This window comes from Phacochoerus africanus, chromosome 12 (assembly GCF_016906955.1).
Source record: "Phacochoerus africanus isolate WHEZ1 chromosome 12, ROS_Pafr_v1, whole genome shotgun sequence".
NCBI classification, from domain to species: Eukaryota; Metazoa; Chordata; class Mammalia; order Artiodactyla; family Suidae; genus Phacochoerus; species Phacochoerus africanus.
The window spans coordinates 51,443,899-51,732,256 of NC_062555.1; the positions used below are offsets into that span (position 1 = coordinate 51,443,899).

The 288,358-nt window shown below is 41.9% G+C and overlaps 1 protein-coding gene across 1 annotated transcript; it reads left to right on the top strand.

Moving 5' to 3' along the window:
• Positions 1-29,639: 29,639 nt before the first annotated feature.
• ITGA8 (integrin subunit alpha 8) lies at positions 29,640-199,177 on the top strand. Its single transcript, XM_047754600.1, has 30 exons — positions 29,640-29,996; positions 30,676-30,809; positions 54,467-54,567; positions 57,534-57,657; positions 64,043-64,104; positions 65,464-65,509; positions 70,860-70,985; positions 71,917-71,961; positions 74,692-74,735; positions 77,285-77,341; positions 79,768-79,820; positions 89,937-90,142; positions 93,022-93,213; positions 120,246-120,291; positions 123,198-123,305; positions 130,721-130,776; positions 131,265-131,419; positions 132,878-133,015; positions 133,521-133,588; positions 135,661-135,808; positions 141,611-141,703; positions 146,449-146,528; positions 151,867-151,947; positions 162,400-162,505; positions 165,309-165,467; positions 177,884-178,012; positions 180,879-180,992; positions 185,569-185,670; positions 194,334-194,456; positions 196,148-199,177. Exons 1-30 carry the CDS (start codon positions 29,791-29,793, stop codon positions 196,232-196,234), a joined length of 3,189 nt encoding a protein of 1,062 aa, XP_047610556.1. The 5' UTR covers positions 29,640-29,790; the 3' UTR covers positions 196,235-199,177.
• The last annotated feature ends 89,181 nt before the right edge of the window (positions 199,178-288,358 follow it).

A 288,358-nucleotide genomic window follows, 5' to 3' on the forward strand; every position in this document is an offset into this window, starting at 1 on the left:
TATTCAAGATCACAGAAATCCCTCTGAGCCTATCTCATTTATTTCCATCTCTGTGCATAAAGTTACGTACATCTGCATATTTCTTAGTGTTTAAATATATTGATGTAATTCAGCCCCATATTCCAAGTAAAAGACTTGACCAGCTGTTATGGGTAACAAAGTGTATACCACACATTATGCTTGCTCCAATGTTAAAATCTAGGAAGAGGAAAGAAACAAAGACAAGAAGTCAAGAGTTAAAATAATGACAAAGTAATTAAGAAATAGCTCAGTCCTGGTGGTCTCTGCCATGGGAGTCAAAGGAAGAAACCCCACTGGGACCAGATGTTCTTCTGTTGTTTCTCCCTACATGCAGAAAGTGGATTTAATGTTTCTTACTGAGTCGAGCTGGATGTTTCGGATGTCACCCCTTCCCCTATTCAAAAAATGGGAATTTGGGTGCTGGGCTCAAGTTGTGATGTCTCGTCCCCCAAACCTGGGAAGAGTGTTGAGGAAAAAGTCATTTGACCGCTAGAGATCCAAGGATCAACATCTTTGAGAGGAATGAGAATCAGAACCTTGGAGAATGTCCAATCAAATTCCATCCCAAGAGGCTAGAACGGGAGAAAGAGAACAAAGAGATGAAGAGAAAATATAGGTATGAGGGTGACCACTGGCTAGAAGCCAAGGTAAATGAAAAGATCTGAGCCAGGGACGGGCACAGAGTCTGGGACCATTTCTGCAGTAGCTTTTACTAAAAGGACCCGTACCCATAGGTCTTAGTGGATGACTTATCAAAGGACACCACCTCCCACAAGCTCCAGCTCTTTCCCATCAGGAAGGGAAGGACAAAGCTCCCCTACAAGTGTTTACCTGCGGCAGACGCTAATGTTCTCTAGAATGTTTCTGAGATGAAAGAAGCATTCCCTTGCCTACCTCTCTGACCCAGTCACTTCTGAGGGTCTGATTTTAATGCCATTGGAAGCCCAGCCCCTCTCCCAGAACACACTGAGGATCTGAGGTGGAGGAGGGAGTCTTGGGTCCTGTGGCTCTAGATGAGCTTTAATAGAATGCACGGGAGTGTGAAGGCCTTGAAGATAGCATCTCTTGTTACCTTGGAGACCCAGCCGTTGTGGTCTTCCAGCAGCTGGCTTCAGTAGAACGTATATTGTGTCTGGAGGCCAGCCCAGACTCACAAATCTCTCCCACTCCTTCCCTCCCCCTGATCCCCCAGGGCCTAGCACTAGTTATAAAAGTCCTTATATGTATATGGTGACAGCTTCCTTAATACTGACCAGCTGTGAGGGTAACAGTGGTGCTGGGGATGGCAGGGAACCAGCGGGCGGGGAACAATGACTGATACAAAAGGGAGGGTTCTGGCCAGGGAGCTAAGATGAGTCATCATCACTGAATTCTGTTGTGAGTACAAAGAGCATGTATCTTTTTCAGGAAGAGGTACTGCCCTGGAGCTCCCATTTGAGTATGCTTTGATCCAATCCATATGGCTGGCTGACTGTGTCCAGGGGGCACATGGAGCCATACTTGGAAGGTCTAGAACAGTCAGCTGTTTGGTCTGACAAGAGCATCACCTGTGACACATGAAGACTACAGATCACTGGGCCTCATCCCTGATCGACTGAATCAGAATATTCAGAGGTAGAAACGTGGCACACATCCATTTTTCAAAAATTCTTATTATAGCTGATTTACACTGTTCTGTCAATATCTGCTGTACAGCAATGTGACCCCGTCATACATATATACATTCTTTTTCTCATGTTATCTTCTCTTATGCTCTATCACAGGTGATTGGATATAGTTCCCTGTGCTGTACATTAGGACCTCGCTGCTTATCTATTCTACATGCTATTTTTAATTTAATTTTTTGGCCACATCCACAGCATGTACAAGCTCCCGGGGAAGGGACTGAACTCCCACCAGAGAGCAGTAACCAGCCACAGCAATGACAACACCAGATCCTTAACCCACTCCATCACCAGGGAACTCCACACATCCACTTTTTATATGCATGTTTTTTAGCTTTATTGAATTATAACTGAAAAAGAAAATTGTAAAGATAAATGCATACATTTTGTAAAACTCCACAAGTGATTGAGGCATAGCCAGAGTTGACCACTGCTCCACAAAACTGGGGTACAACATGAGAACTGAATTCTGATATTATGTGGTCAGCTCAGCTGTGGTGAACTATGGGGCCAGGTAAACCGTGGAGCTATTCTATGCTAAGGTAATCTGTGCAAGCAGAAGGCCTTCTTGACGAACAGGGTGGCAGCGGTTGATTTAGTGATGAGTGGAAGATAAAGGTATCTTCAGTATGGGGGCTACTAGGCAATTACTTAAAGTTCTGTTAGAGATTATTTCACTTTCAGTGGTACGACAGAAAAGAAAAAAGTTTCAGTCTGTGCTCAAGCCTTTCTCAAAGATTATTTTGATTACCTTTCTTAGAAGAGAAGTGAATGTTATAGTGGACATGTTTAAAGCTAGATATTGATAATGTTTTAAAATATATAATCAAGAGTTCCCTGGTGGCCTAGTGGTTAAGGACCTGGTATTGTCACTGCTGTGGAGTGGATTCTATCCCCAGCCTGGGAACTTCCATATGCCATGAATGCATAAAATAAAATAAAATATGCAATCAATCTGTGATAATCTTATGGTCAGCCTGACCTGGCCAGGTACCTGACTCCTAGGCAGGTATTTAATACATTAAGTTAATAAAGTACCCCCACAGGATTTGAATCACCACTCTTCTGATCAGACCTGATGGACTATATAGGTCAAGGGCTTATACACACTTGTTATCAGAATGAGAACACCAGTGGAGACAAAGCCCAACTCTGATAACAGAGGGAGGGGAGGCAAAGGAAGGGGAGTGGCAGATGTTGTAAGAAAGCAGAGCTCTTTTGGACGACTGCAGGATACATGTCAATTAAGAGGCAACTTCTTTTGGAGGATATTTCCCCCCAGAGGGAAAGCCAGGAAAAGGTGTAATCCCAGCACAAGTCCAGCCCTGGCTGGACTTTATTATTATAAACCTTTCTGGCCAGATTATTAACCTTTCTGGCCACATACATCTCCGCCCATGAAAATATCGTCCTTGTGAGCTTAGGCAGAACTTGTAGAGAATTTACTGTTGCCACCATGTCATTCTTGGTAAGTAGGTCACATTTCTTTCTTTTTCTTCCCCTGCTTTTTAGGGCTGCACCTGTGGCATATGGACGTTCCTAGGCTAGGGGTTGAATCAGAGCTACAGCTGCCAGCCTACACCACAACTCATGGCAACGCTGGATCCTTAACCCACTGAGTGAGGCCAGGGATCAAACTGCTCCTCATGGACACCAGTCAGGTTTGTAACCCGGTGAGCCACAATAGGAACTCGAGTCACATTTCATTTTAAAGTTCCTAGCATGGAAGTTGCCACTGTGGCTCAGTGCTAACGAACCTGACTAGCATCCATGAGGACATGGGTTTGACCCCTGGCCTTGCTCAGTGGGTTAAGGATCCTGCGTTGTGGTGAGCTGTGGTGTAAGTTGCAGATGTGGTTCAGACCCTGCGTTATTGTGGCTGCTACAGCTCCAATTTGACCCCTACCCTGGTAATTTCCATATGCCGCAGGTGCAGTCCTAAATAAATAAATAAATAAAGTTCCTAGCATGGAATGCTCAGTTTGATCAAGGTGAGAATGGCTTCCAATGGTCCAAACACTTAAATCAGTCAAGCAATCCACAGATATGTCCACTAGTTGGCAGCATAATGTAATGTCATGGCAGATATAAGGACACTCAATGGTTTTGTTGGGTCGCATTTCATGTTTTGAACGGGCCAGTAGTCAGCTGGGGCATTGCCATGGTACAGGCAGAGTACATGGGCTCAACGTCCCTTGGTTGCTATGTACAGCCATCTGGCTTCTATGTTCTCTCTTTGGCACCCTCCAGCTTTCGTGACTGCCTCTTCATTGCAGGGGGGACCATTGTACATCAGCCATCACTCTGCTAGAGCTACATACAGCATCGTAAAGTTTGCGGACCTGAGGATTCCCTGTGAGGACACTTGGAAGCCCAGAGAGCTGTTCAGTAAGTATATTAAAGTTCTCCAGAGAACAGAACAATTAGCATGTGTGTGTGTATAGATATGTAGTGTGTGTGAGAGAGAGAGAGGGAAAAAGAATGAAAGAAGGGGGAAAACAAATGAGTTGAGAAAGGGAGGGGAGAGGGAGAGAGATGGGGGGAGAGAGAGGGCAGAGAGAGAAAGAAGGAAAAACGGGTTGAGAGGCAGGGGAGAGAGAGGTAAAGAGAGAGGGGTTGAGGGGGGAGAGAGGGAGGGGGAGAGGGAAGGGGAGAAGGAAAGAGAGAGGGGTTGAAAGTGGAGAGAGAGAAAGGGGGGAAGAAAGAGAAGAAGAGATGGAAGGGGATGGGGGGGGAGGAGAGGGAGAGAGAGGCACATTATGGAGGGTAATCTGCTTTACTCCAAGTCTACTCATTTAAATGTTAATATCTTCCAAATACACCCTCAATACACCCAGAATAATGTTTGACCAAATATCTGGGCACTACCAAATTGACACATGAAATTCACCATCACAGTGCCACGTGGGCACCCTCATTGGCCTAGAAGCCCATTGCTCCTCAAGCAGCAGGGAGTATCAGGTATGGAAAATTCAGGCACAGGGGTCTCTCCCCTCTCCCCAGGTGGTAGAGGGGTGGCTCAAAGAACTAGATCAGGATAGACCCCAGATCCATCCGAACACGTTCTGGCCAAGACAGTATTCATTCCCTCTGAAAACCACAGTGTTAAGAGTGAGAGAGACTCAGAACATCACTTCAAGCAAGTCCCTGTTCCCAGCATACCTTCGCATAGGGTCTGAATGAAGATGGAAAGACGTGTCATGTTCTCAGTGCACAGGAGCAAAGTGTTGGCTGTATGAGGGTGAGGACACGAGTGGACTTTCACGTGGTTCCGACCTCACTTTGCTGTAATATTTGTTTTGAAGGCTGGATCCCAGGCTTTTGTTTATCATTTGTTTTCCCAGGAATCAAATTAAAATCTCTCTGGAAAAACTCTTAAGTCTCATTGTGGATCACGTCCACCTTGATGAGTTCCACAGGAGTACACATGCACGGGAGACAGACCATCTTGTAGAAGAATTTGGCAAACACAGACTCTTGTGACTCAGTTCAGGGCGGTGAACATTACCACTGTCTCTCTATTGAAAAGTGATCCCCACAAAGCCAGTGACACCAGCAGTAGAGCAAAGAAGCCATCGTTACTGCTGCAGAGTGAGTCACTGTAAAGGGTCTTACAACACCCTGCAGACTTTCAAATTTGAGTTCCAAGTTTGGTGCCATTGAGTGAACGAAACCCACTGTCTACAGAACTTATGTGACATGAAGGACATCAGTCTAAGCCTACGAGAAATGAGCTAAGTGACGATGTAACAGAGCCCCCATCTCCTCCCTCCCAGGTGGGTTGCAAACTCCTGAGAGCAGGGGCTTGGTCTTGTTCTCTGGCATGTCTCCAGCACCTGGCACATAACCTCTACTCAGCAAACTTTCGTGCACTGATTGATGGCTGATCAAATGAATTCCAAAGCAATCTTCCTCCAAATAGTGAGATGTCATTACTGTGGTGAAAAGGGAATGGGACTTCTTGGTAGGACAACTGGAATGTTCTCAGAGTGATTAATTTTTTTAATTAATTTATTTACCCAGCGCCCACTATCTCTGCAGTTCTGCTTGGCGATCAGCAAATTGACACTGGGGAATAACATATTTATTCAGCACCCATACAACACCCCATGACACATTAGAGAGGTAAATATGGCAGTTTGGGTGGTACCCAAACTCTGCATTCTCAGCAGCACTTTCCATTCCTAGTGGAGAGACAGAAGGTCCTGCAAGATGGTACCAGGCTGCTTCATCTGCCTGGATTTTAACTTCTTGAGGGTAGAGACTGTGTTTCTTATCCCGGAATCTACCATATCACCCGACAGCCACAGTGTGTGCTCAAGTGATGGTTATCAAATGCTTATGTTCTCAATCTTTTCTTGCTCAGCAAGGGGAATGCAGTATGGGAGAATTTCAGGAAGCCTGTGATAGCAGAAAGTGGGTCAAGTGAGCCAAGATGATGATAATGAAAGATCAGAAAGAATGAAGAGAATTAGCAGAGGCTATCGACAAGGAGAGCAACACCTGAAGAGAATGACAAATGTTGTGTAGGGAGAGGTAGTAAGAAAACATGAGAAAGATAACCAGACCTTGTGTGAGCACTTGTATTGCCGGGATGTGGAAAAGATTATGACAGATGTTAAAAAATGGAAAGCAAGATATTGGGTCATAGGGAGATTCAAACAATGTGAAAGGTGGAGCTCCCAATCTTTTTTTTTAATTTATTTTTTTATTGGAGCTCTGGTCGTGGCTCAGTGGAAACAAATTTGACTAGTATCCATGAGGATGCAGGTTCGATCCCCGGCCTCACTCAGTGGGTTAAGGATCCGGTGTTGCCGTGAGCTGTGGTGTAGATCACAAACGTGGCTTGGATCCTGCATTGCTGTGGCTGTGGTGCAGGTGGCAGCTGCAGCTCTGATTTGACCTCTAGCCTGAGAACCTGATATGCCGCAGGTGTGGCTCTAAAAATAAAAAAATAAAAACAAAAATAAGTCAAAAATTTATTTTTTAAAAGTATAGTTGATTTATAGTGTTGTATCAATTCCTGCTGTGCAGCAAAGTGACCCAGTCATACATATATATGCTTTATTTTTCTCATATAGCTTGCATCATGGTCTAGACCAAGAGAATGGATATAGCTCCCTTTGCTATACAGTAGGACCTCATTGTTTATCCATTCTAAATGTAATAGTGAGCATCTACTAACCCCAAACTCCCAGTCCCTCTCTCCTACCCCTTGACAACCACAACCCTGTTCTCGGTATCTGTGAGAATGTTGCTATTTTTTAGATAAACTTAGGCATACCATATCTTAGATTCTACATATAAGCGATATAAAGTATATGTCTTTCTCTTTCTGACTTACTTCATTTAGTATGAGAATCTCTAGTTCTATCCATGTGTTGCTGCAAATGGCATTATTTCATTCTTTTTTGTGGCTGAGTGGTAATTCATTTTATATATGTACCACATCTTTTTTATCAATTCATCTGTTAATGAAAATTTAGGTTGTTTCCATGTCCTGGCTATTGCAAATAGTGCTGCTTATAAACATAAGGGTTCATGTTATCTTTTTGAATTATAGTTTTGTTTGGATATTTGCTCAGAGGTGAGATTACTGGATCATTATGGCAGTTCTATATTTGGTTTTCTAAGGAAGCTCCACACTGTTTTCCACAGTGGTTGTACCAATTTACATCCCCACCAACAGTGAAGGAGGGTTCCCTTTTCTCCACACCCTCTCAAGCAAATGTGATTTGTACACTTAAAAATGATGGCCATTCTGACGTGGCACCTCACCGTAGACTTGATTTGAATTGATATTGCAACCAACAAGGGCTTACTCTCCAAAATGTACCAGCAACTCATGCAACTCAACAAAAACACACAAGCAAGCAAACAACCCAGCTAAAAAATGGGCAGAAGACCTAAATAGACGTTTCTCCAAAGAAGATAACAGAGATGGCCAGTAGGTGCATGAAAAGATGTTCAACATCGCTAATTACTAGAGAAATCCAAATTAAAACTTTTAGTCTCCAATCTTAAAGAGCTTACACATTATACTTTCTTTCTTTCTTTTTTGGCCCATTGAGGCATTTTATCTGCACATATGTATTACATCCCTAGAAAAAGAATCCCAGGATTTTTCCTCCTATGTGTTTTCATCTTGCTTCACAGCCCATATTGCCAGCTAAGGTCATCAACACAATGAAACAAAAACCGACAGGACAAGAGCAGGTCATTCTGCCATTTTTCTAGATCTTTGAGCTGCACATCAAATCTGGGGCTGTCACTCCACACTTACCCTGCCTATGAGTTCACAACAATTTTCCAGCTCTGTGATTATCAATGACTTCAAACTCACCCATACAACCATGCCTCATCATCACAGTTAGAAATCAGACAATGACTTTGAAACACCGCCTACTAAGAGCCTGGTGTTTGCTTCTCTTCATAGCATTTTTGATGCTCTTGAGAGCATCGGCAAGGACCTTCATGGGCACCACTACATCAGCACGGAAAGACAGCAGAAAGCTGTACTTTTTCATTAATGATAACCTGGACCAAATATCATAGCAAGAAAGAGTAATTATCAGGAATTGTTACCAGCTTGGGTAAACCTATGTATCTTTAACTTGAAATAATACCTATATATGAATGTTGTGATGTTATATACAAATACTATATGTTTTATATATATATATGTTAAATATTATTTCAACTATATATCTCTTTTATAAACTAAGTCATAGATTAAAATTCCTTAAGTAAACAACAAGGTCCTACTGTACAGCACAAGGAATATATTCAATATCCTGTGATAAAACATAATGGAAAATATGAAAAAGAATATTTAAATTGAACTACCATTTTGCTCTATAGCAGAAATTAACACAATATTATAAATATTATATTTTATAAATTTATATTATAAATCAGTAAGTTTTTTAAAAATAAAAAAAATCAAAACTTAAAAAAACCCACAAGTACATTTAAATTTTGCATTTGTCATCTCAAAACAGGAATTGAGTGTTTAGTACTTTCAAATGAATAAGGCCTAAAGTTACCAGTTTCAATGCTGTTGAAAAATATCCAGCTCTTTGCAAAAACCACCAACACATTATAACTATGAAGTGGACCCATAATTCATGCCTGTACTTTCATTCTTATAGGACAATGGATCTTGACCACTGAGAGGACCATGAATGCTTGGAGGAGTTGATGAAAGGTATGGATCTTTCTCCCAAGAAAAGTTTCTATATTTTGTTTCATTGTAGATGCTTTTTGTTTACCTATACCAACTATTTTAAAATACGTGTTTTTATGCAAAAATCAGCGTGTACTTCCTGAAATAAAATTGAAATTAAATTTGTAAATAAAGAAAAATAAAATTGTAACTCTGTTCACATTTCACTGAGAAGTCAAATTTTGTTTTGCCTTAAAAAAGAACGTGAAATTATAATGAGGCTTTTGTTATAGGGACATTCATGTTGGGTTAGCATTTGATATCTATTCAACCTTGGCTTTTCTTTCTGCTGGCCCTAACTGCTGAAAATTCGAATACACCCAACTCTGATAGGGTGTTCATTAAAGTCAGAGTTCTATAGCTCACGGTGTCAGAAGAGCCCAGGCTTACGTCAAGATTCCCTGGAAATCCCAACTCTTGGAATTGAATTAATGCCCCATCATTTACTTGGTCGATGAGGTGACCTTAGGCAAAATTCACATCCTCGAAAATGCTGAGAATTTTTTTTTTTTTAAAACAAAGGAGACAAGTCATAAGCACTGACCCTAGGGCTTATGCTGTTAAGAGCCTGTGACTTTCTCTTCCCCTGACTCTCGAACTGCACCCCCCCTTCTTCCCTCTCCCAATCACAGCCTCTCAAGTCTATTCTCTCCCATACTTCAGTCCTATTCCCACTCATCAACAACCTTCTCCACACAATTTTACATCCCTGTGGAACAGCCAATGAGGACCGCAATCTCACTGCAGCCAGAGAAGGAGAGCAACCCCAGTGTGGTCTGAATCGTTCCCTGCACCACCCCCCACCCTCCAGCAGCACTATTAACACCGAGGTTGAGTTTTGTCGTAAACCACTCAGTCATGAGGCCATTATGAGCAAACCAGGTGGGCTGGCCTTGTTACAATCCCATTTGTTTCTATCAAAAAATCTGTTCCAACTTCCATACACCCCATAAAAACCGGCTTTGGTGGCACCATGTGTTCAGAGCCCAGCCACTGCTCATAGAGGATGTTAACTTTGCACTAGACCCGAGTTTCACCCTCGTTAGTTTTAATAGAACAGGGCAGACACCCAGGTGTCTTTTATTCCTCTAGGAAAACCTATGTGAGGGCTGCCTACCCATGGCCCAACTGTAAGATACAGACATTAGCAAGAAAAGAAATCAAAATGAAAGGGAAAAGCTTCTAACCATCTGTTTTGACCACTGTCAGCCAGAGCTCTATCTCCTTAACATTTTGTTCTAAGAGCAGAGGGGAGAGCTGCCATATTCACAATGTTTTTCTACAGAACCATCCTGGGCAACAAAGCTAATAGAGAAGCTGAAAACAGAATGGGTCGTCTCAGGTTAGAGAGCTAATTTCTCTCCAGACTGCCATCTTCCCAATTTGGTAAAAGCTGAGCCTTACTGTGCTACAGCTCAACTGATTCCTGATTAGCTTGGACCTTGTGTCCTCAGAGGCTGATTTCCATGGAACATGGCAAACATGTCCTTGGAAATGTACACACTCAGAGAGAACGCCGCTTCCCCTACATTTTCAGGTCCCTAACTGCATCGCTAGCATCTCCCCTCAGCTGCTAGGTAATGAGAAGGAAGCTGTTCTTTTAAATCTGCTGGACAACTGTGATTAATTGAAAACACGCAGGCTGATGTCTTGCCTCTGATATAATGATAATCTAGCAGCGTCTCATGGTCCCACCAAAAGCACAAATCTTCATCACAGCAAGCTCTCCGTATTTGTGGTGGCAAACCTCCAGAACAGTGTTGTTTGGCAAAAACAGGAGTGTTTTTAGCAACAAAATCCAACACAATTGTATGCTACAATCTGAACCCAGCAGATCGTGGGCCAATTAACTGAGCATCTGTTGCATCTGGCCCTAAACTATTAACCGCAGTCTCGATTATCTTCATGTGTAAAACAGAGGAATCTCAGGGCAAGGTGTATTTTATTTTACTTTAGTTTTTTGTGTAAGTCAGAGATCCAAATTTGATTGTAAATGTTCTATGGACATTTGAAGCCTCTAGATAATTTAGTGGGTTGATTTGAGTTGTTTATTTTCTTTTTGTTTTAGTTTTGCTTTTTTGTTTTTTATCCACCTAAATATTTAGGGTTCATATGCCTAATATACAAAATTATTTGTATCAGATGGTATGATTTTGAATGAAACTAAAAGAAACTCCAAGTCAAAGCGACAAACAATAAAGAATGCTGACAACTTACATCATTGAAAAGTCCAAGGAGTGTGGTGTATGTCAGGCACATGCAGTCAGAACTCTAGCTTTCAGTTCCTTCTCCAGGATGACTGCCAACAGCAGCTGGGGTTACATACGTCCTCTTTTCTAACTGGAAGAATGGGTCCTCTCGCCGCTCATCTCTGGGTCTTGTAAACTGGAACCCAACATGGTTGCTCTTAGAAGGCCAGACACTGATTGGTTTATTCCCCGGGCACCAACTTCATCCCCACCAATCAGAGGCCAGAGAGATGGCACAGGTTCTTTGGCTTATGCCTATCAGAGTCTAGCATAGAGTTGGTGCTGGGTTAATTTCACCTGAGGTACCTAGATACTCTGCAATTGGCCAGGGGCGGGGGCAGGAAGGGAGGTGGGTTTGGGAGGGGAGGGGACAGGGTGAGTGGGTGGGGAGGGGAGGGAAGTTCACCATAGAAATGGGTGAGGTGGAGTTCCCGTCGTGGCGCAGTGGTTAGCGAATCCGACTAGGAACGATGAGGTTGAGGCTCAGTGGGTTAACAATCCGGCGTTGCGGTGAGCTGTGGTGCAGCTTGCAGACGCAGCTCGGATCCTGCGTTGCTGTGGCTCTGGCTTAGGCCGGTGGCTACAGCTCCGATTTGACCCCTAGCCTGGGAACCTCCATATGCTGCAGGAGCGGCCCAAAGAAATAGCAAGAAAAGAAATGGGTGAGGTGATGGATACTGCAAAACTATTGAATGCCACCTGTGTCATTTTCTTTAAAAGATCTGCTTTTCCTTTTTAGAACTATTAGGAGACATTATAGATATTCTTTAGAACTGCAAAAAGGAGACATTACAGAATTTTTTTTTTTTTTAGAGTAGAAAGAGAAAGAAATAGGACAGTATTTTTTTTTTCAAAAGAACAATTTTATCAATACTATAATGGTTAGAAATTCAAGTGTTTGGGAACCTGAGTCCTTGGATTGAAATTGTATCTTCATCGCTTACTAGCTGTGTGGCATTTGGCAAGTCAATGGCATCTGCGTCTCAGTAAATGAGGATAACAGTAGCACCTACATCATCAGGACTAAATGAAGGCACACGTGCCAGTAAAGCTTGTAGCAATAATAAGGGTGCCACACTGTTACCCATCCTTTAGAATGTGGCTTCTAGGGACAGGGAGCTCACCTGCCTTATTCACTGCTGCAACCTCAGTGGCTGGCATATAGAAGGTGTCCGATAAACAAGCGTGGAAAGAATGAATGAATCTCCTTATCTCCGCCTCTCTCAACTCCAGAGGGAAGAAGAGGAAAGAGTTAAGGAAATTAGAGGCCAGTACAGCTGGAGCCAGTTCTTGGTCAAAGGCCAGCACTAAAATCCAGGAGGAACGGGGTTTGGAGTGCTAGATCCATTCCGAGTGTGGTTGGAACAGTGCAGCTGACAGAGTCTGGAAGAGAAGAAGGAGAAGTGTTTGTTAAATTCCATAGTGTGGGCATTTTCTTTCCTTTTCTTTTTGAGCCTGAGAAGCAAAGGATGAAACTGGATCATCTGGTTCAGTAACAATCTTAAAATAAAGTGAAAAATCTGGGAGTTTCTCTGTGGGAAAAGAGAGAACAAGAGGATTCTAAGAAAAAAGACAATAGAGAATTGAATACAAAGACATCTAAAAGTAAATATTGTTTTCAGGGATTTTCAGAGATTCTCTACAGAAAAAGAAAGAAATTGAAAGAGAGCAGAGGAATAAAACTGAAGATGTTTTAAACACAGGGACTGCATGCATCTTTTTTTTTGCTCTTTAGGGCCATACATGTGGCATATGGAGTTTCCCAGGCTAGGGGTAAAATTGGAGCTGCAGATGCCAACTTACACCACAGCCACAGCAACACCAGATCCAAGTCGTGTCTTCAACCTACACTACAGCTCACAGCAATGCTGGAGCCTTAACTCACTGAACAGGGCCAGGGATGGAACTCTCGTCCTCATGGATACTAATCAGGTTCATTACCACTGAGCCACAGTGAGAACTCCTCTTTTTTTTTTTTTTTTTTTTTTAATGACCATGCCCACAGCATATGGAGTTCCCAGGCCAGAGACTAAATCTGAGCTATAGCTGTGACTGACACTATAGCTGTGGCAATGCTAGATTCTATAACCCTCTGCACTAGGCTGAGGATTGAACCCCCACCTCTGCAACAACTTGAGCACCACAGCAGGAATTCTGCATCTTTAAATTATACCTACAGGAATTCCTTATTCAAACAAATAAGCATGCTCAATTTCCCTCTGGTTCTCCCCCACCTTAAGTCTTTGTCTGCTGGGCTTCTGCCAAGATGTGGCAGAATATTGACTGCAAAAAATGGGTCCTGCTCAATGAGAAGAAAAAACCTAAGCTAAACTCTGCTCCCAAGATAAAGTAAGTGAATATTCACTTTGGTATATTCAGAGAAACAATATAAAACAGAAGTCCTGTGGAAGACATAACAAATGTACCAGTTTTCATTTTTAAGTAGACTTACAGAAAACTTAGCAAAAAAAAAAAAAAAAAGTACAGGTAGTTTCTGTAAATACCCTCTTCTCAGCAGCCCGTGTTAAGATCTAACGTTAGGGAGTTCCCATCGTGGCCCAACAGAAACAAATCTGACTAGCATACATGAGGATGCAGGTTTGATCCCTGACCTCGCTCAGTGAGTTAAGGATCTGGCATTGCCGTGAGCTGTGGTGTAGGTTGCAGACATGGCTTGGATCCCACGTTGCAGTGGCTGTGGTGTAGGCCAGCTGCAACAGCTCCAATTCGACCACTAGCCTGGGACTCTCCATATGCCACAGGTACAGCCCTAGAAAGACAACAACAACGACAAAATGTTAACATTAGTATGACGCATTTGTCACAACTAATGGAATATTGATACATTGTTATTAATGACAGCTCATACCTTTTTCAGATGTCTTCAGTTTTTCCTAGTCATTTATCGGCTCCAGAATTCCATCCAGGATACCACATCACAGTCAGTCATCATGTTTCCTTAGGATCCAAATTTTTTTATTTTAATTTTTTTCCACCACCCCCACAGCAAGTTCCTGGGCCAGGGATCAAATCTGAGCTGCAGCTGCAACCTACACCACAGCTGCTGCCATGTCAGATCCTTAAACCACTGTGCTACAGTGGGAACTTCTATTATTTTTTTTTTTAATAAATTTAATTGGAGTATAGTTGACTTACAATATTGTATTAGTTTCAGGTGTACAGCAAAGTGAATCATACCCATTCTTTTTTCCCCATATAGGTTATTACAGAATATTGAATAGATTTCCCTGTGTTCGGCAGTAGATCCCTTTTGGTTATCTATTTTATACAGTGTGTGTGAGTTAATCCCATCCTCCTAATTTATCCCTTCCTCCCCATATTTTCCCCTTTGGTAACCATACATTTGATTTCAAAATCTGTGGGTTTGTTTCTGTTTTATAAATAAGTTCTTCTGTATAATTTTATTAGATTCCACATATATGTGATATCATATATTTGACTTCACTAGAATGATAATCTCTAGACCCATCCATGTTGCTGTGAATGGTATTATCTCATTCTTTTATATGACTAATATTCCAATATATTATATTAATATATATATTATTTATATATATATAGCTTCTTAATAAATTCATCTGTCGGACATTTAGTTTGTTCCCATATCCTGGCTATTGCAAATACTGTTGCTGTTAACATTGGGGTACATGTTTTGTTTTGAATTATGGTTTTCTCTGGATATGAAACTGATAGCACTAATGGCCTGAACCTAGCCAGAACGTGAACTGGGACTTGAACCCATGTGCCAGGACTCGAACCCAGCCTAAACCCAGATTGGGACTTGAACCCACAGTTTTAAATTAGAATCACTCACACAGTGACTGCACTCACTGAAGTTCAGGTTCTTCATGCCTCTGAGCAGAAGGAATTCAGTGAGACAAAGTGATAGGCAGGAAATAGGTTTATTAAGATAGGATGCTTGTGAGAAATGCAAGCAGGCAGGCATGGAAGCTCTGCCCCAAGGATCCAGTGGGCTACAGTTTTATCATCCAAGGTGAGTGGGGGTCGGAAAAGAACACCTCTTCCTTTGTGGAAATAGTAGCTCCTCCTTGGTATTCGGGAAGGTGTGTATTCAAATCAGCATAAGGGCAGTCCTCGAACTCCTGCCCTTGGTCTGAATCTGAATGCAGGTCTCATCCCACCCACCCCCATCCAAGGATCTGAGGCAATTGGAGTACTTCCACTGGTCAAGCAAGCCTGCCTTGTTCAGATGGCTTTTTTGAGCAATTATTAACTTACAACGATCTCCCAAAGTCCCCTAGATTTCCCTCTCTCTGATTTTTTATTGGGACTTCTACAACCACCTGTGCCTACTCCATCCCTATCAGATATATCCAGGAGTGGGATTGCTGGATGATACAGTAATTCGATATTTAGTTTTTTAAGGAACCTCCATACTGTTCCTTAATAGTGGTGGTTATACCAATTTACATTCCCACCAACAGTGTAGGAGGGTTCCCTTTTCTCCACACTCCAGCATTTATTGTTTGTAGACTTTTTAATGATGGTCCTTCTGACTGGTACAAGTTGGTACCTCATTGTAGTTTTGATTTTCATTTCTCTAATAATTAGTGATACAGAGCATCTTTTTATGCACTTCATGGTCGACTACAACAGGTTTTTAGACTTTGCTCTCTTGTGGCAACCTTGACACTTTGGATCCATACTAATCAGATATTTTGGAAAGTGTCCTTCAACTTGGGTTTGCCTGATGTTTTTCTCTTGATTCAACTGGGATTTTAGTTTTGGGGAGGAAGACCACAGAGGTAAAATCCACGTCATATCAGGAGTACTTTATTGACATGAATTACCTCTGATGAGGTCAATATTCTGTTCTTTCACCCCCTTTCTATACTCTATATTTGGAAGAAACTCATTGAACGCAGTGTAGGACATTGCTCTCCATATCCTTAAGGGGGTACTGTCCACATAAACCTTTCTAAAAATTCTAGTGTATCAGAATTTGTCTCTTCTCCCCATGTATTTCTTTGGTCAATCATTTATATGGTTATGGACTCACATTAGTCTAGTAGTGTTGCCATAACAAAATCGCACAGACTGGATGACTTCAACAACAAAAACTTATTTTCTCGTCATTCTGACCGTGGAATGACATAATGTCCAAGATCAGGGTAACAGTAGGGTTGGTTTCTGATGAGACCTCTCTCCTCATTTTGCAGAGTGTCACCTTCTCACCTGTCCTTACTTTGCACAAGATCTCTGGTGTCTCTTCCTCTTAAAAGGACACTAGTCCTACGGGATCAGGGCCCCACCCTTAGGACCTCATTTAGCCTTATTTACTTCCTTAAAACCCCTATTTCCAAATATAGGATCATTGGGGTTTAGGGTTTGGGCAAAAAAAATTTTTGAGGGGGGACATGATTCAGGCCATTCACAGGGCTCATAATTCTTTATTTTAGACTTTGGGTTATAATCCAATACTATGCTAATTGTTTTGTTGTTCAAGTAGCCTTTGGGAGCTCTTTCAGTTGACTCTTGTGTTCCCTTGACATTCCCCATTGGTTTGGGGAACTTCCTTATTTTCTCCACTGAAAGATATCCAGGTTAATCTGGTATATTACCTGCTCCAGCCCTAGAATCAACTGGCTCTCCAAGGGACCTGGGTTCTTCTATTGGAGAATGCTGTAGAAGCCCAGATCTGGTTCCTGGGTTTGCTTGTTGCTACTGCGTGCAGTTGCCTCCAGGCCTCCTCAGCAATAGCATGTCTTTTAATGCTCCTTATTTTGACTTTTCACACAAATTTGATGATAGTCTTGTCCCAAACCTAGAAAAGAGAAATGGAGTAATAGAAAAAGTTAGTTATTTGGAATCAGATAGACATTCTATAATTTATTCTCAGGTTTCCTCACTTACCAGACATGTAACCTCCTGCAAGTTACTTAAACCCATAAAGTTTAGGTTTCCTCGTTCAAAAAATGGAACATTTAAAAATATGTGAAAAGAGGAGTTCCTGTTGCGGTGCAGCAGAAGCGAATCTGACTAGGAATGACAAGGTTGAGGGTTTGATCTGTGGCCTTGCTCAGTGAGTTAAGGATCCAGCATTGTCATGAGCTGTGGTGTAGGTCGCGGACGCGACTCGGATCTGGCATTGCTGTGGCTCTGGCGCAGGCTGGTAGCAACAACTTTGATTAGACCCCTAGCCTGGGAACCTCCATATGCTGTGGCTGTGGCACTAAAAAGACAAAAAAAAAGTTAAAAGAGATTATGTACATAAAGGGCAAAGCAAAGCATTAGTTCATGACCAGTAAGTATTAGTCACCCCTTAGCATAAACGGGCCACCTATTATGTCTGCAATTGGGTCCTTTTGAGCAAGAGATAATTGCTTTGCTAAATATTTTTCTCTACATGCAAAATCCAATGCAAGGATTAAGATTCCTATTTATGCAGATTCTGTTCTGTATTTCAGACTAACTATTGGACAACTCTAAATTGGGTTAATTACTTCAAATTAGAAATATCTGAAACTAAATTACTTTCCCTAAACCAAGCCCCACATTAGATTTTTACATTTCTAAAAGGAGTACCATAATTTACCCCAATTATCCAGATTTAAACTCTGATAATCCCAGACTAGATTCTTCAGACTAATCCTCCCGCTTAGTGTACTTTTAAAATATTGACAAAGTACTTTTTTTCAGTAGTCTTAAAGATGTTGGAGCATTTATAAGTCACTAAGGAATTTTCAAGCCAATGTCCAAGAGAAGAAGGAAATTCAGAGCTGGTAGCAAATATCTGGAGCCATTTTTCTCTAGAAGAATTTTCTATGCTTCCAATGAAATGGAATATTGAGAGGTTAGGATTCCCTTGGGGCTAAGGGAATGAACATTATAACCCATGGTCTTGCAAGGAGGTTGTTCGATGGCAAATACTCCATATTTAACATTGAGTCTCTAAAAGTCTATACTCCAAGACTGAGGATGGATTGGAAATAGACTGTCCTTCCAGAGACCGAAGCCCAGCTTTAGGTCTTCTCAATTCCCTGGAAATTGATTAAAATGAATGAGTAGTAGTATTGCTCATAGAAGCCTGCCAGAAATAAGTGTTAAATTCTATCTAAGTGAAGATAGCATCATTACAGGCCTCAAATTACTTACCAGTTTTTCATATATAATATCTGGCATTTAATTCTTCAAAAATATTCTTATGTGAGGGGCACCCAAGGAAACAAGGTAATGTAGCTGAAACACAAGAGAAACAACAGATCACATTAAGAAAACTCTCCCCCATAATTCACATAATAGATTTAATAGACACAAGCTCTAAAATAACTCTGAAAAGGAGTTCCATCATGGCTCAGTGGTTAATGAACCCAACTAGGACCCATGAAGACTCGGGTTCCATCCCTGCCCTCATTCAATGGGTTAAGGATCCGGCGTTGCTGGTGTATGTCACAGATGTGGCTTGGATCCCGAGTTGCTGTGACTCTAGCATAGGCCAGCAGCTGTAGCTCCAATCTGACCCCTAGCCTGGGAAACTCCATAAGCTGTGGGAGCAGCCCTAAAAAAAAAAAAAAAAAAAAGTGTATGAAGTTGCTTAATGCAATTGCTTATACAATGAATTTGTTAAAAAAGAAAACGCTGAACGTAGTCTATAAAAATAAAATATGGCAATTCTATAACTTAAGGATATGCTAACCAAAATTTAGAATTTGATGGACAAATTTGGAAGCAGATTAGTCACAATTATGGAGATAATCAGTTAATTAGAAGACAAATCAGAAGAAAAATATTAAGATAAAACATGTACAACTAAACAGATGGAAAATATAAAAATAAAATAATAGAGGCTATACTGTGAGAAGGTCAAATATAGACTAATTGGAGTCTCAAAAGAAGATGAGAGAGACAGCAGGAAAAAAATATTTGAAGAGATAATAACTGAGATTTTTTTTTTTAAAGATGAAATATATTAACCCACAGATTTAAGAAGTTGTATACCTCAAGAAGTAGAAAAGAGGAGTTCCCGTCGTGGCACAGTGGTTAATGAATCCGACTAGGAACCATGAGGTTGCGGGTTCGGTCCCTGGCCTTGCTCAGTGGGTTAAGGATCCGGCGTTGCTGTGAGCTGTGGTGTAGGTTGCAGACGCGGCTCGGATCCCGCGTTGCTGTGGCTCTGGTGTGGGCTGGCAGCTACAGCTCCGATTTGACCCCTAGCCTGGGAACCTCCATATGCCGCGGGAGCGGCCCAAAGAAATAGCAAAAAGACAAAAAAAAAAAAAAGAAGTAGAAATAAAAAGAAAATCACAACTACTAGACACATCATTTTTTTTGTTTTGTTTTGTTTGTATTTTTAGAACCACACCTTTGGCATATAAAAGTTCCCAGGCTAGGGGTTGAATCAGAGCTGTAGCCTCTGGCCTACACCACCCCCACAGAGACACAGGGTCCAAGCTGTGTCTGAGACCCACACCACAGCTCACGGCAACACCGGATCCTTAACCCACTGAACAAGGCCAGGGATTGAACCTGAATCCTCATGGATACTTGTCAGATTCATTTCCACTGAGCCATGACAGGAACTCCAAAACCCAAACTTTTAACTACCCATAACCACTCCATTGTACCATCCTAATTCTGACCATTATTTTTTTCACAAGTAGACTGATAAAATTTTGCATCTATTTTCATTTCTCCCTCATTTACATAACTGTCAAATTAATATTCCCCAAACAGCATTTGCTATCCAAAAAATACTCAGAATTTTTTGGTAACTCTCTGTAATCTGCTATTGCCCAAAGGAGTATTAATTGAGAAGGCTCATTACTAAGACAGTGGGACACAGTGGGTACCCAAGGTCCCCGCTGAAGTGCAGGCACGTGGGGATGGTTGAAAGGACAGATAACCCCATTAGTAATCTATTACCAATTAGAAGTTATAAGTAATAGTAGTGACTAACACACCTACACTGCTTTTCATACAGCTTGTGATATAAGTTTATGTATTTTAACTCACTTAGTCCTCATGGATGCATATGATATACTGTTAGCATCTGCATTTTACCATGAGGGAAACTGAGGCACAGAGATGGTACATGTCTTGCCCACAGTCATAGAGGTAAGTGGCAAACCTGAGGTATGGACCCAGATATCTGGCTCCAGCACTCATATTCCTTTTTTCTTTCTTTGTTTTTAGGGCTGCACGTGTGGCACGTGGAAGTTCCCAGGCTAGGTGTTGAAATGGAGATGCAGCTGCCAACCTATGCCACAGCAATGCCAGATCCGAGCTGCCTCTGAGACAAACACATTAACCCACAGAGCGAGGCCAGGGATCAACCCAGATCCTCATGGATACTAGTTGGGTTCTTAATCTACTCTCCCAGAACTCATATTCTTAACATCTACATTATACTGCCTCTACACATGTGAGTAACACTGGTTCCTAAACAGAATCCTAATAGGACTGAGCTGAAAACAAGGATTTAGAGCTCAAGAGGGAAATGTGAACTGTGTTTAGGGCTAATCTCTCACCTCCCAAGAGTGAGATAGATGCAAGGGACTGCGATCACTCTGAGACGAAGTGCTAGACAGCAATCGTAAAATTACTATAAAAAGAATTACATTTTAGAGCCCTTCTCTCCCTAGGGTTATCATTATTTCCATGATTTGGTGTGATAATAACTACTGGCACAAGTTTTTCAGGGATTTCATAGGAAGTTACTCTAATATCTTTTTTAAACAAGTACCCCCTTGCAAATCAGTTGAAAAACAGCTAAGCTTAATCCATTTGGTTTAGTTTTCCCCTTCCAGTAATGCTACTTGGCATCTTTCTTTTTTTCTTTATGAGAATATTTTAACTTTCATCTGCTGGTTTTAATTTAACTTGTCATATTTCTATTTTTTTACGCATGTGCCCAGAGGCCTTTGGGAAAAGGACACATTTTTTAATAAGTTGAAACAATAGAAGCCAGAAAGGTCAACTTAAGCCAATTAGTCACGTTTTAGGCAATCTAAGCAGACGACAAGAAATTCACTTCCAACCTTCCAATTGTTCTCTTGAAGACTGCTAACCCTGGGAACAGACTAGGGCATTCCTTCACAGAAAGAATTAAAGTGATCAAGGCCATGGGCACATATAACTTACTGTCACGGTAATTAGAAGGCCTTTTTATCTAAGTTATACAGATGACAAAATGCATGGATGCCATAGGAGACATATGGCATTTTATAGAGGCACTAAATGTTTTAACTTGATACCATGTCTTGGCATAGATGAATTTTTCTAGGTCAGTGGCCCCAGACCAAGCCCTCGTTTTCCAGATCTGGATGAGCAGAGTAATAACCACATCTTTCTTTAAAAGTTGCATCACTGGAGTTTCCACTATGGCACAGTGGGTTAAGAATCCCCCTGCAATCGCTTGCCTCCCTGCAGAGGTACAGATTCAATGCCCAGCTGGGTGCAGTGGGTTGAAAGGATCTGGTGTTGCCACAGCTGCAGTGTAAGTTAGAGGGGCAGTGTAGGTTGCAGCTGCAACTTGGATTCTATCCCTGGCCTGGAAACTTCCATATGCCACAAGTGCCGCCATAAGAAAAAAAGTTGTGTCATTTACTAATTCATTTTATTTTTTGGTTTGTCATGTGGCTATGTTCTTATTTGAAGGAAATTGTTCTCCTAAAACTTTCCACACCCATTCTTCTCTAAGGACACTCTGTTGGTTTTGCTCCTGGCATTTATCCATTTAATTATATTCTTATTTGGCTGTTCTCTCCTCACTAGATCATAAGCTCCTTGAGAGAAGACCTTAAATTCCCAATTGTATCTCAGGGCTAACACAGTACCTAAGACATAGTTGGTGCTTACATCAGTTAATGGGATAAAAAGGATGAATAAACACATAAAAAGTTAGGGAGGCCAATGAGATTGAGTAGAACACAGTCCTTGCATGAATGACATGGAGATGGGATTTGCATTGTGCAGGCATCTGGGAAAATAGGCAATACTGTTTTTATGGGCAACTTCCTTCCTTCCCTTCCTCCTGTCTCTCCACCCTCTCTGTCTCTCTTCTTCTTTTTTCTTTTTTCACCTGACTTCCAAAGCTATAACAAGAAAATAAAGATGGTGGTAAAGGTGGGAGAAACCAACTCAAATTTGGGAACTTCTACATGAAAAGGTCATCTAAATCATGGTGAGACGAAATCATTCTTTTTTTTTTTTTTTTTGTCTTTTTGCTATTTCTTGGGCCGCTCCCTCGGCACATGGAGGTTCCCAGGCTAGGGGTCAAATCAGAGCTGGAGCCACAGCAACGCGGGATCTGAGTCGCGTCTGCAAACTACACCACAGCTCCCGGCAACGCTGGATCGTTAACCCACTGAGCAAGGGCAGGGACCGAACCCGAAACCTCATGGTTCCTAGTCGGATTCGTTAACCACTGCGCCACGACAGGAACTCTTTTTTTTTTTTTTTTTGAAATCATTTTTTCACAAGAAATCCCCCCGTATTGTGAGAGGATCACAGACACTAGAGGGCAGTTCTAGATACCTTCATGGTAACTTCCAACCACAGAATAAGCACAGCAACCTCATCTGGGGTTTAAAACACACTCGGATCACCAATCAGATGCTCCAGCCTTCACTTTCCCCATGATGGGACCACTTCTCCATGACTTCCCCACCTGTTTGTAGGAGACCTTTGGTATCTCACCTGAGTCCTTCAGCCTCTCCCAAGAGCTGAATGAAGAAGTGTCAAGATGCTGCAGAAGGCCATCGCTGCTGTCTCCCCCTGGAACCCACAGCTCTGGCTGCTGCCCTTGTCCTGGGTCCGCAGAGGTCTCTGCAGCATGGTGTTCACAGAAAACTCTGCTTTTAAGTCCTAGTGCAGTGGGCTGAATGTTTGTGTTCAGCAGCACCCCCCCCCCCCCCCGACTCCTTGTCTCCAAATTTGTATGTTGAAATCCCAACCCCTAATGTGATGATACTAGAAGGGGGGATCTTTGAGAGGACGTGAGGGTAGAGCTCCATGATGGAATTAGCGCCTTGTAATAGGAACGCAGGGAGTTCCCGCTGTGGCACAAGGGGATCAGCAGCATGTCTACAGTGCCAGGACAAAGGTTCAATCCCCAGCCTGGCACAGTGGTTAAAGGATCCAGTGTTACTGCAAATGCAGCGTAGGTTGGGATCTGATTCCTGGCATGGAAACCCCATATGGCTCAAGGCAGCCAAAATAGAAAATGATTTTTAAAAATTTAAAAATAAAAAGTAGGAGACCCCGTCGTGGCTCAGAAGTAACAAACCCGACTAGTATCCATGAGGACACAGTTCAATCCCTGGCCCTACTCAGTGGGTTAAGGATCTGGCGTTGCCATGAATTGTGGTGTAGGTGGCAGACATGGCTCAGATCCTGCATTACTGTGGCTGTGGCTCCAATGTGACCCCTAGCGTGGGAACTGCCACACGTCCCAGGTACAGCTCTAAAAAAGACAAAAAAGAAAAAAAAAAGTAAAAAATTAAAGGTGCTCTAGAGGACTTTTCACCCCCTTTCTGCCACATGAGAATACAATAACTTGGCAGTCTGCAAACTGGAGAGGACTCTCATGCGAATTCAACCACAGTGGCATCTTGATTTTGGATCCCAGCCTTCAGAATTGTGAGAAATAGATTTCTGTTTTCGTTTGTTTATTTGTTTTAGCTGCACCTACAGCATGCAAAAGTACCTTAAGCAGGAGTTCCTGTTGTGGTGCAGCAGAAATGAATCTGACTAGTATCCATGAGGACACGGGTTCGATCCCTGGCCTGGCTCATTGGGTTAGGGATCCGGTGTTGCCATGAGCTGTGGTAGGTCGCAGACATGGCTGTGTGTGTAGGTCAGCAGCTACAGCTCTGATTCAGCCACTAGCCTGGGAACTTTTATATGCCAAAGGTGTGGCCCTAAAAAAAAAAAAAAAAGAAAAAGAAAAGAAAAGAAAGAAAGAAAGAAAGAAAAAAAAGAAAAAAATAAAAAGAGACTGAGTCAGAGTCTGGTTTTGACTAGTGGGAATTTTCCTTCAGCTGAACCAACTGTTGACTGTGCTTTAACATCTGCCAACTGCGGTGGACCACTGCGGTGACCCTTTTGACATAAAAGTGGCTAATAAAATCGTGAAGGGAAATCATAAAAGAGAATTACAAACAAAATTATCAAAAAGAAAAAAAGAAGATTTTACTACAATGGTATTCACCCTCCGGGGACCAGAATAGAAAATGTGTAGACATAGGCTTATGCTAGCAGAGACTCTTGACAGACTGAAAAGGGTTTTTCTGCCCAAAGTATTTTGACCAGGTTTTACTGGTCAGTGGCTTCTAATATCATAGAACACTGAGTCCAGTTGGGCAAAAAACAAAGACAAAAAACAAACACACAAAAATCCCCTGAGATCACCTCAAATACCCAAAACACCAGAAGAGACTGAAAAACTTCTTTCCATTTTTGGTGCATTCATGTTTAAAGTGGATGGACTCTTTGAGAACATTTTGTTTTTACATTGGCTTATTTTGTAGGGGGTTTAATGAACATATTGAAAATGTGGTTGTAGTCAGGATATAATCAGGTGGGGGCTTTCCCACCCCTTGATTTGAAGGCAGGATCACTTTTTATCATATAAAGAGATAGCTTTAAACATAGTGGGAAATGGTAATTGGTTATTAGGTTACAAATGTATTTGGTCTTCTGTTAAAAGTTAGGCACTAATGGTTAAATGTTACAACATCTCTATTTTTAAGTACTTTGTACATGGCTACAAGCCAGAGAGCATTTTTTCCCCCCCTGTGGTACTCGTTACTTATTTATTTTTGGAAAATTTGGGCCAAATCTATTCCATCTTTGACCTCTGGGTTCTTTTCTTTTTAGGGAAACAGCTAAGAATACCTTTCTCAGTATCAAATATACAGACACACTCACATGCATGATAAACAATTTCCAGACTTGCTTTTCTGACAAATAAATCAGTGCTAGTAGATCTTTAAAATGTCAAACTTCTCATTCAGCACAAGACCTGTCACTGTCCATGTGCTTCTCTGGTGATACCCCAGATCTTACTGACTGGCATGGTTCCCATGTGTCAGAATAGTGAAATGTACAAGACACCTATTCAGACCTATTCTGTCCCTGTAATTATGGCAGATGGAATTTTTTTTCGGGGGGGGGGGCTGGCTTCTTGGGAGATGGACTAGTCTCCCAGGCTTTATGTCTCCCCAGTAGGTCAAAGAGCTGCAAGTTAGTTTGCTTTCGTCTACTCTTTGACTACCTAGTTGCCAGCAAACCTTTTTCCAGGACCTCGTAGAAAAGTATACAGCTATGTTAAGCCACTTTTCAGTCACTACTCATGGTAGCGGCATAACGCAGCTGTGTACTTTCCTAAGTACAATTTTTCCAGTCACTACTCAAAGGGCCAGCACAGAAGAGCTTATTGCTTTAGAAAGGTGCCTTCTCATTATTGCTGTAACTTACAAAAATAGACTTAGAGACTGTATAGCATGAGGAACTGGTGGTGGCACCTGTCCTGGGTTCAGATCATAGCACTTCCTTGCTCTGTAAATCTGTATATGCTTGTACCCCTCTAAATCTTACTGCCCTCACTTGTAAAGTGGAAAGTAACACTACTAAGAATACAGACTCATGACATACATCAAGAACAAGGGTGTTATTTAGGAATATGAAGTAAAATACTGGGTCACACAACAACAAAATATATAAGCCCTGGACAAGCTGCAGCATCAAAACCACCTGGGAACTATTTAGAAATTCTCATTCTTGGGCCTCACTCCAGATTTACTAATAATAAGTTCTACGGATAAGGACTAACAATCTATGTTTCAATAAGCTCTCCAGATGATTCTGCCACAGTGTGATGTTTCAAAGTCATCCTCTAGAAAAACACTCATTGGGGTTCCTGCTGTGGCTCCGTGAGTTAAGGACCCAACCTTGTCTCTGTGAGGATGTGGGTTTAATCCCTGGCCTCGCTCAGTGGTTTAAGGATCTAGTGTTGCCACAAGCTGTGGGACTGGTCACAGATGCAGCTCAGATTCAGTGTTGCCTTGGCTGTGGCAGAGGTTGCAGCTGTAGTTCTAATCCAACCCTGGCCAAGAACTTGTATATGCTGTGGGTGCATCTGTAAAAAGGAGAAAAGAAAAGAAAAGAAAAGAAAAGAAAAGAAAAGAAAACTCATCCCCATTGTGAACTGAAGTGAATATCTGACTCTTTCCCTCAGTTTATTTCTCCCCCTATCCTCCGCCTCTTGTTCCTCCACCCACTTCATCAGCCAAAAAAGTTTTTATTAAGCACTGATTAGCTCCCACGTTGTGGCAAATGCAGAGGATGAAATAAAGAAGGCATTGCTGTATTCCTTCAGAATTATTTCATACCTTCAATTAGAAATAGAAGAACAAAATTACGTACTTTGAAAAAAAAATAAGTGTGGTCTTAGAAGAAATAATATGTCTCCAATTATGTGGCAACAAGCAGAATTTTCTTTTCCACCTACCACCTGCCCCATCTTGAATTAATAGATTAGGAACATGCTGGAAATATCACAAGGCAAGAGAGTAACAAAAAGGGGGTACCCTGGTGATATGCTGCTTTACACAAGCCAAACATTTTATAATATCACACTACTTCTGCCCAGTAAATCAGGCCAAGGGCACATCTAGAATAATGCTATTACTTTGCACCTATTTAAGTGCTCCATTCTAACCTAAGACTTGCCTGCAATAGGATGAATTTCCAAATTTCAGTTTGCCAGTGTCAGCAAATGATGGAGTTGAGGTTATCTCTCAGCCTCACCAGTCTTCCACAGCACTGCATATTCCCATGCGTATGTTGCACATCAATTACTCATTGAAATTTCTCTAGGGAGAACATCATTTTTATTAACAATAGTAACCTGATTCGGAGCAGCAGACTTCAATATCCAACACAAGTGGGCTCTTGGACTGAGAAAAAAGTTTTCTACCCTCTCCTTTTAAATCCTTGTCTGGGAAAGAACTATCCAGTTAGGAAATGATCCAGATGTGATGATTTTCTAGGTAATCTTCTGATAGCTTATGTGGTTTTAGCCTTTTTATAGGGATGAGATGCGCAAAGATTAAAACGTCCAATGTAAATCAGTCTCCCAAGTGGGTTCTGGTGTAAGAGAGAGATGAGGAAGTTGAGCTTTCCAGTGGGAGCAGAGGATTTTCTGGGGAGGAACTCCCCCATCTGCATAGAACCTTGCTCTGAATCACAGTTATGCTTCCAGCTTCTCGGGGGATCCCACGCCTGTAACAGACTGAATAGGTCCAGCATCTAGCTCACCATCTACCTCCCATCCTGCTCTCCTTACCCCATGACTACCTTTGTGATTCTCCTTCCTAATTCCATACCTGCAGACTCACCTTGGGCTCACCGTCACTCTCATTCTGCCATCCATCTTCTGGTCCTTCCTACTGGTCAACATTGTAGCACCCCCCCCCCCCCCGCCGGCTTCCCTTCCTTCTGTTAATCATGCTGAGGTCCCCATCACCCAGCGCCTTTGGGCAATAGCTACATTGCTTACTCTCTCTTCTAATGACTGACTGCCTCTCCCCAACACACACACACACACACACACACACACACACACACACACACACACACATACACCCTCCACTGAACACTTAGAATCCCAGTGGGTAGTCATGCCTTTGCTGTAGAATCAGCTCCCTTTGACTCAATAAATGTTCCTGTTGGCGAAGCAGGTTAAGGAGCTGGCGTCGTCACTGCTGTGGTTTGGTTTACTGCTGTGGCTTGAGTTGAATCCCTAGCCTGGAACTTCCACATGCCGGCCTGGCCAAAAAAGAAAAAGGAAGGAAAAAAAAAAGTTCTTAGGGATTTCCTGTCATGGAACGGTGGAAATGAATTGGACTAGGAGACATGAGGTTGCGGGTTTGATCCCTGGCCTCACTCAGTGGGTTAATGATCTGGCATTGCTGTGGCTGTGGCATAGGTTGGCGGCAACAGCCCTGATTGAACCCCTAGCCTGGGAACCTCCATATGCCGTGGGTGTGACCCTAAAAAGACAAAAAAAAAAAAGTTTTTGAAATTCCATTGTGGATCAGTGGAAATGAATCCGACTGGTCTCCATGAGGATGCAGTTGGTTCAATCCCTGGCCTCGCTTAGGGGGTTAAGGATCCCATGCTGCCCTGAACTGTGATGTAGGTCACCGACACAGCTTGGATCTGGGGTGGCTGTGGCTGTGGCATTCTGAATCAACCCCTAGCCTGGGAACTTCTCTATGCCATGGGTGCAGCCCTAAAAAGAAAAAGAAAAAGAAAAAAAAGGGTCTTATCATGAAGATCTTCTTTCTCAAGAGGTCCACCCCTAATTCTCACTGCTTCCTAACCCACAATTTTATTCTAATCTCTTGCACCAGCATTTCATCCCAGCCTTCCTGTCTTTAATACTTTCCCTCAATTACCCCACCCACAATGTCTGAAGCCAAGCCTCCTATTCAAATTTCTACTTAAATCTATCAACAGATCTCCTTAAAATACTTTGGAACCTATTCACCTCTCCTGTCTCTGCGCTTCGTTTCTATTTAACCCCAGCACTACCCGGGTTAACACTTAATTTCTCCCTATCCCCATCGGTCCTGTTTTCTTGGAAGATCACCTGTCAAAGGGCTTTTTCACCAGGTTTCTCTTCTGTCTTCTCCTCCCACTGATCCTTTGCTCCCTCCCCCAAGCACAAGACACAGAAAGAGACCAGGAACCCCCCATGGATTGGAACTGGTTTGAACTCCTCCAGAATCCAACCCACACTTCCACCCCTGCTGATGGTAAACTGGAAATTCCAACCTTCTCAACTCTGCCAGTCTTCATCACAATGATACAGGGTCACCGGATTTAGAACTAAGTCATTTAAGAAGACCCACCTGCCTTTGAGAAAGCCCTAAATAAAATCTCCAGGATGGCTTTGTTTATTAGTTACCTCTGCTAAGAGGTAGGCAGAGGTGAGAAAGCATTGTTGGATTTAAACTTTAATTCTCAGTCACACACGCAAAAGATGCCTTCAGGTTGGCAGAAGTGATGTAAAACCGTGGGTTTTTTGTTTTTTGTTTTTTGTTTTTTTGCCTCTCTCGTGGCGAGGTATGCTTTCACATTCTAACTTTTGGGAGACACTGGAGCATACCCTCACCCAGTGCGTTGGGTTGGAGGGCGGGTGGGACCTTGCTTCCCAAAGCAGTGGCTTGAGTTGTCCTGTGTGAGGCTCAGATCGTTCTTCAGATCGACTGCAGTAGAAAGATTGGTGGCTGGACTCTGGCGCCTGGGGCCGGCCACCAGCGGGGGCGAGGGCGACCCTGAGTCCCCTACTCCGGCTCGTAGTGTTCAGAGCTGCCGCTAGGAGGCGCCGCGAGCGCGCTGGGCCCTCGCCCGCTGCCAAAGGAGGGATTGGATCCTCTCGGCCAGTCCCCGAGCCAAGGGATCAGGCGGCAAGCAGACGGCTGGGGACGCGCGGCGCAGCGCCCAGGGCTGTCACCGCGGACACGCTGCGCGCACCGACCCGGGACGCGGGCGTCTGGGCCGGCCAGCCGCCGCGCCTGCAATTTCTCGTCCGGTATCCTCGACTCCCGCTGCCCATTAAGCACCGCCCGGGTGGAGGGCGATGTCTGCCCGGGCCCGCCGCAGTCTCCGGGATAGCCGGGCGCCGCTGCTCGCGCCCCTCTGCTGCTTCTCTGCCGCGCTGGGGATGCTGTGGTCCCCGGTCTCGCAGGCGTTCAACTTGGACGTGGACAAGCTCACCGTGTACAGCGGCCCCGAGGGCAGCTACTTCGGCTACGCGGTGGACTTTCACATACCTGCGGCTCGCACGTAAGTCCCCCAGGGCGTGCGTGGATGATCCTCACCCCAGGCTGGGTGTCTGACCCTCTGCCGGGGGATCCGCGCCTGTCCCCGCAGCCCAGTGAAGGCGATTTCCGAGAGGCCATCCCACTGCCCACTTGGGGTCCCTTCTGACTCCCGCCACCAGCATCTTCTCTCCCTGCTAGATGTGCCTTGTGAACTATGAACTGGAGACACTTGCCTAGAATGCGAATGGCCCCGGGGAGTTCCTGGGACAAAGACTCAAGCATCATGCAAAGGGGAAAACGGGACCTTACAGACTCAAGCCAGTTAAAACAGCGACCACAACACGGTCTGTTTATACATAGCCTGTAACAATTAAGTGTCTGGGCGCAAGTGCTGTCTGCTGCAAGCAGCTGGGCTCTGTCCTTTGCTTCCCACCCCCCACCCCCCACCTCTTAACTCACTGTATACAGAGCTCCACCTAGAGAAGAATTAGGACCCTTTGCACCCGATTCCAAACTAGGCTTCAGCAGCCCGTAGGTTTCCAAGAGGAAATCAAGTTTGGCAGTCGGTCCCCGTCATAAATACGTTTCTGCCCCGACCCACGACCCACGTCTCGGTGGGCTGGCAGGCAGCTCCAGACACTGCATCGCCTGGGCTCAAGTTGGTGATTCTCAAGGAGTGCTTTCCTCTAACCCTTTCGCAGGGCGAGCGTCTTGGTGGGGGCGCCCAAAGCCAACACCAGCCAGCCTGACATCGTGGAAGGGGGAGCTGTCTACTACTGCCCCTGGCCAGCGGAGGGTTCTGCCCAGTGCAGGCAGATACCCTTTGACAACACCAGTAAGTGATTATTTGTCATTCTCAACTGTGGGTCTTGGTTTCAAAGAGCCAGGAACGTGCGGGAGTCCACTCGCCCACTTTCTTTGTATTCTTTTGGCTTGTCTGACGGATCTGTGTTGTGGGCAGTGAGAAATCAGAGACATTTCTGATTTCTAGAGAAATCAGCTTTTTAAAGCCTGAGTGGAGGAGAGGAAAATGTTGAGTGAACACCAGAGAGGGCGTTTTGACCTTGGGTATGTGAACGCATCCTAGTGCCTTCTGTTTCCTTGTGATCCTGAGATAAGCATTTTCACCAGGAGTGGATGCTTTGGAGAAAAGACAAATGTTACGCCCTAACCTTGATACTGGAGACAGTTTAGTTGCTTCCACAGCACAAATCTGCGGAAGCAACCAAACTTGGCATTTCCAGTGCCCCAACTCCAGAGACAAGAGTCAGCTGCTACCAACGTAGCCATCAGTCCATGTTGCTCTTTAATTCTTTACAGAAAGAAAGAATTTTCTTTCAAAATATTGGAGTATGGGATGCAAACTAGTCCTGGCAGAGTGTGGATGGATTACATTCATTTCCAAAATCCCTAGACAGATGTTTCTTATTTAATTAAAGGGAAAATACATTTTAAACAATTCAGGCTGGTTATGTTTCCTCTGGTGTTTTCTCCTTGGGTCTTGAGAAAATAATTTAAACTTAATGCTTTCAAAAACATTAACACTGAATGTTTTAATTTGTACCTCCAAAACTTTGTGAATTCAAAAGGTATACATTATCAGAAAGCCAATACCTCTTTTCAGAAAAATGTGAATATGTCAACTTGAATCATGTTCTTTGATGAACAATCAGTTCAAATACCTTTTGTACCACACAATTATTTTATGACATCATTCTTCATACTTGTTACATTAGTATGCGCTAATTTGGAATTTATGTAGAATATCCATTTTCACAGAATTTTGATGAAGTCAGGTGGGTGATATTTATCTGTGACTTTGACTAATTTGCATTTTTTATTTTAAAGGAGGAAATATTTTCAATTTTATGAATATGGAAATCATCAAAGAAAAAAAAATCCTGTGTAACCATTACCTTGAATTATGACCAAATTAGGAAATATTTTATAAAAGCATTTTAAAATTGTTTTTCTTATGTGTCTATATATGGTCATAATAGCCCACTTACCATTTTATTAAATAATTTGGTTATTTCATACCAGTTTTTGTAAGCTTTTACTTTAAACTATTGGTAACTGGGAAAATGAAACCACTTGATGTAAATTTGTGAAAGAAATATTTCAAGTAGTTCTTTAATCAGGACTTTAGATGCTACTAATTACTGACTTTTAGCTTGATAATCAGTTTCCTAAATCAGAAAATTAAGGGTACGATGAATGGCATTTTACTAATTTGTGTTAAAATCATTTGTATTTTAAAAAGAATTTTAAATGTAAGCCTGATAAATAAAAACATGTATAACTGACGTTATTTGAAGTTAAGAGAAGTTAGCATTTACATTCTGAGACATGTCTGATGTATTTTTACCAAGACTCAATCTATAGTTATGGGTATGAATTTAGTAACCTTCTAGACTATTCCCATAACATAGCAACATATCAAATCAGGATCGAGTTAGTATATTTTCCCTTTGATAAAGGAAGAATCAGTGTCTGTACAGATAAGTCACACCTGAATACCTTTTTAAGAACTAATCCCAGTAGGTGTCACAGTGTAATGAATGAAAACCAGAGAATACAGACATCCATTTGAATTTTTATAAAGTGACCACTCCCAACCAAAATTTCCAGTGTTAAATTACAGTAGGTAACATTTTCCAAAAGTTCATTCTTAAAGCAACTGTTTGGAGCTTTGAATTCAGTTTCCCATAGAGAACTAATGCTGAAAGATTGTGCTTTGGTTTCCAGAATAACCCACAGGAATTCACTTAACCCTTGCTGTGGCTGAACAAATATATTGCAGTGAAACAGTAGGGGACAACTAGTACCATTTTAGCAGTTAAATAAAATAGGAAAATACTAAGTGTTGAGAAAAAATCAGTGCTCTTCGCAGAAAGAGCAGAGGCTACATGGCATCTCCTGTGCAGTTTCTTGGGAAGACATCTGAATATCTCAAAGGGCTTTAGAGATTAATACTGCTGGTCCTACCCCATGTCTTATTTTACTTCTCAATAGGTGGGTTTCTTTCTTGAGAGTGGCACTCATCCAACTATTTTATATTTGCAGCCATAATCATAATTCTAGGATTCATTAACAGAACAGAGTAAGAGAAAGAAACAGGGAGATAAATGTTTTTGAAATCATTGAGCAAGAAATGAAAAAAAAAAAAAAAAAAGGCTAGGCAGAGGAGGCCACACCATGTTTGTAAGAAATGAATGGTCTGTGATGGAATGAACAGAGCAGTGACCTGTAAAGGCCTGGGGGAGTTTCAGAGAATGATTGAGAAAAGGAAGTTCCCCATGTTAGCCATCAGGGGGTACTGTGGGCCCAGGAACTTTGGCTACTACTGGGCATGGCCTGAGTTTGGGTGGGTGAAGAGGAGTCAGAGGATCCTAGCTCAGGTGTTTACTATTGAGCGGGGGGGGCCGTACACGCCACATCATTTCTACAAATGCCTTTTCCTCCTGCACCCCAAGGCGATGGAACTGCCAGTCAGTACCATTTGCTGCAAAGCTGTGAAAGGGAGGGATGGGCAGCAGGACACTGTATAGCTATTTCCAATCTGAGCGTGGACAGAGTGTGATCTTGGAACCAAGGCCAAAAGGCAGAAACAGAGGCATTCTGATGCTGGCTGTTGCAGTCAATATTAGCAGATGCGCTGCATTCGTTCATTGCCTACTATGTGCCAATCATGTATGCACATTCTAATCCATAAAACAAAACAACCACGTAAAACTTGTTTGATGAATAAGGAAATGGACCTCAAAGTTGTTTGTTTGTTTGTTTTTTAAGATACCACACAGTGGCAAACAGTAGATGCAAGGCTGGTCCCAAGAGACTGCAAATCAAGGTCCGCGCCTCTAAGCGGAGGCACTGCTCACCTTCCCTCCCCCTCTTCCAGGCCCTCGCTTCAATGTTACCTTCATAACATCCAGTGAAAATGACCCTCCAGAGATGATCTGAAAGGGGAAAGGAGTTTGGGTAGAGGGTTCTGGAAACCAGAGGTTGTAGATGTAGCCTGTGTCTCGGTGGGAGTGATGGGTTGCATATACCCCTGATGTGTCACACCTCCCCACAGGCACCCTCTCGGTGTCCCCATCAGCTCCCTCCTGCCTTATTTTCAGCCCTGGGGCAGCAACATAGGTTTCCCGCAAAGAGGAAGGAAATTTCTCTGCTTGACAAAGTAGTGGCTCTGAGGGCTAGACACCCACAAACTGAGATGCACTTAATAGAGTGTGATGTGTCAGCCACAAATATCTATCACATGGCAAATATTCCTTTGTACAGAGCATCCTGACTGTCCTTGTCTCCCACTCTGTCTGCTTTTACTATTATGTCTGAATTCAAGGCATTTGAAGTCCATTTGACCTTTTAGTGATGTTATTTCAACTTGTTTGGGCCCCTGGGGTGTCTACAAATTAATGTTCCCTGTGGTAACCTACTACACTCTCTCAGCCTAGACATTGGAGGAGACTGGCCTATAATTTAGTCCCTGAATCTGGTTGTGATCTTGAACCTTAGTTCATGTAAGGTCAACTGCCTTAAAAAAACAAACGAACGAACAAACAAACAAACAAAAAAAACTGCTTTTGAGTGTGAAATTTTTTTCATTAAGTAGTCATTTATTTTTTACCTTATCATCTAACCTGGATTTTTAGAAATTACTTCTCATCATAAATGCAAAAAGAGAGGAAGCTGGGAATCGCCTAGCACTTCAGATGCATGCATACTATTAAAATCTGTCGTCCTTTCAAGTATGGAAAAAGGAAACTTTCGGGAAGCATATGGTGGCAGGGGGGAGGTGCAGAGTGCAAATAGTAGACAATTTTCCTGCTCTGGGCAAAATCAAGTGGTTCCAAAAATGTCCTTTTCTCATCTCCCTTTCCCCCCACCCCTTCCTTCACAAGAACAAAATTCCCCCACCACCAAATTGATTTCTTTCACTTTGCCTCGAAACTGTGCCCGGTGCCTTGAACATAAATCATCGCATCTGCCAAATTTATGCCTCTCCGTTCTAAATCTACTTCAAAGTTCATTTTTTCTTTTCCCTACATTTTCCAAACTCATGTGTGGATTACATAAAAACTCCTAGATTACAGCTCCCAGGCTAGAGGGAGAATGAATGAAACAGAATGAAACAGACATTCCATCTTTGGAATGAGAAGGCAAATTGCAGCAAGAGTAACAAAAGCAGAGTACACCAATATTTGATTGTTTTGAAGGCTCAAATTAAAGATTTTGAGAGGATAATGATATGTGTTAATTACTGATGATAATCATCACAGCATTAGTAATAGTGGGGAGACAATACAGCTGCGAACCCTCCCAGTTAGGGACCCATTTAAAGAGGGAGAGGTGGGGAGTTCCCATCGTGGCTCAGTGGTTAACGAATCTGACTAGGAACCATGAGGTTGTGGGTTCGATCCCTGGCCTTGCTCAGTGGGTTAAGGATCCGGCGTTGCCATGAGCTGTGGTGTAGGTTGCAGACTCGGCTCAGATCCCGTGTTGCTGTGGCTCTGGCGCAGGCCGGTGGCCACAGCTCCAATTTGACCCCTAGCTTGGGAACCGCCATATGCCAAGGGATCGGCCCAAGAAATGGCAAAAAAAAAAAAAAAAAAAGAGGGAGAGGGGAGAGGTACCAGCGAGAGATTTGGAAGTCATTTGAGAAAGACTACCAGAATTTGCCTGGCCTTAATTTAGCATCTTTGTGTTTCAAAAACAAACCAAACAAAACCCTTAAAATGGAAGACAGTTTAGTTAGGATATTTCAAAGCTCTAGAATGGTCAGACTTTTGTCAGAATTGCGTTTTAGCTTGGAGACCAGAAGCCTTTGCTGCGGGGGGTTGGGGCTGGGGAGGCAGTGGAGGAGAGCCTGTTTCATCTTGTGTCGAGTGAGCCCAGAATAAGAAGCAGCTTAAAGCATCTGGTGCTCTGACTGGTACAGGGTTGTTTTTTGATGATACTGCGTGTGCCCCTTTCCCCATGTGAGTGTTGGGAGACCTACTGATCACAGAAGTCTCACTTTTCTGACTTCCTCAGAAAGAAATCAGTTTCTGCTCAGAAACAAAGCAACAACAAATGTAGTCACCACTACCCCGGTCAATGACAGACGAAATAACACGAATGGGATGGAACTCAGGGACAGCAAAAATCTGGGCTCTGATAAGTTCAATTGGGAGTGAAAAACCTGACCCGAAGCTAATACAACTTTGTAAATCAACTATACCCCCAATAAAATTTAAAAAAATATATAAAAACCAAAAAACAAAATAAAACTATATTGATGATAACCAGGGAGGATAAGGAAGCCATAAAACAGATAGGATCTTACATTGCTGGTGTGAATATAAACTGTTACTGCCTTTTGGAAGGTTATTAAATTATAAGTGTACTTATCAAAATAAAAATATTAACCCCCCCCCCAAAAAAAAGTGAAAAAAAAAAGGCAAAGGCAGCCCAAAGACAAACTACTTTTTTTTTTTTTTTTGGCTGTCCTGAGGCATATGGAGTTCCTGGGCCAGGGATCAGATCTGCGCTGAAGTTGTGACCCTCATAGCTGTGGTCGGATCCCTAACCCACTGTGCCGGGTCAGGGTTCAAACCTGCATCCCAGTGCTCCAGAGATGCCACCAATCCTGTTGTGCCACAGCAAGAACGCCGTATTTTAAGGATTAATAATGCCAGAGTTACAGTAAGTTTTGCTATTCACATACTATATACATATATATGTGTGTGTATGTACATGTGTGTCTGTATATATGTATATACACACATATGTATATACCCATGTATATACATGTATTTTGTGTGTATTCGTGTATATATTTTACACGCATGTGCACACACACATGCACACACTTATCGTTTAGGGCAGAAAGCTTCGCTCAGTACTGATCTCACTGAGTCCTCAGGGGTGATTAGGCTGGAAGGCTTACTTAATCTAGAAGCAATGGCTCCATGACTGATACACTGGCCTGACAGATACAGCCAACATTCCTCAGCTTCTCCCAATCAGCTCAGACTTTCATGTGACAAAAGGCAGTCGCCACAGAATCCTGATATGAGAAAAGAGGAGGCAGGGTCCTTCCAAGCACACAGCAACCAAGGAAGCAATTAGAAAAAGGAAGTCCTTGAAACTCCACCTAGAAATGGGAAACAGATCTGCTCTACGGCTAGTTGAGTTGGATGAGCATTAGGCGCCTGTGGCTTAATCTGCAAAATTCTTTCAAGAAGCTGGGTGTGTGTGTTTGATGGAACAGGCTTCCTGACTCTTGGTAGGAAGAGTCCGTGCCGCAGCTGCAGCATTCTGGGAAAAATGTAGGAAACTGTCCTGAAATTGTTCTGAAAGCAAGGAAAATGCACTGGGACATTTGAACAGGCCAGATGAGATGTTCGCTTTCAAACTCGACCTGTTGTATACAGAGTCCTGTATCTGTGAGTTGTGTTGATGAAGAGAGCTGACAATATTTCTAAGAAGCTCAGCTCAGCTATGCCCTGTTGGACTGCAGGCAGATCCACAAAGATGGATTTTTTTTTATTTAAATGATTTTTAATTTTTCCATTATAGTTGATTTATAGTATTTGTCAAATTCTACCGTACAGCAAAGTGACCCAGTCACACACATATATATACATTCTTTTCCTCACATTATCTTCCATCATGTTCCATCACAAGTGACTAGATATAGTTCCCTGTGCTATACAGCAGGATCTCATTGCTTATCCATTCCAAATGCTATAGTTTGCATCTGTTAACCCTAGACTCCCAGTCCATCCCACTCCCTCTCCCTTGGCAACTACAAGTCTGTTCCCCAAGTCCATGAGTTTATTTTCTGTGGAAAGGTTCAATTGTGCCATATGTTAGATTCTAGATATAAGTGATATCATGTGGTATTTGTCTTTCTTTTTCTGACTTACTTCACTTAGTATGAGAGTCTCTGGTTCCATCCATGTTGCTGCAAATGGCATTATTTCATTCTTTTTGTGACTGAGTAATATCCCATTGTATATATGTACCATACCTTCTTTATCCATTCCTCTGTGGATGGATGGACATTTAGGTTGCTTCCATGTCTTGGCTATTGTGAATAGTTCTGCAACAAACATACAGGTGCATGTATCTTTTTCAAGGAAAGTTTTATCCGGATGTACGTCCGAGAATGGGATTGCTGGGTCGTGTGGTAGTTCTAGATTTAGTTTTCTGTGGTACCGCCATACTGTTCTCCATAGTGGTTGTGCCTATTTAGATTCCCACCAAAAGTGCAGGAGGGTTTCCTTTTCTCCAAACCCTCTCCAGCATTTGTTATTTGTAGACTTATTAATGATGGACATTCTGACTGGTGTGAGGTGGTACCTCATAGTAGGTTTTTGGTTTTTTGGTTTTTTTGGTTTTGTTTTTTTCTTTTGTCTTTTTGCCTTTTCTAGGGCTGCTCCCATGGCATATGGAGGTTCCCAGGCTAGGAGTCTAATCGGAGCTATAGCTGCTGGTCTACACCAGCAACACGGGATCTGAGCCACGTCTGCGACCTATACCACAACTCACAGCAACACCAGATCTTTAACCCCCTGAACAAGGCCAGGGATCGAACCCATAACCTCATGGTTCCTAGTCGGATTCGTTAACCACTGCGCCACGACTGTATTTCTCTAATAATCAGTGGTGAGGAGCATTTTTTCATGTGCTTATTGACCATTTGTATATCTTCTTTGGAGAAATGTCTATTCAGCTTTTTTGCCCATTTTTCAATTGGGTCATTGGGTTTTTTGCTGTTGAGTTGTATAAGTTGTTTGTATATTTTAGAGATTAAGCCCTTGTCAGTCACATTGTTTCAAAGTATTTTCTCCCATTCTGCAGGTGGCTTTTTTTTTTTTTATGGTTTCCTTTGCTGTGCAAAAGCTTGTCAGTTTGATTACAAAGATGGATTTTTAATGAAGAAAAGACTAATTATTGATCTTATTCAAAGCTCTCACTTAAAATATTTAATTTTCAAAATCAGTTGAAACCTATCTTCACAGAACATATTAGCACATTAAGCAAGATAATACCTGTATATGAAAATTGATTAAAATCAGTTGTAATTCTGGGTTGTATTATATGGAGACTTCAGGGAGATAAACAAATTGTAATTTACAAATAAGCAATCTATACCTAACACATTCTACCCGATACAGTGGTCTCGTTCTGTTCTGGACCTCAGCCAGTTGGGAAGAACTGCGGCTTGACCTCAGCCAGTTGGGAAGAAATGGGGTTCAACCCCAGCCCTGCAGAAGGCGAGCTCCTGGATCCCTGATATTTAGTGTGTCACCCCAAAGCTCTGCAAGTTGAGAACTTCTTCCAGATTCACAAACAGTGGTGAAAATGATCATTTTCCCTTTCAGTAAAGTAAAGCATAGATTCCTAAAATAAGTCTTTATGGAAAGGGTTGCCAGGTATTAGGCATTTGGAGTAGTCAAAAGGGATTGTCTCCAAAAGGGAAGGCCAAAGCAATCTGGGGAAATGATGGCACTTTCTGCATCCTGACTGTGATGGTGGAGCCATGACTAAATTTATCAAAATTCATTGAACTGCACGATTCACAAGAATGAATTTTACTGCACATAATAAATAAAACCAAAAAAGAGAGAGAAAACCATTATGGAGTATGCTAGAGAGTTATATATTTGATATGAAGATTAAAGCTGGTTGTGTGACCATTGCTATGAGCATGTGGGCTTAAACTCTTTTTTAAAAAATTCTATTATACCATTATATTTGTTTGCTTTTTTTTTCTTTTTTCATTTTTTCAAAGTTTATTGAAGTATAGTTGATTAGCAATGTTGTGATAATTTCTGCTGTGCAACAAAGTGATTCAGTTGTACATGTATACACATCCATTCTTTTTCAGATTCTTTTCCCATATAGATTATCACAATATTGGCTAGAGTTCCCTGTGCTATAGAACAGGTCCCTGTTGGTCAGTCATTCCATTTACCACAGTGTGCATTTGCCAATCCCAAACCCCCAGTCCATCCTCCCCACCCCCACCACCTGCCCCCTTTGGTAACCATAAGTTTGTTTTCAAAGTCTGTGAGTCTGTTTCTGTTCTGAAAATAAGTTCATTTGTACCCTTTTTTTTTATATTTCACATATAAGTGTTATCATGTGATGTTTGTCTTTCACTGTAGACTAACTTCATTTAGTATGTTAATCTTTAGGTCCATCCTTGTTGCTGCAAATGGCATTATTTCATTCTTTTTATGGCTAAGTGATCTTCCATTGTATATGTTAATTTTAGGTCCATCCATATTGCTGCAAATGGCATTATTTCATTATTTTTATGGCTGAGTGATCTTCCATTGTATATATGTACCTCACCTTCTTTATCCATTCCTCTGTGGAAGACTGGACATTTTGCTTCCATGTCTTGGCTACTGTGAATAGCGCTACAATGAACATTGGGGTACATGCATCTTTCTGAATTATAGGTTGCTCTGAAGTATGGTTTGCTCCAGATAGATGCTGGATCATACAGTAGTTCTATATTTATTTTTTAAAGGAACTTCCATACTATTTTCCATAGTTGTTGTATCAATTTACATTCCCACCAACAGAGTAAGAGCACTCCCTTTTCTCTGCACCTGCTCTAGCATTTATTATTGCTGGATTTTTTGATGATGGCCATTCAGCTTAAACTCTTAGATGACAGGCAGGTCTGACATAATGATAGTTGGAGTATAAGGACACATGTTGTCCCTGAAAGGCTAAGTAAGTTACCTTACTGCCCTTAAATAGGGTCAAACCATATATCAGCTCATCATTTAGGGTCTTCTGTATCATTCTTTAAATAAAAGATACTGTGTTCAGAATGTGTTTGGCAAGAAAACTGTGAATGGGAACATGTTGAATCAGAATGAATCTTGGCAATGAAGTTTCCCACTTGGGTAATTCTCATATCCTTGCCAAAATTCAGGTATGGGACTGCTCATGGATGGTCATTAAGTGAAGAAGCTCTCGCGTCAAACGCATTATTGTAGGGACCAGTTTTAGTATAACTGCCCTGCAGGGCATTAACTTAATAACATTAGGTCAGTTTTATTCTGAAGCTCTGATAATTGACATATGGACACAGATTTGTTTATGTGACTGTCTGTATCGGTCCACTGTGATTTCCCGCACATGCAGAGATGAGAGAGAAGGGCACACACCATTGCTACAGGAAGAGGATTATGCAAGGACCCTACATGGCCCATATTACACATTGCATCTCACCCCAGGTATGGTGGGTCAAAGCCAGCTCCCCCTGCCCACCAGATTATGGCTCTATTTCAGATTTGTCTGTTGTCATTACCCATGATTTGCCCACGTGCCTCTGGTGTCAACTACCCTCACCTCTTGCCACATCACTTCCACAACTCATCTCCTTTGCACAATACGTCATGGCAAGTGTGCACTACACACTCCTATGTCCCCACTCCACCCTGAGCCCCTGTCCTAGGGCCTCTCTCTTAACCACCCAGAACATTTTATCATCCCATAATGGCTTTCTGGTACTTTTCTGTCTTCTCTCTTCCTACAATTCCCACTGGAAAACATGTATCCGAAATTAAATTGCAGTTGCTGCAAATCCTTTTTTTTTTTTTTAGAAGAAAAGGGGTATAAGACTCAAATAGAACATTTTTAAACATCCTAAATATGGATAGTCACATAAATTATAATATAAATCACACAATGGGATATTATATCACCATAAAAAAGGAAGCCTCTTAAGAATCAGAATTAAAATGGGGAAATGCTTTTGTTTCAATGTTAAGTGAAAAATATAAAACTTAAAATGTGTCTGCCACCTGTACAAGAGTTCAAGAGGGGATTTTCAGTGAGAGGCTGTCTTTGGGAAATGTAATTAAAAGTGTTTTTTTCCTTCTTTCTCTATTGCATTTTTTAAAACCATGAAGAGGTATTTATTTGTGACCAGGAAAAATAATAAAAAATGAAACATGCAGAAATTTCTAAATGAAATTGTTGAGTTCACTGAAGTTTTATGAAGATTAACAATGGAAAACCACTTGGCATATGCACACTGAATGATTGACCAAAGGGGACCTGCTGCAAAGCACAGAGAAATCTACCCAATATTTTGTGATAATCTATGTGAGAAAAGAATCTGAAAGAGAATGGATTTGTGTCCATGTATAATTGAATCACTTTGTTGTACTGCAGAATTTATTACAACTTTGTCAATCAACGAAACTTTAGCAAAGCTTGAAAAAATGAAAAAAAAAAAAAAAGGAATACCACAATTAAAGTTCTGTATTTGCTGAGGGCAACCCTAGTTGCTTCCTCTTTTGTCCTAGGTATAGACGGTAAAGTAGTTTAGAGATGTACTCATTCATGTGTAGGTGCTTATATTTCCAAATACTGATGACCAAGGATATTTGCAATGATAATTATTTGTAAAAATAAGATACAGTGTATTACTGTTTTCATTCTAGATTGTTCCTATAGCAATAGAAGCATAGCCTTGGTGGTCTGACATGACAGTTTCTAGAGCTTTTTGGTATGAGAGCTACGGGGGGTGGGCAACTGCCTTACTGAGTCCACCACTTGAAAGACTAATTTCATTCCAGAAGCACCCTCATAGACTCATCCACATAGAAATAATGTTTGGTCAAATACCTGGGCATCTCATGACCAGTCAAGTGGACACATAAAATTAACATCACATCTTCTAGGAGACTCACAGTATGTATTCTCCTAGAAAAGACACTGAAAATTCATGAACTACAGAAACCCACTGGGTTCATAGGATGGAATATTATTGACAGTCTCCTCACATTTTTCAAGCCAAAGAATATCCAGGGATTACCAGGGTATCAAAAAACCCCCAAATCTCAGGCTTAACCCAGCCAAGGTTTATTGCTTGTTTGCACTATCTGGTTAATATGAGCTGGTAGGGAGACTGCTTATTCAAGTGACCCAGAGACTCAGGCTGATGGAGATTCCTTATCGACACGTGCTTTCAAGATCACTCTAACTGGGAAGGCATGTGGCAAAGTGCACAACGTCTATTTAAACTTCCACCTGGAATTAACATTTACTACATCTCCTCAGGTTTAGTGGGCCAAAGCCTGCCTAGGAGGCTGGCCATGCCAATGCATTTGAGTACTTAACACCTGATGTTACATTGGTGTATTTACCCACACATATCAAAATTGTATGCACAATCTCTAAAAAAAAAATTCTAGAAGGGAAGTGCTGTAGAAGAAGTTGTCTTTGCAAATGAGAAAAAAATAGGTTTTTCTTTTCTTTCTAATTAAGACATATTTTGCAGAACATTTTTGCGGCGGGGTGGGGGGCAAAATAGGAAACTTCTTTGGGGCTACAGTCCCAATCTCCCCATTTATGGTAAGGAGACACATGCAAGGAAACAAAGGTTTTTTTTCTTTCTTTCTTTTTAGGACCACACCTACAGCATATGGAAGTTCCCAGGGGAGGGACTTGCATTGGAGTTGCAGCTTCAGTTGTAGTCATTGCAACGCAAGATACAAGCTGCATCTGCTACCTACACCACAGCACACGGCAATGCCAGATCCTTAACCCACGGAGCAGGGCCAGAGATTGAACCCACATCCTCATGAATACTAGTCGGGTTCATTACCACTAGTAATAGGAACTCCTGGCCCTACATTTTAAAGCAGACTGAAGGAAGTGACTTAGCTTGGTTGGCAAATGAGGAGTGGAATTTTGCAGGCGAAGCTTCGTGTACGAAGTCTGCCAGTGAAGTCAATAGGGGAAAAGAGGGGGGTTGTCTGAATGGGAGGAAATGCCATATCTGGTGCAGGGTCTATGACCCACGTAGTGTGTTGGGGGGCATTTAGATCTGATTTACCAGGTAAAGGCAGGAAAACTGTGTGTGTGTGTGTGTGTGTGTGTGTACATACCACATGAGTACATGCATGCATTTGTATATAGTATACATATATAAGTAATAAATCTCAGTTATAGAGAATGATTATTTAATTAGAATAACATATTTCTGTCCACAATGGATGAATGGATAAAGAAGATATATAGATGTGTGTGTGTGTGTGTGTGTATACCCACACACACATATACACACAAATAGAATATTACTTAGCCATTAAAAAGAAGGAATTCTTACAAACACTTTGGAAAAACAGTACGGAAGCTCCTCAGAAATCTAAATATAGAACTACCATATGATCAAGCAAGCCCACTCCTGGGCATATAGCAAGACAAAACTATAATTCAAACAGATACACATACCCCTATTATCATAGCGGCACTGTTCAAAATAGCCAAGACATGGAAACAACCTAATGTCTATCAACAGACGAATGGGGAGTTCAAGTCGTGGTGCAGTGGAAATGAATCCAACTAGGAACCATGAGGTTGTGGGTTCGATCCCTGGCCTCACTCAGTGGGTTAAGGATCTGGTGTAGGTCACAGATGCAGCACGGATCTGGCATTGCTGTGGCTGTGGCATAGGCCAGCAGCCATAGCTCAGATTAGATCCCTAACCTGGGAACCTCCATATGCCATGGGTGTGGCCCTAAAAAAAAAAAAAGAAATGAATGGATTAAGAACATGTGATACATATACACAGTGGAATACTACTCAGCCACAAAAACAGTGAAATAATGCCATTTGCAGCAATATGGATGCAACTATAGATAATCATACTAAGTGAAAAATCAGAAAGACAAATACCATATGATATCACAAATGTGGAATCTAAAATATGGCACAAATGAACCTATTCACAGAACAAAAACAGACTCACAGACATAGAGAACAGACTTGTGGTTGTCAAGGAGGAGGGGGAGGGGTGGGGTGGACAGCAAGTTAGGGGTTAGTAGATGCAAACTATTACATTTAGAATGGATGGGCAGTGGGGTCCTGCTGTATAGCACAGGGAACTATATCCAATCTCCTGGGATCGAACATGACGGAAAAGAATATTTAAAAATGAATATCTATCTATACATCTATAGATAGATATATCTATAGATAGAGAGATAGATACATAGATAGATAGATAGACGTATGACTGAGTCACTGTACTGTACAGCAGATATTGGTGCAAGCTTGCAAATCAACTATACTTAAAAAAAAAAAAAAGAGGAACCCTTGCCATTTGCCTAAACATGGGTGGACCCTGAGGGTATTATGCAAAATGAAATAAGTCAGACAGAGAAAGATAAATACTGTATGATCTCCCTTCAAGGTGGCGTCTTAAAACTCATAGAAAAAAATACAGACATGTGGCTACCAGAGATGGCATTGTTGCAGGGGTGGGGAGAGGAGAGAAGGGGGTCAGAAGATACAAACTTCCAGCTATAAGGTAAATAAGCACGAGGCATGTGATGTGCAGGATCGCAATAGTTAACACTGCTGTGTGGTGTATAAGAAAGTTAAGAGAGTTGATCTTAAGAGTTCTCATCATCAGGAAAGAACCTTTTCCTTTCCGTCTTTTTTTTTTTTTTTTTTTTTGCGTCTATGTGAGATGATGGATATTTACTAAACCTATTGTGGTGACTATTTCATGATATCTGTAAGTCACATCATTACGCCGTATACCTTAAACTTACTCAGGGCTGTATGTCAATCACATCCTAAGCAAACTGGGAAAAAGAGGATAACACATTTTTAACAATACATAGAAAATGAGTTAGTATGATATTTCCTTAAATATTTGAAAGTTCTCAATAAGATGATCAAGATTATGAAGGCTATAGAGGTATCCTTTCATAGCTTTTAATTATGCTTTTGGGATATTTGGAGGCATAACATTTGGAAGTTTAATTTTCTATGTCATAAAAACTGACTCAGATTCTTTTCTTGGATTTGTTTCTTTTAGACAAGGAGCTCTCTGGCTACCAGTATTTTATTTTGAATTTTACCTAGGAGTATCCCCTGTTCTCACATACATAATTTTAATTTCTTTCTTTCTTTCCCTCTCTCCTTTCTTCCTTCCTATGGCCATACCTGAGGCATATGGAAATTCCTGGGTTAGGTATTGCATTGGAGTTGAAGCTGTGGCCCATACCACAGCCATGGCAACACCAGCTTTGAGCCACATGTACGACCTGCGCCTCAGCTTGTAGCAACACCAGATTCTTAGCCCACAGAGCGAGGCCAGGGATCAAACCCGTATCCTCACAGAGACAATGTCAGGCCCTTAACTCACTGAGCCACCACAGGAACTCCCCATGGTTTCAATTTAAAAGAAACTTTTACAGCAGTAAAAGTTTGACGGTGGGAAAAACAATAAGGGTTTAAAGATTTCCTTTCTCCCTTTCCTGATTAAAAAAATGTCTGGACAGCTCCTGTGACAGCTGTAAGAAAATCCCTAGGACAAGGCACTTGAAGTGATGACTGAAGGCTACAGGGAAACTTAGTGTTTTCCAGGACAAGGCTGAGGATTTTTAAAATAGTTTCCCAAAATCACCCACCTGCCAAAGTGTTTGGTTGCCCTTGTGTCAATTTCAGCTCTTCTCTCTCTCCCCTGGTGATCTATTCTCACTTCGTGTAATTCCTCCCATTCTACTAAAAGAAAAGATTAGAAAAATCTGCCAATAGCCCATGTGTGCACCACATTCTGCATTCCCTCACTCCTGCTCAGAAAGGAATATTCCCTTGGAAAAGGGGCCAAAAATTAGTAGGTTTGCCACCCACTGGGACTTCCCGTGTGGAATTCATATGCTGATTGCCCAGAGACCAAATTCATGCCAATTTAAGAGAGGTGGCTTTAGAGCCTAGAAATGTAGGACAGGCCAGATCAATATTATTGCTACTACCCATCTACATTTCTCAGATTGGCTCTTAAATCTTCTTGATTTTTTTCTTTAGGATTTCTTTTTTTGGATCATAGACGTAATAATGCTCACTGCAAAAACTCAACGATATAGGAATATATACAACTGACATAAAAAGCCACTGAAACGCATACATTCCCAAGAGAACCATCACAAACAGTTCAGAGTCTATACACAGACACACCTACACACAGAATATTTGATTTTGATTTTTCATTTTTTCTTTCTTTTTTTTTTTTTTTTGTCTTTTTAGGACCACATCCATGGCATATGGAAATTCCCAGGCTAGGGGTTGAATCAGAGCTGCAGCTGCCAGACTACACCTCAGCTCACGGAAATGCCAGATCCTTAACTCACTGAGCAAGGCAAGGGATCGAACCTGAGTTCTCATGGATCCTTGTCGGATTCGTTACCACTGAGCCACGATGGGAATTCCAGAACATTTGATTTTTAAAGGAAGGTGGGATCGTACTGAACAATATCCCAGACGAATTCATGAATGAATAGATGGGAGTTTGGTCATTCATTCAACAAACACTATGTGTCAGGTATTGCTCTAGAAGTGGGAAACACAGAGGTGAAGCAGAGAACACCTCTGTTCTTGGGACCTATGCCTATTTGGAAGGGAATGGATAGTCAATAAGTAGGCAAACTGACGCATAAGATCATCTCACACAATGGTAAGCACTATGAAGAAAAAGTCTGAAGGAAAGTGACTTGGGGTAAAGTGAGCTAGCTGCGCAGGGAAGAGGTCTTAGAGGAAGTGGCATTTGAGCTCAAACCTGAGTAACAAGGAGGAGGCAGCCAAGCGGAAAACTGTGGGAAGAAAAGAAATCAAGGGAAATTCCCATCGTGGTGTAGCAGAAACAAATCCGACTAGGGGTTGTAGGTTCGATCCCTGGTCCCCCTCCATGGGTTAAGGATCTGACATTGCCATGAGCTGTGGTGTAGGTCACAGGGTGAGGCTGGGATCCTGAGTTGCTGTTGCTGTGGTGTAGGCTGGCAGCTGTAGTTCCTATTTAATCCCTAGCCTGGGAACCTCCATGTGCCGCGGGTGCTGACCCTAGAAAGCAAAAATAAATAAATAAAATAAAATAAAATAAAGAAAACTGTGGGAAGAGTTGGTACAATGAGGAGACAGAAATGCCTGGGCGCATTCAGGAAAAGTGTGTCTGAATCTTAATGAGCTGGGAAAGTGGGAGGAGATGAGGTTGGAGAAGCAGACGGGTGGGGTGTGGGGGGGGTCCTCCAGCTGGGTCAGAGTTAGCACTGCAGAGGTGGAATGACGACTGTCCAAGGGAAAAAAGAAAAAAAAAGATGGATTGTTCAATTAGTGGTGTTGAGACAATTGGCCTTTCATATCAAAAATAAATAAAATATCTTTGCCACACCCAAACAAACAAACAAAAAAGCCAGGTGGACAACAATCCTCACAAAATTAAAAGACTAGAAAACATTGGAAGAAGATATTTGCAACATTTATGGGGCAAAAAGAATCAATACTCAGAATAAATGTCGAATTCTTCTAATCAGTGACTAATCACCAAACAAGAAAACGGACAAAGGATATGAACCAGTAATTTATAGAAGAAAGAAAAAGTGTATGGTCCATAAGCATAAAAAGATGATCAACTCTGCTAATAATCATGGAAATGCAAATGAAAACAGAACCAAATGAAGTGTCATTTCATGGTCCTCCAGATTAGCGGAGACTTAAAAGTCCTACGGAGCTGATGGTCCCTCTTATGTGCTCTAGCTTGTGTGCATGGAAATTATGGCCACTTTGGGTATCCAGTTGGCATAGCTAATAAAACAGATATGGTCCCAGAGAGAAATTCTTCTCCATAGGCAGATTAAGATGGTATAAGGATGTGCAGGGCACGTGTTTGCTGTAGCAAAAAAAACCCGAAAAAACCTAAATGGTCATATGTAAATGGAATGGATAAATAAAATGCAGATAGCTATTCAGTGAGATACAATACTATGCAAGAGTTAAAAGGGATGAGTTTGGATGTATTTATTTATCTATCTATCTACCTACCTGTCTAATCTATCATCTATTTGTCTAGTTAATCTAATCTATTTAATCTATTACCTGTATGTCAGTTTAATCTCATCTATCATCTATTTAATCTCTCATCTCTATATATGTCTGTTTAACCTATCATCTATCTTCTATCTAATCACTGAAACATGGATTATCTCCCAAAAACATGAAATCAAATATTAAACACAACTACACACTTTTCTATACAGAGAGTATAATACCACTTTTTTTCAGTTAAAAAAATACAAGAAAGAATCCTCAATAGTAAACTGTTGGCCAACGACAATGAAATCCGACCCGCCACCTGTTTTTGTGTGCCTATCAGCTAAGAGTATTTTTTACATTTTGTAAAGATTGGGCATATTTTTAAATAAAATAATATTCAATGACACATGAAAATTAAATGAAATTCCAATTTCCATGTCCATAAGTAAAGTTTTATTGGAACACATCCAAGCCCATTTTTTTTCTTTTCATTTCTGTTAAATTTTATTCTTTTTTTATTAATTTTTTTTTCCCACTGTACAGCAAGGGGATCAAGTTATCCTTACATGCATACATTTTTCCTCCACCCTTTGTTCTGTTGCAATATGAGTATCTAAACATAGTTCTCAAGCCCATTTTTAAAAGCATCATCTATGGCTGCTTCTGCTGCAAGGGCAGAGGTGACTAGTATTGACAGGCCATAGAGAGAGCAAAGCCTAAAATATTATCAGTCCTTTGCAGAAAACATTTGCAGACCTCTTTCTATATTCATGGACATTATTTTGTAAATTGCCAGGAGTATACGCCTTGAATTCATGATAGTGGCCACCTCTGGAAGAGGAGGAGAGAGAGGTGTCAAGGAGGTGGTAATGTCTGTAAATGTGAAAAAACTTGACATGTGTCACTCCTGCCTGGTGGGAATACAAGTATTTGTTATATGATATATGAATCCCCTATACCTTTCTGTACTTTTTAAAAAAGACTCTGAAAAGCTAAAAAAGGAAAATAAATTTGTAGACACTATTTTATATCAATGCATCTAAGTCTGTCATACATGGTTTGTTTTTTTTTCTTTTTAGGGCCACACTTGCAACATATGGAAGGTCCTGGGCCAGGGGTCGAATCAGAGCTGCAGCTGCGACCTATGCCATAGCAACACCAGATCCTTAACCCCCTGAGCAAGGCCAGGGATTGAACCCACATACTCACAGAGAAAATGTCAGGCCCTTAGCCCACTGAGCCACAACAGGAACTCCTGTCATATATATTTAATAGTTAAGTAGTAGTCTATTTTATAGAGAACAGAAATTTCTTCTTAAATGCCTTATTTATGAACATTTCAGTTTTGTTATCACAACCAGAATAGCAAATATCCTCATATTGCATCTTTTTTTTTTTTTTTGTCTTTTTAGAGCCATACCTACGGCATATGGAGGTGTCGAATTGGAGCTGTAGTTGCAGGCCTACGCCACAGCCATAACAATGTGGAATCTGAGCTGCATCTGTGACCTACGCCACAGCTCATGGCAACACCGGATCCTTAATATGCTGAGCAAGGCCAAGGATCAAACTTGCATCCTCATGGATGCTAGTCAGATTCGTTTCCGCTGAACCACAATGGGAACTCCCATGTTGCATCTTAAAGCATTTGTGTAATGATTTCCATTGAAGAAAATCCTAGAAATTGAATTCCTTGGTCAAAAAATTGTACATGTAAGGGTTCCTCTTGTGACTCAGTGGTAACAAACCCGGCTAATATCCGTGAGGACACAGGTTTGATACCTGGCCTTGCTCAGTGGATTAATAATCCAGCATTGCCCTGAGCTGTAGACTGCAGACATGGCTCGAATCTCTCATTGCTGTGGCTGTGGTGTAGGCCAACAGCTGCAGCTCCAGTTCAACCCCTAGCCTGGGGACGTCCATATTCTGCAGGTGTGGCCCAAACAAACAAAAAAGTACATGTAAAATTTTCATATATTTTGCCAAATCACCTTCCCCAAATGCTGCATTGAGTTATTATCTTGAGAACAGGGATTGTTGATATTTTTGGCCAAATGGCTAGGTGACAAATATTAAGTCATTAGGGTTTTAATTTGAGGCTCAGAGACTTTTCATGAATTTACAAGTTACTGGATTTATTCTCTCTGCAGTGCCTGTTTAGGTCCTTAGAACTTTTTTCTATTGAATTTTATTCTTTTTATTTTATTGATTTGAGAGTTCATATACATATTAAATATGTCGATTCTTCCCTTGAAAAAAATTCCCTGGATTTTCACTTATTAGCTTTGCAAATAGTCTTCTGGCACTTAGGAAACTTTAAATCACATGCAGTCACTCTAAGACTTGTTCCTAGATGTTGGCTTTGTCTTCTCCATAGTCTGGGATACACCAAGGAGAGAATTGCTTTGATAACTAATGGTCTCCACTGTCTCCCAGAACCACTGGCCCTTCCAAATGTTCTCTGGGATTGACAATGCACTTGGGGTAACCAGTGCCTTCCTTCTGCTCCAGAAGTATGTGGAGTCCTATTCTAAATTCATTGCCCCATGTCATGAAGGGCTGGTCAGGAAAAGGAACCCACTTTGAATATGACAACGAGGACTGGTAGGTTTCCATGACCCTTGAAAAGACTAGGGCTGTGAAAGTCGGGAAGGTCACTGTCTGTAGATCAAGAACTCTGGAAATTCAGGACTTGATCTTAGCAGCCTGAAACGCCAGAAAGCTGTGACTGTCAAGGGACACTTGAGAACTTCAGAAGGACAACACATTGGTCATGGCTTGATGTCCCCGTGTGTGCCTAGAGTTGTCACCAGAATAGAATGACATCTCCATATTCTGTTTCCAAATCTCTCATTCAACCGCTTCTACTTGTCAGAGGGTCTGGAAAATATATATTCTAGACTCAGCCCTTTGTCATACCAAGAAGAGCTTAGAAGGGAAGAAATTGTGCCAAATATTTACGGATCGTATTACCTACAGGTTGTTTTCAGGAAAGGTCAGATCAAATTGAATCAACAACATTCCCCATGCATCAAAGGTTCACTGGGCACCAGTGTGTAAGAGCTAGTATGAAGCCCAGGGCTGGGGTGTGTGTCTTGAAAGAATCTTTTTCAGAAAAGGAAGGTGAGAAATTCTGGAAAGGTCACTTTTGCCATCAACCCCAATATATTTTCCTCACTTGAGATTTTATGAGATTATGACATTAACTTTAGAGTGAATTTATAAAAATAATGAAACAGAATTTTTTTAAAGGTGACTTATCCACCCCAAAAGTTAAGACAGGGAGGATACACCTAGATCAAAATTCATGTCAGTAAAGAGAGACCTAGGACAGTAGAATCCTCTGTTGCAACCCTGGGATCAGGGATGGGATTAGTGAAATCCATGTATCTGTTGTTGTTTTTTCATTTTTTAAGATTTATTGAAGTATAGTTGATTTACAATGTTGGGATCATTTCTGCTGTACAACAAAGTGATCCAGTTATACATGCACACACATCCATTCTTTTTCAGATTCTTTCCATATAGATTATCTCTGAATACTGGGTAGAGTTCTCTATGCAGGTCCCTATTGGCCAGTTATTCCATATACCTCAGTGAGCAGATACCAATCCCAAACCCCCCATCCATTCATTTGTATTCTTGGTTTCAAAGAAATGTGTTGCTGGAAAATAACCCACAGTTTACAGGTTTAGTCACCTTATAAGAACATAAAAGATGCCTTAAGAGTCACAAAGGCAGAGTCACATGATTTTCTCTGGCAAAATAAGGCCAGTTTGGAACAGCAAGTTGTTTTCTATGTGGTTCTTTTCAATTCTTGTACTTAGGTTGAATTTTCAGGTTTCTAATTAAAATATTTTTTAGAATTTTTTTTTGGCTGCACCTGCAGCATGTAGAAGTTCTCAGGCCAGGGTTCGAACCCTAGCCACACCAGTGACAACGCTGGGTCCTTAGCCCCCTGCACCACCAGGGAACTCCAAGAGATATTTTTAAAGGGTTGCATTGCTGCAAGATTTCTATAGTATATTCTCAGCTTACAAAGCGATGCTATGTTCATTTATCTCATGTGATCTTTATGACTCTGTTCACTGGTGAAAAAGAAAGAGGAGAGGTATTCACAGCCTCATTTTAGAAAAGAAATTAAAACTCCAAAAGATTCAATGACTTCCCCAAGTTCACCCAGTTAATGGTGACAAGATCCTTTGTCTCTGAGTCTTACAATCTCCTTGCGTAGACTCCAATAGAATGTTTATATTTTCAGTTTTATGCTCTCATCTTTCAGTTGTTCCAGTTCTTTGCCAGGTGTGTGCATTTTGGGGTGAGGATTTCCAGAACATGCTTTTTTTTTTCTTTTTTAAAAGCCCAGAAACATCGAAAGCAAGAGATTTTAAAGAAGGAAATTCATAATTTTCTACTAACCTATCAAAGTGTAAATTTTAGGTTAAGACAGTATATATAATTTACTCCTTCATGAAAGGTCTGTCATCTTATGTAAACTCAGCTGAATGTTAATTACATGTATATTTTGGCCTCACTTAATAGAAGTTAAAAGTTCATTTGCAATGCATTTATTACAGAGTCGAGGAGGAAAAATAAAACACACACCAAAGAGAACACATACAAATAAGATGCCCCAGTACAAATGTCTTTTGAAATTCATTAGCTGTTACTGATGAAGTTCAGTAAGAACCATGCAGTTAGAACCACGTGGGAAATACACTGACTGGGAATCAGGGGTGAAAGAAAAGATATCTGCTTTTTATTAAGACCTGAAGTGTGTCGTAATTGGGTTGAATTTCTACCCAGATGGCTCCTCTCATGCTGACATCTGCAAAGTATGTTTAAAACTGTGTTGAAGGGTTATTTTCAGTGGCTGTATGGACACGTGTTACTCAGTTAAAACCCAGGAACTTCGAGTTCTTCAAGCAGATTCCTGCTAACCCACGCCAAGAAAGCTATGCTTCTGGGACCACAGAGATTCCCAAAGGCTTCACTATCAGAAAAGATTGGGAATTCTTTAGAGTAGTTATAACGATTTGGTCTTCCATATGATACAAATCAATGGCAAAAGTGGATTTAAGGCTGTCAGAGTCTACGTCAAGTTTACGGTCCAGTTATCCCTGAAAATACAGGTCGTTAAAAAAATGCTTCAAGTTGTAAAATGTCATGTTCAAAGATGTGTTTTCATTTGATGGGTATTGTTCTCAATGAAAAGTCTCGTTTAGACTTAATCAAAGGGAAACACTATGAAAATTGTTTTTCAAATATTTTAATGGGCAAATTCATTATCACCTAACTATATTTAATACATAAAAATATATGTTTATATTTATAATTGGCTGCCCTGTTTTGCAAATTATTATTATTTTTTTGTTTTTACAGCCACACCTGTGGGCTATGGAAGTTCCTGGGCTAGGGTTTGAAGCAGAGCTGCAGGCCTACGCCACAGCCACAGCACCACCAGATCCAAGCCACATCATTGACCTATCCTGTAGCTTGCAGCAACTCTGGATCCTTAACCCGCTGAGCAAGGCCAGGGATTGAACCTACATCCTCAAGGAGGCTACATTGGGTTCTTAACCCCCTGAGCCACAATGGGAACTCCTCACTTTACAAATTATTAACAGTCCATGTCCTTCTTGCCAGACAACAGAAAGATCAGAGTAAATGGAACCAAGGAACCTATAGAGTTTAAATCGAATCAATGGTTTGGAGCAACAGTGAGAGCTCACAAAGGAAAAGTGGTGGTGAGTATTAACTGTGTGTTGGCAGGGCTGCTTTGGAATAATGTGCACTCTGAGATATTTTCAAATTCCTTACCTTCCTTAAATCCGTTCACGTAAGAACACATCAGATTTCCAAAGATAAGTGTTATCAGCATGCCAAAAAAAAAAATTAGTGCTTAAAATAAAAGATTCTGTATTAACCTTTAAAGCTACAGGATAGAAAACTGGCTTTCCAGAAAATTGGTTAGATCTTTTCAAATATTTCAAAGACAAGTAAGTAAGACAGAAAAATAAAAGCTAAGTCCAAACAAAGATATTTTATTGCTGAAGATGGATTTAAAGTGTTGATTAAAATTTGATCTGAGAAATAGGACTACTACTGCTGGGATATTTTAAAAGTTAATCTACTGTGATGACATTGAGCCTCTTTAGAACTATGGGGAAATTTTCTTCAAGAATATCATCTCCAATAATGTGCTTCTCTGAGTACACTGATACTTTTAAAAGTAAACATTTCTCACTTTCAAATAGAGATCTTTCTGTTTTAAAACTCAGACTTTATGATTCCCTCCATAGTTCTGAGCAATAACACGTCTCATTTCTTGAGAAATAAATGACTGGGGTAAGCTGATTTGGAAATTTTCTTGTATTTGTTGGGGGATTTTCAAAATAAAGCAGTAACTTTGGCTTTTAGGATTTGTTTAAAGCTGCTTGAATTATGATTTAATAAGAATAGTATCTAAAGGAAATGCCTTGCTTGATTTGGCCTGCGGTTAACCCCCCTAAAGAAATTGTGACATGAAACAGGTGATGTGTAAAATATAGATAGTCTTCTTCGCTTACAAATCCAGAATGTACAGTAGGCTCTCTGTAGAACTGGATTTGCATGAATATGCTTTTCACATTCCAAAACTGGTAAAAATGTTTTTATCCTTTAGTGATTTATGATGTATATGAATCACTAAGGAAAGGCTAATTCCATCTAATAACTATTTGGAGTTAAAAAATCTCTTGGTACTGTACTGATATTTTTTTAAGTCTTGAAAATTTATCTATAACATTATTGTGCATTTATTCAATATTTACAGAAGGCTTCAGAATCATTGAAAAGAAAATAGCACATCCTGTACATAATAAAAATAATAATAAATTTGAGGGTATGTGTGCATTTTCAAAATTAGGTGATAGGAAACAGGATAATAGAAAGTATATATCAAGTTAATTTTTTTTTCCCTTGAACATTGAAACTTAGCAGAATAAAGTATTAAATTCTGGGTGACCATTATTAAAACTGCAAAATGCTGCAAACAGAAGTTTGTTGTTTTTTTTTTTAATATTCAGATATCATGCATGTACCTGTTAAGTTTGGGCCAAAACCTGAATATTATCATATCATGGTGTTTTCACATCAGTGTGAAACTGAGCAGGTATTAAAAATATAACTTTTTCGGGCTGACGGCAGGCAAGCCCTGGAAAGAATTGTCTCAGCATTGAAATGTTCTATGGTGATACAGAAAGTGAGGCAAATGGCTTATACTGAGCCACCCGGGTTATGCTTTCCTCTTCCAAACTCCTCTTTTTCACCATTCTACCTTATGTTAAATATCTTAACCACCCAACTTGTCAGTTCACGAATACGGCCCTGAGTTAAAGGAACTTAGATGAGTTAGAAAGTTTTTCCGTATTGGCCAAGACCTTACAATATAAGGAGAGACAAAACCCCAGAAAACTGAAGTTATAGAAGCAGAAAACTGAAGTTACGGAAGTAACTTTACTTGAAAATGTAAGTTATTTTTGTTTAAAGTCATTACACATTGGGCTGATTACCAAGGACGTGTGGAATCATGCAAGGACTTTAAAAATTGGGATCTGCCTTCCCTTTCTTGGCATTGAGTGTGAAGCCATCAAGGTGGGAGAGAGGCTAGTGGTTCTGTATTCTAGAAATCTGTAATTCTGCATCCTTAGAAAGGAGCGCTTGAATAACCTGGTGAAACACATTTTGGGAGACTTCGAGCTAGAAAAACAGAAGTCAAAAAGGTGCCTATGTTTTCTCTGGTTATTTTTATTGCCTCTCTCTTTCCTAGCACAATTAATGTTCTTTAATTTACTTGAAGAAAGCGTCATGTATTATCTTTTATATTTGATAACCCTTCCAAATATCATGCTCTTGTTTGAATCCAAGCTTCTGAAGAAGCAACCAGAGGGTTTCACACAAGAATTGTGTTTTTCATACCTTCATTTACGTTAATCTTCAGTTTGTCAGGAAACTGAAACATAAACATTCAATGAAACATAAACCCACTATGGCACAGAAGGTTAAGGATCCAGCATTGGATCCCTGGCCTGGGAACTTCCATATGCCATGGGTACGGCAAAAACAAACAAGCAAACAATCAACAACAACAACAAAACTGTGATAAGGGGGTAGCATGTCCAAATGTTAAGTCATTGTTTCAAATATCATGAGATAACTCCATTGGTGAAAAACCAGGGGAATCCACCCACAGAAGTTTACAAACTTGTCCACGTCTTTTGACTTGAAAGTAGTTTTTCTTTAAGCACAATTAGACCAAGAAAGAAACTAGTTCTCATTTTAAGACATCACACTGATTCATTCGCTGTTTAAATGTTCATTTGCTTTTATGCGGGTCCAGTTTAAAAAAAAAGAAACTATGAGTTCTTGGCTTTTAGTAAACATTACTTTTGCCAGGTTACTTTTATTTGATTTAAAATCCTGTGGGGGAAGATCTCATTCCTTGGTGTATGTTTAATTTACTCCACTTCTATGGAGCATTAATGGAGAAAACTTGGCTTTGGCAGTTTAATGAACTCTTGACTCCTCAAGTACTCTTTAGCATACTCGAGGCCAATTAATTCACCTAATAATTTAGCATTGCTTGTTATAAATTTAGGTCTATTAATCAAGTCAAAGAGCAATATGAAGAATCTACATCAAAAATTTTTTTATCATCTTTGATGTTTCCCAGGCCTGTGCTCCATTATATCACTGGAGAACTCTTAAACCAACACCGGAAAAGGATCCAGTTGGTACTTGCTATGTAGCAATTCAGAATTTCAGTGCATATGCTGAGTACTCTCCTTGTCGGAACGGTAAGTTATTTATTTATTTGTTTTTGTCTTTTTGTCCTTTTAGGGCCGTACTTGCGGCATATGGGGGTTCCCAGGCTAGGGGTCGAATCGGAGCTGTAGCCACCGGCCTACGCCAGAGCCACAGCAACGCGGGATCCGAGCCACGTCTGCAACCTACACCACAGCTCACGGCAACGCCGGATCGTCAACCCACTGAGCAAGGCCAGGGATCAAACCTGCAACCTCATGGTTCCTAGTCGGATTTGTTTCCCCTGTGCCATGACAGGAACTCCAACAGTAAGTTATTTTTATTCTTGAAATGTAGCTCAAGAGCTTTCCCGTTGTAGACAATGCAGGTAATCGCAAAACTCCACTGATAAGGAAAAAGCTATGGGGGTAAAGTTTATTAATGGGCTGACAGGAGGCCTTGCTGTGAAAAGGAGACCAAGACAGAATTCTGCTGATCCTCTTCCATGTTTTAGATATTTTCCATTTTTTTCATTATTCTGCCATCAAATTCATTGGTTCCTTATTTTAGGTCTTCAACTCCATCTCCATTCAAAAAAATTTTTTTTTTCTTTTGATGGCTGCACCTGTGGAATATGGAAGTTCCTGGGCTAGGGGTTGAATAGGAGCTGCAGCTGTGACCTACACTACAGCTGCAGCAACGCCAGATCAGTCGCATCGGAGACCTATGCCACAGCTTGTGGCAATGGCAGATCCTTAACCCACTGAGCAAGGCCAGGGATTGGACCTGAATCCTCATGGAGACTATATCAGGTCCTTAACCTGCAGAGCCACAGCAGGAACTCCTAGAGTGTTGATTTTTTAAAAACCCAACCCAAATTAGACTCTCCAAACTATAGGTAAACTTTTCCCATTTCATGTGAATATTTTTAAATTTCAAGATTAATTTAGGCCAGACAATGATCAAGTATCTGAAATCAAACAAAGAAGATAAAGAATGTGTCAGTGATATTAGTGGGTTCCTAAGAGGCCTCTGAGATTTAACGATCCAAAGGGCTGGGAGAGAAACTGTTACCTCTGATAGTTCAGAGTGATGATTTTGTCAAGGAGAAGATTGTGACTTTGTGCTTTAAAATAGTGAAATAAAAAGCCACTTCCTCACATCTTGATAAATGTCAGCTGAATGAATAGTCTGTCAATTCAGATTTTTTTTTTTTTCTTTTTAGGGAAATGGAAGTCCCCAGGCTAGGAGTCAAATCAGAGCTACAGCTGCTGGCCTACGCCACAGCCTCAGCAATGCAGGATCCCAGTCGAGTCTGTGACCTACACCACAGCTCATGGCAACGCCAGATCCCTGACCCACTAAATGAGGCCAGGGATCGAACCCGAATCCTTATGGATACTAGTCAGATTTGTATCCACTGTGCCACAATGGGAACCCCTCAATTCAGAATTTTAAATGGCTTTAAAACAGGTATTCCTTGTAGATAGTAAGACCCAATTATGTATTCATTCAACATGTGTTTACTGAACACACCAAGCACTAATTATTCTATGTCTAGGGAATAAACCACAGAACAAGAGAAAACAAACCTCTGTCTTCAAAAAACACTTACACTTGAGTGTAGGACAGAGACAGCATGCATGTCGGTGAATAATTTCAGATCCAGCAATTCCACTTCTGGGTTTTTATCCAAAGGAATTGAAATCATTATCTTGAAAAGATATCTGCACCCCTATGTTAATTGCAGCATTCTTTACAACAGCCAAGACATAGAAACAACCAAAGCACATATCAATGGATGGGTGGATAAAGGAAATGTGGTATAAAAACATATACACAATGGACTATTATTTGGTCCTAAGAAAGGATGAACTCTTGCCATTCATAGCAACAAGGGTGGATCTTGAGGGCATTATGCTAAGTGAAATAGGTCAGACAGAGAAAGAAAAACAGTCTGTATGATCTCACTTACATGCAGAATCTTAAAAAAACCCCAGTAACATAGGAAAAAAAAAAAGAGTGCAGGTTCCTGGATGCCAATTTCGGGGCTTGTGGCTGGAGGCTAAGTGGGTAAAGGTGGGCAAAACATACAGACCTCCGCTTATAAGATAAATCCTGTGGAGGCAACATACAGCATGGCGACCAGAGTTAATAATACGATATTGTATGTTTGAAAATTGCTGAGAGAGTAGATCTTCAGAGCTTTTAAAAAAATTGTAACCGGCATTCCTGCTGTGGCTTAGTGGGTTAAGAATCCAATTTCAGCAGCTTGGGTCGCTGCAGAGGCATGGGTTCAATCCCTGACCCAGTGCAGTGGATTAAGGACCCCACATTGCTGCAGCTGTGATGTAGGTCAAACAGTGGCTTGGATTCAATCCCTGGCCCGGAAACTTCTATATGCCACAGGTACGGCCATAAAAAAAAATAATGTAACATGGGTGATAGATGTTAACTACACTTAATGTAGTTATCGTTTCAAAGTATATACATGCAATGAATGGTTATATGGTACACCTTGGACATGTAAGGTTATATGTCAATTATATCTCAACGAAAGAATTTTTTTTCCCTTTTAGGGCTGCACCCATGGCCTTTGGAAATTCCCAGGCTAGGGGTTGAATTGGAGCTATAGCTACTAGCCTACACCACAGCCACAACAACACGGGATCTAAGCATCATCTGCAACCTACACCACAGCTCAAGGCAACACCGGATCCCTGACCCACTGAGCGAGGCCAGGGATCGTACCTGCATCCTCATGGATACTAGTCAGATTTGTTGAGGGAACTCCCTCAACAAAAGAAATTTCATTTTGGCCACACCTGTAGCATGTGGAAGTTCTTGGGCTAGGGATTGAACCCACGCCACATAAGCAACCCACGCTGCTTCAGTGACAACACTGGGTCTTTCCCCACTGAGCCACCAGGGAACTCCTTGTTCTGCCTTTTTATCTGACACCCCCGTGATGGGAAAGCTCGGATTAAAATACAGCACAAGGCATCTAGATCTGTAGGATAAGGACTGCAGTGTGGGTTTGAACCACTACCTGAAAATATAAATTATATTTCATTCATATTTTGAGTTACATGGGTACCTTAAGTTGGCAATTTATTGTTTGGTTTCCTAAAGAAAAAAAGAGTGGAGAAGTTCCCTCCATGGTGCAGTGGGTTAAGAATCCTACTGAGGTGGCTCAGTGTTGCTGCAGAGATGCGGGTTCAGTCTCTGACCTGAGAACTTGCATATGCCCTGGGTACAGCCATTTACAAAAAAAAAGAGTGGAGTTTGTGTTGAGTTGCAGAATAGCTAAATGAATGGCCGAGAATTCTTTCCACCCTGGTACACAGCTCCAGCGTTCACATCCTCATGGTCCCTCTCATACTGGGAGTACTTCCTCCTCAGACGCACCCAAGGAGCAGACTTCCTGTGTTCCCGAAGGAGTTCACCTTCATTAACACAGAGCCAGCTTGTTCATGAGCATGTGGTCAGTATCACAGAACAGGAATATCATTTTCAAGAGAGACGTCTGAGAAGCCTCTCCTGTTCATTTCACACCACGAAGCTCCAACTGACTTTGAGCAATTTGGGTGGTCAGCTGCTCATTCATATTAATGACATGCCTGTAGCTCTTACAATCATTCATAATTCAGGCAGGGATGGTGTACGCACACCCTTCCATTCTCCTTGGGAAGCCAACATGTGATAATATGTTTCTCTGGATTCCTGAATTTACTCTGGGACGTAATTGTAAAGTTGATAGATGCTCTGAAGTTCCAGGAAGGAAAATTCCTCCCACTGTCGTAACTACAGATCCTAGGAGAAAAATTTCCTTTGCAAAGTAAGCTCACGGTTCTATTGTAGTTACCACTTAAACATTTGAATTTGGTATTTTCTCAATGAATTTTATGAAAAACTACTTCATTTTTTTTCAGTTTCAAAGCAAAATGACTTCAAAGAAGGGTCCTGTTTCTTCCTTTCTGAGGAATTTACAATATTAAAAATAAAACAGTTGATGTATTTTAAAAAGGATTTATAAAAAGGTTTATGCATTAAAAATGTTTCTTAAATATAGTCCAGATTATACATATATGTTCATCTAACCATATGTCATATATTCATACATATTTCCGGATACATACAAATAGTTACACACACATGAACTTCTAGAAAAATGGTACCTGGACATGCGAGGTGATACAGATGAGACTTTAAGGAACTTGATAGCACTCATAATTACAAACCACAAAATATAGTTATAAAATAAAATACGGCGTAAGGTACTATGCTCCTGTATTTTTGGTAAGAAGGTAGATCTCATGTTAAGCATTTTCATCAAAATAAAACAAAGCAATAGTTGGTTGGGGAGGAGGGGGACAAAAGGAATCTTTTGGAGGTGACGGATATGTTTATTCTCTTGATGGTAGTGGTAGCATCATGGGTTTATGTATATGTCGAAGCTCATCAAAATGTGCAGTTTTTTAAATATATTAAGTATACTTTCATAAAGCTGAAAAAAAGACCGGAGCTTAAAAAATAAATAAATAAAAGACACACACAAAGCATACGTTGACATTTGAATTAAAAACAGATCATCCAAAAAATACAGTATATGAGGTAAAATAGTATTTTAGAATATAAAGGGAGCATCTGGAAAGAATGGCTGATGACAGATCTAAAATTAGCTAAGGAACAACCAAAGAAAAGAGAAAACAGAAGACATCCTAGGAAAAGCTGCGAAGGGCAGATCCATTTCAAAAAGCTTCTAGAACAGGCACATGCCCAACCTATATATTCTCTTTTTTCCTGTGTTGATGAGCATTTCCTTTCCTGCCCTCCTATTTTTCGTTTACCTTTGGGACTATCTTTGATAAGAACAGAATAATTATTTGCATGTTTGGATCTAGCTAGGTAGTGATGGAGCGTCCTTCTTCAGAATTACATTTTAGTTTTAATTTAAGCGCTTGAGAATTGTAGACACTCTTTTAAAGGGACAAGCAATACATTCCTCTTCCTAAGGGCCTGGGACCCTAATATCCTGGAATCCACATGTTGCCCTGCCTGTGGTTTAAAAATCTGTATAAGTCCTATTGGCCAGTCAGTGAATAAATTACATTGCAGGGAATATAAAATAAGCCATGGCTAGAGAGTTTTCTCTTTCGTGAATATTAGTGTCCCTGTGAGATTCACCATGACCAGAAATGCAATGTCCATAGTTACCTAATGATAATAGAACAATTAACAGTTAATGTCCTATGATGGATTATGAAAATCGAGGCTCTTAGCAGAAAGTATCCATCTTGGTGAGCAAGTGGAGCCCTCCCTTTCTCAAGGCAATGCTTCACTGAGAACTCACAGGTGCCTCAGAAACATATTACTGCCACTTGGGGAACTAGGAGGTTTTATTTCTTGAAACAAACATGAGTTGTAAAACCCAGTCAGATAAGTCCAAGAACATGTGTCCTATTCATCTTTTGCTGTTGTTTTCTTTTTCTATGGCTGCACCCATGGCATGTGGAAGTTCCCAGGCCAGGGAATGAATCCGAGCTGCAGCTGCGACCTGCACCACAGCTGCAGCAACATCGGATCCTTTAACCCACTGCACCGGGCTGGGATGGAACCCACAGCTATCCCAGCCGTTGCAGTCAGATTCTTAACCCACCCCGCCACAGTGGGAATTCCCTCTATTGATCTTACTACAGAACAATAGTGCCATTTGGGACAAGAAAACAGGCTGAAATCTGTTTCAGATTTTACTTGGAATAAATTTTTTTTTTTTGTCTTTTTGCTATTTCTTGGGCCGCTCCCGCAGCATATGGAGGTTCCCAGGCTAGGGGTCTAATCGGAGCTGTAGCCACCGGCCTACGCCAGAGCCACAGCAACACGGGATCCGAGCCGCGTCTGCAACCTACACCACAGCTCATGGCAACGCCGCATCGTCAACCCACTGAGCAAAGGCAGGGATCGAACCCGCAACCTCATGGTTCCTAGTCGGATTCGTTAACCGCTGCACCACGAGGGGAACTCCTACTCGGAATAAATTTTAAAAATAAACGTAAAACACTTATCAATCATTTCAAATTTAGAAGTCTATAGAGAAAACAGCAGAGTATCCTGAACTGATTAGGAAAATATATCTTGGGAGACTTCCCATCGTGGCTCAGCCGTAGCAAACTTGAGTAGTATCCATGAGGTTATGCGTTTGATTCCTGGCCTCATTCAGTGGATTAAGGATCCACTGTTGCCGTGAGCTGTGGTTGCAAACACAGCTTGGATCCCCTATTGCTGTGGCTGTGGCGTAGGTCGGCAGCTTCAGATCCAATTCAACCCCAAGCCTGGGAACCTCCATATGCCACAGGAAGATGTATACCAACAATAATAATAAATAAAATGTCTTGGGAAGGATGACGTTATAACATTTATATCTTTTGATCATTCCAGGTAATGCTGATCCTGAAGGCCAGGGTTACTGCCAAGCAGGATTTAGTTTGGATTTTTATAAGGTGAATGTTTTGGGTCTTTAACTTCTAATATTTATTTTATCTGCTTGATTTTTTTTTTCTTACCTTCTGCCTCTGCCTCCCACCCCCCAACCCCCACTAACCACCACCAACCAAAGAGTCTTTAGGCATATCCTATTTTGGCAACTTCTTGAAATTTTTCTCTTTGCTTTTTTATTGGGGAGGTGCGGGGGGGGGGGGGTCCCACATCCATGTTATGCACAAGTTCCTGGGCGAAGGATTGAACCCAAGCCTCAGGAGTGATGATGCCAGATCCTTAACTGCTGGGCCACTAGGGAACTCCTCTTTGCTCTCTATTTTTTTAAATCACTCAATGAATTTTATTACATTTATAGCTGTACAAGGATCATCACAACCCAGTTTTATAGCATTTCCATCCTGAACCCCCAGCACATCCCCCCCCAACCTGTCTCATTTGGAAACCATATGTTTTTCAAAGTCTGTGAGTCTGTATCTGTTCTGTTTGCTCTGTATTTTTAATAAAGTAATCTATGTACATGACATCTATTAAATAGTAAAGAAATATATAGGTTGAAAAGCAACAGTCTCACTTCATTTTTAAGTGAAAAAATCTCAAAAACTCACTTAAGGAATATGCTGCTAAAAAGATCACAAGAATCTATACATTTTTATCTCTTAGCTGTAACTGATGGATTAGGTTTCACTTTCGTGTTAAAATTCACATATCTTTTCACAAAATTAAAAACAGAGATGTCTAGTAAGAATATAGGAGGCAAAGAGTCCATGGTTTTGAAAAAAAATCACCTAAATTTCATCGACATCTGAAATTTTATTTTCTTTCTTTTTTCTACCCCCCCCCCGAAAGTTAAGGATGCAGGATATGTGAGGTGAGGTTGTAAGTAAACAAGAAAACGTATTATTTTCTAGTCTGGAGTTCTCGCTCTCTCTCCTGGGAAGGGGTGGGTTTGCAGATGTATGGAAAAAAATAGGCATTACCGTGGCCTTGAGATAAATAGAAACTGAATTTTGTTTTTATTGCCAAGGCTCAAAGGACCATGTCTGCTAAATTGTGCAGCAGGAAACATGCAGATATTTGCTTACTTGAGGCAGGGCCAAAAAACTGCATTTATATATTCTCAGGGGAGAGAATTTTACTTACCTAATTGAGTCAAATTAAAATTAGTTAATATAACACTAAATAATTGGAAGCAATAAAAGGAAAGAAAATGACCTGCATGACTCAGATATAAGGGCCTCTTAATAATCACTTTTTAGTGTATAACAAATTGTTACTGCAGTGCTGTTAATGATGATTTACCACCCTTTAAAAAAAAAATCTGTTTTTCTTTTCCAATTGTTGTTGCTCTTTCTGTTTTATAGAACGGAGACCTCATAGTTGGAGGCCCTGGGAGCTTTTATTGGCAAGGTATGTCCTGTTTGCAGAGAAGAAATGCCCACTGGTTGTTTGGAACAAGGAGATGAAACAGAAGTAACATCAAGGGTTGACTTTTTATTATGTTAAATTTATATCCATATTTATAGTTTCTCCAATGAAGGAAGTATCATGTCAGTTTGTACTTTATTAGAGCAGTGATATTTTAAAACACTGTTGCGACTTTTCCTTTTTTTAATTATTTTTTTAATTTAATTTTTATTTTATATCGGAGTATGGTTGATTTACAATGTTGTATTAGTTTCAGGCATACGGCAAAGTGATTCAGTTATACATATGCATATATCCACTCTTTTCCAGGTTCTTTGCCTGCATAGGTTATTACAGAAATTTTAGGCCACACCCACAGCATGCAGAAGTTCCTGGGCCAGGGATCCAACCTGCACCCACACCAGTGACCCAAGTCACAGCAATGACAGTGTTGGATCGTTAATTGCTAGGCCGCCAACTGTAGAATACTGAGTAGATTTCCCTGTGCATACAGCTGGTCCTTGTTGGTTATCTATTTTATATTTAGTAGTGTGTATAGGGTTACCAAAGGGGAAAGGCGGAATGGGGAGAAGATAAATTCGGAGTTTGGGATTAACATGTACTGTTCCAACTTAATTCCTTTATTCATCAAACACTTATGGAGGCCAAGCCAGGCTTGGCGCAAGATGCTGAGGATACAGTAATGCGTAACCTGCAAAGGTTACCATCTGGGAAAGATACAGGAATTAATCAAATATTCGCACAAGTATTTGAGAAATTCCAGGCGTGATACCCACTAGAAAGGAAACAGATAGCAAGAAGGGGCCATGGGAGCATAGGAGGCTTCTCCAGGGTGGCCTCATGCAGATGTGTTTTGTCCCCTGAATGCTGGCTGACAGGGAGATGAAGTACAGTCTGTGCTGCATTTAGGGAGCCCAGGGGGAAGAGTGGGGTGGGGGGGAGGAGGTGGGGGGGGAGGTTGGGAGGAACTTTCTCTTATTCTTAAAAAGGTGTTACATATGTCAGCAGCAACCTTCATGTCAGCTAATCTGGAAGCGAGCAACCCTGAATTGAGATTCAAACCTTGAATAGGAAGTAATGAGGCAAAGAGAGGAGGGGCTGTGTGAAAATGTTCTAGGGCAAAAAGGAGGGATGTCAAAAGACTAGAGTTAAGAGATACTGAGTGGGATAGAGCAGCCCCACTCACCATGCAGGGCTTGCAGCCCAGGGTGAGCCGTCTTGTCTTTATCCTAAAAACAATGAGCAATCCTTGGTAGATGGCCGCAGTTTCAGTGGATTGCCTTAGGTGGAGTAAGAACGTATTGTTTGTTCTGAGAATAATGGGAAACCACTGGAGAATTTTAAGCCTGGGATGCTATGATCAGATGGGTGTTCTGCAACCATCACTCTGGCTGCGATATGCAAATGGGAGTTTAGGGTTAGTAGATGCAAAACGATAGCATTTGGAGTGGATAAGCAATGAGGTCCTGCTGTACAGCACAGGGAATCGCTTGTGATGGAACATGACAGAATATATTATTAGAAAAAGAATGTATGTGTGTGTGTGTGTGTGTGTATAACTGAGTCACTTTGCTGTACAGCAGAAATTGACCCAACATTGTAAATCAACTATAATTAAAAAAAAAAAAAGAAAGTAGATTGCAAGTTGGCCAAAGTGCAGTATCAACAAACTAGGTATAAGGTCAGGAGCTAGTTATAAGTTTATAAGGTAAACTAGCTCTAAGGTTCAGATGAGATATTTGAGTCTTGGAGCAGTGATGGTACAGACTGAGAAAGGGGAGGAATTACTTTGGAGGCAAAATAAACAGCCTAGCTGATCAACCGGATGTCTGTGGGGGATGGGAGGGCAGATGGCAAGGATGTACTGCTGACTTTGGGAACTGAATGGCTGTAGATGGGTCTCAGTCCTTGCGATGGAGAACGCTGGAAGAGAGCAAGTTTGGAGTGGGCTGGGGAAGAATGAAGGGTTTGCTTTTGGTGCTGTCGAGTATGAATTTTTTTCCATTTTTTACAATTTTATTGAAGTATAGTTGATTGACAATGTCGTGATCATTTCTGCTGTATGGCAAAGTGATTCAGTTACCCATGTACACACATCCAGGATTTTTCACATCAGCATTTAGAGGTATGGGCTTAAACTCAGATGATGATGTCTGGGCTAAAATAAAAATTTGCATAATGGTGATAAATGAAGCTATGGAGATGGATGGGTTGCCTAAAGAGAGATTACAGAGAACACAGACTTAATTTTGGCTGTAAAGTTTAGAATAAAGATAGAGCAGAATATGAGAGAGATGAATAGTTGAATGATGACTTTTATTCCTTAAATGGAAGAGACCCTGTAATGTTTACAAAGCCAATGGGAAAGATACAGGAGAGTGGATTTATGATAACGTTTTACATGAAGTTACTGTTAGGCTTAATTCATCCTAGTTCATATTCAACTAGGAACATCAAATAATTATCATTTCAGTCTTTAAACATTCTGCAAACTGGAAAACAATATATTTTATGCATCGGATGGGTCTAAAATAAAAATCGTGTGTGTTTAAAGATTCTGTTCTAATTCACTTGATTAATTTTACATAATTCTTTCCTTAAGTTGCAAAAATGTCTGATATTGATGACATGCTAAAGATTAGCTATATCAAGGGAATAGAGAAGCATTTGGCTGCGATAGACAATTTGCAATTTTATTCAAACAGCTCATACAGCTTAATATCAAAAAACAAACTACCCAATCAAAAAATGGGCAGAAGACCTAAGTACACATTTCTTCAAAGAAGATATGCAGATGGCCAATAGGCACATGAAAAGATGCTCAATATCACTAATATCACTCTCTGGAAATGCAAATTAAACCTACAATGAGGCATCACCTCACACCAGTCAGAATGACCATCCTTGAAAAGTCTACAAACAATAAATGCTGGAGAGGGTGTGGAGAAAAGGGAACCCTCCTACACTGTTGGTGGAAATGTAAATTGGTACAGCCGCTATGGAAAACAGTATGGAGGTTCCTTAAAAAACTAAAAAGTGAGTTACCATAATCTCACTCTTCAATCTCACTCCTGGGCATATATGCAGATAAAAATATAATTCAAAAACTTACATGCACCCCTATGTTCACAGCAGTACTGTTTATAATAGCCAAGACATGAAAGCAAACTAAATGTCCATTGGCAGATGAATGAATAAAGATGTGATACATGTATGGAATGTAACCAGCCATAAAAAGAACAAAACTACACCATTTGCAGTAACATGGATGGACCTAGAGATTATCACACTAAGTGAAGTAAGTCAGACAAAGACAAATTACTGTATATTACTGTATGATATTACCTATAGGTGGAATCTAAAAAATGATACAAATATACTTATTTACAAGATAGAAATAGACTGACAGATATAGAAAACAAGCTTATGGTTACAAAGAGGACGGGGAGGAAAGATAAATAAGGAGTTTGGGTTTAACATATACACACTACTATGTATAAAACAGATAAAGGGAGCTTCCATTATGGCACAGCAAAAATGAATCCAACTGGTATCCATTAGGATGTGGGTTCGATTCCTGGCATTGCTGTGAGCTGTGGTGTAGGTCGCAGATGTGGCTCAGATCCTATGTTGCTGTGGCTGTCGGGTAGGCCAGCAGCTGTAGTTCTGATTTGACCCCTAGCCTGGGAACTTCCAACGTGCCACAGGTGCGGCCCTAAAAAGCAAAAAAAAAAAAAAAAAAAAGAGAGAGAGAGACCTACTGTATAGCACACGGAACTATAAGGGAAAAGAATCTGAAAAAAAATGAATGTATGTATAACTGATTCACTTTGCTGTACACCTGAAACTAACACATTGTGAATTAACTATATTTTAATAAAGATAGTTTAAAACTCTTTTATTAAGTCTTAGGATTGTAATATCTAGGGAAGCAGCTAAAGGAAACAAATATACGTGTTTATGGGAAGTGGGAAGAAGGTATATAGCTGTAACCGAGAGAAAACTGGCAAATTCTACAGACATTGTTCAGAAACGCATGTGCAAATATGACTGTCTTAATATAAGAATGGGCATTTCAGGCACGGTCATTTGGAGATATTTATGGCCTGGTTTGAGGGTTTTATTCTTTTTGGACTTCAAACAGAAAGACGGTGGGAATTATGTGAGAATTACCACGGAATAATTTGGCTTCAAAATTAATATTAAATGTGAGTCTCTTGAAAGCATTCTTCCAGTTTTCTCCCAAAGAGCATGAGATCACCACTTTTCCTTAGATGTCCGTAATAAAAATCGGGATGCCAAACAATTGGAGTGGAATATCGCTGGCCATCTTTTGAATTCATGTCCATCCCAATACAATCTTACTTCAAGGCTTCTGACTGGGACTTTTTTTCAGGGGAGATTAGCCAACATTCTTTTATCAATGTTGGTGGCCTTGGATTCTTTTTTTTTTTTTTTGCAAAAATTCTGGATCTTGCTGGCCCTCACTGCTTCCCACTGTCATCGTTTTATGCTTTGTCTTTTAGTGTAAAATGTGAATGGCTCAGAGATTATGTAATTCCTTCCTTCAGGTTAGCTGATATGTTTTACAATTTATTAACTGAGGATTTCGATTTAATACATCTGAACTTTTGAGAGAACATGAAAAGTCTTACTAGAATGCCAAAGAAGATCCTGCTTGTAATATTCTAATAGCAAAACCATATGACCTTAGGGAAGGCACTCAAGCTCTTTGAGCCAAGGTTTCCCCACCTGTAAAAAGATATATTTTGGCTAGATTATCTCAAAGCTGGATGATGGTTCTTTGAGCTAGAATACTCTAGAACAATAGTTGAATCACATACATTTTGCCTACAGGTGTCTTGACCCTTGCATATGTTTATCATTTGGAGGTGGAGGAAGTGTATAAGGTCAAGGCCAGAAGAGGACATAAAATTAAGGGGCTTGGGGTTAACAGACACAAACTACTATATAAAAAATAGAGAAGTAACAAGGACATATTGTATAGCACAGGGAATTATACCCAGTGTCTTGTAATAACCTGCAGTGGAGTACAGTCTAGAAAAATACTGAATCAGTATGCTGTACACCTGAATCTAACATAACATTAGTGAAGTGTGGTGTTATAAATCAACTAGACTTGAATAAAAGCTGGCTGTCAGCAACTTTACCTTGCAGTTCTAGGGCCAGGCAGGAAATGTCAGTGTTGCCACTGCAATCCATCCCATGATCATTTTCAAAGGAGTATGTGTTGTTCAGGTGCCCTGCGTCCTGCAGAGCGGAGGGCCTGCCTCTTGCATTCATTCAGCTAATCTATTCCTTTTGAACACAGGTCAGGTGATCACTGCCAGTATTGCAGATATCATTGCAAATTACTCCTTCAAGGATATCCTAAGGAAATTGGCCGGAGAAAAACAGACAGAAGTGGCTCCAGCTTCCTATGATGACAGTTACCTTGGTGAGATCCATCGCTCAAGCATTTGTGGTTTCTCCAAAGACACACATGTTAAGCGTAGAGGCAACTTTTATTCTTCATTTATCGGATAGTATTTGGCACTTTAGGCAAATGTTCTTTTCTTCCTAGCTTAGAGTGGACTGTTAACTTTCCTTTCTTTCGATTCGGCCATTAATATATAATCTACATAGTTTGATAGCTATATTATAGGCTCTGTGACGTGCTCTAGCACATAAAATATTTTGTCAGTCATAGGTACTATGTATTGGTGGGGATGTCCAGTACTACCGGGGCAACATAATGGTGGACCTTTCCGGTTTCTAGAAAGAGCAAGACACCTTCCAGTTGCTAGAACCCTCTCAGAATTGATTGTGTGCAAAACACAATGCTATTTCACCGCTCTCATTTCTCACCTTTGGTATCCTATGGGATTTGGATTAGCGCATGCACTTTTAAAAATTGTAGTTCTCTTTGGTCACCTCACCTCACTTTAGAGCTAAGTGAAATGTGTGGGAGATCATTGTTTAGGGGATTAGGAAATAGGTCTTGTTAGGGATCAGAAATAGCAAAACCCAAGGGCAAGAGTTACCTCTCAGAGTAATCATGTCTGATTATGGTTAATCAGCAACTCTTAAAATGCAGCCACCACCATTGACAAGTCAAGGTGGGCAAGGAAGCATTCCTGCTTTGCAAAGGGATCTTAGAATCTGATTGCACTGCCATACTCAGAAGCAGCAAATTGGTTACACTGCCAAGATTATAAGTCTTGGTTTGACTAATTTTGCTCTTTATAGAACCTGAAACTTTCATGTGATGGTATTTGTCAGGATTTCTGCACAAAGTAGTACTAGGGTAGTTCTTTCATAATTCGAGATACAGATCATTTGTAAAGCCTTCAAACATGTGATTTGTTGGTTTCTTTTCTTTAAAACAGGCTATTCAGTTGCTGCTGGGGAATTTACTGGAGACTCTCAGCAAGGTGAGAGACATTGTGGAAATTAAGTCATCTAGGGAGTTCCCATTGTGGCGCAGCGGAAATGAATCTGATGAATCTGACTAGTATCCGTGAGGATGTGGGTTCGATCCCTGAACTCACTCAGTGGGTTAAGGATCCCATGTTGCTGTAAGCTGTGGCATAGGCTGCAGATGGTGCTTGGATCCTGTGTTCCTGTGGCTGTGGCCAGGTGCTATAGCTCTGATTCCACCCATAGCCTGGGAACTTCCATGTGCCATAGGTATGGCCCTAAAAAGCAGAAAAAAAAAGAAAGAAAGAAAGAAAGAAAGAAAGAAAGAAAGAAAGAAAGAAAGAAAGAAAGAAAGAAAGAAAGAAAGAAAGAAAGAAGGAAAGAAATTAAGTCATGTCTAAAACAGAGTTGGGGCAGGGGAAGGTAAAGTGACCTAAAAAGCCCTTTGAAGAATGTGATTTTTAAACAATTCTTAAACTTTTAATCAGCATTACATTTAAAAACTCTTTAGAGTTGTAGCCATGTGAGGTTGGAGGCTTCAAAGTTACTTGTGTGATGGTTTATTTCTTTTTTTAACAAAACTCTGAATGTTTGTGTAATATGAGAAGCAGTAGTTAGCATGTATCTCAAATGGCATAATCCCTTTCCTATTTGACAAGTCTGCTCCTAAAATCAGTCAACTCCATTTTATCTGATTGTGTTTGGGGTGCCTCTACTAAACATCCATACCTGTATCCATACCTGTATCCATTAATTCAGAATCTCTACTCCAAACTCAACATCTCTATTTGAATAGACATCCAAAAACTGTGGATGTACATACTTATACCTGAACTCCTGATCTTTCCACCTGAACGTGCTCTACCCATTAGCTCCATCTCAGTACATGACAATGGAAGCCTCTGAGTCACTCAAGCCAAAAAACCTTGGAAGTCAGTCTTGGATTGTGCTCTTTTGCTCCCCTCCATAACCAATCTTTGAGCACAGCCTGCTAACTAAACCCATAAAACAACCGCAATCTGACTGCTTCTTGCTTCTCCACACCTTCAACTCGGGTCCAAGTCCTCATCAACACTGCTGCAGTAGCTCCCTAACTGGTCTCCCTGCTTCCATCTTTGCCCTTCGGAGTCCTCCCAAAATCTAACAGCCAGGGTGGCCCTTTAGAAACGGAAGTCACATTGTATAACTTCTTTGCTCCCAATGATGTTCCAACCCATTCCATCTAAAATCCGCATTTCACAATGACCTTAAAGACCCTCTTCTATTCACCTTGACCTCATCTCCTAGTCCTTGACCCCTCACTTCCTCCACCACAGCCACCCTGCTTTCTTTGCTCTTCTTTGAATACTCCAGACACACTTCTACCTCAGGACCTTTGCACTTGCAGTTCCTTCTGACCAGAACATACTTCCCCCAGATCTCCATTATATCTACTCCTTGACTTTCTTCAATCTTTGCTAACATGTCATCTACTTGCCAAGACTCTCCATGACCACCTTAATAAATCACGATTCCTTCCTCACCCTAAAATTCCAGTATGCTCAGTACCATTTTACTGCTTAGTTTTTCTACATTATACTCATCAGCTTCTAACATATCATTTAACTGACTGCTTTTCAGATTGACTGCCTCTTCCATATATGCTCCACGAGAGCAGGGAATTTTGTCTTTGTTCCCTGCCATATCCTATAGTTGCCCATAAATGTTGATTGAATGAGTGAATTTACTACTGAAAAGATCAATATCTAAGCCCAAATGAACCTTCTCTGATTATTAAAGTTCAACATTGTTGAAATTAACTCATCTCTAAAACAGGATGCGGGGTGGGGAAGGTAACTGACCTAAGAAGTTACCAACAGCATGAGTGCCCACATCTGCTAGAATTCAGTACATCAGCTAGAATTAATGCCAGAATTTGTGGTCAACCTTTAGGGGCAGGTTTGGGGCAGAGGGAAATTTGAAGGGAAGGGGCCCACTTTCTTAAATTAAACTAAAAATGCAACCCCAATGAATCAAAGGAGGGTTTATATTTCTAGAAATTAGAGCTGAAAAAGTCTTTGATCATCAGGAAGTTTTGACTCACCTCAATTGCTAGAGGCTGGAAAAATTAGGTTCAGTGATTGACTCCAGGTAAAAAGCAGAAACAAGGACCAAAACCACTGCTTTCTGACTCTAAGGCCATATCATTGTGTATTAGAATATGCTGCCCTCTTTTGACCAGAGCTGTTTCTTCTACCTCTATTATTGAAGCCTCCTTCCTGGCATACCCTAGGCTGCCAGGTTTTCCTGTCATTCTGCTCTAGGGACATGATGCAATCATTTATGACAGGTGGCTTTTCCTTAAGTAACTGAAATCATTTTAACACATTGGTGTTATATATATATAACACTGGAACAAAAGACAAGCACAAAAGACAGTGAAACTGGAGAAACCCGAATGAGAGGTTTAACCAACAAATCACACACAGGTCAGAGAAGACAGGTTTACATTCTAGAGGCAGAGATACACGGAGGTTGGTGATGGAGATGGAGATGGAGATGAATCTAAAAGTACAATTTTTGGTCTTCTGTGTTCTTTTGTCCATAGCAGAAGCAAAAGCCAGTGCCAAACTGTGACTTCAAACTTTCAGCTCTCTACATAGCACATAATAATTACTCCTTTAAAAAGCCCCTTCTAAATGATTTGTTGTATAGCTTTAAAGTATCAAGGTAACTTACCTTCTAAATGACTGCTTTCATCACAGAATTGCTTGCTGGAGTTCCGAGAGGCGCACAGAATTTTGGATATGTGAGTACTAAGAATGCATCATAGGATATTTTTTTAGGTAGACAAAGAAATATTGTGTTTCATACACCTTTAAATCTTTTTAAATGTCCTTTAATAGGAGTTCCCACTGAGGTGTAGTGGGTTAAGAATCTGCCTGCAGCAGCTCAGGTTGCTACGGAATTGCAGGTTCAATCCCTGGCCCTGTGCAGTGGGGTAAAGGATTCAGCATTGCCACAGCTGTAGTGGAGGTCGCAGCTGTGGCTGGGATTCAGTCCCTGGTCTGGGAACTTCCATATGCCGTGTGTGTGTGACCAAACACCTAAAGCAAAAATAAAAACAAAAGTTCCTTTTTTAAATGATTTTTGTTTTTTTCCCATTATAATTGGTTTACAGTCCCTTTTAATAGTGAACACAACTGGTCCACACTTGCTTGCTTACTAAAAGGGAGGCAAGGTTGTTGTTGTTGTTGTTTTTCCTGATCTGTGTACAAGATCAGCTCCATAATTTTCAGGATCCAATGCAAAGAGAACATACCCGGCCTCTTATTCAAAATTACTAAGAACTTTAGGGTAGTAACTGCTGGGCTATCCAAAGAGTAGGACTCATCTGAGTGTCACATCCCATGAAGCTGGCCCTAGGCTTGTGCATGATCTGGGAATCATTGCAGAGGAACTCACTGTTGATACGATCAACATTTGCAGGGTTTTTTTTTTTTTTTTTTTTCCAGCCACACCTTCGACACACGGAAGTGCCAGGGCTAGGGGTTGAATTCAAGCTGCAGCTTCAGGCCTACGCCACAGCCATAGCAACACCAGATCTGAGCTGTATCTGTAAACTAGACCATTGCTTGTGGCAATGCCAGATCCTTAACCCACTGAGCAAGGCCAGGGATCGAACCCACATCCTCATGGATACTAGTCAGGTTCTTAACCCAATAAGCCACAATGGGAACACCTGATCAGGATTTTAGTATGTCTCATATGGTAGAAATAAGATCAGTTGTTCCATTGCTAGTGCATTAGTTTACAAGGGCTGTCATAACAAATGACCACAAACCAGGTGGCTTAAAACAACATTAAGTTTGTTCTCTCACAGTTTAAGAGGCCAGAAGTTGGAAACCAAGGTGTGATGGGCAGACTGCACTCTCACGCATGCATATGGGAGAGGATTTTTCCTGCCTCTTCCGGCTTCAGGTGGCCCTGCCATTCCTTATCTTCAGCCTCTGTCTCAGTCTCCATAAGGCCTTCCTCCATCTGTGTCTATAAGTGTCCCCTTCTCTTTTTATAAGAACATCAGTCACTAAACATAGGGCCCACCCTAAATCCAGGATGGTTTCATTTCAACATCCTTAACTATTTCATCTATAGAAACCCTATTTCCAAATAAGGTCACCTTCTGAAATTCTGCACAGACATGAGTTTTGGACACCCAGTTATACCATGCAAACCCAGTATAACTAGTTACCATAAAAATAGGAAAGGGAAAGGAAATCCACCTTATAAAAACAAAAAACCTATTTTAAATAATATTTTTAAGGTCTGGTAAAATTGTAATATCTTGAGATTTTTAGGTTGGCTGGTCAGAATTTAAAAGGAATATTTTTCTCTATGTGGATAACAGTTTAGAATTTCATTTTTTTTTTTGCAAAGAGCCATAATCATCTATTTCTCATAATAGCATATGCCCAGAAATGAAATTTAGGCTAAAATTTTGATTAGATCAATTACCTGACCATCAGGTTAGTTGCTCTAATTCAGCCTTCTATATTTTTTTAAAACTCGATGAATTTTATTATATTTATAGTTGTACAACCATCATTGTAGCCTAATTTTAGAACATTTCCATCCCAAACCCCACTTCTATCCTCCCCATCACTACCTGTCCACTTTGGTAACCATAAGTTTCTCAAAGTCTGTGAGTCTGTTTCTGTTCTGCAAATCAGTTCATTTGTATCCTTTCTTTTTAAGAGTCCACATATATAAGTGGTAGTGTATGATGCTTGTCTCTCGCTGTCTGACTAAAATTTTGATTAGATAAATTAACTCACTATCAGGTTAGTTGCTGTAATTTGACAGTCTTGAATTGATGAGTAAGCATGCATTTTGTCTGAAAGGATCCCAGACTTAACCCATAAATAAAAAGTTCAATTGGATTTTTTGAGATCGTTCTTATGGATTTACATTTTTTTTTACATGTATAACTAACTACTTATGACTCATCACAAAACTTTTAAAATGCGAGTTCTTATCATGGCTCAGCGGTTAACAAATATGACTATCACCCATGAGGATACAGGTTCAATCCCTGGCCTTTCTCAGTAGGTTAAGGATCCAGTATTACCATGAGCTGTGGTGTAGGTCACAGATGTGGCATAGCTTCTGTGTTGCTCTGACTGTGGTGTAGGCCAGCAGCTACAGCTCTGATTCAACTTCTTGCCTGGGAACCTTAATATGCCGTGGGTGTGGCCCTAAAAAACAAAAAAAACTTTTAAAATGATTAAAGATATACTTCAAAAAAATTCTCCAATTCTATGCCAAATGATTTGATGCATCTAATTCCTATCATTTCAGGTTTCAATCATCAACTCTACAGATATGACCTTTATTCAGAATTTCACTGGTGAACAGGTAAGAACATTTTACTATCAAATAATGAATGTCACTCTGACCTACTAGTATATTGTCATATTCCTATCATTTATTCATTTTAAAATAAATATTTACCAAGCACCTACTATGTGCTAAATACAGGAAGAATTAGGTACCATGACCAAGTGAGGTTTATCCAGGAATGCAAGGTTGGTTTAACATCCAAAAATAATATATTAATAAAGCAAAAAATTCACATGATCCTCTCAAGGGGTGAAGAAAAAGCACTAAAATGACTAAAATCATAGATAAAATACTAAGCATTGGCAGGGATGTGGAATAACTGGAACCCTCATGCATTGCTGATGGGAATGTGAAATGCTGCAGTTACTTTGGAAATCAGTTTGGCAGTTTCTTTTTTTGTTTGCTTTTTTTTATGGCTGCACCTGTAGCATATGGAAGTTCCCAGGATAGGGGATGAATCAGAGCTGCAGCTGCCAGCCTACACCACAGCCACAGCAGCACTAGATCTGAGCTGCATCTGTGGCCTATGCTGCAGCTTGTGGCAATGCTGGATCCTTAACCCACTGAGCGAGGCCAGGGATGAAACCTGCAACCTCACAGATACAAGTCAGGTTCTTAACCTGCTGAACCACAATGGGAACTCCAACAACATTCCTTTCTCATAATTCTGGAGTCTGGGAGGCCAAGGTCAAGGAGTAGGAAGATTTCATATCTAGTAAGAGCCTGCTTCTGGGTTCACAGCCATCTTCTTCCTCTTTGTGTCCTCACATGGTGGAAGGAGGCCTGGAGAGCTCTCTGGGGTCTCTTTTATGAGGACACTAATCCCATTCATGAAATCTCCAGCCTAATGATGCAATGACCTCCTGAAAGCCCCACCTCCTAATACCATCATATTGGGGGTTGGGTTTCTGCATTTGAATCTAGGAGAGGGGAGGACACAAACATTGAGTCTATAGCAACTGTATATGTTTGGCATAGAGAAAAGAGATGCGAAAATTGAATTGAGTTACATGTGTTAACTCATCTATTTCTTTCCTCTGCTAAAAGTATCTGGCACCTGGAACCTACTTTGAGCTAAACTTAGTGCAGAGAAAAGAATGAACAGCCCAGACCAAAATCTCTGCTTTCCTTGGAGCACACTTTCCAGGAAACTCTAGGCTGATTAAATTTGTAGGTGAGGAGTCGATGTCATGGCTCATAGGTTTAAGGACCTGATAGCATCTCTCTGAGGGGCAGGTTCAATCCCCGGCCTCACTCAGTGGGTTAAGGATCTGGTGGTATCTCAAGCTGCAGTGTAGGTCACAGATGTGGCTTAGATCTGGTACTGCTGTGGCTGTGGTGTAAGTTGGCAGCTGCAGCTCTGGTTTGACCCCCTAGCCTAGGAACTTCCATATGCTGCAGTTGTGGCCATTTAAAAAAAAATAAAAAGTAGGTGATGGAAGGCTGAATCAGCTAGAGTACTGAATGGCAGACTACGGAAAGGAAAATTCTTGGCCAGTTAAAACTACAGGCCAAATCTGAAAATGTTTTAAATCTTGAAAACATAGGTTGAACAATGAAAATGTCAGAGCTAGAACTTGGGGAGATTAGGCACACAAGTTACACTCAGAAAAGACTTAGAAACCTTAGTTATCTAAGATAACCTAAGTTATCTAAGATGATAAACTCCATATGAATTGATACTAGATATGGTTTACCCTAAAATTAACTCCCTACTTTTTTTGGCTGCCTCACCACATATGGAGTTTCCCAGGCCAAGGATCAGATCCAAGCCACAGTTGTGATCTACACTACAGCCGCAGCAATGCGAGATCCTTTATCTCACTGTGTGGGACTGGGGATCGAACATGTGTCCTGGCATTACAGAGACACTGCTGATCCTGTTGCACCACAGTGGGAACTTCTAAAAACCCTGTTTTTGCTTCAGTGATATGAAGCATCCGAAGGAGAGAATGTCTAGCCTACTTAGCTTCTCCTGTCCATGGCCTCAGGGGTATCATCATTTCTTTTGTGTCACACATCTTATCTCTTAAGAAAGATGATGAGCCAACTGAAAATACTTCCATATGAGATTTCATGTGGACATGGAATTAGATTTATTCTGTGATATTCAAGATTGCGGAACTAGGTAGAGATTTAGGGACTAGAGGTTCCAGAAGGACCAGTTTTAGCAAAGAACATCCTAATCATTGTATCTGCTGATTGGACTGATTGTTGAACATCTCCGATGATGTCCAAGCAGATGTTGGGGGTTTTGAGGAAAATTATGCATTAGGTCGGGGGCTAAACTAAATGACTTGAAGACTCCATCCACATCCAAGAGTTTATGAACTCAAAAAACTGTGCTGCCATAAGGCTAATCTCTCAGGGAAAATTGAGAGATGACTATAAAAACGACTTTTTGAATGCAAAATATGTCATCTTATGGTCTTCCTTTGCAGATGGCATCGTATTTTGGATATACAATTGCAGTATCAGATGTTAACAATGACGGGTAAGTTGATAAGAACTTACAAGACATTATATCCATGAAGAGGTTATATTCTTTCCTTCATGAAGTATGTCCTTCCCTACTTCCTCAACAAGATAAAGGCTCTCTTGTTTTGACTTTTTAAAAAAATCAGGGCAAGAGGCTATATCTACTAAAGAATTCTCTGTCATCCTATTTTATGGCTTCCCCAAGATTTTCCACATCCGCCGCTTCTAAGAAAAGACTATTTTACTTAGTTTTATCTTTACTTTTATGAATTGAATAGTCCTTGGCCATTTGAAATCCATAGCCATTAAAGAATTTGCTCTGTCTCTCTTCACCTCTTTGCACATGATACGTTCATAAAACACTTGCCCACAAATATTTTTCTTCTCCTGACACTATTTTAACCGACATACTAGTGACACCTCTGCAAGAGATGAAATAATGTTATCTTTTTCAGATCACAGCAGTAAATTACAATTGAGTTTGGATCTAACAACGTGATAAATTATGGTTGTAGTTTAAGTCATTACTTCAAAGAAAAGTATTCTTAAATATTGCTTTGATCCACTAAAAGCACCTGACAGATAAAACAAATAATTACATAAGAAAACTAATAAATTGAGATGAACTGATTATCCATCCAGCAAATATCGTTGGAGCCCCTACTATGTGCCACACGTTATTCGTGGGTGCCCAGAAGATAGCAGTGAGTAAGGCAGAGAAGACCTCTGCTTTCATGGAGCTCACATTTTTGTAAGAAGCGAATACCTGAAAATTTTTAACTGTGGTCCAAGATCTGGGCTAAGCATTTTAAATGCATGATTGATAGACATTAGCTATAACCTTTGTACAGCTAGACAGGTACTTTATTTAGTAAGTGGTGCCACATGATTAGAGATAAACTGGTAACTTTTCTACCTTTTGGGAAACACCCTTTTATTATTCTTACAACCAACATCTATTTCTTGAGCATCCTCTATACACTGTTCTAGGTGCTGGCATATAGCAGAGAACAAAACAGAAATTCCCACTCATAAAGTTTAGTCGAGATCTACAGACATGCACAAAAAGTAAGTAAAGAGTGTGTTAGATGGTGATGAATACTAGGTAGGAAAAAATAAAAACAGAAGGGCTGAAAGCAATCAAGATGTCCTTTAGTCAGTAAATGCCTATGTATCTGTGGTCCATCCAGACAATGGAACATTATTCAGAGCTAAAAATAAATGACCTATCAAGCCATAGAAAGACATGGAGGAATCTTAAGTTCATATTCCTAAGTGAAAGAAGCCAGTGGGAAGAGGCTTCATACTCAGGATGATTCCACTCGATGACATCCTGGAAAAGGCAAAACTATGGAGACAATAAAAAAATCAGTGGTTACCAGATGTTAGCAGTAAAAGAGGGATGAATTTGGCAGTGCACAGAGAATTTTTAGGGCACTGAAACTACTCTATGATACCACAATGGTGGATTCATGTCATTATACGTTGTCCCCAATCAATAGCTTGTACACCACCTAGAGTGAACCCTAAAGTAATCTATGGATTTGGAGGGATGAGGATGTGTCAGTGGAGATTCATCAGTTGTAACAAATGTCCCGTCTGGTGCAGGATGTTCACAGCTGCAGAGACTGTGCTTGGGGCAGGGATATATGAGAACTGTCTGTACTTTCTGATCAATTTTGCTTTGAACCTAAAACCGCTCTAAAAAATAAAGTCTATTGGAGTTCCCATCATGGCTCAGCAGAAACGAATCTGACTAGTACCCGTGAGGACGCAGGTTTGATCCATAGCTTCGCTCGGTGGGTTAAGGATCCAGTGTTGCTATGAACCGTGGTGTAGATCGCAGACACAGCTCGCATCTGGCGTTGCTGTGGAACCTCCATATGCCACAGGTGCAGTGCTAAAAAAGATGCAGCGCTAAATAAATAAAGTCTATTAATGAAACTTAAAAAAAAAAAAAAACAGTTCCTGCTGTGGTGCAGTGGGTTAAGAATCCAACTACAGTGGCTCAGGTCACTGTGGAGCCTTGGGTTCAATCTCCTGCCCAGCACAGTGGGTTAAAGGATCTGTCACTGACATCCCCACAGCTGCACCGCAGTTGCAGTGTGGGTTGCAGCTGCAGCTTGCATTCAATCCCCTGGAATTTCCATATGCCATGAAGGGGGACCTTTAAAAAAAACAGAACACAATAATAAAAACAACGACAGAAGAGGGATAGAAAACACTGGGAGGGATGCGGTTCTTAATCAGGTAAATAGGGAAGGCTTCAGAGTTAGGTGAAGGAGCAAAACAGGATAGTAGATGGGGAGGCAGAGCTGTGAGCATCTTCAAGGGACATCAAAGAGGCTTGGAGAGATGCCAGCGGGGAGTGGGATCATGATGGTTTATGAGCCACCGTGTTTACTTCAAACTGCCTTACACAGCACCACACAGACTCTGCCATGGATAGAATGAGTCTGTTTCCAGGAAGGACACATCATCTTGAGAGCTGCCGGAGGAGTCTAAGCAGGGGAGTGGACTGCTCCCACTAGGATTTTAGCAGACGTGCTCCATTGATTGGGTCACGATGGAAGCCCATTGCCTTAAGCCAGGGGAGGCAGGACAGTGCCCAGAACCAGAGTAGTGGCAGGAAAAATAGAAATGCCTGCACCCTGGATCTATTCTGAAAATATATTTGATGCACTGTGGGATTATTCTGAAAGTGTATTTGAATGTAATTTTATCCTCGACCCAAATAAATTGTAGTTGCTTTAACCTTCAGGGGTCTGAGTTGGAAAAAGTTACAATTAGGACCATCATTCAGAATGTCCAACCTGGATGGATTATATTTGTTATCGGAGGCTTTTATTCATTTAGAAAATAGTGGAGGAAGAACTTGAGTCCAAAATGGGGCATCCTGTCCACATGTGGGAAGCCCATTCTTTAGGGAAAACAAAACCTCTAGTGGTCCTCGGGGTAAGTGTAGAGAAATGTAGACACATTTCTCTCAACAGGTAGCAACTCAGTACACACGAGGGCTTTTCAACTGGGAGCTGGGCAGAACTTTTTTTGTGTGTGTGTCTTTTTGCCTTTTCTAGGGCTGCTCCCACGGCATATGGAGATTCCCAGGCTAGGGGTCCAATTGGAGCTGTAGCCAACGGCCTATGCCAGAGCCACAGCAACAAAGGATCCGAGCCACGTCTGCAACCTACACCACAGCTCACAGCAACACTGGATCCTTAACCCACTGAGCAAGGCCAGGGATCAAACCCACAACCTCATGGTTCCTAGTCAGATTCATTGACCACTGCACCACGACGGGAACTCCACTTTTTTTTTAGGCTAAGTGTAGCATTGGAGCTACAGCTTCCAGCCTACACCACAGCTCATGGCAATGCCGGACACTTAACCCACTGAGCAGGCCAGGGATTGAACCTGCATCCTCATAGATACTAGTCAGGCTCATTACCACTGAGCCACAACGGGAACTCCCTGGGTGGCATTTTTGAGGACACAGATCGCTCATTGTATTTCCTCTACTCCCCTCTGAATCCTTTCAACTTTCCCCCAGTGTCAGAGTATGCCTGCAGGGCATTGTCCCTCCCTCCCCCGCCCCTCCCCAAAACATTCATCCTAGTCTAAAGAACATTTTTGACAATGTTTATAGGACTTATTTTTTAGGGCCACACCTGTGGCATATGGGAGTTTCCAGACTACACCACAGCTCGTGGCAATGCCAGATTCTTAACCCACCAAGTGGGGCTAGGGATCAACCCACAACCTCAAGGATACTAGTCAGGTTCATTACTGCTGAGCCACAATGGGAACTCCTTTTTGCCATGTTAAGAAAAAAAATAAACTTGTAATAAATGGACCTCATTGGTTTCCTGCTGATCAAAACAACGGTAATAACAAATGGGAATTTTCTAGTGATAATTTTTTCTTTCATGATGTTCTTAAAAATTGCTATGCACATTACTTCTTTTTATGCAGCAGTATATTCTGAATTCTTTAGACTGCGCTGAAAAATACATCTATTATCTTAATATTGGCATTTAAAAATTTTTTATTAGCATATAGTTGGTTTACAATGTTGTGTGCCAATTTCTGTTTTAGAGGAAAGTGACCCAATTTTATATATATATATATATATATATATGTACACACACACACACACACACACACACACACACGTTCCCTTTCTTATATTATCCTCCATCATGTTCTATCCTAAGAGACTGGATGTAGTTGCCTGTGCTACACAGTAGGACCTCATTGTTTATCCATTCTAAATGTAGTAGTTTGCATCTACTAACCCCAAACTCCCACTCCCTCCCCCTTGACAACAATATTGGCCTTCTTAAAGAAAAAGTGCCCATAGATTCTCAGTCTGTATATTATTTGCTGCTGTAATTACTTAGATGCAGCATACATTCATGGTCCTATAATCAATGAGTATGCTCTGGAAGCCATTGTGAACCTTTCAGCCCAAGTAAAGATAGTCTGAGATGACAGTAGTGCAGACAGAATTTGGCAGCATCTTTGCAGCACCTGTGTTTCCAGAACAATCACTTGATATTAATGACTTTCAAATAGGCATAAATAGGGAAAACATGGCGTATTATGTTTCCAGGTTGATACTTGATCCCAGGATGGGGGCTAGAAAACCACTAATTAGAGTGACAGCCAGTGTCCTCACCTCCCTGGATGGATATTCATCCCCAGGGAAGATACAAAACAGTCCATCAGGGCAGAGAGACGAATCTCTAAGTCCTCAGAAACCTGAGCAGAATAAGAAAAGAAAGGCAGCAAATCATGCATGTGTCAGTGACTTTTCCTAAGCGCCTGACACATGTGGCCCCATTTTGAGAAAGAATACTTTTGTCATTTTCAATTTCTAACAAGACTTCTAGCAGGGACCTTAAAGCTGTATGGGATTTGTAGCAAACACAAATCTCCACCTCAAGTAAAGTTTTCCTGGATAGAACATACAGGGTCTCCCCCATCGGTTAGTAATGTCCAACACAGAAATCTCTGTTTGCCACTGAAACAACTCTAGGACCTAAGGTGCTATTAAACAATAAAATTTTATCATGATTGATTAGCAGACCATGTCCTTTTTCCCCTCAAAGTGTCTTTGTGCATAATTTGTCTAGTAACATAGGAACATCTGCATGACTATCCAATGAAACCATCTAAAATTCACCCATGAGGAAACTGAGACACAAAAGCTAAGTGAATTGCCCAAGAGCACACACTAAGTAGGGGAAGGTCTCGACTAGTTCACAGAACTTCCACTGACTTACCCTACAAATTTTTTCTCACTCTATACTATACAGAGAGCTCTTTCCTAAGCTTTATAAAATACCTAATAGGAGAAAATATATGTAATTTCAGTCTTCAAGGGCTTAATATCTGTAAGGATTAAGCATTTTCAATCTAGTAAGTTACTAAAATGACTCACATGCCTCTCACTTTTACAACTTGGGAAACAGATAAATTGGGGTACTTGTCACTGAAGACATCCAATAACCTTTTAAATATTCTGTTTTTTCATTTATTTATTCTTAAATCTTTTTATTATACTTGATTTACAATGTTCTGTCAATCTCTGCCATACAGAAAAATGATCCAGTCATTCATATACATATATATATTCACTCATATATACATATATATATATATATATATATATTCTTTTTTTCACATTATTCTCCATCGTGCCCCTATACAGCAGAATCTCACTGCTTATCCATTCCAAATGCAATAGTTTGCATCTACTAACCCAAAACTCCCTGTCCACCCCACTCCCTCCACCCCCTTGGCAACCACAAGTCTTTCCTCTACGTCCATGAGTTTGTTTCTTTTCTATAGAAATGTTCATTTGTGCAGTATATTAGATTCCAGATATAAGTGATATCATATGATATTTGTCTTTCTTATTCTGACTTACTTCACTTAGTATAGGGTCTCTAGTTCCCTCCATGTTGCTGCAAATGTCATTATTTTGTTCTTTTTTATGGCTGAGTAGTATTCCATTATGTATATGTACCTTTTAAATATTCTTAAAAACTATATCTAAGATGTAAAAGATGTTTTGAGGTATGTGTATACAGTGAAGTGATCACTATATTCAGTCTAATTAATATATCCATCTATGTGATTTGTCTATATCCATCCAACTCTTTGGTCAATCCATCACATAGTTACCTCGTGTGTGTGCATGTATATGAGTGTGTGTGTGTGTGTGTGTGTGTGTGTGTGTAAGAGCACCTGAGATCTATTCTTTTACCAAGTTTCCACTGTATAATACAGTATCATTATTAACTATAGCCACTATGCTGTATACTAAATCTCTAGAACTTATACAGCCCACATAGCCGCAAATTTGTACTCTTTGTCCAATATCTCATTAATCTGACCTTCCCATCCCTGGTAAGCATCATTCTCTATTTCTATGAATTTTACTTTATAGATTCCTTATCTATATACACACATGTAGATCTGTCTATGTCTATATACATATATATGTGAAACAAAGATATTGTCTATATAATGTATATATAGATACACTGCATACAGAATACATACAAATATCAAAATCTTAAGTAAGGGCTGTGGTAGAAGAATAACATATACATGTGTTTAAATTTTTACTCTGTTTTGACTGATGATGAGAATTTTTCAACTGTGTATTTTATTAACTACCATTATTTTTATAAACAAGGTCATGCTTCTACTTTACAAAAATATAAAAACATAAATTCAGTATTTTCACCCCCGAGAACTTTAAGACTTTCTTTAAGGATGCCCCAAACAACTGGTTGATAAAAAATTCAGTTAGGGATGGTTTCTAGCATCATGGCATGTAAGAAAAATCAGTTTGATTATATTAAAAATAGCCATACTTGGAGTTCCTGTTGTGGCTCAGCAGGTTAGGAACCCAACTAGTATCCATGAAGATGCAGATTCGATCCCTGGCCTTGCTCAATGGTTTAAGGATCCTGCACTGCCGTGAGCTGTGGTATAGTTCGAAGATGAGGTTCAGATCTGGCGTTGCTGTGGCTTTGGTGTAGGCCAACAGCCACAGCTCCAATTTGACCCCTAGCTTGGGAACTTCCATATGGCACAAATGCAGCCCTAAAATACAAAAAAAAAAAAAAAAAGGTTGTGTCATCCTTTATGTCCACTGTGCCACAAAAGCAAAGGCCCTATAAATGCTCCAAAACTCAACATCACGAAAAATTTTTTAAAAGATAGTGGCATATAGTAATGTGACCAAATAAATAAACTGGGAGGAATTTCCCAAATTATTTTTTTTTATTTTAAAAAATCTCCAGGTATTAGGAGTGGGCTCCAAAAGTTAAGACCAAACAGTTGCATGCATGCTGGTTGGTAGTTGATATTGTCAAGCCTGTGACTGTTTTGAAAATATAAACAAGTTGGTGAAATTAACTTCAGTTAAGTTATCTTAAGATAGCCAGATCTACGAAGACATCCAGTGTAAACTCTGTTAGGAATTTCTGGATGAACTTAACAACAAAGGAAGATAGTATTTTCCTCTTGAATCTAAGTAAGCAAATCTGTTTTTTATTTTCTTATGGCTTTTTGAACCTTATAGTATTTATACTATGTCAGAAATTCACAGAATTATAATTTAATCCATCAGATTGTTTCTAGTCTCTGCAGGGCCAAGAGGAACTAAATTTCAAGACATTTCTAGAAGTTAACTTGAGAGTATTTTAAAGAATATTTATTTGAAAGGAAGCAGCTTTGGGTGACTGCATTTTGGTGCTAGATTTAGTCCAAGTGTGTTCTCTCACAGAAGAGAAATCATTATGATTTAAGAAGAAAATCTAGAAAACGAAAACGTGAAGTTGCAAATTGAACTGATTTCTGTAATGTAATTGATCAGCTGCATTAGTTCTCGCCTATCAGAAAACAATTAAATTGATGAGCTATCAATTCTAGTGTACAGCCTCGTGACCTGCATTCTCTTAATAAATAACCACATTTTTTTTTGTCTTTTTGCCTTTTCTAGGGCCACTCCCACAGCATATGGAGATTCCCAGGCCAGGGGACCAATCGGAGCCATAGCCACTGGCCTATACCAGAGCCATAGCAACGCGGGATCTGAGCCGCATCTGCAACCTACACCAGAGCTCATGGCAATGCCAGATCCTCAACCCACTGAGCAAGGCCAGGGATCGAACCCGCAACCTCATGGTTCCCAGTTGGAGTCATTAACCATGGCGCCACGACAGGAACTCCAATAACCATGTTCTTATTTTGTGTGATGCATTCACTCTGATATTTTCTATGGTATTCTATTTACTTAAAATTTTTTTTTTCTTTTCTTTTTATGGGCCTCACTTGCAGCATATGGAAGTTCCTGGGCCAGGGGTCAAATCCAAGCTGCACCTGAAGCCTACACCACAGCTCCTTAACCCATGAGCAAGGCCAGGGATTGAACCCGCATCCTCAAGAGAAAGCATTGGGTTCTTAACCTGCTGAGCCGCTATGGGAATTCCCATTTCATTTTTCAAAATTGCTTGTCAAGACCCATTAAGTTGATTGTACAATCCACCAATGAGTTGCAAATGAAGATTTAAAAACACCAGCCTCAACAATAATATAGACTGTGACTCTTAAGGGGTATTGTGCATATAAAATAATATTGACACTAAGTGCAAAATATTCTACAAGGCACATTGAACCAATTGAATCCAAGACAGTTATTGTCTCTCAGCTTTATGAGAACACAATCATAAATTAAGAACAAATGTCTTTCTCCTTCTTTGGTGCTTAGAACATTTTAGAAGGCTTACACTTAAATATCTAGGGAAATGTATTTAGATGAAAATAAATCCGTGCTGTCATAGTACTCCAAGATTCCAAGGAGACCATGGATGTGCTAATCTTTCACAATGAGAGGTCGAATAGTTTTGCATTTCTAGAACTCCTAGTGTTGGCAGTGAGAAACATAATGAGTCAATGTGTCAGTCCCATGTCATGTTCCTACCCCCAGGGACCAACTGCAGGCTTTGTTCCCTCTTTAGAGAATGAGAAAATGGCCCTGCTCAATCTTGCACTAGAGAAGCAGTGGTTTTAGACATCTTTGAACTACAAGGAAACAACAGACACAATTAGGTGTTTAACAAATGCCTCTTAATACTGAAAATTGTAATAACAGAAAGAGGCAACCAGGTTCATCCAAGGTAAAGCCTGAGGCTTGGAATAGTCCCAGCCTTGGCTGAGAGCACAGATGCAGGCCAAGTAAATGCATTTGGAACATTTTTTTTTGGCCCACCCTGTGGCATATGGAATTCCCAAGCTAGGGATCAGAGGTGTAGTTGCAACCTACCCCAAAGCTATGGCAATACCAGATCCTTAACCCACTGTGTTGGGCTGGGGATCAAACCCACGTTCCAGTGCTTCCAAGATACTGCTGATGCCATTGCGCCATAGTGGAAACTTCTCATTCTGTACCTTTTTAAGAAAATGTTTTACTTAAGTGTAGCAATCCGATTGTTATCTCTTTCTTGAGATTTTTTCAACCTGAAAAATTACCTACTAGTTTCCTGCTGTAATATCTACATTTACAAAGAAAAACTATAAATTTGCATTTGGGAGGAAAAACTTCTTTTCCATCTTTCTAGCCAGTATGATATCTTTCTCTGGATTCTCTTCTATTTAAATGGAGGTCATGAGAGGAAAGAGGAGGACAAAATCAATTTTAAACCTTATGACTGCAAGAAAATATCATAATATAAATGTAGAGTTATATAAATTGTAGACAAACTCTCATTCGTGTTGAGCAAAAGCTATTTAGGCCTTTTTGGTATGTTTTCCTTGTGTAACTACATTTTCTGGAAAGGCACTAAAACGCTGAAAGGGGTGAAATATCTGTGGTTTTCTGAAAGTGGTCATTTTTAACGTAGCTAAAAAGTTCCATGTGATAATTTAACAGCTCATTTTCTTACAGCATTCTATTCTGTAGACATAACAAAGCAATGAAAGAAATAAGATGGTTGTTCTGTGTCCTCTGGGAAAGGAAAAACACCAGTGGAAATGTATTCATCTAATGGATTAGAAGTCCACCCCAAAACACCTGTGTCTGCCAGGGTCCTGACCTCTCTCTTTGTTCCCGCAGAATGGATGACATATTGATCGGGGCGCCTCTCTTTATGGAACGTGAATTTGAGAGCAACCCTAGAGAAGTAGGACAAGTTTACCTGTATTTGCAAGTGAGTGCACTCGTCTTCAGGGACCCACAGGTCCTTGCCGGCACGGAGGTTTTCGGGAGATTCGGTACTGCCGTGGCACATTTAGGAGACCTGAACCAAGACGGATACAATGGTAAGTTACACCAATGCGTGGAAATTCCTTACGGGGCCATGAGATCATGTTACTGCTCCGTGAAGGAAACAGACCTTGAGATTGGTCTTAAACTATCCAAAATCTCAAGGCAGCTTCAACACTTTCGTTTTGGTGACTAGAGATGTTACACGGGCATTTTCTCACACTGTTGCAGGGTTTCACGTAACAGCTCTAAATAAAACATCCATTTTAAATCCCAAATGATGTTGGGATTTAGAGTCAAAATGAATAATTACAGGAGTTTCTGTTGCGGCTCAATGGGTTAAGAACCTGACCTAGTGTCTATGAGGATGTGGATTTAATCCCTGGCCTCCTCAGCGGGTTCTGGTGTAGCTGCAAGCTGCAGCCGAAGTCACAGATGCAGCTTGGATCTGGTGTTGCTGTGGCTGTGGCGTTGGCCGGCAGCTGCACTCAGATTCAACCCCTGTCTGGGGAACTTCCATATACCACAGGTGTGGGTCTAAAAAGATAAATACATACATACATACATACATGTTGATGTATTAGCAAGGGTCCTGCCTTCTGATTAATATAACCCTTGTGTAAGTTGTGCTGAATTTGGTCTCTTAACTTCAGCTTAAAGGCACCATCAATGTTCGCTGTAATGTTAATTCTTCATTTATGATTGTGGGTCTTTATCTTAGGAATTTATGAATGCCTGGTAAGTACCCCCTCTTCAGAAAAATATGCCAGCTCATACAAAATTTTGCATACATTTTCAAGACCTTTAAATTAAGAACCAAGGTAGAGTGAGTATCTTAAAGTTCAAGGGAGTGACAGGAATTTGCTCCAACAAAATCGCCTAGGGAGTATTTGTATCAAATCACTGTTCATCTTTGGCAAGTGGTATTGTCATTTTATGACTTCTTTGGAAAAAAAAAACCCATCTCGGCAATGTGTGGTTAGTAACTTTTGACGTACCATAAAACGTGAATGCCTGTTAAAAGCTCATGGTTCCAGGAAAGTTTTAAAAAAAGACAAGGTCACCTTTGACTGATTTGTTGCTTTCAAAACCTGCCCTGTGCCTGCGCACCAAATGAAATAAACAATGCTAAATTATCTATGGAGCCATCTTCTTCATTATCTTCCCTTTTGTCTTTTCTCTCAAACCCCTAATGATATTTTTAAGAGCTAAGAGAAACACTTCTAATGACCTTAAAGGGGTTCTGCCTCTCTGAGACTTGGTATCCTTGAGTATCAGTAGGTAAAATAAGGCCAAAATGAAATGAAACCCAGGGACAGGTGTAAACTCAGTGACTCAGAGGATGTGAAGAAAATGCCCCTTTCCACCTGCCACACAGCCATATCTTTATTTTCTGCACCACTCTGAGGTTTTAGTCAGTTTATCCTTACCTGTTAAATAAAAGTGGATTTGTGATCTTTGTTATGTCGTGAAAAATGGTTCACCATTTATGCAGCCTTATCAGACTTTTTTAGGAGCAAAGACAAACTGATGAAGGACAAAATGAGGACACGTGCTGTCTTCTAGAGCGTGGGACCGTTATGTTGTTGTGTTACTGGTGCTCCTTTTCATGCAAAGCTAAGGCGTTAGGTGTATTGTTTAGAACAATCCTGGCACACACAATATGTGGGAGGTAGTTGTCGTTCAGTGTTAAGTTTAAGTGGGAGTCAGGCGATGGGGTTCTCTCTTTTTTTCCCAGAGTCCTCAACTATGAAATGGGTCTTGCCTGCATCATAGAATGATGCACTCCTTCAAGGATGTGAGCTTTGTGAGAGAGGTTGTTTATTTCTTTTAACAAGAAACGCTTAAGCAGAAGTGTCCTGGCTGGTCTACCCAGCCCAGTGACCTGCTCCAGCTCTTCCCCATCACTCCCTAAGTCCCAAGGCAGACCACCACCCTGTGGCCACCCTTCAGGTGGGCCAAGCCTACCATCCTTGGGCCTTTCCATGGCAATTCCTTCTGCCTGAAGTTTCCCTTCCTTCAAATTTTGACACGGTCTGTTCCATCGTGCCCCCAGATTTCAGTTTCAAGGTCAGCCTTAGAGACACCTTGTCTGACCACCTTATCTAAAAGAATAATCGAATCACTATCACATAACTCTTTTTTTTTTTTTTGGCTTTTTGCTATTTCTTTGGGCCACTCCCACGGCATATGGAGGTTCCCAGGCTAGGGGTCGAATCGGAGCTGAAGCCACTGTCCTACGCCAGAGCCACAGCAACGCAGGATCCGAGCCACGTCCGCAACCTACACCACAGCTCATGGCAACGCCGGATGGTTAACCCACTGAGCAAGGGCAGGGATCGAACCCGCAACCTCATGGTTCCTAGTCAGATTCGTTAACCACTGCGCCACGACGGGAACTCCCACATAACTATTTCTAAGATTCTGTCCATAGCATTTGCCACTATTTTCCTTTATTATTTCTTTTTTCAAATTGTCTACTACCTGCCCTAGAATATACGCTTTACAAAAGCAGTGTCTGGTTCACTGCTGCACCCAACACATTAGAGGCACTCAGTCTTGGTTTGGTATATGGATTGAAGGGCCAACAGGGACCAGCTAGATAGCACAGAGAACTCTACCTAGTATTCTGTGATAATCTATGTGGGAAAAGAATCTGAGAGAGGATGGACATGTGTATATGTATGACTGGGTCACTTTGATGTACAGCAGAAATTATCACAGCCTTGTAAATTAACTATACTTCAATAAAACTTAAAAAAATACTTCTTGGATGCATAAAAGACAACAAAGAATTTACTCTTGCTGCAGTGCTACACATTTTCATGGAAAACTTAAAAACCCCTTTGGGCTGTATGGTCTGCTCTTTGATGATGCTTAAGTCTCTTTCTGGAACATTCTTCTTTATTTAAAAATTACATGTCTCTGTTTGTAGACATTGCCATCGGTGCGCCCTTTGCAGGCAAGGGTCAACGAGGCAAAGTGCTCATTTACAATGGGAATGAGAATGGCTTAAACACCAAGGCTTCCCAAATTCTTCAAGGAGTGTGGGCCTCCCAGGCTGCCCCTTCTGGATTTGGCTTTACTTTAAGAGGAGATGCCGATATAGACAAGAATGATTACCCAGGTAAGGTTGTCTTTCTTTTCCCATGAGAGTCCACTTCCTAGAGAGAGTGCTATTCTCTGGAAAATGCATCACGGGTAAGCAGTTCTCTTGTACAGGCTAAAACCAAACTTGACCACTGCACAGGTTCTTTGGTGATGATTCCAGAGCAACCTTCTCAAGACTTTGAAGACAGATAAAACAAACACTCCTTTTCCTTTCAGGAGATGATGTCAAAAAACCAAGATGGTTTTTAAAAAGCTGCACTAGACATAAAACTTATCAATGTTGCAACACGAATTTTTATTTGAAACCCCTTAGTAAGTAGTCTCCATTGACAAAGACAGCTTGCCTCCGATACCTTTTGAGAGCAATGTATTTTAACCTTGTAATTCCCTTTTGAGCTCATAGCTCCTAGGAATTAACTGATGAACCTCAACGTTTCTGTTCTAAGGCTCATGGTTTGGGAGCATAAATGTTTTCCAGCTCCGTTTGGGGGTTTTCCAAAGATAGAATGAGTATTTTAAGGTGAAGCAAAAAGAAGTGGTTCGTGATTCAGATCATAAAATGTTCCAGATTGCCTGCTTTAGAGTGAGGACTCAGTGGAAATCCATACAGCCCAATGAGATAATTTATGGTTTATGCACAGTGTATGAAAACACCGATTTGTCTTAAGGGATTGTTTTAGCAATCAGGATTTTTAGCAGAGAACATCAGACTTCTTGGTTTTGTGGTTGGATTTTCACTTTTATGTTGGTTATTTTAAGATGGTTTCAATAAATACTTAGAAATCATTAATAGTTCACTGACAGCTTCAAGCATTTATTGAAACTTGTCTCTTTCCACCAACCCTCCCCTAATTGAGTTATTTTCCATGTGTAGAGCCTTTTCTGGTTTGGGGCAGAATTCCAATAAACTGACTGCCTAAATAGACATCAGTAATTTTAATCCTTCAACTTTCTTTTCCCCTCTGGGATTAGGCAAAAAGGATACTGCAACATATTCTTACATATTTGCCAGGAATTTTCTATGGCTTGAACATAGACATTGTAGTGGGCTCAAAGTAGATTTAGTATTATATGACTGTGTCCTTCCTGTGGCAATTTCAAGAACATCTAGGTAAATTTATTTTCTTAGGTTATTACTGTGCTAGTCTAACCAATTATGTTTAAGTTTTCTTTTGAAGGGGTGTCTTATACATAATAGGTTCTATTTTTTGGGGGGGGGCATGCCCAGGACATGTGGAAGTTACCAGAGCAGGGATTGAACCCATGCCGCAGCAATAATCCAAGCCACAGCATTGACAACACAAGATCGTTAACCGCTAGGCCACCAGGGAACTCCAATAGGTTTTACTTTAAATAATACAAAAATTAGACTCCCCTATGTGATTTCTTCCCAAAATATGTCCGTGTGACTAATGAAGTTCAACTCAAAGGCTACAATTTTAGAGACATAGTTCTTTTAGAAAGTTATTGCTATTCCTTATAGCCATCATAATCTTCCCTTAGTACCAGGAACTATGACAGGGAATGGCCGGGCCTTCTATAAGGTGAGAGAAATACGAAATGTACTGATCGCATAGACAGCCCATTGACCTCCTTTGACGTCTTCTAAATAAGAGCCAGGGAGGAGAGAAACATGAAGCAACTTTTCTCGCAAGGAATATCCCCTCCAGGGAGGGGAGTAAAGGAATAGGTCTAGTGAAATAAGTCTAGTGTCAGAAATTGGGCACCTTATAATCATATCTTTTTCATCCCCTCTTAACCATCAGAAAATGGTCATTCGAGGCTATTCACTAGTCAATAACTTTATCCACTGAGATTCATTCACTTCACAGTAACTAATGATATTAATGAAGTATATCCGTCTGTCTGTAAAAGAAATGCTCTTTCCTAAGACAAAACCATTAATGCCACTAAGTTGAATTTTTATCCCTCAAGATCATCTATCTTGAGGCTTTCAGAGTTCATCAGACCATCCTAGTTAGTAGACCTGAGTTCCGGTCCCAATTCCATCTCTCAAATATGGATGTCTTGTGCTTCATGACCTTGTAACATTTTCCTTCATTCTCATCTCCTTGCAAAAAGAATGCCATTCCAAGGAGCTCTTTTCATCTTGACACCAAGTCCGCAGGGACCTGATAAGAGGAAGGAGGCAGGAGACTTATAGATGGGTGACAAGATTCCATTAGCTAGTGTAGCACACTGGAAATTTGCAGGCATAATTCAGGAGTCTGACACGGAAATTTCCTCATTTTCCTATAAATGAATTCCCTTTAGTTCTCAAGTCTCCATTTCTATTTTGGTGGACAACAATCCTGCAGTCACTTCTAGATTCAGACGTAATCTCATTCGGGAACTACTCATTCAGGTTCAAGGTTCTCTCTTATCTCCCTCTGCAGCAACTCTTCCAAGAAAGGAAATAGCCAAAGGGGTGCCCATTGTTCAGAGATGGAGAAAGGGGTGCCTGGCCCAAGCACATCATCTGTCGTCATCCTCTGACTGAAGGAGAGCTCAGTTCTCTTGCAGTCTTTGACATGTGCTCACACTTCCATGATGAATTCAATAGTCTGTGGAGTGGCCACTGCTCAAGAGTTCCATGAACCCTGGGTCTTCCTTGTCCTATTTTGGCTTCTGGTTCTCCCTTACCAAATGCTTCTGTGCCACTGTTAGGACTCATTGATTGAGATATTTAGGTTTCTGAGACTGCCTCCAGGCTTGCCCTAGATTACTCCTTTAGCCCTTGCCAATTTTCCACTTAGACATCTGCGACTCCAGCCTCTAAGATGGTTGCAGGCTTCCTGGGTTTTGCTTGAAAAGTAGAAAAATCCCTCTTTCTTCCTAAGGGTGATTGGGTGGTATGCTTTCCAAACTCTGTAGTTCATTTCGTAAGCTCTGTGTTCCCCTCCTCTGTGGTCTGTCTCTTGATTTTCCAAACCAGTTCCTTCTGGAACTTAAAAAGAAATACAATTTTCTTTCCCTCTGGGGTCCTGCTCCTTCAAATCAAAAGAAATGTATCTTCCCATTTGCAGCAACATGGATGGCACTGAAGATACTCATACTAAGTGAAGTAGGTCAGAAAGAGAAAGACAAATACCATATGATATCACTTATATGTGGAATACAATATATAGCACAAATGAACCTATCTACAGAAAAGAAACAGCCTCATGGACATGGAGAGCAGACTTATGCTTGCCAAGGGGAAGGGGAGGGAATGGGATGGACAGGGAGTTTGGGGTTAGCAGATGCAAACTACTGCATTTGGAGTGATAAGCAATGAAGTCCTCCTGTCTAGCACAGGGAATTATAGCCAATCACTTGTGATGGAACATGATGGAAGATAATATGAGAAAAATAATATATATATGTGTATATATATATATGTATATATATATAAAACTGGATCACTTTGTGTAAAGTAGAAACCGACAGAACAATGTAAATCAACTATCATAAAAAATTAAAATAAAATCATGTATTATCTACAAAAAAAAACCCAAAACAAAAAAGAAATCTATCTTTAGATTATTGGCCCCTGTGTGTTTCAAAATCCAGTCAACAAATTGACTTCCTTTTCCTAGGATGTATCTAGTCCCCATGAAGCAGTGGTTCTCAATCTTGGCTCCACATTAGAATCATCTGGGGAACTTTTAAAAATCCTTATGCTCAGGTCACCCTCTGGACTGGTTCATTCAGAATCTATGGGGGTAGGGATGGAACTCAGACCACTGTGATGTGTTCAAGTGACCTGGGTGTACCATTGAGCAGGCAACTAACAATCTCAAGCAAGGTTTCCACTCTTGAATGAACATCTGGATCACCCAGCCATCTTGTTTGACTCCAGATCCTGATTCAGTAGATCAAGTGGGCGGGAAAGAATTCTCATTTCCAGTAAATTCCCTGGTGACACCATTACTGCTGGTCATCACAGCCCATCCTGAGGAGCAAGCTCTCAAAAATGTGCCTGCCAGGCCACCTGTTGTGCCATTTGTCAAGGCTGACTGCATGGCAACCCCTGAAATATTTTTTTGGCTTTGGTTTTTGAGCTGCACCAGCCACATATGGAAGTTCCCAGGTTAGGGGTCTAATCAGAGCTATAGATGTCTGCCTGTGCTACAGCCACAGCAGCTTGGGATCTGAGCCATGTCTGGAACCTATAACACAACTCATGGCAACACCAGATCCTTAACCCACTAAGCAAGGACAGGGATCGAACCTGCATCCTCATGGATCCTAGTCGGGATCATTAGCCACTGAGCCATGAAGGGAACTCCCCCAGGACCCTACTCTGAGACATACAGCAGGAGTCTTTTTCCCTGGATCCCAAGCCCACAGCAGACACATGTGCAGTGTCCTCTTTCAGCAAGAACCTATGAGCTGAGCTCTGGCATCTCATTTATTCTTTACCCAGTTGTCAAGCCAACCTGAGGCTCTTTCCTCCAGATGGCCTCTGTGTGGTGACTGGCACCATGATGCTTGGGTACACCAGATGCTGTCACCTCATTTGGGGATATTAAGGAAAAACCCCTGAAAGTATTTAATTTTTCATGCACTGCTCTACATTCCCTGGAAGTTATCTCTACATTTAAAATGATGCCTTGCTGACTTTCATTCAAAATATATTGCCATGCTTGTTAGGAACTGACCCACTTAACCTGGCTTAAGCCATAAAAGGAATTACTTATATTAAGGCTCCAGGAATAACTCAAGGGAACCTAAGGTCAAGGATTCTGCCAGTTCTTGGAAGGAACTGAATGGGGCCCAAGACTCTCAGAACTTTCTCTCTTTCTCTCATCTCTGCCTCTCTCTATGCATCTGCTTCTCTCTCCCAGCAGACCATATTTCTCTGAGCACGTGGTACTATTTCAGTGCCAGAATTTACATGTTGCAGTGGGAATCACTCAAAGAGACTGTCTCCAGCTTATCTCAGTCCCCAGTCCTGGGGAAGGAAATCTCATAGGCTCCAAGGCAAAGTATGACATTTTTCAAAGAATTGGAGTTGACTTGTGGATTGTGCAGTCATCCAGTAGATATCCATTATGACCACTCTATCAATCAAAACAATTTGTTCTTTTGTCTTTTTAGGGCTGCACCTGGAGTTCCCAGACTAGGGGTCGAAATGGAGCTGCAGATGCTGGCCTATGCCATATCCACAGCAATGCCTGATCTGAGTCAAGTCTGTGACCTACACCACAGCTCATGGCAACGCCAGATCCTTAACCCAAGGATCTGGGATCAAGCAAGGCCAGGGATCAAACTCGTGTGCTCATTGATACTAGTCAAGTTCTTAACCCGTTGAGCCACGACAGGAACTCCTGGCCCTCTAATTTCAAGATCTATGAGAAAAATAAGAAATTCCTTCATTCATTTAAAAAATATGTAGTAGTTTTTGCTGGAGTACCTGTCGTGGCACAGTGGAAATGAATCTGATTAGGAACCATGAAGTTGCAGGTTCGATCCCTGGCCTCACTCAGTAGGTTAAGGATCCAGCATTGCCGTGAGCTGTGGTGTAGGTTGCAGATGCAGCTCGGATCTGGCATTCCTGTGGCTGTGGGGTAGGCTGGCAGCTACCACTCCGATTTGACCCCTAGCCTGGGAACCTCCACATGCCTTGGGTGTGGCCCCAAAAAGACAAAAAAAATAAAAAATACATAGTAGTTTTTGCTACATGCTAGGCATTGTGCTGGGGTTGGGGGAGGGTGCGGTGACAAGGCAGACACAGTCACTGCCTTCCCAGAGTTGACATTCTATGTGAGGAAGACAGTTAAACAATTATAACAAAGTATGAGAGTTATAGTAAATGTAAGACTTTTTTGCACCGCGACACTTGAAAAAATTTAAGCATCGTTGCTCAACATTATGATTGCAAATTTTAAAAGTATATCATGAGAAAAATACTGTTGGCCTCTAGAAATTTTGTTAATTCTATGGTCCTAATTAAATGAAGTAGCTGATATCATTTAATGACCAAGGACATTTCATGACATTGGCTTCCCCTGCCCCTGACCAATAGGAATGTGACAATTAGAACATGTCTCTTGGGACTCTGCCAGGCCGAGAACCACTCATCAAATTCCTGTTGCTGAGGAGTGCTTGTCATGGCTCAGCAATAACAAACCCGACTGGGATCCATGAGGATGTGGGTTCGATCCCTGGCCTTGCTCAGTGGGTTGGAGACCTGGCGTTGCTTTGAATGAGCTGTGGTGTGGGTCACAGACAAGGCTCAGATCCCGAGCTGCTGTGGCTGTGGTGTAAGCTGGCAGCTGCAACTCCAATTCAACCCCTAGCCTGGGAACTTCCATATGCTATGCTTGTAGCCCTGGAAAGCAAAAAAATAAAAATAAAAATAAAAATAAATCCTGTTGCTGGACCCTCACTAGAGGCTTCTTCTGATATTCTCAGGTTGTTACCCTGCTGTGAGGTAATCCCACCATTCAGCTCATCCTGCCCTCCTAAGTGGGAGATGAGGCATACGGGACTTGACCCATATCTCACTGCTGTGATTTACTGGATGCCGAAAATGGAAAACGCACTCTTCTCTCTGCCTCTTAGCCCTTTAAGGATATTTAATTTCATGTAAATTGGGGCTGGACTAGGATGGTGACAATGGCACCTGAAAAGCAGGAACTGAGGAGCTAATGTGATCGAAATAGGCAGGACTTGGTAATGAATGACTGTGATGGAATGTAGCAAAGGTGGGGTGAGTAAGGAAGCGGTGATGTGAAAGATGACTCTGGAGTTTGTACCCGAGAAAAGCAGAGCATAATGGACCAACAGGGGCAGATTGAGCTATGGAGACACAGAGGTTCTTCTCTAGAAATAGTATTTGCAGTAGTTTTCCTAACATCTAGCTTAACCACTCAATTTTTTTTTTTTTTTAGACTTCTTCCAATAAATGTTGTCATCACACATGTACATAAAGAGTGGTCATAATTACTTTCATTTCTGGCACCAAAATTCTTTTTTTCTGTTCAAAACATAGATGTGTTCAGGTTTCTAGGGCGCTGCTTCTTGGAAAACGAGGGTTGACCCAAGGAGTGTCTTGTGTACTTTATTTGAGTGACAGCATTTCAGAGAAGAAACAGCTGTGATAGTGAAGAATCCCTGAAATGCAATGATCTGGGCTAATCCCATTAAATTTGATTCTATAACAAGGCCATCTGTTAAATGCATAGACATTGAAGGGTGGAAGGAGGTAACTGCAGGTTTTGTTGAGGAGTAGAAAAATCTTCCAAGCAATAAAAACTGGGGGAAAACATGGTCAGAAAGCCAAGACTATCATTATCTTGCCCCTATCTTGCTCTAGCCCCTAAAATATGATGATTGTATCATGAAGCCATGTCAGACAGTTATACCAAATGCAATAAATTAACCCATCACGTCTTAAAGAATGTGCTGTGTGTGTGAGGGAGAGAGCAAAAAAAAAAAAAAAGGAAAAAAAAAACAGAACAGAACAAGAGAGAACCTATGAGCAAGAAGAAAGGATGTCTTTAACCAAAGGGAATCGTGCATTTCCTCAAACCTTGAGCTCCTTGCAATTGATTTGCAGTTTAGTTGAACTAAGTTCAAATCATACAGTCAAGTTTATTTTTACTTCCCACAGTGCTACTCGAGATTTTATGAAAAGCAAAACATTGTTCTTCTTGAGCAAGATTTTCATAATTTCATTATAAACACCTTAGAAATTCGGATATTACATTTCTTATAAAAATATCTTATGAATTTAGATTAAGTGGAATTAATGAAATCAGCTGAAAGAGTTCTTGGGCTTGAATCCAACAGTGCCATGGTAAAGCAGAAGTACAAATGAATGGATCCATGAAAGACTTAAGTTCTAGAAGCAGTTCCCCTAGGACAATGTGACTTTGGTCACTCAGCCTCTCTGTGCTTTACTTTCCTTACTGAAAGTGATGTGGATTTATAGAATGCTTCTCCAAGGGCCTTTTTAAATTCTAAACTTCTCTGATTGTATAATCCAAGATCTAGACTGACTGCCTTCCAGATTTCTCTGTAATATCAGGTAGATTATTAAGCTTCCATCTTTGGGCCGGGGGTGGGGGTGGGGGGGAGCAAACAAGATTTAATGAAACCATACAAGATTTTTTCTTAACTTTTTCTTGACAATCATTTTCTTTTAAATTTTTCATTTATTTATTTACTTTTTAAAAGTTTTTTTTGGTCATGCCTGTGGTAAGTGGATGTTCCTGGCCCAGGGATCGAACCCATGCCTCACAGCAGTGACAACACCAAGTCCTAGGCCACTAGGCAACACCAAAAATAATTTTAGACGGATTGGGAAGTTGAAAAATTTGCATAGAGAGTCCTATAAGCCTTCACCCAGCCTCCCTTAATATTGGCATCTCATATAATCATAGTACAATTAGCTATTAACTAATCTATAGACCTATTTGGAATTCGAATTGTATTTCCCCATTTGTCCCACTGGAGTTCTTTTTCTAGTGCAGAATCTCATCAAGGATCCCACCTCGCATTTGCTTGTCATATCTTCTTATCTCTTCCAATCTAAAAGTCCCTTGATCTTTCTTTGCTGTCACTACTTGGACACTTTTAAAGAATATGGCTATACATTTTGAGGCATGCCCCTGAATTTCGTTTCACCTAATGTTTGCTCATAGTTAGATTGAGGTTATGTATTTTTGGCAAGAATACCACACATGGTGCTATGCTCTTCCCAGTGTATCAGAGCAGAAGATACATCATGTCTGTTGTCTTTCTGCACTTAGATCATTTGCTTGAAGTGCTATCTATCAGCCAGGTTTCCCAGTGTAAAGTTACTCTTTTCCCCTTTACATAATAATTATCTTTGGAGAGATACTAGGAGGTTATGCCAACATCCTGTTTCTCCTCATACTTTTGCCCACTCATCTTATAATATCCACTGACATTCTCACCAACATCCTTTCCTACCTCATGGTGATTTTCTATTTCCATCATTCCCTCTACACTTATTCATTGCAATTCTGATATAAGAAAAATGTCTCTTCTACCTATTTATTCAATTTTTTTTTTTACATCTGTGGGGACTTGTGGGTATTTATTTTATTTTATGGACTATAATCCATTACTGCTTTTATTTTTGTGGCTTAAATTGTGCTATATTTGGCCACTGGAAATTCCCTGCAGTTGGTTCCTGGGTTCTTTCACTGTTCCCCATCCTTTTACGAGCATTTCCTTCCTTTCTGATACCACAAGATACTGCAAACTCCTTTCGTATTTGCCCTGCCCCTTGCCCTGGAATCAACCATTCATCAAGCGCTCTAGCTCCTCTTAATTGAAGAACAGTATGTAGAGACCAAGATCTGGATACTAGGTGTCCTCATGGCTGCTAGGGTGTCAAGACTTGTAATGCACTGAATTCTATAGATTGCCATATTCCCGTATATCATCACTACACCTCAAACCATCAATGATATTACCTGAAGTCAACAAATTATTGTTGACTGTATTTTGTAAGTCAGCATTTGGCATTTTATATGTCAACAACAGAAATTTGGGCAACATTAATATTATTCTTCTACTGTTAAGAAGCACCATTAATCTTTTTGATTTTTAAAGATGATGGTAGTAGAATTTTTTTTTTTTTTTGGCCACCCTGAAGCATACGGAGTTCCAGGGCTAGGGAGCAGATACGAGTTGCAGTCTCAAACTGAGCCACAGCTGTGGCAATGCTTGATCCTTAACCCACTATGCAGGGCTGGGGTTCAAACACGCATCTCAGCACTCCTAAGATGCTGCCAATGCTGTGGTGCCACAGCGGGAGCTCTGGTAGTAGAATATTTACTGATTATATGATATTTAAGAAGACTGTGGTTTGGAAATGCAATTTATTAACTTATTCAATAAATACTTACTGAATGCCTTTCATGTGCCTATCACTCTTCGAGGTTTTGAATGAGTTAAACAAAGTACTGAATTAAACAAAGATCCTGCTCTCATGAGCCTGAGTTTACATTCTAGCTGTAATATTGGCTGATTGTATAACACTGACAAGTTACTGAAATTCCTCAAGCCCCACTCCTCAGTGGTAAAATGAGTATAACACTGCCTATTAATAGTTTCTCCTTTAAAGGGGTGCTGTGGATATGAAGTAGTCTAAAATGTGGCACAAATGAACCTATCTACACAACAGAAACAGACACACAGACATGGAGAACAGACTTGCGGTTTCCAAGGAGGAGGGGGGAGGGAGTGGGATGGCCAGGGAGTTTGGGGTTAGTAGATGCAAACTATTCCATTTAGAATGGATAAGCAATGAGGTCCTACTGCACAGCACAGGGAACTATATCCAGTCTCTTGGGATAGAACATGATGGAAGATAATATGAGAAAAGGAATATATATATATATATATATATATATATATATATATATGTATGACTGGATCACTTTGCTGTACAGCAGAAATTGGAACAATGCTGTAAATCAATTATATTTTATTTAAAAAATGATCTCAAAAAAGAAAATATATATAAAGCAGTTAGCCCTGTGAATAGCACCTAGTGAAAATCATTAAATATTAGTTATAAATGACATCTATATTATTTGGACATAATCCATGCCCTTAAGAAACAATACAATCATGGAGATAAAATATCCAACAATTAACTGTAATGCAAGATAGCATGTTGGAAGAGGTTTTAAAAGGTTAACATATAATGAATGAGTTTAAAAGAGAAAGTGCTTCTGGCTAATGTGTTCAAAGAAAGCTTCATGGGGGAAGTAATGGCTCAGTAGAGTCTTAAGATACAGGCATGACAGTAAGTGGTTATATGGAGAAGGCTTTCCAGAAGAGGAACATAGCACAAGCAAAGACTTAATAGATAAGAAAAGGCAATTTTGGAAGTGATTTGATCCAAGGTGATAGGAACATAGATGGAGAAAATCAACAAAAGGGGGTTGGGAATAAAGGGGCCTTGAATAGCATGTCAAATATTTGGTCCTTTATGAGGAAAAGAACAGAAAAAGAGAATATGTCTTATATAGCAAAATGACACTTGAAGTTCTTTCAGTCTTGAGCAATGACTATATAAGTTGTAATGAGAAAGAAACTTGAGGGCAAAAGCCATTAAAGTATCCCAAGTATGAATAATGCATTGAACAGTAGGAGTGCAGCAGGAAAACCAGAGCAGTCTAGGGGTGTCTGGGGATAAACGGCATCAGTGCCACTTTAGCAGGAGGTTGGGAGCCACTGTACACACGTCTCAAGTGATCTCATAGTGATTACATTCAACTTGGAAATATACTTGGCACAGGAGGAAGCCCAAATCTGTAGCACTTACCAATTTCTATGGTGTAAATACCACCATGGTTGGTTTCAAGCTCTGGTGACTCTTACATGGTAAGAGTTATACAATTGCGATATGTCCAGCTGAGATGAACCTGACGTATCTACCTGCTACTTACTGCCCGGCCATTCATAAATTCACTGACCTTCGGTTTTTGTGACAGAATTCCACAGCAGACTCTGGCTCTGGGAATTTCAGTGTCTACTCAGAAATTCACAGGTTCAGGTTGTGAACTCTCTCTTTGGGTTTCGTTTTTTGTTGTTGTTGTTGTTTTTTTAACGTATAGTTGATTTATAGTGTTGTGCCAGTTTCTGCCATACAGCAAAGCCACCTAGTCATACATATTTTTTTCTCATATTATCTTCCATCATGCTCTGTTCCAAGAGATAAAATATAGTTCCCTGTGCTGTACAATAACACCTCACTGCGGATTCATTCTAAATCTAATAGTTTGCATATACTAACCCCAAACTCCCCATCCATCCTACTCCCTCCCCCTCCCAAATTCTTAAACTTTTAAATAACTTTTGAAATGAGAATGCAACTCTCTTAAACACCTCACCTGCCTCTCTCCACATACGTGGACCAGCTCCTAAAACAATCTTTTACAAGTAAGGTTAAAATTCTTTATAAACCACCCCAGGTTCTATCCTAGACAGGTTCAAACCATATCCCACTTATAGGTAGTATAAGTATAATCTGAGTCTTTTATACCAGATAAAGAAATCTAACCACATGGCTATTACCTTTAGATGCTGCATGTCATCTGTTTTTTAATACACTTGCCATGTGTCCAGCCCTCGGCATGTGAAAGTTCCCAGGCCAGGGATCAAACCCGTGCCACAGCAATGACGCTAGCCACTGCAGTGACAATGCCAGATCCTTAACCCGCTGTGCCACAGGGAACTCCTTATATACTTTATTTTTTAATATATGTAATTTTTTAGAGCAACTTTAGGTTCAAAGCAAAATTGAGCAGACAGTACAGAGGATTCCCGTATAACCGCATTGCCTACATGCCAAATCTCTGCCATTATCAACGTAGAGACCTCAGCATATTAATCGTGGTTGTTTTAAATTCCTGGCCTGATAATTCCAACGTTGCTGCCATTTCTCAGTCTGGTTCTGGCATTTGCTCTGTCTCTTCCAACTATGTATTTTGCCTTTTAGTACATTTTGTCATTTATTTATTTACTTTTGACAGCTGGGCATGATGTCCTGGATAAAAGGAACTGCTGTAAATAGTCCTTTAGAGATGTGTCAGTAGGTGTTGGTGAGGAACAGGGAGGAGCGTTTTGTGGTTGTTCAATTAGGTCTCAGTGTTTTGGGTTTTTTGGGTTTGGGGTTTTTTGTTGTTGTTGTTGTTTTAGGGCCACTCAAACTCGGGGCATATGGAAGTTCCCAGGCCAGGGGTAGAATCAGAGCTGTAGCCACCTGCCTAGGCCACAGTCACAGCCACATGGGATCTGAGCCTTGTCTGTGACCTACACCATGGCTCACAGCAATGTCAGATCCCTAACTCACTGAGCGAGGCCAGGGATTGAAGCCACATCCTCATGGATGCTAGTTGGGTTCGTTACCCAGTAAGCCACGAGGAGAACTCCTAGGTCTCAGTCTTTTAGGGAGCTGATCCTTCTGGACTGTGAGCTTCTCATGCATCTTAGTTTTCCCCTCAGGTGAGACAGGGTGGCGAGAATGGGCTGAGGTTGGTGTTTCCCTTCCCCCAGGTTAGACTCTGACAAATCCCCAGCAGGCAAGACTCTGCTTGGCTGGCTCTGCCCAAGGGCAGACCTCGGGAAGAAGAACAGAGTGTCTGGTATATTTCAACAGAGTTTCTCCTCCCCTCCCCCTTCCAGAAGCACAAGGAATCTGCTCTCTGATGCTCACTGTGAGACCCTGGAAGAGATCTGGAAGGAAAAAAAAAACCTCGCAGAAGTGTGCCCCTCCCTTCAGGCCCCAGGGGCTAGATCCCTGGAGGGTTTAACTCTGGGAGCTGTCCACGCTGCTCCTCCTGCCCTTCACCAACAGAGTCCAGGCTTTTCTGCCCCAGCCGGAGGCTGCTGCACTGAGAAATCATGGTTCTCTGCATTTGCCTGTCAGTTTCTCCAATGTAGGGGCAGCAGTTTATCCTGTGGCCTCTCTCCTCTTACGGATATAAGAGGAGTTGTTGATCTTTCACTTTGTTCAGCTTTTTTACTTACTCGGGCAGTGTGGCAACGTCCAAGCTTTTTCCATGCTAGACCAGAAACCAGAAGTCTGATCCTTTCAATCTAAACGAACTAGCTCCCAAACTTTCAATTGTAGAAGCCAGCTTCTTTCTGAAACCCGAGGCACCAGTGACTGTGACAGCCTGTCATTTATCCTTGATCTTACTTGCAAGTATATAGTTAATAAAAAGTTGCCGGTTGGCCATGGTTTGTTTTATGGAGATGCGGGGGGCAGGAGTGGGAGGGTGTGAGTGGGAGTGATTTCCCATATACTTAGAACCTCTCGTTTATTTCTGACCTCCCACTGCGGGTTCTTCACATAAGTCATTTTTATTTTATGAATAGATGGTTTCAAAGCCGTCTCTCGGTGTAATTCTCTTGAAGCATCCCTTCTGTCTTTGCACGCCCTGGACCTCTTCCCAGGAGTTCGCTTCCCACTTAGGAACCCAGTTCAAGTATCACTTCCTGTGGAAGCCTTTCCTGACTCTTGTCCTGCCCTTAAAAACACTGCTCTCAGATTGACATGACACATTTGTGTGGTTATCTGATAAACATCTCTTTTGCTCCCATTAGAGTGGACACACTATTAGTTGAGAGTGAGCACTTTTGCTCATGATGGAATCCTTAGTACCCCAAACAGTGGCTGGCGCTGGAGGCACCTCGTAAGTATTTGTTGAATGAATGAATGAGAATAAATGAATACTTGAATGAATAAACCAGTTTCCTTACAGCCACACACCTTGGCATAGAAACTCTGTCCCACCTCTCTTTACCTGGCCATTCTCTTCCAACTGCGCTTAAGTCCAGTGGACTGTCGTACTCTTGGGTGGCATAAAAATAGACACGGAAGTCTAGAGAATGATGCCCTTTTACATATACATGGGCATCCTCTCCTGGGATCACAGGAGGCGACACTCAAGGTGGTGCACTTCTTTGACAAGTAGAACCCTCATCCTTTGTTCTCTCTTCCTGCCGGACCAGGAGAACTCACATCCAGCTTGAGAGAAGCAGCTGGGAGTTGGCGCAGCCATAGTCTCACTTCTGCACCTGTACCGTTCAGCTCTGTAGTCCAGGACATACCACTCTCATCTCTGAACCTTAAGCTTCTCTAGCTGCAAAAGGAAGGTCCTCAGACCACTCCTTGACCCCTGAGGGTGGTTGTGAAGGTGATCTGCAAACTGTAAAGAACTCAAAACCATCCGTATATGTTGCTTCTTAGCCCCATCCACTAAATAGACATGAGAGGGACCCATCTAATGCTGAAATCCAGCCTCTTTTCCCCAGACCTAGGCCTGTGCCTTAAGGCAGTGATGTGGGTAACATGCCTAAAGGTTCCTATGAGAGGAGGGAGGAGAGATTTTTCAAAATAACTAACACTGCCCCCAAATCCTCTGTATTACTTCCTATGTGCAAGCATAGCGCCTGTGATGCTCTCCTTTCTACATAGGGCCATCATCTCATATTTTCTTACTGACATTTTCCTGAGATGGAATCAGTCATAGCTGGCTCCCTAACAACTGCAAACCCTAACAGAAATTCCTGAGCGCGTGAATGTATAAGAGAAGCTGTAGGGCCAGGCCAGCCTTCAGGTTAAATTGTGACGTAGGACAAGCTCACTTGGAGGAGTGTCCTGCTCCTCCTGTCTCTGGCCTCCTTTTCTTTCTGTCGCGGACAGCTCCTCTATACCAGCTGCAGAAGCTTTCCCGATTTCCTCTTATCAAATGTGCAGTGGGGAAGGCTGGAAAATCCCTACTTCCGGCAGGCTGTAAATGATATTAGGGAAGTAGGTGGCAGCCGGGGACTCTGATGCAGGGGGTGCTGGTCTGCATCTTTAACGAGCCCCCTTGGAGAGTTGACTGAGAGGCTGTAAGTGTCTGAAGGGCAGGGAACGTGTGCATTTGCTCACTGCTGAATTCTTGGCGGCTATGATAGGACTTGGCTCCTGGCAGGTGTTCAGTCACGAGTTGATGAGCGAGAATGGCCAGTGTAGAACCACTGCATTCACTTCCTTTTCTTCCTCTCCTCCCAGTCCTTGCAACTCTATAATTCTGTATATTAGGGTACCAATTTTCCAGGGCTGCCATCACAAAGTACCACACACTAGGTGGCTCCAACAACGGGCATTTATTTCCCCCCCAGTTCTGAAGGTGACAACTCCAAGTTCACGGTGTGGGCAGGGTTGGTTTCTTCAGAGGCCTCTCACTTTGACTTGTGGGTGGCCATCTTCCTTCTGTTCCTGGCACGTGTGTCCGTGTCCAAATTTCCTCTTTGGAAGGACCCACCCAAATGACCTCATTTTAACTTACATCTTTAAAGACCATTTCTCTGAATCGAGTCCCATTCTGAGGCCAGGGATGAAGACGTCAACATCAAACCATGGGGGGGATGCAGTTCAGTCCATAACATGCCGCAGTCATTTAAAGTGTGGCCACAAGGATCAAGTGAAATGCCTCGGATCCAGTGACACAGAATGCAACTAGCGAAGCATCAAGTGATGGTGGACTGGAAGGAGGGTGTTTATAGCCACACAGAAAATGATTTTCCTGAGGCAGAGTCATCATTTGAGAGTTCACGCTTATATTTGTGGGTTGTTGTGTTTTTTGTTTTTTTTTTTAAGGAAAATAAACTCTCAGTAAATTAGAATGTTGCAAACTCATTCCACAGACCAACTCTTAAATTTTTCCTTCAGAGTTCACTTGGAAGCATTTCAGACAGATTGTTAGGATTATTACTTTCTGGGATAAAAATCACGCATTTTTTTCCCAGCATTTCTTCCTCAACCCATAACCCTCCTCTCCATAATATTTTGCATGTTGCAATAAGGAAGCAAGGAAGAAAGGCAGGCTCTGTCTATTTTTAGATGACTATATTTGCCAAACTCAAGGAGACTTATCTAAATGCCTGGCTTCCCACAGACATGAGCTATTTTTCCACTGCCAGACACTTAGGCCAGTTTCATAACCTACTTATGGGTCAACATTGCTTTTTTATTTATTTTTTATGTTTTTATGTATTGGTATTTTTTATTTGGGGTTTTTTTTTTGTCTTGTTTTGTTTTTCTTTTTTTTTTAAGGGCCGTACTCACAGCATATGGAAGTTCCAGGCTAGAGGTCAAATCGGAGCTGTAGCTGCAGGCCTACACCACAGTCACAGCAATGCTGGCTCCAAGCCACATCTGTGACCTACACAACAGCTCTCAACAATGCTGCATCCTTAATCTACTGAGGGAGGCCAGGTATCGAACCTGCATCCTCATGGATATAACCACTATATAAAATGCAGTTGGGTTCATTACTGCTGGAGCCACAATGGGAACTCCAACACTGCCATATTTATACAGCATCTTTCACCCCATCATTTTACACATCATCTCTGATACCCACATTTCTCTTAATATCATTCTTGTATGAAAGTGAGCGGACCCTGGGTGGGTCCAGGGAAACAACTATACTGGACAATCCTGTTTGGCTTGAAAAATGCTTCTATGTTGTGGGAAGGGGCTTAGCAGAGATGGAGCTGGGATGGTGATGAGGAGTGCTGCTGGCGATGCCATGGGTTGTGAGTGTCAGCAATGCCAAGACAGGAGCCAGAAGTCTGTGCAGCGTGAGCTCAGGTAGCTGAGTCACGTAGGTGATCCAGGATGGTGTGCAGGTCTGGTTAAGCCAGGGAGAAAGCCAGAAACTGTCCCATAAAGGAGGCAAGAGGAGGTATAAACCCTGCAGGTGCCCATCTGATAGAAGATGGTCCTGGATCATAAATCAGAGCCAAGAAAGTGCAGTCATGTGACCCAACCCGTTCTACTGAGCTTTTGGCTTTCTTGTCTGGAAGATTTCACCAGAGATTTCATAATCAAGAGTGATTTGTCCAGAGTCACTAAGAAGCCAGTGGCAAAGTGAACTGGAATGTAGATTTCCTAAATTTTTGCCATCTTCGCAATCATCTTGCACTTGAAATAGAACACTGCATTTAAAAAAGGGCTTCAGAGATGTTACAGATCAAAAAGGTTCAACGAAAGACAATTTACAAATCAAAATTGGCCTATAGGAGTTCCCACTGTGGCACAGTGGGTTAAGGATCAAGATTTGCCCAGATATGGCATAGGTTGCAGCTGTGGCTCAGATTCAGTCCCTGGCCTAAGAACTTCCATATACTGTGGGTATGAAAATAAAATCAATCTATACATACAAAAACCTATTTATAAATGTTTATAGTGACTTTCTAAACATCAAAAACAACTCAAGTACCCCTTAGCCAGGGATGGATAAACAAACTATGGGCCATCCACACAGTAGAATATTACACAGCAATAAAAAAGAATGAACTGCTGACACATGTGAGATTGGGGATGAATTTCAAATGCACCAAGCTGAGTGAAAGAAGCCAGATCCAAAAGCCTACATACTATTGGAGCAGATGCTATGGAATACAGTATGGAGGCTCTTCAAAAAACTAAAAATAGAAATGCCATATGACTCAGCAATCCCGCTCCTGGGTATATATCCAGATGAAACTATAATTCAAAAAGATACATGGACCCCTACATTCATAGCAGCACTATTCACAATACCCAAGGCAGAGAAACAACCTAAATGTCCATCGACAGAGGAATCAATAAAGAAGATGTGGTACATATATACAATGGAATACTACTCAGCCATAAAAAAGAATGACATAATGCTATTTGCAGCAACATGGATGCATCTAGAGATTATCACACTAAGTGAAGTGAGTTAGAAAAAGACAAATACCATATAATATCATGTATTCATGGGATCTAAAATATGACACAAATGAACCTATCTACAAAATAGAAACAGACTCATAGACATTAAGAACAGACTTATGGAGAGTTCCTATCATGGCTCAGTGGTAACAAACCAGACTAGTATCCATTAAGACATGGTTCAATCCCTTGCCTTGCTCAGTGGGTAAAGGATCTGGCATTGCTGTGAGCTGTGGTGTAGGTCACAGATGTGTCTCAGATTCCACATTGATGTGGCTGTGGTGTAGGTCAGCAGCTGTGGCTCCGATTGGACCCCTAGCCTAGGAACTTACATATGTCATGGGTGTGGCCCTAAAAAGAAAAAAAAAAAAAAACAGGCAACGGGGGAGGGAGTTGGGTAGGGAGGGATGGATTGGAACTTTGGGATTAGCAGATGCAAACCTATTATATATAGGATGGATAAATAACTAGGTCCTACTATATAATATAGGAAACTATGTTTAATATTCTGTGATAAACCATAATGGAAGAGAATATGAAAAGAATGTGTGTGAATACACACACACTCATATATATCTATGTATATATAGATAAATAGATATATCTGAATCACTTTGCTGTACAGCAGAAATTAGCACAACACTGTAGATCAACTATACTTCAATAAAATAAATTTTTAAAAAGAGAGAAAGAAAAGGCCAGACAAACCTTAAAAAAAAAAAAAAAGGCTATATATTCTTTGCATTTATCTGTACAACATTCTGGAAAGCAGATTAGAGGATGTAGGGGCAGGAGTGTGAGTGGGCTTGACCACAAAGTGCATGGGGATATTTGGATCGATGGAATTGTTCTATATTCTGGTTGCATTGGATAAATTTATCCAAGCTCTGAGAAGAGGGTACTTTTTAAGGATGAAATGTACTGTATGTAGATAAACCTATCTACAGAACAGAGGCAGACTCACAGACATGGAGAACAGACTTGTGGTTACCTAGGGGGAAGTGGGATGGAGGGGGAGTTTGGGGTAAGTAGATGCAAACTATTACATTTAGAATGGATAAGCAATGAGGCCCTGTTACATAGCACAGGGAACTGTATCCAATCTCAGGATAAATCTTGATGGGGGAGAGTAATGAGAAAAAGAATGTATGTATGACCAGGTCACTTTGCTCTACAGCAGAAATTGACACAACACTGTACCTCAAGTATAATAAAAAATTTTTGTAACTTACTGTATATAAAACACACCTGAATTTTAAAATTCCTTTAAAGAGATAAAAAGTAGCCTGTAGCTATGCTCCTGGGAAGCACTGGGGCAAAAATAGATCATAGCCAGACTGCCTGGCTATAAAACTTGGCCTTGCCACTTATTATATTGAGCTTCTTGAATCTCATTTGCCCCATTTTGAAATGGGCTAATTAGGGTATCTATCTTGTGGGATTGTTGTAACCCAGAAATTCATGTATTTAAAATGCTTAGAAAGTTAGCTTCTGTCTGCTACATCTCCGCACGGTTGTACAGTGTATCCTAAGGATAAATTCCTAAAATTGAAAATTCTGAGTCAAAGTTTCACAGTGCCATATATACCAACAAAACACCTGCCAAAAATATGTGCCCACGCTCGAATGAAGCCGATGAGTTTTTGGTCCTTTCTCTCTATCCAGCCCTGCCTCGTACTAAACTTTTCACTCTTTCAAATTTGAAGGGTTAAAAATGGTATCTCATCTACTGTACCATGAAGGAACTCTCAAACTCTAATTTTTTTTTTTATAGCCACACCTCCACCTTCCATAGGAAGTACCCAAGCTAAGGGTGGAACTGCAGCTGCAACTGCAAGCCTACACCACAGCCACAGCAACATCAGCTCTTAAACCCACTGAGTCAAGCCAGGGATCAAACCCACATCCTCATGGAGGCTACACTGGGTTCTTAACCTGCTGAGCCACAGTGGGAACTCCTCAAGCTCCAAATTTTTCAAGGAGGTGTTTGATGGCATTTCCAGCAACAGACTTCAGCACTAGTGTATTTATAAGATGAGAGAGGGGAGTAGGCCTGAGGAAAAAAAAAGGAAGCAGATAAGAAGTTCACAGCTGAAGGTCACAGCTTATGAAATGCAGGTGCTTGGGCGGCCATGGCATCTCCCCCAGAACAGGATTTTGGGGGTTCTTTCATCTAATACTGTCATCGCTCTTCCTGGTGTCTGCCCCTTCCATCTGCCCCCCTCCAAGGAAATTTCCACTCTCTCCTTTTCTGCCCCCTGCACACCTAGGTCCAGACTTCAAATCCACACTCAAAACAAGGCTGATGTTTTCACACTGAACTTCTTCCAACTAAAATTTTCTTCAGAGATGAATGAAATCAGACCCTATGGTCCAAGTCCCACTTTAAAGACTTGGCTCTTCACTTCCTCCTTGTTTAAAAACAACGATTTCAGAGAAATAAAATCTGAAACGGAGGTGTAATGCATCTCCTGTGACCTCACATTTTTTAAGCGTTCTTTTTTCTTGCCAACTCATCCTGCGTTCATGCTAATGTCCATTTGTGCTTCCTTAAAAGCTCCCAGTTCCGTCAAAAGCCAGAAAGAAAATAAACTATGTTTCTCGGGCCATGTGAGGTGGTAACAAAGGACCCCAGCGTTTAGAGGACAGTTCATGATTAAAGGGAAAGAACCAACTGTAGTCACCAAATGTTTCTTCAAGGAAAAAGGGAAAAAAAAAAAAAAAGACTAAGTGTCTTTGTAGAAAGAAAGGCCAAGTTTTTTATTTGTTTGTTCTCGGAACTTGCTCTTAAGAGGTTTCAGTAAGAAAGGTAGAAGACCTGTTGTCTCAAAGGGAAGGGAAACGTTTTCAGAGTTATAAATCCAAATACTAGCACCAAAATTTGTCTTCAGGTTATTACTGAAATTCCTAAGCATGGGAGTTCTTTTCATGGCTCAGTGGTAATGAACCCGACTAGTATCCGTGAGGACGTGGGTTCGATCCCTGGCCTCACTCAGTGGGTTAGGGATCTGGCATTGCCGCGAGCTGTGGTGTAGGTCACAGATGTGACTTGGATCCTCTGTGGCTGTGGCTGTGGCTGTGGTACAGGCTGGCAGCTACAGTTCCAATTTGACCCCTAGCCTGGGAACTTCCATACACCGCAGGTGCAGCCCAAAAAAGCAAAAAAAGAAAAAAATTCCTAAGCATGACAGAATGATGCAAGATTTAAAAAAATATTATGTGTGTAGTGTATATATACATATATATACATAGATATTGTATACACATATATAGATGCATGTGTATGTATACATTTATATACCCAAACATATGGAGCATATATATATGTGTATATATATATATATATGGAAATCGCATAGTTCTTATCAGAGCGAGTCACATATTTTGGAAGGACAAGTTGGTAGAAACACAAGTCAGCAGATCAATTTTCCTCCCCTCAAGAAATCTGATCATTTTCAGACCCTGAGCATAAATGCTTCTGGCCTTTTCCAGAAGGCACCATACCAAGGTGGTGTCTCAGAAGACAAACATACTTTGGTGGTAGATAACTGTTTTCTTGGCCTCTGAATAACTGTGGCCACATTCTCATGAAGAAGAAAAAAAAAAAGTGTAGCCTGTCGTGCCAGTTTATTTTATTTTTCCAGGGTAGGAAAATTCCCACCCTGAGGCCTAGGAATCAAAGTTCCCAAAGAATAAGGCCTCCTGCCTGTGACCATCAGGAGGGGATCTCTCAGCTCCTCATCTGTAATAACATTCTAGTCATGATGTAGCCTCTGAATCTGGAGAGTGTGTGTGTGTGTGTGTGTGTGTTTCTCTCCCAACACCTTCAAGTGCCCGTGCAAAAATGCAGCAGCACTGAACTGTCATTCACATTAGCCTGTCTTAATTGTCATTTCATTTCCTTCATCTCTTAAAGTCTCTGCCTTGTCTCTGGCACCGGGCCTGGTACCATGGATACAAAGATGCTTTCTTTCTTCATTTAGTTCAAACCCTCTGCTCCATTCGTCCTTGTGATATGCAAACCTGGAGAAAGATCCCTGCCCTGGAAGAGCATTTAGTCTCCTTTCCCTGGCCACTTCCAGAGAGTCAATTCTTACAATTCATCTGTTATTTATAAAGTGTAGGTATTATTTGGAGACAAAAAAAAAAAAAAAAAAACTCATGACTCCCTTCAATTGGTTTTCATTGTGGAACTTTCCTGTCCAGTGTCATGTCAGTAGATATGGATCAGGCCAAGAGCCACCTGTGTTACACTTGTCTAAATACTGGAGTTCAGGATTACACAGGAAGAGCAGAGTTCATGTTTCTTCAAATCAGGAGCTCTTTTTCCTCTGACACAAGGAAAAGGCTCTGGGGTATTGGAAGAGACAAATGTAACAGAAAAAAATAAATGTAAGATTAGCTTTAAAAGTTGAAATTCTGATAGGATTTTAAAAATTGGTAGAGGAGTTCCCCCTGTGTCATGGTGGGTTAAGGACCTAGCATTGCTGCAGTTGTGGAGTAGGTCACAGCTCTGGCTCGGGTTTGCTCCGTGGCCCAGGAATGTCCATATGCTGCAGGTGAAGCTGAAATAGAAAAAATAATAATAAATTGGTAGCCTTAGAAACTTTGGTTCCGCCTGACTTCAAATATTTGAACCGTTGGAAAAGAATATTTTATTCTGAGAACTATAGATGGCCAAGTCGTAGCCCATTACTTTGTTCCTTAATCTCACAGTCATAGCTGCTTGGATGACCTTCCTTCGCCTTATTAAACATTAGCACGAACATCTGTTAAAAGATGGAGCTTTGAAATCAAAACTACAGGAAAGAGTTCCCGTCATGGCTCAGTGTTAATGAACCCAACTAGTACTGATGAGGATGTGGCTTCAATCCCTGGCCTTGCTCAGTGGGTTAAGGATCCAGCATTGCAGTGAGCTGTGGTGTAGGTCACAGACGTGGCTCAGATCTGGTGTGGCTGTGGCTGTGGTGTAGGCTGCCAGCTGCAGCTCCAATTCAACCCTTAGCCTGGAACTTCCTTATGCCACAGGTGTGGCCCTTAAAGAACAAAAACAAAACTATACTGAGGTCCCACTTCACACTAGTCACAATGGCCATCATTAAAAAATCTACAAACACTAAATGCTAGAGAGTGTGGAGAAAAGGAAACCCTCTTATACTGTTGATGGGAATGTAAATTGGTGCAGCCACTATGGAAAGCAGTATGGAGGTTTCTCAAAAAACTAAAACTAGAGTTGCCATATGATGCAGCAATCCCACTCCTGGGCATGTATCTGAACAAAACTAAACAGATATGTGCACCCATATGTTCATAGCAGCAGTATTCAGAATAACTAAGATAGGAGTTCCCGTCATGGCGCAGTGGTTAACGAATCCAACTAGGAAACATGAGGTTGCGGGTTCAATCCCTGGCCTTGCTCAGTGAGTTAAGGATCCGGCATTGCTGTGAGCTGTGGTGTAGGTTGCAGATGTGGCTCGGATCCCACATTGCTCTGGCTGTGGCATAGGCTGGTGGCTACAGGTCTGATTGGACCCCTAGCCTGGGAACCTCCATATGCCGCGGGAGCGGCCCTAGAAAAGGCGAAAAGACAAAAAAAAAAAAAAAAAGAATAACCAAGACATAGAAACAAATTAAATATCCACTGACAGGTAAAGATGTGGTTCATGTATACAACGGAATACTACATAGCCATAAAAAAGAATGAAATAATGCCATTTGCAGCAACATGAATGGGCCTAGTATATATCAACAAAATAAACTTTTTTAAACATATGAAGCTTTGGACTCCAATCCTGAGCCTGTTATCTGAATCTGATTCTTTATCTGTAAAATGAGATTTTTGACTTCAAGTATAGTTGATTTACATTGTGCTAGTTTCAGGTGTATAGCAAAGTGATTCAGTTATATATATACATGTTTTTTTTTCTGATTCTTGTCCACTATGGGTTCTTACAACATGCTGAATGTGGTTCTCTGTGCTATACATTAAATCCTTGTTGTCTATCTACTTTATATATAATGATCTCTGTTAATCTCATATTCCTAGTTTATCCCTCCCCCATCCCTTTTCCTGGTAACCACACATTTTGTTTTCTGTGTTTGTGAGTCCTTTCTGTTTTGAATAAAAATTCATTTAACTTTTTTTTAGATTCCACGTATAAGTGATATCATATGATATTTGTCTTTCCATGCCTGACTCAGTACAATCTTTAGGTCCATCCATGTTGCTGTAAATGGCAATATTTCATTCTTTTTTATGGCTGAGTAGTATTCCACTGTTTATATACACCACATTTTCTTTATCCATTCATCTGCTGATATCCACTTAGGTTTCTTCTAGGTAACAAAAGAGGTTTTGATGGTGATTTTATTCCTGAAGATACTCAAGTCCATTTTAAAAAAAGAATAACATTTTAGCAAGAATTATGGTATCTTAGGTTGGGTTCTTTTAGAGCAGACTTTAAGGCAAGAATTAAAAAACAAGACATTTCTTTGGAAAATAACCCTCAAAAAAAAAAAAAAAACCATTGCTAAGGGAGTAGCGAAGAGAGATGTGGAAAGATTATTCTCAAGAGGCTGACAGGGTGGGCCACCAGGCTCTGTCTAGCTGGTGAGATCTGGGAGACAGAAGAGTGTATGCCTCAGATTCACCCTAAGAAAGAAGCCATGCTAGCTATTGTCCCTAGTTATCCATCTAGTTCCCATCCATCACATGCTAGGGCAGTGGCCCAGGGTGCTTCCAGCCTGCCCTGGCCCAGCCAAGAGAAGCCCCGAGAGAAGAATCAGAGTTGCTTGCAGTCTGACCAGTTCCTTTGTTCTGAAAAGGAGAATGCCAAGATCACGTGGCAACAAATCATTTTCCTGTACAAGCTCCATTAATCCAGTGTAATTCCTTGATCGGTTTTCCATATGGCATGGCTAAAGAAGTTACCCCCTCTTTTTTTTTTTCCTTCAATTTCACTTCTGTTCTACCAGAATTCACCAATGAGAGCTTCAGCTATTTTAAGTCTTCGTCTGTGGGTCTGTGGCCGTTATTTCTACTGAGTCCAGCTTTCCCATCTCTCCATCTAAATGCACTCTGCAGATACAGCCATGGTCATTTACATTTTTGTTTGATTGCACCCACCAAGAAAGAAAACCATCATAAATGAGACTAAGAGAAACAGAGGGTTCTGCCTATGTCTTAGCCCATCTCTGAGACAATTGTAACCCTAACCCCTCAAATAGTCTAAGATTGTGCCGTTGCCCAGCACCACTGCAGCTCAGCTCCACCTCTTACCTACTTTTGTGAACTTTGGTGAATGATTAGGTTAGCCTCCTTAAACCTCCCATTACTGATCTGCAAAACTGCACTAATAATACAGACTTCTTAACTTCCTGTTAGGAGTCAGTGCAAGCAAATCCATTAAAATAATTCCTGGCCTAGATTAAGTGTTCAGTATGTGCTGTTTATTATTACCACTGTTGGTGTTATTTAATATTATTAAAGAGTAGTTTCCTTCCTTATCCATGGGGTCCTGTGTTCCAAGACCCTCAGTGGATGCCCGGAACCTTGGAAAGTATATATTTTATACACTATGTTTTCTCCTCTACATAAAGTTGAATTTATAAATTAGGCACAATAAGAGATTAACAACTAATAATAAAATAGAACAACGATAACCATGTACTATAACACAAGTTATGTGAATGTGGTTTCTCTCTCTCTCAGAATATAGTTTATTGCACAAATTTAATGCCTTTTCCCTCTTAATGAAGCGCTTCTCCCACCTGTGGCTCTAACTTTTGTAGTTTAAGGTGCAACAGCAAAACTAGCAGGGCTTTCTTTTGCCTTCTTTACAATTTCACAGATAGATTTGTTCTTACTGTGGATCAAAGTGACTTCAGCATACAATATTTTTCTTTCCTTATTAAGTGAAGAATGTCCACCTTTTCACTTCAGTGATGCACCTTACAGCCTCTCTTTATCATCTCTTAATTGCTAGGCATCACTGCTCTTGCACTTTGGAGCCGTAATTAAGTATAAGTAGGGGTCTCTTGAACAAGCACTGCAACATGCCTGCAAATTGACTACAGGCAGGACACACTGGACCAAGAAGTGATTCACATCCCAGGTGGGACAGAATAGGATGGCATGAGATTTCATCACACTGCTCTGTATGGCATGCAATTTAAAATTTATGAGTTGTTTATTTCTAGAACTTTCCACTTAATATTTTTGGACCGAGATTGACCATGGATAACTAAAACTGAAGAAGCAAAACCACGAGTAATGGGTGCTAGTAATCATGTGTCAGTTATTTCATAGACTACTAGTCACTCTGCCAAAACCATACTCATCATCCACACTATTTGTAAAGAGCAAATAGTTGTGTCAAGATGACAGCCGAAATGTCCCACATTATTGGTAAAATACTGGCTTCACAGGGTTATTGCTGGTAGGGAGACGATAAAGCAATATATGATATCAGCCCGGTACACAGTGGGCACTGAACACATGCTTTTTCCCATTTGATTTAAGATGTGTGCTTTGAGTCTGAAGGATAGGAGAAAGGATGTTACAATGAGTATCTTAAGCATTTTTATAAATCTGGCCTGAGTCCAAAAAGGTTTGAGATCTGTTGATTTATGAGTCATAGTGATTTCGAGTGAAGTTCTAATATCCTTTGCAAAATGTCTTAAGAAAGGTGTGCACTTCTTGTTATGACTCTCACTCTGTAATCAGCCTTTTTTTTTCAGGATGCTCTGTGTGCCATTTGTGATTATGAGTTTAGATCATCTCTGTAAAATTTGTGCATGTGTTTTGTCTTTTTTAGATTTAATTGTGGGAGCATTTGGAACAGGAAAAGTAGCTGTTTACAGGTATGTGGTTGGTGGTACTCAAATATTCTTTTTTTGACATATAATATTATATTAGTTTCAGGTGCACAACATAGTGGTTCAATACTTGTGTATATTGCAAAATGCTCACCACAATAAGTCAGGCTAATAGCATCTATCACCACACATAGTTACAATTATTCTGCATGGGAGGAGAACTTTTAACATCTTCCCTCTCAATAACTTTCAACTTTCAAATATACAACACAGTATTTTTAACTATGGTCACCATATTGCATATTATGTCCCCCAAACTTATTTATATTATAATTAGAAGTTTGTACTTTTGACGACTTTCACCCATTTCCGCTACCCCATCTCTGGCAACCACCAATCTGTTCTCTATATGTATATGTTCTTATTTTGGTTTTGGGGTTTTATTTGTTTTAGATTAGATTCTGCACATAAGTGAGATCATATGGTATTTGTCTTTTTCTGTCTGACTTTTTCCACTTGGTATAATGCTCTCAAGATCCTTCCATGATGTCACAAATGACAATATTTCCTTTTTAATGGTTGAGTAATATTCTCTTTTTTCCTTCATTGATGGATATGTTCTTCTAATTGTTACAAATGTATTTACCTTTTGTTGTTAGTTTTGTCTTAAAGAGTATACTGCCAAGTATTTATTTTGGAGAACATTTAGAGGCTCTTTTTAATGTTTGGAAGAATATTTTCTCACAAGTATCTGTCCCTTTCTTTCATCCCTCTGTCTTTTTACTCTCATCCTTCATGGCCACAGTTCCAGCCTCAACTAACATAATAATGTTAAATGAGATATGACTTTCAGCAGATCTTATAAACTGACACACTTTTTAGATGTTACTGCCTTTAAATTATCTCTATAATGTGCTTATAGAGAAGGAATGCAGGGTGGGGAAAATGTTACTATGTATCCTGGCCTCTATAATCAAGTGTGGGCACTAAGTTAGGGGATAGAAAATACCAAGCATTGGTAGCCTCCATAACCAAGTATTAAACAACTGTACAGATGTGGCAGATCTAGATTCAAAAACCTGGCCATTCCACACACTCCCCAATTTGTAATCTTGGGCTAGCCTCAGATTTTTCATCTATAAAATGGGTGTAATATTTACTTTATAAGGTTATTTTTGTGAAAAGGGATTGAGTGGGAATTTGCATGTAAAGTACACAGAATAGTAAGTAACTGGTAGACAGATGTGCGCAAAAATTTCAGATTCTTTTTTCTCCTTCAAAAAAGTTTTATAGGAATGTGAGACATTAGATCAGGCTATCAAGACAAAAGACAGAGAGCCAATCCAGGCGCTCTGGGCATATGTGACTAACCCAGGTCATCTTCCAGAGGGATTCCTCAAGTAGGTAAGATTTTTCTTCTTCGTCAGTCCTAAGACATACTCTGAGGAGGACTGATAGAAGCAGTACCAGCCACTCTCCACTTCCAGGTATAGAGAATCAGGTGACTGAAACTGTCAAAGTGCCTGAAGGATGGGGCTGTGTTTGTGGAGCCATGAAGTTGCACCACTCAGAGTTGACAGTGTGAAACTGACTCATGGTCCAGCCTCTATGACCTGAATCTATATTTGCAACAAGGCTCTATTTTCCATGAGCTTCTCCCAGCTGATTCCTCCACACAACAGGGATACAAACACAGTCCCACCTGGAGCTCCACTGATAAGCAGCTTTGGCTCAAGGATTCCCCTGTGCCCTGGCTGGAGCTTCTTTCCAACCCCTTTTCTTCCCTCATCCCTTCACAGAGATCAGACCTCTGTCATGCTCCCAGCCACCACCCTCCCTCCTTTTTTTTTCTTACAAGTATTTACCCTAATAAATGTCTTGGGTGTCTAATCCTCTCTCATCATCTGCCCTTCCAAGGGCTACAGCTAACACAATATTGAAGAGAAAATCATGTTACAGACTACAGATAAATAGCACAAAGGGGTCTAGGAAAAAATCCCATTGGGTGCCATTACAATAATCATGCAATTGTTTAAAGCAGCGCCCTACACAACACGCTGCCTCAAGGCCCAGGCCTCCCTCTTGTCAGAGGAAAACTTAAGCAACATGGCATCATCTCATGTTGTCATCTGGTCCTTTGGCTCCCACCTCCCCTTCTTGGAACCACGCTTTAAAAATTGCCCCATTCCCTCTCCCAGTGACTTACTTTCTTGTCTGGTTATCCTCATCTGGGCGGTTGGGATGGAGTTTTTATTAGTTCCTCTCCTCAAACTTGGCTGCACAATAGAATCACCTGGAGGGTTTGTGCAACATGCCAGGGCCTGGCCCTGAGACCCAGGGGGATCTGATTGACTCGGTCTCTGGTGGACCTGGCCACAGTTTCTGTTGTAAAACTCCTTGGGTGTTTCTCTTGTGCAGTCAGGATGGGGGACCATTGCTCGGCGTGAAGCCAAGAATGAATCTGTCAAGCTACACTGGTATGTTTATTAGCTTAGTATGCAGAGCTTGGCTGGAAAATTATCCATCAGAATTTAAAAATCACCCATCAAGATGGTGAGCCAAGGAGCAGAACTCAGGTACTTAAAGATGCCAGGTAAGGAGCTGTAGGATGACATGCTTCCTCGTATTCAGATGCAAAGCTAGAGTGAGTAGCAGATCTCAGACAAGCATTTTCACAGCAAGGCCGTCAAAATACTATGAGCCACTCCAGAAACACAGCAGGTCTGTGAATGTGGCTTTGCCAGAGGGGCCTCCAGCGGCCCTGTTTTGTCCTCATGAGCTGCCAAATGTGTTCGGAGGTAGGTAGGTGAGTTTGGAGCCCACCTGTTCCCACAGTGAGGGAACTTCATGGCACCAGTGCTAGGGGTGTTGGCGGTGGCCTCTCGAAGCAGAGTGGCCTCCTGCCTGCCACTCATGTGGCCCCTGAACACCCTGTGTCCCCTTCCCTGCAGAGCAAGGCCAGTTGTTACTGTGGAAGCCCAGCTTCTCCTGCAGCCAGTGATTATCAATCTGGAAAACAAAACCTGCCAGATTCCAGAATCTACAGCATCTGTGGCCTGGTGAGTAAGTGCTTCTCATCCTCTTGTGGGGACTCAGATCACCTGCAGAATCCTGTGAACCTGTAGCGTCTGGCGGGCCTGAGACTACTTTTTTTTTCTTTTTTTTCTTTTTCTTTCACAGTCACATCTGTGGCACATGGAAATTCCCAGGCTAGGCATCAAATTGGAGCTGCATCTGTGGTTTACAGCCTTGGCAACTGCATCTGAGCCATATCTGCGACCTACCCCACAGCCTGTGGCAATGCCAGCTCCTTAACCCACTGAGCGAGGCCAGGGATCGAACCAGCATCCTCAGAGACAACATCGGGTCTTGAACCTGCTGAGCCACAATGGGAATGTCTGAGACTACACTAGAAAAAGCTCCAAGAAGGCGCTGATGCTGCGGGTCTGTGCATCACATTTGAAGGGCCAGAAGTCAGTTTTTCAAAAGAAAAAAATAGTCTTTCTGACACAATGCCACCCTTTTGCCATTTATCACGTGAAGGCTCTTTCTCCCAACTACAGACTCCAGGTGAGATGAGAAGCATAAAAACACTTGAGAAAACTCCTGACAAAGGAAATCTTGGAGATCTCTTAGATTCTTGGGCCATAAAATGAACATGAACCAAACCGAAAACTTATAATAAAATAGTCTGATGAAGTTCCCATCCTGGCTCAGTGGTAATAAGCCCGACTAGTATCCATGAGGACTCAGGTGCAATCCCTGGCCTCACTCAGTGGGTTTAGGATCCAGTGTTGCTGTGAGCTGCAGTGTAGTTTGCAGACACAGCTCAGATCCAGTGTTGCTGTGGCTGTGGTGTAAGCCAGCAGCTGCAGCTCCAATGCAATCCCTAGCCTGGGAACTTCCATATGCCATGGGTGAGGCCCTAAAAAAGACAAACAAAAAATCAAATAAAAAATAAAAAATAAATACCCTGATGCTTGCATGTGCCTATGCTTACGGATACCACTTTTCAGACGTACATATTGCCCGCCCCCCTTTTTTTTAAATCATCAAGCTTGGGTTAAATTACTGTTTCCTATGCTAAAAACATGTCAGTTTTGTAACATCACATGTACAAATCAGGAGGTAAACATTATAAAAATAAAGTTTGTGGGAGTTCCCGTTGTGGCTCAGTGGGCTAAGAAACTGACTAGTGTCTATGAGGATGCAGGCTCTACCCCTGGCCCTGCTCAGAGGGTTAAGGATCCGGCGCTGCTGCAAGCTGCATCATGGTTTACAGATGCAGCTCAGATCTAGTGTTGCTGCGGCTGTGGTGTAGACCTCGGCTGCATCTGTGATTCAGCTCCTAGCCCTGGAGCTTCTGTATGCCACAGATGTGGCCGTAAAAAGAAAAAAAAAATAGAGTTTGTGTCCTCAGCTATATTTTTGTGGCCACTATCTTATCAGGAAGAGCAGAAGTTCCTTTACCTCTGCTGTAGGAGAACAAGCTTCTGAGAATGTTCCTTCTGAATCTGGCCAGGTCACCTGAAGGGACTGGGAGATGGAACTTGGCTGTAGCACAGCTCAAGAAAATGCTGCTTTGCTTCTCAAGCTGTAGATCTTCTTGGGTCAGAGGTCTGCCATGTTGGGTAATGCCTTGGTGTGTATGCACCAAAAAATCAACACCTATGGGAGTGTTGGAGATTTGCCCCCGTTTTCTAGAAGATGTGGGCTAACTCAGTGTGTTTGGTTCCTAAGAATCTCAGAAAGCAAAACACACTGGTCCAGACTGAGAAAAGTTATCCCAGCCAGGTTTCAGCCTGTTGCTGGTGGCCTTTGGACAGGGGTCCATTCTGGAGTCAAAGCCTTTAGGGTGGAAGATGAGGGCTGAGAAGAACCCTGAAGAAATCTTTGCAAGTATTCTTGGCTGGGACCTTTCAATCTGGGAGGCTTTTCTTCTCCTTAACTAGCTTCTGAAAGTAGCTGGGAAATGCCCTTGAGCACATTTTAAAATGGTTTAAAACCATAAAATATTATAATGAAAGCTGATCTAGGAAAATATGTGGAAGAGCCAGCATCTCTCCTTACCCTGCATGAAATAAACATGAAATGAACCGTGAGTCCTATTCAGGTACTTATTAAAACTTCAATGATTTCTCCCAGTAGTCCTATGTTCCCTCATTGATAACTGAATGGACTTCTAGAGTGAATTCTTTAAAATGCGTGAGTATGGCTCTTGTAAAAAATTACAGACTAGATCTTTTTTCCTAAGGATTTTCAGGTTTTGGAATATTTTGTACAATTTTAGTGTTTTTAACACATTATGAGATCCGTTTGGTTTCATGAAAGAATATTACTTTTTAACAAGAAAATGCCTTTCTTTTCATGAACTCTTTTTGCATTAAATCAGATTACTAAGATAAAACACACTTTTTTATGTGGGCAAAAGCACAGTACGTGTCTTTACTTATTAGATTCCATTGCATGCATTTTCTGAAAGATGTTTCATTTTCACATGCAAACATTTCAAATGGGTGACTCAGGATTCGAACATGGAAATTAACAGTGGGTTCCATTTAAAATGTGTTCCTCAGATACTTTGAAAAACTTATTATAGGAATTTAGCACAGTTTTTCCAAAACGATTGAAGGGCTTTTGTTGATTTTTTTTTTCTGTAATTTTTGTCTGTATTTGATATAAACTTGTACATGTGAAAACGATTAAGTAACTGGGAAGCAGTTCTCTATTCCCACCCATTTCTGTGTCTTTCAAACAGCTGTATAGTTTTATAAAGTTGCTGCTACTTGCATTTCTAAGCTAGGAAAAAAAAATAAAGCCAGCCCATAAATATTTAATTGTTGGAGTTGCCCATCATGGCTCAGTGGTTCACAAATCAAACTAGCATCCATGAGGACGCAAGTTCAATCCCTGGTCTTGCTCAGTGGATTAAGGATCTGGCGTTGCCGTGAGCTGTGGATGTAGGTCACAGACTCGGCTAGGATCCTGCATTGCTGTGGTTGTGGCATAGGCCTGCAGCTACAGCTCAGATTTGACCCTTAGCCTGGGAACCTCCATATGTGGCAAGTACAGCCCTAAAAGCAAATATATATATATATATACACACACACACACATATATGCATATACATATATATATAATTGTTATGGAATGAGGAAAATAAAAACTAGTAAAAAAATTATTTTAGAAATGTAAAAGTTCATACCTACCCACTTTTTAAATCTTTAAAAAATTTTTCAGATATGCCTAATGTTATGTAAAACCTGATATTTGCTATCATTGAAAAAATATTGAATTGGTTAGACTGAACAATGTATTGCTTTGGGCTTTCAAGTCCTGTTTTCAAGTCATTCCTCCTCCCCCATATGTGGCTATGAACACGGTTGCATCACAGAATTGTCATTGTGTTGGGTCAGGACTAGTGTTAAAGGACTGGTACCGTCCTGCCTGCTGACACACTGGAAGAGGGGACCACCAGTTTCATCTAGAAAGTATATGATGAGGGATCTGGGCCGATTTAACGGGTTTTATTTTTTGTTCCAATCAGACCTGTTTTATCTTGACATGGTAGTTTGAAATTTAATCTTTTATCTTACATTTTATTTATTTTATTTATTTACATTTTATCTTACGTGCTAGTTTGAAATTTTAATTCTGATAATAATGCACAGCTTTCCCTGACAACCCAAGTGTATGTTATAGTTGGGCACAGTCCTAATTATCTGTCATATAAAACATATGATGTATATGTGTGTCTCTCTATATAACATCACATCATATAATATAGTTAATATAAGATAATGTAAGTGTTTTTCTAAATTCAGAATGAATATTTCAGCAAAATTTTTTGTTTTGTTTTCTTTTTTAGGCTCACACCTGCGGCACATGGAAGTTCCCAGGCGAGGGATTGAATCGGAGCCGCAGCTGCCAGCCTATACCAAAGCCACGGCAATGCCAGATCTGAGCGGAGTCTGTGACCTACACCACAGCTCACAGCAATGCCAGACCCTTAACCCACTGATCAAGGCCAGGGATCGAACCTGCATCCTTATAGACACAAGCCAGGTTGATAACCTGCTGAACCACAATGGGAACTCCGAGGTTTTCTGTTGCGATCAGAACAGAGTGCTTTGAAAGTTTTAATTTGGCAACTCTTTTCTGCTAAAGTCATCTATAAACCAACAAGTTAAAGCTGGAGTGCTGTGATAACTCAGTAAGTTGTAGCAGTCATTTAAATTTGTATGAAAAAGCTAAAATCATCCACTTGATATAAAGGGAATGGGGGAGGGGGAACGAAGAAAGAAGTGTAGAAAAACACTGACGTCTAATTCATAAATCCAGAGGAGCCCTTCAGATGATAACACCATTTTTCGATCAAATACTTTTCACAGAGGAGATAATGTGCACATTCATAGCTTTAATTTATTTCTTTTGCAAAAGTTGTATTGCTTTTCAGTTGTGTTAAACAAAATACTGTGTGGAAAATTATTTTCATCTCTTTATATTGATAATTTTATTGCAAATAAGAATTTACCTTCTTCAAGCTAATGCATGTTGCCTATGCAGTGTACTGATGAATAGGAAAAAAAGGTCAGTGGGCAACTTGAGCACATAAGCAAGTACTTCCAAAAGCCGCACACAGAAACAAACTGCAACTTTGAAAGCCAGACCTTCTACAACATTTAAAGATGTGATTAACTATTCATCTTTCTTAAATCATTCTAATGGAAGTAGCAGTGGGCTGAAATTGTTGATTTCTCTGGGGAGGTGGTGCAAACACTTGTAATAGCAGAGACATCTCAGGAAACTTTTGGCCTAATGGTATGTGGCAAATTATTTACCCTGAAGGGAGACAGTGACAGGTCACAGGAGCTAGATGAATCCCAGATGTGACACATCTTCATTATATTTGACACAGGAAGCTGACACATAATTAAAGCACGACTAGGGGTTACTCACTCCTTTTAGATTCTGTAGAAAGAGTCAAATCACACTAGAATATTTCCTAGTAGAAACGTGAAGACTCTCATTCAATCATACTTAAGTATTTTCTTTTTTTTAAATGTTATTGGAATGTAGTTGACTTATACTGTTGAGTTGGCTTCAGGTGTACAGCAAAGGGGATTAGTTATACGTATACACACAGCCATTCTTTTTTAGATTCTTCTCCCCTATAGGCCATCACAGAGTGTTGGGTAGACTTGCCTCTGCTCCACAGTAGCTCTGTGTTACTTAATCAATTTTGTATAATGTGGTGTGTATCTGCCAATCCCAACCTCGCAATGTACCCCTCCCTGAAACGTTTCCCCTTGAGGTATTTTCTTATAGAAAATAGTTAGAAATGTGCAAAATGCCCTTTGGAATGCTGGCTGTTAGGACTTGACACATCTCTGCAGGGAGATGAGCACATGCAACGGTCAGGCAGAGACCACTGCTCAGTCCTTCTTCCCTCCACGGCCACAGGACAGGCCCAAGTACAGGTCATCCTACAAGCCACTGTGGCAGGCACCACCCTGGATTGACTTTAGGGCCTGCTCAAGACCAAACTGCAAAGGTCTCTCCTGCACATCCACCTTCTTTTTATTGTTCTTATACACTGTATCATTGTGCCCACCTAGCCTGAGACATTTTCTTTTTCCCTTCCCTTCTCTAGTGTCTCGGCCTCACATGATACCCCCGCAAGGAACTGCTCAGTTCCCGTCTCCTAAGCAGAGAGGATTATGGGTTAATCATACCATGATGCTCCATGCCTCTCAGAATTAAATCCAATTTTTTTTAATTGAAGTGTAGTTAATGTATAATATTACATAAATTACAGCTGTGTGGTCTAGTGATTCGGCATTTTAAAGGTTCTACTCCATTTATAGTTATTATAAAATAAGTACTCTCTTCCTCATGATGTGCTATATGTGAATTTCCCAGGCTAGGGGTTGAATCAGAGCTGCAGCTGCCGGCCTACATCTCAGCTCACAGCAATGCCAGACCCAAGCCAAGTCTGGGACCGACACCACAGTTCACAGCAACACCACATCCTTAGCCCACTGAGTGACACCAGGGATCGAGCCCCTGTCCTCATGGATACTAGTCAGATTCATTACCACTGAGCCACAACAGGAACTCCTGTGCAATGTATCTTTGTAGTTTATTTTATTATTATTATTGGGGGGGGTTCTTTTTAGTGCCACACCAGCAGCATATGGCGGTTCCCAGTTTAGGTGTCAAATCAGAGTTGTAGCCGCTGGCCTATGCCAGAACCATAGCAAGGCCAGATCCAAGTTGTGTCTGCGACCTACACCACAGCTCACAGCAATGCCAGATCCTTAACCCACTGAATGAGGCCAGGAATCAAACCTGCATCCTCATGGATCCTAGTCAGATTCATTTCTACTGAGCCACGACAACAACTGCTATAGCTTATCTTATACTTAGTAGATTTTACCTCTTAATCCAGAGTCTTTAATGCAATTTTTGCTTTTTTTTTTTATTTGCATTTTTAGGGCCACACTCGTGGCATATGGAAGTTGCCCAAGCTAGGGGTCTAATCGGAGCTACAGCTGCCAGCCTACATCACAGACACAGCAACACTGGATCCTTAACCCGATGTGCAAGGCCAGGGATCAAACCCACATTCTCATGGATCCTAGTCGGGTGCATTGACCACTGAGAAGGGAATGCCCTTTAATGTGATTTTCAAAGTCCTGTTCCTCACCCATCCCCCGAGCCAGCCTGGTGTCCTACGGTGCCCCATCCTGCCCTAGTGCTCCAAACACCCCCGATTCCTTCACATTCCTCAAGCTGGGGTCGTGTTCTTGTTCACTTCCAGACTCTGCCACTAGCTGTTCCCCCGCTGTTCTGCCCAATTCTTCACTCCTTGGCACACGAGAGACACTCAGATGCATTTCTTGAATAAAGGCAGCAAGTAATTGATTAATTAATCCATTGATTAAATCAGTCAACCTCTAGTAATATTTTCAAGTAGGACCTTCCTAAGTAATAATGTCACCTTTTTAAAATTGTATTAGAATTGTGGCCAAATGGTGGAATTTGATAAGTACATATCAATCAGTAAATATATTTGTTTAGTTGTGTGTGTGTGTGTATAATGAGAGTGAGAGAAGTATAGAGGAAAAACAACACATCCATTTTATGTGGGTTGAGGTGAAGGAAGATCACTACATCATTATTATTGTTGTTGTTGTTGTTGTTATTATTATTATTTGCTTTTTAGGGCCGCACCTGTGGCATATGGCAGTTCCCAGGCTAGGAGTCAAATCAGAGCTACAGCTGCCAGCTTACACCACAGCTCATGGCAATGCCAGATCCTTAGCCCACTGAGCGAGGCCAGGGATTGAACCTGCATCCTCATGGGTCTTAGTCAGGTTCATCAACCCCTGAGCCACAAAGGGAACTCCAAGATCACTACTTTAGATTCAAAACTTTATTAAGCAGTAAATTATTGACTGATTTTCCCTAGCTTTTCTCTAAGAGTGTGTGCATCTGTGGCAGGCCAGAGCATTTCAGACATAATATGTGAGTATATTTTCATTTTTTCTACTCCTAGACCATATTAAGAAAAGTCAATAATAAGCATTGCACTGCATAGACCATATAAAACTTTTCAAGATCTCTTTGTCGTTACCAAGATTTCTATGATAAAAATGGGAACTTCTCCATAAATATGACTTGAATCAGTCGTATTACTGTTGTCTGTAAATACAGACCTAATCATGGGGGAAAATGACTTTTTTGTATAAAATCACTGTAGAAAAAGGAGTTTTTGGGTTTTTTTTTTTGTGGGTGTTGTTTTTGGTTTTGGTTTTGGAGGGTTTTTTTGCTTGGGGAGTGTTTTATAAATTTTTGCAGCTTGTGTACTGTTTTTGATTCCAACTATGGGAAAAAAAAAAAAAAAATTCCCTGAATAAGCAAGTTGAAATAGCAATTCATACCTCTGATAAAGCACTGCATTCACAGAATACTTTTCCTTTCTGGATGATATTTGTTTCGTTTCTGTCCTCCAGGCCTGTCTGCCGAGGTGCAATTAGATTCCCTGAAACAAAAAGGGGCCGTTAAACGCACCCTCTTCCTTGATAACCATCAGTCACATCGCATCTTCCCTCTCGTGGTAAAGGGGCAGAAATCCCTCCAGTGCCAGGATTTTACCGTTTACCTTCGGGTAAGTGTTCCAGAATCACCTTTCTGGCCCCTGACATTCAGACCCCAATTCAAATCCACATTTCAACCATTTTTCTCCCTGTAACCATCATAGCAGTGCGCAAAGACCCACATCCATTTTCACTTTATAGGAGGAAACTTTCTTTTAAGACCACACACACCTCTGTCAATGGCGTATCGCTACTCATTCCCAAGGCTTCCTCTTGTTTTGAACACAGGCTTGGTCGTGGTATCAACTCAGGTGGTTTTCATTTCTAACTGCCTCCCCCGAAAAAAAACAAACAAAAAAACATAAAGAGAGACACAGTTTATTTGAATTTTGACCCTACGTGAGGGTGTTTGGCCAGATTTTTATCAACATGCATGTCTGAGTTAACTCAGGAAAGGGGTGAAGCATTCAAAGGCTTTATTAAAATTAATTTATATTTTTAAAACAATGCATTTAAAAAAAAAAAAAAACTCCCAAACCTGCCATGAAATAAAAAAGCGAAAATGTAGGAGTTCCCACTGTGGCACAGTGGAAACAAATCCAATTACCATGCATGAGGATGCAGGTTCAATCCCTGACCCGCACAGTGGGTTCAGAATCTGGCATTGCTGTGGCTGTGGTGTAGGCTGGCAGCTGCAGCTCCGATTCAACCCGTAGCCTGGGAACTTCCATATGCCATAAAAAAAAGCCAAAATGTGTATAACAGTTATTTCATCTTCTTACAAGTTAGAAGGCTGTGAGGCCCCTTTCTTTCCATTTGGTTTCCTCTTCGAGGGCATGTAGGAAGGGGAAATCTGCAGAAAGAGTTGACGAACACATTCTGGAATGAAAAGCTGTTGCACAACCCTTGTGGTTCATTATGACTGATCCTGGCACACAGCCAAAGAATGGCCTGCCCACTCCATGGCTTGGGAGTCCCTGTGTGCCTGGACCTTGCTGCTGGCACTCCTTGCCATCTTCACCCCTGGGGGATTTCTGGTTATTTTTCTAAGAGAACTCAGATGGGATACAGGTGTTTTGAAGTTCATGCACAACAGGGACTTAAAGAGATGGTAAGAAAGAAAGAGACTCAAGAGGTTTTCTTCCTTGGAGCCCAAGGGGACTCATATATGCTACCAACCCTATCGAAATAAAAAGCCCAGTTCGCGAAACTCTCAATGACATTTATTGTGCATCTCATTTTTTTGGCTGTGCAATGTGACCAATCCCGGTGACTTGGTGAAGATCTGGAGAACCTCAAGATTACATCTAGCAGCATATATTTCACCAAAGCCACGCCTCTAAAGGAGTTCACCTCTGCATATACATTCCTTAAGCTGGCCCCTGTATTCCACATCCATCAGCTCTCTGGGGTGGTAATTACTTCATCATTCACTTTCATTGACCAGAGTCAAATGCTGCCTACTTTCCAACTCACATCTTGCAGCCACGTTATGGAACCTCTCTTGAGTGTGTGATTATTTTTCCTAGGACGAAACTGAATTCCGTGATAAATTATCTCCAATCAACATTAGTTTGAATTACAGTTTGGACGAATCCACCTTTAAAGAAGGTCCAGAAGTGAAACCCATATTGAACCACTATAGGGCAAGTGTTGTCACTGAACAGGTAGGTCCTGGACTGACCCATGTTTGATGGAATGATCTCCATCGGGTCCTGGCTGTTACTCCTGGGAATTTAAGACAAAATCCAGCCCTTTTGCTTTTCATTCCTGCACACATGCTCGTAACATTTGGGAGATTTTTCTTCCCGAATATGTTTCTTGAAAACAACTGCAGCATTGTGCTTTCAGAAGCCCTTCCCCTTGTGCAACCAAGATTTAATGTGTTCATAATGCGGCCGTCATGGAAGCAATACAGCCTGTAATCCTCAAAACGTGGCCAGACTAGCATTCTTTACAGACATGCCAGAATGAACTGGAATTGGGCTATTAAGCCAACAAGGCTACATGGGGAGGCTACATGCCGACCACAGAGTTTGGAGCTGGGCAGACTCGTACAGGGTGAAATGAACGTTTTGCTTTAATTTGTGGGATCGTTCACAATTTTCAAGGAAAAAGGATGTGATTCAGGTTTTTCCCAGATTCTTCCTGATGCGTGTTTGCACAACACAGGCTCACATCTTAGTCGACTGTGGAGAAGATAACATGTGCATTCCTGACTTGAAGCTGTCAGCGAGACCGTAAGTTTAAATAAATAAACTTGTGCATTTAATCTAATGGCATACAGGTGTTTATTTAAAGCTTCTCTGGAGAGAGTATATACTTCCCACTACTACTACAAAAAAAAAAAAAAAAAGTGGGCTGTGTGAAATTCTCAGGCTTGGCTGCACTTTGGGTTAGCCTGGGGTTTGGGTCGGTTCTTTGTCATCAATGTCTAGTGACATACCCTGCGATTTTGCCTGGATGGTTTTATCTTTCAGCCAAAGTTGGGGGGGGGTTGTTTTTGTTCAATGTCAGCTCATCTGGGGGTGGTTCCCATGGTATTTACTTGCTTCACCATGTGGACAAAGCATTCAGACAGACTAGTTCCATCTACACCTTTGCTGAACTGGTTTTTGCAGCACCCCATGACTCAGAGGCATCCTTAAAATGATCAAAACAATGGAGTTCCCATTGTGGCTCAACAGGTTAAGGATCTGATGTAGTCTCCGTGGGGATACAGGTTCGATTCCTGGCATCACTCAGTGGGTTAAGGATCTGGTGTTGCCATAAGCTGCAAAAATGCGGCTTGGAGCTAGTGTTGCTGTGGCTGTGACATAGGCCTGCAGGTGCAGCTCCGATTCCATATGCAGCCATTAAAAAAAAAATTAAAATGTTCAAAACAAAATCAATTTTGATTTACTGAAAAAAAAATTTAAAGGTGCTTGAAGTAAAGCAGAAGTTGTTTCAAAATCAAATAAGAATCAAAGGGCTTGTTGGTTGCTTATAATGGACACTCACCAGTCCAGCACTGGTAACTGCACTGCATTATGTTGCAGAAAGAAATGGGACTGGGAGGTAAAACATTTTATGATGGAAAAAGCAGGTTCATGCTCATCCCTACCCCCCTCAATCCATCCCCACCCCAGGAACCATCTCACGGCCAGTGTTTGGAATTGTCTCGGTAACTTCTCAAGGGGACAGTTTCCAAACTTCATTATTTAGCTAGTGTCCAAAGCAGGAGCTTTGAGCAAGGGTCAAAAGTGAAATGAGCATTTCCAATTGCTGGTTCAATGTGAAGTTTGGAGTGAATCGAATTTCCTCAAAATCCTTGATCAGCTATTTAAAATCTTTTATCTGCCTCTTTCTTCCCCCTTACTTTCCACTTTGCATTGCACATGCCTTCCCATCCTACTTTCGAAATCCTCTCTCTCCCTTTCTCCCCACAAGTCTCATCTTTCTCCTATGGGATAGTGTCAGCAGTGTGCTGAAGCTGCCTCCCTCTGACTTGGAAGCTAATTGTTAAATGTTCAGGAATTTTTGCTGGCAGACTGTTAAGGATGTAGGTAGCTTGACTTGATTGCAGTGGGAGGATTTACACCACTGCCATCAGCAGCCATCACACATCATGGTTTTGTTTATTTTGTTTTGTTTCTGAGAACTGGTTGGTTGTTTTCCTTTTTTTTTTTTTTTTTTTAATAGCTGCACCTGCAGCATATTGAAGTTCCTAGGCCAGGGGCCAAAGCAGATCTGTAGCTGCAGGCCTATACCACAGCCACAGCCACAGCCACAGCAGATCTGAGCCACATCTGTGACCTATACCACGGTTCACAGCAACACTGGGTCCTTAACCCATTGAGCAAGGCTAGGGATTGAACCTTCATCCTCACAGAGACATCATCAGGTTCTTAAACTGCTGAACCACAATAGGAACTCTGGGGGTATTTTCCATAGAGTTTTTAAAGGTTACACTCCATGTATAGTTATTACAAAGCATCGGCTATGTTTCCCGTGTTGTACAATACATCCTTAAGCCTATCTTACACCAAGTAGTTGGCACCTCACACTCCCTCACCCCTTTATGCCTCTCCCCCATCACTGGTGACCACTCCTTTGGAGAACTGGTTGCTGATCTTTTACCAGCACACCCCTGGGTGTTTTCCTGCCCTTCCCATCCAGTTTTGATTCTTCTCACCACCCTCTCATGGTGATCCGTCTGGTTTTCATCCATCCCAGTCTTGCATTCCATATCTTCTTGTGAGTCCTTAAATAAAACGTGCATGAGTCCAGAGACCTATAGTTCCTCATGATTCTTTCTTAACTGTGTTTTTAGAGATAAGCAGCAAGTCATCATCGGAGATGAAAACCACCTTATGCTCCTCATCAATGCGAGAAATGAAGGGGAAGGTGCCTACGAAGCTGAGCTCTTCGTGACCATCCCAGAAGAGGCTGATTACGTCGGGATTGAGCGCAGCAACAAGGTAATACCTGCAGGTGATCTGGTGGGGTCGGGGGGAGAACTAGGTATATTTTTTGCAGTCAAACCCATGTGAAGTCAAGCCATCTGAGCTCAGAATTTCCTCTTTAATCAAAGAAAACAAGAACGCACCTCATTTTGTTAAGCTGAAGAGCAAGAGCCCAGGAAGGGAGAGGGTCTTCAATGGTATTGATACCTTTCTTGGCCAGAGTGCAGAGATGGAGTGGCCAAAGATTGAGACCTGAAGGGAGGAAGACAGCTGTCTGAAAGAAGCAGCCAGCTCTCCAATGTGATCCATCAGCTGCATCCCCAAGCTAACCCCTACCCACCCTGGCTTGTTTTCTGGCCTTTGCGTTGAGTTCCTTTATGCTTCAAGCAGGTCCCAGATGTCTGGTTTTCATTACTGCTTACAGAGGAAGGTCCAACCAATGCCAGCTGAACACTGAAAACAGCCTAGACAGGGGACTGGAGAGGAAACATGTTCAATTTTTTCCCTTCTTCTGGGCCCACCTTTTTGGGGCTGGGAGCAAGAAAAAGCCAGGTTCTCATCATATTTCCATCCAGCAATGCCACTATTTGTTAAAATGACAGTTAAGTTTTCATCTTCTGTCCTTTCCTTATCAGAACAGGAATCTTTCCACTCAGAATATCCTCAGGTTCTCTATCTACAGAGCAGAAACAGACTCATGGACAAGGAGAACAGACTTGTGGGTGCCAAGGGAGAGCAGGGAGGGAGTGGGATGGATGGGGAGTTTGGGGTTGGTAGATGCAAACTCTTATATTTAGAACGGCTTAGCAATAGGGTCCTGCTGTACAGCACAGGGAACTATGTCCAGTCTCTTGGGACAGAACATGATGGAAGAGAATATGAGAGAAAGAATGTATATGTACTATGACTGAGTCACTTTGCTGTACACAGAAATGGGCGCAACATTGTAAATCAACTATCCTTTAAAAATATAAAAAAAGAATATCCTCAGGTTCTGCTGGAAAACCATTATAAATACACTGAAAGATAACAGACGGAGTCCCATGGCTTCAGAGATAGACAGTCCCACAAATAAAGACAGAGACCAAGTTTCACACTTTCAGAGTCAACACTTCACTTCACATCAAAGATGGCACAAGGAGTATCATTCGAATTCTTGCTGATGGATGTGCCTATTTAACTGAAATTTATTAAATGGCTGCTACTTTCCTGAAAACCACATGCTCTGGGGAACTTGCAAATTCTAATGATTAAATAATTTAATGAAAAAATAATTCCTCTATAGAGATGCTAATCACTGTTGTGATGTCGGTATTTTAAAGGCATTTGCAAAAGTAGGGAATAGAAAATCCTCTATTCCTACTTCTAGTCTCATGATTTATGTTTTGGTTGAATTATCTTCTGGATAAAAATAAATAAATAAACAAACAAACCCAGAGGAGCAATAATCAAGTATCTCTGACGGTCCCGAAACCATCACAAGTTCCTGGTGAAGAAATTTGTGGGAACACTTCACCTAGGAACACTCACATGCAAACGATACATAAACAATGATGCTCAAGCGTGTTATTTTTAAAAATGTTTCCGGGCTCCTCCTCTTATATTATGATTTCAATTCTATTTGTGTCACTCCACCCCTGACCTCATTAAATGAAGCATCTATGCAAAACCTTCTTCTTTCAGCAAAATACCCAGTTGACTGTTCTCTTTGTTGGGTGGAAAACATAGGAAACATCGATCACTTCTATCTCCGGCTTTCAGCCTCACAACAGACATTATCCATAATCTCACGTGAGACCTTAACTATTCCTCCATCATCTTCCCCTGGGCAGAACTTGAATTTGACATGGTGAAGTTACATTCTAATTTCACCTTTGTTTCTGAGCGGTTTGAAAGTGTGTGTCCCTTTTTATTTATACGCGGTTCAAGGTTTGGTTTTTTGTTTTTTTGTCTTTTTAGGGCCATGGAAGTTCCCAGGCTAGGGGTCAAATCAGAGCTACATCAACAGGCCTACACCACAGCCATAGCAATGCCAGATCCGAGCCACCTCTGCGATCTACACCACAGCTCACAGCAACGCCAGATCCTTAACCCACTGAGCAAGGCCAGGGATCGAACCTGCGACCTCATGGAAACTAGTCAGATTCGTTACCATGGAGCCACGACAGGAATTCCTGTTTTGTTTTTGTTTTTTAACAATCTTCTCTCAAGGGGAAAATATTAGGGATTATCTGATTGTAAGTTTTGTTATTCTTTGGCTGAAAACATCCATCTTTTTGAAAATGTAGATTCTGGTCATCTCTCGTTCTAGAGACTTTAACTTAGCCAGCCCTTATACCTCTTTTCAATGACCTTTGTTCTAAAATTTTCTACAATAAATGCCTATGTGCTTTTATCTCTCTCTCTCTCTTTTTTTTTTTTTTCCTTTTTGGCCATATCTGCAGCATGTGGCAGTTCCAGGGCCAGGGATTGAACTCACGCCACAGTTGCACTGGATCCTTAACCTGCTGAACCACAAGGGAATTCTTGTGCTTTATATTTTTATTATTATTATTGTAAAATATATGTAACATAAAATGTACCTTTTTAACCCTTTTGAAATGTAACAGTTTAGTGGCACTAAGCATAATCTCCCCCCTCTCCCATTCTGGAGGGAAAGAATTTCTTTTCATTTTCTGCCATACCTGTGCACCTGCCCACCCTGGAGAGCTCGCACTTGCTCTTTCCTCCATAACTCTACTCTCTGATTCCCTTTAGCTGGTTGGTTTCTTTCTACTCACCCTTCAAGCCTCAGCCCAGTCATGATAGAGACTGCTAACATCCACGGAGCAATCACTCTGAGCTCTTGCAAGTGTTCAGTCTACTGGATCCTCTTAACAGCTTTTTAGAGACATGGCAAGGCTATCGTTATCTCTGTCTTATAGATTAGGAGAAATTCACTAACATGCCCCAAGTCACACAGCTACTACATATCAGAACCACAACTGGCACCTCAACTGTTAGGTCCAGGCCTGTCTTCTTGAATTTTTTTTTTTAAATATTGTATTATAGTTGCTTTACAATGCTGAGCCAATTTCTGCTGAACCGCAAAATGACTCAGTCATACATTCATATATGTAGGCCATACAGTAGGACCTCATTGCTTGTCCATGGTGAATGTAATAGTTTGCATCTCTTAACCTCAAACTCCCAGGCTATCCCACTCTCTCCCCTCTCCCCCTTGGCAACCACAAGTCCATTCTCCCTGTCTGTGAGTGTTTCTGTTTTGTAGAATGGGTTCATTGGGGTCAGGCCTGTTTTCTTAACCACTGATCTACACTGCCCCCCATCAGCTTAGATGTCACTGCCTCCAGGGGGTCATCTTTGATTGCTTTCTTCTATGTGCATGTCCTCTTCCATCACTGTGACTTTCTCCTCTCATGACATTTAATTAATTGTACTAATTGTATATTTCCATTGCTTCTGCAATTGCTTGTGATTCCTTACTACAATTGTTCAAATAATTGGAAATTCAAGGAAGACAAGGTTCCTTTTTGATCTGTGCCTGGCAAGTGGCAGGTACACAGTAATATTTTCAGTGAATGAGTAATACTCTAAAACTATAAATGGGTTGAGATAATAGCTGCAAATGGCTGAGAAAAATAATCTAGAAATATCTAGAAAAACAATCATTGTTTTTCCCACTCAGAGAGTAGTACGAAGGTTAAAGAAAAGAAAAGGGGTGGGGAATTTGGGAAGAGAAAACATCTTTGATTAATGTGGAAAAGCTATTTCTAGAAAGCTGGGAAAAAATGTCCATATGACTTTCAACCTTCTTATCAACCAGATAAGATAAAAATATTTACTACAGAGACCAAATCTTCAAATTATAGTCAAGGGACATGTGGGCCTTTTGGAAAGCTTTGGCTAGGTTTTGGTTTTTGTTTTCATTTTCAGGATTGAGTTCATAATCCCAACTCAAAACATGTCTGTATGATTAGGGTCAGTTATGGATCCTTAAGAACTTGAATACATGCTAAAGCTTCCTTTGAGAAGTGAGAACATTACCAGCTTTTTAAAAACATGCTTCCTGGAGTTCCTGCCATGGTACAGTGGGTTGAGAACTGATTGTAGCAGCTCAGATCACTGCAGAGGCGCAGGTTCGATCCTCAGCCTGACACACAAGGTTAAAGGGTACAGCATTCCTGCAGTTTGGATTCAAACTCTGGCCCAGGAACTTCCATATGGAGCAGGTGTGGCCATGAAAGAAAGAAAGAGAAGAAAGAAAAGAAAAGAAAGAAAGAAAGAAACGAAGAAAGAAAAGAGAAAGAAAATCTACTTCTTATCTCCTTAGGATACCAACGTGTCACTCAGGTTATTTGGAGGCAGGTTAAATGCTGCCTCCAAAAACCAGATTTCACTTCTTTCTCATCAGTTCGAGCAGAACTTTCAACAGCTGATGGCAGGAGGGGGGCTCTATCCTTAGCTGTGCATTTGTCCATTTCATTTCAGGCTCCTCTTAGGAAAGACTGTGAGCCATTTCTGCTCTGTATCTCTGACATCATTCACAGCTTTGAGCCTGACATTGTCCTAGACACTGGAGATAGAATATATATAAAATCCCTCTACCCCCTTAAGCTTATTTTCTTAAAGCATATGATTGACCCACAGTTATTTAATTAGATGCCTGGGTTTGTCTGCCTTTTCCTTGTTTCGTTTTGGCTTTTGGTTTTCCTCAACAAAATGACAAGAAGGGAAAGGTGGAGGGCTTCTGGAACTTTTACTTGAATATTCGCATGACTTCCTTAAGTGCAATTTCAGTAGAGCTGACAGATGGAGAAGTAGTCCTTGTATTTGGAACCCTCTTCCATGGATCTCTCATGGGGTCCTTCGGAAAGTCTTCATTTGGCAAGCTCATCTTTGGGAATGAGGCTGATAGGCAGTCTATCAGCAGCATTTAAGTTGGAGTCAAATAATACATGAATGCATGGAGTCACCACCAAAGGCAACAGCAAGACCATAGGGACATCTGGCTTTGCAAGGTGGAAAGGGCTCAGGGTGGAGATCCAGCTGTGGATTTCTAGGCAGCTGGGAAGATCCTAAAGACAGGGAGAGGGGGCTATGAGCAGAGGGCAGGAGTCCAAAGATAAACCTCAGTATCCTGCCCCTCTTGTTGGGTGTGGCCTTAGGACCTCCTCCAGCTAGCTCATGGTTCTCAGCACCTCTTCACGCTTGAGTTTTTAAACATTCTAATCAGAATAGGATATGGGGGAAGAAGGGAGGCAAAAAGCAGTGGGTAAACACAAAAGTGTTCTCTTCCGGTCTTAAGTATTTGTAAGCTTGAACTTACAAGTGTGATTCAAGTGTGTAATCTGAAAAAGGAACCACAGTGTGGAGAAACTTGTGTTCAGAGCCATTCTCTTGCAAAGAGTCATTGCGTCCGATGATAATCTATATACCTTGCTGTCGTTGCAGGTTGGCAAGCCTTCATTGGTTTAAGTCATGTTTAATTAGCCAGGATCTTCATGGCCTGAATTTAACATGAACAATAGTGCCAATAATTTCCAAAATGTTCCTAAACATACGCTACCAAACATTTTCTTCCTCAAACACCATCAGTGTATTTACCAATCCAATAGGTTTCTTCTTAAAATTCAACTTTGGTCTTTCCTCACAATTTTCTCTTCTGAGTCAATGGTCCCAGCTTATCCTTGGGCTCAGTCACTCCCACAGGAATTGGAGATCAAGAGAAGGTTGGCGGCCCACAGCCTTGCTTTTGCGACAGGATGTCATTTGTTCTGACCCCTAACTCCATGCTGGTGTTCTTTCCCGTTGCAGGGGGTGCGACCACTGAGCTGTGAGTACAAGATGGAAAATGTAACCCGAATGGTGGTGTGTGACCTTGGGAACCCTATGGTGGCTGGAACAAATGTAAGAGAAAACCAGAGGCACTTAACTGGTTTCTAATTGAATTTTAGAACTAGTGGATGGCCCCGCCCAGTTCGCACTCAGCAGCTTATCACCTAGCAGCTAAAACCAACCAGGCAGGACATTCCCAGGCTAGTGGGATTTTTGCATCAAACCCACACCAGTTGGATAATCTACGGTTAAACACACATGATGAAAACTTTCACATGCGTTCCCTTTTGACATCACTCTTATATATCTTTCAATCTCAGCAAACCTCTAAGAACTTTTTTTATATGGCCACACCCTCAGCAAAGTTCCTGGGCCAGGGATTGAATGTGAGCCTCAGCTATGACCTACACTGCAGCTGGGGCAATGCTGGATCCTTTAACCCAATGCATTGGGCCCGGGATCAAACCTGTGCCTCTGCAGTGACCTAAGCCACTGCAGTCAGATTCTTAACCCACTGCACCACAGCAGGAACACCAGCACTATTTTTCTTATTACAGATTTTTTTCTCAAATATTTTTTCCTTGAATGCCACTACCCATTTTTGAGTTCAATAAGCACTGCAATGTAAAGGATTTAAGAAATAACAGAATTAAGAACGCAAAGATGATTAAACTTTTAGATATACTTCCCATATGAATATCATTTGCAGTATTTTCATGTTAAAATATTACCATGATCCAGATTTTAATCAGCTTTACCAAGTCTGTATTTTCCATGCATCTTACTTGACGAAAAATCATGCAAAAAATTGTTGCAAGAAAAAAAGAAAGGGTTAATAAGGATCTGTAACATGCTCATGAAAGAATAAGGAGTCACCTTCTTTTTCTTTCTTTGTTTCCAGATTTGGGAACTTTCCATTCAGGACTTCTTGTGGACAATAAATTCATTTTATGCCATTGCAGTTTAGTAAGCTTCTTGTAATAAATATCACAGTGGAAATCATTTTTTTATGAAGTTGTAAATCAGAAGAAAAAAGAAAAAACAGCTGAAATCTGGAGTTCCTGTTGTGGCGCAGCAGAAATGAATCCAACTAGGAACCATGAGGTTGTGGGTTTGATCCCTGGCCTCGATCAGTGAGTTAAGGATCCAGCGTTGCCGTGAGCTGTGGTGTAGGTTGCAGACATGGCTCAGATCTGGTGTTGCTGTGACTCTGGCATAGGCCAGCAGCAACAGCTCTGATTAGACCCCTAGCCTGGGAACCTCCATATGCCACAGTTGCGGCCCTAAAAAAAGACAAAAGAGAAAACAACAACAACAACAACAAAACCCTGAAATCTGCAAGCACAGTGTAATTAAATGTTGCAAATTAAGCATATGTATACCTTTGTTTTAAATGAGATGTTTATGCTGATCCATGAAATGTCTGTTTGAAAAAAACTTTCATGAAAATGTGTATGTGGGTCTACATTAGAACAGGTTCCCAAAGGGTCTTCCAAAAAGAGTATTAATCCTTTGAGACAAGCCTTTCAAAGGGAGTTCTGTAGTCACTGCTGACAACTGTATCCTCCTCCTAGACTTTCAGGTGCATATTTGCATTTTAAAGGTTCTGAGTTCTGAAGTAATAAATCTTCTAGGCCAGTGTTTCTCATGCTTATTTGAGCATTTGAAACTTTCTATCAAGTAATATCTATTTCCAGTTTATACTTTAGGCTATTGTGCTAGAATAATACGTTTATTTTTTACACTCTCAATTGATGATCATTCCATTAATCCTGGATATTTAAAGAAAAAAGAAAGAGGGAGTTCCTGTTCTGGCACAGTGGAAACGAATCTGACTAGTATCCATGAGGATGCGAGTTCGATCCCTGGCCTCTCTCAGTGGATCAGGGATCTGGCATTGCCATGAGCTGCAGTGTAGGTTGCAGAGGAAGCTCAGATCTGGCATTGCTATGGCTGTGGTGTAGGCCTGTTGATGTAGCTCTGATTCGACCCCTAGCCTGGGAACTTCCATGTGTTATGGGTGTGCCCCTAAACAAAGCAAAAAAAAAAAAAAAAAAACCAGCTTTAGTCTAGTAAACTCACTCGCCTATTGGGGGTCAAAGAAAAAAGTAAATATTTAAGTGAAAGATAAACTTTTGTAATAGATTTTTTATCAGCTAACCTGTATTGATTGCCTTTTGTGTTATAAACCCATCAGTGGGTGCTTTTGTGTGTGTTATTTAGTTTTTGCAGCAACTAAAATCCTCTAAGTCAGGTATTTCTCCAATGTTATGGATGAGGAAACTGAGACTCAGGGGAATCAAAAGTCACACACACTGAAGAAGAGAACTGGGATAGGAACGAGGTCTCAAAAAAAGCCCACATTCTGTCAGGTCTGCAAAAATTGGATAAAAACTAATGAATGACAGATAAAATTTTCCAACAAACCCATGAAAGATAGAATGGTCCAATTCTATCCCTAGCCTGGGAACTTCCATATGCCACGGGTGTGACCCTAAAATAAAATAAAATAAAATAAAATATGGAGTTCCTATTGCAGCTCAGTGGAAATGAACCCAACCAGTATCAATGAGGATGATGGATTGATCCCTGGCCTTACTCAGTGGGTTAAGGATCTGTCATTGCCATGAACTGTGGTGTCGGTTGCAGACTCGGCTCTGATCTGTCATTGCTTAATCAGGCATGGCTGTGGCTGTGGCATAGGCCAGCAGCCACAGCTCCAATTCGACCCCTATCCTGGGAACATCCATATGCCGCAGGTGCAGTCCTAAAAAAAAAAAGCAAAATAATAATAAGTCCAAGCTGAGACATTGGAACATTTTTCATTAGAATCCTTTTATCTAGAAGCTAATAAATCCTTTGGCTAGTTTTCAAGAAAGATCTAACCACCCAGTCTGGTAGAAAGAGGTCTACCTAAGGCCAGAAAGAAATAAATTGGCATGGTAGTAACAGCATTAGCATCTGTAACCAGGGACTTGTTCCTTTTTCAGTATTAAAAGTGTTAAATCAAGACCAGAGATCATCTAAGATCATCAGTAACTAAGGATAACCCCTACAAAAACTGGACACCAGTGTCGTTCAAAGTGGAGGGTAAAAATGGCAGTGTGGTCTTAGCCGCAAATGTGCTTTTGGAAAAGATGTCAATCCATTTTACCAGCAAATAATCTTTAGAAGTCAAGGAAGTAAATTGTTTGTATTCATTTATCTCTGAGGTCTAGTGTTGAAGAAACCTAATAGCTTTCTTATCTCACTCTTGAAGGCCCTTAAACACATCAAATTTTATTGCATTCTGCTTTGTTATAAAATACTTTGATTTATTTACTTTTCCATTTTGTACTTTTAAAAGAGTACTCGCATCAGGTGGTAGTAAAATTCCTAATGTAAAAGCAATCTTCAATATTAAAAAGCATCATAAATTACCAGGACTAATTATTCCAGTCTCAATATTGAAAAAAAAAAAGTTTCAAGTGACTTTTTATTTTAACAAAACATTCAAAGTTGTATTCAGACATATTACTTCTGTCAGAAATAATGTCATTTTCATATCATAGCTTTAGTAGTATAATATATTTATACACCGATAAGATTTGTAAAAACACACAAAGTCTCTCAAATAGGATAACAAACAAATAGCGGTTCAACAAAGGCTCTTTAGAATCCATGCCCAGAGATCTGGCATTTGGTTCTAGTTAGGAACATATGTGTCTCTTACCAATATGAAATTGTCACACCTTTTTTGTATCTTTGGAAGTTCCCCTGTGGCACAGCAGGCTAAGAATCTCCCTTTTTTTTTTTTTTTTTGTCTTTCTGCCTTTTCTAGGGCTGCTCCCGAGGCATATGGAGGTTCCCAGGCTAGGGGTCCAATCGGAGCTGTAGCCACCGGCCTACACCACAGCCACAGCAATGCAGGATCCGAGCTGCGCCTGCGACCTACACCACAGCTCATGGCAACGGTGGATCCTTAACCCACTGAGCAAGGCCAGGGATCGAACCCGCAACCTCATGGTTCTTAGTCAGATTCGTTAACCACTGAGCCACGACAGGAACTCCAAGAATCTCTATTTTCTAACAAGACTCCCTCACTCACTCCCACACAGTAATTTATCCCATTGGTTGCCTTTTAAAACCATAGCTAAAACACCTGGCGCACAAAACCTTGTGACCTATCGAATTTACTGACCATGGTTACACTAGAAGCATTTTCCACACTGCGCAGGCTTCACCGGCATCACTTCAATGATGACATAAATCTCCATCTCATGGAAGCATCACACTTTTCTAAATCAATCTCCTCTCGTGTATTTAGGTTGTTTTTAATTTATCACATGAATAAGGTAGTAGGAAAAGAGTCAATATGAGACTAAAGGAAGAGAGGGGACCCCAATGTGTAGACACTCAAATTGCCTGGGACCTGAAGTCTCAGCGATCCCAGGATAAAAGCAGAAAAATGGACAGTAGTCTAAGGTGGGGGATTTGGGAGTTCCCAATGTGGCTCAGCAGGTTAAAAACCTGACTAGTACCCATGAGGAAGCAGGCTCAATCCCTGGCCTCATTCATTAAGGATCTGGCGTTGCTGCATGCTGTGGTGTGGGTCACAAATGAGGCTCAGATCCAGCACTGCTGTGGCTGTGGTGTCAGCCAGCAGCTGCAGCTCCCAGTAACCCCTAATTTCCATATGCCACAGGTGTGGCCCTAAAAAAATAAATAAATAAATTGGGTGGGGATTTGCTGGGATGACAAGATTTTTATGCTATTTATAAGGTCCCTTCCATGTAATAAACTTGGCGTCTTTTGATTTTTGTGTTTTTTTTTTTCAGTCTTCCTTGGGCCTCCGATTTGCAGTTCAACGTCTTGAGAAAACAAACATGAGCATTAACTTTGAGCTCCAAATCAGAAGGTTAGACCTTTATATGCCTGAATTATCATCCATGTTCAGTGTTAAAGAGATCTATGGTGAAATGAATGCCCCTTGTCAAGCCCCTTCATCTTAAAAGTTCTTCTTACAGACTCTTTTCCCTTTGTTACTCAGTTATTTCAGGTTTTCCTTTTTTTTTTTTAATTTTAAGTAGTTCAATCAAGGAGCAAAGGAGAGGATTTCCTGCTGTGGTACAGTGGGTTAAGAATCTGGCTGCAGCAGCTCAGGTCACTGCAGAAGCACGGATTCAGTCCTGAGCCTGGCACGGTGGATTAAAGAATCCAGTGGTGCCACAGCTGTGGTGTGGGTCACATCTGCGGGGTCACAGCTGTGCCTTGGATTCATTCCCTAGCCCAGGAACTTCCATATGTCATGGCCATTAAAAAAAAAAAAAAAAGGCAAAAGACACAAAATAGTATTGTTAACGCCTTCCCCCAAACCTTCCTTTAGGTCATCATTTAATAATGAATTCAGCAATGAAGTGCTGCATTTGATGGAAAATAGAAACAGTCACATTTTAAACATCCCCCTTTATCTAAAGAATGGTCTATGATTATATTCCATCCTTATACTCTGTAGAAACTCATGACTATTTTAACATCATCCTGAAAAATATAAAAACATAGAAATGCAAGGAGTTGCCTGGTGGCCTAGCAGGTTAAGGATCCAGGGTTATCACTGCTGTGGCGCAGGTTCAATCCCTAGCCCTGGAACTTCCGTGTGCTGCAGGAGTGGCCAAAATACATATATTTATATAAATACAGAAAGACCTGGAGAGGCAATAGCAACATACTAAAGCCATCAAATTCCAAAAACATACATTATAGAGATAAAAGGATTTGAGTGGTGAGAATTTTATCTGCCTGCCTTGCTGGCAGGCTCCAAAAACATAAATAAGTGTTTAATGGATGGTTTGTATTCAGTGTAAATGTATATTTAAACCAAAAATAAATTAAACCAAATGTCGGAAGCCTGAACTTGACCATATTGACCACCAATACACACATTTAATACCCTTTTCCACAAATGGAACCCCAAAGAGACATGGGCTTTGTAAAGGAATAAACCTAAAATATTTTGTGTCACCCAGTGTTTGCATTAACAGGTCTCTCCACGCCCCAGCTTTCTGTGACATGTAAACATTTTCTTTTCTGTGGAGAGCGGGTCTCAGTGTCAATTCCCACCTGCAAACAGACCTTCCTGATCATCCTGGAAGCTGCCTCCTCAGTAATGATGAAGTGAACATTCGTATCATTCTGCTGATGTTCCAGCGACCACAGGAAGCATAGAGAGAATGTTCAAAAATAGGAAACAAGTAAGGACAGAGAAATATAGCATCAGAGTAATAAGTGAAAAACATGTTTCTCCTTGGTACACAACATAGGGTAGAGTGGTGGAGAGGAAATCCATCATTCTTTGCATAAAACGAGCACCAGACAGTATAAATAGCTCGGCATCCAGGGCAGTGATGGATTGCTTGTTTGGATTTAACAGTGGTATTCGCCAAGGAGATTTCCTTCCTGGAAAGAGGTGGAAGATGCATCTAAATTATATGGCCAGGGGAGTTCCCATTGTGCTCAGTGGTTAATATGCAGGTTCGATCCCTGGCCTCGCACAGTGGATTAAGGATCCGGCGTTGCCATGCGCTGTAGTGAGGCGGCTGGTATCTTGCATCACTGTGGCTGTGGTGTAGGCTGGCAGCTGCAGCTTCCTTTTGACCCCTAGCCTGGGAACTTCCATTTGCTGCAGGTGCAGCCCTAAAAAGCCAAAAAAAAAAAAAAAGATTTATATATAGCCAGCCCAGTGCCTTTCTTACAGGAGACTTTGTTGACACCACTGCTTACAGAGCAGAGTGTGCTGGAAAGCCCATGTGGCAGAGGGTGATTTTGATTAGCTGTGCAAGTCTGGCCTCTGATTCTGCCATGCTTATGCTACTTTTCAGAAGAGACTCCTGCTCCAAGATGATTTCAAAGCTTGACATCTATTTCTACTTTCAGAGTGTTGTCATGAAAATTGTATTCTTTAAACCACATGGAAACAAATGCAATAGAATTATGAGATAGCTTGAAAGAAACTTTAAAGGTAAATGAGATATTGATTACAAAATGCTGCAAATGTATTTCATGCCACTGAGCTGTTCACTGGATTTGTATTTGGTGAATTTCAGGTTATAGGATTCAAATCAATAATTTGGGGATTTTTGATGGCGCTGGGGAGGGTTGTTTTGTTTTTTTGTTTGTTTGTTTTCATTTTGTCTTTTAGGGCTGTACCAGTGGCACATGGAAGTTCCCAGGCTAGGGGTTGAATTGGAGCTGCAGCTGCCAGCCTACACCACAGCCACAGCAATGCGGGATCCGAGCCGCATCTGCAACTTACACCACAGCTCGTGGCAACACCAGATCCTTAACCCGCTGAGCAAGGCCAGGGATCGAACCCGCATCCTCAAGGATACTAGTCTGGTTCGTTTCTGCTGAGCTACAATGGGAATTCCCAATAATTTGTTTAAAAAGCAGAGCTGAAGTTCCCTGGTGGCCTTATAGTTAAGGATCTGGATTGTCACTGGTTTGTCTCAGATCTCTGGTGTGGTGCTGATTTTGATCCTGGGTCGGAAACTTCCCCATGCCTGGAGCACAGCCAAATAATAAAACTAAAAATAATAGTAATAATAATAATAATAATTTCCACTGTTGCAAAACAATAGTGATCTAGAAAATAGAACAAGGTCTGAGGAGAGTTGCAGAACAATGAAACTTAAGCTTCCAAACTAAAGAGTTCCCTGTCCTGCATTTGCAACCGCAAAGTATGTAACAAATGGAATTACTTAATAACTTCTTAGTGGGTAGTCATTCCCTGAATCCTGCCTTTAAAAAAACAAAAAACAAAAAAACAACCTCTTTAGTTGACTGATCCTCCCCAGATGTGATAATAAAGTGGCCTGGAAACTGGGGTTCAAACTTTGGTGAATAAGTCCCTCCAGGCTCATCACGAGCTTAGCAGCACTACCCCTTTACAGGAAATGAGCCTGACATTAGCCTGTTTACATCTTTTATGTGTGTCTGCCATTTAAGTTGCCTTATCAGCATATACCATCGAACAGGACTTTTCAAAAGCATTGTGGGAACACTTTGGTCTCCTCCTCCTGTGAGAGCTGACTTTTAGCATATCTCTTCCAGCTCCCACATTTGGAAAGCTTCCAAAGTTAGTCAGAACATACCCCTTTAGCATCATCACAGGGTAAGAGCTTGTCCATGGCACTCCTGGTAAATGCAATGATGGAAGAAGAAGAAGCTTTCTCTTGTTAATGAGACCTGAACATAAACATGACCTGTTAGTGGTGGTCCATCCTGGTTCGCTAAACACTGTGTGATCCTTTGTAATATTAGCATGATGTCGGTGCCAGCCCAGTAAGACAATAAATGCAAATGGCAGCTGCACCCAAAGCCGAGCTACTGGTCCAGCCTCTTGTGAGAGCATGTTTGCTTTACCTTACAGCACTGGTGGCTTAATACATGCATTTCTTTACAGTTAAATTCTATGTATTTATTTATTTACCATGGTAGTGATCCTTAATCCACTGTGCCACCAGGGAACTCCCTAAAGTTAAATTTTATTTATGAATTTTATCACATTTATAGTTGTACAACAATCACCACAACCCAATTTTATAGCATTTCCATCCCAAAGCCCCAGCCCATTCCCCCACCTCAACCTGTCTCCTTTGGAAACCATAAGTTGTTCAAAGTCGGTGAGTCAGTATCTGTTATGCAAAGAGGTTGTCCCTAAAATTAAATTTTAGATCTAATTATATTTGCTTGAGAGAAGGGAAGAGCAGACTTGAAAATAATTTTGCCACTGTTCAAAGAAATATTTTTTTCCTTATCATGGCCACATCTGTGGCATATGGAAGTTCCCAGGCTGGGGGTCAAATTGGAGCTGAAACTGTAGGCCTACACCATAGACACAGCAACGCCAATTCTGAGCCACATCTGTGACTTATGCCACAGCTTGCAGCAATGCTGAATCCTTAATCCACTGAGCAAGGCCAGGGATCCAACTCGCAGTCTCACAGACACTACTTCAGGTTCTTAACCCTCTAAGCCACAACAGGAATTCCTCACAGGAATATTAGTCAACACAAGCCTTCTATCTTGAGACTTTTTTATGTATATATAACGATTTTTTCTTTTATTACAGCTGGTTTACAGTGTTCTGTCAATTTTCTACTGTACAGCACGGTGACCCAGTTACACATATATGTATACATTCTTTCTTCTCACTTTATCGTGCTCCATCATAAGTGACTAGACACTGTTCCCAGTGCTACCCAGCAGGCTCTCATGGCTAATCCATTCCAAAGGCAATAGTCCGCATCTATTAACTCCAAGTTTCCAATCCATCCCATTCCCTCCCCCTCCCCCTCGGCAACCACAAATCTATTCTCCAAGTCCATGATTTTCTTTTCTGTGGAAAGGTTCATTTGTGCTGTATTTTAGATTCCAGATATAAGTGATATCATATGGTATTTGTCTTTCTCTTTTTGACTTACTTCACTTAGTATGAGAATCTCTAGTTCCATCCATGTTGCTGCAAATGGCATTATTTTGTTCTTTTTTATGGCTGAGTTGAGACTTCCGATGTATGTGATGAACATCTATTTTATCTCTTAACTACCTTTGTAGGACCCACCCAGCTCCCTGGGGGCTTGCTTCCTCTCGCCATTGGCCGCACTTTCAATTTACCCCTCCCCTTTCACCCTAGTCAGCCAGTGAGCCTCCAGTAAAGCACACTTATTTGAAATTACTTAAGAAAAGAAACCATAAGGAAGAGAAATTTACTGCCAGAACAAGTATGGTATGGTACCTTCCAGAGCCCAACACAAATGTTTTTTCTGTTCTGGGCTGCTCTTGGATTATTCATGCGAGTTTTTGCATGGAAAATCAGGAGTTGGCTGTGCTGTTCTTTCCCATTTGATGGGCAATGAACTTGATACACAGAGTAGTTAAGGAATGTGTCCCAAGTGGAAGCTCATTGCCTTTTGGGCTTAGCCATTGAAACCAAGGGTTGGCATCTCCAGAAATCTATTGTGTTTTCAGTGTCTCCTCGTGGAAAGTTATGACATTAGTTTTGATCAAAGAGGATCTGAGCATGTCCATTTCCAAATGCCTACTACGGTTTTGTAGAATGGATATGCCTTTGTTTTCTCAACCATCATACTGGCAGTGGATGTTGCTCCTGTGATATATGGAAGTTTTTTTATGATTGTCTATTGTGGTAACAAGTGTGAGCAGCTACGTTTACATCATATGTCACTGTGTTTTAGTTCCAACAAGGACAACCCGGACAGCAATCTTGTGAGCCTGCAGATCAACATCACGGCTGTAGCTCAAGTGGAAATAAGAGGGTAAGTAATAAACAAGATATTGTAGCAGTTATACTATAATAATAGCTTTCTCAAAATGAGCTATGGATGAAATATTAATGAAAACTGCATAGAATTTTCCTAATGTCTTAGCGATCACAGTACCCTGTGGTTGTAGAGTTTCATTCTTTGCAATCCGTCAATAGCTTCTCCTTGGAAAGTGGGGTAAACCCTGTGTGATAACGCTAAAGGCCATCAAAATCAGAGATCACTTTATTCCCCACATTGACAGCTCAGTGATCAAACTATAAAAACTAGTGCTAAGTAGCCAGATAAAATAGGCCACCACGTGATCGCTTACAAGTCTTATTACTTCCCTTGTAATTATTTTTGGCATAATGACAATCCAGCCTCACCCATACCAGTTTAAGAAACGGCTTTTAGATGTGATGGGATCTACACTTTGTGCCTTTTTCCTTCCATCTCCTGTTCTTTGAAGACATTGCCAGTTAGCATTTGAGAGACAGGAGGCAAATGGTCAAGGAAAAGGCTTGGAATAAATACCATCTGGGAGTCTGTGCCTGGGGTGGGGGCAGAAATCGGAACTGGACGGCACGTAGTTCTCATCTTGTACCAAGTGTGAACTTTGTTGATTTTTATTAGAATTCTTGTTTCATCAGAACAGTCACGGGCCTGGATGAAAATGTCAACTGGTATTTCAGGCTGAATTGTCACCGAGGCTCCAGAATTCCCAGTTCCCTTTGCTTTTCCGTAGGTCCTGAGTCCTGAATTGGTCGCTCTCCTCTGTGATGGCAACTATAGATTTCTGCACTCAGAGCCTTTGTCATTACACATTCTTTCACTGCTGGTCCCTGAGCTCAGAGGTGATGGGGTCGGGGCAGAGGTCCTATCCCCTGTCCTGGCACCGCTAAGGTTCCACCTAGTGGGTTAGGGAATAATAAAAATGCCTAACACGTATTAATACTTTTATGTGCTACCTCAGCATAGTGGCATATTTTGCTATGTACGAGTATCCTCATGTACAAACAAGAGAATTTTGGTACCAGGCGTAGAAGGCTTCACAACCAGGAAATGGGGAGCTAGAATGCAAATACAAGTAACTTGTCTCCAGGTACATATTTATAAAATGATCATGTTCTAGGGCCTAGGAGATGGAGTTTTTTGAACCTTGTCTGCACAAATTTTGTGTATGCTTCTATGGTTTGTTTCATTCAGAAGAATGTTTTTGACATTCACTCACATGAGTCCATGTGCCTATAGTTCATTCATTCATTTTAATTGCGGAAGAATATACATTGTAAAGCTATACCATGACTGACCTATCCATTATGCTCTTTTTTGTATTAAAAAAGTATAGTTGACTTACAGTGTTATGCCAATTTCTGCTGTAGAGAAAAGTGACCAGTTATACATATGTAATCTTTTATCAGGTATACATATGTTTTACATACACACACACACACACATATATATATATAAACACACACACACATTCCTTTTTTTTTTTAGGGCTGAAGGTATGACATATGGAAGTTTTCAGGCTAGGGTTTGAATCAGAGCTGTAGTTGCCAGCCTACGCCATAGTCACAGCAACAGAGGATCCAAGATACGTCTTTGACCTACAACACAGCTCAGTGGATCCTCAACCTACTGAGCGAGGCCAGGGATCGAACCTGCATCATCATACACCCTAGTCAGGTTCATTACCGCTGAGCCACAATGGGAACTCCCAATATTCCTTTTCTTATATTATTTTCCATCATGGTCTATCCCAAGAGATTGGATATAGTTCCCTGTGCTATATAGTAGGATCTCATTGCTTATCCATTAAATAGTTGGCATCTACTAACCCCAAACTCCCAGTCCATCCTATTCCTTCCCCTCTCCCCCTTGGCAACAACTTTGAGTCTGTTTCTGTTTCATTTGTGCTATATTTCTGATTCCACATATAAGTGATATCATGGTATTTGTCTTTCTTTCTGGTTTACTTCACTTAGTATGAGAGTCTGGTTGCATCCATGTTGCTGCAAGTGGCATTTTTTTTTTCATGGCTCAGTAGTATCCCATTGTGTATCTGTAACACATCTTCTTAATCCATTATGTCAATATCCATTCTACTCTATTTTTTATTTTTTATTTTTTGTCTTTTTGCCTTTTCTAGGGCCACTTCTCACAGCATATGGAGGTACCCAGGCTAGGGGTCTAATCGGAGCTGTAGCCGCCAGCCTACGCCAGAGCCACAGCAACGCAGGACCCAAGCCATGCCTGCGACCTACAACACAGCTCACGACAACGCCGGATCCTTAACCCACTGAGCAAGGCCAGGGATCAAACCTGCAACCTCATGGTTCCTAGTCAGATTCGTTAACCACTGTGCCACAATGGGAACACCCCATTCTACTCCTGATGAACATTTGGAGATTTTTTCTTTTTTACAAACTTTCTTATACATATCTCCTGGTACACATATGGTAGAATGTCAGAAGGGTATATATTTAGAGGTGGAATTTCAGGATCAGAGATCACTGTTTAACATTACCAAATAGTACCAAAGTGTTTTTCCAAATAGTTATACCAAATTACAGCCCTGCAAGAAAAGGCTAGAAGTTTCCATTGCTCCACATTATTAACGAACTTTCAAAATGGTCTAGTTTTTAATTTTGAGCCAATCGATGGATAAGAAATAGTGTCCAGACCATTTTGAAAGTTCATTAATAATGTGGAGCAGAGCAAACTTCCATCCTTTTCTTGCAGGGCTGTAATCTAGTCACTTATGATGGAGCACGGTAATGTGCGAAAAAAGAATGTATACATGTATGTGTAACTGGGTCGCCATGCTGTACAGCAGGAAAAAAAATAATGTATTGGGGAAATAAAAAATAAGTAAATAGTGTCCAAAGGAAGGTTTAATGTGCTGTTCCTTGATTCCTAAATGAGATTAAGCAGCTTTTATATGTGTTTGATTTTTGTCTTCTTATATGGAGAAATGTCTGTTCATTCTTTTGCACATTTCTACTGAGAGACTTGACTTTTCCTTGTTAGTTCATAAGAATTCTTTCATATTCTGAGTCCAGACACTAATCTTTTATCAGTTATACATATTGCAAATGTCTTTTCACATACTATGGGCTTTGGTTTTGTTGTTGTTGCCAGCTGCATTTTATTCTTTTTTTTTTTAATTTATAGTTGATTTACAATGTTCTGTCAATTTCTGTGTATAGCAGGATTTGGCTTTTTTTTTTTAAGTCAAGGGTATTGAGATATAAATTACATCAAGTAAAACATTTCTTTTTTAGGTTTCCAGTTTGAAGAGTTAAGACACCACATGAACAAACACTATAAAACAGTTCCATCAACCCAAATGGTGTCTTCTTGTGCCTTTTTAGTCAACCCTTCCCCTACTCACAGGCTCTGGCAATCTTGATCTATTTTCTGTTGCTCTATTTCCAGAAAATCCTATAAACATACTCATAAAGAATGTAACCTTTTGAGTCTGGCTTCTTTCACTTAGCATAATGTATCTGAAAAAAAGTCGATGTTCTTACATGTATCAGCATTTTGATTTGTTTTTTTCTTGCTGGGAGGTATTCCACTCTGTGGATGTCCCCTGAATTTTTCATCCACCCACAAACTGGTGAACCTTTGGGTTGTTTCCTACTGGGGGCTGTTAAAAATAAGTCTGCCTTAGGCATTCATATAGAGGTTTTTGTTGGGACATTTGTTTTCACAAATGGAGTTACTGAGTAGTGTGGCAAGTGTACATTTAGCTTTACAGGAAATGGCTAAGCTGTTTTTCACAGTGACTGTACCATTTCCACTTTACAGTTCCACTAGCAAAGCACAAAAGTTCCAGCTGTGCTGTGTGGCTTGCCAGAATGTGCTTGAGATTTGTTTGTTTTTAGCCATTTTAGCAAGTGTGTCAGTGAGAAGTAAGTATCTCACTGAGGTTTTAATTAGCATTTTCTCATGCCTGGTTATGTTGGGCATCTTTTCACTGCTTATTTGCCATCCGTATTCCTTTTTTTGGGTGAGGTATCTCTTATTAAAGGTTTTGCCCATTTTCTATGGAGCTGTCTTATTATCCCATCAGGACATTTCCTTTCACATTCTGGATACAAAAATCACTTATCAGTTAAATGTGCTACACATATTTTCCACCAATTTATGGTTTGGCTTGTTATTTTCTTAACAGTGATGTTCAAAGGGCAAAAGTTTTTAATTTTGATAAAATTCAACTTTTAAATATTGTACAACTTTTAAATATTGTACAACTTTTAAATATTGTACAACTTTTAAATATTGTGGTCTTGGTGTTCTGTCTAAAAAAAAAAAAAAATCTTTGCTTTATCCAGTCACAGTGTTTTCTCCCATGTTTTCTTCTACAAGTTCAATAGTTTAACACTTTGTTCCGTGATTAGTTTGGGGATTTTGTTTTATTTTGTTTTGTTTCGTCTTTTTATGGCCACACCTGCAACATGTGGAAGTTCCTGGGCTAGGTGTTGGAACAAAGCTGCAGCTGCCAGCCTACACCATAGCCATGGCAACAGTGGATCCAAGCCACATCTGTGAACTATGCCACGGCTTGCGGCAACACCGGAACCTTAACCCACTGAGAGAGACCAGGGATCAAACCTGCATCCTCACAGAGACAATGTTGGGTTCTTAACCCACTGAGCCACATGAGAACTCCTATGATTAGTTTTAAGTTAATTTTTATATCCAGTAGGAGGTAAGAGCCAAGGCTCCTTTATGCATATGATTATCCAGCTGTTTCTGTGCCATTTGTTCAAAAGACTATACTTTCCCACTGAATTACCTGTCACCTTTGTTGAAAAATCAGTGGTCCATCTGTGAGGGTTTGTTTCTATACCTCCTAGTCTGTTCCATTGAGTTACATGTATACATACACAAGGCTTGAAATGCAGAGATCTTGGTAAACTCACAAATTTGATACTTTTTTGTTGATTTCCTAGGCTCTTCTACAAAATTATCATGTTATCTGTGAATAAAGAGATTTACTTCTTCCTTTCTAATCTGTGTACTCAAAAGTTTAACCATCTGCAAAGTTATAGGGAACCACCCCTAAAAGACATCACCCTTGTTCTGACATGAACTACAAATTTGGGTGGTTCCCAAATCCACCGTCAGGTTCAATAATTCACTTATAAGGACACACCAAACTCTAAAAGCTATTATGCTCATGGGTACAACTTATCACAAGGAGATGAGACAAGTGAAAATCAGCCAGGGACAGACATGTGTAAGTTAGATTCTGGGGAAGTACCAAGCATAGGACTTGCATTATTCTCTTGTGCAGAATCAGGGTGGGTTACAGTCCTAGTATTGATGTTTACCAGTATTCCTTTACCAGGAAAGCTCACTCAAGCCTCAAGGTGGGAGTGGGGGTATGAGGTTGGGGGGGTTTCATAACATAGGCATGATTGATTGATTGACTACTTAGTTGATCTCAGTCTCCGGTTGACTGAGATGATGGGACCAAACGCCCCATCCTGAATCACACAGTTGGTCTTTCTAGTGTAAGCAACTCCCACTCTAAATTATAGTGTTAGAATATCCAGTGTGACCTAAGAACCCCCCCCAAGGAAACAAAGATACTCCTTCCTCTCAAGTATAACATTTTAAGAGCTTAGCAGTTACCTCTCAGAAGCTAAGAACAAAAGCCAGATTTCTTTGAGGGCAAGGTTAGATTATTTACTATGTCATTATGCCTTTTATTTCTTCTTCTCTTGTGATATAGACTACAACCATCAGTGCAAGACTGAATAGAAGTGGTAAAAGGAAAATGTAAAACCTGGCCTTTATCTTCAGGAGAAAACATGCAGTCTTTTACCATTAAGTCTGATGTTAGCTGCAGGGTCTTTATAGATGCCTTTATTGAGAATGTTCCCTTTCTTCCTAGTATTCTTAACAGTTTCTGACATGAATGGGTACTCAGTTTTGTCAAACATGTTTTTTCCAAGATAGTTATGATTTCCCCCTTTTTTCCCATTAAAGGGATGACCTATTTTTGTTTCCTAATTTTAATTCTGGCAAGAAGCACACTTAGTCATGATGATTATCCTTTTTTATTTATTGTGGGATTCAACTTGCTAAAATTTTGTCAGTGACTTTTGCATACATATTCATGAGAAATATTGAACTGTAGTTTTCTTACAATTTTTCCTTTCTGATTTTGGTGTCAGGAGGTTACTATCTTCATAAAATGAAATGGAAGCATTCATCTATTTGCTCTATTTTCTGGAAAAAAATTTTGTAGAATTGGTATTATTTCTTGCTTACATACAGGATAAAGTTCACCAGTGAAGCCATCTGAGCCTGGAATTTGTGAAGGATTTTTTTTAGCTTTCTGTTTATTGGAAGTTTTTGGTTTTTTTTAACAATTCCATTTCATTCTTAGATATAAAAGTTATTCATATTATCTGTTTATACTTGAGTGGGCTTTTGTGGTCTGTCTTTCAAGGAATATGCCTTTCATCTAAGTTGTTATATGGTTTTGGCAAAATTTTCTCTCATTTTTCTTTTAGTGTCTGTAGGATCCTTAGTGATGTCTCCTCATCATCCCTGATACTGGCAGTTTGTATATTCTATTTCCTTTTACTTTTCCCTGATCAGTCTGGCTAGAGTTATTGATCTTTTCAAAGGACCCGTCTTTTTGCTTCATTAATTTTTCTTTTGTTTATTTTGCTTTCATTATTTTCTATGTCATTGGCTTCTGCTTTTGTCATTGTCATTTCTCTCCTTCTGCTGACTTTGGGTTGGATTTCCTCTTATTGTTCTAGTCCCCACATGTAAATTTGGAGACTTTCTTCTTTTTCTTCATAAGCATTTAGTGCTCTCAGTGTTCCTCTAACTCTATTTTAGCAGCATACCAAAATATTGATGTTAAGTTTTCATTATAACTCAGCTCAAAATGTGTTTCAGTTTCCTTTGTAATTTCTTCTTTAACTCATGAGTTGACTTATGGGAAGTGACTTGTTTGATTTAGAGGTATTTGAAACTAATCTAGATGTTTCACTTTAGTGCATTTCTAATTTAATTACCCTGTCTCTCTCAATGAGAAAAACACTATATATTTTTTAAAGTCAGAAAACACAAGCACTATTTTTTACACTCTTATTTTTATAACTTTTAAAAAGTTACAACTGTGTATGTGAAATTTTGTCTCCTTCTTTAGGCTTAGCTTATATATTTTTTTGCTAACCAAAAACAAATTGAAATTATTTTATTCCAAAGTAAATTTTAGTTCATGTTAGCTAAGTGCTTACTTTAACTGTATTTATTCTTACATATCCATTTTAAGAGATTAACATTTTTAAACATATTTCTGCCATCATTTTTGAAATCAGTTTTTCTATGTCAAAAAGAAGATAACTTTTTTTTTTTTTTGGTTTTCTTGCCATTTCTTGGGCCGCTCCCGCAGCATATGGAGGTTCCCAGGCTAGGGGTCCAATCGGAGCTGTAGCCGCCGGCCTACACCACAGCCACAGCAACGCAGGATCCTTGACCCACTGAACAAGGCCAGGGAATGAACCCAAAACCTCATGATTCCTAGTCGGATTCATTAACCACTGAGCCACGACAGGAACGCCTAAAAAGAAAATAACTTTCTATTTGTTTTGCAGGTAATTAAAATTGGGTTTCTCATGTGGGAGAAATTATTTTCATTGCTAGGTTAATATCCAACAACTGACCACAGTTTATTCTCTAAAACAGTGTTAAAGTTCTTTGTGACTATTTTGCAAAGTAAAGCTCTTTCCCTCGAATACTCTGCAAAAATATTTTTTTTCCAACGTTTAATTCTTCAAGGAGCAAACAGCTCCTGGGTTGAAAATCTTCCATATTTCGTCTTCAGGAAAATCTAACTTTCTTTTTGGCCAATGTTGTTTCTTCCAATGTATTTTATCTAACAATCTTTTAAAAGTTTGTTGTTGCTTTTATAATTTTAAGAATAAATTCAAATGGGTTTATTTCTTTGAATTGAGAGGGGAGGAATACTGAAAAAAAAAAAAGCAGATAATGTCAACACTGTCTTTAAGCAGGTTTGTATGTCTTTTGTCCGATACAAAGAATTAATTTAGCATATGTCCATAGAGATGTTAATTTGGCTATAAGAGGCAGCACACGCAGTACTGAGCTCATGGAGAGTAATAAAGTTGTGTCCTTGATAACCAACAGCATTCTACTGTAGAGCACAGAGAACTACATTCAATATCTTTTCATCAACTACAATGGAAAAAGCGTATAAAAAAGAATACACACATGTATAATTGAATCACTTGGCTGTATGTCAGAAACTAACACAACATTGTAAGTCAACGATACAACAATTTAAAAAGTGCTTAAGAAAAATAAAAATATAAAATTGTGTCCTTGGTAAAGTAATCAGGATCGCTTGAGTTTTTGTTGAGAAAGACTGCAATCATGAATAACCATAGTCCACGCAAATACTGTCTACAGCAGGTATAGCCAAACTATACATTATTTTTCCATACAATAAGTGATAGTCTTTGCTCTTTGGGACTGATAGGGTTTAGAAACAGGATTATGAAAATAGTGCTCACTGCAGACTACATCATCAGATTTGAGCTCCCTGATAACATGTAGACGTCAACTTATCAAAAACTGAATTTCTTGCTTCCCCTTAAATCCTTTCCTCATTTCCAGTGTTGCCAGTGAGGACCCCAATCTTATGCTTGAGGGTCGCAGTGGAACAATACTCTGTCTCAGAATGTGAGGGCCGTTCAGTAGGGGTGTTAGATGATTGCACTGATTGTACATCCTGGGCTAATTAGCTTAGGGGTTTGGGGTTTTTTATGAGTTTTTTGTTCCTTGTTTTTGCCACAGTGTGCAGCAGCTTGATATGGGATCTCAGACCAGGGATTGAACCCATTCCTTGGTGGTGAAAGTGACAAATCCTAACCACTAGACCACCAGCAAACTCCACAAGTTAGCTGTTCATATTCTTTTTTTTCTTCCTCCCTTGCTACCTTCTTTCTTAAAAAAACAAATAGTAACTTTGAAAACAGTAATGTTTCACTTATTTAATTGGGAAGCTTTTTTTTTTTTTTTTTTGTCTTTTTGCCTTTTCCAGGGCTGCTCCCGCGGCATATGGAGGTTCCCAGGCTAGGGGTCCAATCGGAGCTGTAGCCGCTGGCCTACGCCACAGCCACAGCAACTCGGGATCCAATCCAAGTCTGCAACCTACACCACAGCTCATGGCAACGCCAGATCCTTAACACATTGAGCAAGGCCAGGGACCAAACCCGCAACCTCATGGTTCCTAGTCAGATTCCTTAACCACTGCGCCACGACGGGATCTCCTTAATTGGGAATCTTTAGGGAGCCACTCTTTTTAATTTATTTTTTTATTTTTTGGGCACCCCACAGCATATGGAGCTCTCAGGCCAGGAATCAGATCTGAGCCACAGTTGTGACCTATGCCACAGCTGCAGCAATGCCAGATCCTGTAACCCACTGTTCCCGGCTGGGGACCAAATGTGTCCTGATGCTGCAGGGACACTGCTGAACCCATTGCACCACAGTGGGAACTCCGAGAATTCTTTTAATGATACCTTTTACCTTAAAACTGCTAGAAAGTATTGTTTGGGGGGAATTATCCTTTGAAGATTATAGAACAATATCAATTTGTTTTGCAATCAGCTTTTAACATAGAATAATGCCATGTGTTTCATTCACCCACTGCTCCCTTTCTAGGTGTAAATTGCAGGACAAAATATCTATATATCAAGTTAATATCCTACCTACATGATTCCAGCATTTAATTCTCTCTCTGCCTCATGCTTTACTCATCTAGAAAATAACTCCAGAACTTGATCAGGCTTTATTTTGGCTCTGGGCCTGGCCTTGTGAGAGGTATAGCTGCATTAATGGAAAACCAAAGAAATCTAAGAAGGAGAAATGTACTAGTGGCCACTTTTGTACTCTGAAATATGGAACTAGAAACTGTACATGGTCACAACTGGACATTTCATACACCACACAAAATTCTAGATTTTAATCCACAAAAATGTCCCATTTCTTGATGTGGCTTAAAGTACAGATTATAGATTCCATACACACACACACACACTCACACACTCTCCTATGCACAAGCTGTATTGATAGGTGTATGTATTTACATATGTGTGTTAAATCATCCATCTCGGCTCAGGAATGCGCTCTGCTCTGCCCCCTAGTGCCCAAGAGAGGAGATGCTATTAAAGAATCAACGCAGGAGCTAGAGACCAGTAATTAAGAACTGTTTCAGATGCTTTCTTATTCCTGCAGTTCCTCTGCTGAACAAAATTTCCAGTAATTTTTCCTTCTTGGCAATATCTATTCAAATAAACTGACATTCGCTCTTTGCCACTGCTGGGAATGTACTCCACGTCTAGTGAGACGTTCTTTTACCTGAGCCAACACCAGCTACTGACGTCGCCTTCCATGTTTCAGAGTGTCCCACCCTCCGCAGATCGTACTGCCCATTCACAACTGGGAACCGGAAGAGGAGCCCCACAGAGAGGAGGGAGTTGGACCATTGGTGGAACATATTTATGAGGTAGCTGTCATCTCTGCTAAAGCTGTATTCAGGGCTTGTCCTGATGCTCTTTACCAAGACACTCTTCAAAGCACTTTAAGAGACACCAATCCAAGCTCCGAGCTGGTTACATACTGCCTAGATTTGTGCTATTGCGCTCTCCTGTTGCAGTGAGTGGTGTTTGGTGGCAGTGGCGGGGGCAGGGGTGGTGGGTGGGTTGTCCTGTTAAGTTACCACTCCGTGGTCACTTTCTTTAGTGGTGAGAGCCATTATATAGTGAGAAACATTTTATCTTGCTACTCTTCTTTTTCAATTTTTTCTCTTTTTCTTTCTTTCTTTCTTTTTTTTGTTTTTTTTTTTTTTTTAGTCTTTTTAGGGCCACATCCACATCATATGGAAGTTCCCAGGCTAGGGGTCAAATTGGAGCTGCAGCTGCTGGCCTATACCACAGCCACAGCAACATGGGATCCTTAATCCACTGAGCAAGGCCAGGGATTGAACCCACGTCCTTATGGTTACTAGTTGGGTTCGTTACTGCTGAGCCACAAGGGGAACTCCTTCAAATTTTTTGTTTGTTTGTTTCCCCTCTTTGAACGTTTAGACAGCCTAAATCTAAAAATTACTAGCTCTCTAGCCTTTAATTCACTTCTTCCTACATTTTCAGATATTGTTAAAACCTATCCACCTCTTAAACTAAATGTCACCACCGGGAAGTACCAGATGGAGAAGACTGTATGGATTATCCACTACAGCTCCAAAAAACACATATATGGGTGGATGATAGATAAATAAGAATAATTTCACTGTTCAAGCAAATAACCCCAATCAGACATGACTAGCTTATCCCGAGATTTGAAATAGTCCTCTGATTACTCAGAAACAAACCAGCAGTTCACGATAAAGCCCTGATGGTCTTTTCTGCTTCAAGTGTTTAACTGTTTATAGGGAAGAACTTTGTTGACACATTATATGAAACATTTAAATTTTTTACAGTTAGAAACCAACGTATAGTAAAGTTTAGTTAGTTGAGTAGTTCTTTTTAAAAAAAAAATAAAGTAAATGCTGTCAGTGGAGAACAGTCATTCCTATTCACTTTCAAGGGACAAGGAATGGAATTTTGATAAAAGTGACATTCCAAGCTATTTTCTGTTTGACATTCCTTCTTGGTTCATACCACTTTCCCTTTCCTATGTCATCAATGACACTGACCTATTAATTCTTGTGAATTGAGGTGACTCATTAATTGAGGTGACTTTCATCTCAGACTAGAAGGACATGAATAGTGTTAGGTTAACAATAAAGCCACGTCAAAACTGATGAGCTGTTTACGTATATGGGAAAGAAGCATCAACTCCTGTGTCGTGTCAACATGAAAGCCTGCCATCTGCCCAAGCCATGGTCCAGAATCAGAAGCCCTGTCCAAAGGTGGATCAAAGCTTTGGCTTAACTCTCTTGATGATAAAAGGATAACACAGGCTCCCTAGCTATTCAGACTAAGAACCTCGCTGGAGAAAAAAAATAATGCTGTCAAATAATTTAGTAAACCTTGTTTGCATTCATTGCTTCTTAAGAATGGTGAAAATTTAAAGTCTGAAAACATTCAAACTCGATCATTCTCAGGGCAGGCTTACTTCTCATCTGAGCAGAAATGGATCGTAAGAATTTAGAGTAATAATCAGGAGTGCCAAAAGCAATCTCTGAATGTTTCTTACAGGCTAATATCCATGCCTCAAAATATAGTGTTATCAATGGATGCCATGTTGTTTTAATGTGAGTTAACTGAGCCACCTAATAAGCAAAACCAATTACAAATTGTTTTATGGATCATTATAATTGTTGAAACTGAGGGGAGGGTGAGACGAAAGGTCCCAGCTAACTATTTTTTTCTTTTTTTAGGGCTGCACTTGCAGCATATGGAAGTTCCTGGGCTAGGGGTCAAATCAGAGCTGCAGCTGCTGGCCTATGCCACAACCACAGCAACACCAGATCCGAGCCGCATCTGTGACCTATACTGCAGCTCATGGCAACACCAGATCCTTAATCCTCCCTGGGCAAGGCCAGGGATCAAACCCAAGTCCTCGTGGATATTAGTCAAGTTCTTAACCCACTGAGCCACAATGGGAACTCCTGTCTCAGCTAACTTTGAAGTGAATTTTCAAAACCACAGTAAATTTTAACACTTAGTATTTTTTCCAAGCTGGTTTGTGTCCTGTGACTACGGGATTCTTGTGTTGAAAATGTTCATGTCTTTATGAACAACAAAGAAAGGCAACATGGCCTTTCCTTCCTTGAGATTCACTGATTAAAACAGAAGGCTTTGCAAGGCGCACTTGAAGTGAACTGTGAGCCCTGGACCATCTTTGGTATTTGATGGATAGACATTTTTTTCCAGAGGGTGAGAGAGAGTGCACCGCATATGGTTGCAATTGACAAGTCAATCGTTAGGAAAGAAGCGGATCTCAATGTAAAGAAAAAATAACCAGGTTTAGAAAGTATATAATTAAGATGGCATTTCCAGCCCCGGGATTTGATTAATCTAAATGCAAGGTAAAGGGCACAATTATCAGACGTGGTTAATGTGGTCTTTGCAAAGGAACTCTGCCCATAGAGCTTCACAGATATGAACTCTTTAAGCATCAGCCCATCTGGCTTTCAGAGCTCCTTCTTGCTTACAGATTCTGTTTTCCTGTTTTCACCATCAGAGTCAGGGTGACTTTTAAAACCAAAGCTGCATGCTTCTTTAGAATGGATCCAGTGTAGATGGAGTTTGATTTCATCTTGCCACCTCCTGCTGACCATTCCCCGATATGTTCTGGGCTTGTAGCTGCACAATATTGGACCGAGTACGATCAGTGACACCCTTCTGGAGGTGGGCTGGCCATTCTCTGCCCGGGATGAATTTCTCCTCTACATCTTTCATATTCAAACGCTGGGACCTCTGCACTGTCAAACAAATCCTGATATCAACCCACAGGATATAAAGGTAAGAAGCCTGGTCTAACCAGCAGCTTTGCTTATTTTCCAGGGTAAGGAGAAAATACAAACAGTGGCTTCTTAAAAAAAGTAATAATAATTATGTTACTTAAATGATAATTGATCAGATCTTTTCTTTTAGTTTGATAGTTAAAACATCAGACCTAATTTAAAATATCACACCTGGGAGTTGGAGTTGTGGCTCAGTGGAAACAAATCTGATTAGAATGCATGAGGACGCAGGTTTGAACCCTGGCCTCACTCAGTGGGATAAGGATCCAGTGTTGCCGTGGTTTAGGCCAATGGCTACAGCTCCAGTTCAACCCATAGTGTGGGAACCTACATATGCCCTGGGTACAGCTCTAAAACAAACAAACACACAAATAAACAACAAAAAAAGACAAAATATCACTTCTGGAAAACTTAAATTTCTCCTAGTTTTGTTGTTGTTGTTGTTGTTGCTGTTATCTATTATTATTATAATTTTAGGGCTGCACCAGCAGAATATGGAAGTTCCCAGGATAGGGGTCAAATTGGAGCTGCAGCTGAGGCCTACTCAACAGCCACAGCAAGGCCAGATGTAGCCGTATCTGTGACCTATGCCACAGCTCGCAGCAATGCAGATCCTTAACCCACTGAGGGAGGCAAGGATCAAAACTACATCCTTATGGATAATAGTTGGGTTCTTAACCTACTGAGCCACAATGGCAACTCCCAGATTTCCCCTAGTTGTATTGCTTATGGGAGCCTGTCATTCGTTTGGCCTCGTTCAGTATTACTTTTGCGTACTGTTTGACTAACAGCACAACCAGAGCAACAGTCATTAATAGTAGACCTCATGCCATGTTTTGGAGAATCTGCACAAACTGCCATTTATAAAGTCCTTGTTGGTATACAGCCAAAAGACATAAGGATCTTTGCCAAAACTGGCTTTTCCAGATGTAGCCAATAGCAAGTGGTAAAATGCAGTAACTTGCCAAAGGCCATCTCAATGCCCTGAGAACCCTCAGCCTAGAATTTTTAGGACCCCAGCTTATAGAGGACCCTAGAGCAGGGCTTCTCAAATTCTGTTTACATCGCCTGGAGGTCTGCTGCGATGCGGAATCTGGGGTGGGGTCTGAGATTCTACCTCTCTGGAGATCCCCACTTGATCACTATGCTGCTGGTTTGAGAGTCACACTGGTACTAACCAGGAGCTCAAGTGTCCAGCTTTGGATTCCTTCTGGGAAGGGAAGAAATTCATGAGTGGAAGCCCTTGAAAATGTCACATTTGAATGGAAAAAAAAAAAAAAAATCCCTGTTAATGAGATGTCCTCAGAAGAGAACTTCCTTTAAGAGTACACTCTCTCCAGAACCAGAAGAGACACTGTGTTTCAATTATAAATGGTGCAGAGAGCAGGCATCAGGAAACACTAATTCAACCATCTGGGATGCAGGGTGATCCCTATTCTCAGCCAGTGCCACTGGGGCACTGACAGTATGAAAGGGTTTCTTCTTCAACCCGATATGCCTTCTATTCAAAGAGAGGAGGATTAAAAAGGGGTCCAGTATTCACAGATTTATGGGGCGACAAGCCTCCATCTTTGTGGGGAAATAATAAATAAGGCCATTTGTGTTCCACCAAATTATTTAAAATACTTCCTCCCTGGCTTTCCTTCCCCCACCCCATTTCCTCTCTCTTTGCTCTTCAGTGAGATAATTTTCATGTTGTCAAGGACAGTAGCTTATTATAAAATAGTATCTTCAAATGTTAATATGTAACATCTAAGTATTTGAAATGTTCAGATCTCCTCTTCTGCAGTTAGCTTAGACCTCTTTCAGTCCTGAGATTCCTAAAGCACAGGATTGTGCAGAAAGTTTCTCTCTTTGAGGGTAATGCTTAGTTTGCATCTGACACTATTGATATATATTTGTATATAGTATGTCACTTGGTTAATGTGCACTATGTTAGCTGTGACTTATATTTTTCTTTGTCACGATTTAACAATCATTTACCCTGGCTGGAAGGGCACGAAAGGGTCACTAGCCTTAAACACCGACAAATTGTGCAAACGGGGTGGGGGTGTGTACCAGCCAGCCACATTCCTCACTACTCAGTTATTCCTATAGAAGTGGATTAAAAAAATCTTTCCAAGGCTCGTAATTTTTTAACTGCAATTTAGTTATGCTCATTTTATAAACCTCTATGTGTAGAACCCGAATATAAGCTTTGATTACCATAGGAAGTCAGAGCATGCTAAAATAATTATAGCGGTTCGCAAATGCTTGAAATTCTGAATTCATGGAAAACTTGAAATGTGATTACTTCAGAGTCTTGAAGTACTTGTACCTATATTTAACATAATTCTTTTAAGTATGATCCAAAGTGTCTAAATGGGCTCTGATTGACAATATATATATATATATATATATATATATATATATATATTTTATATCAGTAGCTATAAACAATTGAGAGTACTTGAAAATTATTTTCCTCAGAAGATATTAAGTAATTTATCAGTGAAGTCACTATTTACTTGGCAATTTTTTTCTTTCTTTCTAATGCAAAGTTCAACAGTCTCTTCTATGTCTTAGATATGAATTGGAAATTAGCAAAGAAGAAATCATTTTATTTTGTTATTGTCAAAAGAACAGACTGGGTACATTTTTAAATCTAATATCAATTGCAGATTCTTGCATCAAAGCTAACTCCCAAGGTTTTTTCTAATTGGAGTATAGTTTTATTTTTAACTCTCTATTTTTTTAACTTGGTTCTTTAACTGAGAAGCAGAGAGAGGGTAACTCTGGTATAAGGAAAAGGGAGGCAGAAATATATTCTTAGAGAAAAATTAAATCGCAGTATTAAATCTTACCATTTTGGGGGGTGGAGCGCTAAGATAAAATCCCTTACTCTGATTCTACAGTTGATAGGTAGTAACTGCTTCTTGAAGCCTCTGCGTCTGTGAGCAGTTCATTTTCTATAAGGCTTTTCTGAAGATGCTCCAGCTCACTGGGACCAGGAGACCACAATGTCTCCACCGTGAACCTGTCAGAGGAGGAAACACCAGCTCAGCTTTCTGAAGTTTCCTCTGCAGGAGTTCCGAAGTTCCCCACCCTGTTTTCCTCTTCAACCATTCAGTTGAATTCCTTTCAGCAAAATCTCTTTCTCTTGTGTTCACATCCAATTTTTTAATCAACTTCTCCCTCCTGCATATATTCTCATTTTTGCCCACTCGCCACTGAAAATAGCTTTCTCCTTCACTGACTCCAACTCTCACAGGTTCTGAGGAACTTGGCTTGTGAATTCGAAACCATCAGATTTCCTTAGAAACATTTTCTAGGCCACCTGCTTTAATGAACCAGTGCCACCAACTCCAAAACCTCTGAAAGTCCCCAGATAGCCATTGCCACCGCCCCATAAGACTTCCCTCTAATGAAATCTATGAGCGTTTACTAAAATATGACACGAATCAACAAACATATTGATGAAACAAGAACAGACTCACAGACATAGAGAATAGTCTTGTGGTTGCCAAGGGGGAGGGGGTGGCGGAGGGAAGGACTAGGAGTTTACGATTAGCCGAGGCAAACTATTATATATACGATGGATAAGCGACGAGGTCCTACCATATAGCAGAGGGACCGGTATTCAATATCCTGTGATTAACCATACTGGAAAAGAATATGAAAAAGAATATATAGGTGTATAACTGCATCACTTTGCTGTATAGCAGGAATTAACAGAACACTGTAAATCAACTATACTGCAATGAAATTGTTAAAAATCAGCATTCAAAATAATGTACTTAAAATAATTTTTTCTATTTTTAAAAATTATGCATGTAGCAACTATCCCGGCTTTATTCTTTTTTTCACTTCTTTTTATTATAGTTGATTTACAGTGTTGTATCAATTTCAGCTGTGCAGAAAAGTGACCCAGTCCTGCATATATACACATTCTTTTTCTCATACTAGTTTCCATCTTGTTCTATCCCAAGAGACTGGACATAGTTCCCTGTGTCGGCTTTTTTATTGCAAATACTTCATCTTATGCATCAAAGCTATATTGGGGATAAAGTAGGTTTTCTTGTGGGCTGGCCTGAGAATGGAACCACCATTTAAATCATCATTTCTAAAGAAAAATGTATCCTGAGTGCCAAACATCTAGCCAGAAATCTTCTGAAATACAATCCACCCATAAATTGAATACGTGTTCCAAGTTCGAAGCTCCTCACAAAAGCCTCCAAGTCCGAATAAGCTTGACGGAATTCTGTTCTAACAGGAAGTAGTATTCACGCCCATGAGGTTTGAAGAGCAGACACTGGCTGCATTCAGAAGCTACTAGCATGTTCCTTCTACAATCTCTGGCTGTTTTAGGACGCAGAGGGCCACAGAGCTCCCCCATCCCTGTCCCCGGCCCCCACACACCATCCACCTCATTTGTTGCCCAAATACAGAGCATCTGCAAGTAGATTAGGCTCGGGGGACGTGGAGAACACATTCAGAAGTCAATGAGGTCTGGGAGCTCTCATTCCAACTCAGCGGTAACTAGCCCAACTAGTATCCATGAGGATGCAGGTTCGATCCCTGGCCTCGCTCAGTGAACTCAAGATCCAGCATTGCCATGAGTTGTGGTGTAGGTCACAGATGGGGCTCAGACCCTGCTTTGCTGTGGCTGTGGGGTAGGCCAGCAGCTGTAGCTCCGATTCAGCCCCTAGTATGGGAACTTCCATAGGCCTCAGATGCAGCCCTAAAAAGACAGAAAAAAAAAAAAAAAGGAAGTCAGTGGGGTCCTTACTTGGAAGTATTTGCTTTCTATTAGGCTTCGTGGGGTTTCACTTAGCCTGCTCTGAGGCACTGGTCAAACATCCAGGGGAGGGGGTAGAGAGATGTCTGGGGAGATGACGGGCTTCAGGAAAAGCTGGGTGAGGTGCATAGCTCCTCGTGGTACCCAGCTCAAGCAAGTATGACATGTGGCACTGGGAAGTGCCACTGTCCCTCCTGCTTTCACTTATGCCACCCAGTGAAAAGTTGCTGCCCTTGGTTTTCTGTTCCTCCCCTGATGGTTTCCCTGCATTTCTCTGCCTTCTATAAACCAGAGGTGGAAGCAGGTGGCCCTGAAGGCTCTGCCTCCCCACCTCATGGTCCAGGGCCAGGACAGAGGATCTGAATGGGGCCATTTCCCCACATTCTACCATCTAAAACATTTTGAAACATTCAACTGTCTGCAGCTTTCAGACCACATCCATTACATCTAATTCATTCCAGATCCTGCTTGGAAGAATATTTTAGAGTTGAGTAAAGTAATTTCTCAACTACTCTCAAGGCAGTAAAATAATGATTTCAAACTGCCAATTTTCTTATTTTGGTGGACTCTATCCTGGGGTTTGGGTGCATCTTTCCAACAAGCTTCGATCTCCAGATAAGATGAAGTTGGAAAAAGTAAACACGATTAAGGAACCAAAGTGGCATAACGAGTAAGAGAGTTTCTTTCTTTCTTTTTCTTTCTTTTCTTTCTTTCCTTCCTTCCTTCCCTTCCTTCTTTTTTTAAATGGGCAAGGGTTCGTCAGGAACGGCCAAGTGTGAGATGCTGGGAGAAGGGTCTGTGGGTTGTAGGACTGGACCCAAAAGAGGAAGACAGACAAGGAACTCAAGTCAACCTGTGCTGAGATTACAACACAATGTTCAGCAAAGGAGAGCCCTGAGGTTAAAAAAAAATAAATGAACCAAAAAAACCAATCTGACAGGGACAGAGAAGGACCGTTAGCAAGAGAGGAAGCCAAGGTATGAAGAACCGTCTCTAGAGCCATGGAAAGCAGGAGGTCACAACTGAGACCCATTCTCTTGAACCACACCATCAGCTCAAGAAGTCAGATTACAACCAGACAGTGCAGACATGGGGAGCGGAAACACAGAAACCGTTCATCAGGGATTAGAACAACCTGCGATTTTTTTTGTTTTTGTTTTTGTTTTTTAACCTCAGCGGGCTGCAGACAGTGGCTTGGCAAATTTGCAAGGTTTTGTCTTATCCTTAAGAGAGTTTCTTTCCTTCTTAACGGCCTCCATGTGTGTACCGCTTCTTGTTAATTAAGAATGCAGGGCACTTGCGAATTCCTAGGTCAGTGGTTCCCAACTAGAACTGAAGCTGTCTGTCTCTGTCTGTCGTCTCTCTCTCTCCCTCTCATGCTCCCTCTGATGGAAGGATTTCATTCACCTGTTCCTTTTAACACTTCCATTACTTATTACTAATTTTCAGCCACCAGAGACAATATACTTTCCCAGGTCAAGGTCTCTTTGCCTTATCTTCTCTTTAAGATGGTCTTCAAGTTCTCGTGTCCATTTCTAAATGTTAACACACATCCTCATGTAGATTTCAAACCATAAACACACATGTCCAACCATGAAGAAACACTTCGAAATCACCAGCGGAGTGAATCGATTGTTTTAGTTATGTTTTGCATGAACTTCTCAGGAGATTAATGAGCAATTGATGATTTTTTTTCTCTCCCAACAAATCCTTAACATTTATGCCTTAAAGAAAATGACTTGGTAGGCTGACCTTCCTGGATTTGTCTCTGCTTCGATTTAATTACAGACAAAAAGTCACATGAGACAAGTTCAGCGTCCCTTGTGTACTAGGAAAACCTGAAATCCAAGGGCAAATGACAAAGTTTGAAAAGACAGCAGGCATGTGTTTGGATTCACAGAACCCTTAATCTAATGTCAGCCACCTCCTTTCTCCCAAAGCTGCATTGCCAACTGTATTGCACATTCCAGCCTCACAAGTATCCCTTTAATCCATCAATTTAAACCTATAGCAGAGTGAAGAGTGCAGTGAAGATTTAAGAAAATAGAAAACTCCTGTTGGGGTCAGAATCTGAGTAGCAGCTGGGGAAAGAGCCATATTTACTCACAATTGTTTCCTTACAGCAGAGAGAAGCAATTTTCATATTTGTTCTATAGCAGCCATGTTAATATTTACCACTAGCTTCCCATAGCACTTAGCAAATTATACCCTGAACTGCAAGTCTGCCTAACATGGGAGCTAAGAGGCCAGCCTGCCTCACCTCTAGGGCTTTCAGATTAAGAAAAACCAGCACCTGTGGGTTCATGATCCATCGTGAAACAGGCTCCAAAAGTTCATCTGGAAAATAGCCTTTAACTGTTGTTTACATTTCTTGGATAACTTCCGCCTTGTTTGGGGCGGGAGGGTTGTATTTTTGTTTTTGTCATGTTTTGTCTTTTGAAATCATTTCTGGAATGCCATCTGAGAATGCTGGTGTGCAAGCCACTTGAGGACTTTCTGATGACGGTGTTTGAGTGGCATTCCTCTGTTTGCAAAACAGTGTCACTTGAAGAAAGGAACACACTTTATCCACCAAACCCTGCTGTGTGGTACTTTCATCCTCTAGCTCAGAGCAAGTCTTATGTTTTATGGAGAGGCCACTTAGGGATATTTGTGAGTGACAGTGCACCAGGGGCCACTGAAGTAGGATGTGTTATAACTTTATCTGGATGCACATTGCATCTGATAGAACCACAGAGCAGGTTGAAGAGTTTTCTTCTCTCTTCCATTATTTTTGCTACAGCTATTATTATTTTACCTTGGAAATAAATATTCTGTAGTTCTTTTCAGCCCCTTTGCTCTATAGCTTGGTTGACCCACCTCCTAGTAATCTACAGAAAGAAGAAATGGCACATGACAAATCTCCAAAGCAAAAGCTATACACGCAGACACACACAGAGTATATGATGGAAAATGTAAGAGAATCTTGAAGATCTCCACAATTCTAAATTTCCTAAGCTCAAGTTTTAATCTTAGGCTCTTAAGGCTTTTCCTTCAGATTCCCCCTCACTGAGTATCCTTGATGGCTCACCTGCCCTTATCTGGGGACACTGCACAGTCCATGAGGCTAACTGTCACCTTGCTCCAAGCACCTCATCCTCCTGCTGCTCTGAACATCACCTCCAGCGAACTTACCTCTGAAATATGCAGTTCAGCCTCCAAGACTCTAAATCAAGTCTCCTATGTTTATGTTTTCCTCCCTTCCTCCTCTCCACCTTGTCTTCCTTGAGATGAAAACTTCCTCTGAGTCAGTTAATCCACCCCACTCTCAAGACTGCCAGACTGCCGTTGGCCAGGCTCTCTGTTCTCCCAAGCCTGGAGTCCATGATGAGTTGCTCAAAATATTCTTTCACAAGCTCTCTTATTTCCCTCTATCCTTTGAAAGTCCCTGACCTGATGATCCCTCACCATCCCAGATTTTGGCTTCCCTACCCCTTATCATGAGGGCATCTTATGGTGGATGGTGGGACTGCTCACTGGGCAGCAGTGTCTGCAGGGTCCCCTCTGCCAGCCAACGGTCTCTTCCTCCCTTGGTCCTCATCGACTTCCCCAAACCTTCACAATGCGCCCTGAACCTCCTATCCAGTTTCTTGAGCATCTCTACAACGAGGACAGAGAGCCTGGCCAATGGCAGTCTGACAGTCTTGAGAGTGGGGTGAGTTAACTGACTCAGAGAAAGTTTTCATCTCAAGGAAGACAAGGTCGAGAGGAGGCAGGGAGGAAAATGTAAACATAGGAGACTTGATTTAGAGTCTTGGAGGCTGAACTGCATATTTCAGAGGTAAGTTCGCTGGAGGTGATGTTCAGAGCAGCAGGTGACCTTAAAGCAAGACAGTCTTCACTGATCCATTTCCCATTCCAAGTCCCTCTCCACCGGCACCTGACCCCCTACACCTTCCAGTTCTCTCTCCCTCATCCTCAGCTCCTCTCCAACACTCTCAGGGCAAAGTGCTTCTCCTGGTTCCAGATTTCACTTTGCTGCATCGAGTTATCTCCCTGTGTCCTGTATCTTCAGCCTCTTCCTACTTACTAGTTCCTTCCTTGGATCTTACTTAAATTTCCTCTCCTTCAATAGGCAATAAGCAAATAACGTGCCTCTGTGTCCTCTTCCAAGAATGGTTTCTTTTCCTTTCATTTTTAGCCAGGCTGTATGTGCTGTATCTACTTCCTTATCTCTTTTTTTCATAATCTTTTGGTTTTCATATAAAAATACTAATTGTCCATCATAAGAATATATCAGGCAAGATGTACAAACATAGAGAAGCTATTTAATTTCTAGTAATATCATCACCCATTTACTATTACAGTTTCTATGTATTTATGCAGTAATTAATTTTTTCACTTCACCCATAAAAATTTCATTGTGTACTGCCAACAATTAAGGACACTCTTTAGAAATCCATCATACCATTATCATACCTAAAAAGGAATTAGCAAAGCTTCCTTAATATCATCAAAACTCCACCACTGTTAACAACTAGATGGCTATTCTAAATGGTCCTATTCCTGATGTATAAGTAAACAGCCATTTAAAAAATCTTATTAAGTCACATTTAACCTACCTTTCCCTCTTACTAATATCTTGTATCTTTCTGAATCACTATTTAGCTCCACATCATCATTTGAAAAAACTGTCCAGGAGTCTGTTATATAAATGTCATAATTTATTTAGCCTGTATCCTCTATATGCCCATAAAGTTTTATGTTATTATCTTTTGTCTCCATTATAAATAGCTGCTAAGAATATGTGTGCTCATTTTGTTTTGATGCTTTCTTATTTGGCAAATGAAGCTTCACCTTCTTGTTTAGCCATTTAAAAATGTGTTAAGCTGAGAATAAGACTGAGATATAATTTCATATTTTTCAAATAATTATCCATTTCTCTAAACATATTCATTCTTTGGCTGCTGTGGTCTGGTTTCCACCTACCCCCTGCTCAGAAAAGAGCATCCATAACGTTTTTTCTTTCTTAATTGAGATATAATTGACATATAACATTTTACTGGATTCAGGTACACAACATAATCATTCACTATTTGAATATATTGCAAACTGATCACAATGTCTTGTTAATACCCAGCACCTTAGAGAGTTACAAATTTTTTTCTTCTTGAGATGAGAACTTTTAAGAGCTACTCTCTTAGCAACTTTCAAATACACAATATGGGTCTGTTAAATATAGACACCATGCTGTACATTATCTCCCCAGGACTTTTTTTTTTTTTCTTAATGACCATACCCACGGCGTATGGAAGTTCCCAGGCCAGGGACTGAATCTGAGCCACAGCTGGACCTACGCCATATCCTTTAACCCACTGTACCTTCCCTGGGATTGAACCCATACCTCTGCAATCAAATTCCTAACCCACTGCCCCACAGCAAGAACTCCCCTGGGACTTTTAAAACTGAAACTTGCACCTTTCGATCTCCTCCACCCATCTCGCCTGCCACCTACCCCAGCCTTTTGCAACCTTTTGAGATTCCATGTGAAAAATCGTAAGGTTTTTCTCTTATTTCACTAAGCATAATGCCCTCAAGGTCCACCCATGTTGTCACAAGTGGCGAGATTTCCTTCTTTTTTTTTATGGCTGAATAGCATTGCATTGGACATCACTGTACATAACACAATTTCTTTGTCTATTCATCCTCTGGTGGACACTTTGCTTGCTCACAGGTTTGGCTGTTGTAAATAATGCTTCTTGGGCATGCGGGCGGCTTTTCCAATGTGTGCTTTTGTTTTCTTTGGATAACTATCCAGAAGTGGAGTTGCTGGATCATACATACGTCCGTAACTTAACTGACGAACTCAATGAATTATTTTACTCAACCTTTCTTTATTTCCCCACAGGATTTCATATTCTTAGTCACTTATTTTTTTACACTTCTTTTCTCCTACAAATGTATACTGTAAGTAAACATCCATTTAAAAAATCTTATTAAATGGTCTTTTGGTCAAGCAAGCCCAGGCTGAAAGGGTTGGGAGTGGGGATTCGACCCCACCTCTCAATGGGAAGAGTAGCAAACAATCTGTCACCTACTTGTCACTTTTTTCTGCAACTCTCTTCTCCTTCGGCTTTCCCGGGTTGTCTCCTCCATCTGATTTTCTGATGCTGACTTTTCCCCACTGGGTCTTCTTCCACTCTGGCTTTTTGGATGTTCGCTGGGGTGTTATACACGACCCTATGCTTCTCCTTTGACCTTTTCTCCTGGAGCAACTCAGACCAACCAGCAGGCAATGGCTGTACGGCTGGAGAGCTGCCGATGGGGAACAGAGCCATCACCTGGAGCCCTGCACAGGCCTCAGAGAATCAGTCTGGTGCATGGCAGGAGCAGGGCATGGTCCTGCTCCCTGGAGTGCAGGATGCCAGGGGTTCTGGGTGAAAAAGGAGGCTGGGGCTTCTGGCAACAGGCAGCACAGAGGGCTGTGCATGTCATACGAGGAAGCCTGGATTCTTTCCTTCTGTTTAACCCATAGAGTTGTCTAGGTTTTTAGAACGTGCCAAGGACTAGCATTTCATCAACCATGTGGGACTGTCTTTTTTCATTCCGAGTAGATAGGCAAACTAGGACTGCTCCTGTGATTACGGAAAGGTTGTGTAAAAGAAGATGTGCTGGTGGGAATGGTGGGGAGCAAAACACTAGGGTTTTATATTCAGGTGGTCTAAATTAAAGAATTTGAATGGGATAGGATGTGCGATTTATTGGAACTCTCAAAATATTTATTTAGTGATCAGATATGCCCAGTCCAGAGCCTAGGATAACATCGAAAGTTCTAGAATATTTGCAAAACAAACTCAGAGCTGAAAACAAGCTCCATTTTGGCACAGTGTTCACATGGCATGCTGCAAGAGAGTCACTTTCATTACAACATGGTTCTCTCCTGGGGGAGCACTTTTTTTTTTTTGTCTTTTTAGGGCTGCACCCATGGCATATGGGGGCTCCCAGGCTAGAGGTAGAATTGGAGCTGCAGCTGGCAGCCCACACCACAGTCACAGCAACAATGAACCCGAGCCACTCTGTGACCTTCCCCTACTGAGCAAGGCCAGGGATCGAACCTACATCCTCATGGAAACCAGTCAGGTTCTTAACAATAGGAACTCCTATTGTACTTCTTATGGCCTCAGACGCCTGAGGCTCCAACATGCCCAAGTCCACATCCGGCTATTTCCCCACCATCAGCACCTTGCTTTTCTGCCACCTCGGGATCCACTTCCCTACATAGAATATTCCTCGGTTCCCTGATACACAATGAGAGGGATGTAACTGGAAAAACCATGCCTCACAATTAGAAAGTCACTTCCACATTCTCTGCCTTTACGGGGAAATCACTCCTGCTTAAAATCTTATCCTGACATGATAAATGTTCCAGGAGTGCATACCCTGTGTTCAGGATCCGCTGTCACTGGAGAACTGGAAGGCTTGTTTCTTGCCTGTATGGTCCGTCCTTGCTGTTGGAGATGCTGCTGGTCAATGAGAACTTGTCTGGATTTGCCAGTGAATCATAGTCAAGAAAAAAACTTCACCCAGTCTTCAAGGCTAATGAAAAGGTAACGAGTGTTAATGTACCTGGGGTGATGTCTCCGGTTCCCTGTTTTCAGCCCGCTGCCCCCCTGGAGGACACCCCTGAACTGAGTGCCTTTTTGCGAAACTCCACCATTCCTCATCGGGTCAGGAGGAGAGACGTGCCGGTGCTGGAGCCCCACAGACAGAGCCCCGCAAAGATCCTGGTGAGTCACCTCTGTGCTCGGAGATCTGCGAGGAAAGTAGGACTGGACAGAATTCCCAAAGACAGGTGTTTGGGGGGGGGGGTTGTTGTTGTTGTTGCTGCACCTGCAGCATATGGATGTTTCCAGGCTAGGAGTTGAATTGGAGCTGCAGCTGCTAGCCTATACCACAGCAACTCCAGATCTGAGCCACATCTGCAACCTACATTGCAGTTTCAGCAATGCTGGATCCTTTAACCCACCGTCCAGGACTGGGCCTTGAACCTGTGTCCCACCACTGCAGAGAGGCCTCTAATCCTGTTGAACCAGAGTGGGAACTCCATGAGTCAGCATTTTCAGTTTTCCCACTCATTCCAATGTGAGTGTTAATGCCATTGGCTGTCCACCTAAAAAGGGTTAAAATGGTGTGTGTGTGTATGTTAATGTATATCTTTGAAAAAAAAAAAATAAGGCAGGCCTAATAGGTAATGAGGACCCTACCCCAGGATTTTTTTTTTTTTTTTGCTTTTTAGGGCCGCACTCGTAGCATATGGAGGTTCCCAAGCTAGGGGATGAATCAGAGCTACAGCTGCCAGCCTACCCCACAGCAACACAGGATCCAAGCTGCATCTGCAACTGACACAACTCACAGCAATGCCTTAACCCACTGAGCAAGGCCAGGGATCAAACCTGCATCCTCATGGATCCTAGTCAGGTTCATTAACTGATGAGCCACAAAGGGAACTCCTACCACAGGAATCTTTGATCACTGCAACAAACGATAATAAAACCTAGATAATCTCCCAGCATTTCCCAAGTAGGGACATACAGGGATGAGTGGAGCAAAAAGCAACCAAATGTAGAAAAAGGGCATCAGAAAACAGAATTTTTCAAGGCAGCCTGACAGATTGAACAGATATATTTGCCTCATTTTCTTCCTTCCTATTCTTTCTCATTTTAATACAAGACAATTTTTTAACTTCTGAATATGGTAGAAGCTTCCTACTTACAGATGGGAGCAAGGTGATCCTTGATTTCCATATCTGATTTTTGTTAACTTGGGTTTTATTCCCTTTCGCCCTTATTGGTTCCAAAATTGCAAATTATCCACCTCCCCCGTGTGTCCTGGCGTCAAAACAGTTCTGGATTAGAAAGTGATTATGCAAAGTTTATTCTAAAATCAAAAGCTAAAGAAGACCTCCCACGGTTTTTGTTTAGTTAAAAACAACTTACTGAATCCCATTTCTGATTAGGAATTTGGAAGTGCAAACTGCCAACATCCAGGGATGGGTCCTAACTTCCAATTTACATGGGGCAAGTGGGTGTGTGTTCGCCCTGAGCTTGGCTGTCTCCTCTGCCTAAGAACGTCCTTGCCTTAGTCACCTTGGGTCCTGGCTGCTTTTGGAGTTACCATACACATCTCTCTAAGTTCTCTTTCGCCTCAGCTCAAGGCACAAAACCTCAAGCCCTGGGGTTCCTGCTGTGGCGCAGTAGGATCAGCGGTGTCTCTGCAGCGCCACAATGCAGGTTCGATTTCCTGGCTCGGCCAGTGGGTTAAAGGATCCAGTGTTGCCACTGCAGCGTGTGTCACAACTGGGGTTCAAATCTGATCCCCGGCCAGGAACTTTCATATGCTGTGGAGCAGCCAAAAGAGAAAAGAACCAAAAATAAGTAAATAAAAGCTCAAGCCCCTCCAGTGTCCAACTAGCTGAACAAGAACAGCCCCAGCCCCCCCACCTGTATCTGGAAATATCATATAGAAATCTGGCCTTATTGGAATTTATCAGATATGCAATACTGAATACTTTGTTTTTAGAGAATCCTAGGATCTCGAAAAAGGTTTTCATTGTAGTACATTCCTCAGGTGACTCTGTGGTTTATCAGTGTCACTAAAGCGAAATGCCTCGGTCAGCTATTTCCCATCATAGCCAATAAACTGATGTTTACTGTGCATCAGAGCTTGAGATGGAAAAGGGCATAAAGAGAGCCCACAAGGTAAATTCCAATCAGCAAGGGAGCAAAATTTGAGAAGCGTCATCCTGTCTGTGGACACAGAGAAAGTGGACTCTGAGGTGTCATCCGTTCATTTACGTATTATGTTCCAATTGGAAAATAGAATTTCCGAGACAGAATGAACACTTTCCAGGAACATGCATTTCATATAGTAAAAGTTATGCATTATAAGTTGGGCAACCTTATAGACCAGTTTAAAAACAGCTTAATGGATGGAACTGGCAGAAGATTCTATTTTATGACCAGGAAGTACCTTAGATGGAAGAATCTTGTGGAACAAATACTTGTCAATAGGTTCCTATCATTGGGTCTCTGAGATAACATAAACTCATGGACCTTTCTCCCAAGCCTTTTCAGAATTTGTTTAGTCTAGGATCAGGTGTCGTGAATTACTAAAGAAATAGCTATCCAGAGATCTTTTGTGGTGCAGCAGGTTAAGGATCTGGCATTGTCCCTGCAGGGGCTCAGTTCACTGCTGTGGCTCGGGTTTGATCCCTGGCCTGGGAACTTCCACATGGCACAGGTGCAGCCAAAAAAATAAAAGTTAAAAAAAAAAAAGAAATATCTTCCCAACTTTTGAGAAAATGAAATAGAGCAATTCATTTGCTGTAGAAGACTGTTTTCAAGTCCTTAGAACAGAGCTTAAATTTGATGTATTTTATGTTCCATTTTCACTCTACATAACCACCAATCTTGATGCAACTTTCCTATCAAACTGTTTTTTCTTGATCATTTCAGAGCATTGGTTCTCTATTTAAAGTTTATGGATTACATGGGGACTTTTGAAGACATGAAATATAAATACACTGACTTGGTGTTGATTCTCCACCTCAATGGAAAGACATTGATTGGCCACCACTGCTGTTGTTTTTTGCAGAACTGCACAAATATCGAGTGCTTACAAATCTCCTGTGTGGTGGGACGACTAGGAGGAGGAGAAAGTGCTGTCCTGAAAGTCAGATCACGGCTATGGGCCAAGACATTCCTCCAGGTAAGAAAGACACTGCAAGTGACTATAGTTCCCAGTGCTGTACAGCAGGATCTCATTCACTTGTGACAGAGCATGGTGGAGGACAATGTGAGAAAAAGAATGTGTGTGTGTGTGTGTGTGTGTGAGAGAGAGAGACTGGGTCATTTTGCTGTACAGTAGAAAATTGACAGAACACTGTAAACCAGCTATAATGGAAAAAATTAAAATCGTTAAAAATTGTTTAAAAATTAAAGAAAGACACTGCAGTACTTACTCTTCTCAGAAACTCCAAAAAAATGTGGGGCAGCAGGGGGTAGTTTCCACTGTGGCACAGCAGAAATGAACCCAACTAGGAACCATGAAGTTGCAGGTTAGATCCTTGGCCTTGCTCAGTGGGTTAAGGAGCCGGCATTGCCATGAGCTGTGGTGTAGGTCAGAGACGTAGCTCAGATCTGGCATGGCTGTGGTGTAGGCCAGCAGCTACAACTCCAATTTGACCACTAGCCTGGGAACCTTCATATGCCACAAGTGCGACCCTAAAAAGTAAAAAGAAAAAAGAAGAAGAAACTCCAGCGAAGCTTTATTAAAAAGACTTTTAAAATGTTATTTTTTAAATTTTTAAACATTTTAACTTTCTATTTTTTCCACTAAAATTTTATATTTGATTTTTAATCTTTGTCAATGTCTTAAAAATTTTTATTTTAAAAAAATATTTTGTATTTATTAAAGTATAGCTGTGTCATGCCAATTTTTGCTCTACAGTGAAGTGACTCAGTCATGCATAGATATACATTTTTTTCTTATGTATTGTGTTCCATCATAGTCTGTCCCAGGAGATTGGATATAGTTTCTTGTGCTGTACAGCAGGACCTCATTTCTTTTTTTTTTTTTTTTGTCTTTTTGGTCATTTCTTGGGCCATTCCCCTGGTGTATGGAGGTTCCCAGGCTAGGGGTCGAATTGGAGCTGTAGCCACTGGCCTAGGCCAGAGCCACAGCAACGCAGGATCCGAGCCGCGTCTGAACCTACACCACAGCTCACGGCAACGCCGGATCCTTAACCCGCTGAGCAAGGGCAGCGACCAAACCCGCAACCTCATGGTTCCTAGTCGGATTCGTTAGCCACTGTGCCACGATGGGAACTCCAGGACCTCATTTCTTATCTATTCTAAATGTAACAGTTTGCATCTACTAACTCAAATGCCTCATCTATCCCAATCCCTCCCCACTAAAGAAATTTCTGAGAAGGAATTGCACCAAGGTCATCTTTCCCATTATGTGAAAATGATGTTTTTTTCAAGCTTTATTGAGCTATTATTGATATATGACCTCTGTAAGCTTAAGGTATTACCAACATGACAATCTGTTACTACATATGTGAAATGATTACCACAGGTTAGGTTAGTAGTTAATACTCCCCTTAGATAATTCCTTTTGTGTGTGTTGAGAACTTTTAAGATCTAGTCTCTTAACAACTCTGTAGTTTGTATAAACTTTGAAGTTTACACTACATTGTGGTTGACTGTAAACTATGTTGTATATCGGATCTCCAGGACTTTTTGATCTACTAGTTGCAATTTGTATTCTTATGACAACATTTTTCCATTTCCCCCACCCACAGCCCCTGGAAACCATCATTAATTACTCACTATGAGTTTGGCTTTTTTTAGATTCCACATACAAGTGGGATAATATCCTATTGTTCTTTCTCTAGCTTATGTCATTTAGCATAAAGTTCCCAAGATCTACCCACAGTGTTGCAAAAGGCAAGATTTCTTTCTTTTTTATGGCCGAATGCTATTCCTCTGTATGTGTGTGTGTTTGTGTGTGGGATATTTTAGGTGAAGACAATTTAAATATCCTGAGTCCCTAAGACCTTCAGACAATCAATAACTTAGATTTGAACCAATCTGTTTAACTTACCACTGTCTAGTAGTTCCTCAGTAAATATTAGCTAATGAAAGGATGGTGAGTACAAGAATATAACTCAAGCCCGAATGCCTGGGGAAAAATAAAATAGCCATCAATTTACAAGGGGAAGAGATACTGTCCTAGGAAGTTCTTCTTGTCTAGGTCCTTCTTGTCCTACCACCTGGGTTTCAGTGAGGACACGTCTCAGTAAAGTATGTTGATGCGTAGATTCCTCGCTGCTTTGGCTGGTCTGGTCTGGCATCGCACCTTTCCATGGATGGTTACATTCATTGTGTGCATTTGAAAGGTTTAAAATATCTTATGCTTGGTAGAGGAATGTTTCCCTTTGGAAAATGCTATGTATATGATAACTACATTGTTGTGACCATGTTGTTTGCCGAGGATTTGGGAAGAAAAAAAGCTAAATTAAAATTTCTACCAAGTCTATGCATTCTTGCTCATCCTTAATTACTAAAAAGTTAATTTGGTTCATTGTGCCACAGAAGGTCCAATGGTAAAATCCTTTTGCGTCTGGTAATGTAACTGCAGCATATGGAAGTTTCCAGGCGAGGGGTCGAATTGGAGAGCTGCAGCTGCCAGGCTGTACTACAGCCTCAGCAACACCAGATCTGAGCCATATCTGCAACCTACACCACAATTTACAGCAACGCTGGATCCTTAACCCACCGCGTGAGGCCAAGGATTGAACCCGCATCCTCACGGACACTGTGGGACACTGTGTCATGTCCTTAACCCAGTGAGCCACAACGGGAACTGTACTAAGGCAGGATTCTTCAACCTCAGTACTGTTAATATTTTGGTTCAGATGCTTGCAGGGCTGTCCGACAGGATGTTTAGCCGCATCCCTGGCCCCTGCCCACCAGATGCCGATAGCAACTCCCACCCCACTAGTGACAACCAAAAATGTCTCCAGACACTGCCAACAGCCCCTGGGGGGTCAAAATCACCTCCCCCACACATTGAACAACTGAGATAAGGAGAAAGGTGATGCACAATTGATTGATTTCTGTTTTGTTAAACCGGTATTTTATTCATTCACTCAACAAACATTTATGAAGTGCCAAGTGCTGACTCTCTGTCAGGCACTGCTTTGGGTACCACTTGCTCACCATCAATTTACTTACTGCCATTCTGCTCTTTGGCTGTTACTTCATATTTAAGAGTTGGGGGAGATGAATCTGAGTGAATTCCCAAGAGCACATGATCTACATGACAAACAACCATCCCTCCTATGACTTCATGTACCACATGCCCTGAAATGAAGGAGAACAACATTTCAAGGAAGCACAGCTAAAATAATAAGTCAAGTTGTGGGGAGGGGAGGGGGCGTGCACCTACGGCATACAGAAGTTCCCAGGCTAGGGATCGAATTGGAGCTGTAGCTACAAGTCTATACCACAGCCACAGCAATATCAGATCTGAGCCACATCAGCAACCTACACCACAGCTCATGGCAACACCAGATCCCTGACCCACTAAGCAAGGCCAGGAGTAAAACCTACATCCTCATGGATACTCATCAGGTTCATAACCCACTGAGCCATAACAGGAACTCCCAGACACGACTCTTTTAGATAACATGTCTCACTTCTATGCATAGCACTGTCCCAGCAGAAGACTGACCTGTGGAGTGAAAGAGCCATCTCCACTTCCCAGTTAAAAAAGACCCAGTGAGTGTGGAAAACACCAGTAGGGAGCTTTCTAAACCATAAATGTTTAGCACAAGTAGCGTCAGACCACAACAATCAGCAGGGCCAGTCTGAGGTTCTACCAGAGCAGCGTGACACCTCCAAAGATTCCAGAGAGACTGGCACACGTCACTTTACCCACAGTCGTAGCCTAAACTTCTATACCCCCGCCCCAGTTTCTGCTTATACCAGCCTTGGAAGCCGACTGCCATAGGGCAGAGCATTATGGCCAATCTCCCCCCATCTGTAGCTTTCTTGATACTGGAAGTCTTTAATGGTTTTATCTCACAAGCCAGAATGAGGTAAATGTTTTCTGCCTTCCTAATCCAGGCAAGGAAGTTTACAGTTCTCAGTTCACAGATTGGCTGCATTATGTTTGGTTTTGCCCATGTGGTGAATGTATATACTGATCAGAAAAATTAATTTTTTTTTTGGTTGCACCCACAGCATGCAGAGGTTTCTCAGGCCAGGGATTGAACCCACACCACAGCATCAACCTGAGCTGCTGCAGTGATGTCAGATCCTTAACCTGCTGCGCCACAAGGGAACTTCTCCCCATTATGTTCTTTACTAATAGCACTCGTTCTTAGCCCTTTTAGGAACTCTGATTTTCTGTTTCTATTTTAACCATATTGTGCCAGGTCTTTTGTTAAAAAGACATTATCTTTATAAATAAGAAGAAAGTGAATGTTGGTTGGATGGCTGACTGGATGGATGCCTGGACAGATACAGGATGAATGATGGATGGATGGATAGATGATAAATGGGTGGGTGATTTATGGATGGATAAATGGATGATGGCTAGATGATGAATGGGTGAATGGATCATGAATGGATAGATGGATGAGGAAAAAATAAAAGAAAGAGAAAAGAAGGAAGGAGAAACCTTTGCTTTGGAAATGGACAACACTGAAAACAATTGGCTGGCTGCTATTATAACTTTTAAAACCTTTACATGAAATAAATATTTTTGATTTCAGAGGAAAAATGATCCCTATTCTCTTGCATCCCTGGTGTCCTTTGAAGTTAAGAAGATGCCTTATAAAGATCAGCCAGCAAAACTCCCAGAAGGCAGCATAGCAGTGAGTATCAAAATATAGAGGTACAAATCATTTAAATCAGATTATTTTAAAATCATTTATTTCACTTGTGCTGGGTTTAAGTGCTTATCACATTGACTTGAGAAAAATTTTCCTCCTCAGATCATTACTTTCTTACTTCAGTCTGGAAATTTCTCAGTGTCATTGGACCAGATTTTTAAACCTTCATTGTAAATGTCTACCCCCAAAAAAAGTCACAGGGTTAGACTAATAACCTTTTTTTTTTTTTTTTTTTTGGAGCTGCCTCACAGAGTATGGAGTTCCTGAGCCAGAGATCAAAATCTGAGCCCTAGTTGTGACCTACACCGCCACCGTGGCAACACCAGATCCTTAACCCACTGTGCTGGGCCAGGAATTGAACCTGCATCCCAGTGCTCCAGAGACACTGCTGATCCTGTTGCGCCACAGCAGGAACCCCAGGACTGTTTTTAATTCGGCCATTTCATTTGAAAGAAATCCAGATAGTAACAATCATCATAATGAAATCACACTGATTGTTCATTTTAAAGAAAGCCTGGTGGAGTTCCTGCTGTGGCACAACAGCATCGGTGGGATCTCTGTAGCGCCAGGACGCAGGAGTAGAGGAGAATCCACAGATTTCAAAACAGGTTCATTGGGAGCGCCATCCCAGCTCCACCTCGCTCTAACTGGAAACCTTCCAGAAATCACGCTGTGTACTTTCCTGAGGCTATTAGCCACATTTACCAGAAAGTATTATTAAGAAGACTGTTACAATTATACATACATCTCCAACATTGTATCTAAAATGAGCTAAGTTTCACTAATAGTAGTCTCAGTAATAGTCTCAATAGCCAAATAGTCTCAGCAATGTAACCCTCCCAAAGTGTCTTTACCTTCTCTGGCCAAGTCCAGGAAACTTACTTGGAAATGTGCATATATTCCCACAGTCTAACTATTTCAGCAAACTTTGGTGGCGTTGCAAGCAAGCACTGCCACATCTTTCTTCACTTAGCTTGCTCTCTTTCTCTCACAAGTTGTCTGCTATACTTTGGATTTATGGTCTACCTAGAAAATAGAGGCTTGGGGTTTTTAATAGAGAATGTTCATCCGAGGAGGTTCAAAGGCTTGTAACTCTCAGGGAGATAAATCTGGGTCCTTTGTTTTCTCTGAGCACGTGCCCCGCAACGGAAACATATGGCACAGTCAATTCCATCGACAGGCTTGCTTCTTTCTGAACTGGCCACAGGTGACAGCCTGCTGTGCTCAACTCATCTCAAGAGATCCACAAAATGATCAGAGACACCCTTGTTAGTGCATCTTTTAAGAAGTCTTGTTGTCTGATGTAGATGACTGACCTCGCCACTTATGTAAAGGTTACGGGAAAAACTTCCAAGTCTCCCAACCCTCGACGGATATAGGAGATCTTGCCAGTAGAAAGTTAGCTGGGATCACCAGGTTTGAGAAAACTGGTGCTTGGAGCTGGCAGATGATTTTTTTCTTCTGTGTCTCAAAAATCTTGTCATTCTTATCTTGAAAAGGACCCAGCAGAAAGGAATCGTGTTCAGGTGGTAGTGTCAGTTGGACCAGGTGGTAGGAGGATCATGAGAGCTCCCATCCACACCTCTTGGTTCTTTCCTTGGTAATAAGACAAGAATATTTGCCTGTTTTCCAATGCTCTTGGGTGTAACGATGAGTCTGTCTGACTTTCCTTTCCCACATGGTCACAATTGCAACCATTTCTTGAGCCCCAGATAAGCTTTCCAGGGGGTTGAAGGAAACAGTAACAACCCCACTGGCTATTGGCACAGGATCGGTGTTTGTAACCAATGAACACTTCATGAGAGGTGACACTCATAATGTTCAGAGGTGAGGGAAAGGTGGCCTGAAGTAATGGGACAGGACTGAGCCCAGAATCATTATAGCACAGAAAAAAAATTAGTTATTTGAACACTTTTTTTTTTTTTGGCTGAACCCACAGCATGTGGAAGTTCCTAGACCAGCGATCAAACCTGCACCATGGCAGTGACCTCTAGCCACTGCAGTGACAACACCAGATCCGTAACCCACTGCAACACAAGGGAACTCCTTGAACACTTTTTTTTTTTTTTGCCTATTAATAAACTTTGGCATTTGTGTGCCATGTGACTAAAGCCAAATTCCCTAACTACATCTAGAAGAGAATATTATTGTCTGGAGTAACTCTAAAGGCAGGTATTGTAAAATACTTCAGGAAAAGCCTTATTTAAAAATGCATACATAGGTGTTCCTGCTGTGGTGCGGTGGGTTAAGGATCTGGCATTGCTGCAGCCATGGCATAGGTAGCGGCTGCAGCTCAGCTTTGATCCCTGGCCTGAAAACTTCCATGTGCTGTGGGTATGGCCAAACTTCTTTTTCATTTTAAAAATTAAAACTCATGCATAAACTGTGAGTCTCTTGGACTTTTTGAGTTGTTAGCAAAACTTCAGGCTCGTAAAATGGAATTCTTTCATTAAGCACTTGCGTGGAGTTCAAACTTATCATAGGGACTTCTTATCTCATGGGGCTATTTGAATGTTGTTAAAATGTGTGTTCAGCTGGTCTACTTCATGTTATGATTTTATTCTAAACGGCACTGTAGGTAGGGTGTCTTGGTACATTTATATGAAACATTCTTGTGACCCCACTGAAGTATGTTTACTCAAGATTTTGTGATACATAAATACAGATGTCAACATTAATTACAGTTGCAAATGCAAGGAGGCTTTTTCCTTCTACCTTGGTATTTTGTCAAAATATACAAACACATACCCTAAATGTCAATGATAAAATGTAGGCATATTAAAGACTTATTTATGGCCTTCCCATCATGATAAAGAACAACAAAATTTACAACATGATGAAAATTTACGATTAAATGTTCCCTACTTAGCATCACTTTAAGAACATCTAAACTGCTTACAATTTATGGATCCCATTTCCTAAAACTGCCGATAGCCATAGCAAGTGAATGCCACAATTTTATACTATTTCTTTAAATAACTGCACATTCTTGATGCATGAAAAAATGAAAACAGTTTGTTGATTAGTTGGCATGAAATGGAATTTTTCTCCCTAAGTTTTATGTGCTGTAGTTACACCACATGACCCTCTTTCTGAAAGCAATGAAAACATGCAGTCAAAAACTCATATTCTTCAATTAAAGCTTTGGCCCTAAATATACTCCATCATTTCCCTTGGGACCACCTTCTTGAGAAATGAATCTAATTAAGAAAGATTTGGATAATTTGGCTAATTACATCACTGTGTGAGATTATGCAAAAGTTCTGTGTAATCCAAGATGGTAGCCACTCACTGGGTCACTGTCAACACGGATGGTGAGGACTCAAGATGTGGGTAGAGTGACTGAAGAACTGAACAGTTTTATTTCATCTTAATTCACCTTAGTTTAAAACCATAGGGGTATAAGCTATTTTTTTTGCCATTAAACACAGCTTTAGTTTTTGGGTAAGACTGCATGTCACTGTAACCAGTGAAAATTTAGCAGGTGTTACATGCTGCAAGGGTAAAAAAAAAAAAAAAACCACTGGATTTTGGAGACTTAGTTTAAAAAAAAAGAATGTCAAGTATTTTATGAATATTTTATTTCAATTTTATGTTGGAATAATTTTGATATTAAGGGTTGTATAAGATATACTATTAAAGTGAATGCACCATATTTCTCTTAATTCATTTTTTATGTGACTACTCTAAAATTTTTTAAATGACATGCATGGCTTGCAAAATATATATGTATGTGTATATGTATATATATTCCAGTACCCACAGCATATAGAAGTTCCCAGGCTGAGGATCAAATCTGAGCTGCAGCAATGCCAGATCCCTAACCTGCTGTACCATATCCCTTTCATTATACATCTATTAGACAGCACTGGTCTTATACAAGGTTCTAGCTTGAAGCTCTTGATAATACCTACAGAGCTTCAGAGAACGTGGGGTATTTAATAAATCTTATTTGAAATGAAAAAATAAATTCTTACTGTAAATCAGTCATTAGAAACTCTAGAAATTAAGATCTATTTTTCTCATTATTTATTATCCAGTGGATAATCTAAGCTTCTTATGGCTTGTCAATATGAGCTTGCAGACAAATATAAATATTAGGAATAACAAAGTTTGGGTATTTTTCTACGTTTTATCTTGTCGCCAAGCTTCCCCCAAACCATCTTGGGGTTTGCGCAGGACTAAGACACATTTAAATAAATGTGGAGCCTGTAAAAGTGCTTAGGTTTCTTCCCTCTTCAGCTTGCCTGTAGAGTTCAAGTTTCTAGTTTATACAGAGTATTGAGTTTCAGGAAAAGCTTGGCTTTACCTGTTTCCACTTGCATATGAAATGCCCTGTTGCCCTTGACAGACGTGAATGTCACTTAATTTACTAATCATTGAGTTCTCCAGAAGACCCAGATGACTCTTCCAATGATGTGTCACATGTGACACATCCTCCTCTTCCCAGCAGCATCCATCTAGTTCCTTGCCCTGGAAATCTGAAGACATGTTCCGGGGTACTCTTGCTGATCTGTATGTCTACTGTCCCTAGTATAGCAACTTCTTGACTGTACAGTGAAAAACCCAGATACGTGTAGGAAAACACCAGGGGCGACGGAGATCTCTGCAGCTGCACTCATTTCAGATCAAAGAGATAAAATCGAGCCGCCTCCGTGCCACAGAGAAGTCCTAAAGGCAGCAGGCGAGGCGAGCAGAATGCAGGTGTGGGAGCAAAGTCACTGAGTTTGCTTGCCTTCCACTAAAACTCTACATCCCGTCCTCTTCTTAATTATTATTAATGCCTCCCTTTAATTACAGATGGTGAATGTATGTGACGTGCATAATCCTTACACTAAAAGTGCTCAGAGAAAGGGTATGAAGTGGTATGTTTCAAATGAACATAATATTCCTGGGAGCAGACAACCATTTTGGGGGTGAGAATTTTAGAATTTTGGAACTAATAAGGACAGCAGTGATCACTGACTCTCAGACTGTTTTAAGACTGTTCTTGCAATCTTTGGAAGCAAATACAAGCAAAAAGCCAGGGGATTTTGTAATCTTAACTTAAAAAGTTGTTTTCTGCTTCTAGAAACCCTACTAAGTGTATCCTATTCAATTGAATGCTTTATTTGTATTTTTCCATCCTGGTCGCAAAAAGAAACCCCATCAAATATCATTGTTACATCTTTGTGAGTGACCCCTCCCCCATCTGTTTCTAAAGGCAGATCAGTTTTATAGAACATACACTGAAACCTGCAATAGCTAGGGGCAAAGAAACCCAGCAAAGTCCTCAGTAGCTGTTCTCTCATTCCATTCCGCTTCTTTATTAAACCAACAATTTGTACAGTCTGTGGTCTATGACCCTTATTTCAACTCCTTTAGCTTAGTTGTTTTTGTTTGTTTGTTTTTTTAACATACAACACGAGGACCATTTCCTATACTACAAAAAAATATTGAAGGGTGACTTCAGCTATTCATGAAGTAAATCAAGAGTTCCCTGGTGGTGCAGCAGGCTAAAGAACCGGCACTGACACTGCTGCAGCTCCAGTCACTGCCATGGCTCAGGTTTGATCCCTGGCCCAGGAATTTCCACATGCTATGGGTGTGGCCGAAAATAAAAATAAGGTAACTCAGAAGAGGGAAAATGGAAATGGATTGTTGCCTGTCCTTCTGTAAATTACTTATTAGTAAAGTTGGGTAATCTCCTGAGTTGTCTCTGCAGTGGCTCAGGTCACTGCTGAGGTGCAGGTTGGATCCAGCCAAAAAAAAATTTTTTTTTTTGGTGATCTCTAACACATGCTCTAAATATAGACTGAAATTGTGTTGTTTCCTCAGTAGACTTAAGGCTTAGGGGGAATAAATTGTTTCAAGAAACCTCTGAAGTGTCTGGAGTTCCCGTCGTGGCGCAGCGGTTAACAAATCCGACTAGGAACCATGAGGTTGAGGGTTCGATCCCTGCCCCTGCTCAGTGGGTTAACAATCCGGCGTTGCCGTGAGCTGTGGTGTAGGTTGCAGACGTGGCTCGGATCCCGCGTTGCTGTGGCTCTGGCGTAGGCTGGCAGCTACAGCTCCGATTAGACCCCTAGCCTGGGAATCTCCATATGCTACGGGAGTGGCCTAAAGAAATAGCAAAAAAAAGACCAAAAAAAAAAAAAGAAAGAAGGACACCTCAGAAGTGTCTGTCCACGGCTCCAGATTTTCTCTCTCTTAGGTCCCTGGAACTGGCCTGGGAATGCATGACCATTGCCATCCTTTAGAGCTCCAAATTCTAAAGTGTGCAGTAGTACAAATGTATATATAGGTCTGCTCCCAGTAATATGAGAGTCGGGTTTTTTTTTCTTTCTTTTTTTTAGGGCCACACCTGCGGCATATAGAGGTTCCCAGGCTTAGGGGTCCAATTCAAGCTACAGCTGCCAGCCTACACCACAGCCACAGCAACTTGGGATCTGAGCCGCACCTGCGACCTACACCACAGCTCACAGCAACTCAGGATCCTTAACTCACTGAGCAAGGCCAGGGATCGAACCCACATCTGCATGGATCCTAGTCGAGTTCATTAACCCCTGAGCCATGAAGGGAACTCCAGAGGGTCATTTTAAAGTATCACTCTGTGCCCTTTTTCTGAGTACCCCAAGATCTAGGACTGAGCATTGATTCATACATTATCAGACAGAACTCACCAAGGGACAAGGATGTAGAGAGAAATGATACAGAAGTGACCTAGTTGTCGACTTGCTCCTCTGGCCACATCCATGCTCAGGGCCACTTGAGAATAAATGGCTTAGGCTGCAGAATCCACGTGGCCTGATGATGCTCTGAGTCCCTGCGTTTCTTCAGTACTTATACAATGAGACCTGTCTTCCAACGGTGGCAAGTTGGGTGAGCATGATCCATCGCAGTCATGGAATGTTTCACTACCTATTGATGTGTTGGATGAATAGGGGTGACGCTGGCCAGAGAGGCTCACGGGCAAAGGAATAAGGTATAATGGTGAGTAGGCTACACCAGCCTTTTGGTGCTGAGGGCATGTGTCAAGTCTCGAGCAGTCCTGGCCATGTGGAATCCTAGCAGTGTCACTATCACTGACGTGGCTCAGCCTGGATACCAGAGATATCTGGGGAATTCTCACCATGGTGCAGGGGGTTAAGAATCTGACTACAGCAGATGAGGTTATTGCAGAGGTATGGGTTCAATCCCCTGCCTGGCACAGTAGGTTAAAAGGATCCAATGTTGCTGCAGCTGCAGTGTAGGTCACAGCTCTGGCTTGAAATCAATCCCTGGCCCAGGAACTCCCAAATGCTGTGGGTGCAACCATAAAATTAAAAACAAAAAAAAAACAAAACATATTTGGGGCTGGAGAATCAAGTGAGTTAAGCCATCAGTATGTCTTTGGCACAGGGGAAGTGGCCCATGCTGAAGAAGCAATAAAAGCCATGACAGGCTAAGAAGGGTGTAGATAAGTTGCTCAGATCTAGTTGAAAAGGAAGAGGAAGGAAAGACCTGAGCAGAGCCAGGACCTGACACTGGGCCCAGGCTGTGAAAATGCCTGTGTTTCCAGCCAGGGAGAGCACCAGAGCCCCCAGCCCACTGTGAGTTCATCCTCACCTCCCAGTGGGTTAGAGAATTGTGTGTGGTCTGGTGTTCCAGGCTCGGGACGGGGCTCCAGATCCTTCCAATCAATGTAGTTAAAGTGAGGTAGTGCTTACTTCTCCAAAACCAGATAGGCCTGCTTGGGCGAAGGGCTGGGTCTCTCCTTGTTTTTGGTTTGGGGTGGAGGTTCTCCAGGGGCTCAGGTCCCCAGCACTCTGGCAATGGCAGGGCTTCCTCTGGCCCACATGGGGAGGCAGAGGTGGTCCACACAGGGGATGTGCAGCCCTCCTGGGAAGGTCTCCTTTTCCTCCAAGTTCTCTGCACCAGTGGGAAACCAAGTGAGCTCCAGTAGCAACTGCAAATCAAATTTAAGGCCGAAGGCAGCCACAACACCTCAGGGCAATTAGCATTTACTCTGCTCACTGCGGTTACTCTCCTAAAATGCGAGCTGGCTGGCCTTACATGGCTGTGACAGATAGCACAGTGATACTCCTTGTTGACAGAACTCGGAGCCAAGGGATAAAGGGGCTGTGATGCGAATGAGACCTATGGAGCACGAAGCCCCTCTGTTCTCTGTTTTCTCATCTGTAAAATGGGGACCTAGGGGATTTCTACCCTGCTCCCACCTTCAGCCGTCTGTGCTTATTTGCAGGCTCACCTCTCGGGAATATGAGCCCAGTTCTATGGAGAAACGTGTGGGCAGACTGGGCTTCTTGTAAGGGTCTATTGTTTAGCCATTTTTGCCATAAAAGGTCCAACCCAAATGAAGGTCATTCCTTTCCACCTTACTGGTTCCGGGTCCACCTCAATTCTAGTCTAGGATTTCTGAGTTGCTGGAAACGAAACACCCACCAAGTGTCTGCAATTAGATGTGCTCCCAACCTGGGGCCGAGAATGTGCTAATTTTTAAGATTCCATGTTCTGTGCTGTACATCTTCCAATCTCCTCTGGGGTGATTTCAATGATGGCATGGATCCTTTCAGAAGTATCCTCGGTATTATATCAGTAGTTACTGCTCTGTTTCATCAAACAGTTTTCAAACTAGAGCTTATTTCCTTTATTTCCCCTTTCAGATTAAAACATCGGTAATTTGGGCCACCCCAAATGTTTCCTTCTCCATCCCATTATGGGTAATAATACTGGCAATACTTCTTGGGTTACTGGTTCTGGCCATTTTAACCTTGGCTTTATGGAAGGTAAGTGTATTTGCTTTCTTTTCAAGTCGAGAGGCCACTAAGGGGCCTTTTAGAAGGACATACCCAGGATTTAAGAAGACAAGGCTAGAGGCATGATTAGGGGATTTCTAACATTGGGACTCAAGGGAAAATTGTGCCTTGTTTGCTTTGGCAAACCTCATATGCTTGTGTAACTGACATTTCAGAAGATTGAGGGTGTTTAATGCTGCTTTTATCTTGAGATTTCTTGTAAATAAATATAAAGAGTTAGATTTTATTAACTAAGACCTGTGATCTTCTTTCCAATATGCTTAGAGTGATCATGTTATTATGAAGTCTTCATTTTCTTGTTTAATGAATCAAGATCTGAAGCTTTTTGTTTACACAGTTCTATCAGCGATACTTATTTTTCACTAGAAACACAACACAGATGCAATTAATATAGTAATTGATAAATGGGCTTTCCAGTACACCACATAGATCACGCCTGTTATAATATTCTTGGACTTGTTTTCTTGATCTTGCCAACTCATTCATCTCCATTAAGAAGTCTTAACTTACTCTTTTCATGTGTTATGCTGAAGTTTGTGCTAAAAGTCTACAATGGGAATTAATGTCTGGTCCCCAAACCAACAATACCGCCAAGTTTGACAGAGCTTTCCGCTTCAGAATAGAAACAGTGTCACTACGACATGGCTGTAAGAGTAATTAATCCAGTCGCATCCTAGTTAACTGATATTGTTGCAGTTCTCCAAAATCATAATGTACTTTTATTTTGAAGCAACAGTTGAGAAAACCTCACCTTCTGAGTTAAATAATGGTTTTCCTGATTATTATCAGATGTTTTGTGCCATCCTGAGTCCAGACAGGTCTAGTGTACCATTTAACTTTAGTAACAGACTTTTGTGTTAGTCAGTTGTTCATAGTAACTTTATGTCCATAAATGATGCAACAGTATGGTGCAATTGACAGAATAGTGCACTGGTCCTACAAAAGAAAGAGGACTCAATAGTTTTAATTCACACCCAAGGAATTGGGCTTCCAACCTAAGAAACAACAAGAATTGAGGTTCTAGGTTTCTAGAAAAGGTTGTATTCTCCTAGACCAAACACTCATTTGAAATTCAGGAGAATGAAGAGTCTTTTAGAACTGCTTCTTCCCTGAGCTGCTGATTGATCTTTGGAAAGTCACTCACACACTTTGGGACTGAAATAAAGGACCCTTATCATTTTCCTCCGTAACCCGTATATAGGGCAGAGAGGGATGCAAGCATCTCTCTGCTTCTTCCTGTAGTCTATCCCTAGGGAGTCTTCAAGAACCTCCCTTCCCTGGCCAGCAGTTCACAGTGCCACAGGCTCCAGGAAACATGTAGAAAAAACAGGGAGAGGATCTTGGGGTCAGGGTGCTGTCATCCCAGGAAAATCGACAAGGTCCATAAGCAGTTTCTATAAAACGAAGGTTTCTGTAAAACGAGCCATCTCCCATGACAATGATAGGGCAGAAAGGACAGGAACACTGCATATGCAACGCATTCCTCTCTGCAGGTAAAGCAGGAGCTCTTTCTACCTGCTAATTTAGAGAATTGGGGAGACTATATTCACAGAGCGCCGGGTTCCTTAGAAAACACACAAAGGGAAAAAAACTCTGAGAATGAGGGGTTTCACCATTGCTCAGACTGACCGGACTTGAGAGCCCCTTTCTCTCTTTCCTAGTGCGGCTTCTTTGACAGAGCCAGACCCCCCCAAGACGACATGACCGACAGGGAACAGCTGACCAATGAGAAAACCCCTGAGGCGTGAAAAGGAAAACCACAGACCACAAAAACTCCAACAACCCTGGTCCAGTTCAAAGAGGGTCATGAGAGTTCAACCAGGGTGTGCGTGTACCTGCCGACATCCTAGGAAACGGAAGCCCCACCCCCCGGGGGAAGCGCCACCTCACCTACACTGTGCTTTGGAGAATTTGCCCTGGATCCCAGTGACCCTCTGCGGAAAGGATGTATCCTGGGGAACAGGGAAACAATCAGCCATCGGGTCATCTGCTTCAGTCCTTCTGTATCTGGCGGACGCTTTGAAATGGGTGTGGGGATGTGAGGTTGCTGTCCAGGTCAATGCCACCCATGTCTCAAAGACAAGTCTGAGTGATGATCGAACTGAGGACATGAACTGGACCGAACCTTCCCACACTACTGTATCCAGCGGAATATTTGACACCTCCCTCCAGAAAAGAAACATTTCTAATGACATTGCAGCTCAGGGAGACAAGCATATGCTGTTGGTACTGTGAAAGAATTTTGGAAATGGCCAAGAAAGTCTTTGCAAGTGGGGGTGACGATTTATTTATTTATTTCCCCTGGCTCTGGGCAGATCCGCTAGAGGAATCGGAAATGCAGATTTGATTCGCTGGTTTTCGAAATCTCTCACAAAATGTCCTTCCAAGATAACCGTTTTGTGCAGAATTCGTCCTTTAATGGAGCTTCTTCAGGATTTAGAGAGTGTTGAGGAGAAGCCAGTTAGTATTAGAAGACCGTCTCACTCAATACCTTGCTGCCTTTGACCTGAACTTGCTTTTATTCACACCTGCCAGGGACTTGCGTCTGCTTAATTTAGATTTGGAAAAAGTTTCAGTGATGTTTCCTTTTACAAAACACTAATCTTTCCGTGCACTTAATTAGCAAGATACAGATTTCAAGAGACTCTCAACCTTGGGGGGAGGGGGGTGTTTAAAAGTGAAATTCCTAGAGTCCAATAATAAAAAAGCAATTTAGTAATTTGGGGCACATACTATTGTTAATATCTGTAAAGGGCAACACCAGTATTTAGCTTGGGATTAAATACCTACTTTTTTTTCTACTATACCTCAAACTTATACTCACAGAGAAGATAGGTTCAACATCATAAGGAAGAAGAAATGTCAAGTTAGGCAGACATGAGATGCACCTAGAAAAAGTTTTCCTAAGAATTTTATTTAGAATTGCCTACTCCAACTTTACTGTTCATTTTTACTCTTCATCTTTATAGTACCCAACTTTGGAAAAATAACTTAGGCTATTTTCCCATCATCTTGAATTTAACCATCACTGAAACTTGATGTTGAAAACTCCTGTAAATAATCCATAACCGTGTGTAATATTATCGTTTTTAAGTAAAATTGACCAGCCAAGTTTCTACAGTCTGCACAACTTTGTATCCTTTTTACGACAATGAAAAATGATTATGAAGAAATGCTGAACAAATTTATATTTATGTGCAATACTTTATAGACCTATGTATCAAAAGCATGTTTACACTGGCATTAGTTATTTTTTTTAAATTAATATCCCGAAGCGTAAGTGCGATAGAACCAGCAGACCAAAACCCTTCAGTTTACAAAGCAGCTGGAAAATTTATGTCCCAATTTCAACAATCACACTCTATTTGAAAGATGAGCCAAACTCACAGACACTAAATTTTCGGTCATGCCTTAACCTGGAGTCAAGCCATTTGGCCACAGTTGCACAACTTCTTTAGAAACCAAATGAAAGGCAGATGGACAGATACACGAAACGGTTCATATTCTGCCTGCTCGTGAATTCGATCCTGTCATGGTAGCAGTGTCAGGGCTGTGGGGGACCGAAGACTGGCCCCCAGCATGTGTGGTTGACTGGAGGAGAACTGCAAACAGTTCAGAGAGTTTGAGGGTCGCACACCCACCCCTGAAGGCCTGCAGTGTTAGGTGTCTGGGGACAGTGGTTTTACAGGGAGGTGGCTTTCTATCTCAAGGCGATAACCTGAGGGATGTTTCTCCCATTGTGTCATGTACACTGATCTCTCTCTGCCCCAGCTCTTGTCATCATACCTGACTTTTGACCAAGAGGGAATAAGTCCTCAAGATTTTTGCTCCTAAAGGATCCTTGAGAAAACACACCTTGTTGCCGTTCAAGCTCACCTCTGTGAAGGGACTCAGAACTCTTAGAGTCAGGTCATACAGACAGTTGGAGGCAACTCCAGATGCCAGGAGCAAGACTGGGATCCCACACAGAGCAAGGGATGAGGGGTCTAAAGGCACACTGCAGCATCCTCATAGGCTCACCCAAAAGTGGTCCCCCTACTAGGGAGACAGGCACTGCTACCTACAGGCATTTCACAGAGGGGGGTCAAGGTGCACGGTGGCCCTCTCTGCCACTTTGGATGTGCAAATGGAGAAAGGGGGGGGGGCCAACTGAGGTCAAGAGAACCCTCCAATCATCAGTTCTGGAGTGTCCCTCCACATGGAGAATATTCTAACCACGCACTGAGTGAATCTGCTCATATAAAGCCATTCCCTTTCAAAGTTCCCTGGTGAACCAGTGGGTTAAGGACCTGGCAGTGTCACTGCAGCAGCCCGGATCACTGCTGTGGTGTGGGTTTGATCCCTGGCCCGGGAACTTACACATGCCAAAGGTGCAGCCAAAACAAAACAAAAAAAAAGGAGCCAATCACTTTTATAATACATAATGTATCTTGCTTCTCTTAGAATCTGTATTTCAGACATGCCTTTTGAAATTCTAGCAGCTGATTTTTAAGACATGGGAAAAATAGGCAAATCAAGTTTTATAAACTTGGAGATTTTTATAAAGTAAATAACCTGGACTGGTCACCCCTGAAGCCCCACTCTTTGAACTCAACTCTTTTCTTGTTTTATTTAAGTATGAATGTAGATATCTGTGAAGATTTTCATGTACCTATTTACCTTGTCACTAATAAAATGAAAACTTAAAGACATGACGTATTTGTGGTTTGTTTCACAAGCAACATAAAGCTTTCCCACAATGGCAGACATCAAAGGTTTCTGTCTTTACACCTTGATTTTTTTTTTTTGTCTTTTTGTCTTTTCTATGGCCACACCCGCGGCATATGGAGGTTCCCAGGCTAGGGGTCGAATCGGAGCTGTAGCCACCGGCCCACGCCAGAGCCACAGCAACGCAGGATCCGAGCCTCGTCTGCAACCTACACCACAGCTCACGGCAACGCCGGATCCTTAACCCGCTGAGCAAGGGCAGGGACCGAACCCGCAACCCCATGGTTCCTAGTCGGACTCGTTAACCACTGCGCCACCACGGGAACTCCTGAGTCTTTATTATAAAAACATTTAACAGTGGAAGAAATTTGAAAGAGAAAGAACACAACACCTCTTTGGAATGTTCAACATAGTTCTAAACTTAGATTGTGCTGATATTTGCATGAATATCCTAAAGAGCACTGGATTGTATGCTTTAAATGGGTGAGATTTACAGTATGTGGATTAAATCTAAATACATATGTTTAAAAAAATGCAAGTCATTTCTAATACCTACACTTTTTTTTTGTCTTTTGTCTTTTTAGGGCCACACCTACAGCATATGGAGGTTCCTAGGCTAGGGGTCTAATTGAAGCTGTAGCTGCCAGCCTACACCACAGCCACAGCAATGCACGATCCTTAACCCACTGAGCGAGGCCAGTGGTCAAACCTGCAACCTCATGGTTTCTAGTCAGATTCATTTCTGCCGCACCATGATGGGAACTCCCATAATACCTACACTTTCGTATAACTGATTTCTTTCTCTATATTACCTTTCAAATTTTGTCCATATAAAATTTTTAGCTTTTTTATGAAGTCTTCCCTTGAGTCTTGGGCCAACTCAAAGGCTCTTCCTGGAGTTCCCTGGTGGTGCAGCAGGTTAAGGATCCAGTGTCTCTGCTGTGGCTCTGGTTACAGCTGTGGCACGGGTTCGATCCCTGGCCCGGAGACCTTACACATGCCATGGGTGGGGTCAAAAAATAAAAAAGGCTCCTCCTGTCCTCCACTGGCATTTTGTGAATTACTGTGCTTTTCCATTTGCTCTTTTGACGGTTTTCCAGCTGGACTGACCCTCTGTGTGAGCAGGAACCATATTTTTTCTCCTTTGTGTCTCCCATACCTCACACAGTATCTGTTACACAGGTCAAAAGCCATTCTAAAGTGAGTAAATGAAGGGATGCTTATGTACACTAATAAGCATGAGGAACATACACTCTGCAATGTGCTCCCATTACAGACCAAACACATTTCTATATCCTCCAAATTACAGTGTTCACATGGTGGTGTAGTAATAATTACCCAATGTTTTATTCAATTAGTAGGTCATCATTTGTCTAACCAACCTTCTTCTTGGACATACCTGTTCATAGATTCATAGATTAAGAATAGCACTAGGAGTTCCCACTGTGGTGCAGTGGGTTGAGAATCCAACTGCAGCGGCTCGGGTCACTGCAGAGGTTTGGGTTCAATCCCTGGGCCTGGCACAGTGGGTTAAAGGATCAGGTGTTACCACAGCTGCAGAACAGGTCAAAGCTACAGCTCCGATTCAACCCCTGGCCCAGAAACATCCATATGTCCCAGGTGCAGCCATCAAAAAAAAAAAAAAAAAGCATTAAATTGGATGCTTATTGGATAGTTTCATACATGAGACTTCTTTTTGGCTATTTCAGTGAATGAGTTCCACAAGAGTGAGGTGGTTTGATTAATTTATATGAAGATTTTTGTAGTTATAGATAATATGTTGTTTCTTAAGAGATCTAGGTGAGTTTGCTTTAAATATACCATTTCCTTCATAATTCTGTCCATCTTTTTCATATATTTGGGTAGGTGACTTCAAATACTAGCTTAATTTGTATTTCACTGGAATTCAGTCCATTTAATATATACACTGAATTCTGAGTTCTAATGTTTATCAGTCATTCAATGCAGACCAACTTATTGGTCATAATGATATTTAACCCCTTGCCACGCTCCAGCTGGCATTTCTGAATTCTGCTGAAAAGAACACAAATGCCTGGACACTTTGCTTAGAGTCAAAACCAAGCAGGAGGATGGATCCTTCACTTCAGACTCCTTGTCCCTCACACTTTAAAAAGCCCAGGGTCATCCAGAGGTGCCTACGTATTGCAGATTTAAAAAATGCAAAACCAACACTAAGATTCAGGAATATCAGTGAAGATTCAGGCATGACGCCTGTACAAACTGTCTGAGTGGTGCATGTCTGCTCTGCAAGACACGCAGAATGATCCATAAGGGGCCAGCTCCACTGGTTAAAGCTTGAGCACGCTCACAGTGGGGGCAAAAAAAGACAGCTTACCTCATCTCACAGAGGAGCAAAATGTTTTGTGATTGGCTATGTGTCTGAGCTCAGTCTTCTCAACAATTTCTCTTGGTGTTTTTGTCACTTCCAGCCATTTTATATCTAGGCACCAAACTGCATCAGTACTTCCCAAAGGATGAGATGAGATTTGGGTGCCTAGACTGGGCAAAATGAGAGCAGGATCATGCCATGCAGAGTTGTGTGACAAGGGAGAATTCCTTCCCGAGATGCACACTTCCTGTGTGACAGCTGCACCATAGTCATGGTTCCCTCCACCAAACGCCACATCCTGGTGCCCTCAGGGAAGAGCCAAAATGTGCCATCCTTGAGTTGCCCTCCATGTGTGCCAAGACCGTGCCTCCTTCGGGCCTAAAGTTCTCCTCCTCAAATAAAGCAGATTTTCTCCTTCAGAACTCAGGTGACATTAAAATGTTTGATTTTTTTTTTTTTTTTTTTTTTAGCATGAAAGTTTTACTGGCTTACAACTTGAAACTCATTTTGGAGCTAAGTAAAATCTGCATGATGCCCTCCAGGGATGCTTAAGTCAATGGTGAGTTCAGAACTGCCAGAATACAAATGTTAGGACTCTACTTGCTGTGTTAAACTCCCCCAACCCCCCACAGAACCCCCAACATACCATGTGCCTGACACACTGCCTTTTAAAATTGTTTATAAGTACTCTGTTATTTAGGGTTGTTGGCCAAAATCCATATGGAAATGTAGTCCAAAATATGTGCCTCTGAACAATAAAAAGTCTTGGATTTAACTTCAACACATGCCATGATATGACATAGTTGGAATGTTCTTAATATCTCTGTGCCATGGCTTATTTTGCCTGTGCACTTTCATGCAGGAACAACCAAGTCATCAGCAAATTGTCCTGTTGTCCAAATTTTAGGTTGGGGTTTTGTTTGTTTGCTTTTATTTTAGGGCCATACCTATGCCATATGGAATTTCCTAGCCTAGGGGTCGAAGCAGAGCTGTAGCTGCAGGCCTACACCACACCTACGGCAACACCAGATCCAACCTGCATTTGGGACCCACACCACAGCTTGCGGCAACAGCAGATCCTTAAGCCACTAAGCAAGGCCAGGGATTGAAACAGCATCCTCTGGATAATAGTCGGGTTCTTAGCCTGCTGAGCCACAATGGGAACTCCTGGGCTTTCTTTTTATTTTGTTTAAGCAGTAGCAGTTTCAAACTTTTAGATTTCAACTTTTACTCACTGAATCGGCTTTAGGGTATGAGCAACTTTAACAATTTTTATTCCTCTAAGAATTTTCCTTTTTGAAAACTCCACATGTCTCCTCTGTATTAGTTTCCTGGGGCTGCCATCACAAGTACCACAAAGTGAGTGGCTTAAAACAATGGTGCTGGGAGTTCCTGTCATGGCTCAGTGGTTAACGAATCTGAGTAGGAACCATGAGGTTGCGGTTCGATCCCTGGCCTCGCTCAGTGGGTTAAGGATCCAGCGTTGCCGTGAGCTATGGTGTAGGTCACAGATGCAGCTCGGATCCTGCATTGCTATGGTTCTGGTGTAAGCAGGCAGCTACAGCTCTGATTAGACCCCTAGCCTGGGAAACTTAATATGCCACAGGTGTGGCCCTAGAAAAACCAACCAAACAAACAAAAAAACAGAAAACAAAACAAAAAAAAATGATGCTATCGCACCATTCTCCAAGGTTCAAGTCCAAATCAAGGTATCAGCGGAACCACGCCCCCTCAGAAGGCACTAGGAAAGGGACTGTTTCCCTACCCTGCTTGTAGCTGCCAGTAGTCTGAGGCTTCACTGGTTTGTAAAGGCATCACTCCCCTCTCCCTCCTCATGGGGCATTCTCTCTGTCTGTGTTTTCCTTCTGTGCCTGTGTCCATGTCTCCCCCTTTCAAAGGACACCAGCCATACAGGATGAGGGTGCAAGCCAACAACCTCATTTAACTTGATTACCTCTGTAAAGACCCCCTCTCCAAATCCAGCCGTCGTCTTCGATTCTTAGGGATTGGGACTTCAACATCTTTGGGAGGAGGGTACGGTCCAATTCATCACTTCCTCTTTCAAAGTTTCTAGTGTGTAGGAATCCCTGTTGTGCCTCAGGCGGTTAAGAACCCAACCTCGTCTAAGGATGTGAGTTTGATCCCCAGCCTTGCTAAATGGGTTAAGGATCTGGCATTGCCGCAAGCTGCAGCATAGGTTGCAGATGCAGTTCAGATCTGGCGTTGCTGTGGCTGTGGCGTAGGCTGCAGCTGCAGCTCCAGTTCAACCCCTGGGTACTTCCATATGCCACAGGTGCAGCCATAAAAAGAAAAAAAGTTTCCAGGGTGTAGAAAAGTTTGACAAGTGAATCCAAGATGGCCAAGCACATATGAATTAAGGATAAGTCCTTTTTCCACACCCTCTCCAGCATTTGTTATTTGTTGACTTGTTAATCATGGCCATTCTAACAGGTATGAGGTGGTACCTCATAGCAGTCTTGATTTGCATATCTCTAATAATTAGTGATGATGAGTATTTTTTCATGTGCCTGTTGGCCATCTGTATATCTTCTTTGGCAAAATGTCTGTTCAGGTCTTCTACCCGTTTTTCAATTGGGTTGTCAGTTTTCTTGTTGCTGAGTTGTATAAGTTGTTTGTATATTTTAGAGATTAAGCCCTTGTCAGTTTCATCCTTTGAAACTATTTTTTCTCATTCCATAGGTTGTCTTTTTTTTTTTTTTACAGATTCCTTTGCTGTGCAAAATCTTTTAATTTTGGTTAGGTACCATTGCTTTATTTTTGTTTTTATTTCTCTTGCGTTGACCTAAGAAAACATTTGTATTGTTGATGTCAGAGAATGTTTTGCCTGTGGAGAAAAGGGAACCCTCCTACACTGTTGGTGGGAATGTAAATTGGTACAACAATTTTGGAAAACAGTATGGAGGTACCTCAGAAAACCATATATAACTACCATACGACCTAGCAATCCTGGCATGTATCCAGGCAAGTCTTACATTGGCAAGTGTTCATTGCAGCACTATTCACAATAGCCAAGACATGGAAACAACCTAAATGTCCATCAACAGAAGAATGGATTAAGAAGATGTGGTATATATACACGATGGAATACTATTCAGACGTAAAAAAAGAACAAAATATTGCCACTTGCAGCAACATGGATGGAACTAGAAACTGTCATACTAAGTGAAGTAAGCCAGAAAGAGAAAGACGAATACCGTATGATGTCACTTCCATGTGGAATCTAATATACAGCACAAATGAACCTTTCTATAGAAAAGAAATAAACTCATGGGCTTGGAGAACAGACTTGTGGTTGCCAACAGGGAGGGGAAGGAGGAGGGAGTGGGATGGACTGGGAGTTTGAGGTTAGTAGATGCAAACTATTGCATTTGGAGTGGATAAGCAATGAGATCTGGCTGTATAGCACAGGGAACTCTATCTAGTCACTTGTGATGGAACTGATGGAAGATAATGTAAGAAAAAGAATGTGTGTATATATGTGTGACTGAGCCACTTTGTTGCACAGCAGAAATTTACAGAACAATGTATGTCAACTATAATTTAAAAAAATAAAAACCTAAAAAAATTAAAGATAGGCTGAAGGGTTTGAAGAATGTATCTTTATATCAGACTTTTGATTTCTCCTCACTCAGGTAATATACTAGCATTGCTAATCTAATAGATTTATAAATATTTGGATGTCTTCCCCTTGCTTACTGCCATCACGCCCTTATTAGAAGATGAAGAAACTGTACTTTTATATAATTTACTCCTCTGCTCCACTCTTCAATTTCCTCACCACCACCCACATACTCATTCTCCATTTTTCCTTCCCCTTGAAATCATAATCGTATTCTCAGAGAAATGTGAGGGGACTTAGTGTTTTGTTTTGTTTTTTTTTTTTCTTTTTTCCTGCCCCCACAGCATATGGAAATTCCTGGGCCAGGGATGGAATCCAAGCTGCAGCTGCAACTATGCCACAGCTACAGCAACACCAGATCTGTAACCCACTGCAATGAGCCAGGGATCACACTAGGGACTCCAGAGACAAGCCGAGTCACCAACTCAACTGGGCCACAGCGAGAACTCCAGATGGAAGCTTTATGATCTGAGAGGCGATTCCTCATTGGTTGGAAACTAAGGCGTGCTGGTCGCCAAGTGCGAAGCTCAAGGAAGCCCCTGCCTTGGGGCTGTTGCTTCCCATCCTCACCATCCAGCACAGAGAGAGCAGGGCTTCCACCTGCCAGCACCCAGAACTGAGAAAAAGAGCTACCATGATGGAGGACAGAACCAAGGAAACAAAACATGGGTAACGAGCATTCCCGGGGCCACATGCTCGGTGGTAGGAAGGAGGGTGCACCCCCCAAAACAAGACAGGCCCCTCCGTGCCACAGATGGATGGGGCATCCCCAATGACATCAGTCTCGTCTCCTAGGACGGCCAAGAGGCAGAGTCACAGCCCACAGAGCAAACCTCTTCTCTTTCTTCTGCTCTATTGTTTCTTTTCTTTTAGAGCCACTCCTGCAGCATATGGAAGTTCCCAGGCCAGGGGTGGAATCGGAGCTACAGCTGCAGGCCTGCTCCACAGCCACACCAACATGGGATCTGAGCTGCATCTGTGACCTACACCACAGCTCATGGTCACGGGGGATCCTTAACCCACCGAGCGAGGCCAGAGCGTCCTCATGGATACCAGTTGGGTTCGTAACCCACTGAGCCACTAGGGGAGCTCTGCTCCACTTTTTCTAAATTCCCCACCATCTGCTTTTCCAAGGCTTCCCCAGGAATTCCTTCTCCTCATTTACATGCAGGAAGGCTTCTGCTCCAGGTGGAGAACATTGAATATTTTGGCCAGTGGCCTTTCACCTAACACTCTACTTCAGGAGTTTATCGAAACCAGCGGGCTCCAGCCATCCACCGCCCTGTCTGTGTTTCATTACTGCAAGAAAACCCAGAACAGAAGCTTCAAGCTTCCTGTGTGAGGAAGAGTCGAGCAACCTGACCTGGGTATGTGTAACCTGGAGAAGGGAACGTCTAGAGTTAAATATTACCTGACTATCAGTGTCTCACAGATTATTAGGAGAAAGAGGAAAGAGGAGGAGGAAGGAGTTGGTGGAATAATAAAAGAAAGAATAGCAATAATAAAAAGAAAAAAGTGTCAAAGTTCTCGTTGTGGCTCAGCGGTAACAAACCAGACTAGTGTCCATGAGGACGTGGGTTCAATCCCTGGCCTTAATCTTAGGGGGTTGGGGATGTGGTGTTGCCATGAGCTGTGGTATAGGCTCACAGGTGCTACATTGCTGTGGCTGTGGCAGAGGCCAGCAGCTGCAGCTCCCATTCAACCCCTAGCCTGGGAACTTCCATGTGCTGCATGTGCAGCCCTAAAAAGACAGACAGACAGACAGACAGACAGACGGAAAGAAGGAAGGAAGGAAGGAAGGAAGGAAGGAAGGAAGGAAAGAAGGAAAGAAGGAAAGAAGGAAAGAAAGAAAGAAAGAAAGAAAGAAAGAAAGAAAGAAAGAAAGAAAGAAAGAAAGAAAGAAAGAAAGAAAGAAATGCGTCAAGCGTTTACTCTGTGTCAAGTTCTCCACTGACGACTTTACCTACATTTTCCATTTAATCCTCACAACCACTGTGTAAGGCAGATTCTAGGATCATCCCAGTTTTGCAGGACAGTTGAGGTCTAGAGAAAATAAGTAGCTTGATGTTTCATGACAGAGCTGGTGGCAGAACTGACGTGCAAACCCAGAAGCCAAGACCATAAAACCTGCCATTTTCAACAAATTGAGAGTAATTACTCTGTTCCATGGTGAAAGGAAAGACAGAACCATGTAAGAAAATGAGGTTAACTTTCCACAGAAAAGAAATCATGGACATGGAGAACAGACTTGCGGAGCCAAGGCGGAGGGGGAGGGAGTGGGCTGGACTGGGACTTTGGGGATAATAGATGCAAACTGTTGCCTTTGCAATGGAGAAGCAATGAGATCCTGCTGTGTAGCACTGGGAACTATATCTAGTCACTTACGATGGAGCATGACAATGTGAGAAAAAAAGAAGGTATGTGTGACTGGGTCACCTTGCTGTACAGAAGAGAACTGACAGAACATTGTAAACCAGCTATAATGGGAAAAAATAAAAATCATTAATTAAAAAAAAGAAAGAAAATGAGGTTAAAATGGTTTCTCATGATCTTGATGATCCCTTTCAAATTCTCCCAGAACCAGAGAATTTAAAAAAAAAAATAAAGGCTTCAGAGTTCCCATTGCGGCTCAGCAAGTTAAGAACCCAACTAGTATCCATGAGGATGTGGGTTCGATCCCTGGCCTCACTCAGTGGGTTAAGGATCAGGCGTTACCATGAGCTGTGGTGTAGGTCACAGACACCGCTCGGATCTAGTGTTGCTGTGGCTGTGGTGTAGGCCGGCATCTGCAGCTCCAGTTCCTAGCCTGGGAATTTCCACATGCCACAGGTACAGCCCTAAAAAGAAAAAAAAAAAATTTAAGGCTTCTAGGTACAAAAGTACAAAGCTGAATCCTTCACCCCATTTACACTGAGCTGGGAATCAGAACCACAGAACTTCTGTCCTCTTCCACTTTCTGATGTCTACTGAGATTCAGGCACATGATGAGATATTCTGCACATCTTGCAATACCTCAAGCTAAATGTATACTATTTTAATTTTCAGAATATATGGCTAAAGAAACTCATTCTTTAGGTCATTTGCCAAGATTGAAGCTAACTCCCAAAGCCACAGGGATTTCAGAGTTTGAGAACAGTGTATTTTAAATAGCTTTCTTCACACTGAAAGCCTACTTGGTTAGAAACCAAAAAGGCAAAATCAACTTGCTTTTCCAGATCAAAAAACCTAGACTTTTGCAGTTTTATTTCAGGAAACTGGGACCTTATATAACATTCTGCCAAGGCATCAAACAGGCCAAATATCAGATTTGTCTCTTAAGCAATGACATCAGTAGACAGCAATTGATCTCACTGCTTAAGAGACAAATCTGATCTTTTGTTTTCATCTTTTGGAAACCAGATATAATGAAGGATGAACCTCTTAGCAAGTAGAATTCCAATGTAATCCTCAAAGTAGGAGATCTGCTAACAGCATTAGCACTAAGATCCGCTCGTTTGTAAGGCAGGTTATGAGATGCTAAAATGCTGTACGTTTTTATTTTATGGCTGCATCCGCAGCATATGGAAGTTCCCAGGCAAGGGGTTGAATCAGAGCTGCAGCTATGACCTATGCTGCAGCTTCAGCAATGCCAGGTCTGTTAACCCACTGAGTGAAGCCAGGGTTCAAACCAGCATCCTCCACAGCAACCCGAGCTGCTGCAGTCAGATTCTTAACCCACTGCTTCACCGCGGGAACTCCTTTTTTTTTTTTTTTTTTTTGTCTTTTGGGCATTTCTAGGGCCGCTTCTGTGGCATATAGAGGTTCCCAGGCTAGGGGTCAAATCGGAGCTGCAGCCACTGGCCTACGCCAGAGCCACAGCAACGGGGGATCCAAGCCACGTCCGCAACCTACACCACAGCTCACGGCAACGCCGGATCGTTAACCCACTGAGCAAGGGCAGGGACCGAACCCGCAACCTCATGGTTCCTAGTCGGATTCGTTAACCACTGCGCCACGACGGGAACTCCGGAAACTCCTTTTTGTGCATTATTTTTTAATATACAGTTAGAAGAATGAATCTGTCCCAACTCACTTCCAACTGGACAGAGTTGTGGGGTGGGGGAGGACCCTGGTGTTTTAGGGCTTGGACTCTGGATAACAATGACAATTTGCCCAGTTGTGATGATGCCATCCTGGGCAGGCAGACAGCCCTGCACTGGGGGTGGGTAGGAAGAGACAGATACAGAAGGTTTTTTCTCGAGTGTTTGGGTCACACTGTCATCAAGAATTCACATTTATCCTTAGAAGTTAGAAGGGACGTGTGTGGAATGGGGAGAGAGAGAGGAAGAGGGAGGGAGAGGGGGAGGGCATGTGTGTGTATAAAGAAGACAGTCTGCAAAGCACGCTGGTAGAAAAACCTGGAAGGGAGTTCCCATCATGGTGCAGCAGAAACGAATCCAACTAGGATCCATGAGGTTGCAGGTTCGATCCCTGGCCGCGCTCTGTAGGTCAAGGGTCCAGCGTTGCCATGAGCTGTGGTGTAGGTCGCTGGCATGGCTCAGCTCTCCTTTTGCTGTGGCTGTGGCGCAGGCCGGCAGCTACAGCTCCGATTTGACCCCCTAGCCTGGGAACCTCCATATGCCGCGGGTACAGCCCTAAAAAGACAAAAGACAAAAATAGTAAGAAAGAAAAAGAAAAGAAAAACCTGGAAGGGAGCTGCACGTGGAGAGCCAGAAGGGACTGAAAAGCATCCTAAGGGACATTCCTCCAGCCTAGCTGCTTGGATGTGGAGAGGGATGGGCCCTGCAGGGAGGTATGGGGAAGGAGAGAGGGCAGTTCCAGCAAGGTGGACTGACTGGCAAGGTGGGGATTACAGCTGGGGGGGCTTGGTATGGGGCAGAACTTCGAAGTGGGGAGCAGGGAAGGACACAGGAATCCCTATGAGGAACACCGCATCGTGGGTGTTCAGCCCACGGACAATGGGAAAGTCATAATGGACACGAAGCTCCTAACTTCCTCTCCTCCTCCACGGCCATGCCTCTCAGGGACCCCCTCTCAGGGGGATGTGACCCCCTCCCAGGTCAGAGCGCATCCATGGTCCCTTCCTGTCCCCTCCCTTTATCTGTGTTCTTGGCCATGTGGCTTTGCTGTTCCTCCCATCGGAAGGCCCCCTTACCTTTTCTACCTGTGATTCTGAGTTCATCCTGTGACATGCTTTGGTCCCCAGAGTGTTACCAGATGGGAAGCTAATGGAGGCTTGATAAAACCCAGGCACCATAACGCTTGCACTCCATTAACTCTGCCATTACCACAAGGGGGACACGCCAGGGTTAACCTTCCCATCCCAGAAGCAGGTGGAAGACGCACGGGACAGAACCACTTCCCACCCAGGCCCAGGGTGGATCATCCAACCTCCTGCCAACCTGTAGACTGGGGAGAAATAATATATATATAATAATAGAATCAGCTGGTCTGAGAGCAGGACAAGTTAGCAGGAGACGCGTCCACTCTCAGATGTAATGCGATGCAGCCTCCAGAGGATGAAGGTGCCGGGCAAATAAAAGAAGATGTGACACGACCTGACTCTCACCTCCGCTATAGCTTGTGTGGAGGGAGCAGCATCCACTGAGAGGGCCATGGCCAGGAGTCCCCAGTTGTGGCAGGGGCCTGGGGTGACCTGGCAGCAGGTGAGATCTACTACGCATCCCACTGAATCCTATGCCAGGTCTTGAGACAATCATAGGATAATTCTCCCTAATAGACACTGGAGGAGGGTTCCCTGCAGAAGAGGAGGAAATCTCTCTTGGGCCCCACAAAAGGATTTAAGCCTAATGAAGTATTATATATAATACAGACATTTTATGCATATATGCATACATATCATATGTGCCTTGAGCATTTTTTAAATTTGTACGGGCAGGTGTAATAGGTACATGTGAAGAGGGCTATAAACAAGGTAGCTAGATGTTAGCTCCCCTTCCCATCCTTTGACGTGCTGTCATCTTCAAAGGACCCTTGGTTCAGAACCGTTGCCAGGACAACAGTATGACGATGATGAAGCTGAAATTGCTCAATTCATTGTTACCAGTGCCTCCTGTGGCCTCCAGACCCTTCTCCAGGCCAATAAACCTATCTACGTATAAGACAGGTACCACAAACAGACGCAATGACATGTGTGTTTTGTTTTTACCTCTTCTGGCTAAATCCAAGTACATGTCAATGGGTTAAAATAACACTCTCTGGATGGCACACAGATATGCTAACAGGCTCTTCCCCCACAGGCAGAATATAGGGCCAGGGGCCAGGTGTCCCTCTTTGGATTGTGCCCACAGAGAACTTAAATGTAGAGCCCATCTTGGGTGCCGTCATCTGTAAATCCCAAGCTTAAGCAAAGTCCAATTCAACACTCCCATCACTGTTGGCGACCACAGCACTTCCCTGGGGTCCTGCCCTGGACACTTCCCATCACAGACTCGTCCCCTCCCAGCAGTCATAGCCATTCTGCTCATCACTGCAACAAATATCAGAGACAAGAACACATAAAACCTCATCGAGGGGATGGGGGAGGAGGAAGAGGGATGGATGGGGAATTGGGGGGTGGTAGATGCAAATTATTACATTTAGAATGGATAAGCAGTGAGGTCCTGTTGTACAGCACAGGGCACCACATCCAATCGCTTGTGATAGACCATGATGGAGAAGAGTATGAGAAAAAGACTGCGTATCTATGTATGGCTGGGTTACCATGCTGTACAGCAGCAATTGACACAACCTTGTAAATCAACTATACTCTAATAAACATTCAAAATTCAAAAAAGAAAAAGAGGTTTGGAGAGCACTGTACTTCAACCTGTGCAAAAAAAAAAAAAAAAAAGATGGCAGATACCTAGAGTGGTCAAACTCAAAAAAAAAAAAAAAAACAAACCCATAAAACCTTATCTTCAGTTCCTCCCTTATTCAATACAGAGCAGTCTTCTGTGTCATGGTGAATTTCTCTCTAGCCTCTCATCCCCCCAGTTACATTCCACCCAGGTTTCTGCTTCTTGAGTCTTTTTTTTTTTTTTGTCTTTTTGCCATTTCTTGGGCCACTCCCTCAGCATATGGAGGTTCCCAGGATAGGGGTCTAATCGGAGCTGCAGCCACCGGTCTACGGCAGAGCCACAGCAATGCGGGATCCGAGCTGAGTCTGCAACCTACACCATAGCTCACGGCCACACCAGATCCTTAACCCACTGAGCAAGGGAAGGGATCAAACCCGCAACGTCATGGTTCCTAGTCGGATTCGTTAACCACTGCATCACGATGGGAACGCCTCCTTCTTGAGTCATTCTGTGACCAGCATCTGAGTGACCCTCTGGGAAAATTATTGCCTCAGCCACCAAACCAGGGACTCACTCCCCTCTCTCTCCCCCTCCCTCACACACATTTATTTAACCCATAAGATACTTCTGAAATTTTAATTTGATTCCTGTATGCAAACACACACCTCTCTCCTTATCCTCAATGCTCTAGTCTGTGAGAAACTGCTACCTCATCCTTCTTAGTTTAGAGCCAAGATTTTCCTGCGATACGTGTTACCATATATTTTTTTTTGGATCTTGTCCTTCTGACCCAATTTTAAGCATTTTTTGTTCTTCATACACCATTACCTTTAGCTAATTAACCAAGGGGCAGGAGAGAAACCACACTCTACCGAGTGTTTATCCCCAAGTTGCAATTCAGTGTCTCCTGCTTTCGAGGTCACGTGAGGAGAAAAGAAATCTCTCCTGGCTGTTTTAATCAAGACAAAAATTATGAGGAGGGAGAGGGAGCGAAGGGTTACATCTGGAGAGAGTTAAGCTCCCTGGCTGGAGAAGCAGCTGGGACCACGCCACACAGCCATTTTCCCCACACAGCCATTTGGCCGGAGCTTGAAAATACGTGGAGTGGGTTTTATTGGGTGAGAAAGTATAGAAGGTGTTTTCAGAGGAGATGTTTAATAGCTGATCCATGCTCTTCAACCACCTTTTGCCCGGGAAGTTTAGTAACCAGGAAGATACTGTTACCTAAAACTGGAAGATCTTAGGGAAATTACACCTTGCACAGTTGTTAACCACTGGGCACCACGAGAGCTTCTGCTTCTCATAAGATTTTGTGGAGTGCCTTTGTTTGCTTGTTTGTTCAGGGCCACACCTGTGGCACATGGACATTCCCAGGAGAGGGGTCCAATCAGAGCTATAGCGCCAGCCTACACCACAACCACAGCCACATGGGATCTAAGCCTCATCTGTGCATCTGCAACCTACACCACAGCTCACGGCAACACCTTGTTAGGGCCTACATGGGGGCTCATTGTTAAAATGGCTCATTGTGCTGACCTCGCAAATAAAATACGAAGGCACAGTGACCCATGAGAATGACCACCTTGCTCAGGCGACATCCTGTTTTCGCTGCTGATACCTACTTTCCCAAGACTCCGAGACCACCAGAGTCCAGCTGCAGGCTAAAGAGAAACGAATCACCCCCACTTCAGGGAATCCAATTTTCCATCCCTGGGGTATACGAAGAACCTGCCAGAAAGGCAGGGGGCTGTCACTTCGCAAGGGTCATCACCCTCTCCTTTCCCTTTAATAAATTTCCTTCTTTTTGCCTCAGTACTCAGGCCATTTTCTTTTTCTCCACACTCACCTTCCATGCCTGATCCTTAATCTACTGAGTGAGGCCAGGGATCAAACCTACGTCTTCATGGATGCTGGTCTGGTTCATTAACTGCTGAGCCACGACAGAAACTCCTGGAGCGCCTTTTTATTTTTGTATATATAATTATTTTTATTTTTTCCCATTATAGCTGGTTTGCAGTGTTCTGCCAATTTTCTACTGTACAGCAAGGTGACCCAGTTACACATACATGTACACATTCTTTATTCTTACATTATCATGTACCATCATAAGTGAGCACACATAGTTCCCAGGGCTACACAGCAGGATCTCATTGCCAATCCATTCCAAAGGCAATAGTCTGCATCTGTTAACCCCAAGCACCCCTGGAGTGCCTTTTTTAAATGTTTCAAAAATGTAAGGTCTTTATGGCTCTGTCCCTCTTGGATGCCTGTGCCGCTCTTGCTTACTTCCTCAGGGTCCAGCAGTCTGATCATCCAAGAAGAAGCCACTGAGGGATGGGGATCAATGAGCAGACTTGCATGGTGCCAGCAGTCACGTTCCTCAAATATCCATACCAGTGTTGGAATCATCTGAGGATTTGTTCTGTTGTGTTTTTTTTTTTTAATTAAATATAGTCAACTTACAATGTTCTGTCAATTTCTGCTGTACAGAAAAGTGACCCAGTCATACAGATTCTTTTTCTCATATTATCGTCCATCATGTTCTAACACAAGGGATTGGATATAGTTCCCTGTGCTATACAGCAGGATCTCATTGCTTATTTGCTGTCCCTTCTCTTCCTATCTATCCACCTGCACTGTTTGATTAATGATAAAGAACAATAATGGCACATAAAATTGTTCTGACACAGAATAGTTTACATCTGCAGAGAAAGCAGACCCTTATCTGGGCTAAAACATCACCTCCTATGCAAACGGCTGCTCCAAGTTGTTTAGAGAAAAAAAAAGGGGGGGGGGGGGACTTCCACGGAGTATAATCTCAAAGTTCAACAAATTGCTAGCCTCCTCCTGAAAAGTTTCAGGTTAACAGACCTATCTTTTGTAAGCTGAATTCTACAGCCAACACTCACTTTCTTCTATGTTATGGCCTTTTTATTTTATTTATTTAGCTAATGTTTAAGGTTGCCTGTCATGGACTTATCACATGCTCTGGGTCTCTTTCTCAGAATCGCACCTACTCCTGAATAACTCATCCACAAGGCAGGTGCCACTTCTGCCCTTTTCTCGCTGTTTTCTTGTCCTCTCTTTTCTCTCATGTCCCCCCTTTATAGTGTTACCGAGCCAGGTTGGCTCTCCACCACAAAGTCTAAGCTGAATGATCCTCTGTAATCTCAAGCTGACCTACCTCTTACATGATCTGCCTGGGATTGCTTCATTCTTCGGAGTCCTTCCTGCTAAGCCATTGCTTGTGAATGAATTCATTCATTCATTTAATAAACAGGGATTGAGTAGCTACCATAAGCAAAGCACTGTTTAGGCCCTGAATGTACAATGGTAAACAAGACGCTCCCTTCTCTCATAGAACAGACAGGCTCATGGATGAACAGACCACAGAGAAGCTAACAGATAAGTGACATTTAAATCTTAGTTATTATCCATCTATGTCTATGGGGGCTTTCTTTTTTTTTTCTTTCCTTTCTTTTCTTTCTACACATTTGTTACCTGTAGACTTTTTTCCCGTGGCATATGGAGGTTCCCAGGCTAGGGGCCCCATCGGAGCTACAGCTGCCAGCCTATGCCACAGCAACATCAGATTTGAGCCACGTCTATGAACTGCACCACAGCTCACGGCAATGCTGGATCCTTAACCCACTGAGCAAAGCCAGGGATCGAACCTGCAACCTCATGGTTCCTAGTCAGATTCATTTTCGCTGCATCACGACCAGAACTCTGTTACGTGTAGACTTGTTGATGGTAGCTGACAGGTGTGACGTGATCTCATTGTGGTTTTTATTTGCATTTTTCTGATGATTAGCAATGGGAACCGTATTTTCCTGTGCCTTTTGGCCATATTTATGTCTTCTTTGGAAAAATGTCCATTCAGGTGTTCTGGCCATTTTTTCATTGTTTGGTTTTTTTTTGATATTGAGTTGTATGAGCTGTTTATATTTTGGATATTAGTCTTACTGGTCATATCATTTGTGATTTTTTTTTCACATTCAAGAGACTGTCTTTTCATTTTGTCAGGGGTTTCCTTTGCTATGCAAAAGATTTTAAGTTTAATTAGGTCTCTTTGTTAATTTTTTGCTTCCATTTTTTTTGCCTTAGAACACATCCAAAGAATGATTGTTGTAATTTACGTCAAAGAGCATTCTGCCTGTATTCTCTTCTAGGAGTTTTATGGTTTCAGGTCTTACACTTTGGTCTTTAATCCATTTTGAGTTTATTTTTGAATATGGTATGAGGAAATGTTCTAATCTCATTCTTTTACAGGTAGCTGTCCAGTCTGCCCAGCACCACTTATTGAAGAGACTGTCTTTTTCTCCATGGTAAGTACTTGCCTCCTTTGTCATTGATCGATTGGCCATAGGTGTGTAGGTTTCCATATAACATCTTTAAATGGCAACACTTCCCCAACCCGTGCTCCCCATTTCCGCCAGACCAGTAGTTCAAGGATTATTTACATTTCAATTGCATCACATCTGATATCATGTTAGTTAAGTCAGTAGGAAGTATGAAACTACTTAGAATAAGTTCAAGGGGAGAAAAGGGAGAGTTTCCATAAAGTCAACTGAACAAGACATAAGAAGGAGATAATCAGAATTACGCAGGATTCCCTGAGAGTGGATCCTCCCTCTTTAAATAGTATCTGTCTAGACCTGTGGTTACCAAGGGAGAGAGGGAAGGGAGCAGGTTGAACTGGGAGTTTGGGGTTAGTAGATGCAAACGATTACACTTAGAATGGATAAGCAATGAGGTCCTATATCCAGTTTCCTCAGATACAGCATGATGGAAAAGAATATTAAAAAATGAATGTAGATAGATGTATGACTGAGTCACTTTGCTATACAGCAAGAATTGGTACAACATTGTAAACCAAGTATAGGTTAATAAAAAAAATCAAAAAATAAATAAAATTCAAAAAAATGATCTATGCTTAATATATCATCACATAAGGAGCTTTAAGTTTTCCACCCAATATTTTTGCTGTGTCATCATGACCAAGTCCATGCCATCACGTCCTTATTTGTAAGAAGTGGGTAACAATTGGGCAATCATTCACATAGCTATAATGAGGTTATTTTTAAAGGCGTTTTAAAGCATGGAGAAAGTCTTAGTCCATAGGTCAAAGGGTTTTGTATACAATCACTAAAAATTCTTTCAATGCCTCTGAAGCTCAAGCTGCATTTCATCCTTGCTATCTCATGAGAATCACAGGTCCCTAAAAAACATGACCCTGAAAAAAGCCTTTTAATTATGTGTTGACAGGAGTGCTATCTACTCCCTCCTTTTTCAGTTCACTTTCCTGCCTCAACAAAAATAACACAAATATTCACCCTGGAAGATAGTTTTGTGCTGGGACGCAAGACCACAAACTTAAAATCTCAACCGAGCACCTTGTATTGCTGCAAGAGTTAGTTAGCCTTTGCCCAAAATGAGCACCATCACAAGCATGGCCATCAACTATAGACTTTATTCAATATATTTCTGATATTGCTCAGATTTTTAAGGGGGTTGCTAACCAATTCTACCAGAAGTATCAATCTTAAATGCCTTCCTCCTTTGTGATTTCACTTTTTTCTTTTTTTTCTTTTTATGGCAGCATCTGAAGCACATGGAAGTTCCCAGGCTAGGTTGAATCAGCGCTGCAGCTTCAGCCTATGCCAAAACCATGGTAACACCAGATCTGAGCGGCATCTGCAACCTATGCCACAGCTTGTGGCAATACCAGATCCTTAACTCACTGAGCAAGGCCAGGGATCGAACCCACATCCTCATGGAGACTACAAGTCCTTAACCCACTGAGCCACAGTGGGAACTCTGGTTTCACATTTTCATTTATTTCATTTCCTTGGCCATATTACTCAAGCTTCCAGCAGGACACTTAAAGAACTTTGAAAGGATTGAGCTAAAGAATGTCAAAAGAAGAATTTATTTACAGAGGGAAAATCTGTGGCTGTCCAGAGGAAGAATAAGGGGAATAAATACTCCAAACTCTCCTTCATCCTATCTTCTGATGTCCCACCAATCTCTCTCTTTGGTCAGCCCCAGACAAAAGCCAGAGGGCAGGCAGCCTGGGGCAATACAGACCTTAAATGTCAGCATCCTGGGCCACAGATGGAGTAGGCACCACGGACTGTGAGCAATGGGATGGAGGCTATTCACACCCCAACCACACTGATTTTCCCTCCCCTACCACTCCGGGTGCCCACCCAGCCAACAGCAGAGACCAAGCTGAGCCCGAGACAGCAACACTCCCAAGGGGGACCCGCCAGTCTGCGGGCAGATCAGCTTCATCAGCTGCCTCTTGCATGGAGTGGGTAGACTTCTATCCCACACTTGACACCAAAAAAACTCCAAATGGATGCATGAGAAAATAAATGCTGTTTCAATGTTACCATCAACAGAATGTGTTAACAGAGAAGGCCTCCTTCAGAAAAGACATGAACAGCAAGCTCTGCAGAGATGGGTGAGTTTTCTTCAAAAATGTTAAATTTGCTCTTCACAGAGACAGCGCAAAGTCAAAGAAGAGCAGCAAGTAGGAAAATATTTGCAGCAAATAACAATAATAATGGCTTCATGGTGTTACATGCTAGATACTACACTTCTACTGTGTCCTGATGCATTCAGTCCTACCACAATGTGAAGCAGGCATTATTGTTATCTTTCCCATCTTCAGCCAAGGAAATTGAGCTACAGAGAAGTTGAGTAGCTTGGCCAAGATCACACAGCTCTCAAGTGGCACACTCAAGACTTAAATCCAGGCAGCCTGGCTTCAGAGGCCATGCTCTTAACTTATAGCCTAGGTCATTTTTTTAACACTCCCTGAACACTGAATTTTTATCCCAAATATATAAAGGAATCCCAAGATCAGTAAGAAAAAAATTAAGAACCCCTTAGAAAAATGGGAAAAGGTTCCTAATAGGCAATGCACAGAAGAGAACATTAAAATGACCAATAAACACACTTTCACTGGTAATAAAGGATATGCAGAAAAGTTTAATGAGGTTTTTTTCACCCATTACATGAGCAAAAAAAGCGTCCTAGACCGGAAAGCAAATAGGTATTCTCAGAGGCCAGGTTGGAAAACAAATAGGTAGAGCTTTAGGGGCAGTATCTAATAAAATCATTGATTGACGACTCAACGATGCCCACTGTTTGACAACATTTGGGGAGAAATATGTGCATGTATGTACCGAGATGTCGCTGTAATATGTGAAAAAATAAAGTTTTGGAAAGTACCTAGATGTCCATTACTATTGTTAATTAAAAAAAAAAAAAAAAAACTACAGTATAGGCTCTGAAACACTACCTATAACGTAAGAAATCTGTAGTTAGAACTATGGTTATAAAGCCTGAGAGGCAGAACCACACGGTGGGGAAGTTTGCCAACTCTGGATTCAGACCAACAAACATCAGGTCCAATCCTACCACCTCTTATTTGTTTGAGCAGCAAGCCCTGAACCTCTCTGTACTCCAAGGTCTTCACCCGAAAACAGACCCTAATAAGAGCACTCACTTCCCTGGGAGACTTGAATGAGGCCATATAGGTGAAATTCTCAGAACAGCATCTGATACGCATCAAGTGGTCCATACATGTTTCTGTTGCTTTTACAAATAACAACATGGAAAGATCTCTTAGACACAAGCATTTTTTAAAAATGCATAACTGAAATTCCTGTTGTGGCGCAGTGGTTAACGAATCCGACTAGGAACCATGAGGTTGCGGGTTTGGTCCCTGCCCTTGCTCAGTGGGTTAAGGATCTGGCGTTGCTGTGAGCTGTGGTGTAGGTTGCAGACTTGGCTCAGATCCCGAGTTGCTGTGGCTCTGCTGTGGGCCGGTGGCTACAGCTCCAATTTGACCCCTAGCCTGGGAACTCCATATACCGTGGGAGCGGCCCTAGAAAAGGCAAAAAGACAAAAAAATAAATAAAAAATAAAAATGCATAACCATGCAGTCATGCACACACACCACTGTGATAAATACACACACACACACCTATATGATTATATGTATATCTGCATAAATATGGAGAAACAAATCACTTACAGTAATTATCTTTAATCCTTTTTGGAATAAGATGGAGTTAAATTATTTTTCAAGCTCTAGATAGAAAAAAAAAACTGCAATAAAATATACCAAAATGTCCCCAGCGATAATTTTTGGATGGAGAAATGATGAATTCATTTTGGTTATCTTTTTTCTTTCCCAAATTTTATTCAGGTTTATATATTACCTTAATCAAAATATTTAAACAACCAAGGTTCTAAACAAACACACTGATAACCTATATTAATAGAAATAATTACATTTTAAAATGAAGACCTCTTCTCAGCCCTGATGGTTTTCATGTTTTAAGGTGAACTTTGGGAGAACTTCCTTCCCCATCTTTTTCAAGAAGAGGCAGGAGGGGCTGAAAACAAGTAGCTACAACAACTCCTGGTGAGGGAGTTCCCTCAAAGTTCAGCAAGTTAGGGGTCTGGCATTGTCACTGCTGTGCCTCTGGTTACACCCTTGATGCAGTTTCAATTCCTGGCCTGGGAAATTCCACGTGCCTTGGATGGGGCCAAAAGAAAACATAAATAAAACGCCTGGTAAAGAGGTCATGTGATTAAAGATGAAAGGATTTCAAGTCATATGATTCAGATGGCAGAAGGGATTGCTTAGCAAAGGTTCCAAACGTACAGCATCTCTTGTTCAGTGTGGCCTAGAGACACACGTTTTGTCTGGCCATGGCAGTGAACACAGCTGTATGTAAAAAAGCCTTTACCTGGGCACACAAGCCTCCTTTTCTCATGGGTCCCATCATTTCTAATTGCCTTCAACCTTCCTGCAGCTTTGATTTCTGATACCTGCCAAGTCCCTGAAAGCATGTGCGCTTGCAAGGCTCAGCTAAATCCTTAGTAAATCCTTAGCACATAACCAAAAAGGCCCTTCAAGAGACTTTGGTTAAATATAAAGAAGGAGGGTACAGTTTTAAATCAAAGCGAGATTTTGCAGGCCTGTTTCTGCTGACCTTTAACAGGAGGATTTTTAACTTTCTGTCTCAGGTGATTTCTGTATAAACATTCATTGAGATCAGACATTGAAATGCCATGGAGGAATTCCTGTTGTGGCTCAGCAGTGACAAACCCTACTAGTATCCATGAGGATGCCAGTTAGATTCCTGGTCTTGCCCAGTGGGTTAAGGATCTGGCATTGCTGTGGCAGTGGTGTAGGCTGGCAGCTGCAGCTCCTATTCAACCCCTATCCTCGGAACTTCCATATGCCGTGGGTACAGCTCTAAAAACCAAAAAAATAAATTAATTTAAAAAAAGAAAGAAACACCATGGAGAGTTCTGCAATAGACCTGTTCTTCAATTTCAGTGCCTATCAGTATTCTCTGGAGGGCAATGCAGATTTCTGGAGCCATCCCACCCACTCCAACTCTGAGAGTCTGATTCTTTAGGTGATAATAAACCAGGGAAATCTTAGACCACATTTTAAGAAACAGTGCTGTGGTTGATAACTTTAGAGGGGCCTGTTAGGCCCACAACCCCCTTCCCTGACAGGTGGGCCCCCAGCAGCCCCCAGCTTGTACACAGTGGCCCTGACATGTGGTCCTAGCAGACTGGCACAGCAGAGGGTATCTGCCTCAAGTTGGGTCTGTGAGATTCTCTAAAATGAGGACCTAGACTTGACAATGCTAATTACAAAGTGGGAAGCAACAAAGGGACACACAAACTTAGGAGAAGCTCTCTTCTGCAGGAGAAATGAAAGCTAAATACAACATCATAAATTAACTGTACATCAATAAATTTTTTTCTTTTTACAGCTGCACCTGCAGCATATGGAAGTTCCCAGGCTAGAGGGTGAATGGGAGCTGCAGCTGCTGGTACAGCCACAGAAATGCCAGATCCGAGCCGTGTCTTCAACCTATACCACAGCTCACGGCAACACCAGATCCTTAACCCACTGAGTGAGGCCAGGGATCAAACCTGCATCCTCATGGACAATATGTCAGCTTAGCCACAATGGAAACTCCTTTTAAAAAAGGGGGGCAGGAGGTAATCCTTAAGGAAATGAAGCAGCTGAGCAGAGAAAAACAAAATTGAGAAATTATGCAGTCTTGCCTTAGGGTGCGGTAACAACTAAAACAAATATCTCTAAATATTAGGGATGTGATGGAATTTTACCTGTTGCTCATGCAACAGCCTACCATGGATTTCTTGGTCAGTCCCAAGTTCCTTCTGCCTTGTGGCTCCGTCCTCCCCTAAGTCCCTGGAGTCTTTCCCATTTAGCCAGTGGATGGGATAAGACATATAGGAAGTTTGTATGAGCCAGGCCTGGGAGCAGCAGATACACTCTATTGGCCAGAAGTCAGCCCTGCTCACAGCAAGGGATCCTTGCAAGTGTCATGCAGCCTTGTACCCAAAGAGAAAGGGAAATGGAGATTGGTAGACACCCACCAGTCTCCACGACAAGCCCAAAAGAGAGAAGAGGTAAAGGAACAGTTGCCAAATTACTATCAAATCAAATGAAAAAAAACAGAAAATAAGTATTGGGGCATCCGTGATGGGAATGTAAATTGGTGCAGCCACTGTGGAAAACAGTATGGTGATTCCAGAGAAAGTTACACATAGATCCAGAAGAACTGAAAGCAGGGAATCGAAGAGCTACTTGCACATGATTGTTCATAGCAGCATTTTCACAAGAGCCAAAAAGTGAAAACCCAACATCTGTCAATAAAAGAAACACAGTGGTATATCCATACAATGGAATACTACTATGCCTTAAAAAGGAAGGAAATTCTGATACATGTCACATCACAAAAGGACAAATATTATATGATTCCACTAATATGAAATGTCTAGAGTAGTCAAATGTATAGAGATAGAAAATGGAATAGCAGCTACTAGGGGCTGGATGTCTCTAGGTCAGTTTATTCCCAAGCTACAGACATGAATATGAAAAAGCTGTTTCCACTTAGACTCCACGCAACCAGTGTGAATGCACCACCCTCCCTTCTGCAAACCTGCTCTCCATTACTCCCCACCCATTCTCTGTCTCAGCCCACAGTTCCACTTCCAGCTGCCCAAACACCCAAAACCATCCTCCACTCCTCTGTCTCTCCATCTTCACCATCAACGATAGCTGTTAAATCAGAAGATCTCTTCCATCTATGTTACTTAGGTTTAGTCCTGACCACCTTTATTTTTCACGTTCATCACCACAACTTGCTAATTGCCTTCCCCACCTTTAATCTTTTTGTCTTTTTTCTACCCTTTTGCCAAGTTGCTCCTTCAAAGTATCGATCTGATCACATCACCGGTCCATCCTGCTGACTCCAAGGCCTCCTTCGCAGAGGCTCTACTTCACACTCCAGATGGTAGCACGTGACGTCCTTCACGACACCAGCATCATCATCTTCCTCCCATACATGAGCACCCCACTTTCACCGCATACTGTGTTACTCATCATGCTTCTGTGACTCTGTGATCCTACCCCCACCTGCTTAGAGCACCTTTCTCAGGCCCACTTTTGCTTGGCCTCCTCTCACTCCTCTGTCAAGTCAGTCCCAACATCATCACCTCCCGAAAGCCTTTTGTGACATCCATCCCCATCTCTCATCCTGTCTTCTGCACAGCATCCCAGATTGCCATTCTGTGTTCATCCCTCCATCTGCCCACTTGTCAGCCCTGAGGTCAGGGACTTTGCCTTTGCCAGGAGCCACCAGGGCCCATCTCTGTGTCTGGCAGGTCTAAACCCTCAACAGTGTCTTGTGGTCATGGTGAAGGGGGTACCCTTACTTCCAGAGATATTTAATAAAATCAAGCTGCCCATCAAAAAACCAAACCAAACCAAACCAACAAATCCCAGATATACATGGATGCCTTCATTGCATATTCAACCACATTCTGATTTGGGTAGATTGATTTTGGGGGGATGACTGATTATCAAGCAGTAAAACCAAGACATCTTCCTCTACTAGAGGCACTAAACTGAAAGAATCTTTTTTTTTTTTTTGTCTGAGGGTTGATAAGATTCAAGAAAGCAGACATAAGAAAACAAAAGCACAATTGGGAGTTAACAAAGTAGTCATCCTATGCACCAGACCATCCTTCTATACAGGAATAATTCTGTTTACACCTCTAGAAGGAAAATTGGGGTTTCATTTAGCAAACTCAGAGCAGATAAAAAGGTGCCTGAAGACCTCCCGATGCTCTAGCAGCATTTTGGAGAAGTCTCACATATTGTACATGTCCCAGTGCCACTATGTCTAAGATACGCGTCGTTTCCTAAAGATAGAGAAACTATTCTCCATCCATAATCCGACAAGTCGTCTCTGAAAGCTGAATTTAGGGCTGATTTGCTCCTCTTTCCCGGAAGAACATATTCAGGCAATTTCTATTTATAGGTTAAACCCAGTCACCAATAAAACGCACGGTAACAAAAGATCGTTACACCCCAAGGAAATAACCTACTTAAAGGACAAGCATTGATCACCAAGAAAGTGCAGACCACAGAAGATTTAACCCACTTCTTGCTTTGGTGGCATTTGACCTGTGTAACCCTTTCCCTTCCTCTCATACCCCTTCTCCCACAAAGCATCTCTTCAGGCTTAATCCAAACCTTGCCTGCTGTTTTCCCAGATCTGTTTCTGGCAGATGGCATTTTATGGAGCTGGACCGAATTAAGATAGCACAACAGTTTCGGCGGCCAGAAAAACCAATGCCCGCATGAAGGCATGGTGAATTCAAGTGCTTCCTTTCGGGACAGGATGGAACAGGACCCAAATAAAGCAGTAGGGTGAAAAAAATCTGTCCCTCTTGGCCCTAAAAATATTAAAAGAACTTCATGGTATGAATCAACAACACTTCATTCCTTCCACAGACAAACATTTCACAGTGTTCTAGTCCCCGTGTTCATGTTTGCAATCCGTCAGCTCCCACATTCTTGCTTTAAGAGTAAGAGATCTGCTTTGGTGTCCCAATTTTGTGAATGTGGACATTAACCTTTGCAGAGATCACATTGGTACTAAGTAGAAATCAGAAAGCCTACAGAGTTCAAAATCGTAACTTTTTTTTTTTTTTTGGTCTTTTCTCTTTTTAGAGCTTTACCCACAACGTATGGAAGGTCCCAGGCTAGAGGTCAAATCGGAGCTACAGCTGCTGGCCTACACAACAGCCATGGCAACTCGGGATCCGAGCCTCGTCTGCAACCCATACCACAGCTCACAGCAACACTGGACCCTTAACCCAGTGAGCAAGCCAGGGATCAAACCTACATCCTCATGGATACTCGTCAGGTTTGTTAACCACAGAGCCACAACAGGAACTCCCAAAATCGTATCATTCTTTCTCTGACTTTCTGTCACCTCTATCCTTAGCCTCCACTTGCATGGGTCTCTAGGAGGCACACACCTAGCTTCTAAAATGTCCAGTGTTACAGAGACCGTCTAAATTTGCACAGGCACTTCTAGAGGTTCAGGCCAGCTCTAAGACCCAGAGGGCTCTGCAAGCATCCTCACACCACTCTGCCTAGTCTTCAGGATTTCTAAAAGAGGTCACCAATCCTGGAGTTCCTGTTGTGGCTCAGCAGGTTACGTGTCTGTGAGGATGCGGGTTCCACCGCTGGCCTTACTCAGTGGGTTAAAGATCCAGCATCGCCACAAGCGACAGCGTACATTTCTGAAAGAGCGCAAATCCATTGTTGCCTTGGCTGTGGCGTAGACCTGCAGCTGCAGCTCTGATTCAGCCTCTCCCCTGGGAATTTCCATATGCCACAGGTGTGGTTGTTAAAAAAAATTTTTTTTTAAAGAAAAAAAAAACCTCACCAATCCAGGGCAAGAGACCTATTCAGGTTGCCAGCACCCTAAGCATCTTCCAGGACTGAAGATGGCTATGATTCCTTTCCTCCTTTCAGGGTGACAAGGCCATGGGAAAAGTACAGAATATTAGAGGGAGTTCCCATGGTGGTGCAGCAGAAATGAATCTGACTAGAATCCATGAGGATGTGGGTTTGACTCCTGGCTCACTCAGTGGGTTAAGGATCCAGCATTGCTCTAAGCCGTGCTGTAGGTCACAGGTACAGCTCGGATCCTGTGTTGCTATGGCTGTGGTGTAGGCTGGCAACCGGAGCTCTGATTTGACCCCTAGCCTGGGCACTTCCATATGTTGCAGGTGCGGCCCTAAAAAAGAAAAAAAAGAAAGAAAGAAAATTAGAGAAAATAGGACTGTTGAGGGTTGATATGCCAGTTATCAAAATATACTATCAGGCCACATTAACTGAAAGAGTGTGGATCTCATATAGGAACAGAAAGATAAACTGATGGAATAGAATGCATCCAGGAACTAAGATGTAAATATACATTTGCACACATGAATTTGTCACGTGTTGTAAACATGAAAAATTGGTCATTCATAGAGAAAAGACACAATACTATTGAAAAAACAGACTATGAGTTTTGCAGGAAAATGAAGATTGATCCCTATATTACATCCTATAACCAAATAAATTCTGAAGAGACTGAGGACTACCTATAGGAAAAAATAAAATAAAATATTCCAAGAATTTGGGGTAGAATATTTTTTATAATATTACTATGAAGGGTGTCTAAGCATTAAAAAAAATCCTTGGAAATTACAAAGGAAAAAAAAATTGATAGGTTTTAAACTTCTCCATGGTAAAATATATATGACTTGCATTTATAGGTGAATAATAAATGAGGGAAAATATTAGCAATGCATATTTTTAAGGTGACTAGAGAAAGCTATTTCACAAATCACCAAGGGAAAAAGGAATTCTCGACTAGACAAATGGGCAGAAAACAAAGAAACAATTCACAGAACCATAGATACCAGGACATGTTGTCAGAGATCAAAGAAAGCCATATTAAACTACAATGATGTATCGAATTTCACCTATCAGATTGGCAAAGACTAAAAAGAGTGATCCTACCCAGGGTTAGTGAGGCTGAGAGAAATAAGCCTATTTTATCCAGTCCTGTGGGAGTGGAAATTGAGACCCATTTCATGAGTGCAATCTGGCCCTTGGTATCTAAATTCAAAATACAAATGTCATTTGACCTGTGATCCCACTTTTGAAAATCTACCCTGAGAAGCCATCATCCAGGTATGGGAGCAGAAAGCCGCACACACTGTAAGGTAAATACTGGGAGGAATGGGAACATGAAAAGGGATGCACAATAGGCCCTGGGAACTGGGAGGACGTGGGCAGATTTCCAAGAGGAGAGGATGCTGGTGGTGGGTCTTTTTATTTTTCCTCTTATTTTCTTTATTTTTTTCCTTTCCTTCCTTTTTTTTTTCTTTTTTCTTCCTTTTTTTTTCTTTTCCTCCTACTTTTTTTGGCTGCCCCACAGCCTATGGTATTCCTGGGCCAGGGATCAGATCCGAGCCACAGTTGTGACCTACACCACCGCTATGGCAACGCCAGATCCTTTAACCCACTGTGCCAGACCAGGGATCGAACCTGCATCCCAGTGCTCCAGAGATGCCACCGATCCATTGCACCACAGTGGGAACTCCAGAGGAGAGTCTTGAAGGACAGATGGAAGGAGGAACAAAGGAGGATGGGAGGACAGAGGTAAGGTCAAGAAAGGAGAGTGTTCAGTTGGGGACGCAGCAGGGCGTGGAATCCAGGGTCGAGATGCACATGGGAAGAAGCCAAGGAAAGCGTAGGATGGGCAGCAGTGACCAGAATGTGGCTAGCAAGGTGCCCACGTTCTGGATCAGAAAACTGAAGTCTAGTTACACAACTGCACAGCTGGTCACCTAACTTGTAAAGGCCGAGCAAGAATTTGAGCCCACATTTATCCGACTGCGGAGTTCAGGCCATGGTCAGGAATGTGGACTCTATTCTCATGGCCCTGAGGCGCTGTGGAAGGTGTGTGGAGGAGTTAGGTTTGCCTTTTAGGAAGTTTGCGCTGAGCAGAGTGGAGAGATCAGGGGCAGCCCAGGAAGATGAGAGAAAATGAATAGGGCTAAGTCGCTGGGGAAGAGGAAGTAGGAAGGAAGGAGTGGGGTACTTAGAAGATACTCAGGAAATAAAATCCACAGCTGGGGACCAACTGAGTGAAGGGTGGCTTATGATTGCCAGGCATGTAACGAGAAAACCATTAACTCAAAAAGATACCTGCACCCCAATGTTCATTGCAGCACTACATGCAATAGCTAAGACGTGGAAGCAACCTAAATGTCCATCAACAGAAGAATGGATAAAAAAGATGTGGAACATATATATACAGTGGAATATATAACACAGCCATTAAACGGAATGAAATAATACTATTTGCAGCTACCTGGATGGACCTAGAGGTTTCCATACTAAGTGAAGTCAGTCAGATAGAGAAAGATAAATATCATAGGAGATCACTTATATGTGGAATCTAATAAAAGTTATACAAAAGAATTTATAAAACATAAACACAGATTTCAAAATCAAGCTTGTGATTACCAAAGAGGAAACCATGTGTGGGGGTGTAAGGGGGGAGGGAGGGATAAATTAGGAGGTTGGGATTAGCATATCCACACTATTACATATAAAATGGGTAACTTGGAGTTCCCATCGTGACTCAGTGGTTAACGAATCCGACTAGGAACCATGAGGTTGTGGGTCTGATCCCTGGCCTTGCTCAGTGGGTTAAGGATGCGGCGTTGCCGTGAGCTGTGGTGTAGGTCGCAGGTGCGGCTCTGATCCAGAGTTGCCGTGGCTCTGGCGTAGGCCAGCGGCTACAGCTCTGATTAGAACCCTAGCCTGGGAACCTCCATGTGCCGCGGAAGCTGGCCAAGAAATGGCAAAAAAACAAAAACAAACAAACAAAAAAAATGGGTAACTAACAAGGACCTACACATAACACAGGGAAATCTACTCAATAGTCTGAAACCAGCTATATGGGAAAAAATAATGGACATATGTATGTGTGTATAACTGATTCACTTTGCTATACACCTGAAACGAACATGTTATAAGTCAACTATACTTCAATAAAATTTTTAAAAATTAAAAAAAAAAAAAACGAGAATGACTCCTCATTACTACCTATCCGTACAGGTGAGTGAGTGCTAACATCCAAACATTTGCCTATTGCATCTTAAGCAAAACTTATGTTCACACGTGGGCTCTCATGCTTCCCTCCCCATGGAAGAGCACCCTCAACTGTTGTCAAGGTGAAATTCCATCCATCCCTCAAAGCCCATTTCCAAAGCAACCTCCTTTCTCATGAAATCATCACAGAAAGCTCACCCTTCACCCCACTCAGAATGAGTCTTGGGAATATTTTCTTGTTATCTCCTATTTGCCTTTATCTGCCTGAGAGCTATTCAATTATGTGGGTTTCTTGGCTTCCTTTCTTATCAGGCTCCTGATGGCAAAAGCCACAGGCCACATCACATACTCCTTTACACATTTTTTCACAGAACACAGCAGACTCTCTTGCGCCTGGTAGATGTTGAAATAGTTGAAATCAAGAAAATAGCTGCCCCCCCTCCTGATTTCGCCTCCTCAGCTTTTAGCAAAGAAAGAGTTTAAATGTTTCTTGCTCCAGAAGAAACTAAAAGAGTTGGGAGGAAGTTTGGGAATGCCTGCGGGAGATTTTCTTAATCCTTAACTGGCTGATAACACTGCAGGAAACTATCTTAAGGAAAACACAGAGATGAAGCAGAGGGTCTTATTACCACTTCCTTGCTTTACTGAACAGAACATGTTGAGGGTAATTTCCAATGGAATGTCTTCCAAATGTATATAAATAGTCATGGTCAGCTTGGTCACAGTGTGTGTTTCCAAGATGAACCGATAAAGGGCACAAGATAAAGGAGGTCAAGTAGACAAGATGGATTGCAGGGGACATTTATAGACCAACATCATGCCTTTTGCTGGAAAGCCAGTGAATACAGAAAGACACTCTATGGTCGGCCTCATTTTAGACAGCCACCGTGCAAAACCTTCATCTCCCAAAAAATTACAAACAAAAGAATGAATGAATGAATGAATGAATGGAGGATCGTTTATAAAACTAAAATATTCCATAGGTGAGGCAGGAACAGATAGTCCTACAGAAGTAAGGCTGATCCTTAGTTAAAAAAAAAAAAAAAAAATGAATCCACCCAACCCATTCTACCATGTAATGCTTCGGTCTTTGCAGTGAGACAGTGGGGGTATCTTTCTGGAGTTGCCTTTCTTTGCACCGGTGACTCCATTCTCCAAACCAGAATTTCCCAAAATGTGCTGCCTGGAACACTAATTGCAGAAAATGTCCCACCAAAAGCATTCCATGGTCAAATACATTTGGGAAATGTTTGATATTATAATCTCTCTCAGAGAATCACAGTGCATCTTGGCACCACAGAGGCTCTGAAAAGTCCTATATAAATAAACTCTTTTTTTTTTCTGGCCATATCCACAGCATGTGGAAGTTCCCAGGCCAGGGATCAAACCCATGCTACAGCAGCAAGCCAAGCCACTGCAAGGGACAATGCCAGATCCTTAACTCACTGCACCACCAGGAAACGTCTGTATGTGTTTTCCCAACCTCTTCATTTTATCTTTTTATTAAAATATCATTAGTTTACAATGTTGTGCCAATTTCTGCTGTACCTCTTTGGTCATGAGATGTTCTGAGAAGAGTGAAAGTAAGACCTAGTAACCCCAAGTTGAAATAATGTCCCCAAATGCAGTTGGGAAGCTCAAGACCTTAGCTCTGGCTTTCTCTCCTCCTGAACCTCATCTCCTCCCTTCAAAATTCGGCTGCCTTGTTGTCATTTCCTCCGAGCCCAGAGATCTGACCAGAAAACCTGAAAAGAGAATTTATTTCACCCCTAGTTGCTAATGGGTAATGATTTTTTTCATGAGCGCTCCCCTGGAGCATTCACATTTTCTCTGAGGCCTTCTGCAATAGAATGGCTAAATTCAAAGGAACAGTGCAAATGCCAAAAATCTCCTACCCGTACATCACAGAAGAACAGTCACCTGTTCTTTCCATGCATGGAGTCCCCAGCAGAAAAGTACATGGCAAAAACTGCCTCTCTCCCACCATCAAAACACCTGCGCAACAGCCAACCACCCCTCACCTATACCTGGCTCACTCCTCAGGATTTAGGAATCTGCATATGTAGTGCTTCCTCCTGCCCAACCTCTGGGCTAGAATACAGGATGGGCTATGACCTTTCACAAAACCAGGACCTCCCCTCCCCTAGCCCCATAGCATGTATCACTCTGTAAGAGTGGCTTACTTCTCTCTCAAACACCAGATTTTTGTTGTGGTTGTCAATGTTTATTCAGCAGGTGTTTAGTTTTTATATGATTTTAAATTTTATCATAATATCATTGACTTACAAAGTTGTGTTAACAGTTTTTTGTCTTACTTTTAAATTTTATTGGAGTGTAGTTGACTCACAAAATTGTATTAGTTTCAGGCATATAGTTCAATGTATACATATATCCATTCCTTTCTAGATTCTTTTCCCATAGAGGTTATAACACAGTACTGAGTAGACTTCCCTGTGCAAGTAGGCCCTTGTTACTTATCCATTTTACATATAGTAATGTGTATACGGCAATCCCAACTTCCTAATTTATCCCCCCTCCACATTTCCCCTTTGGTAAATATGAGTTTGGTTTTGAAATCTTTGAGTCCGTTTCTGTTTTCTAAGTTCTATTGTGTCATTCCTATTAGAGTCTACATAAGTGATATCATATAGTAATTGCCTTTCTCTGCCTGACTTACTTCACTTAATGTAATAATCTCTAGGTCCATCCATGTAGCTGCAAATGGCATTATTTCATGCTTTTTTATGGCTGAGTAATATTCCATTGTAAACACATACCATACCTTCTTTATCCAATCTTCTATCGATCAACCACCATATTTTAAAGCATGTGGAAGAGAAAATGTTATCTGTCTTTTCTCCTTCTGTATATCCAGAGCCTGGTCCAGGATAGGATCCATAGGAAATCAAAAATCTAAATAATAGAGAAATGAGTTTGTTTCTAACCCTATGGGACTAAAAAAAAAAAATGCCATTTTCAAGAAGAAATTGAAAAGGAAAAGATGAATGTTTAAAAATGCATACATTGGTAAAAGTCCAGTGGTCCCATTCAGCTGTACACAGTATTCATTGAGCATTGCTATAAAAGGCATTATAGGAGAAAATGTAGGAAAACAAAAGATGCATAAGATTCAATTCCTCCCCTCAAGGAACCTCAAAAAATGGAGTGATAATCATCCTTTTTCACTGGCCCTCAATCGTAGCTGATACGGGAGAGCAGTTCTGAGACAAATCTGTATATGTGTGTTGGCCAATTCCCACTCAATCTGCTAAATAAAACTCAAATATGGGAGTTCCTATTACGGCTCAGCAGGTTACAAATCTGTTTGTATCCATGAGGATGCGGGTTTGATCCCTGGCCTCACCCAGTGGGTTAAGGATCCAGCATTGCCGTGAGCTGTGGTATAGGTCGCAGACACAGCTTGGATCTGGGGTTCCTGTGGCTGTGATGCAGGCTGGCAGCTGCAGCTCTGATTTGACCCCTAGCCTGGGAACTTCCATATGCTGTGGGTAAGGCCCTAAAAAGAAAAAAGGAAAAAAAAAAAAAACTCAAATATTTATTAGATCCATGATTTCCCCTAGGTATCCGTGCCAACAGCTGGCAATAGGGACATTTCCTCCTGCAAGGAGGATTGCCCACAGGATACATAACCAATTTTGTGTGTTTCTGTTACTAAATACAGTGCAGGCAACAGCTCAGCAAGCCAAATGCAAGGGACGTGGTTCAAAGTGGGAGGGGAGAGGGTTTGGGGCGGGGGGTGAGGAAGTGGGGGGAAGAGCTGGGCAGCTTTGCTGTGTGTATGAGAGCGGCCGAATGGGGAACATCTGTGTCCTGTCAGAGTTTCCCAGAGATCCTCTCTGTCCAACTGCAGCGTGAGCAAATTAAGATTGATAAATTGTACAGCTCTCTCTGGCTTTAACGATCCCAGATGCTCCGCTAAATTAATGGATGTTCTATCTCCCCTCAATCTGACACCAAAACAGAACCTTGAAAACGTACCAGACCCCCTAACTCCCCCACCCATCTGAGCACGCCCAGGGCAGCTCTGCTCATTTTCAACCTGGATCCCAATGTGCAAACTCATGTATTAGGTTGGTTGTGTGCCTGTGTGTGTGTGTGTGTGTATGTGACTACGTACACATGTGCATTTGTGAACTAGAACTTATCTTCAAGGTATATATACGCACTCTTGTCCAACCAACAAATGTACGTCTTAGAACACAAAGTCTTCCCCTCACCCAAAGCTCCTGAAATACAGAGTTCTCTGCTACAGAATAAGTCTGAGATGAGGAGATCATTTGTGTCATTTGGAAACAATGGTTTTGTGCAAATAGAACACACTGCTGATGCCAAGACACAAGACTGTTCTGTTCTGATCATCCAGTGCTTTTTAGTTCCCTAACCCAGTTCTCCACGTGGCTGACAGTGTGTTTTGTGTCTCATGGTAGAAAACAATCAAATACAGCTCAGGAAGAAGTACTTGGGGCTCTTAGCTGGGCTATTCTGTTTCTGTGAGATTCTAAAGGTCAAATCCAATTGGAGGGTGGCTGGTTGGGGGCCACCCAAGGAGCCCTAAGCGTGCAACTCCAAACAAGCCTCTCTTGCAAAGGTTCCTCCTCTAGAAAGCAACAGACTAGAAGGAAACCTCCCTAACAAAGGAAAAGCATGGAGGAAGACCCAAAACCCAAAGAAGAAGACAGGTCCCTGCCAATTCCAACCCCTGGACTATCTCCTTCCATAGTCTCTTCCTGATCAAGGCACTAAAGGGAATTTGGTAGACTTTATCTCCATGACATCATCCTCAAAAGCTTACATGTTTTTAAACATCCATAAATCCCCTGTCAAGAGTTGGTAAGGATGACTCCATGATTTTGTGGGTCCAAGTCCTTCTCAGCAAAGCCTGCCTAGACACAGGCCCCAAGTCGCAAGCCTTCAGTGTGGGAACCACGTTGGGTTCCTCGGCTGCTCATTATTTGGTTTTCGCAGTTCTCCCATTTCCAGAGCCCAGGGATCATATCTGCTAACTAGCTTCCACTCATTCATTCATTCATTCATGCATGTCTTCATCCAACAAGGACACGTGGAGCATTTGCCATTACACATGCTGTGATGCACTGGTGAAAAACAGATCATGGGGCATTCCCACTCTGGCATATGAAATGTCTCCTCAAATGTTGTACTAAACACTTTTAATTCGCCTTTAACTTGCTTTCCCTAGCACAATTTACACCTAAGTAGGAAGTGCGATGATTGTGATTTAAACAGCTAAGAGTGTTCCCTCATGGTCCCGTGGGTTAGGGATCTGGTGCTGTCACTGCTGTTGATCTGGTTGATCCCTGGCCTGGAAACTTTCATGTGCCCAGGTGCAGTCAAAAACAAAAAAACAGAATACATCCCTAAGGATACTTATTCTCATTTTAATCTTAAATAATGAAAACCATCCAGGCAGAAGCCACTTGAGCCTACTCTTTGAGGAAGAAAAAAAAATCAACACTTTTGCAACACTAATACAATTATTAATGTGACGTCAATCCTAATTCATTGATCCTTTTCCCGTTTTATTGAAGAAGAACCACGTCATAGATTTTCTGTGACTTGACAAGAAAGCAAAGCTACATCTAGCTAACAAACTGTTTGTGTATGCTTGGACAGCAGCCTAATTGGTATTTAATCCAAAGTAGCAGTCTCAGCAGTAACCACAATTTAGAGACATGATTTCCATTGTCGCTGAAAGCTTCTTCTGGACTTAATTTATTGGTGTATAGTTGCTTAACAATGTGGCATCTGTCTCAAATGGACAACAACGTGATTATCATACATATTTCCATTCTTCTCATATTCTTTTCCCATTTAGGTTATTACAGAATATCTAGTAGAGGCATTCTCTACTAGATATTTCTAGAACAGCCCTAGAAAAGGCAAAAAATACATATATATATATCTAATAGAGTTTCCTTTGCTACACAGTAGGTCCTTGTTAATTATCTAATCTATACATGACAGTGTGTGTATGTTTGTTTTTTGTTTTGGTTTTGGTTTGTGTCTTTTTGCCATTTCTTGGGCCGCTCCCAGGGCATATGGAGGTTCCCAGGCTAGGGGTCGAATCAGAGCTGTAGCCACCGGCCTACACCAGAGCCACAGCAACGCGGGTTCCGAGCCGCGTCTGCAACCTACACCGCAGCTCATGGCAACGCCGGATCCTTAACCCACTGAGCAAGGCCAGGGATCGAACCCAAAACCTCATGGTTCCTAGTCAGATTCGTTAACCACTGCGCCATGACGGGAACGCCAGATAGTGTGCATATGTTAATCCCAAGCCCCTAATTTATTTCTGGGCTTAATTTTTAACTCTAATTGAATTTCCCAAGACAGGGAATGACTTTCCAGCCTCTTCTCGGTTAGGGCATAAGTCATTTGGGATAAACAGCTAATAATTATCAAGACCTTAGGATTCTTCTGTCTGTGAGGTAATTTTCATATTTAGTTTAATCACCGTGCTGACAGCTCCCATCAACATTCTCAGCTCTTCACAGTAAGTGGCGGCATTTGCCAAACCCCACTGGTGACTTTTCTTTTAATTCCATTTGCAATTATTCACACACTCTCAGGAGAGGTTACGACATCTTTCTGTGGAGGTGGGCTGTGTACCAGCAACGGCCAAAATCTTATAGCTGGTGTTTCGAAGGCTCAGGCAGCTACTCTAGCTGAGCTTCTGGTCCTGGCTGGGCATCAGTGGAGCTGCCTCCCACAGTCCCGTGTTTTTGTGAATATTAACTCACTCCAGAAAAGAGACACAGTGGACAAGGAGACTGGGTTCTCTGGGTCTGCTGATCAGCTGCGGTGGGAAGGGGATGAGCCCCCGAGTTCACTGGACCTCTTCCTTTCTTCCAGCCTTGGAACACAGGGCACCACACACAAGAGTTTCTGTTTAGTTTGAGGAAGAGCGTGGAAGGGCTGGGAGGGGTTGGTGAGAGCTCAGACCCTCGATGGCTGGACAGGGTCCTCTGAGCCCTGCTTCTCTTTCCATGCTGCACCCCTGAGTTGCCAGCCTAAGACACTGGCTTTGCTGTCCCAGAGTCAAAGTTCCACAGATCAGTTTCCTCTCCGATCACAGGTTATTAAGGAGCCAAGGTGGGAGAAGAACTCGGGTAAAGACACTACCTGAAAAGTATAGGAGTCTCACTTTTCATCCTTGGCCCAACAGTTCCAGGCTCACTGACTGAGCCCACCTGCTCCTCCTGACCAAAAAAGACGTATTTTCACCCAAATTCTGAACACCAGTCCTCCTCCTTCTGTAGTGGCCGAAAAGACCAGGCACTCTCCTGCCTCAAAATTCAGGAGCCCTTGTCGTTGTCAGGGAGAAAGGACCCGTGCACACCCTCACTCCCTAAAGCTCCCTGTGCTGCAGGAGACCACAAAGCCAAGGGTTCACTGGAGAGGAAGCAGCCAGTCTGCACTCCCAGGAGCTGGGCAGGATGCGACCAGGCGGTGGGCCTGGCTGGAGCCAGAAAGGAAGGGAGCTCCAGAGAAGAACACAGCCCCTGAGATGCCTGAGTGCCCCCCGGCTGGGCCCCATGCAGGTTATTGTCCAGTGATTCTGAATTGTCTACTTTGTGCTTGCTGCTGGAAAATTCCTCAGAAGTGATGAGTGAACACCAACGAGAGCATTCTCACATTCTGCTTCCTCATCCGGGAAGATTTTTCTTTTTTCTTTTTTTTTTCCTTAGGGCTGCCCCTGTGGAATATGGAAGTTCCTAGGCTAGGGGTCAAATTGGAGCTACAGCCCCTGGCCTCCACCACCGCCACAGCAACGTGGGATCCGAGCTGCATCTGCTACCTACACCACAGCTCACAGCAATGACGAATCCTTAACCCACTGACCAAGGCCAGGGATTGAACCTGAGTCATCAATGATACTAGTCAGGCTCTTAACCCACTGAGCCACAACGGGAACCCCTGGGGAGGCTTTGAATCATTTGGTGGCTCCTCACCTTGGCAAGCATGGCCTCAGTCACCTGGCTCTTGCTTCACTCTCCAGCCCAGGCTCACAGGCTCCTTGTTCTAGAAACTCTGAATGCTTCATAGTTCCATATGTATATATACCTAATGCTGTATTTCTCTTTGTTTTTACAATCATTTGTTTATATATACATATATACATATACATATATATATATTTCCCCATCAGACTGATCTTGCAAGCAAAGACTTCTCATCTTTCTATCTTTGTAACTCTAGAATCCATCTGGCAGATCTAGTGAATAATTTTTTAGTGAAGGAGCCAAACAACAATATCAATGAAAGTCAAGTTATATTCCCTCCCAAACTGCCTCTAAAAGAAAAATAACCGAAAGATTAAAAGAAAATAGAGGAGTTCCCATCATGGCGCAGTGGTTAACGAATCCGACTAGGAACCATGAGGTTGCGGGTTCGGTCCCTGCCCTTGCTCAGTGGGTTAACGATCCGGCGTTGCTGTGAGCTGTGGTGTAGGTTGCAGACGCGGCTCGGATCCCTCGTTGCTGTGGCTCTGGCGTAGGCCGGCAGCTACAGCTCCGATTGGACCCCTAGCCTGGGAACCTCCATATGCCGCGGGAGCGGCCCAAGAAATAGCAAAAAAGACAAAAAAAAAATAGAGAAGAAAGAGAAAGAAAAATAAAGTGAGGAAGAGTAAGGGACAAAGGAAGAGAGAAAAATAGAGAAAGACAAGAAAAACTAAGACAGGCAGCGTTCAAATGCCAGAACCTGGGAGTAATTTACACTGTAAGTCATACAAAACTGAATGAGGAAAAACAATCAGCTCTTCATGTGTGCTTTTCTACAGAACAGACAGGTAGACGTACAGGAGAAAGGCGCTTGCCCTCATTCTCTGGACTCAGAGACTCAGGGTCTGTTACATCTGGAACAATCATTTCTTACACATGTAGATTCTGCTCTGGGCAGGTGAGCTGTAGTAAACTCTCCCTTCCCCCTTCGTTCCGTCCATTCTCTCCCTAACTTAGAGCCTCCCTATCTTTCTGTCCATTCAGATACCAGACGGTGCTCCCAGAAAGCAGTGAGGCAGGACATGAGGAAAAGGCAGGGAGACGTGGTCCCTCAAAAGACCAGAGCGATTAGCAGATAGGTCCTACAGAGCATGGTCTTTCCTGAGTTAGCTTTGCAGAGGACTAGGCAGTGAGTCGAGGAGGAAATCATTTCGCTTCAGCTCATCAGAATCACACCAAGTGTGTGCCATGCTCACTTTAAAATGAGAGCATCACAAAGAAAATTAGCATAAAAGCTTCTGTTGTGGCGTGGTGGAGTGGAAACAAATCCGACTAGGAACCATGAGGTTGCGAGTTCAATCCCTGGCCTTGCTCAGTGAGTTAAGGATCTGGCATTGCTGTGAGCTCTGGTGTACGTCACAGACGCAGCTTGGATCTGGCGCTGCTGTGGCTGTGGTATAGGCCGGCAGCTGTAGCTCCGATTCGACCCCTAGCCAGGGAACCTCCATATGCCACAGGTGCTGTCCTAAAAAGAAAAAAAAGAAAATTAGCATAGTCCCTGTGCAAGAATGACATGCCAGGATTTCCTTGTGGTACAGCTGGTTGAGGATCCAGTGTTGTCACAGCAGAGGCTAGGGTTAGATCCCTGGCCAGGAAATTTTTTTTTTTTTTTGGTCTTTTTTGCCTTTTCTAGGGCTGCAACTGCGGCATGTGGAGGTTCCCAGGCTAGGGATCCAAACAGAGCTGTAGCCGCCGGCCTACGCCAGAGCCACAGCAATGCAGAATCCAAGCCGCGTCTGCGACCTACACCACAGCTCATGGCAATGCTGGATCCTTAACCCACTGAGCAAGGCCAGGGATCAAACCCACAACCTCATGGTTCCTAGTAGGATTTGTTAACCACTGAGCCACAACGGGAACTCCCGTGGCCCAGGAATTTCTGCATGCTGTGGATGCAGCCCTCACCACCAAAAAAACAAAGAAAGCAATGAAAAGAATGTTGAGTACCAGAAGCTTTCTTTAAAACTTTATGCTATGTGAATTTTGTCTCAACAAAGAAATATGTATATAAATGAATAAATGAATAAGCGCCTCCTCAACGCTGGAAACTGAGCTGGGATATATAAAACTCAAGTGGCCTTTTACTAATTAACCTCAGAGAGCACCCTAGCCAGCATTCAGGTGGAAGTAAATGCAGCCAAGAGCAGTCTTCACTCTCTCTCACTACTATCCTAGAACAACAAACAAGGAAAAGGAAAAAGAAGGCCCCAAAGTCAGCAGGACAGGAGAAAGAAAAAATAATTGAATACAGTAAATAGAAGAGAATTAAAACAAACTCCCAGAATGCAGAGAAAAAGGAAAAAGGAGAAGAAAATGACAGAAGTTACAGGGTTCCAACCTAAAAATTACAGTAGTTTTTGACTAAATATAGAACTACCATACAATCCAGTATGCCCCCTCCTGGGCACGCATCCGGGTGAAACTGCAATTCAAAAAGATACATGCACCCTTATGTTCATAGCAGCACTATTCACAATAGCCAAGATATGGGAGCAACGTAAATATATTCTTTACATCTGAAAGACATTCTCAGATCTGTATGAGATTTTTTTTTCTTTTTATGGCCACACCTGTAGCCCGTGGAAGTTCCCAGGCTAGGAGTTGAATGGGGGCTGCAGCTGCTAGCCTACGTCACAGCCACAGAAACACCAGATACGAGCCACATCTATGACCTACACCACAGCCTGTGCTAATTCCACGGCCTTAACCCACTGGGCAAGGCCAAGGATCGAACCTTCATCCCCATGGATACTAGTCAGGTTCTTGACCTGCTGAGCCACACAACACCTGCTGAGCCATACAAACACCTGTTTGTTTGTTTTTTGTCTTTTTAGGGCCACACCCATGGCATTTGGAGGTTCCCGGGCTAGGCGTCGAACTGGAGCTGTAGCTGCCAGTCTACAGCACAGCCACGCCAGATCCAAGCTGCGTCTATGACCCACATCATAGCTCACAGCAACACCGGATCCTTAACCCACTGAGCAAGGCCAGGGATCAAACCCACAACCTCATGATTACTAGTCAGGTTCTTAATCTGCTGAGCCATCCAACGGCAACTGCTGCATGAGTTGTTTTTTTGTTTTTTTCTTAATACCATTCATAAGACATAGACCAGCTAACTCAAAGGAGAGGCAGGCCCTAACAAAGCTGCATGAGCTGTGGCACCAACTTCATGCCACGTAGAAATCATGAATGAAGCAACTCAAGAGTATAGCCAGGGAGCTCTGCCAGTTTGAATGCAAATACTTTTCGCTGAATCTATCAGAGAGGAATGCCTCCCACCTCACCACAGCTGGGACAAGATATCCCATTCATAGCCACTCCAGCTCCTGCAGCAATGAACTTGCCCCAGCTACTCTGCTTTACCCTCACAGGCTAAGGCCAGCCTCTGCTCAGCATCTAAGCCCGCCTAACGCCAAGGTAGAACTTCCCTAGACAGGACACCTCACTCTATCACCAGAGTCTGGTGAACACATCGGATTCTTACACATGTGAAAAGAAGTGAGTTAGGGCCCAGAAGTGGGTTAACTGGAATTTTTTCTATTACTTGTAGTAGGGGCTTAATAATCCAACTTTGAAACTGAGGTGCATTAGTTTCTACACAAAGCTATAAACGAAGGCTCCCTGGTGACAGGAAACCTTTGTCACAGCTAATTCAAACACTGATAAGTCATGGATTGAAAGCTCAGTGTTTTACTCTGAGATTTCTGCTTATTTATAGTAATAAACCTGACCTGGTTGATGGATGATGAGCCCATCAAGTGGAGATGGGTTCTGGCAAAACCCCCCTGTCACCGTCATCAACAAGGAAAAGTCTAAATTTATTGCATGAACAAGATATGGTGTTCTGGTTAAAACATTACTAGATTAAAAATTAATAATACATACAAATTAACAAACTAAAGCCTAAGACAATAATAGGGGTGGTTTCATTTAATACTCAATGTACACAAGATCCATGTGTAGGATTTTCCTTGCATTACGTTCTAGTGAGCCTACATAAGCCAAGTAAGATTTATTTTATTATTATCATTTCATGGATCATAAAGTGGAGGCTCACAGACAAGACCAGGACCCAGCAGAGGTCCACAACCAAATCTGCCTAATCCCAAAGCTTGTGTTTATAATCACTTTTAGCTCACACGCTCCTGCAATTCACAGTTACTAGAAAGGATTCTCTTATACCAGGTCAATTAGACTGAAAATTGCAAACCAATTTTTACCTTTCAAAAAGCTATCAAAACAAAATCAAGCAAAAATTCCAAACCATGGAGAGGTAGAAACACAAAGCAGATACAGCAAAAAGGAGAGAACAGGGAAAATGTCCTTCTCATCAAATGCAGTAACCTGAAATTTACAAAGTCAGTCTGAATTTTCTCTTCAGACTTCAGAGAGAGGATATTATAAGGAGTGAACTAAAAGTCAGTTCTGCCCATCTGATAAACATATCACATTGAAACAGTAAGTTTCAGAGACTTTTCTTTGAAAGGCTATGCTCAACCTAAACATTCTTAAATGCTCCTGTGTTTTCTTACATAGTTCATGATAACCAAATCACAGATGAATGAGTTGTGTGTAGTTAAGTTTAGGAAGTTTTTACAGCTTGGGAAATGCCTATGCCATGATGCCATGTGAAATAACTGGGATATACACTTTCTGCAGTATAACCTTCAATCTATTAAACACTCATTAAAAACCTGTAATGAACTACACCAAAAATTTAAGACTTGAGGGGCTCGTTTGGGCAAGTTATGAGTGATATGGTTCTTTCTTGCTACTTCTTTTTATTTTCCCAATTTTCTAGAACTGTGCACAATTTCATCATCAGAAATACAAACTTTTCCCCTTTTTTTCAGCCATAACCAAAGCAGGTGGCAGTTCCCAGGCTAGGGATCAAACCCGTGACGCTGGAGTAACCAGAGCCACTGCATTGACAACACTCCTCAACGCGCTGAGCCAGCAGGGAACTCCTAGATCACAATTCTTTCATTCATTTGCTATTTTACTCTTTTCTTTTTTACTACTCAATGAATTTTATTACATTTATGGTTGTACAATGATCATCACAATCCAATTTTATAGTATTTTCATCCCAAAGCCCCAGCGCATCCCCTTACCCCCCATCCTGTCTCATTTGGAAACCATAAGTTTTTCAAATCTGCGAGTCAGTATCTGCTCTGCAAAGAAGTTCATTGTGTCCTTTTTTGAGATTCCACATGTAAGTGACAGTATATGATGTTGGTGCCACTGTCTGACTGATTTCACTTAGCATGGTAATTTCTAGGTCCATCCATGCTGCTGCGAATGCTGTTATTCCTTTCCTTGTAATGGCTGAGAAATATTCCGTTGTGAGTATGTACCATATCTTCTTTATCCACTCCTCTGTCGATGGACATTTAGGTTGTTTCCATGTCTCAGCTATTGTGTATAGTGCTGCAATGAACACTGGAGTACACGTATATTTTTGAGTCATGGTTTTCTCTGGATAGACACCCAGGAGAGGGATTGCTGGATCAAATGGTAGTTCTATTCTTAGTTTTCTGAGAAACCTCCATACTGTTTTCCACAGTGGTTGCACCCATTTACATTCCCACCAACAGTGTAAGCGCCTTCCCTTTTCTCCACACCCTCTTCAGCATTTATTGTTTGTAGACTTTTTGATGATGGCCATTTTGGCTGGTGTAAGGTGGTACCTCTTAGGGGTTCTGAGTTGCATTTCTCTAATAATTAGTGATGTTGAACATCTTTTCATGTGTTTTTGGGCCATCCATATGTCTTCTTTAGAGAAATATCTGTTTAGATCTTCTGCCCATTTTTTGATAGGGTTTTTTTTTTTTTTTTTTGGTATTGAGCTGCAGAAGGTGTTTATAAATTTTGGAGATTAATCCCTTGTCAGTTGCTTCAAATACACAATTCTTAAAAAATAAGTTTGGGAGTTCCACTGTGGCTCAGCAGGTTAAGGATCTGGCATTGTCACTGCAGTGGCTCTGGTTGCTGCAGTGGCATGAGTGCGATTACTGGCCCAGGAATTTCTGTCTGCCCCAGGCGCGCGCGCACGCGCACACACACACACACAAAAGAATTGTGATCTAGCCCACAACTTTGGTAGTATCATTAGCTCAATGGAAAGAACACTAGAGTCAGGAAACAAGAATGTTCTAAGAACAAAATCACTTCCACATCCCAAGATGCCTCATACTGAAAGTCACCCAGCCCCAGGTACCCAAGTCTCTTTAAGGGCAAAACAAGATGGTTGAACAATGAATTTCAAGGTTCCCCGCCAATTCTGCAGAAGATAGTACTGCTATGATGAATACTCAGAGCAACTATGGTGGCCATGAGAATTTATGGTGCAAACTTCCAACTATAGGATGTGTAACTGACCTAGCGGTCCAGCTGCATACTCGGAAATCAAGTATCACAGTCACATCAAGGTCATACTTCCTATAGGTTACTCCCAGCCAATGACGGAGCACAGCAGGCAAAGGCGTCCCTTCAGCCATGGAACCCGGCTTGGGTTCAAGGACTCCCCAAGTTTCCTTGGGAACCTGCCTTGAATGGCACGACAACCTTGCACGTTTCTACTCAACCAGACTAATTGAGGATACTGGCAGATCCACAACCTTTCCCTGTGGATAAAAAGACTCAAGAAGAGGCTGCTGGTATCATGGCTCCTCAGAGAACTGCCCACCTGGTCTGTACTTCACCTTGCTGTTATCATTGTCACTTTCTTCCTTTTTCTTTTTTTTTTTTTTTTTTTTGGTCATGCCCAAGGCATGTGGAAGTTCCTGGGTCAGGTATCGAACCCACGGCACAGCTGTAACCTGACCTGCTGCGGCGACATCAGATCCTTAACACGCTGTCCCAAAAGGGAACTCCTAATTTTCTTCCTTTTTAAAGCAAATGTCAATTACAGTCCAAAAAAGAATAACAATCTTTTGCCCTCCCCAATTTTTTTATTTCAATAAGCCTTTCCTGGGTTTATTTTAAACTTGCTTTTGTTTCTTCAGCCCTATCAACCATATGTATCTCTTCAGCAATTTCTGCCTCCCTCTTTCAAATCAGATAATAAAATTCATTCTTCATTTCTGTCATCTCCAACATGAGAGGACTCTTCCTCTGAGATTTAAAGTATAATTCATCACTTTCATCCGGCATGACCTCCTTCAGATGGCTCAGGAACCGGTTCTTGCCGAAGTCCTTTATTTTCCATACAGTGGCTTCCGCCTTCCACGGTTATTTGTCAGCCTTTGTCTGTCTTAACAACCCCTTAGAAAATGTCAGCGGTTCAGCATTCCCCGACTCTTCTGCCCACCTCTCCCAGTTTGAGGATACTGGAATCCACAGCGCTTCCTGCTGTGCTGTTTAGAATCTCTTTTGCAAGCTAAATGGGGCAAACATTTACATTCCGAATCTCCAAATCAGCATCTCAGAAAAGGCACCCTTATGCTTTGGTAATTAGGAGATAAAATAAGCAACTCTCCAGGGAAGTGGAGTCCCTTCTTGGATGAGCTCTGAGTGATTCAGGGACTCCATGGGAGACATTTCCTCCTGTAGATGAGGGGCAGCAGGTCCTGGGGAGGGGGGGTCACCCCTTAGGATGCAGCCAGTGCCCCTTTCGGTCCCCTGAGCAACAGGCTCTATGTCTGCAGGCCCTGCATAAGGAGTGTTTCATCTTCTCGATGATGTAAGATTTGGCGCTGGTTCCCGGATTCTTGTGGCTGTTGCTATCCCCGTGCCAAAACCCGCACAGAGCGGTACTCAGAGAGATGAGGGAGGGGAGAGCCCCGTGCATGCCCGCAGACAGGATCCTGACTTTGTGACAAAAGGTGCTTTGATGTCGACCCTTTCTCTCCCTTAACCAGGCCGCCAAAGTTGTCTCCAAATTTACCCTACACCAGAAACCTTCACGTGCAGCCGCTGAGACAGACCTGAGACAGAGTTGACACAGGACACCCAGGCGAGTTAACACAGAGAAAGAGCTGGTCCAGTCTCACAGGCGTGGGAATGGGTCTCACTCACCATACCAGCTATAACCATCTATCTCCCAGGTCCCAGGGTACTGAAATCTGCTCAGGATCAAATGCTCCTAATTCCCTTATTTGACCAAAATGGCCAAAATAGAAGGCTTACTCAGCGAACAAATAAAAGATTTTTTTTTTCTTTCTACTTTCGTGTTCCTGTTTCTGTTTTACTGTCCTCGGGGAACATAGAAAAAAGCAAATTATTATCTAAAGCGATTTCCTCTGCTGTGAGGCCACATTCATGAGGCTTTATGTCCCTGAAGAATTTGTAACCTTTCCCAAGGAGACCGTCTCTTACATCCTCTCTTCAGTTATTTATTGTGACACGTCCAAAACAAACAACGGGTCAACGGAAACCCAGTCTTGGACCAAGGGGCTCAGGGACAGGAGAGTATGGGTTTTAGGCAGCAGGCGGGATGCCTGCCGGCGGGACCAGGGAGCCCATCTCTTCAACCTCCTGGACCCTGTTCCATTTCCCTGGTCACCCATGAAGGCTTAGACAATCCACACCACCTCCCTCTCTCCTCCAGGCTGGAAGGAGACCACTTTGCAACAGAGAAACTCTGATTCCTGAACATCAAGCTCTTGCCGAGATAACCTGCATTCCCTATGCCGCATGCAGACAAGATTTGGGGTTTTCTTAACAAACTTAGACTGCAACAGTAATACTTGCTGTTAATCAAGTGTAACCCCAGGTTACAAACAGCCTCACTAAGAAGGAAGGAATGCTACCCCCACTGGTGTGGGTGCAATCCCCTTTCTTCCAAAAGTATTCTTTCTAAATCTCAATGCTACAGCAGATCTCCTAAAATGGAAGAAACCAAGTGGTGGGTGGCAGAGGAGGGGAAATTCTAGAGTTAGCAGCTAAAAGCATGATGAAACAGACCAGGCTTTGGGGACGATGAAAATATCCCGAATTTATCAAAAGCACCATAAAAGGAGAAAGAAGATACTCCTAGCCAAGTTTTGGGATTTGCCATACATTCTATATGATAAATGGGCCCTGCAAAAGAACTCTCTTTAAATACATTTATCTCACCCACTGGACATCTCCAGAGAAGATTTCAGAAATGATTCACTGCTTTACAGGTGAACTAAAAACAATACCCATCCCTGAGAAATTAACATGAAGCTCAATTCTTGAACCTGGACAATACAGTTAAATGACATAGTCCAATGCTATAAGTTTATGTGAAATGATTGTATCAATAGCTCCAGTTTTGGAAAAACAAAAAACAAAAAACTTAGGGGTTCTTGTTGTGGCTCAGTGGGTTAAGAACCCAATGACATAGTGTCTTTGAGGATGCAGGTTCGATCCCTGGCCTTGCTCAGTGGTTAAGGATGCAGCATAGGTCGAAGATGCAGCTTGGATCTGGTGTGGCTGTGGCTGTGATGTGGTCCTTCAGCTGCAGATCTGAGTCAACCCCTAGCCTAGGAATTTCCACATGCAGCAAGTGCAGCCCTCACAAAAAGAAAAAAAGAAGGAAAAATAATATAAAAAGAAAAAAATCTTGGAGTTCCCATAGTGGCGCAGCGGAAACGAATCTGACTAGGACCCATGAGGTTGCAGTTTCCATCCCTGGCCTCACTCTGTGCGTTAAGGATCCAGCATTGCCATGAGTTGTGGTGTAGGTCCCAGACGAGGCTTGGATCTGGAGTTGCTGTGGCTGTGGTGTAGGCTGGCAGCAACAGCTCTGATTAGACCCTTAAGCCGGAACCTCATATGCCATAGGTGTGGCCCCTAAAAAAGACAAAAGACAAAAAAAAAAATCTTAACTGAAGGTAAATGCAAAATGGGTAAGACAATACATCATGCAATTTTCTTGAGAAACTGGGTGGGTGACACATTAACAGTAAAGTCATTTGGGGATTTCTTTTTTTTTTTTTTTTGACTATAGGGCATCTTTATAAATGACCTGGAAGATGAAGAGTGGAGAAAGCAAACAAAAATGGAAGGAAACCTGGAGAGAAACAAAATGGAATTTGAGATGTGAAGTTTTAACCCAAGAAAAATTCTACTCCCAACAGAAACATACCCCAAGCACAGACCTTTAAAAATATGGGTGATTGTGTAACAGAGTAAAGAAATGTGAGGAGGAAGTTGGAAATACATGACTGAATTCATGCTGTGTAAGAGGGAAACCCAAACCCAGGGTTCTGTAGGGATTAATGACACTGCCTTCTAAGAGAAGACAATTTTTTTTCCGACTCCCTACAAGTTGATTAAATTCCACCTCCAGCTCTCTCAAAAAGAATTAATTAAGTTCCTGTGGCCTGAGGAAAAAAGAAGTTTCGGGCTGTATTTAGGATGATGGGTATCGGGGCCAAGAGTCTCACTCACCTTAGAGAAAATAACCCTAATGCAGCCAGAATGCCTCATAAATGCCTCAGAATGCCTCAAAAACATGTGGTCATGTATCAGAGCTGACAACGTTTGTCTCTTTGCATGGTTAGCTTAAACCCAAGCATAACGGCAATGACCTAAGGGGAAAATTGTAAAAACTCATTGGACATGTTTGGGCTGAAACGGCAGTGGGGAAGAATGGAGTGAAGTTAACGCCATAACTCAGGTGGGAAGCCTTATAAATGAGAGGGCTTAGCACCCCTGGAGGGCAGGAGAGAGGGCGAGGGAGAGGTTTCAGTGGCAATTTAAGGGGTACATGAGAAACATGCTCACGTGTGTTACAAAAAAGGATTTTCAGGAGTTTAGTTTAAGCCATTTTATCCTGTCCCTCTAATGGCAAAGTAGGCAGTCCCCTTAGGATATTAAAAATATCTTTAAAAAATTGTGAAGAAAGGAACAAGTGCCGCATTCATGGAACTGACCATCATCATCGTCAGTGCAGAATTAATCAAGCAAAAATTATTTAGTGAGAATTCATACAGACCCAGGATTTTGGGGAACAAGGTGAATCCACGTTACATATTGAATATGTAATGGCAGTAGCATCATCAAGTACCAGTTTTTTTAAATTTAGAAAAACCAAAATTTGAAAATAATTAGTGAGTAAAGGGAGCCCATGCAAAACTCATTACATTTTTGGACTAGCCATGAAGCCCAAGAGAGGAGTTCCCTGGTGGCCTGGTGGTTAGGGATCCAGCATTGTCTCTGCTATGGCATACATACACTCCCTTGCTGGGGAGGGTCTGCCTGCCACAGGTGTGGTCAAAAAAAAAAAAAAAAAATGAAGCCCAAGAGAAATTCATAGGAGAATGAACTCAAGAATGTCTGCAGAAGCTTCCTGGAGGCTGGGATCCTGAAGGCTAAATAAGATGTGAATAGGCAGAAGAGAAGACAAAGTACACTCCATAAAATAAAAATTAAATAAAACAAATACAAAGGAAAACATTAGACAGCTGAATGGATTACAATGATGTGGTATATATACACCACATGGAATACTACTCAGCCATAAAAAAGAATGAAATAATGCCATTTGCAGCAACAGGGATGCAACTAGAGGTCCTCTTCCTAAGTGAAGTAAGTCAGCAAGAGAAAAACAAATACCATATAATATCACACACACACGGAATCTAAAATATGGCGTAAATGAACTTCTCTGCAAAACAGAAACAGACTCACAGACGTAGAGTTGCCAAGAAGAGGGGGGAGGGAGTGGGATGGACTGGGAGTTTGGGGTTTACAGGTGCAAACTCTTACATTTAGCATGGATAAGCAATGAGGTCCTGCTCTATAGCGTAGGGAACTATATCCAGTCTCTTGGGATAGACCATGATGGAAGATAATGTAAGAAAGGGAATGTGTGTGTATATATATTATGGCTGGGTCACTTTGCTGTATAGCAGAAGTGGGCACAACCTTGTACACCATCTGTACTCTAAAACATTTTTTAATTAAAAAAATAAAACATGACAGCAAACAAAGTGTCAAAGGAAATGTTCTAGGGACAGTGAGGACCCAAGGCACTGTGATGAAGAGCACAGACAGACACAACCCATCCTTGTAGGGCTAGTGTGAGGTCAGATGAAGGCAATTAGACCAAGGCAGGAACATGGGCACTTCTTAATAAGAAAAAGGAGCATCTTCTTCTAAGTAGAGAGTGAGGCTGGCTCGCTAGCGAAACTCTTGCCAAAAATCCAAGGATGGTTAATTAGAGTCTAGATAAAACGCAGTGGTTATGGCAACACAGAGGGGGAAAGAGAAGAGAAGCATTCCAAAGGAAGAATGGGAGAGACATTTCAAAGGCACAGTCTTGAGGACTTGGTGGCTCATTATCTAACCCACTTCTCTGGGGAGGCAGCCCCCCAAGTGCCTGCCATCAGGGGTGTCACCTGAGATCATCAGAGCAGGACACCCATTGTAACTCAATTTCCCCAAATTCTCTTTGCAGGGGGTAGATGCAAAGAAGAATCTGTACTCTGTCAACTCAAAAGGCAATGTGTGAGTATGAGGAATAAAACCGCAGTTTACGCTGCAAAAAAAGAAAACAACAACGGAGGGTTCAACCTTAAGACCACATGTTGAAAAGAAGAGGGAATGAGGTTACAGCATAGCTTATTATATGAGCCAGAAGCCCTGAAATGTCCACACAGAGGTCCCCTGCACACACACTGATTCCTAAGGAGACAACAATGAGATCATGGGTAATAGGGGCCTTTCTTAAGGAAAGAAAGGAAAAAAAAAGTTACATAAGTAAAAAAGGTGGCTGGTATTATCATACTCCGACTCTTCCCCCAACCCAGCCCTCACATCCAGATTCACTGGAATCTTGGGTTCTGGGATTTACAGTGGCACCCCCTTGCCCAACAGTCTCTGTCTGGTCCACTCCTATGCCCTTCTACATAGGAGACACTTTTAGCTCTTCTAACTTTCTATCTCATGCTTCAGCTCCACTCACATATTCTGGATAAAGATGAAGCAGCTTCATGTTCCATTTCCTCTGCCTGTAACCACTTATAGCCAGTCCAGAGGGAGGGCTGGGTAGGAAACCTCACTGATTTTAAGATTACCCTGTGACTCTGCTTTCATGGCTTCCTGATCATCTGTTCTAGAACATTAACCAGAAAGCAATAAATGTTATTCTAACTGCAGTCAGATGACTAACAAAGACAGAAGAGGAGCAATTACTGGAAGTCAGTGTCAGTACAGATTCCCCCTAAAGCTCAATCCCCAAGTAAGACTGTTTTGCAATGACTCCAAGGTCTCTTAGAGTTTCATTTTTCTTTTAATCCAAGTTCACCAGACTGTTCTGGACACACTTCCCTAAACTCCTTATTTTTATTACTTATTTTAATAGTCAACTGTGTCAGTAAAATCTCATCTAAGTGAATAGAATAAACATAATTTGTTATGACAAACAAAACAAAAACTATATAGTATTTGTGTAGGAAATGTTAGAGAATCATCTCTGCAAATATGTGCTTCATAGAGATTTCATAATAAAATGTCAGTGCAGGGAGTTCCCACTGTGGCTCAGAGGAAACTGAACCCAACTAGTATCCATGAGGACATGGGTTCGATCCCTGACTCTGCTCAGTGGGTTGAGGATCTGGCATTGCCATGAGCTGTGGTGTAGGTCGCAGACACAGCCTGGATCTGGCATTGCTGTGGCTGTGGCACAGGCAGCAGCTACAGCCCGGATTTGACCCCTAGCCTGGGAACTTCCATATGCCACAGGTGCGGCCCTAAAGCGCATGCATATATATAAAATCACTGCAAACATCACTCAGTTATCCCTGGGAATTGCTCTTTTAGAATACTATCTGACTGCTGTATAGAACAGGGAACTATATATTCAGTCGCTTGTGATGGTACATGATGGAAAATAATGTGAAAAAAAGAATGTGTATATATGTATTAACTGGGTCACTTTGCTATACAGCAGAAATTGACACAACATTGTAAATCAACTATAATTTTCAAAAATTTTGAATATTAAAAAGGAATTCTATCTATGAATATTTTAACCTTAGGCTGAGGGCGTGGAGCCTCCCTGTGGGCCTCTTTCCCTCATGCTCAGTTGCTATGTCCTCAACGTGAATAGTTTTTCATTAAAGCTGCTCCCAACTCTCCAACCCATAAACCCACAACCAAGGTGGACAATGCCGTGGAAACCAGCATCTTGACTCTTGCCATAATAACGGGCTTACTTGACCTGGAACATTGCCAGGTAGAGTGGTCATCTCAACAGCAAGAAAAAGGAAGAGACAGCCACTCCAGTAGACTAAGATTGATGTCTTGTTCAGAGGAAGCAACAGACTGGCAGACTAGCTAGGAATTGAAGGAACAGTTCCAAGAGGAAACACAGCTGTGAGAGCTTTGTCAATTTTTCAAATATCCCAGGTTGACTGGACATTGTGTGCATATACAGCAGAGGCCAGAACAAGCCCAGGCCACCCACACACCCCCTGGCCAGTAGATCCTATGCCCAAGTACAAAGAAGACATTAAAGAGCTTGAAAGAAACTAAAGCCCAGTCAGACTTGGAAATCGCCTGAATTTTCAATTTGCTCCACTGCTCCCTTCCCCTAGATCTATCAGCAGAGTAGAAGCCTTACCACCTGGTGATATTAGAACACAATCCCTGATCTATCTTCAGCTGAACAATAAGCTATGCAAACACCAGAGCAACTCCTCAGAAACGACTTAAAGATAAAAGCAAGAGGAGTTCCTGTCGTGGCGCAGTGGTTAACGAATCCAACTAGGAACCATGAGGTTGCGGGTTCGGTCCCTGCCCTTGCTCAGTGGGTTAACGATCCAGCGTTGCCGTGAGCTGTGGTGCAGGTTGCAGACGCGGCTCGGATCCCGAGTTGCTGTGGCTCTGGCGTGGGCTGGTGGCTTACAGCTCTGATTTGACCCCTAGCCTGGGAACCTCCATATGCCACAGGAGCGGCCCAAGAAATAGCAAAAAGACAAAAAAAAAAAGATAAAAGCAAGAAAAAAAATTATTGACTTCACAGTGCAGGAGAGAAAGAATTCACACATTCAGTGATTCAATCCTGTTAAGTGACTAAAGAAAAAACAAAACAACTCTTAGAAGGAAATAGTCAGACTTGGTCATTGCTACAATATACTATCTAAAAATGTCAAGTATTTAAAAAAGAGAGAGAGAGACATGCAAAGAGCAATGAAATATGATCGATATTCAGGGAAAGGGGAAGTTAAAAGCAACTATTTTAGAGTGGCCACTGATGTATTTAGCAGGGAAAGATTTCAAAGTAGTTGTTATAAATATGTTTAAAAAACCGAAGAAAAATTTTGTTTAAAAAATTAAAGGAAAGTATGATGGCAATGATTCAGTGTGCAGGAAATCACAATAAAGATATAGAATGTATAGAAATCAAATGGAAACAGTGAAATTAAAAAGTAGAATTATAAATTACAGGAATCATAAAAAAATTACAAAAAAAATACAGATGGCCAACATGCACATGAAAAAATGCTCAACATCGCTGATTATAAGAGAAATGCAAATTAAAACTACCATGAGATATCACCTCACACCAGTCAGAATGGCCATCATTAATAAATCCACAAATAACAAGGGCTGGAGGGGCTGTGGAGAAAAGGGAACCCTCCTGCACTGTTGGTGGGAATGTAAACTGCTACAGCCACTATGGAGAACAGTTTGGAGATACCTTAGAAATCTATACATAGAACTTCCATATGACCCCGCAATCCCACTCTTGGGCATCTATCCGGACAAAACTCTACTTAAAAGAGACACATGGGAGTTCCCGTCGTGGCGCAGTGGTTAACGAATCTGACTAGGAACCATGAGGTTGCAGGTTCGGTCCCTGCCCTTGCTCAGTGGGTTAACGATCCGGCGTTGCCGTGAGCTGTGGTGTAGGTTGCAGACGCGGCTCGGATCCCGCGTTGCTGTGGCTCTGGTGTAGGCTGGTGGCTACAGCTCTGATTCGACCCCTAGCCTGGGAACCTCCATATGCTGTGGGAGTGGTCCAAGAAATAGCAAAAAGACAAAAAAAAAAAAGAGAGAGACACGTGCACCCGCATGTTCATTGCAGCACTATTCACAATAGCCAGGACATGGAAACAACCCAAATGTCCATCGACAGATGACTGGATTCGGAAGATGTGGTATATGTACATAATGGAATACTACTCAGCCATAAAAAAGAATGACATAATGCCATCTGCAGCAACATGGATGGAACTAGAGAATCTCATACTGAGGGAAATGAGCCAGAAAGACAAAGAAATACCATATGATATCACTTATAACTGGAATCTAATATTCAGCACAAATGAACATCTCCTCAGAAAAGAAAATCATGGAGTTGGAGAAAAGACATGTGGCTGCCTGATGGGAGGGGGAGGGAGCGGGAGGGATCGGGAGCTTGCACTTATCAGACACAACTTAGAATAGATTTACAAGGAGATCCTGCTGAATAGCATTGAGAACTTTGTCTAGATACTCATGTTGCAACAGAAGAAAGGGTGGGGGAAAAAAAATGTAATTGTAATGTATACATGTAAGGATAACCTGGCCCCCTTGCTGTACAGTGGGAAAATAAAAAAATTTTAAAAAAAAGAAAGAAATTACAGGAATCAAATAAATTAGAGAATTTGCTCTTAATTTTAAACATGGGCTAATATACGTGTTTCTCTCTCTCAGGTCAAATTGCCATAATATTACTTTAGTAGATATTATTACTAAATTCTACATGTGTTCCCTTTTTTCTATATTGTAAATTATTCTTATGCGTTTTGCTGGGGAGAATTTGTTACATGCAAAAGAATATAGGTGTAATATGTAATTTTTGAAGAATAATAATAAACACCTCTGAAACACTAAAAAAAGAAAGAAAGAAAAATTACAGGAATAAAACAGAAACTGTGAAGCTGAAAAATAGAATTACTGAAATGGAAAAACTTCCCTGGGGGTTTCAGCAGCCTATTTGAGACTGTAGAAGAAATAATCAATGAACTTGAAAAATAAGAATAAATTATCCCATCTAAAGACAGAGGGAAAAAAGATCGAAGGAAAATATACAGAGGACCAGAAACTTGGGGGACAAAATTAAGTGCATCAGCATAGTTGTAATGCAAGTATAAGAGAGAAAAAAGAGAGAAGAAATTGCAGGAAAATTTTTTGAAGCAATAATGGCTGAAAACTTCACAAATTGGATGAAAAATATTAATCTATGGCCCAAGAAACTCAATAAACCCAAGTAGCATAAACTCAAAGAGATCCATAGCTATACCTTTCCTAATCAAACTAATGAAAGAAAGAAAAACAGAAGAATCTTGAGAACAAGAGAAAAACAACTTAGATACAGTGGGAAAAAAAATAATGACTGGTTTCTCTGATACACACACACACACACACACACACACACACACACACACATAGAGATGAAGAGAAATGGGAGCCCTCAGGGTCCACAGGTAACATCCTTTAATTTACAGTGCAGCTTGTATCAATTTCCCGGTTTCCCAGAGGACAATTCAGCAAGCACCAGGTATCACCTGCATTTGCAATAAGATTTAAGTCTCAGGAGAGGAATCCCCAAAATTACGAACCTCAGAGCTAAGAGTAGCATATCTGTACCTCTGAGAGAGATGGGCAGGGAGATTTTACTATGGAATATAAACAAATCTTCTCTGAGTAGATAAGGAGAAGTCTGTATCACTCTTTGATGGGGGGTGGTGCATGTTGTTTGTTTTACTGTTTTAAAATTAGGTGATTTTTGGAGTTCTCTTGTGGCTCAATGGGTTAAGGATCTGGTGGGGTCACTGCTTTGACTTTGGTTCAGTCCCTGACCTGGGAACTTCCATATGCCAGGGGTACAGCCAATAAAACAAACAGAAAAATTAAGATGCTTTTTTTCCCTTGCAGTTTCACTAAGATATTACTGACACATAGCACTGTGTAAGTTTAAGGTGTACAGCATAATGATTTCATGTACATCATGAAATGATTGCCACAGTAAGTTTAGTGAGCATCTGACATTTCATATAGATATAAAAAAAAATTTTTTAATTTTCCCTTGTCATGAGAATCCTTGTGATTTACTCTTAAACAACTTTCATATAACATACAGCAGTGTTAATTATATTTATTATATTTATCATAGTGTACATTACTTATTTTTTTTACAAATGGAAGTTTGTACTTTTTGGCTACCTTCATCCAATTTTCCCTTTGAATAGAAACAAAAATAATCTCCAGGGAAGATGTTTCCGAATCTCTCCAGAAACTTCTATGTTGAACTTCCAAAGCTTACGACCATTAATTTTCTTCCAATTTAAATTCCAGTGCCTTTTATTCAGAAAGCCCTGACAACAGGCAAACATGAAGACAGCTATGAGGCACAGTCTCTGGACAGCCAAAAGACAGCGAAATATTCTAATTGTTGAAATTAAAGAACTGTCAACCAAAATTTCTGTATATAGTACAATTGCTACTCAAAATATAAGTGAAACACAGAAAATCCCAGATAAAGACGGAAAGAGTTTGTTGTTAGCAGTTATGGCTTTCAAGAGATATTAAAGGAAATATTTTAAGAAAAAAGTAATATCAGAAGTTGAATCCACAAGAAGAAGTGAAGTACGCAGGAAATAGTAAATAAGTGAGTACATCCAAAAGACTATGAATATATTTTTCTTCATTACATCTCTTGACCTCTTAAGAAGGCATAAGATTGTATAAAACAATTATTATGACACTTTGCTGTCATGCTTAAAATAAATAAAAATGCCCATGTATGACAATAGCGGCACAAAGAAGGGTCAAAGGAGTTATATTGAAGCAATGCTTCTTAATTTTCCTGGATTTAAGTTAGTGTTATTCTAAAATAGATTGTGAAATGTAATCTCTGGAGCAACTGCTAAGAAAATAACTAAATATGCTATGATTTTAAATGTAAACATATGATTTGAAGTGGGATACTAAAAATATTTAATTACATTAAAAAGGAAGAAGTGGCACAAAAAGATACAAGACAGATAGAAAACAAACACCAAAATGTCACTCAGAAATACAGCCATATCAATAATTACATTAAATATAAGTGGACAAGATGCCCCATTCCAAAGACAGAGATGGTCAGTTTGGATAAAAGAGCAGGACCAAACTATGTGCTATCTGCAAGAGACACATTTATGTTCATTGACAGAAAGGCATTAGGAGGAGTTCCCGTCATGGCACAGTGGTTAATGAATCCGACTAGGAACCATGAGGTTGCGGGTTCGATCCCTGGCCTTGCTCAGTGGGTTAAGGATCCAGCATTGCCATGAGCTGTGGTGTAGGTCACAGACTCGGCTTGGATTCTGCATTGCTGTGGCTCTGGCGTAGGCTGGTGGCTATAGCTCCAATTAGACCCCTGGCCTGGGAACCTCCATATGCTACGGGAAGCAGCCCTAGAAAAGACAAAGAAAAAAAAAGATATAACAGGATTTTATTTTAAATAAATAAATAAATAAATAAATAAATAATAAAAGGATAGAAAAACAAGACATACCATACCAAAAGTGACCATAAGAGAATTGGAATGGTTATATCAATACCAAATAAAGATTTTTAAGAAATTACATATTTATAGAGATGAGAAGACATTTGTAAGGATGATAAATGGGTCAATTCATCAGGAAGATGTAATAATTATTAATGCATATAAGTCTAAGAAAATAGCCCCAAAATGCATGAAGCATAAACTGACATAAATGAGAGAAGATACAATAGTAATATCTGGAAATTTGAATACCTCATTGTTGATTATTGATAGAAGCATTAGACCAAGAAAAAAAATCAGTAAGGATATAGGAGAAGTGAACAACACTGTCAACTATGCTGATACTTAGAGAACAGTCTATCCAACAATTGCAGAAATCTTATCAAATGTACATGAAACATTCTCCAGGATAGGCCATTGCTGGGCCACAAAACAAGTCTCAGCAAATTTAAAATATTAAAATCACATGAGGCATATTTTCTGATTACACAGAATGAAAGGTTCATGGTAGAAGTAAATTTTGGAAATCCCCAAATATTTGGAAATTCAGCAAGTTTCTAAATTAACCACAAGTCAAAAAACAAAGGAAACATTAACAATTTTGAACTGAATGAAAATAAAAACACAGTATCTCAAAACATACAGGATGCAGCTAAAGCAGTAAAGAGAAAGCTTTAACTTTAATGCCTATGTTAGAAAAATAGGAAGTTCTCAAGTCAATAACCTAAGCTTTCACTTTAAAAAAACAGAAAAAGAAGAGCACCAACCCAAAGCAAGCAGAAGGAAGAAGAGAATAATGATTAGAATAGATATAAATAAAATAAGGAGTTCCCATCATGGCTCAGCAATAACAAACCCAACCAGTATCCATGAGGATGTGGGTTTGATCCCTAGCCTCGCTCAGTGGGTTAAAAATCTGGCATTGCCTTGAGCTATGGTGTAGGTCCCAGACATGCCTTGGATCCTACGTTGTGGCTGCGGTTTGTAAGCCAGCTGCTGTAGCTCTGATTCAGCCCCTAGCCAGGTGTGGCCCTAAAAAGCATAGATAGATAGATAGATAGATAGATAGATAGATAGATAGATAGATAGATAGATAGATAGAAAGAAAGAAAGAAAAAAAGAAAGAAAAAATCAGAAAAACAATAGGGAAAATAGAACCAAACATTTGTTGTTTAAAAAGTTTAAGCAAGTTGACAAACCTTAGCTACATTAACTAAGAAAATAAAAGAAGACACAAATTACCAAAATCAGGAGTTCCCATCATGGCTCAGCAGTTAACAAATCTGACTAGCATTCATGAGGATGCAGGCTCGATCCCTGGCCTTGCTCAGTGGGTTAAGCCATGAGCTATGGTTTAGGTGGCAGATGTGGCTCGGATCCCACATTGTTGTGGCTCTGCCGTGGGCCGGCGGCTACAACTCCAATTTGACCCCTAGCCTGGGAACCTCCATATGCCGTGGGTGTGGGCTTAAAAGGCAAAAAAAAAAAAAATTAAAATTAAAAAAACAAATTACCAAAATTGGGAAGGCAAGAAGGGACATCACTACCAACCCTACAAAAATGAAAGGAATATAAGAAAATGATACAAGGAACTCATACCAACAATAGACAAACTAGACAAAATAGACAAATTCTAGAAATATACAAACTGACTTGAAATGAAAAATCTGAAGAGGCCCATGACAATAAGGAATTTGAATTAGCAATTTTAAATCCTCCTACAAAGGGAAAACCAGGAACAAATGGCTTTGCTGGTTATATCTCAAATATTTAAAGAAAAGAATAATGCCAGTTCTTCACCAATTCTTTCAGAAATTAAAAGAGACAAAACTGCCAACTCATTCTATGAGGTTAGCATTACCCTGACACCAAAGCCACAAAAAGATAGCACAAGGAAAAAATCTTTAATAAATGTAGACACTAAAAGTCCTTAACAAAATATTAGCAAAGTGAACTCAGCTACAAGGAAAAATTATACACCATGACCAAGTAAGATTTATCCCAGGAATGCAGTGTTGGTTAAACATCCAAAAATAATATATCCATAAAGGAGAAAATTCACATGATCCTCGCAATAGGTGCAGAAAAAAGCACTAAAATGACTATAATCATAGATAAATTACTAAATACCGGCAAAGATGAGGATTGACTGGAAACCTCATGCACTGCTGATGGGACTGTAAAATGCTACAGCCACTTCAAAAATCAGTTTGGCAACTTCTCTAAAAAGTTAATAGCTCCCCATAGAAGCACTCTTAGCAATGTAGCCAAGAAAAATGAAAACATGCATCCTCAGAAATGCTTATGTGTAACTGTTCATGGCATCATTATTCATAATAGTCAGAAACAGGAAGCAATCCCTATGCCCATCAAGAGGTGAATGAATAAATATAGTACATCCAATACAATGGGATATTATTCAGCAACATAAAGAATGAAATGGTGATGTATGTTACGACATGAATGAATCTCAAAAACATGATGCTAAATGAACTAAGTCAGATGCAAAAGATGCATATTGCATGACTTTGCTTATAAGTACCGTCCAAGAGGTAAAATTTATAGTGTGCTTGATGGGCGTCTGAAAAAAGAAGTAGATATTGTCAGTAAATGGTCTCATGATAATTTAAAAATAAATGCTATTTTTATTTTATTTATGTATTTTTTTTTTTTTACCATTCCTGTGACATGCAGAATTTCTGGGGCCAGGGATCCAACCAACACCACAGCAGTGACAATGCCAGATCCTTAAACTACTGAGCCACCAAGGAACTCGAATAATTTTTTGACACGATAAAAAAGTTCTAAAAATGAATGATGGTGCTGGTGGCAAAGACATTTATTAAAACTCAAAACATTTATTTTTTTTTAAAAAAAAAAAGGAAATCAGAGGGAGAAGCAGGGGCCAGCTCAGGCCAAGACTTTGTAAGCCATAGTAAGGGATTTGGATTGAAGTGTAGTGGAGAGCCATGGGGAAGTTTTAAGAAAGAGAATGACATAATCGAATTTCCCAGGGGGCGTGTCTGTGCGTGCGCCGCGTGCGTGCGTGCGTGCGTGCGTGTGTGTGTGTGTGTGTGTTTTGTAATTACTCGTGCTGCTATGTGGAGAATGTACTACAGAGGAATAGGCGTAAAAATCAGAGAGTCCTGTTATAAGGACTCTTACTCATTCGGGCAAGAAACAATGATGAGTTAGAAGAAGATGGCAGCAGTAGTAATGTCACTAATAAGTTTTAAACTCAAGAGAATAGAATCTTTGCCACATAGGAGTCGCTGTTGCAACTCAGTTAAGAACATGACATAGTGTTCATGAGGATGCAGTTTCCATCCCTGGCCACGCTCAGTGGGTTAAGGATCCAGCATTGCCTCAAGCTGCAGCATAGGTTGCAGATACAGCTCAGACCCATCATTTTTATGGCTGTGGTCTCAGCTGCAGCTCAGATTCAACCCCTGGCCGAGGAACTCCCATATGCCCCAGGTGTGGCTGTAAAAATAAAAATTAAAAATTAAAAAATTAAAAAGAATCAATGGCCTGGTGTTCAGATACCTCAACCAGGAAACCAGAGGACTGAAAAAAATACCCAACTTCCCCCAGCTCTGGACACACACATACAGTGAAAAAAGCAAAAGGCCCTTAGATGACTTTCAAAGAGAAGGCTGGATGAATAGACGACTTAGTGGTTTCTAAGTGATGCAGTTAGACAAGAAAACAGAACGATTTCTAATCATGCATTGGCCAGATTGGTATTCAAAATGTTATTTACATTTTAAGAACATTTTTTTTTTCTCCAAGCATCTCGTGTTTGTTTGTCTTGAAGAAATCATCATCATGAGAAACCCAGGGGTCTGTAGTTAAGAGAACTGCGTGCTTAAAGAGGACAATGCGAGCCTGTTGGTTGCGTGGATATAGGGAGTCCTTGATGGAGCTGGTAAAACTGGGAAAACAGAACAGAGGCATCACTGCCAAGAGATGCCAACTTCATATACCTGCACTGGCATTCAGAAGTCTTGATATTCCTACGTGCCTTTGAGTCTCCTGCTTGTTTTAATTATGTTCATCCAATTCTAAGTGATGCATGGTATCAAGCATGACCAGGCATGGAAATATTTCTCCGTGGAATTTTTAAAATCTTGATTGCTGCAAGGAAAATACCTTTAAGAAAACAGAAACTTTTCAAACACAGATGAGATCCCTGTAACGAAGACCATACCCCAGATGGAAGAGTCTGACCCTGGTGGCCCATTGGCCCCATTCCTATTAGTCACAGTGATGCAGTCCCTCGCCGCCGCCACCACCAAAAAGACAGAAATCAGAGCGACCTGCAAGACAGGGGTGCGGCAAAGAGAATCTGGCAAGCCGCGAGTGGGACCCCAGGAGTATGTTTCATGTCTTGATTTGTGAGAGGAAAGAGCTGTTTATTCAAAAGGCTGCTCCGGGGGACGGGAAAATACAGAGCACGCCGACCTAGTGACCTCCACGAATTGCTGGCTGTAGCTCAGCCTCCCACCCTCGCCGGCAGGAAGCCAGCCATCCAGACTCCCAACTTCCAGTCTTCATCAGGGCGGGTGAGGGGGTAGGCCTCTAGCAACAAAGTCATGAGAACGCCATTCGCCACGTTCAAAGTTCAGGGCAACTGTTTCCTCCCCAATCTTTCTGAGAGCAGCAGGAAGCAGCTCGGAGGCCAAGGGGCCAGGCTGCTGCGTCCATGGTTGGGAAGCAGGAAAACGTGCCCTTCTCCCCAAGGGAGTTGGATGACAGTGGGTGGTCAGATATGGCTCGGAGGCCTGGCTGAACAGGAAATCCTGTCTTCTGGGTTACTGAGTCACTGTGCCTTAGAACCACTTACTGGACAGATTCTCACTCCATCCTTCAAGCCTCAGGTAAGCCTACCTTGAGCCACCTGTGAGGTTAGCCCAACACGATAGCCTGTATGAAAAGTGTGGACCATGTAGGCGCCTCAGCCAGGACAATGGCTTTGATACACACCAACTGTCCTGGCCTCAGAAGGATGCCATGTTGAGTCACTGTTACAAGGACGAGTGTTCCATTAGACTTTTCCTGTGGTTCAGACCACTCTTTGGCCCGTCTCCCTTGTCCCTCTCTCTTTTAATACTATCATGACCTGCCCACGAGAACCTGGCTGGGTTAGGTGGCACCCACTGTATCTGGGAACTGAGGACATACCCCACCATGCTTTTAGCTATGGCAAGAATCCCAGCAGTTCCCATGGTGGCTCAGCAAGTTAAGGACCCAACATTGTCTCTGTGAGGACATGGGTTCAATCCCCAGCCTCTCTCAGTGGGTTAAGGATCTGGCGAGGCCAAAAGCTGTGGCGCAGGTCACAAATGTAGCTTGGATCCAGTGGTGCCATGGCTGTGGCATAGGCCTGCAGCTGCAGCTGCAGCTCTGATACAACCCCTAGCCCGGGAACTTCCAAATGCCGCAGGTGCGGCCGTAAGAAAAAATAAAAAAGAATCCCAGAGCCTAAGGATTAAAAAAAAAAAAAAAAAAAAGCACCTTAAAGGGCATTTAATTCCAAGACTTCCAGCGCTTAAGTCCCCTCTCAGCTTCCCTGGCAAGGGTCCATTCAACTTGCATTCTACTATCTCCAGGGTCACAAGCAGTCTTATTCTTTGGGAGAAGTTATGTACTTCTGCTTAAAGAGTCTTGATGTCAATCTGAAAATGATTTCCACATGACTATAAGTTCTACAGTATAGAAACCATACCTCTCATTAGGGTTGTATTTCACCAGCTTCCTCCACCTCATTCACAAGGAATACCATCAGCAATTTCCTCCAATGCCTTGTGAAAAGTTAAAATGCTGTATATGCCATTCCCTGAGCCAGAGCCCACAAACCCTGCTGCTGAAAGGGGTTAGCTGAACACATGCCGTCTCCAGGACTGTGTGGATTTCAAAATACAGTCACCGTGTTCTTAGGGAACTGATTTTGGTGATGACTCTTTCCTTCCTAAAGAACTCACAAGTCTTTTTTTTTTTTCTTTTTCTTTTTCAGCTGCCCTAGAGGCATATGGAAGTTCCCAGGCCAGAGAGCAAATCCAAGCCACATCTGTGATCTATGCCACAGCTGCAGCAGTACTGGACCCTTACCCCACCACACCGGGCTGGGGATCAAACCCATGCCTCCACAGAGACAAGCCAGATCATTAACCCACTGTGCCACAGCGGCAACTCCTTCCAAGTCATCTCTGCCATAGTTCACTCTAAAACCTTACCCAGAGTTGACCTAAAATAAAGCTCATGGCTTATCATCTCAGGATATTTGAGAAGAATGAACTGTTCCTAACTGCACCTCACAGTCAGAGGAGCCAATTTTTTCCATTAGAGTCATTTCTTTGGTATAATTTAGTGTACATTTTGTGGAAAGCAGTATGCAAAGATACAGCAAGAATCTGTCACTTAACTATCCTCGTACTCAGATCAAGACAGAAAGACATTCACCTGAGTCTTTATTTTTTAGGACTCCTACTCTTCCTGAAGGCAAGAAGTTACTTTTCTCTATTTTGGGAGTTCCCTTGTGGCACAGTGGGTTAAGAATTCAGTGTCATCACTGAAGCAGCTTGGGTGACTGCTGTGGCAAGGGTTTGGTCCCTGGCCTGGGAATTCCACATGCCATGGGCACAGCCAAAAAAAGAGAAAAAAATTTTTTTTTAAGAAATTACTTTTCTTTATTTTTCCATTTTTCTCCTTTAATATCAGATTTTTGTTATCGCTTAGAGTCATTTCTTAAGGTTACAGTGCTTTAGGATTACAAACATATGGCTGTATCAAAGGGGACCAGAGTCCAGTAGTACCTCTTGTTAAAAAGCATATGAAAGTATTTTTGTGATGTACTATGAGGATGAAAAAAATGGAAGCAGAAGCATAGGACCACTCACTATTTTGTTACAAGTTTACTTAGCTTTCAAACTCTGCCTATATTACCTCCTAGAAAGATAAAAGTAAGTTAAATTGTTTTTTAATGAAATAAAATACCTTGCAGGAATCATTTTTTAAAAGTAAGGAAAGGAAAGAAGAAAGGCTCTATAGGGATACTGGCAGTTTCATCAAGTGTCAAAAGAAAAAAGGGAGAATTTCATTTAAGGAGTAATTATTGAGTACTGGGTGCTAAGAATTCTACCAGAATCTTCCTAGATGGCAATAAGAATAAAAATTCCTTCATGACTACCATATGACCCAGTAATCCCGCTCTTGGGCATATATCCAGACAAAGCTTTCGTTGAAAAAGACACATGAACCCGTATGTTCACTATAGCACTTTCACAACAGCCAAGACATGGAAACAACCTAAATGTTCATCGACAGATGAATGGATTCAGAATATGGTATATATACACAAGTAATGGTATATATGCACAATGGAATACTACACAGCCATAAAAAAGAACAAAGTAATGCCATTTGCAGCAATGTGGATGGAACTAAAGACTCTCACACTAAGTGAAGTAAGTCAGAAAGAGAAAGATAAGTACCACATGTCATCACTCATATCTGGAATCTAACGTATGGCACAAATGAACATCTCCACAGAAAAGAAGATCATGGACATGGAGAACAGACTTGTGGTTGCCAAGGGGGAGGAAGTGGGCTGGACTGGGAATTTGGGGTTAATAGATGCAAATTATTGCCTTTGGAAGGGATAAGCAATGAGATCCTGCTGTATAGTGCTGGGAACTGTATGTAGTCACTTGTGGTGGAGCATGATAATGTGAGAAAAAGGAATGTATGTGTGTGTGTGACTGGGTCACCTTTCTGTACAGCAGAAAACTGACAGAATACTATAAACCAGCTACTATAATTCCTATGGCTCCAGTGAGTGTTTTAAGAACTTCAAGTTTATACGATGAGGTACCACCTCACCCCAGTCAGAATGGCCATTATGAATAAGTCTATGAATAACAAGAGCTAGAAAGGATGTGGAAAAAAGGGAACATCAGGAGTTCCCGTCGTGGCGCAGTGGTTAACAAATCCAACTAGGAACCATGAGGTTGCAGGTTCGGTCCCTGCCCTTGCTCAGTGGGTTAACGATCCGGCGTTGCCATGAGCTGTGGTGTAGGTTGCAGACGCGGCTTGGATCCCGCGTTGCTGTGGCTCTGGCGTAGGCCGGTGGCTACAGCTCCGATTCAACCCCTAGCCTGGGAATCTCCATATGCCGCGGGAGTGGCCCAAGAAATAGCAACAACAACAACCAAAAAACAAAAAAAAAAAAAAAAAAAAAAGACAAAAGACAAAAAAAAAGGAACATCAATTGGTACAACCGCTATAAAGAACACTATGGAGGTCCCTCAGAAAACTAAATACAGAACTACCATATAATCCAGCAATCCCACTCCTGGGCATATAGGCAGCCAAAATGAAAATTCAAAAAGATACATGTACCCCTATGTTCATGGTAGCACTACTCACAATAGCCAAGATGGGAAAGAAACCTAAATGTCCATTGACAGATGAATGGATTAAGAAGATGTGGTACATGTATACAATGGAATACTACTCAGCCATAAAAATGAAAGAAATAATGCCATTTGCAGCAACATGGATACAGCTAGAGATTATCATACTAAGTAAAGTCAGTCAGAAAGACAATTACCATATGATACTACTTATACGTGGAACCTAAAATAGGGCACAAATTAACCTAAAATAGGGCACAAATGAACCTGTCTACAAAATAGAAATAGATTCACAGACATGGGGAGAAGACTTGTGGTTTCCAAGGGGGAAGGGGAAAGGAATGAGATAGAATGGCAGTTTGGAGTTGGTAGATGCACAGTATTAGATTCAGAATAGAGAAGCATTGAGGTCCTACTGTATAGCACAGGAAACTATATCCAACCTCCTGGGATACACCACAATGGAAGATAATAAAAGTAAGGGAATTATACACATGTGACTGGGTCACTTTGCTATACAGCAGAAATCGGCACAACATTTTAAATCAACTCTAATACAATTTTTTTAATTTAAAAATGTTTAAAAAGAACTTCAAGTTTAAAGGTGATAAGTAGATTTTAGGGGGAAAAACCATAAAATCACAGAAAAGGCATTGGCTCTCCATATAACCATTGTTTGGTTAAGGAAATTACAGTTAAGGAGGCTTCCTTTATAAAATACAGAATTATGAACTTCCTTAATTTTAGCAAATATAAACTGAATGGCCTCACAGACTCCAGACATAATCTATTATCTCATCTCACGTCTGTTGACATTGGGATCCCTTACAAAATGAAGGATTGCTAAATGTTAACGTGGAAAGTGACAGAGCATGCTAAGAAATGGTAAAGGAAATTCTTTTTAGTTAAATGAACCTGGGATGTGGGTTCAATTAACCAAACTTTGCAATGCAATGGAGCTGGAGTGAAAAGTGAACCTGAGCAAAGAGTCACAGTTAACCTCCAAGTGTTCTTCCATCCCTAAAAGTGTGTGGTTCTCCAGTGGCTTGACATCGATTATAACTGAGGAGTTTTCCAAACCATTGCTTTGATATGAGGCACCAACTGAACCTCCTGTTAAGTGGAACTCTTCTTCCCTACTCCACATGTTTCCGTGTGGAGGGACCTCCATCAGAGGAACACTCTTGGTTTCTTGTCCCATCTGTTTTTCATTCTTTTCCAGAGGAAAAGTGTACCTACTTCCATGTGACAAACACATTTCCCAAGTGGCAGAGATCATCTACTAGATGATTACGGGAGTTCCTGTCATGGCTCAGGGGTAACAAATCTAATATCCATGAGGATGTGGGTTCAATCCCTTACCTGGCTAAGGCGGTTAAGGATCCGGCATTGCCATGAGCTGTGGTGTAGGTCACAGACACAGCTCAGATCTGGCACTACTGTGACTGTGGTGTAGGCTGGCAGCTACAACTCCGGTTCAATCCCTAGCCTGGGAATGAGGCCAGAGATCGAACCCACATCCTCACAAGACACTATGTCAGGTTCTTAACCTGCTGAGCCTCCACATGTAGTTTTCTTATGGCCACTTTCACCCCATCACACTTTACAGAACAATTCATTCTACCGCACTATTGTTAAGTGCTGTGTGCTTTACAAAGTGCCTTTATATTCATCTTCTCATTGAATTCTCACCACAGCTCTAAAAAGTAGGCACAATATTCTCCATCTTCCCATTTTATACATGAGATGATTAAATCTCTAGAAAGTTACAGTGTTTCATCCAAGGACACAAAGCCAAATGGCAGAGCCTTGTCTGCAAGTTAAGACTTCCGACCCCCGGACTAGTACTTTTGTCAGGGCTCCAGCCAGATCACATTTCCTGGAATGAGCTCCTCCATAACCCATGTGGTCTGGCCATTCCCAGACGTGTGGGTCAAGAAAGCAGCCCTGACTGGTCCCACGTAACACAGATGGCAGGCTCTCCCCTTCAACCTGTCCACAGTCAAATTCCCTTACAACGCCCCATACACAATCCAACCTGAAATGGAAAAGCCTGAAGCGGGAGTTCCCATTGTGACTCAGCAGGTTAACCCAGCATAGAGTCTGTGAGGATGTGGGTTGGATCCCTGGCCTCGCTCAGCGGGTTAAGGGATCCGGTGTGCCACAACTGCGGTGTAGACTGCAGCTACTGCTAGGATTCATTCCCTGGCCCAGGGAACTTCCATGTGCCAAGGGTATGCCCATTGAAAAAAAAAAAAGAAAAAAGGCTTCCTGTCGTGGCTCAGAGGTTTATCAATCTGACTAGTATCCATGAAGACTGGGGTTTGATCCCTGACCTTGCTCAATAGATTAAGGATCCAGGGTTGCTGTGAGCTATGGTATAGGTCACAAACTTGGCTCTGATCCCAAGTTACTGCGGCTGTGGTATAGGCCAGCAGCTATGGTATAGGCTGGCAGCTGTAACTCCAATTCAACCCCTAGCCTGGGAACCTGCATATGCTACAGGTGCTGCCATAAAAAGACAAAAATTGATTAATTTCATTTAAGTAACAATATCACTCCAAACCAATAAACAACCTCATTTTAAATATAAAGTTAATGATCTTCTCTCCTAGAACCTATCAAACTTTCTAATGCTTCTGTAGAGTTATTTCTTCACATACACAAACCCTTACTGAAAGCAGAGAAACTGTCTACAGTGAAGATACAAGGAGTATTGGGTTTGTAAGACTTTTTCTTTCTGTTTACCAAAGATTGAGGAAAAGGTACACCCCAATGCTTCACCTAAATATTACTTATTTTATTAAATATTAGATGCACTTATAGATAAACATTTCTATATAGTACTCAAAGAAAAAAGCAATGGATAATTTAAATGTAGACTATTTAAAACTATCCATCAAAAGGACAAAACTTCATCAATAATTCTCCAGTAGCTACCACAATGTCCTGCTATAGAGCACAGGGAAATATATTCAATATCCTGTGATAAATTGTAATGGAAAAGAATATGAAAAAGAATATACAGGAGTTCCCATCATGGCTCAGGGGTTAACAAATCTGACTAGGAACCATGAGGTTGCAGGTTTGATCGCTGGCCTTGCTCAGTGGATTAAGGATCCGGCATTGCCGTGAGCTGTGGTGTAGGTCGCAGACGAGGCTCAGACCCTATGTTGCTGTGGCTGTGGTGCAGGCCAGCAGCTGTAGCACCAATTCGACCCCTAGCCTGGGATCCTCCATATGCCGCGAGTGCGGCCCTATAAAAGACAAAAAAAGAAAAAGAATATATAAACACACACACACACACATATGGGGAGTTCCTGCTGTGGACCAGTGAGTTTAAGATACAGTGTTGCTGAAGCTGTGGTGAAGGTGGCATCTGTAGCTCTAGAGTTGAACCCTAACCTGGGAACTTCCATATGCCTTGTCCAGAAAAGAAAAAAAAAGGGAGGGAGGGTTTTATATATATGTATAACTAACTGAGTCACTTTGCTGTACAGCAGAAATTGTCACAACATTGTAAATCAGCTATACTTCAATAGAAGCTTTAAAATAATAATAACAATCCTCCAGTATCTCTTGAAGGACTTTCCCTCACATGAGCCATTCACTTCCATGCATCCCCAAAGGAGAATCATTCACTTTCAGTTCTAACTCAAGCCAGCTTACTCCAGGTTCAGCAATTTGCATCCTCATTCAGGGCAGAGAACCATGGGGGCGGGATCCCCTATTTTCAAATATCAGGTTCCAGACACAGGGAAAAGGATCACCCAAAGATCAGAGAAAGGAGCAGCTCATACTTTCCAAGATTTTCGAAGATTCTCGAAAAAAAAATTTTTTTTTTCTATGTATACCCACACCTTCAGCCTTTGGAAGTTCTCTGGGCCAGGAGTCGAATCGGAGCTGCAGCTGTGACCTACACCACAGCCAGGGCAACACCAGACCATTAGCCCACTGTGAGCCCAGGGATCACACCCGGTTTCTCACAGACACTATGTCAGGTTCATAACCAGCTGAGCCATGGCAGGAGCTCTGGGTCTCCAAATTTTAAGGCAGAAGTTGGGTGATGGAGGCACAGAAGCTGCATATCACCTTCCCACAATAGTGAGTCTTTTGCAAACGAAGACTTCCTTAACTAGAATCAGGTATCTGCGGTTTGAGTGGTGTCACAGCGAAAACAAACTTACAGATCAAACCTGATCTGAAAGCAAATGCCCACCCATCTGCATCCCCCAGAGTGAAGGGAGCCCCACTCCCCAGTGAGCAGATGGCCAGCTGAGGTGCACGTGCACATGACCCGAGTTGTAGCTCACAGGCAGGAGGCTGCAGGGCTGCCCTCCACTCCGGGAGACAGGTAGAGATTTTCCTGCTGATTTACACAAGGTGATGCTCTCTAAATAAGACACGAGGCAGCTGTTTGGGAGAAGTGCAACCACAGCCCCTGGTGTTGGCTCTGCAAGGAAGGAATAAACCACGAATCCAGTACAATTCTAACAAGCAGGGAATCGGAGACTGGAAACTGTGCCAATGAGAAAGGCAAATCCTTTGATTTCTGTCCACCCTTCCTTTAACCATCGCATAACCTCATAGAAGTCACTCATCTTGGGTCGTGCATTCTTCCCAGTAGTGTTCCTCCTCCCTCTGAAAGATGACACTTTGGGATTTTCCAACCTTTCAAGAGTGTCTTTTTTTATTATTATTATTTTTTTAACACTTTTATTGGAGCATCATTGACTTAGAATGTTGTGATAAGTTTTGCTTTACCACAAAGTGATTCAGTTATACATGCACACACCTCCACTCTTTTTCCAGATTCTTTACTCAGAGGGTCTTTTTATTCATTGTATTTTCCAGATTTCTGCTTCGTGGCCTACCTGTTTGTGCTTGAAAGTTCTCCCTGGCCCGTGGGGGTCCTCTAAAGTAAATAGGACTTGTCCCCGCTCTGTCCTGCTTCTTCCTTCTGGGATGTGGCTGGCTGCCATCAAGTCAGGGGTCGACATCAAAGGGAGGTTTGTCCCACGCAAGAGAAGACAGATTGTCGGCTGCTCTCCCTCCCACTCTACAAGGCCACATGATGTGGAAGAAGGGGGCAGCGAGGGCTTGGGGATGCTTTCCACCTCTTAATGGTCTGTGTAAATGAGGCTGGCTGCCTGCAGAGGGAAGGAAACCACTTTCTATTGAGATTTATGACCAGAGTCCAGTGTAGCCTGCTGGAAAATTACTAAAAGACTGGGTGTGAATCTCCCCCCTTGGATTTTTTTTTTTTTTTTTTTTGTCATTCCCGTGGACTGTGGAAGTCCTCAGGTCAGGAATCGAACCCACAACATAGTAACAACCAAGCCATTGGAGAGAAAATGCCAGATCCTTAACCCACTGCACCCAAGACAACGCCATCTCTGTTTCCTTTGTGTTATTTTATGTATTTATTTTTTTTCTTTTTTGGCCTCCCAGCACCATATGGAGTTCCCGGGCCAGGGATCAGATGTGAACCAGTTGCAACCTACCCAGCTGTGGCAAAGCCATATCCTTAACCCACTGTGCCGGGCCAGGGATTGAACCTGGGTCCCAGAGCCGAAGAGACACCACCAATCCCAATGTGCCACAGTGGGAACTCCTATGTTCTCTTTTAATAAACAAAAAAAAAATCAGAAATCCAATCTCACAGGATCCTCTCAGCACACTTCTGCAGCAAGACAAGAAGGAATAAAGCTATTCCTAAACAGTCTTTCCCCAAACGCCTGCAATGTCCAGACTTGTGTTTAACTGCTAGAACATGTTTGCTTACCTAGAGGAGTTGCATGCTCTAAAAAGACCTTACCCCAAGAGTTCTTCTAAAAAATGATATCATTTTTGTCCTCACTCACAATGAAGTTCAAGATTTGACTTCCTCTGTGAATGTACACATCTCTCTCGGTTCCTGATATTTAATCTGGAATTTAATTTTTTTTCTTAGATGGAGTTTCAACTCATACAGAATCAGAAAGATCGGTTTTGTTCAAGGTTGCCGAGCCTATGACTTCAGGCTTTCGTTGGCGATATTGACCTGGTTTTGTGCTTAGATCTGTTGGAATGTTTTTCAGCTGCAAGTTGCAGAAAACTAATGGTGTGTCAAACAATAAGGGGTTCTTTATCCCAGACCACCCCTCCCCCCCCAAAAAAAGCCAAAGCCAAGGTGGTTCCTGGACACGTCAGCCCACCAGTGTAGGCATTTCTGTTAACTTCCCATCCTCAGTGTGTTGGATCCTCTACCCATCCTTTGTTTCCTATCAAAGGCGACAAACGTGCAGCAGCTTCCAAAGTCACCTTGTCACAGAAGCTCCTCCAGAGGCAGAAAAGGATGGTTATTCCTCCTATATTGTTGCAGTCACCTCACGCACCTAAGATGAAAGTTATTTTCCTTATACTTCTTTTAGAAATGAATACTTTAAAACCGAACAGCTTAGACCCCTTCCTTGGGCTTCTCCCTGCCTTAATTGCACCCTAAACACAATCACCTGTGAACCCCAGACCAGGCACCCTGAGCACAATTTCCTGTGGGTCATAGATTATAAGCACATGATTTTTTTTTGGTGGGGAGGGACTATCCTAGACTGCCCTAATCTCTTACCAATAGGCCCTTTTCACTCGTGTTTTTATTTTACGAAAAATCGAGATATGATAGCCCAGAAAACCACCAGGATCAAGCTGAGATCTCACCAACCTCAATGACTAAAGATTCCCTCAAAAGAAAGAAGGCATGTTTGCCCTCAACGCTGATTCTTATCCAGAACCCTGTTTTTCTCCTTTTCACTATAAAACTCCCTGCACTACTTCCCGATAGAGGACACCGTCTTTAAGGCATTCACCTGCTGTAGCCTTCTTTGAGGGGCAATGGACTAAAACTATTTTTTTCTCCTTCACCCAAAACTTCTGTCTCGCCATTTCTATTCAGCATCGATGGACAGAGCCAAAATTCGGCCACAATATGGACTTTTCACAAAAGTGGAAAGTTTCTCAAAACAACCCAACCAAATCCCCCTTCTGTCTCTTTGACGGGTTATGCCACACGCCTGCACCTGTATAATCTCGGAGTAGGTGAGGGAAGTGGACGTGCCCTATCAACGTGCACTCCTGGGAGTCTGAGAACCCACTAAAGACGCCAACACTAAGTACGGCAACCTACCGGGACTCTGTGAGTGCGGAAGGCTCGGGAAGTGATAAACAGTAGAATACCTACAGTGTCCACTATGGCATTTGTGTGAGGTTTTAAATCAATTACTTCTCTACCGTTATGAGTATTTCCCTAAGGTTGCGGCGCCTATGACATCATAGCTGAGTACCTTGGTTGACCAGGCATTCATTTAAAGGGGGTGCTATGAGGAGTCGCTATGCGGAGTCCCTTTGCGGCTCAGCAGGTTAAGGAATGGACATTGTTACTGCAGCAGCTCAGGTCACTGCCATGGTATGAGTTCAGTCCCTGGCCCGGGAACTTCTGCATGCTATGGGTGAAGCCAAAATTAATTAATTAATTAAAATAAATAAAAGGGGTTGTTATGGAGTTCCCTGGTAGCTTAGGGGGTTAAGGATCTGGTGTTGTTGTCCCTGCTGTGGCTTGGATTGCTGCTATGGCCTGGGCTCAATCCTTGGCCCAGGAACTTGCACATGCACAAGGCAAGGACAAAAAAGGGGGTGGGGTATTAACTGACTTTCTGAAACTCACATTTTACTGACCCCACAGCTGGTGCAACAGAAAATAATAGACAAGCAGAGCTACACAAGAACATCAACGTGGCCGAAACGAGACGAGAATCGCTAAGCCATGGCAAATGTGGTATCAAGGAGATACTGTGAAAAGGTTCCAGATTTCCTGTCCGTGACCCTGTCAAGAATGTTTCCTGGGGCTACTCCAAGGGATTCTATTCGACGGATCAGCAGCTGGATCCATTTCTTCATCACCCACTTGACTACTTGGGTCAGGAAAACAAACCCACCAGGTAGTGTCATGTCGACATAATAACTGAACCCATAAATCTCAGGGCCCATCAATCAGGGGGATGCTGAAAAGGGCAAAGAGAGGAGACCACTCCCAATTCAAAGGAGAAAAACAAAGCCCAGGGCAGAACGGGAGTGGTCCTCTTCCTCCTCCTCCTGTGGGAAGAGGACAACCTTAGGAAATCTAAGCAACTCTATAGCCAGGAGGATAATGAGCCATCCATCCTGCCGGTAGTGAGAAGTCCGGCTCAGGGAGTCCTGCCATTAACCGGAGGGCCCTCTGAGCTTGAGGAACAGTGACAGAGGGTCACAACGTGACCCTGCTCTGGAGCTTGCCAAGAGTTGGAACAGTGAGTTTTGACTCTTAGGGAGAGTGATTTGCAGGAATTAGGTAGGATTGGCGTGACCCGTGTCACTGTTTTACTCGCTCAAGGAGAAAGAAGTGACTTATTTATAACCTTTTCTGTCCGGATGGGAGAACCTGAGCCTGTTATCTAAGCAGCCGGTGTAGCCAGCTCCCCTCCACAAATAGAGGATGGCGTGTTCGGGTTACAGTTTATGGCGTGCTTATCCACAGTCGGCAGCTAGCAGATGGCTCCAGGCAAACACCTTCATTCTTATCGGACTCCATTCTCTTGGGCTGTCATTTGTGGGTCCTTGATAGTCACAGGGGCAGAGAGCACTACTGTCACAGAGTCACACACTTGGAATGAGAGGAACAAAAATCTTGCAAGACTGCCCTTTGAACACTAAGTGTCCGTCACCTCTTCAGACGCCTGCCACGTCTCTTTATCACCAAGGTTTAAATCTCATGTATTTCTCAGGACACAGGGGAAATGAAGAGGAAGGCCAGTAACCTCTCAGGACTCAGAAAGCCTTCCTGCTGTAACCGAGCAGGACCCTGGGAGGCCTTCCCAGAATGGACCCCCTACTCGGGTCCTCCACCTGCCTTTGATCTATAAAAGCTTTAGGCAGGAGTTCCTATTGTACCTCAGTGGGTTATGAACCCAACTAGTATCATGAGGATGCAGGTTCAATCCCTGGCCTTTCTCAGCAGGTTAAGTATCCCGTGTTGCCACTGGTTGCAGTGTAGGTTGAGGAGGCGACTCAGATTTGGCATGGCTGTGGCTGTGGCATAGGCTGGCAGCAGAAGCTCTGAACCCCTAGGGCCTGGGAATGTCCATATGCCATGGGTGCAGCCCTTAAAAAAAAAGAAAAAAAGAAAAAAAAAACCCTTTAGTCAAAGAATCGACTTAATCGGTGAAATGAGAAAATACAGAGAAAAAAGAAAGCAGTCAAGCAAGACAAAATAGTAATATTTTAGGCATTCAACAAAGTCAAGGACCTTTCGTTCCTCCTCAAGGACTTTAGATAAGATTCTGAGCCATCTCCTTGGAGCTGTTTTACAGGTGCTGAAGCCCCTTCCAGGTGGAAGAAGTCAACTGTACGCTGCCCACAAGCAAGTAGACCCCAGAATGGTTGGAAGCAGAGGTTGAAGATGCTGAGTCCCAACTACTCACCACCCCCTAATAAGGAAAATGTCCATGAGCTGACCACGCCCTGCTCCTTGACACCATAAGACTCCTCACTACCCCTTCCAAGGGCCACAGTCCTTAGTTAAGGCACTAGCCTGCCATGTCCCCTCTCTGCCTGACATGAAAGCTACTTGTTCTGTTTCCTCCAACTCTGTCTGCGTTTCTGTTTGGCATTGGTATATAGAGGCAGCTGATATTCCTCTGACACTGTGAGGATTGCTGGAATTTTTTTTTTTTTAGGACCACACCTGTGATACATGGAGGTTCCCAGGCCAGGACACCTACAGCCACAGCAACTTGGGGTCTGCACCATTACCTTCAATCTACACCACAGCTCATGGCAATGCCAGATCCTTAACCCACTAAGCAAGGCCAGGGATCAAACCCACATCCTCATGGATACTAGTCAGATTCTAACCATCTGAGCCATAATGGGAAGTCCTGCTGGATTTTTTTTTTTTTTAATCTAAATTAGGGATGTGGAGAAAGGGCAGGTTTCCAATGGTTATTCAGGAAGGAGTTGGAGCACAAGCATAAGCGATTTAGTTGCTGGAAGAACTTTAGCCAGAAAGGAAACTTGTCAATTTCTCCAGGTAGACTGTCCATGAATACTTTTTTGCAAACTTGTTACTTTTTAAAAATAAGCTTCCCCGAAGTCCATTATTTCCCAATGATTTCTTTAAAGCAGTTGTCCAAAAACTAGACATTTATTCTGTTACTCTCATACCTAAAACCTTAATGGAGTTTTGGGGCTGCACCTGAGGCCTGTGCTTGCCCAGCCCTAAGACCAAAGAAAGAGCCTTGAGTCAGCAACAGAGCTATCAATGGTTTAACTGATGGGGGAGCTTACATGTCGGAAGCCAGGTCCCGGACGGACAACCCACTATGTGTGGCAGGACATGGTGGCAGGCGTCACTCCGGGGTGGGGTGGGGGAGGTGCGGAGAGGACTGCCAGTTATAGGGAGAATTGATAATGGATGTCAGGGAGTTCCCACTGCGGCTCTGCAGTAACAAACCCGACTAGTATCCCTGAGGACAAAGGTTTGATCCTTGGCCTCACTTAGCAGGTTAAGGATCCAGTGTTGCCACAAGCGGCGGCATAGGTCGAAGATACATAGGTGGCAGATGCAGCTCAGATCTGGCATAGTTGATGTTGGGTTGACCTCTTAGTTACCAGGGAAACCAGGGTTTATGAGGAAGGCCCCTCACTGCCCCTTTGATAAGAACAGTCACCAGCTGGGCTGGGGGCAAGCGTGTGGGAAGGTCAGTCAAGTGCTCAGGGTCCAGGTAAGGCAGGCACAGGTCGGCCAGGGGATGGACAGAGATGGGAACAGCCATCCTAAGAGGCCTGACCAGACACTCCCTCCCTTCATACACTGCACGCCCATACAATCTTGGTCCACCCACCTTGCACAATATCCCTGGGGTCCGGTATGAAGGGGGCAGTGCAACCAGATACCACCCATACGACCCAGACAGAAGGTCAGGCCACCCCTGGTTTTCACACACCCAGAGCCACCCCCATGGGAAGAGGAGCTCTGGCTATAAAAGGAACATCTGGTGGTCCAGTCAGCCATCAGGTGTCACAGTACAAGTCTGCCACCCATGTTATGTTTAGTGCCATCGGGATGGCCCCAGTAGGACTTTCCAAACAACAAAAACAAAAAAACTGAGTTAGTCCCAATAATTGGACTCGTGTGTCCAGAAGCCAATCTATTCCACTCCACACAGCATAGCCTGGGGCAGTGGGGGGCACTTGCAGGCAGTCAGGTGTATAGTCGTATCCTGATGTATTAGCATGGGAGACAGGAAGGTGCTGAGAGCCTTCCCCTCCCCAAGTGTCAGGGGTCGCCACACAGTCCCAGTAGCTGCGATGATTTTTCATGGGTGTCCAGAGGAGAACGACAAGCGACCTCACTGTGGACCCAGTGATTAGACTCGCTTCACAGTGAGGTCAAGCTTGCTGCTCAGCCCTCGAAAAGATTCCCTTCACTCAGACTAGGGATGAAATGTAAGACATCTAACAGGCACAGCACAAGGGAGCGCATGACCAGTGAGCAAAACACAAGCATTACCGCATTCTGAGATGATACCGCGCTCACTTATGGTTTTTGTCCTGGTCTGCCAGACAGTTCCAAAAACTCAACTCCTCCATAATATGGAACAGGTCTAAAGCCCCATCCACGACAGCCACCCAGTTTTCCCTTGCATGTCTGAACCACAGCTACTCCATTCTCACTCTCAAATGCACCCCCCTCCTCAGCAGCCAAAGCAGATGCACAATGCATTCTAAAAGGTCTCAAAACAGGCTGTCTGGTCAGTAGAATTTAAGTTAAACCAAGCGTATAAGCCTTCTGTCTTCCTCAGACCTCGATACTGTAGATTTCTCCATCATTTCTCCTTTTTGATGGCACATCTTTCAATGGAAATCACTGACGATCAAAGTATTCAACCCATGATGCTGGGGTGCTGGCTCTACCCCAGGTTCAGATCAAGTCCCTCGGTGCTGGGACCCCTTTATATTCACCTGGTTACCCACCTTAGGGGAAAACTAATCAGGTTTCATGAACAGGCTGAGGCACGTTAATGGGAAAACACTTACAGTCCCTGTATTTTATCACTTACACCCCACTGTCACACAAGCATTATACATGTGTTTTTAGCACAGAATTACAAGCAAGCAGTGTCACCCTTCAGGAGTACATATGCTCTGGGACAACCTCTCTAGGTCATTTCCTTCCTTTCCTGACTGTCAGGGCAAAAGTGTGGCTAACACAATAACTGTCATAAATCTAGACCTCAGTGAACAGAATGAGTATTTAAAAATCTATTGAAACATACTATTTTTCTCCCTCATATTCCCTCATCTCCCCCAAGCATGGCCAAATCAAGACTAATTTGTTTGCAACACAAGTCTGGTCAACCGATTAAATTGGCTTCTTCACACGGGCTGTGGTGGAGCTTCAGAAGGAATGTCAGAACTTCCAAAAGGCCTCTCAAGGCCAGCAAAGCCATGCTGAAGGGCTGCCATCAGGCTCTACCTGGGTGGATGTCCTTCTTCCAGATGTCCCCCCAATACTGAGACAGGAGACAGTCTTCTCCATTCCCCAGCTAAGGCTTCTCAGAAACCAAGAGTCTCCAGTTTCTGGAGGGAATGGGCCAGAAGAAAAAAATAATGTTTCACTTCGGTCCACTGGTCAATTCTGTCCACGGAGATGTCATTTACCAAACTGCTGTAGGTCACAACTAACAGGAGGAAAAGGGCTTCCCCCATCTGGAAAACATAGATCGAAACCAGTAACATTCCGAACAAAACCCATAAAAATGACAACCACGTCCACCTATTCGTCACAGTAACCAACGCTTCCGTTAAATTTTCATGAAGCCATCAGTTTTTCCAATAGGATTCTTTAAGTTCTTATCCAGTTCAGCAGTCTCATCTAAGATATATGAGACCTGTTATTGTCAAAAGGCCCTTCCTACAAACTTTTTTTTTTTTTGGCCATGGCATACAGCCCACTGGATTGGGATCTCAGATCCCAGACCAGGGACTGAACTGGGCCGCAGAGATAAGAGCAAGGTGCCACTGGACCACCACCAGGGAACTCCCTGTATCTTCTTGAAGATGAAGCCCTTTTGTAAAACAGCAGAGTACAGCAGTAACTGTCTATGCAAGACAAAAGCCTTACAAAGTCATGGTTAAAAATACTTGATTGCAATGTAATCTATAAATAACTTGGTTACAGTAAAGATAATTATGACTGATTATAATTGTATTCCTTGAAGACCTTAATCTCTGGCAAGAACCAAGAAGCAAGGCATTGTGCATTTCCTGATTGGAAAACTTAACGCTTCCGTCTTCCTCTCCTAAGCAGGCAAAGGTAGGTCAACTTAGACCCGCCCAGCAATTAATGTTCCAACACTTTATCCTATTTGAAAAGACTCATGAATTCTCTTCTTTTTATTTAGTTTCAAGATACCAAAATCTGGAGAGACTATTAGAGACAGACATTCACAAAACCCAATGGTTTTTTTTGTTTTGTTTTTTTTGTTTTTTTTTCCTTTTTAAGGCCACACTCGTGGCATGTGGAATTTCCCAGGCTAGGGGTCAGATCAGAGCTACAGCTGCCAGCCTACATCACAGCCACAGGAACACAAGAACTGAGCCAGATCCAAGCCATGTCTGTGACCTACACCTCAGCTCGTGGCAATGCCAGATCCTCCACCCACTGAGCGAGGCCTGGGATCAAACCTGCAGCCTCATGGGTACTAGTCCACTGCACCCCAGTGGGAACTCCCACAAATATCTTTACAGTTTACCTAAAAGCTCTTTTTTCTCCTTTGCACTTACAGATCACAGAGATTACGTTTTAGAAGGCCTGGGCGTGTTACTTACATCTCAAAGACACAAGTTCCTTCCAGAGGGCTGGCTTAACCAATCACCAAGAGCTCACCTTGATCTACAGAGAGCCTTTAGGGACCCTGGTTCTCCAGATCCCTGGGCAGCTCCCATTCATCAAGGACGGTCACCACAGAGTCCCACAGACTAGCAGAGAGCCACCCTGGGATTTTGCCCACACCTTTTGTGATCAGTCCTGGAACTTTAGAGGACCTGTTAGTAGTTGGGCGGATTCGCGCCTGCAACTTTCAGGCCCCACATGCTAGGAAATGGCCCCTGCTACTTTCCACTCCCTGTCCTGTATTTCCTGACATCCTGGTGCTCCCGGGAGTCTCCTTGGTCTCCCGGGTGTTCCGCCAGCTGTTGGGCTGCACCCCCAGGCCTGCAAAGCCTGTGCTTGCCCAGCTTCAAGACGGAAGGAAACGCCCGGAGTCCGCAACAGAGACCTCAGTGGCTTAGTGGATGGGGAAGCCTACCTGTCTGAAGCCAGGTCCTGAAGCGACACCCCCACAGTGTTTGGCAGATGCCAGAGGATGGGCAGAACACGGCAGCAGACTTCTCGAGGGAGAGGTGCGATTGCCAATTATAAGGGGACCGGATGTCAGGTGAGCTCCTTAGTTACCAGGGAAACCAGGGAGGGGCATGCCCCTTACTGCCCCTTTAATAACAACCATCACGAGCTGGGCCTGGGGGCAAGTACTTGGGAAGGTCAGTCATGTAAATAGGGTCCAGGTGAGACAGGCACTGGTCGGGCTGGGGATGGACAGAGAGCAAGAGAACAGCCATCTTGAGTGGCCTGACCCATACAGGGACTGTGTGCTCAGAGCCACTCACACAGTAAGAAAATTAGGCTCATTACTTTAAACTGTTCTTTCACTTGGGGAATCAAATTGAATTCTCTAGCTTACACACTCACTCTATTCACTAGCCTTGTTTCTGGATGCTATTCTTCCAAAAGGATAGTTCAGAAAAACCAGTATTTGACCCATAAAGAATATTCAATGAGCATAGTCTTTGGGGGCTGTTTTTATTTAGAAATAAGAGTTCTAAAGATGTTCTCATCAATAGGAAGAGCATAGGAATAATAACACAATGTTAACTTCTTTAAAATACTGGTTTAGAAAAATGAATTCCTTGCTATATCATGTCATTTAGTTAGAGTGAGGCTAATTGCTATTAAAAATCACTCTCTCGGAGTTCCAGGTGTGGCTCAGCAGGTTAAGTATCCGACGTACTTTCCATGAAGATGTAGGTTCAATCCCTGGCCTCACTGAGTGAGTTAAGGATCCGGTGTTGCTGCCAGCTGCCACGTAGTTCACTTATGCGGCTCTGATCCGGTGTTGCTGTGGCACAGACCAGCACCTGTAGCACCAGTTCAAACCTGACCTGGGAATAGCCATATGCCACAGGTGCAGCCATAAAAAGAAATCATTAATTAAATAAAATTCTCTCACTGCTACCGATTGTCAGAAACCACCAAAGTCACGTCTCTCTCTCTATATATATATAGGTGACCACACTGATGTCATTATTCTACTGTTAGAAATTTTCCCCAGCTTCTTGCTAGTGAACTTCTTCAACAACAAGACATTTTCAAGTGCTGTGTAAAAAGAGTGTAATGCTGGCTGAACCAGAGAAAAAAGCTCTTAGTGTTGCTAAAACTCAGCCTCTGTCCACCACCGCTCAACAGAAATTCAGAGACAGAGCTTTGGGTGAAAGAGAAAAGAAAAATGCTTTTATTGCTTTGCCAGGCCAAGCAGGCACACACAGCAGGCTAATGCCCTAAAGAATGGGCCCTCCTTTGGAGAAGAAATGCAGGAAGTTTTATCATCTAAAAGGAGAAAAACAAGGGTTTCAGATAAGAATTAAGGTTGGGGAGTTCCCATCATGGCTTAGTGGTTAATGAACCCCACTATTATCTGTGAGGACATGGGTTCGATCCCTGGACTTTCTCAGGGGGTTAAGGATCTGCCATTGCCATGAACTCTCAGGCATGGCTCGGATCTGGTGTTGCAGTGGCTGTGGTGCAGGCCGTCAGCTACAGCTCCGATTCAACCCCTAGCCTGGGAACCTCCATATGCCTCAGGTATGGCCCTAAAAAAAAAAAAAAATCAGAGTTGGAGTAAACATGCATTCGTCTTTCTTTGGGGGGAATCTTAGTCATCGAAGCTAGCATCAGGACATCTCGGTATGATCCTGGTGGTGGTTTTCTGGGTGATGGCATCTTGACTTTTTCCAGAATAACAATACTTGTGAAGAGGTCATTGATCAGAGATGAGAACAAATCGGGGAAAGTTCCTGAAAAACATCAGGTGTTTATAATCTTTAACCCACAGGCAACTGTGTTCAGGGTGCCTCCTCTTTAGCTCACGGGTGATTGTGTTTAGGGTCCAATCAAACGAGTGAGAAGCATAAGGAAGGGCTCCAAGATGTTCCGTTTTACACTATTCATTTCTAAGCTATTCATTTCTAGAAGAAGCATAAGGAATGTAACTTGTCTCTTAGGTGTATAAGATGCCTACATCCTTATGCGTATCCCTTGAGGGCGACCAGGATTCTGCCCCAGAGCTGCACTATTGTTCTTGTCTGTTCCTCCCTTGTCTTTGCCTCCCCTCCCTTCCCCAAAAAGCAACTGTCTGAACTTGCCCCTTAGAACTAGGGAAGACCTTGGAGGCTGAATGAGGCCCATTTCCTCAAAACAAGAAATGGGGGTCACAGAAAGGCTTGTGCGCAGAGGAGCCACAAAGGACCCGGATCGGTTTCATTAGGAATGTCATCAGCTGTCCATTGGTTTTAAGCATTTGTGTAAATATGCAGCACAGAGTTTGGAGGCTAGAGATACAGACCAGGATACAAGTTCTGACTGTGCCACCACTTGGTACGTAAACTTTGCCAAGTCACTCAGCCACTCAGATTGTCAGTTTTTCCCTAGCAAGTGGCACCACCCACTTCGTATTTTGAGAGCTACGTGAGCTAATGCACAGAAAGCCCGTGCATCCTTCTGAGTGTGTGAACACACCGAACATGCATTATTTTTCTAGTGGTCCACGTAGAACTGAAATCCTGAATGACACAGCCATCTAATGGGTGCGTATGTTCCTTTCTTGCCTACGCTACACTGAGCTGAGTTCAAAAATGGACATTCAAGAAATTTGGAAATAAATTTTTAAATCTTGCTGGACAGTTTATCTTTTCCTCTAGAAATTCCTTCATAACCAACTAAAGCAGTCAAATACAAAGCAGCATTTTCTTGGCAGTGGTGCACCACTGGTCATCAATCCAGGAGTTAGTCTAATTTAGAACATGCACTCATCCAGCATCCGAAGATGAATCCACAGGTCAGCTGACTCATCATAGATGAGCAGAAACACAGCTCTCTAGGTGGGTGGCTGCCTAGATACTACGGAAATCAAATAACACTGAAATAGTGTGACATTAACACCTACCATTTGTGCTGAAATTGCCATAGGAGCATACATAGAATATGTGTTGAAAAGGAAAGGAAGAGGGACCTTGTCTTCCCTTGAGGCAAATAACCAAGGATTCCATCCATTGTAAACCTAAGTCCCGAATATGTGGGTTAGGAGAGACGTTTGGCTGCTGTAAGATGAGAGATCAAACTTGGCTTTAAAAAGCTGGTAGGTTACTCCTCTTTCACATAAAAGTCTGGAAAGGCGATCTAAGGCCCGAACGGATACCACAATCATCAAAGATCCAAGTTCTTCTTTGGTCTGCTCTGTCATGCTCGAACTCTGGTGGTTCGAGTTGGTTGCTCAAGCATGGCAGAGCAGATGGCAAGAGAAGGCCACGACCTTGTCCTTTAAGGCAGAAGGACAAAGAGGGAGGTTGGACACCTCATTGCACTTGTAAACCACTATCCTGTCTTGGTCACATGGCCACACCTGGCAACAAGGTCTCCCACACAGCCAGCAATTCATCAGTAAGATAGAAGTGGAGAACAGACCGTAGGTGCCAACTAGCAGTCTAGCTCAGGTAGTGGGAAATCAACCATTGGTTAAGGATACCATGGATTATTGGTTCAAATGTTGCTACCTAAAGAAATAGGAAACAGGGAGTTCCCGTCGTGGCGCAGTGGTTAACGAATCCGACTAGGAACCATGAGGTTGCGGGTTCGGTCCCTGCCCTTGCTCAGTGGGTTAAGGATCCGGCGTTGCCGTGAGCTGTGGTGTAGGTTGCAGACACGGCTCGGATCCCTCGTTGCTGTGGCTCTGGTGTATGCCGGTGGCTACAGCTCCGATTCGACCCCTAGCCTGGGAACCTCCATATGCCGCAGAGCGGCCCAAAGAAATAGCAAAAAGACAAAAAAAAAAAAAAGAAAGAAATAGGAAACACCATTTTTCCTGTGCATTCTGTAGTTTATCATGCAGGCATCAAACCGGAAGCTATCTCTTATTCTAGAAGAGTTTGGTTGCTGCATATCCCAGTTGCCTCTACAGGATTAGGTGCTCCCCCGGCAGAGCTTAATTTCCTCAGCCTTCTAAGCATCATGTGCTTCCAGAGGCTATTACAGAAAAGTCATCATTGGCTGGGACAGCCCTCTGGGGTCCATCTCCACAGCAATCACTGGGTCCCCAGTAAAGATTTTCATCATGAAATCATCCAAACATACACACTCTTCAGCCTTTAAAATCAATATTGTCCATAAAAAAGAACCAAATAATGCCACTTGCAGCAACACAGATGCAAATAGAGATTCCCATACTAAGGGAAGTAAGTCAGAAAGAGAAAGACAAATACCATATCATATCACTTAAATATGGAGTCTAAAATAGGACACAGTGAACCTATCTACAAAACAGAAACAGACTCAGAGACATAAAGAACAGACTTGTGGTTGCCAAGGGGAGGGGGAGGGAACAGGACAGACTGGGAGTTTGGGGTTAGTAGAAGTAAACTCTTACATGTAGAAGGGATAAGCTCTGAGGTCCTACTGTATAGCACAGGGAACTATATCCAGCCTCCTGGGACAGGCCATGATGTGAAAGATATAAAAATAAAATATATGTATACAAGTACTATGCTTAACCAATTGCGCCACTGGAGCTACAAAAGTCACTTTGCTGTACAGCAGAAATTGGCACAATATTGTAAATCAACTATCCTTTAATAAAAAATTTTTAAATCAATGTTGAGAATGAAGCCGATTTGAATACTAGGAACAGAATATTATACCAAACCCAAGAGGAGTTTAGCACTCATTTTAGAAATATAGATAGGAGTTCTCGTCATGCCTCAGTGGAAACAAATCTGACTAGTATCCATGAGGACGCATGTTCGAGCCCTGGCCGCGCTCAGTGGGTTAAGGATGGATCTGGCGTTGCTGTGGCTGTGGCATAGGCCAGCAGCTACAGCTCTGATTCAACCCCTACCTAATTGGGAACCTCCATGTGCCATGAATGCAGCCCTAAAAAAGACCAAAAAAAAAAAGACGAAAAGAAAAATATATGTATATATTCATTAAACTATAATAGAAAAAGTAAAAACCTTAAAAAAGAAATATATTTTTTATTGGTTTGTTTTTTGTAAAACCCATTTATTTTTCAACCATGACACCATTATGCTGAACCGTTGCTGAAATCTCAGGCACCAGGGCAAACCCCTGCTGTGAAACCCACCCTCCTTTTCAGCCTCTCAACAGACTACGTTTCAGGCTACGCCTATTTCATGTCTGCCCAATTCACAGCTCATCTCAAGAGCTGAGGAATTGCTAGCCCCAGATCTGGAAAGGGAGAGTTGTTTCTGAAAGCTGAGTGTGGAGCCCATGGCTACCCTGGTGTCTGCGAGCTGTGGGTGACCCGCGTTTACTCTCAGTATATGCAGCTGACTGTGAGCAGTGTCCAAGCTGGAATTTTGCACAATCACGTCACACTGAAGTGGACAAGAGGCTAAAGCATTTTGTTTTCTTCTTTGGGTGGTGGTGGGGGGTCCTCCTTGCCATTCTTGCTCTTCCCCACCCCCACCCTGCAGCACATGGAGTTCCCAGGCCGGGGATCGGATTCAAGCCGAAGTTGCAAACTGTGAGGCAGCTGCAGCAATGCCAGATCTTTTAACCCACTGTGCCTTGTTGGGAATGAGACCTGCATCCCAGCGCTCTGGAGACATGGCAGATCCCCTTGCACCACAGTGAGAACTCCATAACCGCTTTCAAAAAGAATTCAAATCTACATGGCAGAAGTAAGAGATTAATAGCCTGGTGAGGGGTTGTGTAGAGGGTTGGGGGCGGGGGAAACTTGACTGAAGATAGGACCTGGGGGAGGGGGCTCAACTCGGTATCCAAGAAGGACTGCCCTTTCTAATAATTATTTAGACAAGTTTTATTTCAAATATAGAAACACATTTCCAGGGAGGATTAACCCCAAGTTGACCTCTATTTTTCACACCTTGGGGCTACACTTTGATCACCCAAGGAAATGCAGATCTCCCATGGACTTCAATGGGGGGAACCCTTGCTCACTTCAGAATAATTACAGCAGTGGTAATGATGACATACCTGAGTCCACACCCCCTGGGGTGCGGGATAGTGGAGGGGGAATGAGTGGCACTAGCCCAGATGCTCACATTCATATGGGGGACAGGAGAATGCAGAAAAGTTCAATTTAAGGTGCATTTTGTCCTCAAAAAAATCCATAAAGGGAGGTGGGAGATCAGGAAATGCCTTTTGCACCATTTCCCACAAGCTTCCCCTCCCCCTGCTTTTCCCCTGGTGTGTGAGGGGCGGGGGTGGGGGGGGAACGACATGCATACACATGCACTCGTGCATGCCTGCTATGTGTTTGGGGAGCATGGCTAATCCTTGCCTATCAGAAAGAAAAGCCTCTCTCTCCTTGGACCACCAATCTCTTCTTGCCCATTCCCAGATGCATCATTTCCTTCCCTCCACACCCCCTGCTTCCTGCTCCAGTGAGGAGATACTTCAGCTCCATGAACTCCCTGATAAAGGAGCATCCAGGGCAAGTAAAGCAACAAGGAGGGGAAGGAGACCTCCCAGGGTCTCCATTTTCCCTCCGGACATGGCATCTGCACAGTGAGAAGCCTTTCAGGACCCCAGAGTCACAATTCCATGGGTAGCCCCTTTAAGTTAAAAGAATATCTGTAACAATCTTAGTTTTTTTATTGAAATATAGTTGATTCACAATGTTTTGTTAGTTTCGGGTGTATGGTAAAGTGATACATATGTACATTCTTTTTCAGATTCTTTTCCATTATAGTTTATCATAAGATGTTGAGTATAGTTCCCTGTGCCATACAGTAGGTCCATGTTGCTTATCTCTTTTGTATATAGTGGTGCGTATCTGTTAATCCCAAACTCCTAATTTAGCTCTCCTCTGCCCTTTTCCCTTTGGTAACCATAAGTTTGTTCCCTGTGTCTGCGAGTCTATTTCTCTTTAGTAAATAAGTTCATTTCTATCATATTGTAAATTTGGGGGAGTTTTGTTTTTTGTTTTTTGTTTTTTGTTTTTGTCCTTTCAGGGCCGCACCCAGGGCATATAAAGGTTCCCAGGCTAGGGGTCCAATTGGAACTATAGCCACCCACCTACGCCAGAACCACAGCAATGCGGGATTGGAGCCTCGCCTGGGACGTACACCCCAGCTCACAGCAACACCGGATCCTTAACCCACTGAGTGAGGCCCAGGGATCAAACCCACATCCTCATGGATGCTACTCAGGTTCCCTAACCACTGAGCCATGAGAGTAACTCCCATATCATATTTTTAGATTCCACATATAAATGATATCATATGGTATTGCCTTTCTCTGCCTGACTTAATTCACTTAGTATTTGAATTCTATCCATGTGGTTGTGAAGGGCATTATTTCATTCTTTTTTATGGCTGAGGAATATTCCATTTTATACGTACACATATACCACATCTTCTTAATCCATTCATCTGTCGATGGACATTTAGGTTGCTTCCACGACTTGGCTATTGTAAAATAGCTGCTATGAACATTGGGTGCAGGTACCTTTTTGAATTTAGAGTTTTCTCTGGATATATGCCCAGGAGTAAGACTGCTGGTAGTTCTATATTTCGTTTTTTAGGGACCCTCCATACTGTTTTCCATAGTGGCTGCACCAATTTGCATTCCCGCCAACCCTGTTGGAGGGTTCCCTTTTCTCCACACCCTCTCCAGCATTTATTACTTGTAGACTTTTTCATAATGGCCATTCTGACCAGTGTGAGATGGTGCCTCATTGTCATTTTTTTTTTTTGTCTTTTTGCTATTTCTTGGGCCACTCCTGCGGCATATGGAGGTTCCCAGGCTAGGGGTCTAATCGGAGCTGTGGCCGCCAGCCTACGCCAGAGCCACAGCAACGCGGGATCCGAGCCGTGTCTGCAACCTACACCACAGCTCACGGCAACGCCGGAACGTTAACCCACTGAGCAAGGGCAGGGACCGAACCCGCAACCTCATGGTTCCTAGTCGGATTCGTTAACCACTGCGCCACGACGGGAACTCCGATCATTGTCATTTTGATTTGCATTTCTCTAATAGTGCTGATGAGCATCTTTTCATGTGTAGCGCTCCTTTTATTACTACGCCTATTACTGTTACTGACCACTGTCTTTATAATTTATTTCCCTATTCTGTTCCAGTGCCTGTGCTTTATTACCTCCTTTAATTCTCGCACATCCAGATTAAGTAGGTCCAGTTATTCCTGTGATGATATTGACTTTCGAAGGACCCAGTTAACATGTATAAGGTCACACAGCCAATGAGGGGCAGAGCCAGGCGATGACAAATCTGAGTGAGTCTGAACACTGAGGCTTCCCAACATGCGGAGGAAAAGAAACCGGTTAGGGTTGGATTCTACAGATAAGATGTGTCTAATTGTTTTGTTGTGGTTAGCTTTCGGGAAAGCCAATCTCCCTTCCTTAAAACTGGCCTTTGTTACCTACTGTGCTCTGATGACTCCTGACGCTTTCATCTTGCCTGCAAAGACCTTTGTGATTGGACCCCTGTTGCTTCACCAGCCTCGGCTCTCAGCACTCTCTGTCTTCTGTGATCCAGCTGAGTGTGGGCAAAATCTTCCTAGAAACCCACTCACTAGAGATGTTGCCAAAACTCGCCCTCTATCCACTGGTGCCTAATAGAAACTCAGAGACAGAGGCTTGGGGTGCAAGAGAAAAAAATAACTTTTGTTGCTTTGCCAGGCAAAGGAGGCCACGGCAAAGCTAATGCCTTAAAGCCTTTGTCCTCCATAGGGAAGAATTGCAGAAAATTTTATAGGAAAGAGGAGAAAAGTGGGGTTCTGGTTAAGAATCAGGGTTGAAGGCAAACATGCCTTTTTCTTTCTTAGGGGGGAGTCTTTAGGCATCTGAGGTTATACGATCTCACATGATCCTGGTGATCTTATGGGTTATTGTATCTTGATTTTTCCTAAAATAAAAGGGCATATTGATCAGAGATTAGGGCAGCCTAGAAAAGACCCCCTCAGAAAAAAAAAAAAAAATCCTGTGCTTATAATCTTTGGCCTATAAGCAG

Excerpts from the sequence above, each read along its gene's own strand:
- ITGA8 (XM_047754600.1), top strand. The coding sequence starts at position 29,791 with ATGTCTGCCCGGGCCCGCCGCAGTCTCCGGGATAGCCGGGCGCCGCTG. Across the intron at positions 30,810-54,466 it reads GATACCCTTTGACAACACCA|ACAACAGAAAGATCAGAGTA; the intron begins GTAAGTGATTAT and ends CCTTCTTGCCAG. Across the intron at positions 141,704-146,448 it reads CTATGGTGGCTGGAACAAAT|TCTTCCTTGGGCCTCCGATT; the intron begins GTAAGAGAAAAC and ends TTTTTTTTTCAG.